Raw genomic sequence first — 288,358 nt, 5'->3', positions numbered from 1 at the left:
CTTGGTGCAGGGCTTTGCATAGAGTTTCAAACCCATCCTTTCCACCACGGAAGTAGTGGCCAACTCTGCTGGCACGCTTGTGGACCCAATCAGGATGCAGAGTCTAATGGCTAATGTTGCAGCTTCCATTTTAGCACAAGAAGCCAAGATAGCTGTCATGCAAGCTCACATGGCTGCCATCATGCCTGTGGATTACATTGTGCAAAGGGACCTGTAATCTCTGACAACAGTCCAGTAATCTGTGCGCCAGTAGATTACTAGGACTGCTGAGGCACCACTCCAGGGAGGTGACAGTGGCTCCATGGCACATGAATCTGCTATCCTCTCTCAAGATGGTAGTATTTGTCCTCTTACCCCTGCTACTCCCCCAGTGCTCTTGCTAGTGACTGTTAAGCAGCCAGCTCAGTCTGAGCCTATGCTGAGATGGTGCTGTGTGCAGCTGGGCTTTCAAGAAACAGAGCTGCTCAAGATCATCCTCCAGTGCCATCTGCAATTTCTTCCACTGAAGGACAGCATCCTTTCATGAGCCATGTTATAGAGCTCCTCCTGCTCCTCATGCCCCCTGCTCCTCAGCTGATCACTGTATAGCCTCTACAAGGATTGTCCCTTCAAGATAACAAAACACCATGGATGTTGCACCCATTCTGCCAAGTACTGCAGGGCTCCTCCAGAGTGGTCTAGGCAACAGAAATGTTGCTTCAGCATGCCAATGGCCTATTCTATCACATTTCTTGTAGCAGCATGGATTTCATTCCACGTGGTCAGCGGATGGTGCGTAATATGCAGTAGTCACCCTTTTGGCTTGGAAATGTAATGTAGTTATTTATCATTGAGTAGAGGGCCTCAGTGATTTCCATTACACAACACTGTGCAATAAACTGTGCAATGTTGTAAATACTTGCAGCTGTGGCCTGAAAGGCACCAGATGCATAAAAGCTCATCACTACAGTCACTTTTGCAGCCAATGACAATGTGGACCTTGCCCTGCCGTGAGGTTGTAGTTGTAACTGCAGCAGGTGGCAGATTTCAATGAACTCATCTGTACTGAACACAGATGTTTCAAACATTGTTTCTCACTGATCTTTAGGTAGCAAATTACCCCCTGAACATCCTGGGAGGATATGGTCTCCTGCAGAGAACCTTTCTCCTCCTCCCTCTTCCAGCAGCTTGTCCTGCTCTGCTCATTCTCCAAGCCATGCTGTATTGCAAGGGACCCAGATCTGTGAGCAACTGCTTTGGGAAGGAGCCTTGAAGTCAGCAAAAACTCATTCAACACCTGCCACACCACTTTTGTGGACTTTTGCAACTTTAAACAACCATACAAATGCTTGTATAGTCAAGGCAACAGCCAGGAGAAATCAGCCTATGAGTAGCTGATGATCCCTTTAAGTAGTGCTGGTGGAAGGCCCTCCTGCTTCTGAATGTGTCAGCTATGCAAGGTTAAGGGAGGGCATTGAGCTCTTAAAATGGCAACTCCAGCGTTAAATGACACTGAGTGATGTCGCACGCCCAGCATACTTCCGATGGCTCCTCATTGCATGTGCATTAGCACCCACATCAACATGGCATCCTCTGTGATTCTTCCCCTGTGTCCCGTGGATGCCAATTTGGGATCCAAGGGCACTCGTAGAATCCAAAAAGCAGGCACAAACAATCCTAATTTCATGCTGCAGGCCTTTTGGCTGCTTAAGGGGAATTCTAAGGAACAGTATCTGTGCACAGAAGCTGCTGTTTTAAACCATTGCAACACTGATGCAAACAAGCATAGAGTCAATCTACTTGAGTGTTTTGCACCGTCAATCATTGTTCGCCCACTGCTTACAATCTCAGCGGGGAAAAAAAATCAACCAACCTCAAGATTTCTTCCAGAATGTTCATAATCACATTAAACAATACAGAGACTGCACCAGTGGGTTCTGAATAAAACATGTATTGAAATTGGCTAATGAAGCACAGCATGCATTTTTTTGACCCATCATTGTTAAACAAGACCATTCAGGGATGATGTTAGGCAGCACTGTTTCATACAAAGTAGTGAAAATCTAGAACTCTCTTCCTCAAAAAGCTGTTGAGGCTGGGAGGTTAAGTGAAAATTTCAAGACTGTGGCAAATAGAGTTTTCTTAGGTAAGGGTGTTAAGACATATGGAACCAAGGTAGGTTGATGGTGTTTAAGATATTGACTGATCATGATCTAATTGAATAGAACCAGCTTAAGGGACTGAATGGCCTATCCCTGTTCCTAAGATATGAGCAACCTGGCCCATTAATCTACCCAGGGCTTTTCAAACAAAATGCACTTCTTCTCTTCGTACTACTTTTTAATCCTTCAGCCAACTAGTAATTTTGGAAGAAAGATTGAGGTATTTTGCAAACTGCTACAAGCAGTTTACTTATTTGGATTTATCCTACAATAAGAACAGTTGACCTTTATAACTAATGCCCGTGATGCAATATACGAACAGTGCCCTCTTCTATTTATGGATTGCAGTTCTTTAACCCCAGTTAATATATCAGGTTTGTTTGTTTGTTTTATTCCACCATACTACATTTGTCACGACTTTGGCCTCAGTACCTTTTCTATATACTATTTGTTTATTTGTGCCAATTAAATTATAAACATTGGAAATGATGACAGCTTTGCTACTGCAATAGCCAGTCTTCCATCATTTCAACTGCCTGGGCTCTAAACCCTCTATTTCCTCTCTAAACCTTTCTGCCTCTCCACCTCCCCCACTTCCTTTATGATGCTCTTAAAAATCTACTGTTACAATGTCTATAGAGACCGATAACTTTTAAAAAGAGATATGAATTTCTATTCAAAGAATCACACAAGATTTCATGTTTTAATGCTTCTACTGTAACAAGCCAATGAAACTCAACACGACCAAACATTACTAGTCAGCAACCAATACACTAAGCTGCAGAAAAGGTTTTCCCCAGTAACTTCTTAACACAACCGAAAATCCCATGCCACATTTATACATTAGGGCACGTTCTCAGCAGATACATAGCTTTGTCTTTAAAATTCCAAATGCCTCCCAGTGATTCAACTCTCTTCTCCCTGCCCCAACTGAGCAAATCTTCCAGCATCCTTTTCAACACAGTTCCATACCCATTAGTGATTCCTTAGTCTTCAACTATCCACAACAAGCTTTGTTCCTTTAAACATGTGTTCCTGACATAGCAGCACTTGCTTTCAGTCGGACCTCCTCTGTGAGTTTTTGAATCTACAAGTAGCATGGCCAGCTGCTTCTCCCTTTGTATCCAGGTGTTAAAGCTTGCGCCTGACTTTCAGGAGGTCTTGACCTGGGACCCAAAAGTGATGGCAACCTGGTCATATGGGCCTGTCACTGAGTAGAGTTCAGCAAAATTTCACACCCTCTCCCCTCCCATCCCATTCCATGGCAATCTGTTTTACCTTAAATTAAAAGAGACAGTTTAAAACATAACCATCTTATAAAGCTTTGTATTTGTAACATTACCTCTTTGACCAAGGTTTTGGTCACCTTTCCTAATATCTCCTCCTTGATGCCAAATGTTGTTGGATAATGCCCCTGTGAAGCACCTTTGGAGGTTTTATTATGTTAAAGGTGCTTTATAAATGCAAGTTGTTGTTGTTATGTGTTGACAATGAACATCATTCTTCCAAGATGATATTATGACTCAATAGCTGTATTTGGTACAGTTTGCATCATTTTGTTGAATATTGGGACATGCAGAAGAGTTTGGGTCAAAGATGGTCAAGATATGTGAACAGAGATGTGTGTAAAAGACCAGTGAACCCTGCGCTAGCAAACATAGTACATAGCAAGTATGGGAAATCAGGCTATAAATTCTTCTCATTTCTCAACCTGTGTTAGATTTTTATTTCATGTGTTGCTGAGGATTTGCTATATGATAAGAGACCTTCCCAGTTTTTTTTTATTCTTTCATGGGATGTGGGCATCACTGGCAAGGCCAACATTTGTTGCCCACCCTTAATTGCTCTTGAACTTAGTGGCTTGCTAGACCATTTTAGAGGACAGTTAAGAGTCAATCACAGTGCTGTGGGTCTGGAGTCACATGTAGGTCAGACCAGGTAAGGATGGCAGATTTCCTTCTCTAAAGGGCATTAGTGAACCAGATTGGGTCTTTATGACAATCAATGATAATTTTTCTGATCACCATTAATGAAACAAATTTTATATTCCAGATTCGTTACTAACTGAACACAAATTCCACCAGCTGCTATGGTGGAAGTGGAACTCGTCCCAGTGCAGTAGCCTAGATCTCTGGGTTACTAGTTCAGTGATGTTACGGCTACATCACCATCTCCCCTGATCTCCCATCAGATCTCGATTATTTCTCTCATCAGCAAAGTGTGCTTTAGGCCTTTTAGGTTAAAATGTTCATGTTAAGTCACTGGGCGGGAACCCCATAAATCGGGTGGATTGTTGGTTCTACACCACCAGCCACTGCCCCCACCTCACCATCAGCACCCCACACCCCCACCCCCTCCCCACCCCCACGCTCCCCTCCCACCCCAGCAAAGTTACTATATATTGGCTTCAATGAAGAGTAAAATTGGGCAATTTGTAAAACTAACATTATGCTCAATTTTGTCAGTTTCACAGTGGGCGGATTAGGTTAAAGTTACCCAGAGTTGCTCGTACTCTTCAAGTCAAAATCAGGCTCGTAGCTCATGCTGAGTGTTTTTATGCTCAATATGAAAAATGCTCAATTCGGCGTACATTTCTTATTGCATCACTGACCAGCTCAATGACCTCAAAGATTTGCCCGTATGAACTAAGTGTACATCTTGCTCATCCTTCCAAAGTGGACATCAATCACCTGCCTTGCCATGGTCTGACTTCCCGTCTCCTGAATTGTCACCCGGTGAATTAGAAATGACCAGGCTGAACCCAACTGCAGTAAAATCAGATCCGATTAAAGGTTTACAAAAACCCCATTTGAACCCTCCCATTCATGGATGAAGGGTTGTTGTCATTCTTAAAGATGCATTCACCATTTAAAATGTCGATTGTTGTAGGCACAATATGTCAGTAAAGCTCAATAATCCTGATTTCAGTATTCAGCAGAGCCTGGGGATGGGCAGTGAAAATCACTGCTTGGGTTTCAGTTGCAGTTAGACTGAATCTGCAAAGTGCAACCTGATCTGCTCAATTTTGGCAAAACGTTTACAATAATTCAGTATCAAAACACACAATGCCCCCTCATTTACTGTATCAGTGACCTGCCGTTTTCAAATCCCAACATTAGCTTTTTTAACCCAGTACAAATGGTTTTGCCAATCCACATAGCTCCCCTGATGGGAGGGGCAGTAACCAGAGGATGCAAATTTAAAATAATTGTCAAAAAAACTGGGAGGGAAGGTGAGGAGATTTTTATTTTTACTCAGTGAGTTGTTGTGATCTGGAATGCACTGACTACAATGGTAGAGGAAGCAGATTTAGCAGTAAATTTCAAAAGGGAGTTGGATTTTTATTTACAAGGAAAATTTGCAAGGCTATGAGGAAAGCGTAGGCGACCGGAGCTTTCAAAGATCAGGCAGATGCATGATGGACGAAATGACCTCCCGGTGTGCTGCACGCTTCTATGGTTAAATCATGTCATGGACTCGATTGCTGTCCTGAACTTTGACATGACATAGGAAGCCTACATCACATTGATTTTGGGGGAACCACATTCTGTGGACACGTGGTGTCACCTCTCATGAACAGATCGGGACTGGGGGTGAAATGCTAACCGGAAACTGGCGAATGATTTTTAAAATCCTATTACCTGGAATGCAGCTGAGCTGGAAAATAACTCAAAGGGAATTCTGTATTCCTTTCCCCTTTGTAAAGAGATCGCTGTTTATAACTTTTATCATGTACAGTATTCGTCCAGCGAGGGTAGACCTCGAGTTAACACTTCTGGATTTACTTTTAAAATTGGAGCACTTTCTGTGGCCACCTGACTGTTGAAGTGATATGCATGAGGGATCCTGAATTGCCTCCAAATCACAAATGTCCATTCCCTCACAAATTGATACATTCATTTGTAGATAGCCTTCTGGCTGTTTCCCTTCATATTAGTAGATGACTAGACTAATTGGTCATTCACTATGTGTTGGGGACATCACATCACACCCCCCCACCCTCCCCCACCCCTCAATCCAAAGCATTCCAACCTCTGGTCTGCTTGTTCTGCTGCATAATCACAAATAAGGGCCCCTTAAACCTTTGCTGTCTTTTCAATTAGTCCAGAGCCTTCTCCACCTGCTTTGCCATTTTAATTTTAGCTGTATTTTTTTCTATAAAGCTCCACAACTGGCAACAAGATCCGACTGGTGTCAGTTGCAGTGGACATTGCATTAGATTTTTCTGTCAAAATAACATTGAGGATAATTGCACTCCTGTTGTTTTGTGTCAATGACACAGCAATTTCAAACGAGGAGCAGATTCACATTTAGATGAAAATATCCTAGAAGTTGCTGTTTGAGTTGCAGTGCTTCACCATGGGCAGAGTTTTCTGCCTGGCGGGCGGGCGGGCCCGACCCAATCTCCGGTGGGTGGGGAGCTGATCCCCGCCAGAGAAGCGGGCCCCGCCACCATTATATGCGCCAATTAAGGCCCGCCAACGTGACGTCTGGCGGGAAGCGCTATGTGCTCCCTGTGCAGGTGGGGGGGATTCCCCAAAAGCGAAAGTGTGCTCTTTCACGCATGCGCACGAAAGAGCGCACATCTCCCTGAGGCTAAGTGCAGTCTCAGGGAGATCACTTATACTCTCAAAAATGTTAAAAATAGAAAGCAAAAATCCCCTAACATGTGACATGAGCTAGGACATGTTCATAATATACATACTAACTTTATTAAAATGTTTAAAACCCTGCATGAAACCTCATCCCGCCAGTGGATGAGGTTTCATGTTTTTTCTATTGCCTGCCAGGGCTCCTGACCCGCCCGCCAACCTTAAGGTTGGACGGGTAGGTCCTTTAATTGTTTTAATGATCCTGCTAATGGCCTCAATTGGCCATTGACAGATCGGCGGGCGCACAGCTGATTTGGCTGTGCCCCCGCCTTCCTGAAAATTTAAATGGGGCGGGGTAACGTCGGGGGTTCCGACGTTATGCGTCGGCGAGCGGGCCCTGTCCCCTGCTCACCAACGGCAAAATTCTGCCCCATTAGTTCAGTTAAACTGGCATCTCCTGTCTGTTTCACCATTGATATGTATTGAATGTCATGTAGTCACTGTATTTTCTGGTTGATACAAACTAAATTTGCCAGGAAGTTAAGTCCTAAATCCTTTTAACAATGTGATAACTGTTAATTATGTTAATCTGTTCATTTTAAATTGTTAATCTGTGGTCTTGAAAATTAACTTTTACAATTGTAGAGACTCATTCCTTCAAGTAACCATTGGAGATTTGAAAAATATCAAATTTAACATTTTCAAACATCTATGTTGCTTTCCATTGTCTCTCTTCTCTCTCTTTAAGCCAATCTTTCTTTCTCCCATTTCTCTTCTTTTGTACCTGATTTGACATTGAATTCACCCACAATAATTTACACTCCCTTCTCAGTCCTTGCACTGTTTATTTCATAATCCTTCAATCTGACTGGTCAAGAAGATATTGTCTGCCTTGATCACTCAGGTTCCAGATGTCCTGTTTTCCTCACTGTGACACTATCAGTTCAACTTTCAGCAAAAATGCTTTGAGCTGAAGGGGACAGGGCCAAGCATAGCTAATTGAAAATGTCATTAGATGCCTTACTACAGCAAATTCTGGGCCCAGTGTCTCTTAAGTGTGAATTGAGATAGAATTAAAGGAGATGGGGACTAACTGTTGCTGCCAAATGTTAAAATATTCCAATTAACACTCGGCAACTTAGTGACAACGTTGTTTGTCTTGGGGACCTCTGACGTTGCCACTTGGGATGTGCATTGGAGGGAGAAACAGAGAGGAATCTGGGGATTAATGTGCACCAACTGCTTGCAGACCATTCTTATCAGCAAAAATACAGCTTGGGCTCATTGTTCTTTAAGGAAACCCCACTGAGTAATCCCTATGTTTCTACAATGGTAGATAGTGCATTGTTTATACTCTTGAGTTTATTTGTGACACCAAGACTTCAGCACCTTAGGAACCCTGCACTGCAATCGAGGAATGGCATAGATTATTTTGATTCGTTGTAAGTTCAATTGGTGATATGTGGGAAAAAATATCAGGAAAAGGGGAAAGACTTGAATTTATATAGCAGTTTTCACAACCTCAAGACATCCCAAAACACTTCACTGTCAATGAAGCGCTATTTGAAGTGTAACCACTGTTGTAATGTAGAAAATGTGGCAGCTCCTTTGTGCACAGCAAGATTCCACAAATAGTAATGCGACAATGACCAGATAACCTTTTCTTAAGTGCTGTTGATTGAGGGATAAATATTGATCAAGACACCAGGGAGAACTCCCCATTTCCTCTTTGAAATAAAGTCACCTTTATGTCCACCTGAGTGAGTGGAGGAGGCCGCGGTTTAACATTCCATCTGAAATGCGGCACCATTGACAGTGCAGCACTCCCTCAGTGCTGCCCTGGTGTTTCAGCCTAGGTTTTCTGCTCAAGTCTTTTGGAGTGGGACTTGAACACATCCCATGGCCAGAATTCTCCGGTCGGCGAGCTGGGGGCAGAGCCCTCTCGCCGACGCATAAAATGACACGCGGTGACATCGGGTGGGCGTCCAGACGTCACCGCACATCATTTAGGTTTTCAGTTCAGTGGGCGTGTAGCCGAGTTGGCTGCGCATCCACTGAACTGTCAAAGGCCTATTAAGGCCATTTAAATAGTAATTAATCAATCAGCTGAGCTGCCCATCCAACCTTAAGGTTGGCAGGCAGGCGAAGAGCCCAGGTAACCTTTGCATTTTTCATGAAACCTCATCCACAGGCGGGATGAGGTTTCATGAAGTGTTTTAAAAGTCAATAAAAAATTTTTAAATAATTCTTTGACATGCCCCAGCTCATGTGACAGTATCACATGAGGGGACATGTTTTAAAAGTTTTTATTTCCCTTTATATAATTTACTCATGTCAAACCGATCTTCCTGAGGCACCTCTGTGCCTCAGGGAGATCTCTGCGCTCTTTCGCAAAAAGTGCGCAGGGAACCTCTCAGGGAATCCCCCCCCTCTGCCCGCACACAGAGTGCTCAGCGCTTCCGGGTGAGCGTCACGCTGGGCGGGCCTTAATTGGTCCCACCCACGTAAAATGGCGGCGTGTCCCCAACCGGGACCACTGATCAGGTTCGCGCCCACCCCTGCCCGCCCCCGCACAACCCCATCCCGATGGGGGAAAATTCAGTCCCATGTTTTGGTTCAGAGACACGTGTGCTACCTACTGAGCCCCAGCTGACACCTTGTCATATCTTTCCCTAATAAAGCAAACATGTCTTTTGCCAATTACCAATGTCAAATTTATAAATTCCTCTAAAAGTCTTTAGCCATTAATCCACATTGTGCCTTGTATGAAGCCATGTATAAACAAGAGATTAAAAATCATGAAAGCCATCAGATAGCTTTTTTCATTGAATTAGGTGGGAGGTATTCACAGCAGATTTTAGCACCCCTGAATATAAATATCTGCATCCAAACCATAGGCTATGTTGAATTTATCAGTGTTGCCATCCACAGGATCCTGACAGTCTCACAAAAAGGGTTGCTTCATCAGAAGTTCAGAAAAGCTAGGCTGTAGATCAACCGATTTTAATTGTGGGATCGAGGAATCAAGACCCAGAAAAGAATGATTTTACATTTGATTCATCATCTTTCATATCCTCAGGGCATCCCAGAGTGATTTACAGACAATGAGGTAATTTTGAATTGCAATCGCCATGTTACGGACAGGATTTGTGTGGTCCCTTCCAGTTCATAATCAGGATGTTTGTATCTAAGGTGAATGTGAGTGTTTCCTTATCCACAGGGTGATTTTCCCTAATTGAAAACAATTCCAGAAGTAGGCTTTCTGATGATTTTTTTATAAAATAAAGAGTGTTATTTATTATCACATACTTGCCCCATATGTTTGAACGCAACATCTTGATCACTCATCTCACACTATCAGACTTGCAAAGATTGGATACAGATGAAGCTAAAGCCGTAATTATAGAAGTGGAATGTATAACTCAGTCTTTGTATTGATACTGGCCTGGTTTCTTCATGGTTATGTTGATACTTTAGTCGGAGTAAAGGTCTTTTAGAAACACAGGATTCTCATGAAGCTGCGAAACCTCTTGCAGATGAATAGCCAGAAAGTTTGTTCCCAGGTGGACTTGGAAGCTGGAACAAGTGCAGTACATTGGCTGCATTAGAAGACTTTCTGCTATGATGGTTCAGCTGTCTCCTGGTACTTCAGATGTTTCAGAGGCCAACAGTCTAGAGATTTCATATTCCTCAAACCTGGTTCATCCTTACACAATGAGAAGTTTAAACTTCACAGGTGGCTGCAAAGTTCCCTTATTAGGTTCATGTTTAACTAATATTGGCCATAATATCAAATACTGTCCAGAGTTTAAATGCCCATAGTCACATAGCAGAGAGTTCGTGGCCACTCTGTCAAAGCATGATCTTACAGTCCATGATATCCAATAGCCTCATGCTTGTTCTGAGCGCGACAGCTGCCTTCTTGAACCACTGCAGTCCACGTGGTGTAGGTACACCCACAGTTCTGTTAGGAAGGAAGCTTCAGGATTTTAACCCAGCAACAGTGAAGGAACAGCAATATAGTTCCAAGTCAGGATCGTGTGTGGCTTGGAGGGGAACTTGCAAGTGATGGTGTTCCCATTTATCTGCTGCCCTTGTTCTTCTAGATGGTAGAAGTCACGGGTTTGGAAAGTGCGGTCAAAGGAGCCTTGGTGAGTTGCTGCAGTGCATCTTGTAGATGGTACATACTGCTGCCACTGTGTGTCGGTGGTGGAGGGAATGAATGCTTAAGGTGGCGGATGGGGCGCCTATCAAGCGGGCTGCTTTGTCTTGGATGACGTTGAGCTTCTTGAGTGTTGCTGGAACTGCACTAATTAACGCCAAGCTCCAGTATTTGATAAAGCCAATGTATTGTCAGAAGGGAGAACTGAGAGAAGTAAAGGGCTAAGTCCAGTAGTGAGCTACTGAATGCTATGTTTTCAGAAAAACAGTGTAGCAAATTATCAGAATCATTATTCTTATTGATATTCTTTGGATGTGATTAGTAATATTATGATCTGCATAATCCATATCACTGGACTGAAACTCCAAGTGAATAATTCAAATGTTTGCAATGACGCATTGCTGGGAAAGAGTTAGCAACAGGGTGTATTGCTGCACTCCTTATTTAATGATATATCAGGAGCTGTGTAGCTAAAAGAATAAACACAATATCTCACCAGAGATAGCAGATTTCAGGCTGCCTCGGGAAAGATGTCACCACTTACCTGAGTATTTAAGTTACCCGGCACTCATAGCCGTGGAAGGATGACTAACTTCCCAATCACTAGTGGGGCCATTTAATAATATTTACAACAGTGATATGTTTACAGAGTGTAAGTGATAGTGTTAGAAAGAGCATGTGGCACATTTGAACAGGAAGTATTGGATACATGGTAGCAATTACAAGGTGCTAATCTAATGAACAGGTTCAGGTGAAATTGTAAAGCGAGAGAGCAGTTTAGAAGTATGGTGCCTGCTGAATTTTGAGATTAGATTATTGCTTTGCAATCTCTTTCTAGTAACTCTTATTGCTTGTAATGTGCACGAATTTGGTGTGGATGTTTCTTTCTAGACTGTGTGGGCAGTGACTGTTCTCCACCTGCAATTACAATTGCACAGCAACGATAACAGTTGTGATTTTATTCAGGACTGATTGGAAAGAATTGCACAGAATTTACAGCCACTCAGCCCATCTGGTCACTGCTGCTGTTCATGCTCCACACAAGCCTCGTCCCACCCTAATTCATCTCACCCTGACAGCATGTCCTTTCTTAGATTCCTTTCTCCCATGTGTGTTTATCCAGCTTCTCCTGAAAAGCACCTAAGATATTCACCTCAACAAATTCCAGTGGTAGCGAGTTCCACATTCTATTCACTATCTGGTTAAAGAGGTTTCTTCCGAATTTCTTACTGTATTGATTAGTGACTGCCTTCTATTTATGGCCCTTATTTTTGGAATCCCACCCCGCCCCCCACTCCACCCCCCCCCCCCCCCCACCCCCCACCCAAACATTTCCTTTTGTAATGTAACCCCCCCCCACAAACATTTCCTTTTGTAATGTAATGTAATTCTAAAACCGTATGACTTATAACATAAGGCAGATGGTGGTGTAGTGATAATATTACTGGATTTAGTAATATAGAGACCCAGACTAATGACTGGGGGACATGGGTTCAAATAGCACTTGGTGGAATTTAAATTCAATTAATAAATCTGGAATGTAAATCTAGACTAAGTAATGGTGACCATGATAACTATCAATGATTGCTGTAAAAGACCATCTGGTTCACTAATTCCTTTAGGGAAGGAAACTTGCCATCCTTTCCTGGTCTGGCCTACATGTGACTCCAGACCCACAGCAATATCGCTGACTCTTAACTGCCCTCAGTTATAGATGGGCAATAAACTGCCAGCAATGCCCACATCAAAGAACATGGATATGAACATACAAATCAGATCTGTTAACAGTAAGGAATCCATTGCAGAAGATTTCACCTGATCACAAGATATTTGACCTACCTCTTCCTCAGATAAACAATGATGAAATATGTAGCATTCAATCTATTTTATATTTGAAGGCCTTTTTTTATTGAAACCCATGGGTGGTGGCAACATGGATACAGCACAGGCTGAGAGGTAAAGAACAGTAGTGAATGGCTGTTTATCAGAGTAGATGAAAGCGCGCAATGGTGTCCTTCAGGGGTCAGCGCTCTGTTTGTTATTTAAGATACTTGGCAAAAAAAGCCAAGGGAGAGATGAGGAGAATTTTTCTTTCACGCAGTGAGTTGTTATGATCTGGAACACACTGCTGAAACGGTAGCAGAAGCGAATTCAGTAATAACTTCCAATGGGGATATACTTGAAAAGAAAAAAAATGCATGCCAATGGTGAGCAGGACTAATTGGATAGATTTTTGAAAGAGCCAGCATCAGCACCATGGGCTGAATGGCTTCCTGCTGGGCTGCAGGATTGTATGAGTAGAATTTTCCAGTCGCCCCCGTGGCGGGCTTAATGGCGGGCAGGGGGGTGGTGGGGGGACAATGCTGTGGGAGCTGAATAATTGGTTTCCTGCAGGCGTAGAATGACTGCGGGAACGTGCACCCTTGCCTGTCATGGTGGGTCGCCATTCCCACCAGAGGTCGGCATGAAACCATTTTGCATTCCGTTAATGGGTTGCAGATGAAGGCCTGATCGGAAGTTCCTGTGGATAGAAAATCCACCTCCTGGAAGACCCTGTGAATAGAAGATCCATGTGGTAGATCCTTCACCCACCCAGGGCCCTTGGTTTCCAGAGGTCTCCATCTGTCCAATTTTCCATGCCACCAGTGAAATATCATGCCAATCTGGATCACTTATGACCAACGTGGCCTGCACCTGTTGCACTTATCTGCAAGAAGGCCTGGGGCAGCTCATGTAGATCTGAAGGGAAGATGGAGGCCTCTAGCGACTGAGAACCTTGGGCGAGTGAAGCATCTACCACGTGGATCATCGAGCTATAGGAGCTTCCAGGAGGTGGACCTTCCATCCACAGGATCGTCCAGGACATGAACCTTCTATCCCAGGATCGTCCAGGAGGTGGACCTTCCATCCACAGGATCCACCAGGAGGTGAACCTTCTATCCCAGGATCCTCCAGAAGGTGAATCTTCCATCCACAGGATCCTCCAGGAGGTGAATCTTCCATCCACAGGATCCTCCAGGACGTGAACCTTCCATCCACAGGATCCTCCAGGAGGTGAACCTTCCATCCACAGGATCCTCCAGGAAATGAACCTTCCATCCCCAGGATCGTCCAGGAAATGAACCTTCCATCCCCAGGATCATCCAGGAAATGAACCTTCCATCCCCAGGATCATCCAGGAAATGAACCTTCCATCCCCAGGATCGTCCAGGAAATGAACCTTCCATCCCCAGGATCATCCAGGAAATGAACCTTCCATCTGCAGGATCGTCCAGGAACTGGACCTTCCCCTTCAACAGTGGGTAAGTTGATCTCCGGGCATCTTTTAAATATGACTCCTGGGTATCCAGCCTGCCCTGCCACGCAAAACATCAGAAAACTCCCGAGTGCATCATTCCTTAGTCTAACATCGTGCGATATGGTGCCAACTCCTATCAGCCTCCACAGCAGGAAACACTCCCTGTTCCTGCCCCTTCCATAGGACTTAGTCCCGGAATGGAAAATTCCACCCGTGACTCCTAGACTGTTTTAGTAGTGCCTGAATCAGTATGTGTACATGAAACTTGCATGTGAATTCCCTCCAAATCGTAATGTTTAGATATCTGTCTTTATCACAATGACCTTAGATGAACTAATAAGCTAGTGCGGAGTTTTTTAAAAAAAACTGTTTCCATTTAATAGACCATCAAATTACGGTTTCATTAAATATGCTAAAGTATATCTTCAGTTGGCTGATCCGTGCAAGATTAAATTGCTGGATGGTAAAGACCAGTTTATATTGATAAACCATGCCTGTATTTTTATTACAGTACCCATATTAAGGTACTTAACATTAAAATGCTTCAGTAACATTATAAAATGCTTCAAGGAGTTGAAGACATTTGCTGAAACCCATGATAAGCTCTGTGAACATCTTTAGAGAAAAGAGACAGGCTGAAGCTAAGGAAACATCAGCCTGATGTTTCACAGGTGTTGACTAACCTGTTGTATCTCTCCAGCATTTTATTTTTTGGACTTCAAATTTGCGGTATTTAACATTGAGTGCCCCATTACTAATTCTCTGTGCCCCGGCATGTCTGTTTACTTTTCTGTTTAGGTCCCAACTGTTTTGCAGGCTCTACAATAATCCCAGCGGGGAAGGAAGTGAAAGTGGACGACTGCACCATATGCTACTGCTCTCAGAATGGTGACTGGTGGAAGACAGAACGACAAGCTACGTGCGTCAAACGCGAATGTGAACGCCTGTGATCAGGGTGACACAGCAACTATTACACTAACTAACTGCCAGCAAAGCAGCACCTTAGTGTGCTGTATAGCCAAAAAATATCGCCTAGCTCTACCCATTGCAATAGTCACCAGAGAATCTAGATTCCAGGTACAAACACTGTTTGGTGGAACACTATTTTTTTACATTGTTGATTGTCTCATTCTACACATGGGTGCCACTTCGTTTGAAAATTGAATGAACGTTTTGACTGCTGATTACCGAAATATTTTAGTTTTGCCGTTTTCACGTCCGATGCTATCGCTTCTTGTGTCACCTCAAAGATTTTTCCTCGTTCTTGATTCCACTGCCTGTTTGCACTTAGCATTATAGGCTGTTTGCAGGCAAACTGTGATACTTTTAGAAATTCTGAATTTAGTTCAGTTGTGACTTTCTCTGCACTTTGCTATATGCTTCATCTTCACTTGACGATTAACGGAGGGAAGCTGTCAAATGAAAAGACTGTTCATTTTATAGTCTGAAACACTAATGTTGTGCCTGAAACTGTATAAGAGAATATTCTAATGAAAATAATTTACAATGTGGAATTATAGCGCAACTGTACTTAGTGTGGCAAATAATCATATATTATAAAATATATTATTTTGTTAAATATAACTTGTGACATTCCGCAGAATTCATTCAGTTGTCTTTTTTTCCCAAATGGAGCATCGAGGTTATAAAGATATAAATTGTTCACTGCTACAACTGTTAAGGTTGCAGTATTGGGTAATTAGGGGAGAGAAAAACATCTAGATCTAAGTTTTTGCAATTTGAATATTTGTTTAAATATCTGTTTAAATTGTGGCTCAGTAGGCATTCTCCCCTCTGAGTTGAAGAGTCATGGGTTTAAATGCTCTCCTCCAGAACTTCAGTGCAAAATCTGGACCAGCATTCCACTGTGGAAGTCTTGCTGTGTCGGAGGTGCCATCTTTCAGATGGAACAATGAGGATGGAGTTTGTCTTGCAAGGTAGGTGACTTCCATTGAAGTCAATGCCAAAGAAAAGTGGGAGGAGTGTATGATGCTGCTGATTATATATTGTCAGTTCTGAGCTAAAGACCCCAGAGATTTCCTGCCCATCATTCCTCCCCCAGCACTATCAAAATCCATTGGTGATAACTGGCCATTTATCTCTTTGTGTGCAGGACTTTACTGTGTGCAAAACGGCTGCTGTGTTTGCCAACAAAAGAAATGTAATTAATTTCATGAGGTTTATGTGACAAGGTATTATTAAATGTAAGTCTTTCCTGTGAGTTGCATGAAATGTTTCAAAATCAGGTTTTAAAAGTACTTATTTGATTGAGCGCAATAGAATGTGTAGACAATACTTAGGCTTGTATGAGAAAATCCAAATGTGTTGTTTTAATCTACTTAAATTTTTATTTAATCTTTTTGGCCTCCTTCCAAACCAAACACCAATCCTCAGCTCAGAATGTGTCCAAGGGTCTTCACTGGACTAGAATAACCCCCTCCCCAGGATGAAGCACTGATTTGCCACTCTTTGTACCCTTATTCACTGGTTACCCTGGCTTTATGTGAGGTTTTGGTATCATTTACACCTAACTTGCCCATTGGCTAACAGATGGGATTGGGTACAGCCCCTGTCTGGTGAAGCCAAAGAAACAGTTGAGGCTGTTATTACAACAAGTCCACCACTCCCAACCTGAGAATGAACTTACCCGACCTACCTTTGTCAGGCTGGTGGACTGATCCGGGACCTTGATTTCCTGGCACAACTGACTGACCTCAAAATGGTCTATGCTTCCTGTCAGGGCTGTCCAGTAATTGGTCTCCCAAATACCACTGAGAGGGCAGGGGCTGAATTCTACCTCAATATCTTTTCCCTGTAAAGAACAACAGCTTTTACCTTTAACGTAGGAATAATGTCCTAAGGTGCTTCACAAGAGCATATTGTCAAACAAAATTTGTCAGTTAGTCACATAAGTCAACGCTGAAAACATTAGGATTTCCAACCCTCCGGGATTGGCCTGGAGTCTCCAAGAAATGAAGATCAATCTTCAGGACACTGATGTGTGCAATCCTGGAGAGAAATCATCGGGACATTAAGAAATAATACATTTTTTAAAATTTTCTTTCAAGATTTCTCTTTTCCAGATACAAAAATATGAAAATGGGATAAAGAGGCTGTTTGGCTGCCAGCCAAGCATCATCCAATTGGGCAATGAGGCTTTTTGCTTTCCAGTTGGCACAGGAAGGCAGTGCATCACAAGGATGGATGTGTTGGCTGCAGGTTGTGTGATGAAACCTCCATGAATACATTTAATCACAGTTATGACTAGAGAAAGCTGATTAAAAACTTGGTCAAAGAGATTTTAAGGAGCATCTTAAAGGAGGAGAGAGGTGGAGCAATTTTGAGAGGGAATTCTGTGGCATGGAGCCTTGGCAGCTGAAGGCACAGCAGCCATTGGTGGTGAGGAGAAAATTGGGGATACTCGAGGCTAGAATTCGAGGAGCACCGAGGTCTCGGGAGGGTTGTAAGCTGGAAGGGCCAGGCCTTGGAAGAATTTGGAAACAAAGGTGAGAACTTTAAAGTTGAAGCTTTGCTTGACCAGAAGCCAATGTAGGTTAGAGAGCAGAGGGGTGAACAGGACTTGTTACAAGTTAGGATACAGCCAGCAGAGTTTTAGAAGAGCTCAAGTTTGCAGAGGCTGCTAGGTGGGAAGGTTTCAGCAGCAGATATGCAAACTGAGGCTGCATCTAAAATACTGCGTCTAGTTTTGGTCCCCTCAGATGTTGAGTGATATAGAAGCACTGGAAAAAATCCAGAGGAGAGCTGTGAGATTGATTATCACTTTAAGGGCTTTCAGTTGCCATGATCAATGGAGAGTCGGGGGTATTTACCTGACAGAAGTGCAGACTTGGTTTTGATTGAAGCCTTTGAAATAATTAAAGTAGTAGACTTGGTTCTGGTGGATAAGCTATTCAAGCCAGTCAGGGAAGTTAGGAAGGACTTAATTTATGTCTACATTTAAACTAGATTGGATGTGAGATGCTTTTCTCTGCAGAGAACCGTTGATTCTCTGCAACTGTTCAAAAAGGAGCTGGATGTCATCTTGACAATGGGCAACACATCTGTACACAGAAGCTAGGTGGGGTGTTGAGGAATGTGTCTCCCAGTTGCTGTGTTCTCTGGGAAGCTTTGAGGTTAGAGACGAATTACCCGGAGTGGTTTTTTTCTCTCAGTTAAATTAGGCTTACATTTCTCTTTGCCTCTCCCAGGAGATTGCATGGCTGGGGATAGGATAATGGTTTGGAGAAGTTGCACAACATAAAGACAAGATGAGCCAGCTGGCCTTCACCTGTCCTTTTTCTCCGTATGCTCGTAAAACAACGCATGAATCAAAACGTTAATAAGTTTAGGCACAGTGGTGCGCTTCAGAACTTTTTCATTTCCTCATCTGTTCATTCATTTCATGGAATGAAATAGCATAGGAGGAGGCCATTTGACCCATCGTGCCTGTGCTTGTTCTTTGAAAGAGCTATCCAGTCAGTACCACTCTCCTGCTTTTCCACATAGCCTTGTCCATTTTTTCATGTATTAAGTTTTGAAAGTTGCTATAGCATCTGCCTGTTCCGACCTTTCAGGTTGTACATTCTAGATCATAAAAACTCACTGCAGAAATAAATAGAAACTCCTCATCTACCAATTAATTTAAATCTGTGTCCTCTGGTTACTGACGCTTTAGCTGGCTTGATGAACTTCAATATTTTATTGATCATGGGATGTAAGATTCTCTGGCTGGGCCAGCATTTATTGCCCATCCCCACTTGCCCTTGAGAAGGTGCTGGTGAGCTGCCTTCTTGAACCGCTGCAGTCCTTGTGGTGTAGGTACACCCACAGTGCTGTTAGGGAGGGAGTTCCAGGATTTTTAACCCAGTGACAATGAAGGAACAGTGATATAGTTCCAACCAGGATGGTGTGTGGCTTGGAGGGGAATTTGCAGGTGGTGGTGTTCCCATGTGTCTGCTGCCCTTGTCCTTCTAAGTGGTACAGGTCAGGGACTTGAAAGATGCTGTCAAAGGAGGCTTGGCAAGTTGATGCACTGCATCTTTTTAATGGTACACACTACTGCCATAGTGTGCTGCTGGTCACAAAGTTATCGACATGCCTATGGTGAGCTGCCTTCCTCTCTAATGGTGCATCAGAATTGCTTAGCCACAAAGGTGCATGAACATGTGTTATTGGTATGAAATCAGGAGGTGCCTACATGGAACTTATTCCAGCTCTCTGGCAAGGAGTATACTGGAAGGATTCACTGGGTGGTTCTCCCAGACACACCCCTTTGATGTGGGTTGGGTGAGGAAACATAGCCTTCTTCACACCCCATCACTAAATAATCTCTCATATGTGTCAATGTGTCAGAAGTGAGTAACAGCCCTCCACTCCACCAGCCTCCCACCACTGCTCTCCTCACCCGCCACTTGATGCTTCCTTCCCAGCAGTCTCATAACCTAAGACATCAGATCGGAATTGCAGTATGATTGCAATAGTGAAGCTACCACAAGTTTTGAAAGACAAGTTAAAGGGAGGGATTCTAACTGCTCTGCATGACTGCAACTGGGCAGGTGGAGTAGATTTTGCTGGAGCCAGGGAGGAGCCTCAAAACATCGATGCAAATCGGAGTCATCTTTTTTTAAAATTCATTTACAGGATGCGGGTATCGCTGGTTAAGCCAGCATTTATTGCCCATCCCTAACTGCCCTTGAAAACTGCCTTCTTGAACCACTGCAGCCTGTGTGGTGTAGGTACACCCACAGTGCTGTTAGGGAAGTAGTTCCAGGATTTTGACCCAGCGACAGTGAAGGAACAGCGAAATATTTCCAAGTCAGGATGGTGAGTTACTTGGAGGGGAACTTCCAGGTGGTGGTGTTCCCATTTATCTGCTGCCCTTGTCCTTCTAGATGATGGCAGTCATGGGTTTGGAGGGTGCTGCCTAAGGAGTCTTGGTGAATCCCTGCAGTGCATCTTGTAGATGGTACACACTGCTGCTACTGTTCGTCGGCAGTAGAGGGAGTGAAATTTTGTTGTTGGGGTGCCAATCAAGCGGGCTGCTTTGTCCTGGACAGTGTCAAGCTTCTTGAGTGTTGTGGGTGCTGCACTCATCCAGGCAAGTGGACAATATTCCATCACACTCCTGACTTGTGCCTTGTAGATGATGGACAGGCTTTGGGGAGTCGGGAGGTGAGTTACTCGCCACAGGATTCCTAGCCTCTGACCTGCTCTTGTAGCCACAGTATTTATATGGCTAGTCCAGTTCAGTTTCAGGTCAATGGTAAGCCTCCCCCAGATGTTGATAGTGGGGGATTCAGTGATGGCAATGCCATTGAATGTCAAGGGGTGATGATTAGATTGTCTCTTGTTGAGATGGTCATTGCCTGGCACTTGTGTGGCGTGAATGTTACTTGCCACTTGACAGCCCAGGCCTAGATATTGTCCAGGTCTTGCTGCATTTGGACATGGACTACTTCAGTATCTGAGGAATTGCGAATGGTGCTGAACATTGTGCAATCATCAGCGAACATCCCCACTTCTGACCTTATGATGGAAGAAAGATCATTTTGAAGATGGTTGGGCCTAGGACACTAACCTGAGGAGCTCCTGCAGTGATGCCCTGGAACTGAGATGATTGACCTCCAACAACCACAACATCTTCCTTTGTGCTATGTACGACTACAACCAGCAGAGAGTTTTCCCCCAGATTCACATTGACTCCAGTTTTGCTAGGGCTCCTTGATGCCACACTCGGTCAAATGCGGTCTTGATGTCAAGGGCAGTCACTCTCACCTCACCTCTGGAGTTCAGCTGTTTTGCCCATGTTTGAACCAAGGCTGTAATGAGGTCAGGAGCTGAGTGGCCCTGACAGAATCCAAACTGAGCATCAGTGAGCACGTCATTGCTAAGCAAGTGCCGCTTGATAGCACTGTTGATGGCTCCTTCCACCACTTTAATGACAATCGAAAGTTGACTGATCGGGCAGTAATTGGCTGGGTTGGATTTGTCCTGCTTTTTGTGTACAGGACATACCTGGGCAATTTTCCACATTGCCGGATAGATGCCAGTGTTGTAGCTGTACTGGAACAGCTTGGCTAGGGGCATGGCAAGTTCTGGCGCACAAGTCTTCAGTCCTATTGCTGGAATATTGTCAGGGCCCATAGCTTTTGCTGTATCCAGTGCCTTCAGCCATTTCTTGATATCACATCGGGTGGATCAAATTGGCTGAAAACTGGCATCTGTGATGCTGGGGACCTCCGGAGGAGGCCTTTTATCGTAATATTGATATTTTCTATCAATTGATATCTTCTATCAATTGGACCCTGAGGCCACCTTTACCAGAAAGTGAATGGAGTGCCTGCAGATGTCAACCCAACAGCCTGGGTCAGCTACCCGAAAGGCCCCTGTCAGGTAAGTTTAAAAACATTCCTTTGTGGAGCTTGGAGGAGTCGGAGTGAGTAGGTCTGTCCTATCCAGATCCCAGCCGCTCCCCCTCCCCAATGCCAAACCACAACAGCACCAGAATCCCCAATCCCTGCTTCCCCTCATTCTTTACAGCCTCTTGGCTGCTTTAGTTGGGGAGTCACCACAAGCCTGCTATTGAAGCTGAACTATTAAAATTGCTGGCACTCTAGGTATGGCCAGACACTTGCCAAGTCATTTCCAATAGCCCCTACACAAGAGATTACTGGTGCAGAATTGGAGTACGCCTGTACCACCTGTATCAACTGTGAGACACATGGCCTTTTGGTAGTGAGAGCTTAATCTTAAACTTAGGGTTAGGGGTAGAGGCAAATATTTTCTCATAAATGGTAGTGGAAATTTAGAGGTCCCTCTGCCCAAAAAGCTGTGAATGCTCGGGGTGTGTTGAAAATTTCAACTGAGAATTTTGTTGGGCAAATTGAGTTGAGGTATAGATCATACAGACAGAAGGAAGGTTTAGTGGGGAAAGGAGAGAGGACTGGGCAATACTGTAGGCACCAGCAGTTCCTGTAGCAGCAGCAACATGTTACTGAGAGGAGCAGTCAACAAAGGGATAAACAGTGTGTGTTAACAACTGTGCAACAAGGGATTGGAGCTGAGGATTCTCACAGCATGTGCAGAGGGAATTTGCATGTCCTGACTGTTACATGGTGAGCTTTAACCAGCCCTGTTCACACCAGGCTGAGAAAGGAAGGGAGGGGAACACAGAACTGTCAGCGAGAGCTCTGCTCCAAACACCAACAAACAACAGCAAACCTGACACCCAGGGCTGAACTGCTGAGCTCTTGCTCAGGATCTTGCACAGTTTCAACCAGAAGCTAGGGGAATGTCTGAACAAAGGGATTCGAGGGTGAGACTCGCTCATCTGGTAGCAGGGGCATAATCTTGAAATTAGAATTAGGAGTGATACATCTTAAATTATTTTTAAATTAAATACATTCCCTATACCCTTCCCCATCACCAAGACACCATCTCCGTAACATCACCTGTCTGTGCCTCTGCTTCAGCTCAGTTGCTTTTGTTACCTCCAGACTTGACAATTCCAATGTTCCCCTCATCGGCCTCCAACTTTGCACCCTTGGTAAACTTGAACTCATGGAAATCTCTGCGGCCCGTATCCTAATTTGTAATGTTCACCCATCATCCCATTGTGACTCCACAATACAGCACCTCTAAAATTTAAAATTCTCATCTTTGTTTTCAACTCCAGCCAGGGCCTCACCCCTCCCTATCTCTGTAACCTCCTCTGCCAAGATCTCTGCACTCCTCCCATTCTAACTTGTTGTGCACCCCCCCATCACTCAATCACTGGTGATCTTGTCTTTAGCTGCCAGAGCGCTAAGCTTGGGCTTTTCGTCCCTAACATGTCTGCCACATTAGCTCCTCTCCTATAAGATGTCCCTTGAAACAGCTGTCATAAATAGAGCTTTAACCATTTTTTTCCGAAGGACATTTTACCCGCCAGCCACAATAACAAATTTTCACGCCATATTGTCCCATTCCCGCCTTATTAATTATGCATTCCTGGGAAACACACTGGGCCATTGTCCTCTGATTTGCCCACCCCGCCATCACCTCAGGCCTTCAGTAAACTGGGCGCTATATTTAAAGGCCGACCCAGCACAGAGCTAGCACGCTCTTCAAGAGATAGGAAGCTGCTGGGAACTGGTGGCTGCCAAAGGGAGGAAACATACTACCCCCAGATTTAGCGACGCCTCCCTTGAGCACCTACTGGATGCAGTGGAGGCCCACCGCAATGTCCTCTACCTCCACTATGGGTGAAGACCAGCAAGCAAGGTCACCAACCCAGCATGGGGGGCAGTGGCAGCAGTGGTCAGTGCCAACACCCTGCAAAAGAGGACAGCCATCCAGTGCAGGAAGAGGATGAATGGTCTCATCTGTTCCGCCAGGTTAAGTCACTTCTCATCACTCTCAACTCACGCACTCAAAAACCTATCACACATCCACAGGGATCTCACACCTCAGGGACAACGGCACTAACTTTCACAAATGCCCTCACATCTCCATCAGGCTCATATCATCTGGAGCTCATATCCTCATCCTGCCCATGGCTCCGCTCACCACACAAACATTCTATGCAGTGCCTGTGTCCTGCTCACACTCTCTCTATCTGTCTTCATACAGGAAAAGCCTGCTCACATCAGCAGGTCCCAGACCGGGGGGTGGCGTGGCCCACATTAGGCCCCTCAATCAATTTGAGAAGCATGCCATCACCCTGACTGGTGAGGATGTGGACCATGCCTGCTGTGACGGTGAGGTGGGTGGCATCACATCACCCCTCTCTCAACGCAACTGTGAGCACTCTCACCGGCTTTTGACTCTGCTGCCATGCACTAATTATCTCTACTTTGGTTCACAAGGGGCTCTACTGAGCGACTAGGCACCCTCAACCAGCCAGTCCCTCTGCTCCATTCATGTCCTCGCCTCCAGCCAAGAGGACTCCTCCTCTATTGAAGAGCTGGAAATAAGCAGCCTGGAAGACCCATCACAGCGCTTACCCGTACCCTAACCAGTGCAGAGGCACACACCTCGATGGGACCTAGATCTAGAGCAGGCTCAGGTTCACAATCTGGTGGTCACCGCATGGACACATGTTCACAGCAGGAGGAAGCAGGATCAGCCAAGCTCCCTGGCACTCAAGGGGATTGCTGGGGAAGAGGCATCTGTGAGGCCTGAGTTGGATGATGAGCCTCTGGATCCAGCCTTCCAACTCATTCTAGGGAGTCAGCAGAAGGCTTTGGAGCATCACACAGAGCTGTTGGAAGCCCTCAACAGAGTGGTATGCGAGTCAGAGGAGTGCGTCCTCCTGCTCACTGCCTACATGTGCACGTATAGAGGTCTCCATGGAGAGGATGGCAGACGCCATGGAGACCCTGGTCCAGCAGAATGCGGAGATGTGTACAGACCTGTACTCCATTGCAGTAGCCATGGGTGAGTTCCTGCAGCGGCAATACGAGAGGCAAACGGGGCACTTCGACTTGCCTCCCAGTGCTCCTTCCCCTCAAGGAGTCAGGCCGGGGACCTCGGCACCTGAAGGGAGGAGGAGCGGCAGCTGGACACCCATGGGTCATCCACTCAGGAATCTCAGAGGCTGTCCACTCCCTCCGAGTCCCCTTGGCCTGTAGCCCCCTCAACCTCATCCTCTGTCACCGCAGAGGGGGCAGCTGGCCCACAGGAGGACAGCCAATGCAAGCCGGGGTCCCTAAGGCCTCAGCTCTCAAGAGGACCCACGCTGAAGTCATCAGAGGCAGCAGCATCAACCATTGCACAGGTTGTCTCCACCCCTGCTGTGGATGTCAGGGCAGCACCTAGAAGAAATGGTAGGCCTAGAAAAGTTAAGAATTTCTGACTAAAAGTGGCTGCACAGGTGAACACGTTTTGTCACTTTATAATCTGAAAATACGTTCACTTTCACTGAATAATGTGTAATGGTGTCTTTCAGCTTCACTCACAGGCTTCACGAGTCCTCCCCCTGCATTCCACCCCCCACTCCCCTGCACTAGCACTTCAGCTGCATGCAGTCGGCCCACGAGTGATTCTGGAGGGAGAAGTGTGTGTGTGGCAGGGCCTTTTGGAGCCCTGTACAAGCATCTCCCACACATGTGGAGCTTCCCTCCATCACACTCATCTCAATGTCCTGAGCATTGTCAATGCTGCCTGCTGGGGTTCTCTTTCAGTTGTCCATCTGAGCTGACCTGTATCTCCGTCCACCCACTGACTGCACTCCCATGCAGCACCTGTGCCCGCCCAACATGAGGCTCCACTCACTTTAGATTTCAGAAGCATGGTGGTTGTTAAGTTTGTTTTCAGCTCCACCCTTTCCCCTCCCCCAGTCACCCATGTCCTTTTCCCCCATCACTGTTGACCCCCTCGGCATCACCTTTCACCTCCCCACCACACCTACCGGCCAGAACCCTTTTCTTTCCAGGATGTCCAGGTGAACGTGCACGTTTCCTATCTTCCCGAGAATCCCAGCCCCATCTACTTTGACCTCCCTGACCTCTTCCTTCCGACCCCCAAAATCCGTGTCTGCCTCTGAGCCCCCACCAACCACCCTCACCATCCCTTCTACTGCTACCACCCTTCCAGCTCATTTTGCCCCCTCTCATATTCACCATTCCTTCTCACCACGCACACCCTCATTTCACACCCAGGAGGCAGTCATCAACTCCACAGACCCCTCCCTTGCACATTCACTTTGACACCCCCACCCTTACTCCTTCCTCACCTCCAGACTCCTTCCCCCCCTGGACTCCTTACATCCTTCCATCTGCCCCCCCTCCCCCCCAGGACTGCTTCCCGCCTCCATATTCTCTTCTCCGCTCAGGCTCCTTCCCCCCTCTGAACTTCTTCCCACCTCCAAGCTCGTTTCCCCTTCCAAACTCCCTCCTGCTGTCCCCCCCTGGACTCTTTCTCCCCCTCTGAACCCCTTCCCCCCTCTGAACCCCTTCCATCCCTCCAAACCCCTTCCCTTACACCTTCCTCACTCCTTACACCTACCTCCTCAGTTGTCGCATTCTCCCCCAATACACCCTCCTCACCCCGTACTCCCTCCCCGCATCTTCACCGCCCCCCGACAGCATCGATACCGCCCCCCTTCCAACCTTACCCTCCCCACCAAACACCTTCCTCTCCCAGTCAAACCTAGATCTACCTCCCCACCCTCTTGACGATCTCCCGTAGCAGACCATGGCCAAGACCCCGATGTCCCGAAGCAGACCCTCAGCAGTGACCATCCATCCTCTGTGAGCTGCTTTGTGGTGGAGCCACGTCCATATAAACCCACCCAGCACGCGATGTATGTGTTCCTCCAGGGCTCGGTAACTGTTGGGCTCCAGCACCTTCTGCTCCCCGGATGTCCGCGATGTGAGCATGGCCCTAACAGTAAGTCCCGACTTCTGCACGTCACACTTGTGAAGACGTGTTCTGGTGGCCTGTTTTCCCGCCGAAATGGGCGATAAATTTGACGTGAAGGGGGTGATAATTGGATGCAGGTGTATTAAAATGATGTTCCCGACATGCGGTGGCTAGAAACGTGGCCGGCACGGACGGTGGAGTGGACGATCGCAAACTGGTTTCACGACAGCGTGAAACTGATTTTTGGCCTTCCCGCCATATTGTCCACTCACACCCGCCATGATGCCTGACGCCAACAGGGATGGAAAATTCCGGCCATAGTTTTCAAATGCTTCGTGTATTAATTAAAATTATTTTTCAAAATTACCCGGCTTCAGCGGAACCTCAGATTTTTGGTCACCAGTCCTTATGTGGCTCGATGTAAAAATTTTCCAGTGATGGTCCCACAAGGTGCCTTGGGACATGTCACTGTGTTAAAGGCGCTATATAAATGCAAGTTGTTGTATCGTCCTTCACGAGTACAGATGTGGGCCCCAGTAGCAGTGTCCAGGCAAGGAAGGTAGCCTTAATCTCTGAAGACAAGTAACTTATTTTGCTTTTGAAGATAGGCTTCTTTGCTCAGGGATGGGGCTAAAGAGATGGTGCCTGGGTTGGAGAGGAGGGGACCCAGTCAAATCCCGAGGGTGGGCAACTAAATTTCTTGCAGGCACACACAATCGAGTGAAGACATACCCAGCAGCAGCGCCCTAGCCCGCCGGCCCTCCCACTGATCCTGCGACCTCCAACAGAGTCAACACCATCTTACATGGTAACCACATCGATTCCCTTCTGAAATTTCAAACAGTGTGCCTTTCTATCAGGAGGTGAACAATGCTGCACAAAAAAACTGAATGAATGGCTTTTAGCTTCATTTTCACTTTACTGCAAGACTTGAAACAGCCAACATGTTGCTTTTGTTGTCCCTTTGATGCTGCACCCTTGAGAATTTCAACAGAACGAGATTTTTGAAAAGCACATCAATCTTTCCATATTCCTATATTTGCCGTTTATAGGACCGGTGGCTGATTTCAAATCTTCCTGTAAAGTGCTAAAATGTTTGAATGAGCAGTAACGTTTTCAGATGCTAATTTCCGCACTAACGATATCTGCTGAAATAGTTTTTGCACCATTGGGATTGACAATCTGGCTGTCCCCTCAAAACAATAAAATCCTATCCAGCCCGCTTGTCACTTTGTAATAAGGTCACTTTTGAAAACATTACATTTTTACAGCAGTTTATATCTCACACCATTTTTATGGAGTTGGCACTCCGTTGAGGTTATTTAATTTTACAACCTCTTTTTCTTTTAAACACCATTGTCATGTTTACAAGAGGGATAAGAAAGGTGTAAGCAGAAGTTCGCACTGACATCCATGCTCCTGTGAATCTTTACTACAGGCACAATTCAGTGAATGGTAAGGGTAGGAAATCCCATTGCAATTATACAGAGTGCTGGATAGATCTCTGTGATACAGGCCACAAAGTTCAGCTCCTGTAGCACGGTACCTTTGGCACTATGGGTGCTGGTTGATGTGAAAAATAACATTAGCATCACTCCCAACCACTCCCACCATGGCCTGTGCCGATTTCCATGTCCATTGATTGCAATAGCATAGGCATTACATGTGTGCGCTAGAAGTATGCACAATAGGCATCTTATGATGACAGTCAGTATCTATAACACTAACACCCCTGCTATTTTGTACCTCACAGCTCTAGTTAACATGCTCTCTTAAATAAGCATAGCTGAACATATGTTTAGCTATACAAGGGATCACCCACCAGTGCTGTTTCAAGGCATCAGCATCCAACTTGCAGGGTTAGTTGCTTTTGCCTATCGAATTGCTGTTGCAGAGTTTATATTGGGTCATCAGTGGAGTTGTTCAAAGTTGGTTAAGGCAGCAGGAGAGTGGAGCTAGACATTGTGATGGCCTTGGGCAAGACCTTCCCCTCAGCATTGGGAACTGTGAGTCCTGTCATTTTCCAATCCCAAGCCCATCACGTCCTCCCACTCCCACAGTATTTTCATCTCCATGAGACATGGACGGGCAAGGTTCAGGTCTACCACCTCCCTACGGAAGCCCGAAGCAGAGACGAAGGCATGCAGGTGGTGAGGAGGGTTAGTTAGAAGGCCCGCCTTGGTTCTCTGTGTAGGACTGGGCCAATACATGGTTGTTAGGCCCCCTAGTCTTCAACCCCCACCGACCCCACCAACCCCATCACCCCTCATGTACCCGGACCTCCTCCATGTCCCCTGATATTCCCCAGGCCCTTTCCGTTCCCTCTCTGAAAAAGCAAACAGGCATTGAGAAACCACATCAAAGGAATAAAACTTATTTCAACCTCTTAAAAGTGTTAATCAAAAAAAACTAGCACACCCCTTCAAACTATGTCAACATTATGTAAAGCAGTGAGTCCATTAGTCTGTATTGAAACTCAGCCAAGCATTCATACTAAGCCCATCTGGCAACTGTATCAACAGAAAAAGGCAGAACAGGTGGCTAGACATCTGTTTTATCAAATGACCTCATTATGAATGGTTGAACTTAAGACTGGCTAATGGATTCAACCCTGTAGGTAATGTTGATACAGCTTGATGAGGAGTGCTAACTTTGTTTGATTGTCAATGTTATGGGGTTACACTTTGTTTAGCTTTCTTTGATGTGGATTTTCAATGGCTGTTTATTTATTTGGACAAGATTAAGAGATGTTGAGAAGATTGAAGATTTATTCATTGATACTATAAATGACTGTAGTTTAATAAATTGTAAGGTAAGCAGTTTTATTCAAAGGAGATTTTCAAAGCCTCTTTGCTTATTGTGTCAGTTTCAGGAGCACTTGAAAGACTTCCCTGACTTGCCAACGGCTCATTGTTTCTGTACACAGTGAATGCTGGGGGAGTGGGTATGGGGGCATGGAAGAGACATGGGGGTAATAGAAGGGTCATGGAAGGTTCATGGAGTGGAGGGGCATGGCTTATGAGGGATAAGATGGGGCCAAGGAAGAGTCATGGGGCATATGAGGCATTGGCAAGACCTTTCAAACTTACCTGTCAAAAGGTTCCCGGCTCCACAGCAAGCTTCTCCAAGGTTCACAGACTGTGGAGTACCCACAGGTTTCCGAATCCCTCCCATCGCAACAAATATAGGGCAGATTCTTTGGCTCGGCGAGAGGGGGCAGGGCCCACTCGCCGAGATGTAAAATGACGCGCGGTGACATGGGGCATGCATCCTGACGTCACCGCGGGTCATTCATATTTTCATTTCGGCGGACGGACATCCGAGTCAAAGGCCTATTAAGGCCAGTTAACTATCAGTTGAAACAATGAGCTGACGTTAAGGTTGGCGGTCAGGCAAAGAGCCCCAGGCGGCCTTCGCATTTATCATGGAGAGAATTTTCTCCCCATCGGGGTGGGGGGGGGTTGGGCGGGAGTGGGCGTGGGTGGGCGCATAGCCAACCGCTGCCCATGATCGGCTGGGCGCCGCCATTTTACGTGGGTGGGCCAATTAAGGCCCGCCCAGCGTGACGCGCGCCCGGAAGTGCTGAGCACTCCCTGTACGGGCTGGCGGGGTGGGGGGGGGGGGTTGCCTGAGTTGGAGCCTGCACGCGAAAGAGTGCAGAAGTCTCCCTGAGGCACAGAGCTGCCTCAAGGAGATTAGTTTAAGTTCAAATAAATTTAATAAAGGAAGAAAAAATTTAAGACATGTCCCCTCATGTGAAACTGTTACATGAGCTGGGACATGTCTATTAATTTTATTTAAAATGTTTACAAGACTTTAAAATCATTCATGAAACTTCATCCCGCCCGTGGATGAGGTTCCATGAAAAATGCGAAGGCCGCCTGGGCTCTTCACCTGCCCGCCAACCTTAAGGTTGGACCGGCAGCTCCGTTTGTTGTTTCAATTGATTGTTAACTGGCCTTAATAGGCCTTTGACTGTCGGCAGGCACACAGCCAACTCCAGTGCGCGCCCGCTGAACTGAAAATCTGAATGACGCGCGGCAATGTCGGGACGCACACCCGATGTCACCGCACATCACTTTACCCCTCGGTGAGCAGGCCCTGCCCTCCCTCGCTGACCGGAAGATTCTGCCCCATGGAAACCTTATCCATGGGCAGGATGAGGGTTCATGAAAGTTTTTAAAGCCTTGTAAAAGTTTTTAATAAAATGAATAGACATGTCCCAGCTCATGTGGCAGTTTCACATGAGATGACATGTCTTCAAAATTTTTTTTTCCCTTTATTAAATTTTTTTGAACTTAAACTAATCTCCCTGAGGCAGCTCTGTGCCTCAGAGAGATTTCTGCACTCTTTTGCGCACGTGCATGAAAGAGCGGAGGCCCCGGCTCAGGCAACCCCCCACTGCCCGCACACGGAGCGCTCTGCACTTCCAGGCGTGCATCACGCAGGGCGGGTCTTAATTGGCCCCGCCCATGTAAAATGGCGGCACCCAGCCGATCGCGGGCGGTGATCGGCTGCGCCCAAGCCCGCGCCCGGTCCTGCCTAACCGCACCCCCCCCGACGGGGAGGAAGTTATCCCCATAGTGCGGGGGCTGCAATTCAAATTTCACCTAGGCCTTTACAATGGTGACCCCAATGTCACCAGAGGTGCATGTGGGATCACAGTCCAATACATCTCCTGATGAGGGGAAGATGGCATGGATCGGGAACAGAGGGATAAGTTTGAAATTCCGGCTGGCCTCATTTAAGCTATTCCCGGCTCAATCTTGGGCAGGTGCTCCCCGGCCTATTGTGTGCTTCCGAAAGGCCTTTAAGTACACCACTTGCACTCAGTCATGGAGGCTTTAGTTACCATTCCCCTTGAGCTGCAACCTCAGAGGGACAGGGCAGAGGCAGCAGAGAAGGCAAGCGGCTCAGAGAGTGAGGAGGAGGAGGTCTCGCAACAGGAGGCCTTATCTACCTAGGGTCACAGAACTGTGCCGCCTTTTAACCAGGACTTGCAACCTTAGAGCAGGGCAAGGCCAGCACTGCCAGTGGCTGTGAAGATAACTCTCTTCTTTAGTTTCTCTGTCAGTAGATCCAGACAGGTTGAAACAAGTGACAGGTTGAATTCGGTGACATTTCAAACATCTCGCAGCTCACCGTATATTGCTTCAGCCGGAAGGTTATAGAGGCTGCATAAAGCAGGAGAGGGCAAGTCTTCCCTTTAAGCAGAAAGAAGCAGAAGGGGCAGACACATGGCTTTACTTCAGAGACTGGAGCCCAGAATCTTGGCTGGCACTCTCAGTGTTAGTGCTGAGGGAGTACTGCACTGGCACAGGTGCCATCTTTCAGATGAGGCATTAAACTGACACCCCTCTGCCCCCTCTGGTGGACTTAAAAGATCCCATGGTGCGATGTAAAGAAGAACAAGTGGGGGTTTTCCTTGATGTCCTGATCAATGTTATCTTCAACCAACATCACGAAACCAGGTCATAATTATCACATTGCTGTTTGTGGGAGTTTGCTGTGTGCACATTGTCACCTGCATTTCCTACATTATAACAGTGACTACACTTCCAAAAAGTACTACATTGGCTGCAAAGCATTTTGAAAGGTGCTATATAAATGCAAGTTCTCTCTTGGTTTGTTTATTCTTGTGCTGCTACAAAATACCACTTCAGAAGCAGGATTGTGGGGTGTGAATGCCTGGTCATGTTTTACATAGGCTCATTGAGAGGAGGTGGCTTTTGTTTCACATGGTTTGCTGCTTACCAACTGAGTCCAATGCTGTGATGGCCGAAGATGGTTGGAGGCCTGGCATGAACTGCTGCCCTGAGAGATGCCAGTATGGTGTAGCAGGGGGTCCTGGGTGGCTCCGTTGTCATCTTCCTCTTCACCACTCCTCCTGTGCTGTCCGATGCGACAGTATATCTGCAGGAAAGGAGGATGGAAGACAATAATGGGTGAATGTCATCCTACTGGGGATTAAGGAAACCGAGAAGGGTGTAGAAACTTGTGTGTGCTTCACAAGAATGCATTGACACCAATGGAGTTCCACTGGCTGACCTCACCAACCCCATAGGTACAGCTTAGTGCCTCCCTGAGAACACTGAGGCCTTGTGCTCAGTGAGGATGAGAAGTACCTCACCCTCATATGGATCCCCCCTTGCAGTACCACCCCTCCCTATGCTCCCCACCTCCACCCCTGCCGCCCACCCGCAGCCCTACCTGCGGTGGGCATGTGGTCCAATTTGTCCTGCAAGATGGTAGAGTCAATGTGGGGTAAGACTGGCAGATGAGGAGCAATGTGATGGGCTAATTGTGTAAGTACTACTTTAAGAGGGTGCAGAGTGTGCCGATGACCATGATACATTTTTTTCCATCACAGGCATTGTGTTATCTTGCCCGGCCTTGCAGCACTGCTCCACAGCCCTGGGGTTGAGGGAGTTGGCAACTCAGGGCCAGTGTCACCTCCCTCTAGATGGCACCAGTGGTGATTCTGGATGACTTGGTGGCACCTGGGGGTCCAGGTGTTCTGCGGCCCATGCCCCTAGGGGGGGCTGAGAGGTCAGAATGAGTGGAAGTTTGCATCTTCTTTCCTGGGTCAGTGTCCATGCTCTCTACAGGCAAAGGTGGTGCCTGAGTGTTTGAAATCCTGTTCAAGTGTAACAAGAATATTGCTAAGGGATGCTGTGAAGTTATTAGAGAGTGAATTAACTGACACATCCAAGCACTCTTCCTCTCCCACCAGTTTTCCCCTGAGTCTGCGGCTGAGCAGTGCAAGCTGGACAGGTTACACAGGGGTTTCCAAGTAGGTCAGCACCATTCTTGTGATGGGTAAATAAGCAAAATGCAAAAAAATGCACAGGTAACTCCTCTCAAGGCAACAGCTGTTTAACCCATTTCAAGTTAATTCCATGACACCACAGAAACAGATAACACACAAAGGGGCCATTTTACCCTTTGTGCCCGAACTAGCATTCTAAGAGAACTACCATTTCTCATTAATTTTAGAATTTGAGCTCAGCTGAGGATAATTTATATTATAACAGTGTGGCATATTCTGCTGCCATCTGACATTGGTACATTCAGTTATCCTTTACCTTGACATCTACAGGGAAGACACGTGTAGCATTTTCGATGTCCAGCCTACTTGATGCGGTTGTTCGACCCCGTCTTCTGGCTTATGTTCTCAGTGATATCTCTGAGTGCTAGTGTATTAGTGTAAATATTGGAATTACTTATTTTTTCAATAAGTTGTAAACTTTCCCCAGATGTTCCAAACATTGCAAATAGATTTGTTGTACTTCAAACACCAACATGAGAAAGAAAATTTACATGGCTTCTTGATGCATCAGTAAAAGTTCATTATCGTGTAATTGTCAGATATCATTAAGGTTTAACTGCTCATTATTTATTGCAAATTCTGTAAAATTCCACAACTAGGAATAAAACTGGGGCCAAAGTGTTTTGTAATTCCAGTGGTATAAAATGTTTAAACTATGAGAAAATAAGTGAATACTATTAATCAAACTAAAATGCTTAATTTAAAGGACAGAAGATGTGTAGAATATTTTTGCGCTCAACATATCTGCACACACCTAATCTAATTCTTAAGAGATTACCGGGTGCTGAATTAATAATTTCACATGCATTTCGTATATATTATTAAAGACTTCCTGTCCACAAACATTACTCCCTGTTGTCATGATTCTCAGTCACACCTCTCAGTTTAATGCTGTAAATTGCTATGTCAACTTTACCCATTCAATTTTGCTGCACCAATTGTCATGATGTAGTTTCAGACACTGGCCACTAGGTAGTGATGTGGAGCGACATGTACACTGTGTACTGGGGAGAATAGAAGGGAAAGGCCATAGCAGGCAATCTGCACACGTAAAACTTCTCATCGTTTTCAAATCAGGCAATTATTTATGTTACATGTATAGCAGTTTCTCCCCCGCACATATTCCAACTGTGAAGTAATTATAAAATAATTTATATTTAATGCTTTTTCTGAGTTCCTAATGAGTGCAGCTATTCACTTTTGGGCTCTTGTTTTTACAACCATTGTGGAATGATGATCACAACTGGTGCAGGAGGGTCAATAACCAGAGGACACAGATTTCAGATAATTGTCAGAAGATCCAAGCAAGAGAAATATTTTGCGCAGTCAAATGTTGTGACCAGGAATGCACATCATGAAAGGGTAGTGGAAGCAGATTTAATAGTAAAAGGGAACTAGATAAATACTTAAAGGAGAAAAATTTGCAGGACTATGGGGAAAGAGCAGGGGAGCGGGGCTGATTGGATAACCTGTTCAAAAGCCCAGCACAGGCATGATGGAACGAATGGCCTCCTTCTTTGCCATCTCATTCTATGACCCTGTACCAGCAACACCAGGGTGCACTGCAAAGCTAGATATTGGTCTTGGAATATAATGTAAAGCTCATGGTAAAAGCTCATTGGAGGGTCTGTAAAAACTTTAAAGTCTGCAGCTTATTCCTTTGTAGAGGCTTTGTAGAGGAAGAAGGAAGCGGGATGTCAGTTGTAATTAATAGTTTTAAACCTAGGTAATGTGTGTCGGCTAAAGGGGCCCCCAGTCTATCATCATGGATTCCTTTCTCTTTCACTGTTTTCTACTAATTAATCACCACATTAGTATAGCCAAGTTTTAATTGTGCCATTCATTCACGGGTTCCAGCTGTCAAGTCCTGGCTCATCATCCAGAATCAATAGAAATTAAACAGCACCACTCACAACTTTATCAAGACGCCCAAGTATCTAATACGTTACTGCGAGAAATTAGAGATTAGTGGAAGTTGATGAATAGGACTGAGACAATTTCAGTCACAGTCCCTACCTCTGCTCGCTATTGAGTGACCCTCAGCTGGAATGTGTGCTTGTGTCAGCATTGGATGAGGACAATAATAGCAATTTACATTTATATTACACTTTCAAAGAAATAACATGTCCCAAAGTGCTTCAGAAGAGAGTTATCAGACAAGATTTGTCACTGAGCTACCCAAGGCAACATTAGCGCAGGTAGAAGTTGGATTTAAGGAGGGTTTTAAAGGAGCAGAAAGAGCCAGAAAGGCGGAGAGGTTCAAGGATTGAATTCCAGAGCTTTGGGCCCAGACGGCTGAAGGCACAGCAGCCATTGAGGGGCAAAGACATCGGGGTTGAAGAAGTGAAAGATTACATTGGCTATTGAGCTCACATCTCAAGCTGTGTCCCCATATGACAAATGGCCATTTGGACAAGGCACCAGAGATCTTCTCATATTTGTGGGTATGGATTCTGGACAACCCTCAGCACTTTCAGGGGGAGAATTGGAAGATGAAAAGGAGAGTAGAAGCAAAGACAAGAGGTAGAGCTTTAACACAATCCAAATTATCTAGAGGCTCCTAAACCCAAACACCCAGCCTCTTGTCCACCTGCATCTGCACCACCAACACCACCACCCCCACTCCCAGTATAAGTGCTGAATATGTGGCAAATTCACAGTCTATGGGATCAAAGGACAATAATGAAACTTTTACTTGCATTGTAACTAATCAGTCTGTCTTCAATAATTTACCACTACCAGGGGTTGAGTTCCTTGTGTGGTCATTTGGTACTGGCATCATCAAGCATGAAGCATGTTCATTTGGAAGATGGGAATCATTGATATCTTCATTGTGCAGTAATATGTTAACTCATTGCCCTTATGTCTATTTTCTTTTCTTATTTACTTAACATGTACCTGTACCATGTTTAGAACAAAACTTCACAGGATGTACATGCAATAAATAAATTGCCAGTGCTGCTGTAGTGAGTTAGGTCTGTGCTGGAAATCACGCAGTGATGTAATGAGAATCGGGGGGAAACTCTCCGATAGTTGGCATCATACCAAGCACAAAGGAAGATGGTTGTGGTTGTTGGAGATCAATCATCTCAGTCCCAGGATATCACTGCAGAAGTTTCTCAGGGGAGTGTTCTAGGCCCAACTAGCTGAATCTGAACCAAGCTGCTTCATCAATGACCTACCCTCCAAAATAAGGTCAGAAGTGTGAATATTCTGACAACTTCACAGTGCTCAGTGCCATTCACAACTCCTCAGAAACTGAAGTAGTCTGTACCCACATGCAGCAAGATCTGAACAACATTCAGGCTTGGGCTGATAAGTGGCAAGTAACATGTATACCCCACAAGACCATCTCCAATAGGAGAGAATTTAACCATTCCCCCTTGACATTCAACAGCATTACCATCACTGAATCTCCCAGCATCAACATCCTGGCAATCACCATTGATGAGAAATTTAATTAGGCTGGTCATTTGGTTGCAAAAGCAGATCAGAGGCTGGGAATTCTGTGGCAAGTAACTCACCTTCTAGCTTCCCAAAGCCTGTCCACCATCTACAAGGCACAAGTCAGGAGTGTGATGGAATACTCTCCACTTGTCCAGATGAGTGCAGCTCCAACAACAAACAAAGAAGCTCAACACCATCCAGATCAAAGTCTGCTTGATTGGCATTACATCCACCACCTGAAACATTCGCTCCCTCCACACTGGCACAAAGAGCAGCAGTGTGTACCATCTACAAGATGCATAGCAGCAACCTACCAAGGCTCCTTCGACAGCACCTTCCAAACCAGCAAGCTCTGCTGCCTAAAAGGACAGGGGCAGCTGACATAAGGCAACACCGCCACCTGCAAGTTCCCCTCCAAGCCACACACCATCCTGACCATTGGAAATAATCACCATTTCTTCACTTACCGCTTAGTCAAAATCCTGGAACTCCCTCCCTAACAGCACTGTGGGTGTACCTACACCACATGGACTGCAGCTGTTCAAGAAGACATCTCACCACCACCTTCTCAAGGGCAATTAAGGATGGGCAATAAGTACTGGCCTAGCCAGCGATGCCCACATCCTAAGAACGAATAAAACAAGGCATCAAAGAATGAGGCTGTTAAAGTGAAAGAGAGGCAGGTAGAGGGAAAGAAGCAAAGGAAGAGGAATTTATGATAGGTATGAATTTAGGATGAGGGAATTAGACACAAGTGATCAAAACCTAAAATGATTTATTTTGTACTTTATGTGAGAATTCTTTTTAAGTTAAAATTTAAAGTCAATTTTGTCTGATAATGCTCTTGTGATGCACCTTGGGACGTTGTACTCTGTTAAAAGTGCGATATAAATGTAAGTTGTTGTTGTATTGTTTCTGCTTTCCCTTTTCTCAATGGCCCATTACCACACTTCAGCCTTCAATCGAAAGCATAAGCAATCTGTTCCTAATCCTCCATCAACGCCAATCCAAAACTGGCCAATGGGCACTGGGGAAATCTCCCTGCTTTCCTTCAAAATAGTGACATGAAACCTTCTACATTCACCTGAGAGGGAAATATTGGGCCTCGGTTTAATGTCTCCTCCAAAAGTGGAGATATGGAAGTGATTTTATATTGACGCAATGGGCAGTTACGAACCTTGAGATTTTTGGTTTATGGACATCACCTAAAGTATTCATTGATGCAATTACATGGACCAGACTTGCATCGCCTCGGTTATAGAAGATCTAGGGTGATCTAACTAAGGTGTTTAAGGTGATTACAGGAGTTGAAAGGGTCAATAGAGAGAAACTATTTCCTCTGGTTGGGGAGGTCCAGAACAAGGGGACATAACCTTAAAATCAAAGCTAGGCTTTTCAGGGGTGATTATCAGGAAGGATGTCTTCACAGAAAAGGTAACGGAAATTTGGAACTCTTTCTCCCAAAAAGCTATTGAGGCTGGGGCTGGTAGTGGCGGGGGGTGGGAGTGGGTGTGGGTGTGTTGGGGGGGGGTGTGGTGGGGGGGGTAGGAGGGGGTCAATTGGAAATTTCAAAACTGAGATCGATAGACTTTTGTTAAATCCGGGTATTAAGCGTTATGGAACCAAAGCTGCTAAATGGAGATAAAATAGAGATCAGGCATAATCTAATTGAATGGTGGAACAGGCTCGAGGGGCTGAATGGCCTCCTCCTGCTCCCATGGTCCACGATTACTGCCTTTTACGGCTTTATAATCACAACGGCATAACCATTATTTCCCCTCTCTCTGTATATATAAAAAATGCTTTTAGATTTCCATTGCAAGGGGTTGTTAGAGTACATGTAAAATCTTAACAACATTGACATTTTCTGTCCCCCAGGGCCAGCCATTTTTCAATTCACTTCACACAGTCTTGAAGGCCAGAAATCATCCAATCTTATGATAAATCTGGTTTTAATATTTTCAGAAATATATTATAAAAAATCCTTAACCAGCCACTTTAGAGAATCATTACTTTCATTCTGTTTTTCTCTCCCTTCTCTAGTTCCCATTTTCCTTCTTGTTTTCCAATATTTCCTACCATCTTCTACATTTATTTGGCCTTATTTTTGGGTCTACCATTTTTACCAGAATTTACACATTTCTCCAAACATCTTTTTTGGGAAGCTAGGAACAGGAGGAGGTCATTCAGCCCCTTGGGCCTGTCCCATCGTTCAATCCGATCATTGCTGACCTGTGCCTTAATTCCATTTGCCCACCTTGGTTCTGTAACCCTTAATACCCTTACCCAACAAAAAATCAATTTTGGTTTTGAAATTTTTCAATTGATTCTTGAAGGAGGGAGTTCCAGATTTTCATTACCCTTTGTGTAAAGAAGTGCTTCCTGACATCACCCTCTTTATCCCCAATTATTCTGAGCTCTCCCACCAGAGGAAATAGTTTAGCCCCAACCACACTGTCATATCCATTAAAAATCTTAACCACCTCAGTTAGGTCATCCCTTAATCTTCTACATGCAAGGTTTTCCGTGTCATAATCACCTCACTAAAATATTCATGTCTGATTGCCTTGTGAAATGGTTCCAACTGTTTGTTTTGTGTGCCAATCAAATGGTGACCCACTGAATTTTGACCCATTGGTTTCATCCAAGGACAGATTGAGCTTTGTGTGGGTTTTGTGGCCCTACCTGCCTGTATCTCAGGAAGCTCAGAGAACCCAATGAGATAAGAAGGCAATGATTTGAATGAGAGGAAATAAGTTAGCTCATCAACAGAGCACAGGGAGAGTTAGGTAATGCTCCCATAGTAGAGTAGAATCTATCTGACTTTTAAGTGAATTAATGCCGGTAAATCACAAGATATAAGATCAGACAATTCTGCAGATACTGTAACTCCTCCAGTGATTGAATCTGAAGCGCAGTCATCCCCAACACCATCATTAGGACATTCAAGCTCGCTGCTTTTATATAGAGAAAGACATACTGAGATTTGAGTGATTGGCCGCAGAATAATAGGGACTTAGGAGCAGGAGTAGGCCATTCAGCCCTTTAAGCCTGCTCCACCATTCAATAGGATCGTGGCTGATCTAACTGTGTCTCAACTCCACTTTTCTGTCTGCCCCCGCTAATCCTTGACTCCCTTGTCTATCAAAAATTTGTCCAACTCAGCCTTGAATAGATTCAATGACCCAGCCTCCACTGCTCTTTGGGGAAGGAAATTCCACAGACTAGAGATCCTTTGAGAGAAAAAAAATTCTCATCTCTGAGTTAAACGGTGGACCTCTTATTCTTAAACTGTATCCCCTGGTTCTAGTCTCTCCCACAGGTGGAAACATGCTCCTGGTATCTACCCTATCAAATCCCCTCAGGATCTTATATGTTTCAATAAGATCACCTCTCATTCTTCTAAACTCCAATGAGTATAGGGCCCAATCTGTTCAACCCTTCCTCATAAGATAAGCCCTTCACCCCAGGAATGAGTCAAGTGAACCTTCTCTGAACTACTTCTAATGCAATTATATCTTACTTCAAATAAGGAGACCAAAACAGTACACAGCACTCCAGATGTGGTCTCACCAATGCCCTGTACAGTAAAACTTAACAATTTTATTTCCCATTCCCCTTGCAATAAATGCAAACATTCCATTTGCCTTTCTGATCACTTGCTGTGAATAATGTGTGAACTACATGAGCAGCTCATTATAGGAAGGGAACCAGTGCACGTGAGCCTAGGAACATGGAAACCCTGCCTATCTTTAACAATGGGGTGGGGGAAGGGTGGGTTTGATTCCCTTGTGAGTGGGGATGGCGGGGATTCCCTCTTATCTAGGAATGAGGGAATTCCCTGATGATTGAGAATGGGGTTCCCATGTGATTGGGAGGAGACCACTGCTGGGGAGACCACTGCTGGGGAGACCACTGCTGGGGAGGCCCGCTTGAGGGACTGGGGGCTGGGGGTGGGGGTGGGGGGTGGGGGGGGTGGCGGCTGTTGTGGAGGGGAGGGGGGGTGGAGAATTGCTTCTACTGGCCCACAAGGTGTTCAAAGATAAGAACACTTTTGAAACTTAACCTGGGCTACTTCTAGCCATAGTTCAGCTACCGAGCCCTAAGCAGTTTGTGAGACCCTCCCCCAGGACGACATTAATGTGACACTGTGGTGCCGATGTCATCACTGGACTGCAATTTGCCTGTGAAGTAAGCCCCAGTTGCTTTTATCGGGAGCCTTTTCAAGGACCTGAATTGGGGCTGTTAATATTACCCAGTCAGTGAACATGATGAGCTTAATTCCTCCGGGTGGGTGGGGGAATTGTTAAAATCAAGGCCTTTGTTTCTGGGGTGTTTTTGAGGAACTTCATTTCGGGACATTGGCTGGGGTTTTCAATTGCTGGTGGGAGTGCGATTTGAAACTCGCATTCCCAGAGGGTGCCACTGGATCCCACAAGCCTCTGGAATGCAATACAATTTTCAAAGGGAGGGCGGGGGCACGGGGAATACATTCGCCTCCAATTAATGGCCCATTATCCTCCCTGAGGAGGCTGCTCACAGGCCGTGGAGGATGAGGATGTTATTATCAAAGCTGAACAGTCTGATGTACGTTTCTGCACAGCTGTTGGGTTCAAAGTGAGCAGGAGTTAATGTTGAATAACCTCTGGAGCTGGGGGAATCTTGCACCGGATTAAGCACTTAACCTTTCATTTGACTGAAAGTTTGGTGACTTTTGTGCTCAGTGGATCTGTTGGACCCTCCCAGGTACAGCCTGCTCTGTTTTTACAAGACAATGGCAGGCCCCATCATGGCTGCTGTCTGCCTTCGTTGCTTATGCCTGCAGGCAGCTCCTGCCTCCATGTAACACTCGGCATCACTAATTGAGCACCAAGCTTATCTCTGGCCTAATCAGGGCATTTACATTTCAAGATAGCATTGCATCCCTGACCCCAGTTTGAAAATACAGCCCATTTCATTGTTTGACAAACCTTTTTGGTGATACCTTTTGTGTGGACGTGAAACTAGAAGCAACTGAAGGATCTGCGAATGGTTTTCAGCAATGGGGTTAAGAGTTCGTAGTAGGACCAGCTGACTTATCCCATCGAGCACATTTATTGTGAAACAGACTTTAGCATAATGGAAAAGTAAAGCCCATGTGTTAATATACATACGTCCCTTTGCTTCAACAGACTGCTAGATCAGAAAGTTAGGAAAAGGAATAGGCTTCTCGAGTCTGTTACACCATAATTTAAAAGCATTTGAACTGATTTTAAACAGTAGGAAATAAATATTAGGTTTGAAAAAGCCAGACCTTAGCAATTTTCTTCCAGTTAGTCTTGCGGAGTATAAATATCCCCACACTGACTCTGAAAGGAGCATGTTTTTAGGTTTGCTTTCAGTTATGTTATGATCCCTGTAGAGACTGGTAACTTTTAGGAAGATATTCAGGTTTCCAGTGGCCGATTGGAACAACAAGATTTCAAGTTTTAAGACTTTTACTGTAATGAACAAACTATAAGCAATGTTGTCTAAACACTATACAGTAGGCAACTAAAAATCTAAAATGCAGAAAATGATTCCCCCATTCAACTTTTAAAATGGCCAAAAATCCCAATCCATGGTTATACTTTATGCTGTTTTTTAAATGGACCACTTCATTGTCCAGGAGCCAGTTCAAGGTGATTCTTAGCTCCTGAGGGCTTGCTTCCTTTTTTTCTCCTTTCCCAATCGGGTAACTCCTAATCCCAGATTGGACTTTTATGGTGAGGGATGAGTTGGAGATTCTTTGCTGTAGCCAAAACTAAGTGAATCCTCCAGCCTCAGTTATACCCTCACAAACTTGGTCTTTTCAATCCGAATGCAAACTCCCTTCACATTCTGCATGGTGAACAACAGAATTTGCTGCCTCTATCTGTCTGCTCTGTCTCTCTGTTTCAGGTTCATGCAGACTGCCTGTGTCTTTGAAATTCAGTGATATTTTAGGAAAATCTGCAACCCGATCCTACAATGACTTTCTGTGGATTCTTCCCCTCTCAAAGCCTATCTCCATAGCAATGAGAATCACATGGGCCCCGTATCCTGTAAAAATACCATTTAGCTATACCCTACACCCCAACTTCATTCTGTATTGGAATTAAATAAACAGTTTAAGGTATAACCATTTACAAAATCTGACATTCTAATATCTCCCTGAGACTTGGAGTCTGAGGGCAGAATTTTTCACTGAGCGGGCAGGCACGCACCCGACCCACTCGAGCATAAAATGATGCGTGATGACGTTGGGCGAGCGTCCCGATGTCATCGCGCACTCGCACGATATTTCACGCAGCGGGTGCACGTGGGACTTGGAGCCACGCCCACCATTAATTAACAGGCCAGTTTAGGCCCTCGACAACTCAATTGATAGCGATTTAACATTGCTCGTGCGATTTTTTGCTCATCACATGGACAAAGTGGACAGGCGGGCAGGCCACAATTTGCAAAACCTCATCCATTGGTGCAGCATTGTCAAAGTGAGTAGTGAGAAGCTTTGGAGATAACTTGCTGCTGGTGGCTAATTGGTACTTGTCAGCTTAATCTCTGATCAGGGCTTCATTCTTAGCATTTCCAGGCTTCATTTCTAGACTCATTGGTGTCTTCCAGGACCCCTGAGGATTCGGACCATGTGGTCTCTTCCAGGCTTCAGGCAGCCTTCCCTTACCCTGGTAAAGGGGACTGTGGTCTCCGCTGGAGACATCTCCTGTGAGGAGGAAGAGAGGGGCAGAAGGGAGAGGAGACCAGGTGTCCCAATTCGGCTTCCAGGGGAGCTACCTGTGGGAGGAGAGGCGCAGGCACAAGGGGCGCAGGGCCAGCAGGTAGTCCAAGGCAGAAGGGGCCACAGAAGACGCCACTGTCCTGCTGCCAGGGTTTACAGGCGGAGAAGCAGCTACCTCAATATGGCTGAGGTACAATGCAGAAGGAGGCTCCGCCTCTCAAGGGAGACTGTGACCTCCATTTGTCAGATGATCGGGCCTGAGCTCTGAAGGTCACAGTAGCCCTCAACTTATATGCCTCTGGCTCTTTCCAGGGGTCAGGGGTTCTGTATGGAGTCTCCCAGTCGGCTGTCCATAGTTGCGTCAAGCTGGTGACAGAAGCTCTGTTCAGGCAGGTAATGGCATTTATTCATTTCTGCATGGACAAAGTCAGCCAGGCTGAGTGAGCCAGAGGCTTCGCGGCCATTGCTGGCTTCCTCCGCTTCCAGGGTGCAATCGACTGCACACATGTGGCTATCAAGGCGCCAGGGGATCAGCCGGGTGCCTTCGTCAACAGGAAGGTCTTCCACTCCATGAACGTGCAGATAGTGTGTGATCACAGGATGCTGATTCTACAAGCCTGTGCAAGGTACCCTGGCAGCTCCCATGACGCTTACATCCTGAAACACTCCCAGGTGCCGAGGCTCTTCAGTGCTCCAGCCCGACTGGTTGGATGGCTGCTGGGTGACAAGAGCTATCCCTTGAAAAGGTGTCTCATGACACCTCTCCGCCACCCAAGAACAGAGGGAGAGCAGCGGTACAACAGGAGACATGCCTCCAGAAGGGCGGTGGTAGAGAGGACCATAGGTCTTCTCAAGATGCGCTTCCAATGCCTGGACCATTTAGGGGGTGGACTACAATACCCCCAAGAGTGGGTGTCACTGGTAGCGGTTGCATGCTGCACTCTCCACAATCTGGCATTGGCAAGGGGGGGCCCACTGGAGGAAGAGGATCTTGATGCAGCTGCACAGGCCACAGATGATGAATCCAGCAGTGAGTTAGAAGAGGAGCACGGTGAGGGGAATGCTGAAGGCATGGAGCCAGACCTTGGTAACCTTCAGGGAGGCAACCTTCATGGACGCCTTGATCCAACGCTCCTTCAGCTAGGCTGCCAAATAAGAACTACCACCTCACGCCAGGGCTGCCGCCTCCATCCTGGATCACAGAAATTACCCTTTCCTTGGCCCCCAAGATACACTCAGTGCCTGTGCAATAAAGTTTCAAGGGACCCACGTCCAGCATTACATACTGGCCTACCCTGCACCTAAAAAATAAATGAAGCATACTCAGGCCAATAACACAAAAGCAAATGTAATTTTATGTTGGAATTCACATAGCTTTGAACGGAAACAAAGCAGTGTTGGTAGTCGATCCATTAAAAAAAGAAAAACAAAATGGGGGAACAAAAGATCACCCGTGAGCAATCTCTCTTGTGTTTAAGGTGCTTTAAACTTATGTTTACGGGTGCCACATCTAGGTGCTCCCAACTCACTGGCACTGGTATTGAAGGCAGCCTGCTGACTGTGCTGTCCTGTTGGCCTTAATGACCTTGGTGGTTGTCCTCTGGCCAATGGAGCCCGTGCTGGCCCTGCCTGGGAGAGAGTGGCCAGTGCCACACCTGGCGTCTCCCCAGTTGCTGCAGCCTCTTTAGATGTGACGGTCACTGACAGAGGGGTGGAGGAGCTGCTGCCGTCATCCAGAGCGCCCTGAGAGGAGTCTGGAGAGACGACAGGCAGCTGTGAGCCAGCGGGAAGTCACTCTGGACCTCCCTGCTCATCATTGATGAACGGGCATCTAGCTGTGATACTGGGTGCCCCATCCATCTCACACACTGACACTAACCACCTGAGTCTGAGTGAGGGCTTGCAGATCCGAGCGCAACCCCAGGAACCCCTGATTCTGTTCCTGGAGCTGCCTCTCCATGAGAGTCGCCACTTTCTCCATGGAGTCGGCATTGCGCTTGGCCACGAGGGTTCACACAGCACTGATGCTCTGCAGGGACTCCTCCACAATGGATAATTAGGCACTCATACCCTCTTGGGTCTCTGCCAGGTCCTCCCGCACATCCTGCTGGACATCCAGCATCTGCTGTCTAATGGACGACTCCAGAGGCTCATCATCTGCCTTGAGCATCATCCTGGTCTCCAGCAGTCCTCTGACTGCTGGCACCCTGGGAACTCTCTGCCTCTGCCTGCACCTCAAGCGATTGTGAAGTGCCCTAACCAATGTGCACCGAGATACTCGCCGTCAAACTAATGCCCACCGAGGTGTTGGTATCCGCGCTGGTGCCTGCTTCAGAGAGCGGGTATGACGCAGGTGCTTGGGGAGCATGGTGGCCCTCCGGTGTCGGGGGTGGCCCTTCAGGATCTGGAGAGCAAACACCTGCTGGCGAACTTAAAAGGGAGAAGAAGGAAATGTTATTAGTTAAAGTCATCACACTGTCACTGCGCATGCCAGGAACCCTGGTGAGACAATGGAGATCTGCATCATGGTGCCCTCATCTTCCAATGATCAATGGGGACTCCAGGTTCGAGGCTCACATCAATGGAGAAGCTGCAGTAGAATGGTTACACAATCCGAAACTCTCACCTCTGTGCACTGCACTCTTACCTTCGTCTGACACCCCTGCCTCACCGCAGTTGCTTGATTGAGGTGTATGGCACGGTCAATCAATCTCATACCGGGTGTGGTGGTCCTCCGCCAGTCCTCAACCTCTCAATACCTGAAAGGACAGAGGAGCATTGATTAGTCCACTCTGTACCTGCAGTGCCATTGCAGCCTGGCCAACCCCAGCTGAGGAACACCTTGCAGGGCACATCCGACCGCCACCCGCGATCGGGGCCGGACCGCGATTTTGGGCTGGCCGTCCCACCGTGGAGCTCAGGAGTGTTAGAGTCTGAGTGCCAACTATCAATCACGACAGTGCTGGCCAAAGGGCTGAGCCCTGGCTGCTTTGACTGAGTGGATCAAGGGCCATGACCCGGGTGTGCCTTTTTGGGGCTACCTGGGCCGTTTTTAAACAGGCCGCCGGGCCGTCATTGGACCCAGTGGCCAACAGGCCCCCGCCCCCGATCGGCCCTAACCAGCCAGTGATGAGGCACGTTTCACGCTGGGCGGGCTTTAATTGGCACACCCGCATGAAATCGCAGTCTGGCCCTGATCGCGGGTGGCAGTCGGATTCCCGACCACTCCCGCCGAGCCCGCCCGATGCAGGCAAAACTTTGCCCTAACAGTCTACCCACCATCAGCACAGCTGCTCTGGCCATTCTTTACAGGTTTGGATACCTTACATCTTCTTCCCAGTAAAACAACCAACTCCAACACACCCGCCACACCCCCCACTTTAACTTTTAACAACCAAGTCACGCAGGCTTATTCTAACAGAATTCAGAGCAAGTCACATGACCTCTTCATTCCTCCATTTTATCCTAAATTAAAGAGACAGTCCCAAAACATAATGATCTTCCAAACTTCATATTTGTAACAGTTGGACTCCTGCTGTCCAGCCACCCAAATGGGGCAAACCTGCAGTGAAGCTGGGGTGGATTCACGCATACAGGAATTCGTTCCGTGGTGCCTTTCTTCAAAGTTGAAACATAAACTACCATGTCACCCCTTACCTCAGCAGCTGCTGGACATAATGCTCTTTACTTAATAAGTCTTCCAATTTGCGCCTTCCAGCACTCGGATGCCTTTTGCTTAAAATAAAAGAAATTACCGCACAGAAACAGACTGTTCGACCCAACTGGTCCATGGTTATGCTCCAAACAGGCCTCCTCCTATTTTGCTGCATCTAACACTATCAGCACATCCTTCTGTTCATTTCTCCCTCCTGTCCCTATCTAACTTCCTCTTAAATGCATCTATGACTTTCACCTCTGCTACTCCCTGTGGTCGCAAACTTCACATTGTAATGGCTCTCTGGGTAAAGAAGTTTCTCCTGAATTCCCAACTGGATTTATTAGTGACTATCTTACATTTATGACTTGTGGTTTTGGATTCCCTCCATAAGTGAAAATATCTTTTCTACATCTACCCTCTCAAACCCCTTCACAATTTTAAAGACCTCTATCAGAGGTCGCCCTTCTGCATTCTATCTTCTAGGAAACGGAGCCCCAGGCTGTTCAATCTTTTCAGAGAATTATAACTTCTCAGTCTGGTGTCACTTGTAAATTTTCTTTGCACCTTTGCCAGTGCCTATTCATAATGCGGAGGCCAGAGCTGCACACAGTACTCTAAGAGATGGATTTGGCACAGGGCATCAGCAATTGACATTTCCTTACATCATTTGCAGCTGAACTCCAGTCAACTCCAGAAATGAACATCAGTAAGATTACCGAGCATGAAGAATCAATCTCCAACTCCATCACAAACCCTCGCACAACTCCAAAGAGTTGATCCTTTAAAAGCTAAAGGCTATTGTTTGCACATAAAATGGAAAATACTGCAGATGCAGGAGCAGAGTGGGGGGAATTATATAAAAGACAATGGACAAATCCAGACATGAAACATGAGCAGAACGATGCGTGAATGAATGAACTTACCTTTCTATAGCATCTTTCACAATCTCAGGATATCCCAAAGCTCTTCACTGTCAGTGAAGTAATTATCAAGTGTAGTCACTGTTGTAGGGTGTTGGATACCATTCAGTGGGTCTTAATGAAGTCTTCACAGTCTTAGGTAGGTTAACTGTATGTATTTATCAACCGCAAAAACTATGTCCAAATGTACAGTAAAGGGTTCAAACTAGGAGCTGTCTCCATACTTGCTTGTGCAAACGGCTCTGTCCAACACTAGACTGACCCCTAGGTGTGGGTCAGGTGTTCTTTTACATCACTGTGTGGGTGGTACTGTACTCGGTCCCACATTAACCCTATATGTGTCAGACCCTTATACTACAGTCACTACAAGGGTAGGACACACAGAAGGCAATTTGCTCACGACAAGGTCCCATAAACAGCAATGTGATCATTATGGGATAATCGGCTTTAAGTGTTGGTTGAGAACACTCCTGCTCTTCATCAAAATAGTGCCACGGGATCTAATACGCCCACCTGAAAAGGCAGACAGGGCCTGTGTTTCATGACTCATTCAAAAGACATCACTTCCAATAGTGCGACACTTCCCCAGTACGGCACTGAAGCATCAGCCAACATTTTGTGTTTTAGTGTCTAGAGTGGGACTAGAACCCACAATCTTCTGGTTCAGAAGTGAGATTGCAAACATGATGTAAAGGATGTAACAGTGAAACAAGAGCGGAGGCCTTGAGACATTAAAGAAACAAAGGTTATGTGATTAGCCAAGAAAGGGGAATACCTGGGGAACTGTAAGAGAAAATGGAAAGTTCAGATGGAAAGTTGTATGGGGGTGGGGTGCGGGTTAAAACAGCTTTGTAACCATTGTTTACATAGCTTACTGAGTGATCTCTGCCTATATATTCCACCAATAAAACAGAACATTAAAATACAGACATGGCGATTCCTCAATGGGTGTCACCGGGAAGTGGCACCTGAATCTATGCCTGGAGCTGTGACATTTTGCCAATGCTGAAGAGAGGGCCAATTATCCTCCTAATCTCATTAGAAAAGACCCAAATTCAAAATGAGTATCAATCACCATAAACAATTGAAGCCCAAGAACTGATGAACTCACAGCAATAAATTTCTTCATTGAGTCTTAAAATTTTGATGTTTCAACTCATTTAACTATCATTTAGGAACCTAACATCTGGGAATCTTTAATGTGATTTATACTTTTCCGTAAAAATGCATCAAAAGAAACTGAAAATATAGAGCGGGTCTCACTGAGGAGAAGTTAAAATAAAAACGCTGAAAAAATTGCAATTAAAAATCCGAAAAAATGGCTTTGTTTCAGTTCCCAAGCCTGAGAACCTGGACCCAGTGATGATCAATTCTCCTGGATAAGTGCGATGGGAGGAGACTGGCATTGCAGGGGGTGGGAGTTTGAGGCTGGGGATTTGTACAGATAGAAGGTGTGAAGGGCAGACTTGGGGCGTTTTGTAGAATTGTTTGCGCACACAGTAAGAGTGTTGCAGTGTGCAAGTATGGCATAAAGCCACGGCACTTCACTGCTCCGAAGAATCTTTCTGATTTTAGGGACTATCAGAATATTTGAGGATATTTCTGGTCAATGGACCAGTAAATCACATCTGAAGTCTTATAACATTAGAGAGTGCAACAGACCTGTACAATGGCCCCAATTTAGGTTTCATTTCAATAAACCAAAAATTAAAAAGTGTCTTTTTAATTTAATTCTATTTTTAAATGATACTTCAGACTAATGGTTGCTTTCTTCCAGCATGAATAATGGAAAGCCGTTTGACCCCTGACGTTCTTTCAGTTAGTTTAGCTTCACCTAAAGTAGCGTAACTGAGGAAAAGCTACCATAGGATTTGACCTCCATTAACAGTAATTCTTGCGCAGCCGTCAAAATTCAACAACTTGCATTTATACAGCGCCCTTCGTAAAACGTCTCAAGGCGCTTCACAGCAGCATTATCAAACAAAATTTGACACCGAGCCATGTAAGATCTTTGAACAGGTGACCGAAAGGCTGGTAGAAGGGTTGGGTTTTAAGGAGCATCTTAAAGGAGCAGAGAGATGTAGAGAGGCAAAGGGGCTTAGGGAGGGAATTCCAGAGCTTAGGCCAAGACAGCGGAAGCTACAGCCACCAATGGTAGAGTGATAAAAACATGCACAGAAGGCCAGAATTGAAAGAGCACAGATATCTTGGACGGTTGTAGGGCTGGGGGAGGTTACAGAGATAGGAAGAGGTGACAGGTTTGAACACAAGGATGAGAATTTTTAAATTAAGTTGATTATGGATAAGCTGCCAATGTCAGTCAGTGAACACAGGGGTGTTGGGTGAATGGGACTTGGTGCGAGTTAGGAAATGGCCAACTGGGTTTTGGATAAGCTCTGCAATACGAATAGACGAACACCCAAACTAGGAGCAGGAGTAGGCTACATGGCCCTTCAAGCCTGCTCCGCCAAGGCTGACCTGATTGTAACCTCCTGCCTACCCCCCCGATAACCTTTTTCCCTCTTGTTAATCAAGAATCTATCAAGCTCTGCCTTAAAAATATTCAAAGACTCTGCTTCTACTACCTTTTCAGGAAGAGAGTTCCAAAGACTCACACCTTCTGCAAGAAAAAAATTCTCCTCATCTCTGTCCTAAGTGAGCGACCTCTTATTTTTAAACAGTGACCCCTAGTTCTAGATTCCCCCACAAGAGGAAACATCCTCTCCTCTGCCAAGGCCCCTCAGGATCTTAAAGGTTTCTATCAAGTTGTCTCTTACTCTTCTAAATTCCAGTGCATACATGCCTAACCTGTGCAACCTTTCCTCATAAGACAACCTACCCATTCCTGGCTTTAGCCTAATAAACCTTCTCTGAACTGTTCCTAATGCATTCACATCTTTCTTTAAATAAGGCGACCAATACTTTTTCTTTATTCATTCATGGGATGTGGGCTTCGCTGGCTGGGCCAGCATTTATTGCCCATCCCTAGTTGCCCTTGAGAAGGTGGTGGTGAGCTGCCTTCTTGAACTGCTGCAGCCCATGTGGTGTGGGTACACCCACAGTGCTGTTTGGAAGGGTGTTCCAGGATTTTGACCCAGTGACAGTGAAGAAATGGCAATATATTTCCAAGTCAGGAGTGGTGAGTGACTTGGAGGGGAACTTCTAGGTGCATGTATCTGCTGCCCTTGTCCTTCCAGGTGGTAGCAGTCGTGGGTTTGGAAGGTGCTGTCGAAGGAGCCTTAGTGATTTCCTGAAGTGCATCTTGTAGATGGTATTCACTGCTGCTACTGTGTGTCGGTGGTGGAGGGAGTGAATGCTTGTGGACATGGTGCCAATCAAGTGGGCTGCTTTGTCCTGGATGGTGTCAAGCTTCTTGAATGTTGTGAGAGCTGCACTCATCCAGGCAAAAGGCATATTCCATCACACTCCTGAGTTGGGCCTTGTAGATGATGGACAGGCTTTGGGGAGCCAGGAGGTAGGTTACTTGTCGCATGATTCCTAGCCTCTGACCTGCTCTTGTAGCCACAGTATTTATATGGCCTGTCCAGCTCAGTTTCTGGTTAATGGTAACCCCCAGGGTGTAGTGGAGGATTTGGTGATGGTAATGCTATTGAACATCAATGGGCGATGGTTAGATTCTCTCTTGTTGGAGATGGTCATTGCCTGACACTTGTATGGCGCGAACATTACTTGCCACTTGTCAGCCCAAGCCTGGATATTGTCTAGGTCTTGCTGCATTTGGACATAGGCTGCTTCAGTAACTGAGGAGTCACAAATGGTGCTGAACATTGTGCAATCATCAGCGAACATCCCCACTTCTGACCTTATAATGGAAGGAAGGTCATTGATGAAGCAGCTGAAGATGGCTGGGCCTAGGACACTACCCTGAGGAACTCCTGCAGTGATGTCCTGGAGCTGAGATGACTGACCTCCAACAACCACAACCATCTTCATTTGTGCTAGGTATGATTCCAACCAGCAGAGAATTTTCCCCTGATTCCCATTGACTCCAGTTTTGCTAGCGCTCCTCGATGCTACACTCGGTCAAATGCTGCCTTGATGTCAAGGGCAGTCACCCTCACTTTACCTCGTGAATTCAGCTCTTTTGTCCATGTTTGAACCAAGACTGTAATGAGGTCAGGAGCTGAGCGGCCCTGGCAGAACCCAAACTGGGCGTCAGTGAGCAGGTTTTTGCAAAGCAAGTGACACTTGATAGCACTGTTGATGACCCATTCCATTACTTTACTGATGATGGAGAGTAGACTGATTGGGTGGTAATTGGCCGGGTTGGACTTGTCCTACTTTTTGTGTACAGGACATACCTGGGCAATTTTCCAAATAGCTGGGTAGATGCCAGTGTTGTAGCTGTACTGGAACAGCTTGGCTAGGGGCACAGCAAGTTCTGGAGAACAAATCTTCAGTACTATTGCCAGAATATTGACAGGGCCCATAGCCTTTGCAGTATCCGGTACCTTTAGCTGTTTCTTGATATCACGTGGAGTGACTCGAATTGGCTGAAGACTGGCATCAGTGACGATGGGGACCTCTGGGGGAGGCTGAGATGGATCATCTGCTCAGCACTTTTGGCTGAAAAGTGTAGCAAATGCTTCAGCCTCATCTTTTGCACTGCTGTGCTGGGCTCCTCCATTACTGAGGATGGGGACGTTTGTGGAGCCTCCTCCAATGAGTTGTTTAATTGTCCACCACCATTCACGACTGGATGTGGCAGGACTGCAGAGCTTAGATCTGATCTGTTGGTTGTGGGATCGCTTCGCTCTGTCCATCACATGCTGCTTATGCTGTTTGGTATGCAAGTAGTCCTGTGTTATAGCTTCACCAGGTTGACACCTCATTTTTAGGTATACCTGGTGTTGCTCCTGGCATGCCCTCCTGCACTCTTAATTTAACCAGGGTTGATCCCCTGGCTTAATTGGTAATGGTAGAGTAGGGTAATATGCCAGGCCATGAGGTTACAGATTTTGTTGGAGTACAGTTCTGCTGCTGCTGATGACCCACAGTGCCTCATGGATGCCCAGTCTTGAGTTGCTGGATCTGTTCGAAATCTATTCCATTTAGCACGGTGACAGTGCCACACAACACGATGGAGGGTATCCTCAATGTGAAGGTGGGACTTCGTTTCCACAACAACTGTGTGGTGGTCACTCCTACCGATACTGTCATGGGCAGATGCATCTGCGACAGGCAGGTTGGTGAGGATGAGGTCAAGTATGTTTTTCCCTCACCACCTGCTGCAGACCCAGTCTAGCAGCTATGTCCTTTAGGACTCAGTCAGCAGTGGTGCTATTGAGCCACTCTTGGTGATGGACATTGAACTCCCCCACCCAGAGTACATTCTGCACCCTTGCCACCCTCAGTGCCTCCTCCAAGTGATGTTTAACATGGAGGAGCACTGATTCAGCAGCTGAGGAAGGGTAGTACATGGTAATCAGCAGGATGTTCCCTTGCCCATGTTTGACCTGACGTGATGAGACTTCATGGGGTCTGGAGCTGATGTTGAGAACTCCCAAGTCAACTCCCTCCTGACTGTATATCACTGTGCCGCCACCTCTGCTGGGTCTGTCCTGCTGGTGGGACAGGACATACCCAGGGATGGTGATGGTGGTGTCTGGGACATTACCTGTAAGGTATGATTCTGTGAGGATGACTATGTCAGGCTGTTGCTTGACTAGTCTGTGAGACACCTCTTCCAAATTTGGCACTAGCCCCCAGATGTTAATAAGGAGGGCTTTGCAGGGTCAACATGGCTGAGATTGCCATTGTCATTTCCGGTGCCTAGGTCAATTCCTTTTTTGTGACTTTATATCGGCCTGTTACAACTGAGTGGCTTGCTAGGCCATTTCAGACAGGGCTAGGGCTATGGGTCTGGAGTCATGCGTAGGTCAGACCAGGTAAGGACAACAGATTTCCCTCCCAGATGGGTTTTTACAACAATCGTTTAATTCCAGATTTTTATTGAATTCAAATTCCACCATCTGCCACGGCAGGATTCAAACCCCGGTCCCCAAAGCATTACCCTGGGTCTCTAGATCACTAGTCCAGCAACAATACTACTACACCATTGCCTCCCTATACTGTACACAGTACTCCAGATGTGGCCTCACCAGTACCCTGTACAACTGAAGCATAGCCTCCCTACTTTTGTATTCAATTTCGCCCACAATAAATGATAACATTCTATTAGCTTTCTTAATTACTTGCTCTACTCGCATACTTGCCTTTTGTGATTCATGCACTAGGACATCCAGATCTCTCTGAATCTCAGAGCTCTGCAATCTCTCACCATTTCGATAATATGCTTCTTTTTTAATCTTCCTGCCAAAAATGGACAATTTCATATTTGTCCACATTATACTCCATTTGCCAAATCTTTGCCCACTCACTTGACCTATCTATGTCCCTATGTAGCCTCCTTACATCCTCCTCACAGCTTACTTTCCTACTTATCTTTGTGTCATCAGCACATTTAGCAACCAAACCATCTGTCCCTTATCCAGGTCATTTATATGCATTGTAAAAAGTTGAGGCCCCAGCACTGGTCCCTGTGGCACATCACTTGTTACATCTTGCCAACCAGAAAAAGGCCCATTTAGAATAAAACTGTTTGTATATATCCGTGAATTTATTTTTGAGTGTTTGCAAAATCTTTCGTTCATGCCTTCCTCATATGCAGGCCCAACACCGCAGTGTCGCTTAGTGACGCCCAGGGTTGCTAAGATACATGCAGAGGCCTGCTGTGCTTTCCGTTCTAATGTAATGGTGCCACAGACCTCTGGGCATGCCTCATATCTGGACTTTCTGTTCTCTCAGTCACGGCTCCCTTTCCCCCTGTCTTCAGAGTGCTCTCAGAGGGCTGACGCTGATCCTGGATAACCTCAGATTTATAGCACACCTTAAAGTATTCAAAATGATTTAATCTCCCTACTGTGGGTTTGAGTATTCAGACCAAGATTCCCCTTCTCTAGATGTTCTTATACCACACAGCTAGGTGTTTTTTCAAATGTCGTTTCGATACAGGAGGAACTGTAACAGGTTAGCTTGGCAAATTGTTATCAAGGTATTTGATCACTTTCTCCGAAATCAGCAGCAGCGGTGACACAGACACACAGTGATCATTTTAACAGTCAAAGCGCTGGTGCTGAGACAGTCAAAGGAAGTCGGTGTTGATTAGTGCTGTTCTCTGCCTTATGCTTTCACAGAGTTCAGGGCCGAGGTGCACTCAGGTAGCTAAGAAACAGCACGCGCTGTTCTGCCTGCTCCACCATGCAGCATTTATATCTCCCCACCCTTTGTTGCTGTCTAACATTGTTTCAAAGCTTTGTTTGCTCATAATCAGATGATTATGGAAAAAAAATAGCGGTGCCATCTTCAGAGGGCAACTACAGGATGGGTGTAATTTTTTTTAAGTTTATTTCCTGGCTACGACACAGGCCAGCATTTATTGCCCAAAGCCTAATTGCCCTCGAGAAGGTGGTGCTGAGCCAGATTCTCGAACCGCTGCAGCCCATGTGGTGTAGGTACACCCATAGTGCTGTTAGGGAGGGAGTTCCAGTGTTTTGACCCAGCGACACTGAAGTAACGGCTGATATATGTATGATTTATTTTTGCGATAAATGTTTTTTGTTAGTGTAATTATTTGGTACATTTTCTCCATCAGATGAGTCCTTTCACACTCTGGCCCCCTGACAGAGATGCAGTATGACAATGCATTGGGAACAGCCTCATTAATATTTACTCTGCAGCATGAAAAGAGGCTTTGTGTAGCTAAATGAAATACAGCTTTGGGCACTGGTGCATTGCAATGCAGAAGCAAGAGAGGACTCACATTAGGCCTCTTTTGTCCTCAGGGAATCCCAAAGCACTTTCCAGCCAAATCAATTAACTCTGAAGTGTGGCCACCATTATTATATAGCTGACTGCGGCAGCTGATTTGTGTACAGCAAGATCCCACAAACAGCAAATTAGCTTGATATTCGGCGTTTGGGGGGAGGGGGGAATGGGATTTGGAGACAAAGCCTTAGTGCCACGATTGTTAGATTCCTGACCAGCTGTCACACCAGAATTTAAGGACATGAAGGCTAGGAACTCCTCCTACTTCATTTGCATGTCTCTGATAGGGCTGCACCATACAGCCCCCCTCCCATTCCCCAACCCCATTATGAAACTTTCAGAAATCCTGGGAGGATGGGAAAGGGACTAAGTCCCAGAAAACTAGATCTCTGCCTCTATTTTCCTGGCAATGCCAAGGAACTGGGTGCTCCCCAGGGATCATGTGCAGGAAAAATGGCCCTTATACCTACGCATGGGAAAACCAAGCAGATAAAATTTGATAGTAATTAAAGACTGCTTGGGAACAAAATGGGGAACGTATTAGTGAGCAAGGTCTCCAACTAGAAAGGCAGAGAGGCCCAGAGAACTTTAAGTGCTGGTGGGACTCTATACTGAGTGTGGCCAATCATTGCACCAACAAAGATCAACAGATGCACCTCTGAGGCTGCTCGGCTCGGTGGTAGCACTCTTATCTCAGAATCAGAAGACTGTGTGTTCAAGCCCCACTCTGGGGTCTGACCTGATACTCCAGTGCATTACTGTAGGAATACTGCATATTTGGAGGTGTCAGATGAAACACTAAACTGAGGCTTTACTTTTTCCAAAGGTGGATGGAAAGATCCCATGGCTCTATTCTGAAGAACAGCAGGGGAGTCTGGTCAATATTTATCCCATAACCAGCATCACTATAATAAATTATCTAGCCATTTACCATGTTGTTGTTTGTGGGAACTTGAGGCATTGCCCCAGTCAGAGTCCATTTGCCAACTAATCAGCACTCTCTTCTCTTGCAGTGTAAATTGTTGTTCTCTTTACTGTTGGTAATCTTGCGATCTGTCCTGATGAGTGCAAACGAAAAGCTTAGACAGCATGTCTCTTTTTTCAGCAATACTCAACTTTTTCTTTCGATGGAAACAAATGGCTTCTTTCTCAGGTAATTAGCTACGTGCTTCTTGTCTGATGTTACTGCAAGAATGCTTTACTGTTGCATTTGGTATCTACAAATGTGCTCATGTTTAATTCCCTTTTGGTTCCTTTCTGCGGCAGGATTTGTACACTCCATTTTGACCCCTTAAATCCAATATGGGATTCTTGAAAATCTGTAAATGAAATTGAAATGCTGGAGTATGAAGGGAGACAGAGGCCTATCCCTGCTTACAGAGATCCAGGCTAAGGCATAAGGCTACCTTTCCCTCACTGTGAACATACAAACAAACAAATTAGGAGTAGGCCATTCAGCCCCTCGAGCCTGCTCCGCCATCTAATAAGATCGTGGTTGATCTCATTGTGCCCTCAACTCCACATTCCACCTACCCCCAATAACCTTTTCTCCCTTCTTAGTCAAGAATTGACCTATCTCTGCCTTAAAAATATTCAATGTCCCTACCTCTACTGCTCTCAGGGGGGCAGAGTTCCAAAGATTCACAACCCTCTGACAGAAAAAAATTCTTCTCATCTCTGTCTGAAATGGGAGACTCCTTATTTTTAAACAGCATCCCCCAATTCCATTCTCTCCCACACGGGAAAACATCCTTTCAGCATCCACCCTGTCAAGTCCCCTCAAGATCTTTCAATATTAAATGTTTCAATAAGATCCCCTCTCATTCTTCTAAACTCCAATGGGTTTAGGAACAGCCTGTCCAACCTTTTCTCATAAGATAACACCCCTATCCAGGTATCAGTCGCGTGAACCTTCTCTGAACTGCTTCTAATGCATTTATATCTTTTCTCAAATAAGGAGACCAAAGCTGTACACTGTACTCTAGATGTGGTCTTACTAAGATGCATTGCAGAAACTCACCAAGGCTCCTAAGGCAGCACTTTTCAAACACACGATCGCTACCATCTAGAAGGACAAGGACAGTAGACACATGGGAACACCACCACCTGCAAGTTCCCCTCTAAGCCACTCACCATCCTGACTTGGAAATATATCGCTGTTCCTTCACTGTTGCTGGGTCAAAATCCTGGATCTCCCTCCCTAACAGCACTGTGGGTACCTAAACCACAGAAACTGCAGCAGTTCACCACCTCCTTCTCAAGGGCAATTAGGGATGGGCAATTAATGCTGGCCTAGCCAGCAACACCCACATCCCGTAAATGAATTAAAACAAACCAATGCCCTGTACAACGGTAGCACAACGCCCCTGCTTTTATATTCCATTCCCTTTGCAATAAAGAGCAACATTCCATTTGCCTTCCTAATCACTTGCTGTACCTGCATACTAACTTTTCTTGATTCATGTCCCCGGACACTCAGGTCCCTCTGTACCTCAGAGTTCTGCAATCTCTCTTCACTTACGGAATATGCTACTTTTCTATTACTCGTGCCAAAGTGGACAAGTTCACATTATACTCCATTTGCTAAATTTCTGCCCATTCACACAACCTATGTCCCTTTGCACAGTCCTTGGGCAGAATTTCCTGTGCCCGCTGGCGGCAGGCGTAATAAGTGGCATGCGTGGTGAATATGTCAGGATTGGTTTCATAGCGGTGGGAAGATAGGTGGTGATCGTCCGCTCAGCCCGCCAACAGGCTTGTAATATATCAGCATATCATTATCAGGCCATCCCGCCAGGCTCTTGTACCCCTGCTGGATCACCCGTCCACGTCGGTGGGACATCATGCCGATGTGTTTCACAACAGCACAGAGGTGACGTGCACTTGGTGGCCTGCACCTTGGTTGAACTGGAAGTGAGTGCACAGAAATGTTCTGCAGAGCTCACCAGGGTCGTCTGTTGCTTTGCAGGCTTCAGGGGCGCTGGGGGGGGGTCGGGGTGAGGAGCCGCCCTGCCACAGAGGCGGCTGTTGTTGGGGGTGGGGGGAGTGGGCAACTGCTGCCCTGACGTTGGATCCCGTGCCCAAGAAATCAAGGTGGGGGGCAGGGTAGGCGAGGGAAGTGGCCACACAGTCAGGACACCTGTATAAAGTGACCTGCAACTCTGCAACTGAGACAGTTCAGGCGCAGTCACAGTGATATAATTGGAGTCAGGCTCCTAGACTGCCCGCCCACGCAACAACATGGAGGCACCAAAGTGTTATCAAGCACTTCAGACCTTACCCCCCTCCCCACGCCACAGACTGCGAGTCCGCGACCATTTACTGGACCGTGGAGCAGTTGGACTGCACACATTGTACAAGCTCCTCACCAACACTGGCCATGTAGCAGTCACTGTTGGAGGTGCTCACAGCCCCTTGCAATCTCAGCACCCCGTTTAGGAGCAGTCTCCCCCATGTCGCAGGCTGACAGGGCAGCCATGCAGCGCACTCATCTGTGGCCTTCTGAGGGGTGGCCAGCGCTGTCCGGGAAGCATTAAGGGGCCATCACACAGGGCCAGGAAAGGAGCTAATTACAGCCATGCTAACCACAGCTCTCTCTCTTTCATGCCACAGGAGGTCCACATCAGGAGCATGGAACCTGGTGACCTAGCTGTATGCCTGATGACCTACAGAGAGCGGAGAAGACAGAGGAGGGAGCGACTGAGGCTCCTGGCTGCGCAAAGGCAGGAGCAGCAACCTCAGGAAGAAGGGGCTGCTGGGGCTCCCGCGCACACTGTCCAAGAGCGACCATAGCTGGTCGGTGCCTAGCGACACCCAGGGTCCATAGACACCGTCTGCCATTCCTGACCGAGAACCAGTGTTACCTACGGCTGCGCATGTCTAGGGACCTGGTCACTCACATCTGCCACTTACTGCAGGATTTGGCATCAAGGGGACATGGAGGGCATCCACTGCCAATGGCTGTGAAAGTGACCGTGGCGCACAATTTCGATGCCAGTGGCTTTCAGGGCTCTACAGGCGACCTCTCTGGGATATCACAATCCACCACCCACAAATGCATCCATGAGGTCATGGATGCCATCTTCTCGCGTGCACACAACTTTGTGCATTTCGCCCAGGACCAGGACAGCCAGGATGCAAGCGCCATTGGATTCTCCCAGATCTCGGGATTTCCACAGGTGCAGGGTGTGATTGACAGCACCCATGCGTTCTGGTCTCCATTGCTACACACAGTGAACTACATCAACCGCAAGAGATTCCACTCACTGAATGTGCAGCTGATATGCAACCACCAGAAATGCATCCTGCAGGTGTGCGCAGTTTCCAGGGAGTGTGCACGACACTTACATCCTCAGTCAGTCACAGGTCCCTGGAGTCTCCCAGGTTCCACAGAAGCTGCAGGGATAGCTCCTCAGGGACAAGGGCTACCCGCAGAGGCCGTGGCTGATGGCACCCGTGCAGCGGCCTCAGACTGCAGCAGAGCGACGCTATAATGAGGCTCATGCTGCAGCTTACAACTTGGTGGAGCAAACCATCGGGATGCTGAAGATGAGGTTCCGGTCTGGTAGATCCCTGCAATACAGTCTGCAGAGGGTGTCACGCATCGTTGTCTGCTGCACCCTTTACAACCTGGCGCTGCAACGAGGAGAGGAGCTGGCTGAGGAGGAGATGGAGGAGCTGCACGTCTCCTCCGATGAGGAGGACACTGATGGGGATAAGGCTGAGGAGGTCCTCGAAGGCGATGATGACGGGGATGAGGCCCTCGCACTGGCTAGACAAGGCAGGCGCACTCAGGGGGCTCTCATCGCTGCCAGGTTTGTGGAGGATGATGATGACATGCAGTGAGGTGACCCCATAGATCCTCACATCGCATTTGTGAACGTTTGACTCTAGTCTGGCTTATGGCAGTGCGAATACCCTCTGTGAGAATGCTCCTGTAATGGAGAGTCAGTGGAAGCCCTAATAGTCGCTTGATTGCAGGAGGATGACGATGACATGCAGTGAGGACACTCCATAAGTCTTCACATAGCCTCTGAGAATGTCTGACTCCTGTCTGGCCAAGGGCAGCTCGCTTGCACTCTGTGATCAGGGTCATATCATAGAGACACAGCCATGAAACTTTAGAAGTTCTGATGCTTTGTCAGCCTTCAGCACCTGAGCCCTTCAGGAGCTGGAGCACAGCATCAGTGGTCACAGATGCTGAAGAGATGGGGGCCAGCTCCATCTTAAAGGTGCTGACAGCATACTGAGAGAATGAGAGAACTCTGTGGTGCCTACCCATTACATTCTGGCAGCAATGACAAGCACCACCGAGGTGCAGGCTTCAGTAATGTGTCCAGGGAGTGTGAGGCTGGACCATCACTTTGGTCTGAAGGCTGCATTGAGCACAGGGAAGAGGCCCTGGACTGAGACACCTTTATCTTGTGCAGAAAGAATTCACATCTGAGTGACAAGAACACTGCTCATCAGAACAAGGAGCCATAGGCAGGGAGACATTCTTGGGAGTTTATTGACAATAGTGAACATTATTGTCAAGTGATTAACACCCGTACCCAGGCTGTGCAACTAATTCTTCTTCACTTTCCTAACCCTGCTGCTATATCTTGGTGTTCCCCAGACATCCACAGTGCAGGTGGAGGCAATCTGCTGACTGCGACACCCTGTCTGTGATGACTTTGGCGGAAATCCTCAGGAGGGCCGAGACTTGGAGGGTCCTGGACTGTTTACAGGTCCTGCTGTGTGGTAGTGGCACCTCCTCGGCTTGTGGAGCTGGAGCAGCTGAGGTCACAGGAAGACGGGAGTCGGATGGGCCGGACACTCTTGGAGTCACCTGGATGGATGGGCCTGGAGTGTGCACCTGCTGATTCTCCTCCCTATGGGTGCCCGAGGGGCCCCAGGCTGACTCCTTGAAGAGAAGGGGTAGCTGGAGTGAGATCGAGCTGGCCGGCACCTCTCTCACGCACCCACTTTTGGAGGCCAACTATGGCATCAGCGATGGAGTTCAGCCCGTGCAGCAGTGCAGGATCGATGTCCTGGACCAAGGTCTCCATGGCGGCCACCATCCTACCAGTGTTGACCTTGGTGTGTTGGCATGCCGACTCTGTCACCTCAGCCTGAAGGTAGATGACTCCTCCATCATGCCTTGCAATCTGAGGAGTGCAGCGAACACCCCTTCCTGATGTTCCTGAGCTTGCCTTTGCAGCTCCAGCAACTGTGACATGACCGAGTCCAGAGGTTCGTCATCTGACTCGGACTCAGCAAATTTCTGGTCCCCAGCAGTCCTCCGACACCAGGGAAGTCCCTGCCGCCGCCTGCTGTGGATCAGACAGTGTGATGTGCTCACCAGATTGTGATCCCGAGGCTATTCTAAAGCTAGGTCCCACCGAGGTGTGTGTCTCTGCGCTGGTGGAGGGTGTGGGTGAGCACTGTGACAGGTCTTCAGGTGCCTTCAGATTCCTGTCCAGAGGTTTCTTCGGGGCTTGATTGGAGGCCCTGGGTCATGGACTCTGTCGGCTGTTTGGCAGATGTGCCTGTGAAAGCAAGGAGAGATAATTATTGCGTGGCAGTAGCCAGTGAAAGAGCACACATCACTCATAGCATGGTTGTCTGATGGATGTTGCACTGCTGGATCCTCACTTGGTAAAGCACCTCCGACCTCACCATCAGCACAGGACCAGCCCAGATCGTGGCCAGCAAGCTGGGCGGCTCTGTTTTCAAAATCTGTGAGGACCTTGATTTCGGGCATTCTGCCACCAGTCTGCGACCTCTCTCTCTTGTTGTGTGCCAGCTTGTCCTGCATGGATAGAGATGGAGAAAGAGTAAGCAGCAATGCCTGCCAGGCCAGATGATAAGTGTGCCTGGCATGTGTGGGTGGTGAGTGGTCCTGTGGACGGGATGAGAACAATGATAAAGGTGTGTGTGAGAGACTGAATGGTGATGTCCCTGGAGCTGGCAGTGAGTGAGATCCCTATGGATGTGTGATGGGTTTGTGAGTGTCCTAACTATGCTTCAGTTCTGCCGAAGGGCCATGAAGGCTCGAAACGTTAACTGATTTCTTCTCCGCCGATGCTGCCAGACCTGCTAGGTTTTTCCAGGTAATTCTGTTTTTGTTTTAGAAGAGTGACTTACGCTGGCGGAATGGAGGAGATCATTCATCCTCTTGTAGCATTGGCTGGCTGTCCTCTTCTGAAGGGCGTTGGCACTGACCACCGCTGCCACCGCCTTCCAAGCTGGATTGGTCAAACCGTTGCCCATCCTTCAGCCATAACTGGGGTACAGGAGATCCCGATGGGCCTCCACAGCATCCAGCAGTCACTCAAGGGACCCATCATTGAAGCTGGAGGCTGCGGTCTTTTTTCCTTTGCTGGCCATGTCTTCCATGCAGCAATGGTGAGCTGGAAGCAATGAGCGCTGTTCTTGCGGCTGGACTTCAAACATGGCGCCCAGCATGATGCAGCAGCGGGGAGATGGTCAGCGGGTGAATGATAGGCCACCCGCCATGGAAACAGCATAAATAACGAGGCAGGTTTTGGGACGATACGACGTGAAAAGTCGCCATCATGGCCGGCGGGTAAAATGTCGTTTTACCTGCCCGCTACCGCACTTAATGCAAATCTGGGAAAATTCCGTCCCTTATGTCCTCTTCACAACTTACTTTCCTACCTATCTTTTGTGTCATTAGCAGCGACCCTCAGCAGCTTTATTGCAGGGCCATTGCTCTGGGATGTTATTAGAGGTATGAAGTTGGAGGGAAAGGGTAATGGGGGTGGGGTGTGGAAGGGAGGTTAAAGAGCAGGAGCACAAAATATATTTTAAAACAGGCAGAAGTTAAATCAGAAATGAATTGGCAGCCCACTTGAAGCTGATGTAAATAAACAGGGGCAGCAATGACTCACTATCAGTCAAAATTATAAGTCACAATTAGCTCTCTGACGTTGTTCTGTGGAGCTAAAGTTAGGACTGTGGCCCCTGGACAAGATGTTGTTGAGTATTTCTACTTCACAATGATAGGCTAGTTTCTTACAGCCTGTCTGTGAACAAGCCTCTCAGTCAGTAAGAGCGTATTAAACTCTCTTCGAGAAGAACAGCTGGTGGATTAACATTTGCTAGGATCGGAATGGGGATCATTATAATACATTTATATTATGCTAAGTGCTAATCGCATACATGGGTTGTGCAATTACACATATTAATGGAAATGGACCCTTATTGTTGCAGTTGGTAAGTGGATAGGTATTTTTTGTGGAATAGGCTTTCACTCAAAAATGAACATGGGCAATTTGTCTTATTTTAAATAGGCTTTTCTCGAGTGCCAGCATTCCCTCCTGATCCATTTCTATGGAAGCTTTTCCTGCTGCTCTGCAATGAGACTGGTACACCTGCCACGGACCTCCACCTTTCACTTCGCCTGGGAGTCCTGTTTCTGGGACTGGCAGAAGGCAGTGATGGGCACCGTCGGCCAGCAGTATGAGTAAAGTCACAAGGTAGGTTGGGATGAAAAAGGCTCACTTGATTGGATCCTTCCAGAATAGCAGTCCACCTGTCTATCCATTCCAGAGCTAAGTTGTTTCTTAAATGAATCTACTGCTCTGGTCTCAACCTCTCTTCCTGGCATCAGTTCCAGCTGTTGCTCACTCTCTGTTAAGCCCTGATATTGGTCTAAATTAAGTGTCAACCATGGCTCAGTGGGGAGCACTCTCCAAGGTTCCACTTGAGACTCAAGCATGAAACCCAAGCTGACACCCCAGTGAAGTACTGCTGGATGGTCGGAGATGCTGGTTTGCAAATGAGATGTTAAACTAAGGCTCTCTCTCTGGTCTATCTCTTTTCAAAAAGAGACCCAGCTTATCAAGCTATTCCTCACAGTTCTTCCCTCTGGTACCAGGACTCAGTCTCAGTGTTCTCCTAAATACCATCTCTAAGTCCAGAATGGTCCATTATGCTTTGGTAACCGTAATGACCATATGTTCCTCCAAGTGGAGCTTGAGCATTGTGCAGCTTGGCAATGTAATACAACATCCTCCATTTGCTTTGTTGCTCACACACTGTGGGAGAGATTCGGACTTTGAGCAAGGGTCACAGGTGCCTGTTATCGACCTCTCCCCATTTTCTATTCCATCAAAGTCAACAAACTTATTGCAGCCACTAATTCCCCTGAGCAGCTGAATCCTTCTCCCAAGTTTCTATATCCTGCTTATTGCTTATCAGAACTCTGTCCAGCAATGGCTCCAGTTTAAGATTCTCATCCTCAAGATTTCTAAGCTCCTCCAATTCAGTCCTCTCATACATCCCCGATTCCCTTCAGCCTACCTTTGGCAACCATGTCTTCAGCTGCCTCGTCCCTAAGCTCTGGAATCCCCTCCCTAAACCTTTCTATCTCTCTCACCTCTAAGATACTCATTAAAACTGCAGCTCCTTGACGAACCTGTCCTAACATGTTCTGTGGCACCGAGTCAAATTTTTGTTTAATAATTGCCATGACAAATTACGTGGTTATATTCAATAAATTTAATGGGATGTTGTAAAAATCCAACTGGTTCATTAATGTCCTTGAGGGATGGAAATCTGCCTGACTGACCTGGTCTGACACTATGGTTGATTCGTACTCAGCACAAATCGAGATGGGCAAAAAATGCAGCCTTGCCAATCTGAGAACAGGATAATAAAAATGTGATGCAAGGGCTAAATGCTCTATTAATCTGTCTCACTATGCACACCTCAAAGATGGAAAGCATGTCACTTTTAGACATTGTTCAAAGGAACTAGTCATGTAACATTCAAAGTAAGCAAAAATATTCCACAATGTCACAAAGCTTAAAGAGAAAAACAAAGAGTAACCATGACAGTCAGTCTAGTGTGGCATTTCTGTATTCATTGGCATCACATGTGACTTAAAAGACACTTCTGTGGCTCCCTCTGACTGCACTGATAACATGAAATCCGCAGGAAATAGTTAAGAGAATTACACAAAGCCTTAATGCTCCCTCTACACAGCTGCCTGAGCACAGAAGAGATGATTCATCTCTCCACACAGGGAACCCAGTGCAATTTATAGTCTTCACCTGAAAACTGGAAATAATCAAATATACTAAGCACTGGATTGGGTGGGGGGTGGGTGGGTTTGTCCTTGTTAACACATAAGACATTCCCGGGGACCCCCTGTAAACACACAAGGTTCCCAGGGACCCTTTGTAAACATACAAGATTCCCAGGGACCCTTTGTAAACACACAAGATATTCCTGGGGACCCCCATCAATGCACAAGATTCCCGGAGACCCTTTGTAAACGCACGATGTTCCTGGGGACCCACTATAAACACACAAAGTTCCCAGGAACCCCCTGTAAACACTCAAAACATTCCCGGAGATCCCTTATAAACACTCAAAACATTCACGGGGACCCCCTGTATACACACAAGACGTTCCCGGAGACTCTTTGTAAACAGGAAACAGGGGGTAGCCATAAATGAGTGTTTCCCTGGTTGGCGGGATGTAATGAGCGGTATGCCACAGGGATCAGTGCTGGGGCACCGACTTTTTACAATTTATATAAATAACTTGGATGAAGGAACAGATGGTGTGGTTGCTAAATTTGCTGATGACACAAAGAAAGGTAGGAAAGTAAGCTGTGAGGAGGACATAAGGAGGTTACAAAGTGACATAGATAGGTTAAGTGAGTGAGCAAAGATCTGGCAAATGGATTATAATGTGGGAAAATGTGAGATTGTCCATTTTGGCAGGAAGAATAATAAAGAAGCATATTAACTAAATGATGAAAGATTGCAGAGCTCTGCGATGCAGAGGGATCTGGGTGTCCTAGTGCATGAATCACAAAAGTCTGGTATGCAGGTACAGCAATTAATCAGGAAAGCTAATAGGATGTTATAATTTATTGTGGGTGGAATTGAATATAAAAGTATGGAGGTTATGCTTCAATTGTACAGGGCATTGATGGGACCACATCTGGAGCACTGTGTACAGTATTAGTCTCCTTTTTTAAGGAAAGATGCAAATTCATTAGAAACAATTCAGAGAAGGTTTATTAGGCTAATATCAGGAATGGGCATATTTTCTTATGAGGGAAGGTTAGGCTTGTATGCACTGGAGTTTAGAAGAGTAAGAGGTGACTTGATTGAAACCTTTATGATCCTGAGGGGCCTTGACAAGATGTGGAGAGGATGTTTCGTTTTGTGGGAGAATCTAGAACTAGGTGTCACTGTTTAAAAATAAGGGGTCGCTTATTTAAGACAGAGACGAGGGGAAATTTTTTCTCCCAGAAGGTCATGAGTCTTTGGAACTCTTCTATAAAAGGCAATGGAAACAGAGTCTGAATAATTTTAAGGCAGAGCTAGATAGATACTTGATTAACAAGGAGGTGAAAGGTTATTGGGATATGCAGGAGGCTATAATCAGATCAGCCATTACCTTATTGAATGGCGGAGCAGGCTTGAATACTGAGACTCCTGGGGACCCCCTGTAAATACTGAGATTCCTGGGGACTCTTCAAGGTCCTCAGAGGGAATCACTGCATAACCAACACGCAGGCCTGGGAATATCTCCGAATTTTCCATATGGCCAGTGCATCCCTATCTATGCAGGTGAAAATGTGTCTGAACTCACTTAGAATCATGCCCCTGTTAACAATGAATTCATTAATGGAATTATTGCAAACTTCCTCCAGGCTCTTTTCCCTGTCTCGTTGTTTTGATGTTTCATTATTTCTGTCTAAACAGTGAAGCGAATGAGCTGAGAGAATGTACTAGGCCCAACAGCATTAGGGAGCTGAATTAACATAAGAGACATAGTCATTAACCCAGGGTGTTATGCTATCCTGTCATTTGTAATGTAGTTCCCTCACACTGCTGGGCCCAGTAATTCTTAATGTCCAGATGATAGTTCCTTCTGGTAAATCTCTTGATTGTCAATGTGCAAGTGCCCCCTTAAGCCAGCTTCAGTGCCCATGTAGCTGCTGACAGCGGGACACAGAAGGCCAACCTATTGCTTGAGGCTTCATCAGCTGACATGTTCCCAGCGACCAATTCCAAGCTCCCTTCATCGATCGTCTGACATGTCCATCATTCTTCCTACACCAGTCAGAAAGTGAATCGACTACATTTGCCATTAAATCCCTATTTTATTCATCCCTATGGCTAATGTTTTACAAAACTAATCAACGAGATTGCTCAAAGAAAGTGTTTAAAAGCACATTTATTATTATATTTACTATCTGAAGAAGAGTCATACGGACTCGAAATGTTAACTCCGTCTTCCTCTCCACAGATGCTGTCAGACCTGCTGAGTTTTTTTCCAGCAATTTTTGTTTTTGTTTCAGATTTCCAGTATCCTCAGTATTTTGCTTTTAATCTTAATGCCCCTGTGATTTTTCTCCTGGATAGTTGCTCGCAGCCTTGTGTTGGAGATTAATCTTTCATCCCTGGAGACTCCAGTGCAACCCTGTAGAGTTGGCAACCATGTACAGTTTTGGTCTCCTTACTTAAGAAGGAATATACTTGCATTGGAGGCAGTTCAGAGAAAGTTCACTAGGATGATTCCTGGGATGAAGTGTTGTCTTAAGAGGGAAGGTTGAGCAGGTTGGGTCTATAGTCATAGGAGTTTAGAAGAATGAGAGGTGATCTTATTGAAACATATAAGATACTGAGGGGGGCTTGACAGGGTCAGTGCTGAGAAGATGTTTCCCCTTGTGGGGAGTACGGAACTTGGGGGCACAGTTTCAGAATAAGGAGTCTCCCATTTAAGACCGAAATGGGGAGGAATTTCTTCGCTTAGAGGATGATTAGTCTTTGGAATTCTCTACCCTGAACAGCAGTGGAGGCTGGGTCATTGAATATATTCAGGACTGAGTTAGAATGGTTTTTGATCGACAGGGGAGTCAATGGTTATGGGGGGCAGGCAGTCAAGTGGAGTTGAGACCACAATCAGGTCAGCCATGATCATATTGAATGGCGGAGCAGGCTCAGGGGGCTGAATGGCCTACTCCTGCTCCTATTTCTTCTGTACTTGTGTTCTACTACCATCCGTATCCACTCAGAGGTGAGAGTGCTACCAGTGAAGCCACAGCTGAGAGCGGGTTGCACTTTGGAAAGATTTTGATAAAGGATGCAGTGAAAGCTGAAAGCCCTGGGAAGTAGGAGAATAGACTGGATGTGAAGTTGACTGAAATGACAGGAAGGTAGGCACTATTGAGAAGTTGACTTGTATAACAGGGGGCAGTTGTGCTCGTCAGGGCAGCAGTCAGCCCTTGGATCTCTGTCGTTTCTTATACACACACACACACACACCTGGATTTCCAAACCAAAGGTGAAACTGTCCAAATGTGACAAAATCAGGTGAGAACAGAGGGGTGCTGCCAGGAATTGGCAAAGGGATGTGAATCATTTATACAAGTTGGCAGGCAGATGGCAGATGAAGTGAATACTGGAAAACGCAGAGTGTTGCGCGTTGGATGAAGCAACGTACTTCATAAATAAAAGGAAGAAATAAACAGGATAGAATTAGTACAAGGTCATTCAGAAAGGAATACAATAGTGACTACACTTCAATAAAAGTACTTCAAAGTGCTTTGCAATGTCTTGAGATTGTAAAAGACGTTCTATAAATGTAGGTTCATTCTTTCTTCTTTGTAGGGCCTTCTCATTAAATTAGCTGCTCTCAGTCACAGTTTAATCCTAGTTGTGAATAAAAAATGCTCACTCTACAGCTGGCCCAACAAACCCGTGACCATTTATTGTGGTTAAATGGTTTGTTAGTTCAGAAACAGTTAAAGAATGAGTAGTGCAGGCACATTGTGTTAGCTCCCATTTCTTCATTGCTAATGAAATCACATTCCCAGCAATCAGATTTGCTGACACTACGTGCATGTAGTTAAGTCTGCTAATTCAGCAGAAAAACATCCACTGAGAATTGTACAGTTAAAAGATTCACTCTCAGGGAACTGGCCTATGGATTTCTGTTTTAAAGGTAAATTTGCAGCTCAGTGGCACACTCTCGCCTCAGAACGTTGTGGGTTCAAGACCCACTCCAAAGACTTGAGCACAAAATCTAGGTTGACATTCCAGTGCGCTACTGAGGGAGTGCTGCACTGTTGGAGCTGCCATCTTTGAGTTGCAGTGCTAAACCAAGGCCTGTCTGCCATCCCAGGTTCACGTAAAAGATCCAAGGGCACCGTTCAAAGAAGCATAAGGGAGTTCTTCCTGTTGCCCTGGCAAATATTATCACTCCAACCAACATCATTATAAAAGCAAAAACAAAAAATGCCGGAAAATCTCAGCGGGTCTAACAGCATCTGTGGAGAGAAAGACAAAGTTAATGTTTCGAGTCCGTATGGCTCTTCTTCAGAGCACTATAAAAGCAGACTTGCAACTCATTATCACATTGCTGTCGGTGAGATTTTTCTCTTCACATTTGTGCTGCATTTCCCACATTACAACAGAGACTACAATTCAAAAGTACATTATTGGCTCCAAACCACTTTGGGACGTTCTGAGGTTGTGAAATGAATGGAAGACTTATTTTTTAAATTGGTTTATCTTGAATTCTACTTGAAAACTATTTAGTCTTTTTGCTACTCCCTAATCGGAAAGGGGGCATCCATTTATCTTTCCCACATTTCATAAAGGCTGTATATAGTGACACCACAAGTTCTGACCAGAATGGAGATGATCTTGCCAATTGGGCCTGGAGACCTCATTGCTACAAGTGACTGCGATTGATTTAATGCACATAATTTGCACCATTCACATTTGATCTATTTTTATTGGAAAAAAGTTCTGTAGTTTTGGTCATGAGTTCTGTTTTCGGCAGTTTGTAAAGGATCTGTTTAACTAGACTTTGTGTACCTTTTAAGTAAATAGATTTTGTTTGCTGTAAAATAGACTCTTGTCCGTTCTACTCTAACAGTCGCCTGTCTCCAACTCACTGGCTGGCACAGTGATGCCAATACTCACTTCATTAAAAATGACCCTTTCATTAAGGACAGGAATTCCTTCTCCAGATCACTTGTGTGTGTGGACATCAGGTCAGAACAGCATCAGGTGGGAGAGGACGGTGGTGCAATGGTCACTGGACTAGCAATCAGGGGCCCAGGCTGATGCTGTGGGGATTATGGGTTCAAATCCCACTGCCACCACAACAGCTGGTGGAATTGAAATTCAATTAATAATTCTGGAATATAAAGATAGCCTCACATCTAATGCCCATTAGGGGAAGGAAATCTCTCATCCTTATCCAGTCTGGCCAGGAGGATTGGATTGAGTCATGAGTTGGCATCTGTCCATCAGCCAGGCCCCTTGGAGGCCTTCCCCTTCCTCTGACAGCGGCAAATGGCACAATCTGAACAGCAGCTCTCCACCATGCTGGGGTCTCAATGTTATGAGACCCATGAGTTGAGGACAAACCTGCTGCTGTGTGGGCTCCACCACAGAGAGGAGAATGCAACTGAGCATGGTTTGACATCCAAAATAACAACAGAAAATGCTGGAAAAGCTCAGCAGGTCTATCAGCATCTGTGGAGAGAGAAACAGAGGATGGAATCGTCGGGTCCCACTGGCGGCAGGCATCATGGCTGGGGGGGCTAGGGGGGATAGGGGTGGTGAAGGGGGTGCTAGGGGTGGTGAAGGGGGGAACAATTCGACATGAGTGGCAGAATTTGGTTTCACGCCAACGTGAAATCATAGCAGGATCGTCCACCATGGCAGAATGTGAACCCCGCTGGAGGCCAGTGTGAAAATGATTTGCATCCTGGTAATGGGATGCAAAGTAAGGCCTGATTGAAATTGTCCTCAATGCCCAATTTACCATTATGCCGGTGGGAAAACACACCGACCCAGGACACATCTGGACAAGTGCAGAAGTCGGGACTCAACTTTAGGGCCTTGCTCAGATTGCGGACATCCGAGGAGAAGAAGAAGAAGCTGGAGCCCTATATCTACCGTATCCCAGTGGAAAACATACATCGCATGATGGGTGGATCCTCACGGACATGGCTCTGCCATGAAGCAGGTCTCGGAAGGTCGGAGGTCTCCGTTGATGTCTGCTTTGGAACATCATGGTCTTGGCCATGGACCGCTAAGGATGATCAGTGATGAGGTGGGGGAGAGGAAGGTCTAGATGTGAGTGGGAGAGGAAGGTCTAGGTGTGAGTGGGAGAGGAAGGTCTAGGTGTGAGTGGGAGAGGAAGGTCTAGGTGTGAGTGGGAGAGGAAGGTGTAGCAAGTGGGGTGAGGTTGGGAGGGGGGGTGAAGATGTTGGGGTGTGAAGTTGGGGGGGAATGAAGGTGTCAGGCGTAGCGAGGTGGGGAGGGGGAGGAGGATGTAACAGGGGAGAATGCAGCAAGTGGGAAGGTAGGTGTAAAGGAGAGATTTCAGAGAGGGAAGGTGCCCTGGGGGAGGAGAGAGTCCAAGGGAGCAAGGTGTACAGGAGGAGGAGGGAGTAAGTGGGTGATATCTAGGTGAACGTGCAAGAGAGAGATCTGTGGGGTCAATGACTGCCTTCTGGCGAGAGTTGTGAATTGAGGGTGAGCGTGATAGGAAAGAATGGTGAGTGTGAGAGGGGGCAGAGGGAGCCAGTAGGGTGGTAGGGTGGTAGGGTGAGGGTGCGTCATTGTGAACCTGAGCCTGCTGTAGATCTAGGTCCCACTGATGTGTGTGTCTCTGCGTTGTTGGAGGGTGAGGGTAAGCACTGTGACGGGTCTTCCAGGCTGCCTATTTCCAGCTCTTCAATGGAGGACGAGTCCTCTTGGCTGGAGATGAGGACCTGGATGGAGCTGAGGGACTGGCTGGCTGAGGGTGTCGGTCGCTTGGCAGAACTCCCTGTGTGCCAAAGTAGAGATAATTAGTGCAGGGCAGCAGAGTCAAAAGCAGGAGAGAGAGCACTCACAGTTGTGTTGAGAGAGGGGTGATGTGGTGCAGGATCCTCAGGTGAGTGTCCACAGCCGACCTCACCATCGCCACAGGCACAGACCACATCCTCACCAGTCAGCGTGATGGCACACGCCTCAAAATGGAGGGGCCTAATGTGGGCCACTCCACCCCCAGTCTGGGACCTCTCCCTGCTGCTGTGAGCCAGCTTCTTCTGCATGAAAACAGATGGAGAGAGTGTGAGGAGGACACACGGCACTGCGTGGAATGTTTGTGTGGTGAGTGGAGCAATGGGCTGGATGAGGACGCGAACTCCAGAGGATATGAGCCTGATGGAGATGTGAGGGTGTGTGTGAGAGTTTGTGGTGTTGTCCCTTGAGGTGTGAGATCCCTGTGGATGTGTGATGGGTTTGTGAGTACGTGAATTGAGAGTGATGAGGTGGTTGACATATCCTGGTGGAACAGCTGAGATCATTCATCCTCTTCCTGCACTGGATGGCTGACCTCCTCTGTGCTCTGGTGGCACTGACCACTGCTGCCACTGCTCCCCAGGCCGGATTGGTGACACTGGTGGACATCCTGCGGCCAGAGCGGGGGCAGAGGACATCGCGGTGGCCTTCCACTGTGCCCAGCACACACTCCCTGGAGGCATCACTAAATTTGGGGGCTGCCGTCTTGTTTGCTTTCGCAGCCATCTGTTGCCTGGAGCAGTCCTGGCCTATAGACATGAAATAGGCTGTGCTCTGGCATGCTGTAAACATGGCGCCTGGAGCGAGAAAGCGCTGAGGTCACAGTATCGCAGGCCAAACTGAGCCTGCCAGCAGTGATCCGGAGTGTTTCCCGTGAATGCATTATTAATGAGGCACGCAGGAAAGGAGACGATAAAGGCACGAAAACCCGCCATTCCTGCCGGTGTGCACAATGTCCTTTTTCACGCCCGCTACTTCACTTATTGCCAATCTGGGACGATTCTCCCCAGAGTTAATGGTTCGAGTCTGCATGACTCTTCTTCAGAGCTAAAGCAAGGTAGAAGCTGTGTAGGAGGGGGTGAGCAAGGTGGAGCAAAATCGAAGGTTATAATAGGTGGAAGCTCAGGAGAAATTTGACAAAGCTGTCATGGGTACAAGACAAATGGAGTGTTAATGGTAGTGTTAAAGACTAAAGAAGGTGCTGATAGCGGCGTAAAGGTTAGATAGCAGAAGGTGTTAAAAGCAGAACAAGGGTCAGTGCTTTGTGAAAACAAAACACAAGAACAAGTGACAGGTGGCTTGATGGGGGATGGGGAGGGTTGGGAGAAAAAATTTGATTAAAAAAGGGGTCAAGATGGAGGAGAGAGTTCATGGTCTGAAGTTGTTGAACTTCATGTTAAGTCCAGAAGGCTGTAAAGTGCCTAATCGGGAGATGAGGTGCTGTTCCTCCAGTTTGCGTTGGGCTTCACTGGAACATTGCAGCAAGGACAGACATGAGGGCATGACAACAAGCATGAGAGCATGGCTGACATCCAGTTGTTTCACAATTATTAGGGTGTCCCCTTAGTTGGCCACAAATCCCTACACGGGGTTCCAGACCCATAGCAATGATTGTTAACTGCCCTCTGAATGGCCTGGCAAGGCACACAGTTCAAGAGTAATTAGGGACGGGCAACAAATGCTGGCCTTGCCAGTAATGCCCACATCCCATGAAAAAATGAAGAAGAAAAAAGGCTTGGCTATGATGCCCTCTGTGTCAAACAATTCCTCTGTCAATAGTATCTGCATTCAGAATGGGCAACTCGTGTGAGATACCAGAGGGTAGCTGCCAGCCACAGAACCTGTGTCCTGAAAAGAGGTGGCACCTTAATGTTGGGAGATGGAAGGCGGTGGATGCTGAAATTGGAACGATGTCAAAGAAAGATTTCAAGGTTTACAGGAGGTGCAGAGAAAATTTAGTAGAATGATATCAGCCTGGCAAGGCTTCAGAATGAAGAAGCTAGAGTAATTCCCCTTAAAGCAGAAAAAGTTCAGGGGAGAATTAATATTGGCATTCACAATTATGAAAGGTTTTGACAGAGTAAATAACATTAGTTTCCATTGGCAGGAAGGTCAGCAAACGAAGATCACAGATTTAAGTTGATTGGCAAAAGAATCAGAGACCAGAGATGAGGAGATTTTTTTTTACACAGTGAATTATGAAGATCTGAAATGTGCTGCCTGAACGGGTGGTGGAAGAGGATTCAATAGTAATTTTCAGAAGGGGATTAGATAAATAATTGATAGGTAAAATGTACAGGACTAAGGGGAAAGACCAGGGGAGTGCAACTAATCATGTAGCTCTTTTAAATGGCCTCCTTTTGTGCTGTACTGTCCTATGGTTCTATGTAAAGATGTGAAGCATAAGCAATTCCAAATCATCACTGCCTTTTCAGCTGGATGGCTTACAACCTTGAAATAGTACAAACTTGGCTGCTGCAGAAAGAGTACCTTACCGGGCTCAGCACACATGGGAATATGTGCAAGTAGCAAAAAGTAAGGCTCTGAGCATCTTAACTGGTTTTATGTCAGAAGGTAATAGCTTCACTGACAGCAGACTGATTAACCGTTGCACATTAAGTTATTTAAACCGCAATCCATTGTCTATGAACTGAGAGTTATTTAGCTGCACCCTCACTTTGTGCAGACAGAAAGACCCGACAAATATGAAGTCTCTTACTAAAAACCATAGTTTTGGAGAATACAAATTCAGGTCATGACCCATACATTGTATTAATTATTTTGGGCTTTGATATTCTCCAATAATTGGCTGGTCTGATTATAATATGGTAGGCAGACAGTATTATGTGCTTTTATTTTATGAAGGAGGGTGTCAAAATAGTAAATTGAAAGCAAATAAACTCAAGACACCAGCATAAAATCCAAATAAAAGCAAAATACTGTGGATGCTGGAAATCTGAAACAAAAAACAGAAAATGCTGGAAAAACTCAGCAGGTCGGACAGCATCTGTGGAGAGAAAAAAAACAAAGTTAACGGTTCGAGTCCTTATGACCTGTGCTCTGAAGAAGGGTCATGAGGCATCGAAACATTAACTTTATTTTTTTCTCTAAAACCTAAGTAGCTGGGTTTCCCCATTTATATTGCACACCCATTTGTGTTTTGAGCACACTAGCTTTAACTCAGTGTGAGAACCATTGCTGTGTAACACTGCAGTGATCATAGTAGCTGCACCTTTATATCATGAGCATGTCCTCTCACTCATAGCATCAATAGCACAGATGGAGGTCGTTCAGCTTATCTTGCCTGCACTCTGAAAAATCTGTAGACTCAGTTCCATTCCTCCCCATTCAGTCCATTGTGTCTGTGCTGGTTCTCTGAATGAGCTGGTCACTTAGTCCCATTGCCCTGCCCTTTTCTTGTACCCCTTTCAATTTATAGAAACACTTAGCAGCTTGGTGTCTAACATTCCTGAAACCTCTCTCTGTGTGATGCTGATTCAGACCAGAATTGCCGCCTTTTGTTAAGACCAAAACTGGACATCGGCCACAGTGTGGTTAATACCTGTGCTTGCTCATAAAATGTACTGTTAAAAATCAGGATATTGTCCTCCATATTAGAAGTTTCCAGGCAGCCACTTACAAACAGATTTTAATTACAATGGTTTAAAGCTAATAGGGAGTCTTACAGAAACATGTGGTTTTGAGCCTTGAATGAATAAGTCATGTTAATATGCACCATTCACAGCTCAAGAAAAGCAAACCATTAACATGGATCATTCAAAAATGTCAGCTTAGAGTACAGAAAGGTAGCTACAGCAATACAAGCAACTAGGTAGATGTTATATATATATGGATTTCCAAAAGGCAATTGCTAAATCTTGTTCAAAAATGTACATCAGACAAGCATCATGACAACAGATAGACAGGTGGAGGCCCAGAGAAGCAATGGAGCTGGATGTCATCAATGTAGCAAAGCTAACTGCATATTGGAACATCATCTTGATAAGTAGAATCATGCAAATGAGGAAGCGGAGGGATCAAAGTTAGATCGTTGTGGAATTCTGGAGGTAAAGCTGCAGGGTTGGTCACAAAGGCCATTGCCAGACATGCTCTGCCTATGATTGAGTAAGTACGAGGAAAGCCAAGTAAGGGTAGTTCCACTGAGCTGGAGAATGGAAGAGAGGCTTTAGAGGTGAATGGTGTGATAACTGTGTCAAAAGCTAGACAGAAGTTGAGGGAGGAAAGGACAGGTGCACGATGATGTTTGTGACTATAATTAGGGTTGTTTAGATGGTAGAGGAGAAACATGATTGGAGATTGAAGTGAGGAGTTTCAGGAAAGATTTGAGAGGTGACAACATGCTCAAAGACTTTGAAGAGAACAGGCAGATTGGAAATGTGGAGGTAGTTTGCAAGGACAGAGGAATAGATGGTGGGTTTTGTAAGCAGAGATAGTATCTGAGGAAAAGGAACCATACACCCATTACAGAAATCATCAATAACACTAAATTCTGCCCCAACACCAGCCAACATGAACCAAAACAATCCACTCCCCAGTCATGCTGGGTGGTGCTGAACCTTCACTCTTTGCAAACTTCCAACGATTCCCAAATCTTAGAACCCGCCCTCAGTGTCTCCAAGCACTTTCCTACAGCTCCCAGATTTCCAAACAGACACAATGCAATTACATTAAAACTCAGTGATCAACACTTTTTCTCCAATATGCATTGCTTAAAGTAGTTAAAATCCATCAGTTATTGCACCACAGTGAAAATGTAGTATTTGAAGCAGATTCATATTTTGTACTGTAAAGAATGTTAATGTTGGAATCATGCTGCAATGGAGTGCAAGCTTTAAGTTTGTAATGGAGAGCACCTGCCACCAATTGGGGAAAGATTAGGGAATTATTGGAAGTGTACAAAAACCAGTTCGCGCTGGATGTAGGGGAGAAACAAGAGGAATCTGTGTCTTAGTCTTGGGAATAAACTGGGATTAAGGAAAAAACTGGCTTCAGATTTATCCTTTCCTTCAATGTATGAACAGTGACTTTAACAAATAAGTATGCAGAAAGTATTTCTGATTTATCAAGGGTATTTTTGGCATCCACAAAGAAGGGGAATTTTTAAAAATTCTCTCATGGGATGTGGGTGTTGTTGGCAAGATGTTGTCCAGCCTTAATTGCCCTTGAACTTGCTAGGCCATTTCAGAGGGCATTTAAGAGTCAACTACATTGGGCCTAGAGTCATATGTAGGCCAGACCAGGTAAGGATGGCAGATTTCCTTCCATAAAGGACATCAGTGAACCAGATGGGTTTTATCACAATCGATGATAGTTTCATGGTCACCATTTCAATTCCACCAGCTGCTGGATTTGAACCCAGGTCACCAGAGCATCAGCCTGGGCCTCTGAATTACTAGTCCAGTGACATTACCACTATGTCACCTTCTCCCCATATGTGGTAGTCTGAATAATTCAGATCAGATTAATAGAATCATAAATTGATACAGCAGAGAAGTGACTGTTGTGACTTCCAGCTCTTTGGTAGAACTATCTAATTCGCCTCACTACCCTACCTTCCAGACATGACATTTTTTCCCTTAAAGTATATGTTGATTTTTCTTTTAGATTTTATTATTGAGCCTACATGCAACATTCCAGATCACAACAACTCGTTACATTAAAAATAATCCTCATGTCCCCTCTGGTTCGTATGCCACTTTCCTAAATATGCTCCCTCTGGTTAGTAACCATTTTTCCACTTCAAACAGCTTCCTGTTATTTGCTCTATCAAGGGTCATCATAATTTTAAATGCATCCTATCAAATCTCCTTTTAACCTTCTCTGTTCCGAGGAGAATAATCCCAGCTTCTCCAGTCTCTCCAAATGACTGAAGTCCCTCATCCCTGGTATCATTCTAGCAAATCCATTCTGCACTTCAGAGACATTGACGTCCTTCCTGAAGTGTGCTGCTCAGAATTGAATGCAATACTCCAGCTGAGGCCTAAACAGGGAGCAGCTCAACTGGGAGCAGCTTAACTGGTTAACTAGGAACTGGTCAACTGGGAGTAGCTCACCTGGTCGACTGCAAGTAGCTCACCTGATCAACTGGGAATAGCTCAATTGGACCAGTTCCAATTTCCATTAAAGAATAGCACCCGTTGATAACTGATTTTTATTCCTGGGAGAGTTTTATGAAAGTTTAGCATAACTTCCTTTCTTTTGTACACTATTCCTCCATTAAAACAATGAGGAACTCATAGGAGAGAATTTTCCCCCCGTTGGCCAGGATTTTCCCGTCGGTGATTTGGGGGCGGAGCCCGCTTGCCGACAGGAAAATGATGCGGGATGACGTCGGGAGGAACCCCCGATGTCATCCCGGTCCCTTTAAATTTTCAGGAAGGCTGGTGGACAGCGAAATCAGCTGTCCGCCCGCCGACCTGTCAATGTCCAATTAAGGCCATTGACAGGCTCATTAAGATTGTTAAAGACCTGCCTGTCCAAGCTTAAGGTTGGTGGGCAAGCCAGGAGCCCCAGTGGGCTACTGATTATACATGAAACCTCATCCACTGGCGGGATGAGGTTTCATGTCCGTTTTTAAAAAGTTTCATAAAGTTTATGTGTTTCTTATTAACATGTCCCATCTTGTGTGACATTGTCACATGAGGAGGACAAGTTAATAATTTTAATATTTTTCTATTTTTGGAATTTTTTTACCCGTCACTAATGTCTCTGAGACAGGACTTTGCTTCAGGGAGCAGTGTGCTCTTTCATGCACATGTGCGAAAGAGCGCACTTTGACAGATGGGGAATCCCTCCTCCCCCCACACAGGAAGCGCATAGCGTTTCCCATCGGGCAGGCCGCTGGGCGGGCCTTAATTGGCCTGCCCACTCAAAATGGCGGCGGGCCCCATTTTGGCAGCGGAGTTCAGCTGCCTGCCTGCCGCCAAGCTGGTGGGGCCCGCCCACCCACCAAGGGCAAAATTCTGCATGTTGGGGAGGGTTGTGCGGGGGTGGGCGCCCCCGATCAGGTCCGCGCCGCCATTTTACATGGAAGGGCCAATTAAGGCCTGCCCAGCATGATGCACACCCTTAAGGTTGGATGGGCAGCTTTCTCAAGAGCCTTAATTAGTTAATTAATGGCCTTTGACAGTTCGGCGCGTGCACAGCCGAGTTGGCTGTGATGTCACCCCGTGTCATTTTATGCTTCAGCGAGCGGGCCCCGCCCCTGCTCATCGAGCCGAAAATTCTCCCCGTGTGCTTTTTATCAGCCTCCTCGCCTGTCTTGCCACCTTCAAAGGTTTGTGTATATACATCCCCAGGTCCCTCTGTTCATGCAGCCATTGTACCATTTAGTTCAAATTGCCTCTCCTCATTCCTCCTACCAAAATGCATAACTTCAGACTTCGCTGTGCTAAATTTCATTTGCCATGTGTTTGTCCGTTTCACTAGTCTATGTTGTCCTGGAGTCTGTTACCATTCTCCCCAGGTTTACTAAGCTTCTGAGTTTATGAATTCTTTAAACGCTGTATACTCAAGTCCAGGTCAATAATACATCTCTCTAAAGCAGCCTTAGAATCAGCAAGGATGCCTTTTACAACATTCAGATTAAACAGTTTATGTGAGGAACACAGAAGAACAGTAACCCCCCTAAATGGTGGGTTACTGTCAGTTAGAACCATGTAGAAACCTACATCAATATTACCACATACCATAATTCAGAAAGCAAAATAAAAATCAAAATGCTGGAAACACCCAGAAGGTCAGCCAGCATCTGTGGAGAAAGAAACAGAGTTAATGGGTGGAATTTAATGCCCTACACCCTCCCCACCCCGAGGCGAGTTCTGAACCAGGGTGGCGGGGGTGGGGAGTGTGGAACAGTTTGATTGCGTAGGAAGGTGTGGGTGGGGACTCTGCCGCAAACCCCCCCCCCATTAAATCCAGGGCAGGAAAGCTTGCCAGTGGCCACCCCACCTGGACACCAGCGGCAGACATGGGACCCACCATGCGGGGAGGCTGACAAGCAAACCCTATTGGGTTTGAATCTGTAAGGTTGTAAAGTGTCTAATTGAAAGGCAAGGTGCTGTTCCTTCATCTTCCGTTGAACTTCACTGGAAAAGTGTAGGAGGCCGAGGACAGAGAGGTTAGAGTGGGAGTGGGGTGGAGAATTAAAATGACAAGCGACAAGAAGCTCAGGGTTGGCTTTGCGGGTTGAATGGAGGTGTTCTACAAAGCGGTTCCTGTATTTGGTGTCCCAATGTAGAGGAGACTGCATCATGAGAAAAGTACATGTAAATTGCAGTTTCACCTAGAAGGACTGCCTAGGGCCGAGGTCAGTGAGAAGGCTGGAGGCAAAAAGACCGATATTGCACCTCCTGTTCTTGCATGGGAAGGTGCCATGGAAAGGTAAGGGGATATGGGGGTCATGGAGGAGTGGATCAAGGTGTCACAGAGGGAATGGTCTCTTTGCGCTGCTAAAAGGGGAGGGGAGGGGAGGGGCGATATGTTTGTTGGTATCATTATTCTGTGGGTGATGGAAATGGTGGCAGATGATCAGTTAAATGTTCAGGCTGGAAAGGGGTGGAAGATGAGGACAAGAGGAATCCTGTTGTGGTTCTAGGGGCAGGAGATGGGGTGAGAGCAGGCCGGTCAGTTTGGCTTTACTGGGGGCGAGGTTGTGGGGTGGGGAGCGGAAGAGAAGAATATCATATTTTACAAACCTACTAGCATTCATTGACGAAGTCTCAGAGTTTATAGATAAAAAAATTCCAGGAAACAATCATTTTTATCTTGATGTGATGTTAAATGTAGCCATTATCTTTTAGTGTTATGGAAGTCTGTGCAAGAGACAAAAAGTACAGCTTCAAACAAAGGCTTCTCTCATTGATTCAATAGACTAAGATGTCTCAATGTTCTTTTGAATACTGAATGCACCAATTATGCTTAAACAAAATCCATTAATCGCCTTTTACATTCCTAAACAAACAATGCATCGATTTCTACAGGTGACTGAATGAATGCCATAGCATACAGAGCTATTTTCCTATTTCAAACAATTTAAGATTGCGCATTCACATCAGACTGATATTCTGAGATTCATCCCAAAGGACATAACAACTCAGGAGCAATTTGCAATTGGATCCCAACTTCACATGGGGTCTTCAATGACTCTTATGGTCTCCTAAATATATTCAGCTTATTGAAAAGACTTCTGTTTCAGATCAATGCACTAACTGGCTGTATTATTCCAGAAAGTTTCCGAGGTAGTGAATGAGGGAAATGAAAATGTCATGCTGGCGTGGTTAAGAGAATTCTCGAGACTGGGACTAAAGAACACTCGCTGAGCAGAGTGGAAGAAGCTTTATCCCGTTAGTGTTCTGGGACCTGGGGTTGCTTGATACTGAAAACTCTCCCACTCGGTGGCACCCTGCATTGTGATGGGCAAAGAAAACCCATCAAGGAAAAGTAAAATGCTTGTTGGCTCTTCAATCCTCGTTGACAACAAAAATATGCTTAGGCCAGGGTTTTCTATACGTCGGGCAGGCTCGGCGGGAGTGGGCGGGGGTGGTCGAGGAGCCGACTGCTGCCTGCGATCGGCTCCACACCGCAATTTCACACGGGTGGCCCAATTAAGGCCCGCCCTGCGTGGATCGCGAGTGGAGCGTTACCTGTGTGGGCGGGGGGAGGAGGGAGAGTCGGGTCCAGCGCTCTTTCGTGCATGCATGTGAAAGAGCGCTTCAATCTCCCTGACTATGTCACATGAGGTGGGACGCGTTTTGATTTTTCAAAAAAAGTTTTCATTTAATTTGTAAAAGCTTTAGGAAACCTCAACCCGCTTGTGGATGAGGTTTGCTAAAAAACATAAAGGCCTCTTGGCCTTTTCGCCTGCCCGCCAACCGTAGGGTTGGACGGGCAGCATAAAATTCTGGATAATTACCTGGTTAATGGCCTTAATAGGCCTATCAATTATTGGCGGGTGCGCAGCTGACTCCGGCACACGCCCGCCGAATGAAATATTGCGCGACTTTGCGATGACGTCGGGACGCATGCCCAATGTCATCGCGCGCCATTTATCATTCCGGCGTGACGGGCGTGCGCCCACACGCCGAATGGAAAATTCTGCCCTTGATAATGCAACAGATCTATTATCTGGACAATCTACAATCATATTTATATGCTTGTCACTCTTGTCCTCTTCACTTGCCGGACATTCAGACCACTCTAGCACCTTCACGAGCAAAGGCTTGAATTTATACAGTGCATTTAATGCAGCAACATGTCCCAAGATGCTTCATAAAGCAATATTTGAACCAAGCCACGCAAAGCGATTTCAAGCAGATGGCCAAAAGTTTGGTCATAGAGGTAAGTTATAAGGAGCGTCTTAAAGCAGGAATGAGGTAGAGAGGCAGAGAGGTTTAGGGAGGGTATTCCAGAGTTTAGGGTCTAGGCAACTGAAGATGCGGCTGCCAGTGGTGGAGCGATTAAAATCAGGGATGCTCAAGAGGGCAGAATCAGAGGAGCGCAGATACCTCGGAGGGTTGTGGTGCTGGAGGAGATTACAGTTTGGATAAAAATTTTTAAATCAAGACATTGATTGACCAGGAGCCAGTGTAGGTCAGCAAGCACAGGGTTGATAGGGGAACAAGACTTGGTATGAGTTAGGACACAGGCAGCAGAGTTTTGGATGACCTCAAATTTATGGAGGGTAGGATGTGGGAGACCAGCCAAGTATGCACTGGAATAGCCAAGTATAGACGTAACAAAGGCATGAATGAGGGTTTCAGCAGCGGATGAGCTAAGGCAAGGGTGATGTCAGTCAATATTACGAACTAGACGGTCTTAGCGCTGGCATGAGGTCAGGAGGACATCTCGGGGTCAAGATTGCAAACAGACTGGCTTAATCTCAATCTGTCACCAGGATGAGCGATGGAGTCGGTCACCGGTTAACTATCCTCCTCAAGAAATGGGGAAGGGAGCGGAAAGAAACAGGATTCTTTTAAGGCCAAAATGGCTCCAGGGTGGTATCACGAGTGATGGAAATTTGGAACCAAGTCAATTCTTTGTGACAGATATGATAATCTGATAAACGAACAAGTCTAATCTGTACGACTCTAGGCAGCCACTGACAGCTGATTAGTCAGTTTGATGCGGGAACTGGGAAAGATCGACCTCTTACTGAGGGCTGGGATTCTTCCCATAAACTGTATACAATCTTGTAAGGTAACTCTCAAATAGATAGGTTCCAAGGTGGACACAGAGCTGAAATCTAATCAACACTTTTGTACTGGTAGAATGGGCAAGTTTTACTGGTTGCACTTCACTAGCATTATTGCACAATGGCCATTAAGCCATGGCTCTGCACCTCAGCTCTCTGCTTTTAAGTAAGTGGTGTTATGATCCCAGCTGATGTTATTACTGGACAAACCAAATCCCAGAGTGGAACCTGGCTTGGTAGATCCTAACATTTTTTTTTAAATATGTGGAGAGTGGATACTGAACAGAGTCACAGGAGTCAGCTGATGAACTTTTAACAAAAGAATAAAACATTTATTAAAGAAGAAAAGGGGAACTATATTACAATATTCCTTCACCCACAACTATACCTTTACAAATATGTACAGATTTGTAAGGATAACACAAATTGCAAAACTGTCTTATACTCTAATGGTCAATGGTCACAGTAAGTACACAGTCCATGTCAACCAATTGGCGACATGTGGTCAGACATCCCACTCTCTGAAACCAAGTGACAGATGCCACCCCAAGCAGATGCTATGGATCTCTCCTCAACTCTCCCCAGACGCTTGTCACATTGTGAGCCAACCAGTTTCACTGACTCCGTCTTTCACACGAGGGTTTCCAATCTCTACTCTCCGAGAATTCGCTTTTGAATCTTCTCCCAAACCAACGCTTTCTCTCAGATGCCTTCCACAAGGGTCCACCTCCAAGGATTCAAACTCTCCTTCTGATGTTCCTCTCCCATGGATCACCACATGCATCCAAGTTTTCTTCCATGCACTCTATTTCACTGACTCAGCCATACCAACAGTACACCACTGCTTCACATGCTCATAGTAAAGAGTTACAGACTTCAGCTGTCTCTTTGGATCTTCTGGCTTCTTGCATGCTTTAAACCTGTGTCCTGCAGCAGTTTCCCTTTAAGCTTGAAACTTGGAGCCTTCCTCTCTGCTCCTTACTTTCACTTCCACAGAACAGGATCTTTTCCAGATTCCTGTCCTTGTCCATTGACTAGAATGTCCTCTTGGGGCCTTTCCTGTTCCACTCCCCTGGATCTGGGGATTTTCTTCTTTAGTTTCAGCTGACTTCAACTTTAATTTGGGGCTTGCTGTATGTCCCTCTGCTGTCCATCCTCTCTGGAATCCTGGCTTCAACTAAACAGAAATTGCTTTTTTTTAGTCTCTGTCTCTGCGGGCCTCGTGTTGTGAGGCAACAGCACAGTTTTTTTTAACCTTGTGTTTGTTTTAACTTCCCTTCAAGAGTCATAAAATTTCCTTAGAAAGCAGGCACACACACAAAGTCTTAGACTCGCTGTCTCCACTTAAAAATGAAACTAGATCCCAGTTTCACCGTTTAACCCACAAATAGAAAAAAAAATTAAACTTAAAGATATACCTTATTCCTAACACACCCAAATGCACATATAATTTAATTAAACTATCTCTATTTCCTAACAGTGGGGTGTGTCCCTATGGGCAGAGACTGTAAAAGAACTCTATAACTAAAGCTTGCATTTATGCATAGCCTTCAATGTGGTGAAACATCCAAAGGTGCTTCCCAGGAGCATTATTCGACAAAATTTGACAACGAGCCAGGTGAGGAAATTTTAGAACAGCTTGGTTAAAGAAGTAAATTTTAACGTATCTTAAAGGAGGATGGAGGGGCAGCGCAGTTTAGGAAAGAAATTCCAGAGTTTACGACTTCGGAAGATGAAGGCATGGCTGCCAATCATGGAATGATGAGAGTTGAGGATGCACAAGAATGCATTGACCCACAGGACTAGATTTCCAGATATCTAGGTTTGGAGACTCTTAAACACTGTGTATGCATGCTTGCGATTTCAATGCACCGCAAATATCCGACTGACCCGAGTTTTAGGCTCACTTGGATTGGTTGGACTGTATCTTTCTATCATATCCATAGAAACTCAGTGTCCCATACCAGTATTAGTGCTGAAACCTGCTTGCCTTTTGCAGGATAAACAATTGCGTAATACCTGAAAGTGTGAAACCATGTAGTGAATTAAATCCGCATTTGCTATTTATATAAATACCTGTCGGATCCACTTCTATCTTTTAGCTTGATTTGAATGTTTGCTGGAAGAGAAAAAGTCAACTATGTGCAAAGAGTTTGGATGTGCAGGCAATAACTATGTAAGGTCATTCCCAAGAAACCGAAAAAATGTAGGTCAATGTATCTGCAACAAGAACTCCAGGGCTGGGTTTGCCCTTGGACAGACAAACAACTTCACGCATCTCAATCCAGGGTTTCATAAAATTCTTGGCAGTTGAGAGAGAAAATTGATTGTGACACGGGAGTACTACATGTCAAGTTAAATCTCATGAAGAATTTACTTGGCTGACTCTAGCAACTCCAAAGCCTGTGTACATTGGTGTACATCTGTGCATTCCAACTCCCCAAGCAAATTTTAAACAAAAACTATAAACACTTTATGTACTTACAAAGAATAAACCTCCTGGCCTCATATTTGTTTTGCAAATGATTTGAAATAAGAACCAAAAATGCTGGAAATATTCAGCAAATCAGGCCACATTTGAGGAGACAAAAACAGAGTTAACATTTCAGGTCAATGATCTTTCATCAGAAATGATTTGAAGGTTGGCAAGTGATCTGTACCCTGTATTATAAAAAGGTTACAGGGGTCACTGGAAAAGATGGTAAAAAGATTTACAAAAGGTGATACCAGAATTGAGAGGATGTACTCATCAAGAAAGATTGACAGGGGTGGATGGGGTCCTTTTCTCTAGAAAAGAAAAGGCTGAGTTTTGACCTGTTAGAGTCCTTAGAATTATGAAGAAGTTCAACAGGGTAGATATAGAAAAAATGTTTCCACTTGAAAGGAATCCAAAACCAGAAGTCAGAAATGTAAGATAGTCATCAATAAATCCAACAGAAAATTCAGGAGAAACTTATTTGCCCAGACAGTGGTTATAGCGTGGAACTCGCTACCAGAAGGTGTAGATGAGGCTAATGGTGTCGATGTATTTAAAGGCAAATTGAATAAACACATGAGGGAGAAAGGAATATCTTGATAGGGTTAGATGAAGAGGGGTGGGAGGAGGCTCATGTGGAGAATAGGAATTGTAGCATACTTGTAATGTCGCTGGATGAGTAATCCAGAGGTCCAAACTAATTCTTCAGAGACATGACCTCAAATCCCACCACAGCAGCTGGTGGAATATAAATTCAAATAATCAATAAATCTGGAAAAAAAACAGAGACTACCAGATTGTCATAAAAAATCATCTGGTTCAGAGAAGGAAATCTGCCATCCTTACCTGGTCTGGCTTACATGTGACTCTAGACTCACAGCAATGTAGTTGACTCTTAATAGCCTTCTGAGATGGTCTAGCAAGCAATTCAATATTATCAAACTGCTACAGAAAAGTTGAATAAGAATTAAACCTGATAGACCAACTGACATCAATGTAGGCAATAGAAATTGCTAAGACACACCCTTCCCAGTCAACCCTGTGACGTTCCGCTCACTAACATCTGTGGACTTTTGCCAAAATTGGGAGTGCTGTTCCACAGTCTTGTCAAGAAACAGCCTGACATAGTTATAATCACTGAATCGTACCTCACAGCTAATGCACCAAACTCCCTCTGTCACCATTCCTGGCTATGTCCTGTTCTGCCAGCAGGACAGACCAACCAGAGGTGGCAGCAGAGTGGTATGCAGATGGAAGGGAGTGGCCCTAGGAGTCCTCAACATTGACTCCGGCACCCACAAATCCATTGGCATCAGGTCAAACATGGGCAAGGAAATGTCCTGCTAATTCCCACCTACTAGCTTCCCTCAGCTGATGAATTAGTACTCCTCCATGTTGAACACCGCTTGGAAGAAGCAAGGATATACTCTAGGTGGCGGGTGCTTCAATGTCCAGCACCACTACTGACCGAGCTGGCTGAGTCTTGAAGGACACATCTGCCAGACTGGGCCTGTGGTAGGTGGTGAGGGAACCTTCAAGAGGGAAAAACCTACTTAACCTTGCCTTCACCAATCTGCCTGTCGCAGATGTACGTCCCCATTACAGTACTGGTAGCAGTGACTATCGCACTGTGCTTGAGGACACATCCATCGAGTTATCTGGCACTGCCAATATGCTAAATGGAATAGATTCAGAACAAATCCAACAGCTCAAAACTGGGCATCCATGAGGTACTGTGGGTTATTAGCAGCAACAGAATCATATTCAACCATAATCTATAACCTCACTGTTTGGCATCTACCATTACCATCATGCCAGGGGGTCAACCTTGGTTCAATGAGGAATGCAGGAAAGCATGCCAAGGGCAACACCAGGCATAGCTAAAAATGAGTTGCTAACCTGGTGAAGCTACAATACAGGACTACATTCATGCTAAATAGTGGAAGCAGCATGTGATAGACAGAGCTAAGTGATACCACAACCAACAGATCAGATCAAAACCCTGCAATCATGAATCGTGTTGGACAATTAAATAACTAACCGGAGGAGGAAGCTCCACAAACATCCCCAACTTCAATGATGGGGGAGCCAGACACATCAGTGAAAAAGACAAGGCTGAAGCATTTGCAACAATCTTCAGCCAGAAGTGCCAAGTGGATGGTCCATCTTGGCCTCCTCCTGAGATTCCCAGCCATATTGATGCCAGTCTTCAACTTATTTGATTCACTCCACGTGATATCAAGAAATGGCTGAAAGCACTGGATACTGCAAAGGCTATGGGCCCTGACAACATCCTGGCCGTAGTACTGAAGACTTATATTCCAGAACTAGCCATGCCCCTAGTCAAGCTGTTCCAGTACAGCTACAAAACTGACATCTACCAGACATTTTTTTTTTCATTTATTCACTCTTGGAATATGAACATCTCTGACAAGGCCAGCATTTATTGCTCATCCCTAATTGAGTTTGTGGCAAATTGCCCAAATATATCCTGTCCACAAATCCAATCTGGTCAATTACTGCCCCATCAGTCTGCTCTCAATCATCAGCAAAGTGATGGAAGGTTCATTGACAGTGCTATCAAGCGGCACTTACTCAGCAACAAGCTGCTCACCGATGCTCAGTTTGGGTTCCACCAGGGCCACTTAGCTCCAGATCTCATTACAGTCTTGGTACAAACACGGAAAAAAGAGTTGAATTCAAAAGGCGAGGTGAAAGTGACTGCCCTTGGCAACAAGGCAGCATTTGACCCAGTGTGGTAAAGAGCCCTAGCAAAACTGAAGTCAATGGGGATTGGAGGGAAACTCTCTACTAGTTGGAATCATACTTAGCGTAAATTAAGATGGTTGTGGTTGTTGCAGGTCAATCATCTCAATCTCAGGATATTGCTGCAGGAGTTCCTCAAAGTAATGCCATTGGTCCAGCCATCTTCAGCTTCTTCATCAATGACCTTTCTTCCAACCTAAGGTCAGAAGTGGCGGTGTTTACTGATGATTGCACGATGTTCAGCACCATTCACAACTCTTCAAATTCTGAAATAGTCTGCATGCGTCAAAGCCTGGACAACATTAGAGCTTAGGCTGATAAATGGTGCATGGTACACAAGTACCAGGCAATGATCATCTCCAAAAAGAGAGAATATAATCAATCCCCTTGAATTTCAATGGCTTTACCATCACTGAATCCCCACCATCAACATCCTTGGGGGCAGGAGGGGTGGAGGGATTCACCATTGGCCAGAAATTTAATAGAACCAGCCATATAAATACTGTGGCTACAAGGCAAGTCAGAAGCTGGGAATTCTGCAGCAAGTAACTCACCTCTGACTCCCCAAACTCTGTTCACCATCTACAAGACCAGTCCACAATCTCCATGTTATAAGCTAGGTTACCTGTGCCACATAGGTCCAAGAGCTGCTTGATATATTCTTTTAGAAACTTGGGACATTGCTCCCCTAATGTCTCGGGTAATAAGTCATAGAGACCAGGAGGTCCAAAGTTGGATATCTGATCTGCATTGAGTTAAATGATCTCAGATGGAACAGCAATTAGGGCACTTCAACTGACTCCAGAGTTTCAAGGAGGGAGGGTGGAGTTATGGGAAATCATTCATTATTCTTGCTTTGGACTGGTATCTCATGATTTGTAGGCGGACAAGATAAGACTGAAGAAACTTGCATCTCTATAGCCCCATTCATGACTTTAGGATGTCCCAAAATGTTTTACAGCCAATTAAGTACTTTGTGAAGCGTAGTCACTGCTGTAATATAGGAAACTGCCAGCCAATTTGAACACAAACAGCAATTTGATAATGATCAGATAATCTGTTTTAGTGATGTTGACTGCAGGATAAATATTGACCAGGGCACCAAAGGGAACTTCATCTTCAAGAGTGCCATGGACTTTTTTTTACACCCAGCAAAGAGGGTAGACAGGGTCTTGGTTTAATATTTCATTTGAAAGATGGCATCTCCAACAATGCAGCACTCCTCAATACTTCCCTGGAGCTTGGGCCCATATTGTACACACTGGAATGGGGCTTGAACCCACAACCTTCTGACTCAGAAGAGAGAATCGTACCACAAGGCAACAGCTGACACCATACTATTGATCATGGTTAAGCTGCCCATTAAAAATCATTATCTGTGTTTACCTCTTAGGTACAGAAAGGCAAAGGTGACTGAGGTTGGGAAGAGGATTGGAAATGGGATGTAGCCCATTCGGAGTCAAAGCCTTTGGGAGAGATGGGCAGAAAATTTGTAAAAACATCCAACTATGAGAAAGAAGTTAGTCCAGTACACCGGAGGTAAAGGCAAAATATTCAGATACAGCCCCATTAATTAGGAGCAAAGTTTAAGTGTTGCAAACGTTGCATACTACAAAATACATTAACTCTGATCATTAGACAGCTTCCCAATTCAATACACTATGTGATGAACACAGCAGCAAGAGGAGCAGGTTTTAATAATATGACCATTCTTGAAAATTGACAACCCACCTAATCATACAAAAGCCATATTTCGGCTTTAGGGGTACGATGAGGCAATCAGGGTTGCCAACTCTGGCTGGGCGTATTTCTGGAGGTATAATCACATGACCAACTGCCCCACAAAGTCAAACAGCCTTTCTTCCCATCTCTAATGTTTTTTGTTTCTAATGGACAAAAGTGCTGAAAGAAAATGAGAAAGGTTTGCAATGTTTTTTTCTCAGTGCCCCTATAGTATTTCTCTCAGAGTTGCTGTCAGCAACATCCAGGAGATTAATTTTCACTTCCTGGACCTTCTGGGACAACCTTACAGGCAAGAGGCTGTGCATTGATTCTGGTTTACAACCCAGCTTGTTTTGTTCAGTCAGTCTGTTAGGTTGCTAGCTCTGAAATCCCTCCCAATTGCTTGACTGATTAAATTCACAGTTCTGTTTGATGGCTTGTCAGGCAGCACTTGCTTTTAAGACTATCCAGCATATGAAATCCTTTAAACTCAAGATTCACAACACAAGGGTCCACCTATAGGGTAGGAGGCCCTCTGCAAGTATAAACCTGTTGGAAAATGATACACCGGGCAGAATTTTGACCTTCGGACCTGCTCGCAGTAGGGGGAGGCTAGGAGCAGGTCAGGAACCTGAAAGAGCATGGAGCAGGTTTGGTGGTCACTTTCTAACTCAACCATTCCATTAGCATCCCACTTCCAGGATTACTGACCAAGCAGAGTGGGCGAGCATGATCAGGACCCACACCTCATTCTTCAAGCTTCACTATTTAAATGGACCTCGATGGGGGTCAGAATGGACAGACAGGGCAACTGCACTGATGGACTCTCAGTGTGGGATGGCTCTCCCCAGCTCTTGGAGGCATCCCTGGAGGTAATACTGTGGGTTTTAAGGGCCTGCAGAGCGATATTCTTTCTGGGAATCAGAAGATGCCAGCCTCTCAGTGCAAGCAGCTGTGGCTGTAAGTCATAGAGGAGGTGAACAGCAGGTGTGTAGTATCTTGACCAAGAGTACAGTGCCTAAAGAGGTTCAATGACCACATCAGGGCAGGAAAGGTAAGTGAGATCCCACATCCTGACTTATACAGTCATACACAGACACCCAGCCTTTTTTTTTACAGAATACCACAATATCCCCCAAAATATTAAAAACAACATCCATTCTCACACTCCCCACACCAGCACATTTTGCAGCTCGACCCATTCTCTCTCTCATGGCACCTCCTTACATTCCCATCTAAACGGCCACCATTGATACTCTCAATCGTTTTGCTGCCATCTCAAATCCATCCCTCACAGTCACCCTCCGCAATTCATGTCATTCCATTCTCTCAAAACGTTCCATTTCTCATACATGTAACTCTCTCTCCTTGCAGAAAAGAACACAGAACACCAGGGAGAGGTGGAGAACCAGAGTCGTCATCTAGTCATAGCCACCCTGACAGATGCAGAAGAACAGACCATGAAGATCATCAGAGTGGTGGAGCATGTGGCCATTGGAGATGGAGCACTGGGTGTCTCCCAAATACCTGGTGACAGAGCTAGTTATCACACAGACACATGGCACACAACACGCACTTCATGTTGAACTGATGTCATCCATTACTGAAATATGATGATCTACACAATGATGACATTGAGGTCTTTCCCCGAGTCAGTTCCAATTCATGTCTTTCATTCTCCACAGGTCCTTCAAAAGCCACACAGAGGATGCTACAGGAGGAGCAGAGGAGTCCTCAGAGGAGGTGTGCACTCTGAGGAAACACCACCACATGGCACTCTCCGCCAGCTCACGTATACACACCTTAGAGGGGCTGCCAAGGCAAGCTGTTGGATTGTCACATGATAAACTATACATTACAAGTCAAGAGGTGCAGGTATTGGACACAAGACAGTAGTGGAGGGTCCTAATCAAAGGCCGCAAAGCACTCCAAGATCTCCTCAGCTGGATGCAGTTGCTGAGTCTTGAGGGTCATCAACAAAGGGGACTATACTGGGGCAGCAGCAGAAAATGTGTGAGCTTCTGTCAGCATTTCCAAAGGCAATGCGCACCATTAGAGGAGACCAAGGTTTAGTCATCTGTCCTAATGTCTCCTCTTTTGGCTAAGTATCAAATTGATTTGGTTGATTACATTCATATGAATCACCTTGGGACATTTTACTGTATTAAAGGCACTATATAATGCAAGTTGTTGAAGACAGTAAAATAAAAAGGTGGGGAAGAACTCTTAAGACATGAATATCATTAGCCAAAATCTTGCTGAAGAAAATATACCAAGGGCCCACTTATATTGTGTCATGGGCATATTTTGTATGTTTTATTGTCTGTGATCAAAGCCTTTTTTATGTGTGAAGTGTTTGTATTTTACCCTCAGAGTGACTTATCCCAATTTGAATAATTTCTAGCAGCAAACTTTTGTGAATTTAAAAATAAAGTAAACTATTTATTATCACGCTCTTGCCCAGAAGTTTTAATGTGACGTCTCACACACAAAGAATAGACAAAGATGAGGAAAAAAGCAATACAATTACAAGCTGAAATTATTTCAGTCTCTTCCGCTGCAGCCCTGTAGTTTCTTATCTGAATTGATGCTGTAACTGGAGTGGGGGTCAGGCAAAGGCAGAGGATGCTCAGTAAGCTGTGAGGTTTCTTGTAGTTAAATTTCCAGGAGGTTGGCTCTCAGGTGAGCTTGAGATTAGAACAGGTTAGTGGTGAATCTCTCTCCCACTGTCAAGGTATAGCTGTTTTACCTTGGCTGTGTGGTTGGCTTTTTGGATGATATTTCAGATAGTATCTCTCATGGTTTTTCTCTGACCAGAATAGCTTCTGCTGGAACTTTTAAAAGGCAGGTACAAACATGGCTGCTTCAACCATGTGACCCATATAAGTCCAAAGACCTTTCCCAGATAAGGTAGTGGTTTGGGTGGATACCCACGCTGTGTTGTGGCCTTTCACATTTTGTTTTGAGACAGCCAGAGTCTTTGTGTTTGAGATGAGGGATCATCACAATAGAATGAAAGGTCGACGAGGAGACTCACCTCATATTCAAATAACACCCATTGAGTTTCGATCTCTCTACTGTTTGTGGTGAGACAGGAAGATGGACCGACTTCATAGTCCTGGTTGTTTCCAGTTCATACTTAACAAAAGGACTTGAGAGTTCTGCAAGTGGCTGGGATTGTTCATATTTTAATGAGATATTTGCTTGAGTTTCAGGTCTTGTCTGGAGCTCTATTGCCAAAGTCACATGACATATTATCAGTCATCTTAAAATCTGCTGTGTCCATTTTAAAAAATACAGCTTTAAAATTTAGAATATTGTTAGAGCAATGGGCGGAATCGTCCCAGATTTACACTAAGTGCAGCAGCGGGCGGGTAAAACGACATTTTATCTACTAGCCATGATGGCGGGTTTTGACACTGTATCATCTCAATCTCGCCCTATTATTTATGCATTCCTGGGAAACACGCGGTTTCGATGGCAGGCGGGCTCTCATTCACCCGCTCACCATCGCCTTGCCGCTTCATCATGTCGGGCACCATATTTAAAGTCCAGCCACGCGCACACATCTCAGTGTTTCCAGACCACGACTACTGCAGGGAAAATGTCCACGAAAGGCAAGAAGACTGCAACCCCCAGGTTTAGCAACACATCACTGGAACGCCTTTTGGATGCCATGGAGGCCTGCCGCGATGTCCTCTACCCCCGCTCTGACCGCAAGATGGGCAGCTGAGTCACCAATCCGGTATGGGAGGCGGTGACAGTAGTGGTCAGAGCCAATGCCCTGCAAAAGAGGACAGCCATCCGGTGCTGCTACAGGCTGAATGGTCTCATCCATTCCACCAGGGTAACTCACTCTTCTCTTCACTCTCAACTCACACACTCATAAACCTATCACACATCCACAGGAGCCACACATCTCAAGGGACAACACCACTAGCTCTCACACACACCCTCACATCTCCATCAGGCTCATATCCTCTCGATCTCACATCCTCATCCCGTCCATGGCTCCAGTCACCACACAAACATTCTATGCAGTGTCATGTGTCCTGCTCACACTCTCTCCATTTGTTTTCATGTAGGAGAAGCCTGCTCACATCAGCAGGGAGAGGTCCCAGGCTGGGGGTGGAGTGGCCCACATTAGGCCCTTTGCTCACTTTGAGGAGCGTGCCATCGTGCTGACTGGTGAGGATGTGGACCCTGCCTGCGGCGATGGTGAAGTCAGCAGCGAGCACCCACCTAACGATCCTGAGGGATCATCCTTCCCTCAACGCAACTGTGAGTGCTCTCTCTCCTGCTTTTGACTCTGCTGCCATGCACTACTTATCTCTACGTTGGTTCACAGGGAGCTCTGCCAAGGGACCAACACCCTCATCCAGACAGTCCCTCACCTGCAGCCAAAAGGGCTCCTCCTCCAGTGAAGAGAAATAAGCAGCCTGGAGGACCCGTCACCACAGAGGGAGCAGCCGGGCCCACGAGTGATTCTGGAGGGAAAAGTGTGTGTATGTAGCAGGGTCTTTTGGAGCATCATGCAAGCATTCTCCCACGCACATGGATCCTTCACGTTTCACACTCATCTCAATGTCCTGAGCGTTTTCAATGCTGCCTGTTGGGGTTCTCTGTCAGTTGTCCATCTGAGCTGAGCTGCATCTCCACCCACCCACTGATCATACTCCCATGCAGCACCTGATCTCGCCCAACACGACTCTCGTTTTACTTTCGATTTAGCCAGCATGGTCTGCTTTCTCTGCACTGTGCACTTCCCCATCTTTTGCCCTCCCCAGTCACCCATTTCCTCGCCCCCATCACAGTTGACCTCCCCCCCCACCACCCCCACCCCCACCCCGGCATCACCTTCCACCTCCCCTTCGTTACCTACCAACCACAACCCTTTTCCTTCGGGATGTCCAGGTAAACGTGCATGTCCCCTTCCTTCCCCAAAGTCCCACCCCCATCCACATTCAGCTCCCTGACCACCTCCTTCCCACCCCCAAGGTCTGTGTCTGCCTCCAGGTCCCCAACCACCCTCGCTGTCCCTTCTGTCGCTACCGTCGAAGCCTCACCCTCTCACTCTACCGCCTCACTCTGCCCTCGGCTATCCTCACCCTTCCTCCATACCACGCACTCTCTTGGTACGCTCCCCAGGAGGCAGACATGGACCTATCCGACCCCTGCTGTGCACATCCCCCCTCTGCACCCTTTCCCTCCTCCACACTCCTTCCTCTGGAACCCCTTCCCCCTGGAACCCCATCCCTCCTAGTTTTCCCACTCCCCCCCCACCCCCGCCACTTAGTCCCACCCTCTTCTTCCACCCTTACCTCATCCACCACCCTTAGTCCCTCCCCCCTCTGGACTCCTTCCTCTAGCTCTACCTCTTCCTTCAGCCTCACTCCTACCCCCTTCCTGACTTCTTCCTCCACTCTTACTTCTTCCTCCGCCCTTACTCCCTCCCTTCTCCACATCCGTTCCTCCCCCCAGACACCCTTCCCTCTCCACACCCCTTTCTCCTCCCAGACACCTTCTCCTCTCCGCACCCCTTCCCACGCCTCCCCAGATGCCGTCTTCTCCCCAGTTACCCCCTCCTCCCCCATTCTTCCTCCCCCACACCCCCAACACCCGCCCTCCCTCTCTCCCGAGACCTTCATTCCCCCCCTCCCAACCTCACCCCATCCTGACACCTTCATTCCCCCCTCCCAATCTCACCAACTGGCATCTCTTCCTCTCTCAGCCAATCCTAACTCTTCATCTACCACCCCCCTGACCAATATCCATTGTGAGCATTAATGGTGACTGAGCAAATCTGCTTTGCAGCAGAGCCTTGTCCATGAGAATCCAATCAGCATGTTATGGACATTCCTGCTGAGTGCCGTTGCTGTCATGCTCAAGCATCTTCTACTCCTCGGATGTCTGTGATGCAAGCAAAGCCCTGGTGGGTAAGTCCCAACTTCTGCATGTCACAGTTGTCAAGATATGTTCTACACCGGCACGATTTCCCGCTGATGCAGGCGGACGATCTAGCGGGGCAGGGATGATCCTGACGGGCTGGCCTAATACTGATATATTACAATGAGGTCCTCAATGTACGATGGCGGAGAACACAGCCCGCCACTAGCGTGCTGAATGTTTGATCGCGAACTGGTTTCACGCCATTGTGAAACCGATCGCGCCATATTGTCCGCTCACGCCACGGAACACAGCTGACACCGGTGGGCATGGAAAATCCTGGCCTACATGTTTCTTTTTTTAACTTGAAAGGACATTGAGTTATTTGGACACTTTCTTGGGAACTGACCTGAGTTTTTTTTTAAAAGGCTATAATTCACTTTGGACTGTGAGCAAACTGCCTTTTCCAAGAAGTCACATGACTTCAGCGAAATGACCAGCAAGGTACCTGAGGAGATGAGAACTATTTGAACTTTAATTGCTGGAGAAAAAAAAACGAGTACTTTCAGGCTGAGAGGCCCTGGTGATTTTCTGGAAACCAGGACCGAGATGAGTTTCTGTTTTGAACTTGTGTTTTAGACTTGGATTTGGGAAGTAACCGAAAAGGAGAAGGTTGCCCAACCCGCTCTCTCCCTGCCTTGTCTGAAATTTAGTGTTGTTCAGTTTCTAGCTAGAAATCCTCATCTCAGCATAGCTCATCTATGTTTGGAAGCATGAGAAGCTGAGATGAGAGAAAGATCACGATATCGATGCTGCTCTGTTCTCCACAGCAAAGCACTTTTGGAAAGATCATCCAACTACTGTGACCAGCGATCCATCTTCGAATGCAGGAACACCAGATTGACAACATCAAAACCCTTCAAACTTTGTCCTTTTTCATTGGCCTAAAGGTGTTTTTTTCCCCTTAAACATCAACCTCTGCAGAGACTCTATTTTGTCCTTTATGTGCATGTGTAGGAATTTAAAGGGGTACATTGTTATACTTCCAGGTTACAAATTGTATGTTAACCAGTTTTTGCCACTTGCTCTTTAAAAATAAGTTTCTTTTCATAATAAATCAATCATTCTGAGTTTATTGAAAAAAGCCTGGTTAAAGTCTCTTTTACTCTGGTTCTAACGACAGTGAAAGTAAACAATTGGCCAGTTTGGTGAGTGAATAAAACACTTACACTTATGATGCGACCTGTGGAGTAGTGGGGCTAGAGAAAAGGCGCACTCCTGTCCCAGTCGTAATATTGCTGCATGCCTATACTGGGCATGACAATTACCTTTTGGGAACTGGAACAGTTTTGAAGTCTGGTTGTCAAAGGACACAATTTCTTATTGAAATCACCTGGCTAGTGCAGCATAACTACAAGTTGCTTTTGTTAATGACAACACACCAAAGAAAGCATGAAATGGCACTTGCACATTTGTCCCATGAAGCTCTTTGGACAGCCAGCTTAAGCAAACAATGCAGAAGAGGTCTGTAACTGAGCCCAGAGACAAGAGTCCCAGAAACAAACATCTGGAAGGATAGCATTCTGTAGGAAGAATGAGGATAGGCAATGTGAACAAAATGGTACAGTGAACAGGGAATGCTGAATAATATATATATATATTATATATATATATATATATATATATATGAAATACACATGCACAATTCTTTGAGGGGAGCAGGGCAAGATGATAAGACTGATTAAAAAAAGGCATACAGAATCCTGGCTTTATAAACAGAGGCATAGAACACAAAAGGGAGTTATAGTAAACCTTTATAAATCACTATTTAGGCCCCAGCTAGAGTACTGGGTCCAATTCTGAGCACTGCACTTAGGAAGAATGGTGAGGCCCTGGAGAGGGTGCGCAGGGGATTTGTTAGAATGATACCAGAGATGAGGGACTTCAATTATGTGGAGAGACTAGAGAAGCTGTTCTCCTCAGAGGAGGGAAGGTGAGATTTAATAGAGATGTTCAAAATTATGAAGGGTGCTGATGAAATAATTGAAGAGGTATTGTTTCCACTGACAGGAAGATCAGTAACTGGATGACATAGGTTTAAGACAATTGGCAAAAGAATCAGAGGGGAGATGAGAATTTTTTTTTTAATTACAGACAGCATGTTATGATGATCTGGAACTTGCTGCCAGAAAGGTATATTCTTAGCAACTTTCAAAATTGGACATATCCTCGAAAAGGATACATTTGCAGGGCTATGGGGAAAGAACAAGAACGTGGGACTAATTCAACAGCAGCTCCTTCAAAGTGCCAGCACAGACATGAAAGGGTCAAATGGCCTCAGTCTATGGCTTTTATTCTATGACATTGTTGGAATTCATGATTTCCAAAAACTTGGGAGGCTTTTCATAGACCCGACTGACTGAACTCAGCTTAGCTGACAATGCTGCTGATAATTATACAGTAAGGTGCTACAGGTGGAAGTTTTCCTGCAAAGCTCTCCAGTCTGAACGGAAGAGGCCTACAAGATGATCTCAATTATCCTAAAATTATAGGCCTGACTAAATCAAGAACAGTTTCACAGATTTTATTGGATTATTTTATTGGTTTATTTAAACTGCTGTTCATTTCAGTGATTTGGCAATAACCTGAGCGGTGGACAGAAATAACTCTGGGACAAACCCTCATTACAAAGCACATGATTTGATAACTAGCATGTTAATAATGAAAGGATTAACACACACCTACAAATGCTGGCACACAGCACGTCTGGATTAAAGTTAAACAGATGTATTTCATTATTCTTTTCATGTTAAAACAAATTGAGTGTGAAAAACGTATAGAGCAAGATATAAAATAAATCTTTTTATTGAATGAGCTTAATTTAGCGTAATGAATACTTAATGTGACACAGTATAAGTAAAGTTACAGAGGAAGGTCATTATAAAGCAATTTTTACAGTGATTAGTTTAACCAAATTTTGACCCATAATTTTAATATTATTCATTTTCTCTGAGCTGCTTTTACATTTTAAAGCAATATTTTTCATAATTTTTAATCAATAGTATATAGATGCACATTGTTTTGAGTCTTAATTTTATAAAATAAATCAACTCCATATATAGATATAATTCCATTAGTGCTCAGGAACCGAAAGCAGTTCAAATGATTTCACACAGTCAATCAGCCACGTATAATGGGTAGTCCATACTTTGCCCAGCCTCACTTTCTCAGGCTTGTAATTACTGTCTTTGTCATAGATGATGTACTGTGTACAGAATGACTGATCTGAGCCAGGGAACGCATGGTAAGCCACAGTGTTGATGCTCTGAGTCACGTCGCTATCTGGCTTGGGCTGCCGGGCAAGGACGTGGCCCCCACCAACCTTGACCAAATGAACAAGCTCCTCTTTCTTGCAACTTTTGAATGGCCCCATGAAATAGAAGTGGCAGCCATCAAACAGCTTTGGCAGCTAGCAGGCAGCAAAGGAGAAAAAAAAATGTTCGTTTAGAAGCATGTGACAGCACAGGACAACGATTGTTACAATGCATTTCAGAGACACGCGCGGTACATAGCAAGGATCTGCAGAAAGAGTACTGGATTATGGAATAAATGTCAGATGCATGTACTTAAATAACAAGAAAATTTCCCACATTCACCAAATAGAACTACCCAACAAATATGAAGCAAGAGGTTCAGCTGTAATAAATTTAAATTCAATAAAATGCTATTCCATGCAGGAGGCTATGAGCATTTTGCACACAATAGAACAGGTTATGTCAGTGCACTGACCAAATATGAATGATGACAATGACAGAGGGGGACAAATATTCAGCCTTTCTAGCTGACAAGTGTTTATCTAGCTTAATGCACCCCTTAAATGCATCCATGCTATTTATCACAGCTAATCCTTATGATAGCAAGTTCCGAATTCTAACCACTCTCTGGGCGAAGAAGTTTCCCCTGAATTCCCTACTGATGACTACTTTATACTCATGGCCTCTAATTTTGGTCTCAAAGTGGAACATTTTCCCTGCGTGTACTGTATTAAATCCGTTCATAATCTTAAAGACCTCCATCAGGTCAACTCTAAGACATGCTCAGATCACTTTAGTTCACCTCAATGTTCTAAAGAATTAGTTATTTGCTTACTGTCTTATTTTTAATGCATTTACTGAAACAAATTTTGCTGCTCCAGGCGTACACTCAGTCAACCAGAAAACCAAATTATCCTTGTCTCCACTCTTGATTAAGTAGCATACTCTTCACTCTGTAATTACGTGTCATTCTAGTTTCAATACTGTTTAGGATTTCAAAAATATGAACTCTTACCCCATCCCCAGGCAGTGGCCTAGTTGCCAGGTTTCTACAGATCTCTCAATTATATCCCTCTTGTTATAGCATTTTAATTATCTGCATAATACATTCAATATCCTGAACAACATAATGAATCATTATAATGAATAATTGAGATTCGAGGACCAATACAAAATTGACTGTGCTTGTCATATTTGGCCAATTAGAATTGCAATTTTAAAATTTGGCCTTGATTCCCATTATCCAGCAATTGATCACACAAGCAACAATTTCCTCATTCATCCTATTTGGTTTTCAACTTAGCATGAGGCAGCTGGTGGTATTTAAATACAGTTAATAAGCTAGTCACGGTTATAGTGACCATTAAACCACTGTCGATTGTCTGAAAACCCATCTGGTTCGCTAATGTTCTTTAGGGAAGGAAATCCGCAGTCCTTACCTGGTCTGGCCCACATGTGATTCCAGACCCACAGCAATGTGGTCGACTCTTGACTGCCCTATGAAATGACTAACAAGCCACTCAGTTGTGTCAAAGTCTACAGAAAGGAATGGAACCGGCAATGATCACAGAGCACTGACCTAGGCCTTAGCTACATCTGGGGACTCGTGCCACAATTGGGACAGCAGTTCCACAGCCTAGTCAAGCAACAGACTGACAAGTCATACTCATGGAATCATACCTTACAGACAATGTCCCAGGCACCACCATCACCATCCCTGGGTGTATCCTGACCCACTGGCGACAGACCAACCAGAGGTGGCAGTACAGTGGTTTAGAGTCAGGAGGGAGTTGTCCTGTGAGTTATCAACATCAACTCTGGACCCCATGAATCTCATGTCAAAGGAAACCTCCTGCTGATTACCACCTACTGCCCCCTACCTTGGCTGATGAATCAGTGCTCCTCCATGTTGAACACCACTTGGAGGAAACACTGAGGGTGGCAAAAGCACAGAATGTACTCTGGGTGTCCATCACCAAGAATGGATCGGTAGCACCACTACTGACCGAGCTGGCTGAGTCCTAAAGGGCATAACTGCTAGTCTGCAGCAGGTGATGAGGTAACCAACAAGAGGGAGAAACATACTTGGCTTCATCCTCACCAACCCACCTGCCGCAGATGCAACTGTCCGTGACGGTATCGGTAGGACCAACCACTGCACAGTCCTCGTGGAGATGAAACCCCATCTTTACATTGAGGATACCCTCCATCGTGTTGTCTGACACTACCACCATGCTAAGTGGGGTAGATTTCGAGAACAGGTCTAGAAACTCAAAAGGCACTGTGCACTAACAGCAGCAGCACAATTATATACAACCACAATCTGTAACCTCATGTCCTGGCATATCCCCCACTCTACCATTATCATCAGGCTGTGGGAACAACCATGGTTCAATGAAGAGTGTAGCAGGACATTCCAGGAGCAGTACCAGGCATATCTAAAAATTAGGTGTCAACCTGGTGAAGCTACAACACAGGACTATTTGTATGCCAAAAAGCGAAAGCAGCATGTGATAGGCAGAGCTAAGTGATCCCACAACCAACGAATCAGATATAAGCTCTGCAGTCCTGCCACATCCAGTGGTGAATGGTGGACAGCAATTAAACAACTAACAAAAGGAGGTGGTTCCACAAATATCCCCATCCTCAATGATGGGGGAACCCAGCACATCAGTGCAAAAGACAAGGCTGAAGCATTTGCAACAATCTTCAGCCAGAAGTGCTGAGTGGATGGTCCATCTTGGCCTCCTCTTGAAGTCCCCAACATCACAAATGCCAGCCTTCAGCCAATTCGATTCACTCCACCTGACAGCAAGAAATGGCTGGAGGCACTGGATACTGCAAAGGCTAGGGGCCCTGACCACATTCCAGCAATAGTACTGAAGATTTATGCTCCAGAACTAGCTGTGCCCTTAGCCAAGCTGTTCCAGTACAGCTACAACACTAGGATCTATCCAGCAATGTGGAAAACTGCCCAGGTAAGTCCTGTTCACAAAAAGCAGGACAATTAGCGCCCCAGTCTACTCTCAACCATCAGTAAAGTGATGCAAAGTGTTGTTGAGAGATGAGGTGAGAATGACTGCACTTGACATCAAGGTAGCATTTGACTGAGTGTGGCATCAAGGGGCTCTAGTAAAACTGGAGTCAATGGGAATCAGGGGAAAAACTCTCCACTGGTTGGAGTCATACCTAGCACAAAGGAAGATGGTTATGGTTGTTGGAGGTCAATCATCTCAGTCCCAGGACATCACTGCAGGAATTCCTCAGGGTAGTGTCCTAGGCCCAACCATCTTCAGTTGCTTCACCAATGACCTTCCTTCCATTATAAGGTCAGAAGTGGGGATGCTCGCTGATGATTTCAATGTTCAGCACCATTTGTGACTCCTCAGATACTGAAGCAGTCTGTGCCCATATGCTGCAAAGGTGGGGTAACATTCAGGCTTGGGCTGATAAGTGGCAAGTAACATTGATGCTGCTCAAGTGCCAGGCAATGATCATCTCCAACAAGAGAGAATTCAACCATCCTCCCCATGACATTCAATGGCATTACCATTGCTGAATCCCTCATTATCAACATCCTGGGGAGTTACCTTTGAACAGAAATTGAACTGGACCAGTCACATAAATACTGTGGCTACAAGAGCAGATCAGAGGCTGGGAATTCTGCAGCAAGTAACTCACCTCCTGACTCCCCAAACATGTCCACCATCTACAAGGCACAAGTCAGGAATGTGATGGAATACTCTCCACTGGCCTGAATGTGTACAGCTCCAACAACACTCAAGAAGCTCGACACCATCCAGGACAAAGCAGCCCTCTTGATTGGCACCCCATCCACTCCCTCCACCACCGACGCACAGTGGCAGCAGTACGTACTATCCACAAGATATACTGCAGAAACTCACCAAGGCTCCTTTGACAGCACCTTCCAGACCCCTGACCTCTACCACCTAAAAGGACAAGGACAGCAGATGCAAGGGAACACCTCCACCTGCAAGCTCCCCTCCAAGCCACACACCAGCCTGCCCTGGAACTATATCATCATTCCTTCACTGTTGCTAGGTCAAAACCCTGGAACTCCCTCCCTAATAGCACTGTAGGTATACCTATACCACATGGACTGCAGCAGTTCAAGAAGGCAGCGCACCACCACCTTCTCAATTAGAGATGATCAATAAAAATGCTGGCCTAGCCAGCAATGCCCACATCCCGTGAAAGAATTTTTAAAAAGCAGTAAAGTAGCTTTTGCCTATAAACAGATGACTCTTAATAATTCAAAGTTGTTTTTTGGCATTAAAAATTATCCAATCAAATTATGGGGTGTAAAATGACGAAGCAAAGTAGAAATATTTACATTTGTCTATGCCAGTTTTCAGGCTCCATATGACCCGCATCTCATTTCACTTAATCTCATCTTACCAATATATCTGTCTATTCCTTTCTCCCTCATTTACTTATCTAACTTCTCCTTAAATGCATCCATGCGATTCACCTCAACCCTACCACATGGTAGAGTGTTCCTCATTCTAATCACTCCCTGTGTAAAGAAGTTTCTCCTGAATTCCCTACTGGATTTATTAGTGACTATCTTATATTTACAGCACCTAGTTTTGGACTCCCCACAAGTGGGAACATCTTCTGTACATCTACCAGGGTGGCGCATTTGCATGTACTGGAAGCTACATATATTAATACACAGGGCCCTGTTCTTTGCAGACAGAAAGAACATGTACACACAATGCGTCTGTTTCAGCTAAACAAAATAAGTGATAGCCATTCGCTGGCTCATTCCTCAGGGCAATGCCTTGACCAGAGTTAAGCTGCCTGGTTTAAATTTCAAACAATTCTTGGCAGTTAACTGTCAGTCACCACTAAGCAGTGCATTCTCCATGACAACACCCTAACCAATCAGCGTCCACTTGCCAACCAATCAGCACTCTCTTCTCATACAGCATAAAAGTTGTTGCTTCCCCTGACACTGGTATTCTTGTGATTCTCCTGATGAGTGCAAGATGAAAAGCTTTGGAAAATGTCTTCTTTCAGCAATACAACTACCCTATTGAAGCCCTTTGTAATTTTCAAGACCTCCATCAGGTCACCTCCCAGTTTTCTGTTTCTGAGAGAAAAGAGCCTTAGCGTGCCGTCTTCCTTCATTGTTATAACTTCAGTGCAACAAAATTTGCAAGGTTGATGCCAAAACTTTTTCCAGTGTCTCTAAATCCTTTTATAATATGGAGGTCCAGAAAAATGCAGAGTACACAGTGTGGTTTAACAAAGCTTTTATACAAGCTCATCATAACTTACCCTCTTTGAACTGTTCCTGTAGAAACAAATTCCAGTGCTTTGTTTACACCTTTTATTGTATATGTTGTACCCGAAGATGATTCTAAACACATTTCTCTCAATTCCAAGACAATCCAATGGATAACCGGGGAATTGGTTAAGAATAGCGTAGCACCGGCCCAGAATGATACTGCACCACAAATTGGACGAGGTGGTCTCATGGAGGAAGAATCACAGCACACCGTTTCAGTACAAGTGGCAATTCGATTGAAATGTGCTGTCCAAGTCCTGCTGCCATTTTCGTATCATTGCATAACCTAAATTACTGTCAATATGAAATTGGCAGCATAATTCAACGATGGAAACAGGCATTGGCAGAGACACTCATCACAACTGCCAACGCCAGAGGGTAAATATTTGCATCAATCTGCTCGGGCATGTATACAAACATACGGTGGTGCTATGGTACCTAAAATCATTCTCATGGCAAGCAGAATTCTGATTTTTCTTTTTAAGCGTAGTTCTCAAACATAAACTTTACAAGAATGTTTCAAACGCTCCAAAATGGGAGATGAAAGGAAGAAGTGTTACAATTTGACAGCTTAAAGAATGGAAATGCTGTTGTGACACTAAGTAGTGTTGTCATCATTAGAAAAAAGCAGATTTGTGTTACCTGCTGCTCCTGGTTGAGTCGCCCACGTTTGGGACCATTTACACTGCTTATTTCATAGTCTTCTTCTGCAACTCTGTCACTGATCTCCAGGCAGGCTGTCACCCCTTGGCAATTGAGAAAAAAAAAGCATTGCTGTTAACAAGCATTAAAGGCACATGGAAGCAATTCTCCCTAATACTTGTTTGTACACAGTGATGTGCTTTTCCTGTCAGTGTACAAAGAAAGTGACACAGCAGAGCAAGCATGTGTGATTAAACCACTGTGCAACTACTCTGCAAAGAGCTTCAGTCCCTTTACTGCCAAAAAAAGTTATTTATTCTGAAGCTGTACCTGCAATTGTTTTTTTTTGCCATTACTTGTTTTGAAATATTTATACATGAATATGTCACAGTTAGATAAGACATCAATCAGCAGAAACGTAAGCTGGCAAAGCTTGGTTGACAGCCAAGCCTTGTGGCAAGGCACACAGCAAAATAGAGGTCGCTGAACTGACAATGACATGTTATTTATCTTCATACAATGGAAGTTGACTCAGTAACCCCAATGGTTAACATCATGAATTGATTGTAATTAATGGAGCCATAGGCAACTCTGATATTTTCCCCCTTTTCCTCAGGGTCCCTTGGGTAATACATTATTCTACACATGTAATGCTGAAAATGTGGAGGTCTTAGGTACAGAACTTTCGTCTGACTAAAGTGGTTAATTGTTGACAGCCTGTTCTGGGAAGAATATCGAGTAAAGTGACAGAAGACAGGAGATACAATTTCAAACTAGGCCATTGAAAGTTCCCCAAAATTTAAAATATAAAAGCCACGTTAACAGGACAACTCAGTTTTCATGAAATTATAACCACATCAAAGAACAAAGTCTGATTAATTTGCATTTAGAATATGCCTTATTATAATTTAAAAGAATCTGAGTAAACTAGACCAAAACTAAAATGTATTGTTTACCTAAAGTCTGTTAATATAATGAATTCAGGTTAAAACCTGATTTCCTTGAGTAAAGAAAACCTTGGATTGCTTTCATCTCCCCAGAGAGCTAAACAGGAAATTTTATACCTCTCTGCAGCTGTTGCACACACTAAGGCTTTTTTGAAAAATAGCCATGTCAACAATGGAATTAATCAAGGCCTGGGTGAGAATAATTTGTTGCACAAATGCACATGGAAAGAGTTCAGTTTTACCCATTTGCATTAGAGAATAATGTCATGCACTGACCCATTATTAATGATGCGTTGCCAATGAAATGCTGATTGTCACTAACTGTTGGGTTTTAACACTAGAAATCGCTTGTCACTATTTTAAACCGACTTCATAACCCATACAAATCAGCGTATGTATGCCTTCATCTGCCCATTCTAGATGAACATTATAAGGCTCAGACTGAACAGAGTGCCTCACCAACGTACTCCAGTTTACTGAATATATCACATGATGCCAGGTGATCCTGACGTTGAGGTCAAATGACAACCCTCATTTGAAAATCATAGAATTATATAGCACAGGAAAAGGCCATTCAGCCATCATGTCCGTGTCAGCTCTTTGAAACAATTATTCGATTACCTCTACTCCCCTTGCTCTTTCCCCACAGCCCTACAAATTTCTCCTTTTCAGATATTTATCCAATTCCATTTTTGAAAGTTACTATTGAATCTTCCACCAGCCTTTCAGGCATTGCATTCCAGATCATCATAACTTGCTGTCCTAAAAAAAGTCTGCTCGCCTCACCTCTAGTCTATTGCCAGTTAGATAAAGACAGAGAATGCTGGAAACACTCCGCAGGGTCAGGCAGCAGGTCAATCAAGATTTATAATCACTTCATACATTTAATGAACACAAAACAGATAGAAGTGCAACACTTAGACAAGTAGCATGCTTACAATAATTACGTACTTTTATGAATCTCCTCAAAACGTCAAGAACAAGTCACTAAATATGAACATCAGGCGAACCCCAAAAGACATGTTTGTTTGACTTGCCACTGTAAAGCCCTTTCCACGAACTCAGAACATTCCAAAGCGGTTAATAACCAGTGAAGTATTTTTTTCAGTCATTGTTTTAATGTAGGAAATGTGGCAGCAATTTGCACACATCAAGGTCACACAAACAGCAATGTAAATTTTTTTTTTGATTTGGTTGAGGTATAGGACACTGGAGGGAACTCCCCTACTCTTCTTTGAAATAGTGTTATAGTATCATTTACATCCATTTGAGAACACATGAGTCTCGGTTTTAGGTCTCATCTGAAAGATGGCACATCCTGACAGTGCAGTACTCCCTCAGCACTACACTGCAGTGTCAATGAGATTCTGCACATACGCCTGTAGGCATGTACAGCACCTCTGATGGTTAGCAATCAAATACAAATCTAACCTGACTACAGAGATGCCCACCAAAGCATCCACACAGAATCATGGCCCTGCTCATTCCTCAAATCTGAATCGTGTTTTCAACACCGATATGGCAGTCAATCAAGCCTATGGCTTAAAAAACAATTCACATATGATGTTTGAACTGAATGGAATACGCTGATCCATTGATCAGTTCCAAGAAAGTTGAATGAACTGTAACACTTGTCTGCATCCAAGGACAATGGCAGCAAACTATAGATACCAAGACACAAACAGCCAGGCTGCGATGTGCCTTATCTACACCAAGCTGAAACCAATGTTAATTCTGTGCACGCTGTGACCAGCAAGAAAAAATGCAATGAATAAGCCAGCATTGCCATTTTTGTTACACTAACATATGGTGCCACAAAGCAGTTGGAGAGATGTCAGTTCATACCTACCACTCGACTGAAATAAGACCAGGAATTTATCCAATAACACTAGTCGAGAGAAGCTGCAGGCTTTCTCCTTTTTTAGTCACAGAATAAAATCAATCGGCATCTTATTTGGGTGTGGGGAGGAGGAGAAAGTGACGTTCTTGTGCACCCCAATATCTGATGCCACAATGGCTTGATCAGCACCTGTTTAGGTGATAGGCTTAATAAGGGAGCACAATTACTTGACCTCACACTAACATTACTACTTTGAAGCATTTGATAAGCCTTTTCAAGTGTATATGATAGAATCAAAGAATAGTACAACACTGAAGGAGGTTCTTCAGGCTATCAAGTGTGGCTCTTTTGAAGGGCAATTTAGTTAGCCCCTCTTCCCCCTGCTCTTTCCCTATATCCTTGCGATTTTCCCTCCTTGAAATATTTGTCCAATTCCCTTTTGAAAGCTACTATTGAATCTGTATTCTCCCCCCTAACAGGCAGTGCATTCCAACTCCTAACCACTCATTATGGAACTATTCCAGCAAATCTCTTCTAAAGCTTTCATATCCTTTCTATAGTGCAGTGCCCATAATTGAACACAATACTCCAACTGGGGTCGAACTGGTGTTCCATATAGATTTAGCAAAACTTCCTGGCTTTTGTACTCTAAACTATCCAGCCACCTTGAAAAATTCAACAGGTCTCTCTGTTCTTGCACCCTCTTAAAAATTGCATTGTCTCTCCTTTCTTCCTATACAATGCATCACCTGAAATTCTATTCAATATGTATTGAATTTCAACTACCATGTGCCCACCCAATCCATCAGCCTATGACAATGACCTTTTGAAGTCTATTACTATCTTCTCACTGTTCACTACACTTCCAAGTTTTGTGTCATCTACAAATTTTGAAATTGTGCCCTGTACCGCCAAGCCCAAGTCATTAATGTATGTCAAAAACACCATCGATGTCAATACTGAACTGTGGAGAATGCTGCCATATATCTTCCTCCAGTCCAAAGAACAGTCATTCACCACAATTCTGTTTCCTATCTCTTAACCAATTTTAAATCCCTGTTGCTACTGCCTCTTTTATCCCATGGCTTCAATTTTGCTAACAAGCTCAATAGGCTTAATATATGCCTAAGTACATCTAACAATGCTCTACTCTTTGGGCCCATTGCTGGACTGCAGTGGTTCAAGGCAAACAGCTCACCACCACCACCATCTTCTCAAGGGCAATTGGGGATAAGCAACAAATGCTGGCATTGCCAGTTGCACCCACATTCCATGAATGAATAAGAGAACCTGAAGCACTATGCTGAGTTTGTATCCTTTCTCAATGTCAGCATTAACTCGTCTCTTTCATCTCCCACAGGTCCTGCAGGAGTGACGGGCGAGCTAATGATGGAGGAAGCCAAGGAGTCTGCATAGGAGGGTGAGCATACTAAGGATGTATCATCACATGACTCCAACACACCCTTCATCTGCACAGATGCACAACTTGGTGGGTCCTGCACTGGTGATAGATAGGTTGGCACATGGTGAGCAGCAGATCACATGAGCTGGAGATAATGTGGGGAGGTGGTGACATAGTGGTATTGTCACTGGACTAGTATTCCAGAGACCCAAGGTAATGCTCTGAGGACCCGGGTTCAAATCCCTCCATGGCAGATGGTGAAATTTGAATTCAATAAAAGAACCTGGAATTAAAAGTCTGATGGTGAAACCATTGCCGATTGTCATAAAAACCCATCTGGTTCACTAATGCCCTTTAGGGGAGAAAATCTGCTGTACTTACTTGGTCTAGCCTACATGTCACTCCAAACCTACAGCAATGTGGCTCACTCTAATTGTATGTTATATTGTTAGGATACACAGGTGAAGGTCATTGTTTAATTAAGTACTTGGGACACATAAATATGGGATAAATCTGTTAATTAGTTTATTTAAGTTCTATTGGTTTACTCAAAAGAGTATAAATAGGTGATAGCTGGGTCACTGGGTATGTGTGAGGAGAGCTGAGAGACTGAACAAAGCCAATAAACTCTCTCTATAACAAAAATTTGTGTTTTAGTTTTGACTTCACCAACTGACTTGGATCCTGTTAACAGCCATGATGTCTCAGACCTTTGTGCTGATCTCCGCCTCCATGGAAAGAGCAGCCATCTGAATGGAGCATCAGATGCGGCAGGTAACCGAATATATTCTGGCCAACACCAATGGTCTGCACACTATCTGCCAGTTTACACAGGCTGCAGGAAATCTTTGCTCCAGTGGCTCAACTCCTCACTTACATGCAGCTAAATGCTCTCCTGCTGAGAAAGATGTCTTAGTTGCACTTGGGTGCTTATACCAATATTAACGTAGTTATAATGATGTTTATTTCAATGAATTAAAGATTTTATTTGAACACCTCATTCTCACAGCCTCTACTTTGTTGCAGCTCCCATTCATTCTGAACAGTAGCTTTCAGGAATGATCAGCCATTATGGAGGAAAAGCTCTGAATATGACGACTGACTGCTGGAATGTGGCGGGGGTTGGTGGGTGGCTGCCTCAGGGTTTCCTGGCACTCTCAGATAGCTTCAGACACAAGTGCAGCACGTTTGGATGAGTCATTAATGGACTTCTCTGGTAGCCTGGTGTGTAGCTGCAGGCACCATGGTCACATCTAGTTCCCCCTCAAACGCTGACCATTCTGTACCTTCCTCTTGCTGCAGTTCCAATCTTCTCTGTCAGGCAATGTTGTGAAGGGCACAGAAGATCACAGTTCTTCTGGAGACCCTTGATGGGGCACCTCCAGGTCTGTCCAGGCACCAGAAACACATCTTCAGCAACCCTATGGTTCAATCTATAAAAGCCTGCATGGTGATGTGGCTCCTATTACATCTCTCCTCTGATTCACTGGCAGGGCTTCTCACAGGGCTTAGCAGCCAGGCCTTTAGAGCGTAGCCCTCGTCTCCCAGGAGCCAGCTGCTGAGGCTATGTGGAGCAGAGATAATCTGTTGGAGATGTGATTGCTGCAGAATGACTGAGTCATGGTAGTCCCCTGGATACCTAACGTAGACATGTATGTATTGGAGTTCCTTGTAATACATGAACACTCCAAGTTGATCTGAGGGAATCTTGATTGAAATGTGTGTGCAGTTAATGACTCCCTGTACATGTGCGAATCCAGCGACCACAACAAAGCCAACAGCCCTATGTATCTGATTGGCCTCAGCAGTGGCAAAGTTCACATAATTGGCAGCCTTGGGGAATAAGGTGATTCTGGGAGACGCATTTATCGCCAGGATTTTTCAATCTGTGATCCAAATCATCAACAGACCCCGATAAGTAGTCGGGGGTGAAAAAATTCAGGGCTATGTTAACCATGATGGCCAGTGGCAATGCATGCCCACCTAGTCCTCTTGGAAGGAGGTCTTGCTCCAGGAGGTTTCAGCGATTTGCAATGACCTGCCACGAAAGCCTGAGGATCCTGAGGCACTGTTTGCTCCATCGTGTTGAGGAAGCTCACCCTCAGTCTGTAGACCATGTGCTGGGGATGTTGCATCCTTTGAGCTGGACTTCTCTGTCCATCCCCTCTGTCCTATGGCTGCAAAGGCAGCGTGTTGCTGCTCCTTGCTGTTGATGTTGGTATGCCTGTTCCTCTTCAGAGGTACAGGCTACTCCCCTGCTGTAGTGAAGGCTGACAGCTGGTAAGCTTAGATGGAGGCGAGTAAACTCCAAGGTACTTAAAAGCAATTCCAAAAGGTTGAAATTGAACTCAACGCAGTGACTTCAGGCTGTCAAGTTGTCCCGCAAACTCAAGCCTTTCACTATGGCTGACCGCAAGCTTCGTGATTTCACTCTTTAAAGTCTTCCCAGCACATCAATTTCATTAAAAAATCTCTCCCCGCTGTGCTCTTGCCTCCTTTACCCTGGCGAGGAGCAGAGAGCTCAGAGAACACATGAGCTGCCTGTTAAAGCCAGGATGCAGGGTTAAAGTGAAAACTGATTGAATATTTTAATTATTTAACCAGCAGCTGCATGGGGCTTCCTCACTCGCCTGGGTCAAACAGGGAGTAGGCAAGACCATGTCATGTACATGATTCAATGCCAGTTTTCAGGAATTTAACCCATGTCCACACCAGTGCCTATTTCCCACTGGCAGTTAAAATCCTTCCCAATAGGACAGTAATAGTAGGAGATCTCAACTACCCTAACATTAATCAGGATAAAACCAGTATACAAGGTACATAGGACATAGAGTACTTAAAATAGATTTAGGAGGACTTTTTTCTTTAAACCAGTATGTAACAACTCCAACATGAGTAGGGACAGTTTTGGATTTTGTTTTAGGGAATGAAGCAGGGCAGGTGCAAATGGGAGAGCATTTTAATGGGAGTGATCATAATTCAGTTAGATTTAGCATGGTTTTGGAAAAGGACAAAGATAGAGCAGGAACAAAAGTTTTATATAAGAGAAAGGCCAATTTTACTAAGCTGAGTTGTGATTTGGCAAAATTGAACTGGAAGTTGCTACTTGAAGGTAAATCAGTGTCCGAGCAGTGGGACTCCCAAATCTAAAGACCCTTGGAAGGCAAGAAGGACAAGGTTAAATAAAAAAGGGAATCTTATGTTAGATACCGAGAGCTCAAGACTGCAGAAAGACTAAGAGATGTGTAAGAAAGAGCGGGGGTGAAATTAAATAAAGAAATTATGAAAACAAAGAGAGGACATAAAAAAATATTGGTGACTAAAATCAAAGATGCTTTAGAAATACAAAAAGATCAATTGTATAACTAGGGAAAGAGTAGTGCCCATTAGAGACCATATAGGGAACCTGTGTGTGGAGGCCTAAGACAACGGCATGGCTCTTAATACAGTGTCTGTGTTCACAAAAGTTGGAGATGAGGAAGACATTGTAGTTAAGGAGAAGGAGTGTGAAATATTGGATGGGATAAACAGTGAGAGTAGTAATATTAAGGAGTTTAGCATCTTTGAAAGTAGATTAATCACCAGGCCGGAATGAATCCCAGGCTGCTAAGGGAACCAAGGGAGGAAATAGCTGAGGCTCTGACCATCATTCCCTAATCTTCCCTGGCTGTAGGAATGGTGCTGGAGGCTGTTAATGTTGTACCATTGTTTAAAAAGGAAGTGATAGATTGAGTAATTACAGCCATAGAGTCAGAGGTCTACAGCACAGAAAAAGGCCCTTTGGCCCATCGAATCTGTGCTGGTCAAACAAGTACCTAACTATTCTAATCCCATTTTCCAGCACTAGACCCATTGCCTAGTTAGCATAACCTTGGTGACACACAAATTACTGGAAAAGATTCTGAGGGACAGTAGTTATTTAGAAAGGCACAGATTAATCAAAGATAGCAAAGGGTTTCTTGAGGAAAAGTTGTGTGTGATTAAATGGATTAAATATTTTGATGAGGTAACAAGCAAGGTCGACGAGAGTAGGATATTTGATTTGGGCCACTTGGATTTTAGCAAGGCTTTTGATGAGAACCCACATGGGAGACTGGTCAGAAAAGTTCATGCGGTCCAAGGGAAAATTGCAAAATGGATCCAACAGTAGCTCAGTTGCAGGAAGCAAAGGATAATGGTCGCTGGGTGCTTGTGTGCTTGGAAGGTTGTTTCCAGGGGAGTACTGCAAGGTTCAGTAGTGGGTCCCTTGTTGTTGGTGGTATATAATATTGATATATGCTTAAATGCAGGAGGTATGATAAAGATGCTTGCAGATTAATCAAAAACTGGCCATGTGATTGCCAGCGAGGAAGAAAGCTGTAAACTGCAGAAGATCAATCAGGAGAAATGAGAAGTAATGCGATGGGAGTGGGCAAATAAGGCAAGGGAATACACAATAAATGATACACTTAGAGATGTCGAGGAACAGAGGGACCTTGGGCTGGATGCCCACAGATCCCTAAAGGCAGCAGTACAGGCAGATAAGATGGTTAAGGCGGCATACGGGGTATTTTCCTTAAGACGCAGAATATAAGGGGGAGGTTATGCCAGAACTGTATAAAAAATGAATTACGCCACAGTTAGAAAACTGCATCCAGTTCTGGCCACTGGATTACAGGAATAATGGGGCCATAATAGAGAGGGTACAGAAGAGATTTACAAGGATGCTGCCAGGAACGGAGAATGCTAGCCATGAGGAAAGATTGGGTAAACTGGGGTTATTTTCACTGGAACAAGGTGGGGGGAATTCAATTGAGGTGTATAAAACTTTGAGCACCCTAGTGTGGATGGGAAGGACCTATTTGTGCTAAGCCAAGGTCAATAATCAGAGGGCACAGATTTAAACTAATTGGTGGAAGTTTTAGAGAGGGTTTGCAAGATACTTTTTCAACCAGAGATGGTGGGCATCAGCAACTCTGAGGTAGAAACCCTCATTGTATTAAAAAAACACTTGGATATACAATTGAAGGGTGACAGGGCTACGAGTCAAGAGCTGGAATGTGGGATCAGGCTAGATAACATTTTCTCAGCCAGCACAGACATAATGGGCCAAATAGCCTCCCTCTATGCTGTAAGTTTTCTATATTATGTATGATAGCTAGCACAAATCAACATTAATTTTAAGTTAAAACATATCTACATTTACATCCTGCTTTTAAAATATGGAGTGAGCATTGACACCACAGTCAATGGGTTGGAGGTGGCAAACAGAGTCTATTTAAATAGAGATTCTATAAGCTACAGGGCCACTTAGTTCCTGACTTCATTACAGCCTTTTCTCGAAACATGGGAAAAACAGCTGAACTCAAGAGGTGAGAGTGACTGCCCTTGACATCAAGGCATCATTTGACCGAGTGTGACATCAACAAGCTCTTGCAAAATTGACTTTAATAGGAATCAGGGGAAAATGCTCCACTGGCTAGTCATACCTAGCACAAAGGAAGATGGTTGTGATCGTTGGAGGCTAATCATCTTGGCCCCAGGACATTGTTTCAGGAGTTCCTCAGGGTAGTGTCCATATTTAGCTGCTTCATCAATTATCTTCCTTCTATCATAAGGTCAGAAGTGGGGATGCTCGCTGATGATTGTAAAGTGTTCAGTACCATTTGCAACTTCTCAGGTACTGATGCAGTCCATGCCAACATGGATAACGTTAAGCTTGGCTGATAAATGGCAAGTAACATTCATGCCACAAAAGTACCAAGCAACGAACCTCTCAAACAAGAGAGAAACTAACCATCTCCCCATGATAATCAATAGCATTATCACTGCTGACTCCCTCACCAACATCCTGGGGGTTGCATTGATCAGAAACTGAACTGGACCAGCCATATAAATACTGTGGCTACAAGAGCAGGTCAGAGGTTAGGAATTCTGTGGTGAATAACTCACCTCCTGTCTCCCCAAAATCTGATCATCATCTACCAGGCAGAAGTCAGAAGTGTGATTAAATACTCTCCACTTGCCTGGATATGTGTAGCTCCAATAACACTCAAAACGTTCGACACCATCGAGGACAAAGCAGCTTGCTTCATCAGCATCCCATCCACTATCTTAAATGTTCACTCCTTCCACCATAGATGCACTGTGGTGCCTTGTCAAAAGTCCTCCGAAAGCACCTTCCAGACCTGAGACCTTTACAGCTAGAAGGACAAGGGCAGCAAAGGCACGGAACACCACAATGTGCAACTCCCACTCCAAGTCACATACCATCCTGGCTTGGAACTCTATCATCATTCCTTCACTGGTGCTGGGTTAACATTCTGGAACTCCCTACCTAACAGCACTGTGGGTGTATCAACACCAGATGGAATGCAGTGGTTCAAAAAGACAGCTCACCACCACCTTCTCAGGGGTAATAAGAGGTGGGCAACAAATGCTGGCGACACTCACATCCTAAGAAAAAATTAAAAATAGAACATAACAGAAACTCTCCAGAGTCCCTTGATAAAGTCAGCATTATTTTTCCAGCAAATTGCAGTGTGTGGCTAATAATTACCTAATACACTCCAGCAAATTTACATAGATTTACATAAAATGTACAGCACAGTTACAATCCATTCAGCCTAAGTGGTCCATGTCAGTGTTAATACTTCACAAACACAATCTTCCATCTAACTTCATTTCACTCCATTAACATATCCTTCCATTCCTTTTGCCCTCGAGTACTTATCTAACTTCCTCTTAAATGCACCTATGTTATTCACCTTAACTACTCCATGCGGTGGCAAGTTCCACATTCTAACCACTTTCTGGGTAAAAAGGTTGTGCGTTCATTTCTTGTTGGATTTATTAACGACTATCTTAGAATTTAGGGCCTCTAGTTTTGATCTCCCCACAAGTGGAAAATGCAGCGAGTGGAGGATAATTCTCTCTTTCACTTCAGGTACCATGCCCTGTGAGGGCGCTAACAAAAACAGAAGACGCTGGAAAAACTCAGCAGGTCCAGCAGCGTTTGTGGAGAGAAAAACAGAGTTAACGTTTCGAGTCCGTATGACCCTTCTTCAGAGCAGACCTCCATGTTAATCTTGCTGTAGAGGCGTGGATCATTTTCATTGGTGGTACATTCATCCAGTTTGCGAGGCTCTTTGAAAAGATCATTCTTTGTCTACCTCGATCTTTTCTACCATCGATCTTTCCCATCAGCATCAAACTTTCTAAACCATGATTTCTTATTACCTGCCCAAGAAACTCCCCTGGTCTCCTCCTGATCTTGGTCAGCAGAGTTCTTTTGGCCTCAGATTTTACTAGCACCTCTTCATTGGTAGAATGACATGTCCAAGGTATTTTCATTATTTGCCTCAAAAACCACAATTCTGCAGCCTCAATCCTTCTCTGCATTGCTTCACTGATAGTCTAACATTTACTTCATTTGTCAAAATTGGTGTTTTTTGTCAAAACAAAGCTTTGTTTTCATGGCTAATTTTGAGTTGATCATAATCTTTTTCATTTTTTGAAATGCATTGTTGGCCATTCCAATCCTTCGTCTTATTTCTTGGCCACACTTTCCATCTGGATGTAACATATTTTCTAGGTAACAAAATTTGTCCACCTGTTTGAACTTTTCATTCTTTACTGTGATCTTAAATTCTAGTATGATTTTGGACACTATTAGATATTTTGTTTTCTTACAATTTATGCTCAGCCCTTTTTTCTCACTTTCACTCATTACTCTATCCAAAACCTTCTGCAGTTTCTCTTCAGAGTCGGCAATACGAATGGTACCATTGGCATATCTTATATTATTAAGGGTGTAACCTCAAACTAATAATCCACAAAGGTCTCCGAACTCTCTTAGAAAGTTTTCACTATACAATCTGAATAAATCTTCATAAAATCACCTAGATCGCTCTCATCTATTTGGAACAAACTGCAGCCATAAAAGAGCTTTCTTATCACTCAATGATCTCTGCCATCAAGGTCAAGAGACTTTAACATGCTCATCAGTTCTTCATGTTTCACTTTTTCAAATTCCTTGCTACAATCAATAAAACATATGAATACATCTTTTTTCATCTCGATGGCTCTTTCTGATGGCATGCGTACCGTAAAGATAGCATTTCTCTATCTTCAACAAAGCCACATTGAAGAGCTGAAATTTATGGCTTTATCTTGCTCCTGCCTTATTCATCAGTACTCAAAAGAAAGATCTTAGTAATGTGACTCGTCAGGCTGATAGTACGATGGAGTTCACAATCATTCGGGAAAATCATAGGAAAAGTTGGGTGTACATCTGGCGGATGCACCAAATGGAAATACAGGGAAGTTATCACGGAAAGGGACTAAGTGCTTTCAAGATGGACTGAATACATACAAGACTTGAGGATAACAGACAAGAAGAAAAGCCAACGAATTAAGAATAACATGGATGGTCCAAAGATCATGAAAGACAAAGAAAGAACAACAATAAATACGATGAAAAACAATAAAGCCAAAGGCCCAGATGAAATTGTCACCGAACAAAGAAAAAGTTTAGAAGACTTTGGAATAGACAAACTGACTCTCATCTTTAATTAAGTTTACGACATGGTAGAAATCTCAGGAGGCTTAAGTAAATCAATATTTATTGCGCTTCCTAAAAAGGCCATAGGACAGTTACAAAATACAAATTGTGTGTGTAAAATCAATGCCAGCCACTTATAGTACTGGCAGGGGAGTCAGCCGAGGATCTCCATTCTGGTTGGGACTTGTGGTATCACTATAAGCAGCTTTTAAAATAAATCATTTGCATCTGTTAAGAATTACCTGTGACTCTGTATATAGCAAACAAATAGATGCAAGTACAAACTGCATAGCATATAGTTCTATCACTTCAGCAACACAAGCATCACTTCAGATCATTTTCTAGCTAGTTGCTCAACAGTGAACATGGAAAAGTTTACTTCTGGCCCCCAAACCAATTATTACCCCCCAACCCCACTGCCTCCAAAACAAAAACAAAAACACCTGGAAAAACTCAGCAGGTCTGGCAGCATCGGTGGAGAGGAGCACAGTTGACGTTTCGAGTCCGCATGACTCTTCAACAGAACTAATTAAAAATAGAGAAGGGGTGAAATATAAGCTGGTTTAAGAGGGGGTGGAGGGGTTGGGACAAGAACAGCTAGGTAGAGGGCCAGTGATAGGTGGAGATAACCAAAAGATGTCACAGACAAAAGGACAAAGAGGTGTTGAAGGTGGTGATATTATCTAAAGGAATGTGCTAATTAAGGGCAGAAAGCAGGACAAGCAAGGTACAGATAGCCCTAGTGGGGGTGGGGTGGGGGGAAGGAATCGAAAAAGGCTAAAAGGTAGAGATAAAACAATGGATGGAAATACATTTAAAAATAATGGAAATAGGTGGGAAAAGAAAAATCTATATACATTATTGGAAAAAACAAAAAGGAGGGTGACACTGCCTCCAATCAAGCTGAGCTGTGTAGAATGCTGTGCATCTAATATATTACTTCTAACATTCCTGTGACAACCCTGCAATTAAAGGGAACAAATACTTCACAAACAAACATTCACTTAGCAGGGCACCAATTATTTACTCCAACTGCTAATTTGCAATGACTCTGAAGTTGTTTAATAACTCATGGAGAGGAACAGATGGGACCCAGCACTTCCACATAATCACATAAATGGGTTTGTTATCAATGGTAACTCCCATCAGGGACCATTACATATTCATGTTTAGTAATTTGTTTGTGTCTTCAGAGTGTATATGTACTTGCAGTTGTATAGTGCCTTTCACGTGGAACAAAGCCCCAAAGTGTTTCACAGAGGCATAATCAGATGTAATTGGGACAAACCAAAGGAGACGACATTTAGATAGGGCAGCCAAAAGCTTGGTCAAGAGGTGAGTTTTAAGTAGGGTCTTAAGGGAAGAACAATGAGGTGGAGAGAAAGGAGGAGGGGTTTAGGGCAGAAATTACAGAGCGCAGAGTCAAGGCAGCTGTAGGCATGATGCCAAGGGTGGGGTAAAGGCAATGGGGGATGGGAGGGTGGGGTAAAGGCAATGGGGATGGGAGGGCGGGGTGCACACAAGGCCAGTGTCAGAGAAACAGCAATTGGGTAGGGGGTTGTGGTGGTATTTACAGACATCAGGAGGGTCAAGACTACAAATGAATTTAAAGAGGAGGTTGAGGATTTTCAATTGGTGGCATTGGGGAATGAGAAATCAATGTAGATCAGCAAGGACAGGGTGATGGGCGAGTGGGGCTGTGTACAGGATAGGAATACAGGTGGTAGGATAGAGGGAGCTAGGTGTTTAGGTAGGGCAGGTGGTGCAATGTATAGCTAGGCAGGGAGGATTCAGGGAGGGACAAGATATTGCCTCCCGTGAGTTGGAAAAACGATGGCTCAGGGGTAGCAACAACTTGCCTCCGTGAACTAAAGATGGAAGGTAAACTGATAGGTATTCAATAAGGTGATTGTTAAATCAATTGATAACGATCAGATCCTTAATTGGCTAAGGCCCGAATTGGCACTCTGGATGTTAGGGTTCCAATAATAAGTAATGTGTACCTAGATTTGGATGCAGATTGGCAAGCAGACATACCATTAGTCAAAAAGAAACTGCCTATTTCAACCACATGGGAAATCAAAGAAAACACCCTTTCTGTACCATATTTATGAAGGCCAGTCCCTTGGAAATAATTAAGATCGCCTTTGAAATTTATAGAGCAAAAAATTGATTTCCTCTGCTCTCATTTTAATGATAAGAGTTTTTCCAAGAATTGAATACTTGCTCCTTAAGGTATGAAACAGCCAATTAAATTGGTCAACGTGATCAACACTATTCCACCTGGATTAGAACAAGGCTTTACCGATACTTGCTTTTAAATACAACATGGCCAGAATAATCCAAAGTTAAAGGAATCCAAGGAATTAGGTTTCTCCTTCTTGCTTTTTGATCATTTCCTATTCAATTTTGTTGACCTTTTTAATTTTCGTTCCAATGGCGAATGCTGACAATAGCTGAAGTAGATTGGACAGGTTTTAAAGCCGGACAGCGCAAAGGAACACAGTTTAATAAGAGTGAAGTGAACTAGGTGTAAAAATACAAAATATAACAGGTGCTGGAAATCTGGGCTAAAAACAGAAAATACTGGAAATGTTCAGCAGGTCAGGCAGCATCTGTGACAAGAGAAACAAAGCTAATGTTTCAAACCTGAAACGTTAACTGTTTCCCTCGTCACGGATGCTGCCAGAGCTGAGCATTTCCAACATTTTCTGTTTTTATTTGGGTTCATCAACAAAAGTTGATTAATTGATCTCGGAATGGCAGCTTGGCAACTAACACAGAAGCACCATTTCCAAAAGGAAGAGCTAAAGGGCAATACATAATGTGGCCACTTTCCTGCTACTTGGCAGCTCCAAAACCTCTTGTGATATTTTCTGATGGGAGTATACATTTTAAGGTAGTTAGCAGGCATCCAATAATGGTCAGGATTACCATCTTTAACTTTTCCCCATTTAGGTTTTGTTCAGGCCTTTAAGTGCTATTTTGGATTGTAGTCAGCTTGTCATTTTTGGATTACAAAATAGCTGGACTGATATCCTTTTGAATGACAATGCTCTTCTTTAATACCTAGGCAGTGAAATGGACTTGAATGCAACAATTAGAGAATTTGTGGCTTTATCCTGTACATGTTTAAAATAGCAACGGTCAAAATTAAATCTGCCCTCTTGCTCTAAATTTCAACATAGAAGACAGGAGACAGTCAGTGAAGACAATGGGGCAGTGCTTCAAAATCAATTGGGGTAAACCCGTTCTGATGACTGGAACAGCTAATGTGAAATGTAAGTAGATTCTTTGGTGGACAATTTCTAATTGTGATTAGGTGTGAAGCCTTGTCTTGTAGAAATACACAAGGGAAACCAGGAATTCCAAACCGTAAACACTTTACCTACTAAGTTATCAGCTTTGCTGGTCAGTTTGCTTGTCCTCTTCAACATAAGCAGCCTCTGCATGAAAGTAGTAGTTCGACTTAATAACACCTTAGCTGTTAGTTCTGGTAATATATTCAGGGTCTGTGGATGCAAGTGCACCTGACTTGTCTCAAAAGACTCCTTAACCAGATTGAAGGATTAGGAAATAAACAGGAAGTACTGAGAGGGAGGGTGAATGCAATGTTATGTTTAGGTACAGCAAGAGAAATAAATGGGAAAGAAAGAATAGATTAACAGAAAAAAGACAAAAAGATAAAGAAAGAAAAATAATTTAACTTTTTAAATTAAAATCTTCCCAAAAATTCAAACCCTAAAGTAATGAGATTCCTCTGCAATAATTAATTTTCAGTTCGAGAAAGTTTGATTTGCATTAACACATCGCATTGTTAAAAGGGGTACTGAGACTACTAATTATTAGTTCTAAATATTTGCATGGGTTTAGCTGGCGCATCAAAAATACAGCCACTTTATGACACTCAATGCATTCCAATGTGAGACCAACAACAGAATGCCATTTTTCTAAAGTTAACTGGGACAAAAACTCTTCACATTTAAACATTCATCAGCTCCACACCTGAAGTTGCTGTACCACTTACCCATAAACAATACAGAGCACCATTCGTCTCACCATGATTCTAACTCAAGTTCTGGCCCATTAATTTAAAATTTAACTTCCTGCTGCTCATTTGAACACTTCAAAATGCTTATGATGTTTCAGTAGTTCAGGAACCACCTCTTCTAGCCTAAGCAGTATTCCAATCTCTTACTCTATTTAGGTGGCTCAGTGTGTGCTTACTTTGTTCATGTGCAAAGTGGCCCTCTTGGTGAGGTATTTGGACTTAATCAATTTTTATTTAGTATGGGGTTGACAGCTTTTCTACAAATTATTGATGGATACCATTACCAAGAATGCCTTTTGGATTTGGAAAAAAATTACACTTTAAATAACTTCCAAACTCAAAGGTCAAGTAAAAATGTTTAAAGCTTCTGCAGATGTTCACTGCTTTATTCTAGTCAATAGCCAAAGATTCAAATGAGCTTTTTAGCTAGTATTGTGACCAGCTTTTTGAAACAGCATTTTTATAATTTTGAAGGGCTAAACAAAACAAAGGATAAGGCGACAGATTCTTCTCTCAGATGATATACAGTCCATACAAAACAGTGGTTGCTCTCCCGCCATCCCCAACCCCCCCACACCCTCCGCCACTTCCTAATTTGTTTGGATCAAACTCGGGCTGCCATTGCTCCATTTGAACAACATGCAATTTACCCACATCAGACAGCTATAAGCCAAACTAAGCACCTTGTGATGAATCTGCGTGCACTAAAACCCTGTTTCAAGAAAGCAATATGTAGTTACTCTGCAGTGAAAGCATTTCTAAATTACCATTTGAACCACAGTTTTTCATAGTGGTGAAATCACATCCAATCAGAAGACTGAAGTGATTAAAGTATGCAAAATCTAACTGGAAAATTCTTAATTACTTCCTGGAATTAGGCACAATTGTGCTATGTGTAATCTTCAGATGCTATGACCTGTTTAAGTTTACTGGCCTTAAGTTTTTTTGAGCAAGGAACTCACAAGGGGCAAAAAAACAGTGAGATTGTCAGGTTGAAAGCATGCAGGTCCCTGAAGAGATCTGTCGGCTGGAATATTGGCTTTTAGCCATGGGATATAGCTTTGAATCCAACTTAAGATAGAATGGATAAAGATCGCTGATAGCTGTTAAGCATCTTAAGTGAAAAGGATTTGGTCAGCAAAGATCCATTTTCCAATAATTGTGAACATGCAGCACAGAATTTCCCTCTATTCTGGCAACCTCAATTGGATTCAATAAAATAGCTTTCTGCAAAAAAACTGGACAAAAGAAAAAGTGGACAGCTGATTAGGGGCTGCAATTTAGACACATTATACAGAAAGGCTTTACACCTGCAGTTGGAAAAATTGATTGTGGCTCCTCAATGGCTACCAAGATTCCCAGGTATAATTCCTGGTCTGTGCTGAGATAACTAATCTTAGTTGTGGTGGTGTTAGGGGTGCAACATTTCGTTTCAACAGTCATGGGTTAAGAGGAAAAGGGCCAACAGCAATTTTATTTTGATATTAAATAAGGGCAAGATTGGGCTTGGCTATGATGGTCCCAATGACTCAATAATCTGCCAATACCTTCTATCCAGGCTTTCTTTGGGTGAGGTATGGGAGACTGTGGTATCATATCTCCACAAGGAATCAGTACCTTCAGGCAGTGAGGAGGAAAGAAATTTTGGGTGTAAGCTAAGAGGGAAGCTGCTCCCTTTCTCATCACTAGCATTCCTTACCTGCAGAAGCACCCGTAAATAAATCTGATAGTTACCCAGAACTGCAGCACTGCAATAAAGCCATTGATTAATGCAATATCCAAATGACAGCTACATTTCATAGATGTGATTGAGATCAACAGGTGGCAAATTGAATCAGCAGGACTTAGCGTTGCAATTATCAGCAAGTATAACTTCCAAAGTTACAAAAAATACCTTTGCTTGAAAACGCTGAACCGAAACCTCTTTGATCATGAAATAAAGACTTGCCTAAAGGTCACATATATTTGAGCTGATTGGATAAATCAGAATAATATATCTTAGAAAATTTGAAACACTTCACAATTTTTCTTTCCAAGTTGCCATAATTAAGGTTCCTTATTTCAATGTTCGTGCACTGATTACATAGCTTACACCATCATAGCATGAATACTACATAAGATTCCTTTTCATACGGTTAATCATTATTTTCTCTTTTTCAAGGCACTGCAGGGAACAGCATCATGGAAACGTTCTCAGGTATATGGGAGAAGGTTCAATGGCCTCACACTAAAATGAGAAGTTTAAGTCATCACAACAATTCCTCAGCCTTCAGTAGGTTTAATCAGTGAAATTCTAATATGTCAGCATTATGGCCAGGACAAGACAACTAACAGTGATAGGATCCAAAACACACAAGAAAGAACAAACTTGCCTTTTACAACCCTAGGGTGTCCCAAAACGCTCTACAGCCAACTGAGTACTTACTGAAATAAAAATAAAACTTGCTGAAAATACTCAGCAAGCCAGGCAGCATCTGTGAGGAGAAACAGTGTTAACGTTTCAGGTCGAGATGACCTTCCAGCAGAGCCAAAGGAAGACAGATGCGTGGTGCCATGAAATCTTGTGCTGTTTAATCTCTCTTGCTTTCTACCCTATCACAGACCTTCCCTTTTGTTCTTCCTGCCCCCTTCCTCACTTCCACTGGCTTAAAACCTACTACATTTCTATCTTTCATCAGAACTGAAGAAAGGTAATCTCAACCTGAAACATTAACTCTCTTTCTCTCCACAGATGCTGCCTGGCCTGTTGAGTGTTTCCAGCATTTTTCATTTTTATTTCAGATTTCCAGCATCCACTGCATTTTGCTTTTGTGTAAGTAATTTTTGAAGTGTAAGCACATAAGTGTAATAGTGTAACGAACACGGCAGCCAGTTTGCACATCGCAAAGTTCCAATAACAGCAATGAGATAATGGTTGCATAATTTGTGTCAATGATGTTGGTTTAAGGATAAATAGTGGCTTGGATAAAGGGTAGAACATCCCCGTTCTTCTACAAATAGTTCCAAAGGATCTTTTGCGCCCACCTCAGAGGGCAAATGGGGCCTCAGTTTAACATCTCATCTAAGAAACAATACGGTTCTCTTGCTGGACCATTAGCCTAGATTATGCGTCCACTGGAGGGACTTTAACCCATAACCTTCCGGCTTAAGAGGCGAGAGTTCTACCACTGCGCCATGGCTGATGCAAGGAAAAGGGAAGGGAGCAATTATAACAATAGTCTGAAGGATTAAGTAAGGTATCCTGCTAACAGTCTGGAACTGACTAAACTCTACTGCAGAGCCGAAAACAGGTAACGCTGAGCGGAGAACAAACCATAATGAGATATAAAACAAGCATCCTTCAAAGATCAAGCAAGCTCATTAAAATAGGGATGGTGGCTATTTTAAAAATGAACATAGGGTGACCAAGTGAGATAGCAGAAGCCAAGGAATACATGTAAACATTGCTCCTCTCCCATGTCGTTGCTGTCCTCTCTTGCAGTCTCCATTTGGCCATGTGATCTATCTCAACCCAGAGGTATGGTATAAATATTTTCACCTTGCTGAGAACTTTGAATTCAGACCAGACAGATTGTAATCAGTTCCCTTTCACAACTAGAGGGGGGACAAAAACCACTGCTGCTCCAAAATTCAGTGATACTTTTTCTCCTCTGCTATGTGTGCGTTTTCTTTTATCAAAAGCCAATGCTACATTTGTGGAGAGAAAAAAATCTAAGAGCAAAACAATAAGTAGTAATAGAGCAGTTCAAAGTATAAAAGCAGCATAGTCACTTATAGGGTTTGTCACAAGTGCATACACAATGGCCTGAATGACCGAACATCAAACACTTCAGTAATACAACCTGGCAATTCATTATTCTAATTTATTACTTCTCTTTCCTCAGTAACTTCAGACACATACTTAATCGTATGACCTGGCAATGAAACAATAATTCTGAACCACAAAAATTCGAGAGGTCATGTGTCACTGGACTTATTGCTGCTGAGATCAGTACATTTTCTTCTCATTTTCAGAATACAAAGAAAGGATTTTGCCTGTGAGCTAAGTTTCCCTCTAGGATTTCGTTTGCCCAGCAGTTAACATCTGCTGTGGTCATAACAAAGTTGGGGGCTCTTTGTGGGATTATTGAAATTCCTTAATTGGTTTGGAATTTTGAATCCAAGGGATACGAGTACGAAAAGAACACTGAACTCAGGAGTTTTGTGTTGAGGGATTTTCAAGTGGCTGGACTGCAAAATGGCTTTGGCAATTGCTAAGGCTTTTCTGGGAGTGGAAAACATGACTGTGGAGTATTTGACATCTCTGACTAAAACTTAGTTGAGAGAGTTAGCAGATAAAGTGCAGGTCGAGATAAAAGTGGAATTTTGCAAGACTGATATGGTTACAGTATTCACTCAGCATTTAACATTGGAGGAAGGGACACCTGAAACTAGTGTCTCACAGCTAGAGGTAGTATGACTTCAGGTGCAAATTAAGCAGCTTGATATAGAAAGAGATAGAGAAAGGCAACAGCTTGAATTGGAAGAAAAAGAGAAAGGAAGAGATAGAAGAGAGAGAAAGGAAGGGATAGAATAAAAGGAACAGAAATAAAAAAGCTTCAATGGGAAAAAGAGCAGGAAAAGGAAAAGAAGTTGCAAGAAATAGAAATGCGAAAGCTTAAACTTCAACATCAGAGAGAGAAGTTAGCAAGTGAGGAACGAGAGAAAGAAAGAGGTAGAAGGCTTCAGAGAGACAAAGAAACCAGATAGTATGAACTGTCTGAAATGAAACTTAGAATAAAGGAAAAAGGCGAGATAGGGATTATTTTGAGGAATTTGATTTAAGAATCTTTGGTTAGTGACTAAATTTATAAAGAATGGAGTTGAAAGATATTTCACCTCATTTGAAAAGGTAGCTATGAAATTGAATTGGTCAACAGATGCTTGGGACTATGATGTTAGAGTGTTTTGTCAGGTACAGCAACGAATGTGTATGTAAGCTTATCAGAGGAACAATCTGCAGACTATGAGATAGTAAAGGCGGCAATATTAAATGCTTATGAGCTTGTCCGTGAAGCTCAGCAATTGAAGTTTAGGACTATAAGAAAGAGACCTCATTAGACTTCTGTAGAGTTTGCAAGAGAAAAGGAAGTTATCTAGGGATCAATGGCTTAGGGCATTAAAATTATACAAGACTTTGAAAATGTCAGAGAGGTTATGATTATGGAAGAATTTAGAAATAGCATTCCAATAAACATCAAGACATATTTATAGGAAAGATGAAGCAAAAAGATCAGGGTAGCTGCTGTTTTAGCTGATATGTATGATATATCACAAATAGTTGAGTGTAGGAAAAGGGTCATATAGAAATCAGCAAGGAAATTGGAGATATAAAAAACCTAGTGATGGTAAAAGTGTTAGTAATAAGGGTCAGGTTGAAGGACACTAGTCCATTGAAGATGGAAAGGCGGAAAGTAGAGTTGAAGGAATGAAACTGATATGTTACCATTGTAATAAGGCTGGACATACGAGATCAAATTGTTGGAGGTTAAACGGGAGACTGACTGCATTGATAGGAACTCAGAAGAGTTCCGTAAGTAAGACTACTATGGGCTCAGAGATCCAGGGTAAGACAAACCAGTAGTTTTTGTATAGGTGGGGAAGGAAGAATCAATGGTAGCTAAAGAAGAGGGAATGTGTTCACAACCTACCCAAGGTTCTGAAGGGCAGGTTTCATAAATGTTTGAAGATTTTATATGCAAAGGGAAACTATATCCGTTTACAGGGAAGAGCAAGAAAGGATGTCAAAATTGAAGGGACACAGAGGCTGTTATGAGGTAGTGCCATCTGTTGTCCAGAAGGGTTATTTAAGGAAAGAGTATTACTTGGTGGGGTTCATGGGGGAGTCAAACCTATTTCATTGTATAAAGTAAATTTAAAGTGATTTGAAAACAGGAAAGGTTATTGCTGGGTTAGTAGAGAAATTGCCCATTGCAGGGTTCAATTTATTCTAGGAAATGATATGGCTGGATTACAGACGTCGACTATGCCTACTTTCATCGAAGCAGCCTGTTGAGACACAATCAATAGAGGTTTTACAGAAATATCATCCTGGATTGTTTCTAGATTTTGTGGTGACCAGGCCACAGGTGCACAAGTTTAAACAGGAAGAGGAAGAATCTAAAAAACAGGGGGAGGATGCTGAAATTCAGTTGGCTGGATCTATTTTTGGAAAAACACTCAGGAGGAGAAAGTTGAAGAGGATAAGGTTGAGGTGTTTAGTTCATTGAAGTTAGTGAAGTTACAGCAGCAGGTTCCAGGCTTAAAGCAGTTATATCAAAGAGCTTATTCTGAAACGGAAGCGGATCACATTCCAGAGTGTCATTACATTAAGAACAAATGTGTTAATGAGGAAATGGAGACCGCCTCATGTTCTGGTAGATGGAAAGTGGGCGATAGAGCACCGAGGAGTGATACCATCAGGCTGCCGGAATGACATTTTGAGAGTGGCTCATGAAATTCAAATGGCTGCACATTTGGAAATTATGAAAACTCAAACTCAGATACAAAAAAGTTCTATTGGCCTGGACTACATAAAGATGCAGTCAGCTTCTGTCAAACATGTCACACATGTCAGGTGATAGGAAAACCTCAAGCAGTAATTAAACCTGCGCCTTTAACCTGTCCAGAAGCAATATCTTTAAGAAAGATTACAGCAAAGGTGTTTATGAAGGAGTTAACCAAACTCTTTAAAAGGTATGGATTACCAAAAGAAATACAGTTGGATCAGGGTTCGAATTTCATGTCACAGCTGTTTAAATAAGTAATGAACAGCCTAGGAATAAAGCAATTTAGGTCGTCAGCCTATCACCCTGAGTCACAAGGTGCCTTAGAAAGGTGGCATCAGACTTTAAAGACTATGATTAAAGCATTTAGTCAAGACTACCCACATGATTGGGATCGAGGGATTCCCTAATGACACCCCTCATGTGTAAACAAGGTTCAGTCCTTTTGGGTTAATTTATGGTCATGGAATAAGGGGACCACTCAAATTGATTCAGGAAAAATTAGAGAGTCAAAATTTTGAAACAACTCTCCTGGATTGTGTGACGAAATTGAGAGGAAGATTAAGTAAGGCATGTGAGCTAGCTAGGAAACATTTAAAGATATCTCACCAAGTTATGAAAGCAAACGCAAATAAAAGGGCAAAGGCTTGTAGTTTTGTGGCTGAGGAAAAAGTGTTAGTATTGTTGCCAGTGTCAGGCGAACCGCTGAAGACAAGGTTTGGTGGACCTTACCAGTTTGAAAAAAGACGGCGGGAGGTAAACTATGAATACCCCCAGATAAAGAGTCAGCGAGTGTGCCATGTAAATATGCTCAAAAATTATTTTGGCAGAGGATAAACAGGTGGTGGTATTGGTAGTTGTAAGTAAGGAAATGGGGATAGAAATTAAAGATTCTGAAATTGACCTTCCTCTGATTAAATTGGACAACGAGGAAGTACTTAAGAATCTAAATGTAATGTTACCTTCCAGAGAAGTGTTGGAGTGATTTAAAAGAGCTTTTGCAGTCGCATAAAGCGATTTGTGGAAATAAATTGGGAGAAACAATGCATGATGTTAATGTTGAGGATTCAGTTTCAATCAGGCAACACCTATATAGATTAATTCCAGTAAAATTAGCTCAAGTGCAGAAAGAAATTGAATTTATGCTTCAAAATGACATAAGAGAGCCCAGTCACAGTAATTGGAGCTCACCGATTGTAATGATGCTGAAACCAGATGGATCACAAAGGCTATGTATTGATTACTGAGAAGTGAACGCAGTGACAAAAGCAGATTCATATCCTAATCCATGATTGGAGGATTGTGTCGAGAAAGTGGGACAGTCAATGTTTATCACAAAAATGGACTTGCTGCAAGGATTTGGCAAGTGCCCTTATTGGAAAGAGCAAAAGAGATTCTGTGACGCTGGATGGTCTATATCAATGCAAAGTAATGCCCTTTGTATGAAAAATTCGCCAGCAACACTTCAGAGACTAACAAACAAAGTGACTGAGGAACTGAGCAATTATGTTGTTTATATTGACGACTCAATAGTATTCATCCAAACGTGGGAAGGGCATTTACAACATTTAAAGGAATTGTTTGAATGACTGCATGAAGCCAATTTGGCCAAAAGTGAGAAAGTGCAAGTTACATACTTAGGCCACACTATTGGACATGGTCAAGTGGCCCCACGAGATGCAAAAGTAAAAGCTATTGTCGAATTACCAGTGCCGATGACAAATTGGGAAGCTTTGAGATTTTTGGGTATGAGTGGATTTTATCGGAAATTTGTGTCAAATTTCAGCAGTGTAGTTGCTCCACTGACTGGTTGTTCAAAAAGAATAGAAAATTCCAACAGGCACAGAAGTGTCAAAGGTGTATTCAACAGCTTGAAAGCCGTACTAATTACTACACCTGATTATACAAGGCAATCTAAGTTGGCTATTGACGTCAGTGATGTGGGTGTCGGTGCCGTGTTGCTACAAGATGATGACCTGGGAATCGAGAAGCCAGTAGGATATTTCTCGTTGAATTTGAATGCACATCAGGATATTTCTCATTGAAGTTGAATGCACATCATATTCAACTATAGAGAAAGAGATTTTTAGTTTGGTGTTAACTTTGCAGCATTTTGAAGTGTATGTTGCAAATAATTCTTCAGAGACAGTTATGTATACTGACCACAATCCTTTGAAGTTTCTGGAGAAGTTTCAAAACAAAAACGCCTGACTGTTTTGGTGGAGTTTATTATTCCAACTGTTCAATTTATAAATTATACATGTTGGATGAGAAAATTTAATTGCAGATGCATTATCAAGAGTTTAAAATTCAAAAGAACTTGAAATGGAGAATGGACTGGAATCAACTATTTTTATAGTAGGCTTGTATATATATTTTCATGGTTGATTACAATAGTGTAATAGTTTCTGTGTGTAGATAAATGTAATAAGGAATACCAAATGGGTTCAGAAAATGAAACCATCTTTTTGAAATTATGATGATTCATTTTTTTGCAAGGTGATGGATGGTTTTTTAACAAGTGTTTTTGGGGAATATGGTGTTATTCTGTGAAGGCGGTGGTGCGTGTGTGTGTAAATGGTTTAATTAAGCTGGGGAAAGGTTACTACAGACAGGTTGTCTGGGAGGTTTAGGACATGAAAGGATAGGGGTGTTAGGTTTGTGAATTTGTAATGAGATATTATGGTGACTTGAGGTACAAGTAAATAAGTTGGATCTAACATTTGCAAAGGGAAGTCAGAGGTTACAAGAAACATTTTTGCATCTTACAGGAGTTCCATGGGTAAACAGAAGAGGGTATATTATATTTGATTGACCTGAAAGCAGAGACAAAATTGAAACATGAAAGATTTCATATTTGGAAAGATTTGAGTTTCAAAGAGGTCTGAGAACACTGGAACCAGAAATGAAAAGGAAGAAAAAGGTATTTTAGAGTTACTGTGGATAGCTTAGTGGCTGGCTGTTGGCGATTGGCAGTATGAGGAAGATCTCCTGGAAACAGCTCTAAGTTGGGAGGAAGATGCAGGTCAAGCCAGAAAAGTCTTGGGCTGCAAAAAGCATTCTAATTTGAAGTCTTGGATTTTCACAACAGAGTGAAAGAGTTTAAGAGGTCATGTGGTTTGCCTTTATTAAAGCTACAGCAGTTTGCATTGGGTAATATTACTGGATTTCATAATTAAACTTCTATAAGGTAGTGTTGCCTGGAAGGTGTTTACTCATGGGTTTGACCAAGTAGGGAGTCTTTTGGGGGGGGAATGTTTTGTAAGACTAATTTTAACTGTGTAACTGTAATCTTGTGTGTTTAAGTTTTCTTTCCTTCTTGTCAATAAAACTTTGGCTCTTAATTTTAAAATTCCAAAAGTATTACTGGACTTCTTGCTGCTGAGATCAGTACGTTTTCTTCTCGTTTTCAAAATACAGAAAAAGGGTATGACCTGTAAGCCGAGTTTCCCTCTGGGATTTGGTTTGCTCAGCAATTAGCATCTGCTATGGTCATAACGCATTATAAGCCTCTTATTCTAATCTAATACTATCCTTAACCTCCGTAGTAATCTTTCTTGATGAGTTTTTGTTGTTCAATGGAATGTACTTTCGGTTAACATTTTGAATTATTACTTTGTTTCACACTGTTTATTTACCACCATATCTTTTAGTCTATTTATCCAATCAACCTTAGCCGCTCTCCACTCAAACAAATCCAATTACATAGGCATAAATTTAAGATTCTTAATTGTGATTGGAGTATGTCATTTTCAAACTTAACGTGCAATTCAACTGTATTATGATCACTGTTTCCCAATGGATCTTTTGCTATGACATTACGAATTAACCCTGCCTTATTGCACAGTACTAGATCTAAATTAGCTTTATCTGTGGTTGATCGCACAACATATTGTCCCAGGTAACTGTCACAAAAGCATCCTACAAATTCACCCTCCAAACCAATGTGAGTGGTCCAATCTATATGAAGATTGAAGTCCCGCACGATATTACATTGCCTTTGTTAGATATCTAATAATTTATTGTTTAATGCTCTGTCCAACGCTATAACTGCTGCTCGGGGGCACCTATTATTTACACGTGTTTTCTAACCCTTGCTATTCCTGCGCACAATCCATTATGATACCACTTCCTGATTTTCTGAGCCAAAACCCTTTCTCAGAAATGTCAAGTCATCCTTTATTATCAGGGTTACTCCTCCTCCTTTTCCATTCTGCCTGTCTATTCAAAATGTTGTGTACCCTGGACTAATTATTTCCCAACCTTGATCACCTTGAAATGTCTCTCTGAAATGGCAATTACCTAAACCATTTATCTCTATCTGTGCCACTACCTTATTCTAGTTGCTCCATTCATTCAGATAAAGTGAGTTCAATTTTTTTGTTATTCTTTCCTGCATGGACCTAACTTTCTAATGCACTTACTGTTAAACTCTCTGTCCCTTCCTGTCACACTCAGTTTGTCTTTGCCCACATTGATATACTTTCCTATTGCCTCAAATTTTATCTCTGGATTTCTAAATCTTCCTTCACCCAAACGCTCCCCCATCTCAGTGAGCTTCAAGCCATTTTTCCTTACTCCAACCATATTTGCTGGTGCACTCTCATGTTTGTACGCTCTGTCCCTTCCTGTCACACTCTGGCTACCAATACTCATATTGCTACTCTGCACTATTGCCTTGCCCTGTCTCTAACTTTCCAAATCTCCATGTGAACCCAACACCAACTTGGTACAGGGAGGATACTGAGACTCTGCTCCATGAGAGCTGAATACGTTTCAGTCTCTCTTGACAGAGAGAAGCTGGTGGAGCAAGCCCATGGCTTCAATAGGATTGCAGGCTTTCCCATAGTGCAGGGTGCTAGTGACTTCACTTGCCTCAGTTCTCAAGTACCGCATGCCAATCTGTCCTAAACAGGAACTGAAAAGGATCCCACTTGTTCAACATCCAGCTGGTGTGAGACCAAAGGCTGCAAGTCATGTAGGTCAAAGTACAGCATATGGAAGGATATGATGCCCTCATTCTGTGCCAAAAGGTGGTTACTGGGCAATAAGGGCTATCCTGCTGATGACATGGCTGACCTCTCGGGTGTGCAGCATGTATACAATGAAAGCCATGCTGCTATATGAAATATGATTGTGCAAACCACTGACTAACCACTGACTTACCGAAACAATGTTTCTGCTGCCTGGGCTGCTCTGGACAGCCCTGCCGTACTCAAGCAATCTAGACAACTCTTTGCTGCTGGGTTGTCAATAAAGAACTTATCAGTGTGACACCAGTAACTGTAATTTCAAATCCCCATTTGCCAACAGTTTCATACGTCACCTTCCCTCTATTATTGGCCATTGCAGCAGTGCCCACTTGGCCATAATGTAAAAACCACTTCAAAATAAACATTCCAAACTAAACTTAACAATACAATTTTGCCATATTGCATACAAAAGTCAACTGATCACCCTTGTGGAATCCATAGGGCCTATCTTCTGGGTGCCTTTCCTTTCCTAGTTCTATGCAGTACTACCCCAGTGGCTGCAGCTTGGCTGGTAGAAGTAGGAAACTGCAGACGGCCTTGCAGGACGATGTTGAGTAGCTCTCGGCCAAGGCAGCCCAACTGTGGACTGCGCCATCTCTGGGCAGCAGCAGTCTGGGAGGTCTGGCTGGCTGACAGGCAACAGCAAGGGCACTAGCGGTACAAGAGCACAAATGTTGTTATCCTGAAAAAGAACAGCAGCCTCATACTCCCCAGAGCTCCTGCCACTCCCCTCGGGAGGCACCTCAACAACCCCAGTAATTTGTTGGAGGACTGATCAGCGGACTGCTGCGAAACTCTGCAATCCCCTTTGCACACTGGGATCCACAGCCATGATGGCAGCAGTCTGAGACTCAATGGCAGTAAGCTGACCTTGAATGACAACAGTCTGAGTTTCCGTTGCAGCACTCAAACATTGGGTGGCTGCTGCAACAGAAGCTCTGTTATTGGCCACCAGGCTCTGCATGATGACTGGGTTCACAAGTGTGCAACAAAGTTGGCTACCACTTTCATGCTGGAAAGGTTGGACAAACTCTGCAGGAAGCTCTACGCCAAGTTGCTACTCAGCCCCTACACGTTCCTTGACACTGACTGTAGGCTTTCTGGCAGGCTTCCCTGTGCACCAAGCTTTTCATTTTCACACCCATCAGAGTTCTTCTACAGGCTTCCCCAGCAAAATCCTAATTTCAATCCCCTGCACGGAATTGTGTGTGACTTTGCCTTCCTGCAAGCTGGCACCTACTGCCCTGATTTCAATTCACTGTGTCCAGTGGCTCACTAGGTGCAGATCCTGTCTAATCTATCTTAGATGATAGATTATCGGCAGGATTTTCGGCACCCGCCTGCCGCAGCGATCTTCTGGTCCCGCTGCAAGTCAACGGACTTCTGGCTGAGGCGCCGCCTCGCCCGCGGCAGGTCCCTCCTGCAACCGGGCTGGAAAATCCCAGCCATAGTGTCAGTATTTGAGCTGGTGGGTGGCTGCGAGATTGAAATCAACTGACAGTGCTGTCTTCCATCATCACTCTCTTCTTGGTGTACTTGGACTGCATGGCCAAGCTGCATCTCTTGGGTGCCCGAAAGAAAAAAGGAACAAGAGTAAGCTTGGTGCAGGGATGTGATTGGTGGGTGGGGCAGGAGGTGGACAGGGCTGGGGGTGAAGGGAGTGCATGCTTACACCATATGAAACTTGTACATCAGGAGAGATTGCAATATGGAAGTTAAGTGGGTTGTGAGCAGGACGACTGGCCATGAAAATACTGTCATCTTCAATGGTTTCAGCCCTGCTTCTGGCCACGGTCTCAGCAATGACCATCCCAATGATGGCCAACAGTCTCCTTCACGAGGACTGGATCATGCAGTTTCCCTCTGGTTAGCTCCTACTGTCTTGGGTGACATGCCACCTTGCCCTGGCAAAAAGGAGTGGTGCGTCAGTGAGAGTTGTACAATGTTTGGCTGTTGTTGCTATCTTAGTTGTCTAGCAGGCAGCATGTAGAAGTGAGAGATGTGGGTATGAGGCTTGCGGCAGAGCTAAGTGTGTGAGGGTGCAGTGAAGCATGATTGTTAAGCATGATGTCTGATTGAATGAGATTGTTTGTCAGTTGTGAGGGGGGTGTGGTGATTTGATGGCTAAGGCGACTTGTGCAGTTGGGACAATATCACATGTGAAAATGCATTTGCTGATCTTGACTACTCGTGTGATGTCAATGAACTTCTTGTGGCAGTGCAACCAGATCCTGCAGGCTTGACTCCATTGACCTCCACTGGTATCTGTCCCCACTGCCTTTGGACCATGTCCTTGCAGATACAGGGCATCTCTCCTCCTTCCCACCTCCTCCATCAAAACCTCCGTGCAGTTTCCGACTACCTTGGAGGCCATTCCTCATTCTTCCCCAGGTCATATTTTCTTCAACCATGACTCCCAGCATCTGTTCCAGCCACAATTCACCTCCCCTTTATGAGGTGCAGGCTAGCTTTAAGCATTGCTAGCCACTCATGATATGTCCAGCCAATGAATAAGTGAGGTTAGCACTGGTTGGATGCAAAGATCATTCAAATGAGCAGACAGCACAAAGTTGGTGTGCTGCCTGCATTGCAAACAACAGGCACTAGTTAATCATGCATTGTGATCCCTGACCCTGTCTTTGAGGACTATCCAATTTAGCCCCTATGATGTCTTCTCTGCTCCCTAACCTGAGAATCACTGAGCAGGTAGCATAAAACCCAGATATTTTCACCTCCATTATTTATTTTGTATAGGTCTCCAAGGAAGAACTAGAATATAAATGCAGAAAAGCTGCTCCAATGTGCTGAATTAGCACATCACAGCAAGTATGTCATTAGGGGCAGCACAATTGGCCTCAACTGCACTAGAGGGGTTAAAAAAGAAATCAGTCAGGGCTAGCCCACATCGATTGCTTTATAGTGACCCACGCTGAAAATACAGAGTCAAGAAAGGGTCTTTTCTGCTTGGATGTTGAGGAGAACTATGGCCATGATAGCTTCCACAGCCAAATAGTCTGCCTCAGATCACAAATGGAGGATGGCCAACTTGAGCAAGGTATTGAAGGGCTGTTGGCAGCTGCAGAACCATGCCCAGGTGTCAGGAGAAAACTGAAAATGAAAAAAGAGCTGGCCTTTAAATAAGATACACAGCACAGCAAGTTGAATTCAATAAAAAACAAGTCACTTTTTTCTGCTCAGGGTAGGCGCTGTCTCAAGCACAGCAAGTATAGGTAAAATAGAACTACAGATTACAGCCTGGTCAAGTACATCATAAAGCCATGCAGATGAGTGTTGAGCAAAAATTGTGAGCTGGGAATTTGGGTTATTTCACAGTAAATAACAGGCAGCAGGTAGATGCTAAAGTAGGAAACACATGATTAGTTTACACTTCTAAAGTGTAAGTGATTTACTACAAGTGTTCTTAAAATTTGACTCAATACAAAATAGTCGACATATCTAAGCATCCATGTGTAATCTCTGGCTTTGCTGTTCCATCTAACAGCACAGCATTGATGTAAATTAGAGTGCAATTATTTCAAACTAATGGTCTACTTACATTGAAAATCCACAAGCCAGCAGCCAGAGATGATCCCCATCAAACATTTCATGGTACAGAGAGCATGGTCATTGGGAACAATAACGTGCGTCACTAAAAGCAATAGGAAATCAAAACACTTGGTTAAAAATATTTTCAAACAGGCTATAACATAATAAATCATTATCTTCCTTTCCCAATGGACTTCAGCTTGCAGGTCAGGCTCTGATAGTTCAGATAATAGGATTTGTCCATTCATAAAAGATAAAGTGAAACAGCCATCACTACCAAGCTGAATCACATCAAGGACACAGAGACCCTTAAACCACTATTCATGTTTCATTATATTATCTAATTAAACAGTGATGTGTTACTGAATTTTCTGCATTCACCTGCCAGCATTAAAACTGGCAACTGAAAAACAGGAGAGTACCCTCCTTGGCAGTGAATCCTTAAAGACTGTAATACAAGACGTACGCAACTTTGAAACACATGCAAAATGCAACATTAAGTTGCGCCTTTTTTAAACTACCATCAACTTGTGAACACCTGACAAGGGCAATGTTTGCAAATTCAGCTGGTGGAAAAGTAACCTGCCAGCTGGTAGCACCAGACACATCAGCCAAATCAGAAATGATCACGCAACAAATTATTGGTGCACTCCATGGTTACGAGCTTTTCCATGCCACCATTCCTCTCCAAGTCTCCTCCACACAATGGCTTCTTGAAATCCACTGCTGCTTGTGATTTCACATCTTGGAGACAGACTCAGTGGCGCTGCAGCAACAAATGGACAACTGCGTAAGTTAGTCACAACGAGCAATCGCTTTCTGGGTGCCAGGCCATCCCCTAATGTTGGCAAAGGTCTGAGCAAGAAATCTCATCGGGGGTCGATGCTCAGTCTGCCCATGGAAGAAAAGATGGCAGCCCCTTCCCCTGGTTCCAATGCTGCCTGTGGAGGCAACAACATAAATCAAGCTGTTTTATACAGAGCTCAGTCCCTCTAGATCTGCTACTGCAGAAGTTGGGGCTGCGTTCTGTGCTAACTCTACAAGGAAGCCTCAGGCCCATTTCCCTTTCGTGCCCGTGTTCTGGTTCTCTTACCTTTCCTGAAATTACAGTCCATTTTTGGAAATGATGCAAGATCAGTACAGAATGCAAGTACTTTGGGGATTGGAGCCTAGCATGAATCCATGAATTTCATGCAACAGAGAGTCAAAAATGATTTCAATGGAAATATGCCAGAGGGGGTGGAATAGAAGGGGGGCTGGGGGAGGTCTCAGCTGACCAAAACTAAACACAGCAAAAGGCACCGAGCCCAAAGATACAACAATGATGTTGAAACATCTGAAAAACCAAATACAGAATGTCTGCAAAATTAATTACCAGGATAACTACATTATAAACAATAAAACAGTAATGTATCATAGATTTCCACAGCATAGAAAGTCAACTGGTTCATTACACTTTCGCTGGCTCTATTCATTTAGTCCCATCTCTTTCCCAACATAGTAGGCTTTTATTATTTCTTAAATACTTACCCACTTCCTCCTTGAATGCTCATATGGATTGTGCTTCCAACAGTTTTCTTTCCCCCAATTTACCTCATCAAAACACTTTATACATTTTCAACATTTCGATCAGATTTCCTCATAAGCTTTCTCTGTTCAAATGAAGAGTCCACAGTTTCTCTAGTGTCTCATCTTTATGAATCTCTCCTGCATTTTCTTCACGATCTCAAGATCCTTCCTAAAGTAGGCTGTGCAAAATGGACATAATATTCTAACTGATGCCTAACCAATGATTTCTATACATTTGGGACCATCACTTTGCTTTGTACGCCACGTCCTATTTATAACATCAAGGATTCCAATATCTTTTTTCTTTGGCTAGCTCACTTTTTGATTATGCCTCTGAAGTGCCTTGAAATGCTTTTGTATGCTAAATACAGTATGCTATTGACATAGCAGTTGCTGTCAAGTTATCTTTCCATGTTTAAAGATTTGTGTATATAAAATTCAAACTGTGCCTACTTCTTTTGATATACATTTCCTCACTATTTTTCTCTGACAAATGCATCATTTACCTTTCTTTCTGTAGTACATTTGATCTGACTTCTATCTGCCCAATTTACAAATGTGCCAATGATTTCCTGAAGTCGTCAACAGATCTCTTCAGTTAACCATTGCGTATTAACGTATTGCGTCCCCCATATTCAGGAAAAGATAATTTGAACAGACAGCAGGAACTCTTCTTCAGGTGTAACAACAATCTGCATTGTTTCAGGAAGTAGGAGAAAAAGCAGTAGCTCAGTGTGAGACCTGAGAAATAATGGGCTGAGTCACATCTGGTCAAGACGGCATAAAGCTCCAGAAGAAAGAATATCTTCTATTGTTTTCCTACTCCCTGCATCACCAAACGAGTGTACAAATTTGTACTCCTGCCCATCCACAATTCTCTTTGCTTCATCACGGGCAGCCATTAACTGCCTCAGCCCCGAGCCCTGCAATTCCCTCGCTAAACCTCTCCACCTCTTGCCCTTTCCTGCAAGATGCTCATTAAAATGTCCCTTTGACCAAACTTTTACTCACCTGTCATCTCCTTATATAGCTCATTGTCAAATTTTGTCTGATAACACTCGTGCAAAGTGCCTTGGCATGTTTTATTATGTTAAAGGCACTATGTAATGAAAGTTGTCATAGTAGAGACTGAAAGGAAAGTGAATTCAAAATCTAATCAATCAAAACAAACTGCAATAATGATAATAAATCAGATAGGATTTACATCAAATATGTACAGGGAAACTGAATCATTTATCATTAAAGATTTACAGTAGCTTTCTCTGATGACTGACTTGTCATGGGTAGGGCATAAACTGAGCCACACAAACCAAATGGCCCAGGTTAAATCCCAATCTGGGACAAATTGGCTGCTTTCAGACAGATCAGAAGTAAGGTACAACTGGGTTCTGATAAAGGTCACTCAAACTGAAATTTTTTAACTCGTACGCTCCACAGATGCTGCCTGACCTTTTGAATCTTTCCACCATTTTTTGTTTTTTTATTTCAGGTTTCCAGCATCCGCAGTATTTTGCTTTTGCACTGCAACTGGTGTCATTGATGCTGAGTGAAGAGGGGGTTAAAATGATCCTGTGACCTAGGCTGGAAAGCCCTTATAAGGACACTGGATGAGGACACCACCAGGCTTAGTTGCAATATCTCCCACAGTTAAATAACTTGACAACACACAACAGCAAAGTAGCAAAGGTCAATCGCGGTTGGGGCCCAATCGTGAGCGGCGGACCGTTGCGCGGCCGCTCCTGGGTCCGCCCGAGGGGAAAATCCTCCCCAAAGACTCTGATTCCACCACCTTTTGAGGAAGAGATTTCCAAAGACTCACGGCCCTGAGAAAAAATTTCTCATCTGTCTTAAATGAGCAAGTCCTTATTTTTAAACAGTGACCCCTAGTTGTAGGTTCTCCCACAAGAAGAAACATACTCTCCACATCCAACCTGTCAAGACCCCACAGGATCTTAAAGGTTTCAATTAATGAATCTCTTGCTTTTCTAAATTCCAGTGGATATCCCAGAAAACTACCCCAGGTGTACTCATAAAATTCACTTTCTGACATATGCTGGTCTGCTTGTCGCAATCTACATGAAAGTCAAAATGCCCCATTAAAACCATTCCACCTTCACTACGTGCTTGTTTAACCTACTATTTATGCAATCTACCACTTCACAGCTGTAACCGGGGTCCTACAGACAACTCCTAAGTCTTAAGTCTTTTTCCATTTCTTAATTCCACCCATAAAGTCTCCACTACCTGCCTCTCATTATGTCCTTTGTCATTGTAATTAAGGATGAATGCACTTCAATAAATGCTGCTTCTCCTCTTGTATCATTTTCACAATCTTTCCTCTGGACCTTATAACCTGGTATATTTAGTTCCCAATCCTGACCATCCAGCAGCCACATATCAGTACCCTCCAAGTTGAATTTTCACATGCAATTCATTCAATTTGTTTCTTATATTCCATTTGTTATTTGAAGCTTATTTGGGCTACACCACCCCAACCAGTCTGTTAGCTGTAATGTTCTACTTCCATGCTTCTCATCACTCTCGCTCCTTGTTTAATTACTTTTCTCTTTTAGTTTTCCCTTTACCCCTTGTGACTAAAGTGCAATTTCTGACTGTTACTCTACTCTCTTCCTTTTTGCTTGTTTTGAACTATTGTTAACAGCATCATTAGTGCTACCTTTATAAAGGTAAAGGGAAATATTGTGCTACAATCACAGCAGTTAGCAATATGATGGGAACAACCCCTGTCACGCAGATGACATTTTGCTTGTGGCTAGTGAGAGGAAGAGGAAAGATTGGAGGCAAAACCCATTTTCTGTCTACCACCATAATGCGATGAAACTGCAAATAACAATGCCAGTGGAAGACAAAGCTACACAGGCCAATCCACACATCAGGCATTACACCCACCTCTGTTACCACCAAAATCCACAATCTACAGAACTAGAACTTCTCTGAAACATATCATGCATGTGTTTCAAGGTAATGACAAGGTTGAGGTAGGGATGAAGGAGTACAGAAATCATGAACGGCAGGAGAATGCCACCAGTGAAGAATCATAACCTTGGGCAGGGCTGTTCCGATGGGACCAGTAATGTTAGTGGTATTGCTGATAGCCCTCAGCATTGGAACAAAGAATGGGGAAGGAGCAAGAATAACAAGGGCAGTAAAGTAAGCTTGGGGGAAGAAAGGGGAGAATATATTAAGAAGAAACAAGCAAAAAATGTAAGAATTTGAGAAACAGGAAGTAAGGAGTTAAGTTGAAAATAAGCAGAAAGAACAATTGGGGCAGATGATAACTCGTGCATGATTAAATTAGCAGAAGGCAAAGGACATGATCACCTCAGCAATTTATTAAATTAGGAGTTTGAAAACGCATTTACCTCAGGCTGTAAGTGGGAGTGGCTGAGATTGCTGAGGGAAGCACGAACAGAAAGAGGATGATGCAGCATATAAGACAATGTGCAAACTTATAAACAATCATGGAGTTAACAAAAATAAGCAGGGGATTTGAACATATGGAGAGGGATGATTCGATTAAGGTGTCGTCTGTAGAGCTTGTGCCTAGTCTTGACCATATCCTGCTTATCGCACTGTAACATTGAAATAAAGGCAAGGCAAGAAGCAAGAACTGGAGTCTGCCTTTCATTTCACTGGAATAATTTAGCTTCATTTATTTTCACCCCGTCCCTGACACAATATTGGTTTCCTTGGGATGTCCAGCATGTTGCCTCTTCCTCTACTTTAAATGCTGATGCGAAGTAATTATTTAACATGCCTGCCATTTCGTTATTCTCATTTTTAAGGGGCCCATGTCACTCTTAACTCGCCTCTCTTTCCTAATATAGTTGTGTTTTGATCTTGAATTTGATCTTCCACAAGTGAAAAATATCTCCTCTATTTGATTCTTAATCTTAGGAACTTTTTAAGATGTTAGTTTTTTTTAAATCAAACAATGTTAAAATCTTTCAGCTGACTTCCTTTCTGCCAAAGCCACTATTCTTGGCAACCTCAATGTTCAAACACAGCAATGGCTCTAGTTCACCTTTTCCATAAATCAGTGCCACACTAATGCAGAATCCTTTGCGATTCTAAATGACTGTGGACAATTTGTTAATTAGTTTACCTGATCATGATAAAAATTCAGCCAATCTAATTTCTTAAACTTGCAACCTGACCTCTTGAGCTGTAAACATCTCCCCTACTGGGTTCTCTGTCTACCTCCTGCAGTATAGCATGAAACATATTCCTTCTCGTTTGGCACTAAACACCATATGCCGTGACAGTCTTGGCGAAGTCGTGGTTGCCTTTTCCTCACTTTTATTCTTTCGTCCTTTCTTTCTGTACCAGGGAGTCAAGTGTTATTTGTTAATAAATAATAATAAATGTTATTCTCAATGGCATGGAAGGCTTTGTAACTCACTCTAGCCTTTCCAACAGGTCTATCATTACAGCTATGTTCAATCATGCCTCTCATTCCGCTGCCTCTCAGGCACATTATCTTGATCTATCGGATTTATCCTGAGCAAACATTATTATTGAAAAGTAGCATCAACTACTATCTCCATAAATCCAGCAGGTTTATAATTCATATTATAAAGGTGTAAAAAAACCTCCCTCTCTTCTTTCCATCATGAGAGAGCTGTGCCTTTTTCTGGCTGGGATAGAGATCACCTCTTACAAAAGGTAGAGACAGTTTAGGATCATTAGGGCCAGAGGGATCTCCTGGGTTAGTTTCGATCACCTGTGGGGTGGGGGCTCACAGAGAAACTTCACCAGAATTTTCCCCTCAGTTTGGCTTAGGTTTTTAAATCTCCTTCACCTCTCCAAAAGAGAGCATAATTTTGGGTGAGGTGGAAAGTGTATATACTTTGATATGTTCCTAAGTCTTATTACCATTAACTTCTTGAGATCTTCCATTCTCTAAACTTCTTGGTGCTGAAGATATCCCTCCCATCATCCTCATGTTATGAGACTCTGAACTTAGCCTGGCCTTGCGTCCTCTCTTCAATCCCTCTTACTCCCTCTGCCCATCTTTCTTTCTCCTGGGAAATTTGCTCACATTTTCCTATTCATATGTGGTGGTTCTCCACACCCTTATTAATGCCAATTATTTCCTTCTATAACAGCATTTCAGGGAGTTATGGGGCTCTTGTTTATTTACAAATTATCACCATGAAAGTTTATTTGGCAGCATAGTTTGATGACTTAGCAATTCCAGCAGTGATTCTTTTGCCTATTTTACATGGTTGTGGAGCTCAAATTATTTAGCGGAGCAGCGCACCATCACTCAAATATCGATCTACATTCTTTCCAAAATCTTTAAAAAAGCAATAGAAACTACTGTCATTTCCATCTTTGTATGTTCTTGTCCAGCTAAGCAGCTAGAGTTAACATTTGGAATGTCTATGCAAAGAAACATACCTGAGGTATTAAATTCCGTGCAGTTCCCAGCTTTCAGAAGGTTGACTAATTTGTTAAGTTTACTCTTCTTGGCTGGTAGGAGTTCACTTCCCAACATCACTATAGGTCTATCTCTTCGCTGGCTTGCAGTTACCTACTCGTTGGAAAGACAAGGAATAGGTTAGTCTCAAATAAAATAAACACCTATACAGAGACATGCAAATCACTAGGAACCCACCCTTCATGATTAAACATGCACACACACCATGGAACTGAGCACCATGCGCTCATAACAAATGCTCCGTCAGTTATACCTCCTCTGACACCAACTTATGGATGCAAAAAATGCTAGTACTAACTTAACCCTTCTTAGGGCAAAGAATCAGCGAATGAGTGCTAAATACAATTACTCCTAAGAAGATAAGACTGTAAACATTAGAGTCCAACTGCAACAATTATTATTCCCTCAGTAACTGGGTCAATAATACCACTGTTTCAGACAAAATGAATGAATCAACTAGAAAATGTAGCTGCCCCAGTGGCTAAGTAATCCCACAGTTAATGCTGTTTTGAACCCAGGTTTGGCCCCTGTTTACATGGTGTTTTCTGATCCCAGTTAGCGTGCCACTGGGCTAGGGATTAGTAAGGAGTAAAAAACAAAACAAAATCAGCCAGTGTAACCATTAGAAACATAGAACATAGAAACACTGAAAATATACAGTGCAGAAGAGGGCAATGCGACCCATTGTATCTGTGGCAGCCAAAAAAAAGAGCTATTCTACCGAATCCCATTTTCCAGCTTTTGGTCCGTAGCCCAGTAGGTTACAGCTCTTCCAGTGCATATCCAAGTATTCGTTAAATTGCAATGAGGGCTTCTGCTACTACTTCACTTACAGGCAGAGTTTGAGACCCCCACCACCCAATATTCCCTATAAGTTGCACGAACATGCCCATGTGGGCCCTTTGCACTTCAACAAATCACCCAAACAGTCCAAAAAGAAAGTAATGGGTTAGTTGCCATGACCATTTCCTATTTAACTCATTGTCCAGTGATCACTGCTGAAAGCATGTGGACATCGAGAAAGGAGATTGGGTTCATCTGTGGCACCCATTAGGTGAACAGCGTACAGTCACTGTCCATGTTCATACAAGAATCGCCACTTGGGTGATGTGTAAAAGTCCACCATTGTAGATGGAACTGCACACCAGTCAATTGACGAAAATAAATTAGACAACACGAGTGCTGAAAGGAGCTAAAATTTTCATCTAAGTATCCATTAAAAGATTTATTCCATAGAATATTGCAGTAATAAAAGATGTCTTGATTGTTAAAGACAATTAACGATAATGAATAGGTAGTTACTAGATACTAAAATCCATAAACACTAAAAGAATTGCATCCCATCTCAGAATACATACTGCAAAGCTCTGCTCAGCAACTGGATCTTCATCTTTAGGGGAGTGCTGTAGAGCTGCAATCATTTCTTCAGAATTTGCATAATCAACAGGCCGCAAACCAAAGATATTGCTGAGGAGACAATTTAAAGGTGAACATTTCAGCAATTTAGCACGACAGATTTATTCTTAAAACAAATGAAACACGACTGACCATAGTTCAACTGTTCATAGCTTCAGGAAACCCAATTTGATCATTTTGGATACTGAGCTCATTCAAAAAACACACCGAATGAAGATTCGAAAAGACACATTCACCATCTCAGACACTAAGCACAGAAAACGGAGAATTGGGCAGCTCAGTATTTTGAAAAGTATCAATTTAGCACTTGGAGGACACTAAAATTTCCACGAAGTAAAACTGAACTATTATCCACAAATCCACAAGCCACGAATCACTGAACAACCTTCTCCTGCTCCTATGTTGCAAATTTCTCATTACAAAATGTGCTTTAAAAGAATTTGAGATATTGCTTTGATAAATTTATACACTTTTAAGAGCGTCTCCTCCTATGTTCTTCCTCTTGTGCTCTAAAATTGCAAGGTATACTCAATAAATTCTTACATGAGAAGAGCTTCTAGCGGGCAAACTCAAACCCTTATGTATGCACAAGCCAAGGGGAACAACTTACTGGATTTAACATGCTTAAAAAAAAGGAATAGAGAAAATAATAGGGCTTAAGATAGACATATCTCCAGGACCAGGGTATTAAAAGAAACAAGTGGGGAAACTGTAAATATGTTAGTCACGATTTTCAATCGTGCTGTATTTGAGCACTGTGTCATTGGATTGGAAAATTGCAAATGTCACTCCATTATTTAAGACAAGTGGTTACCAGATTCTGACTGGTCTATAGCAACTGTAATTAACTGCACACATAACAGCAGCTGACTGCCAAAATCTGACTTTCAAAAAAAAAAAGCCCATACCGAAGATCACACTGCCATTCCCGCATTTCTCAGTCTACTCAGTGTCTTCTCATTGTGAAACAGTGGCCCCCAATTTACAAAATTTACAAAAGCATTGAAAACCTCATCGGAAAAATGCGTGCCCAGCACAAGCAAAAAATTGTCACTGCAAGGTAAAAAGTCAGGATTATCAAAATCTAGTGTGCAAGTACAAATAATTTGGCAACAAAAAGAGATTTGTGCCATTTTTGAACCAGCATTCAGCCCTCTGCAAATTTTAGTAATCAAGCATAAAAGGAAAGCTTTCACAGTGCCATTTTTTTCCCAAAACACATTCACTGTTTTAAAGGGTGCATGTAACTTAAGAAATTGGTTGAAATCTAATAAAATTGAACTTCTGGAGATTGTACTCAGTGCTAATCAATGGATCAATTTAGGCAGCTTTCACTTAATTAATTATGGAACAAAGCTGGCATTAGGATGAAAGAAAATTCCTAGTCAAGTTCCACACTATTTGTGAAAGCGTTTTGATAGGATAGACATGGATGGCTTCCTGAGCAATATGCCAGTTTTTTGGTAGAATTCCTCATCACCAGAACTTTAAACAAACACCAAGACTTGGCCGGTGGTAAAAAGTCAGATCCTTCCTGCATGGGGCAGCAGCTGCATAATCTCAATGGGGCAAGGCCACTGTCTTAAGACCCCCCGCCATTGTTTACTGAGGGACTGGAAATTATGTAAAACCTTTTGGGCTATATGCACCAGGGAATGTTTGACATGAAATGTAAATGTACATTGTAAATATAACCTATAATGGCAAGGGTAGTGAGGCACCTAGTGTACTGTATTATTGCACTTCATGTAATGTCAAATTTGAACTGTTATGTAAAATGTATCTGCAAATTTTATAAATAAAGTATACTTTAGAGGTTAAAATAGGAGAAGAGGACATAGGAAGCTACAAAGAAACCTGACCTAACTTTTGTTCTTAAACTGTTAAGTGCCTTACATGTGCTAAATCTTAAATTTATTAACATTGGACACTTGGAGAATAGGCAGTTTATTTCTAGTAAGAGTTGATTTTGAAAGGAATCCAGTAGATGAGAGAAAAATTACTTATAATGGAAATGCAACTTGTCCATAGACATATAAACATGACAGGTTGCAAGAGTGCCAATTTTTCAAAAGCAATCCAGTAGTTGGGTAAAGGTCAGTCACTTATGGTACCATGGGCATCAGTCATCATTAAGTTATCCTTTAAGTGGCATTCTTGTTATAAAGCCTAGAGACAGAGTATCAGGAAGCCTATGAAATGGCAGGATCACACAGCCAAGTCTATTAAGTGGCAGAATTTGTTCTTATCCAACAGAAACCTCAAAAAGTGAGAAGGATCCCACCAGTTGAGTTCTGCTCTTCAGCCCACAGGCCACAAGATCAATTGCAGCGTCCCAACTGGCTTCCTGATATCAGCAAACTCAGCACCAATTGGGAGTAGGACCTGAACATTTTTGGCCTGTATAGTTTGACAGCTCAACCACAAAGGCCATTTAACAATTGCCAGTCCAATAAGAAATCTGCTTTTATCAATCATAGACCTTTGGCACTATGCACCATCATGAGGTCAAACTTACAAATATGGAGGTTATAAGATTTTTGAGATGGTCTCGTTAGTTTAGAGTAAAATGGAGGCATGAAAGGGGTCATGTGACTTGTTCCGAGTGCTGCCCGACAACAAGCTTGGATGCCTTGGTTATCAAGGGTTAAAGGGGGGCCCAGATTGTTTTAGTGGGAAGAAGGTGTAAGATGCTTACATCTGTGGACGATGGCAAGGGCATCTGTGATGACAGTGGGTAGACTGTTAGTCACCAAGTCTCACAGGGAGGTGTTAGGAATGTCAGGTTTTATAATTGGTTATACTTTAAACCGTCTATATAATTTCAAGATAGAACAGAATTGGGAGTTGAGAAGATGATTAACCAGCATTTCTATCTAGATACAAGGCCCATGTGACTCATGGGCTTTGTGAGGGGAACAGGGTATAGAAAGTTATTAGAATATTGGCTCACAAGGTTTTCCTAAGATATCCCTGAACCTTACAGATAGGTCAGTCGCAAGGATCTGAGAGTGAGAGAGCATCTAGTCCTGCACCTTAAGCATATGAACATACGAATTAGGCACAAGAGTAGGACACTCAGTCCCGTGAGCCAGCGTGGCTGATCACACTGTAACCGCAACTCCACATTCCCACCTCTACCCCAATAACCTTTCACCACCTTGCTTATCAAGAATCTATCTACCGCTGCTTTAAAAACATTAAAAAACTCAGCTTCCACCACCTTTTGAGGGAGCAAGTTCCAAAGACTCACGACCCAGAAAAAATTTCTCCTCATCTCTGTCTTAAATGGGCAACCCCTTATTTTTAAACTGTGACCCCTAGTTCTAGATTCTCCCATAAGTGGAAACATCCTTTCCACATCCACCATCAAGACCCCTCAGGATCTTGTGTGTTTCAATCATTGTGCTCAAAAATTCAAAAATTGTGCAGTTCTAAACTCCAGCCCACCCTGTCCAACCTTTCCTCATAAGACAGCCCACCAATTCCAGGTATTAGTTGAGTAAACCTTCTCTGAACTGCTTCCAATATATTTACATCCTTCCTTAAATAAGGATACCAAAACCAAACAGAGTACTCCAGATGTGGTCGCACCAACGCCTGTATAACTGAAGCATAACCTCCCTACTTTTGTATCCAATTTCCCTCACAAACAATAATGCTCAATTAGCTTTCCTAATTACTTTCTGTACCTGCATACTAACCTTTTGCGATTCATGCACCAGGACACTCAGATCTCTCTGCATCTCTCACATTTAGATAATTTGCGTTTTTATCGTTCCTGTCAAAATGGACAATTTCAGTTTCTTGAATTATATTCCATTTGCCAGATCTTTGCCAACTCACTTACCTATTTATGTTCCTTTGTAGCTTCCTTATGTCCTCTTCATAACTTACTTTCCTACCTATTGTGTCATCAGCAAATTTAGCAACCATACCTTCGGTCCCTTCATCCAAGTCATATATAAATTGTAAAAAGTTGAGGCCCCCCACACTGATCCAAGTGGCACACCACTTGCTACATCTTGCCAACCAGAAACTGACCCATTTATCGCTACTCTGTTTCTTGCTAGCTAGCCAATCTTCTATCCATGCCAATGTGTTATCCCCTACATCATGAGCTTTTATTTTCCGCAATAGCCTTTGATGTGGCACCTTATCAAATGCCTTCTGGAAATCTAAGTACAGTACATTCACGGGTTCCCCTTTATCCACAGCACATGTTACTTCTTCAAAGAACTCCAATAAATTGGTTAAACATGCTTCCCTTCTCACAAAACCATGCTGACTCTGCCTGATTATCTTGAATTTATTTAAGTGCCCTGCTATAACATCTTTAATAATAACTTCTAACATTTTCCCTATGACATATGTTAAGCTAACTGACCTGTAGTTTCCCACTTTCTGTTTCTCTCCCTTTTTGAATAAAGAGGTGATATTCACATTTCCCAATCTAAATGGAACCTTCCCTGAATCTAGGGAATTTTGGAAAATTAAAACCAATGCATCAACTATCTTTATCTCACTAGCCATTACTTTTAAGACCTTAGGATGAAGTCCATCAGGACCCAAATACTTGTCAGCCCCCAGCTCTGTGCCACTTTGCTGGTGATTGTAATTTTCCTGAGTTCCCCCCTCCCTTCTATTTCCTGAGTTATAGCTATTTCTGGAATGTTATTTGTATCCTCAATAGTGAAGATCGATGCAAAATACATGTTCAATTCACCTGCCATCTCCTTATTTTCCATTATTAATTCTCCAGCCTCTATAGGACCAACACTCACTTTGTCATTTTTTTTAAAAAATATCTATAGAAACTTTTACTGTCTTTATATTTCTAGCTCGCTTTCTCTCATACTTTAATTTCACCCTCCTTATTAATCTTTTAGTCATTCCTTGATGTTTTTTATATTCTGTCCAATCTCCTGACCTGCTACCCATCTTTGCGCAATTATATGCTTTTTCTTTAAGTTTGATACTATCTTCTTTTGTTAACCATGGTTGTTGGGTCCTCCCCTTGGAATTTTTCTTTGTTGCAATGTATCTGTTCTGTGTATTCTGAAATATCCCCTTAAATGTCTGCCGCTGTATCTTTACTGATGCATCCCTTAACCTAATTCACCAGTTCACTTTAGCTAGCTCTGCTTTCATGCCATCGTAATTGTCCTTATTTAAGTCTAAAATACTAGTTTTAGATCCACTCTTTTCTCCCTCAAACGGAATGTAAAATTCAGTCATATTATGATCTCTGTTACCAAGGGGCACCTTCATTTTGAGATTAATTAATTATTATTGCACAATACCAGGTCTAGTCTAGCCTACTCTGTGGTTGGCACCAGAAGGTGTTGTTCTAAGAAACTATCCTGAGAACATTTGATGAATTTTTCATCTAGGCTACCTCAGCCAACCTGATTTTTCCAGTAAATATGTAGATCAAAGTCCTTTCTGGAAAGCTCCCATTATTTCTTCCTTTATACCGTTCTACCGTGTGGTTAGTTAGGGAGCCTGTACACCACTCTCACAAGTGACTTCTTGATTTTATAATTTTTCAACTCTACCCTACCGCTTCTACATCCTGATTTCCTGAAGTAAGGTCATCCCTCTCTGTTGTGTTAATTAATTAACAGAGCCACCCTTCCACCTTTTCCTAGCTTCCTGCCCTTCCTAGATATCATGTACCCTTCAATATTCAGGTCCCAATCTATGTCATCCTGCAGCCATGTCTCTGTAATGGCTATTAAATCGTACTTATTTATTTCTATTTGCAAGATCAGTTCATCTGTTTTGTTTTGAATGCTACGTGCATTCAGATACAGAGTCTTTAGTTTTATCCTTCTATTACTTTTGTAATCTCTAGCCTTAGCTGCTGATTTACTCTTAGATTTGTACCCTTTGTCCCTTCCTGTCATAGTTTGTTTTGTCATTTCCCATATTAAGACCTTTCTCTCTTGACTTGTCTTAACACTTTGATTTACCAGATCGTCTCAACATTGATCCCTTGTCTCTACTATTTAGTTTAAAACCCTCTCTACTTCCCTAGTTAAGTGGCTCACTAGAACACTGGTCCCAGCATGGTTCAGGTATAGACTATCCCAACGGTACAGACCTCGCTTTTCCCTAATACTGGTGCCAGTGCCCCATGAACCGGAACCCACTTCTCCCACACCAGTCTTTGAGCTATGCATTCATCTCTCTATTTTTACTTGCCCTATGCCAATTTGCACGTGGCTCAGGTAATAATCCCAGGATTATTACCTTTGAGGTTCTGCTTTTTAATTTAGTGCCTTCCTCCTCATACAGACTATGCAGAACGTCTTTCCTAGTCTTACCTATGGTACCTACACAGACCATAATGACTAGATCCTCCCCCTCCCACTGCATGTTCCTCTCCAGCCCTAAGCAAATATCCTGAACCTTGACACTAGGCAGACAACACAACCTTCTGGATTTTTGTTCTCAGTTGACGAGAACAGTGTCTATCCCCTTGACTATATTGTCCTCTACTACCACTGCATTCCTTTCTGTTCCCACTGCTGGACCGGTTTTTTGTTCCCCCTGCTGGAATGGCTTCCTGTACCATGGTGCCATGACCAGCCTGCTCATCCACCCTGCAGACCTCACTTTCATCCACACAGGTTGCAAGCACCTCAAATCTATTTGACAATTACAAAGTCTGAGGCTCCTCCGCTACTATCTGCGCAATCCCTTTACCTGCCTCACTCACCGCCACACCCTCCTGTCCCTCACCGCTGACTAAAACAGACGGCCCTATTCTAAGAGGTATGACTGTTTTCTGGTACAAAGTGTCCAAGTATTTCTTCCCCTCCCTGAGGTTGCACTGTGTCTGCAGTCTACAGAAAAAATGCTGGCCCTGTTGGTCACCACACAAAATGCAGGTGGGAGCTTGCGCTGAAATTGAAAAGACTGAGATTGTGAGGATTTATATGAGACTGGAAAATTCATCTAGCTTGGCGAGAGGAAAGAATCTCCAATTCGTCCCTCATTGTGAAAGTGAGTTCTGAGATGAGGAATTATCTGGGAAAGGAAAAGGAAACAAGCCATCGGGAGCTGAGAATAGCTTTGGACTGGTTCCTGGAGAATTAAGTGTCCACTTAAGGGACAGGGTAAAGTATAACCATAGAGGAGGATTTTCAGTCATTTTAAAAGTGAAATCGGGAAGCTTTTCTTATAGTTTAAAGTATACATGGCCAGATTAAAGTGTGTTTATTTAATGTTGATTTTAGTTTGTTTGTTACAGTAAAAGTCTTAAACTTGAAATCTTATCATGTGATTCCTCCAGTCAGTCACTGAAAATTCAAACATCTTTCTGAAAGTCATCAGTCTCCAAGGGTATCATAACAAAGCGCAAAGTCTTTCGCCAGAATTCTACTACGCTTCAATCACTCAACAGCAATTTGAAATACACTTCAGCCTTCCATACCCCCAAAGCCCACTGAAAAGCTGGGTTCAGATAGCTCAACACCCAAGAGAACCACCAGGGAGAAGCCAAGTCCTACATCACTGGGCCACAGGGTGTCAGCACACCAACATACTTGTCACACTGGACAGGTTCCATTCGAAGACTTATTGTTAATGTGTAAGGGAGAGGTTAACAAATGATGGACCTTAGTGATTGCATTTCTAAATAGTGTAGTCAGATCCACCCCATCACAACTTAAAAGTACATTTCCTCCCATTGTGTAGATCCGTATACTACACACAAGGAACTCACGCAGTATGCAGGCCTATCCAAAACCATGTCAATGTTGACAACCTAACTTCCCACCCTTACCCCCTCTGACACTATAGCTGACACTATAAACGGGAAACGTTCCATTGCCCAGCACTAACATATGCCACCTTGTTAAACACACAAAGAACATTTTTTTAAAAAAAAACTTATATTCTGCCAATGCTTTGAAACTTTCCTTTTAAAAATTAATTGGGTTAACTGATTTCCTACTTTCATGAAATGACACCTGTTGGCTTTAAGGTCAATGTTCTAAGCAAACAGGTATAAATGATGATAATGTGCAATTACAAACGTTCTTTCCAATTTGTTTCTCTGTATCAAAATGCAGTATGGCTTTGGACATCACAGGATAATGCTCCTTCAAGAGAAAAAAATCTACATAAAACATCCCTGCCTAACAGCTGATTTGTATGGTTCCCTTAGAGAATTATTAGAAAACTGCACTGTCACTTCTTTCGGAGAGACTTGTATTGGAAGCCGAGCGAAATTTTTGTTCTAGGTGCCCTTTACTGTGAAAAAGTGCTGAGCAGATTTTCATAAACTCACACAGCACAGGAGGCTGCTGTTTGGCCCATCGTGCCTGTGTCATTTCTTAGAAAAAGCTATTCAGTTAGCTCCACTCCACTTTCTCCATGCCATGCATTTTTTTTTCAAGCATACACTCCCTTTTTTTGAAAGTTACTATTGAATCCGTTTCCGCCACCTTTTCAGGCTATGCATTTCCAGAACATAACTCCCCACCTAAAGCAATTCTCCAAATTTCCCTCTGGTTCTTTTGGTCTTTCAATCTTTGGTCATGTCCAGAAAGAGCACTTGGGGCTAAATATCACCATGGTGAAACACCAGCAGTACAGGTCTCCCAGTGAAAATAACAAGGGCAATTTATATCGCTGAGTATCACACAGATGTGCAATTTTTCTGCGCACATAAACAGCAGAAAAGTCCCACTGCACAGGTGGTGAATAGCAATGACACAGTTTAATGTCATCAAGGATGGCAGCTGCAGCAGGATTTGATATCAATAAATCAGGACGATGCATTTTTAAAAAAGAAGTTTCAGATGATGAATTCTCATCTCAAACCTTTACATTTAATATGCAATATTAGAGTTCCTGAAAGGCTGGTGTGTAGGACGTGGGCGACGCTGGCAAGGCCACATTCGTTGTCTATTCTTAGGCCACTTCAGAGGCAATTAAGTCATTCACGTAGTATCCAACTAGTCACATGAAGGCCAGACCTAGTTCCCTTTCCTGAAGGATGCAAGTGGCTTCTTACAACATTCAAACAACATTCATGATTACTCTGATGTACCTGATCTGTTGAACTTAATTTCACAACTTATCATAGTGGGAATTTAAATCACAAATTCTGTTACAATCACCACAGAACTACCATACCCAAAAGGCTTAATGTCACATTGAACCATACAGATCAACACTGCCCCAAGTTCCATCTCTGATCTCTGTTGTATTCAAAGGGCTCTGCTGGGGGTGTTGGGAAGCTACATTTGGCCTCAGCTTTTTTTATTACCAGGGTTGGTCCTTAAAGTACTTCGACCGCAACTTGACAAACATAGTAGAGTGGGCTATTTTATAATGGAGCTTCTTAGAATGAGAGTCAACTTTAATCAAGGTTATTTTCAGGAGCATTTCCACATTGCTCCTACCCTGGCTTGCATTTTTAAAACTACCCACTCATCAAATTACTTCACTACTAAAACTGATTAGGATTACAGGTTTTGTATTAATCCATACGCAAACCACATCATCCTGAGTTTCTGATTCCAGATTCCTGCCACAGTCAACATCCTTGAAGACATTAAACAGTATCATTGCTATTCACTATATGCGCAGTGTGACTTTTTAAGGGCTCACTAGGGACCTGTGAATTTGACCTCCACTCATCTGAGATGGAAAAGTGCTAATGGTCTAATTAACAATAGCCTTCACTGTCTTATGCTTGCACAACAGATATAAATTGACCACAGTCCAGTGGGCAAGGTTAAACAGAAGGTTTTTCTTAATTATAACTGCAAATACATATGAAAAAAATACTAATTTCACAGCTAATTTTCAATCAATTCTATTAAGGAAATATGGTGGAAAGGGTATTTTGCAGTTAAACAAATACGCATTAAACGTGCATGCTTTAATAATGGAACTATAAACAACTGGGTGGTTATCATACTTGTGCTTCAGTATCCAGATCTGTTTAGGGCTACGAAGTTAGGGTTCCAAAACAGCATCATTTGTGATGGATTCTGAGAGAACTGATTGTTAAGAATAAATATGGCAGTGATTTCTTCTAGTGCCTTATGTATAAGAAAGTATAACTCCTTATATTTGTCAGAAGATCTCAAGTGTTTCATACGTAAACTGCTTTGTAATATAGTAGCTTGCTATGCAGGTAAATGTGACACCCCATTTTTTGCAGGAAAGTCCCAAATACAGAAAAGTGGTGAATGGATAATTAATCTGTTTTTGGAGTTGTCGGGTGATGGAATATAAAGGCCAAGGGGGGAGCTCTCTACTCTTCTTCAGATAGTGCCAAGTGCAGCTTTAACATCGCATCCCTGGGGCAGCAGACTGACAGTACAGAACCCGATACAGCCCTGGTGTGGAAGTTTTAAATCACAACCTTCTGAATTCTACCACAAAGCCAAGCTGAGGATCTCTCACGTTATTTCTAGTAGGCTATATGCTTATGATTTCACTACAAATTCCAACTAGAGCTTTTGCTTACTAGCTGAACCGTAATCCCCAGTGGAAGTTATTTGAGAACAGCAAAGGCAACAATATTGAGAAAACGAATTCAAGGGGGTACTTTTGCTTTTCCAATAATCCCAAGCATAAACTGTGATAAATGTCCAGTTTGAGGTTCCATTGCTAACCTGCATAAACAACACATTTTTACTTAATTTCAAAATACCCCATTCCATCATTTTCTCTGGTAGAATTATATGCTGCTTAACTGAGAGGTGTCAGTATCTTTAAAATATATTTACAAAATCTCTATGCTGAGCACGAAGAAAACTAAAGGGGAGGGCTCTAATTTTTCCCTGTAATACTTTTCTACACTTGTAAACAGAACACAATAAAGGCGGTCACAGCAACATGATTGCCTGCGAACCTACATCTGATACTTTGCTGGACCAAACACTCTCTTGGCAGAAACTGGTTACCCCCTACAGCACTGAGACACCTGAACGCTTCATCAGTTCTAGCAGAGCTGGATTGAGATCGAGATCAAAGAGAAAAAACGTAGCCATAAAATATTCTCAGATGATGACTTTTGCTCTCTTCAAATAAGCCACTGCCAGAGCTTCTCAGCAAATTGAAATTTCAGGAAGGAAGGAAAAGTTGGCCACGCTATAAATATGCAACACCATCACAGAAATGGAAGGCAGTGATTTGTAGATCAGCTCTGCATGTTTCTTAACCTGGGCCATGAATGCTGCTGTGTTCTGAATTTTATAACTTCTAAACTTCTGAAGCCTTATGAAATTTTGGGTGGAATATGCACAAAGTAAATGAAGCATTTGATTTAGAAACTAAAGCCTGCACATGAACTCGAGGCAGATTTTAAATTTAGCTATAGGACACATGGGACTATATACAAATGACAGAGAAATGCTTCCTGTGCTTTCAAGAACCAGCATAAATGAGGACTGACAGATAACATTATATAAGGCATAGAAAGGGGAATGGCATACAATGAAATAGGCATCCTACCTATTACCCTCAATCAGACAACACGATACTTGCTTATGTTGAATATGATGCACAAAAAAGTAAATAATTTAAAAACATTAATTTAATTTAAAATAATTTTTTAAAAAACTAACGTACCATTAGAACTGAGCATTTTCACAGGGAAATCAGCATTTGTCATAGCAGAGAGAGCAGTGACACTTAAAATAGTTTGCTATCATTCCACAATATGTGCGCGCGCGCACACATGTGTGAGAGAGAGAGCTTGCATTGATATGCCACCTTTCACAATCTCACTGCTTGTAGTACGCTCTGAAGTACTTTTTAAGTATGGACATAGCTGCAATGTAGGAAACACAACAGTCTATTCTTGCACAGCATAGTCCTGCAAACAGTAATGACATAAATGAGCAGATAATCTCTTATAGTGATGTCTGAGAGATAAATACTGACTAGGACACATGGAGAATTCCCCAGCTCCTCTAGGCTAGTGTTGAGGGATCCTTTATATCCACCTGAGGGTGCATTGCATCTGAAAGATGGCAGTTCCAACAGTGTAGCATTCCCTCAATACTGCACAGGAGTATCAGCCTAGATTATGGTCTCTGAGGTGGTACATTGGAGTGGGGCTTGAACCCGCCACCTTCTGATTCAGAGGTGAGAGAGCTACCATTGAAACCATTGCTGACCATACTTTGGATCAAACTAGCATCCATATTTGGGCTTTACACTTTCAGAATGAATATTTCCGATGACAGCATTATGACACTAACACATCTTTGATTTGGATCTCAATTGAAGAAAGCAAATAGGCAACTAATGAAAAGGAAATGAAAAGAAAGCAATGTATTGTTTGAGCTAAATTCATGATTCAGGGTGGCTGAACAGCTCCAGATTCAGACACCCAGTGAATTCCCACAAAACCTCTTTTTACAGCTGAAGTGTGAACTTGCACTAAATGCAATAATTAGGAGGACTGCAGAAAGATACTTGCTATTCACAGGGGAAATAAGAGGAAAGGAAGTACTGCTTCAGGGTACGGCAAGAATAGCCAGAGGCAAGGTAGGTAGCTGACAAGGATTCTGAAGCAATGAACGTGTTGGAAGTTACAATTGGGAATTACAAAATAGAATTGACCAACTACATTTTTAATCATGAGATAAAAGAAAGTGTCTGATGTGCCAGTACTGGCAATTTTTTTTCTTTTTTGGCATATTAAAGTCTGGCTTAAAAAGACACTATTTTTATAAATTTAAAATCAGACAATCACCAAAACTTAGTATATGGGGGGCTGATTTTGCCCAAATTGGGTCCTGTGAAATGGCAAGGAAATGTACTTGCAAATGGTCACCAATGCTTTAACCAAAGTAGCTGCTAATGAACACTCCAAAAATTCATAGTACTGCTTGCATACATATGCAAGGACTCATAGCAACACTTTTTGACACATACTGTAAGTTCTGCTGAGCTTCTTAATGAGTTTTACACAGCTGCCATGCTTCATCAATTAGATTACTAATATGCCATGGCTTGAAATTCCAACATACGCTTTTCATTCAAATTTATTGTAACAGTTAAAACTTATTAAATGACTCATGCGGTTTGCTGTCTATGATTATAATAATTAATTTAACACTGTTTCACGTAGCTGAAAACCCCTCAACAGCTAATGAACAGAGCTTTGGCACATTACCAAATGTTTCATGCCTTCCACTCAGATTAAATGTAATTGTTTAAAGCATAGCAAGGCATCACGGGAATTGCAGCTCATTTACTACTGTCTAGCGACTCAGAACTCTGTACACATCATCAATGCACTCACTCGAGGCACTTGGAAAACATTAACAGCTCTCTCCTTGTGATGTGGCTGCTCGCTTCTTTCCCCCCAGGCCAGCAATGGTGATTAACATTTGTAGGCAGCTGCCCAGAGACTGTTTACTCTGTCAGTCTAGCACAGAAACCACTGTTCTGTTGCAGTGGAAAATTGTGAAGGCTGCAAATGTGGACATACGTACATGGGTCTGTCAACTTCTGAAAAGGACAAGAACCAGATTACACATTTCACGTGCACACTGCTCCACACCCACCTTGCACCACCCCAAGTTTCTCATTTTTAGAAACTGAGGCATGTATGTGCTGCACATTTTCTGCTTTTGCCTTTTTTTTGTGCAAAATCCATATGGCATTCTGCATTGCCAAGAAGAAAGAAGATTTGAGGTTATTGGGTTGATTGTTTTTTTTAATAAAGTACATATTCTAACAAACACCTCTCGAGAATAATAAATTTGTTGACTTAATTAGTGTTCACTTTTTAAATGGTGAACCATATTATTGCATGCAGAGACAGATGGCTGAGCATGTTATTCTTACAGCAAGATTTGAACTAAAGGGAGTTAAAACACCACTAAATACACCATTTACCTGGGAACCAATGATCTGAATAGAATTCAATTTCCTAAATGTTTGGGCAGCACCTGGTCCCTGATGGTTTTGTACTGGAAGGCAATGATTACACTTTGATGAATGCGCTGTGCTGCACAATGGGGCAGAAAACCAGGAAGTATTTGTAATAGGCTATTTACAAAAGGCCTTATTTGCAATTAGTTTGTGAAGTGGGCATTTTTACTCAGTAAGGGAAAGGCCAGATCAGCATCATTTGCACAGATTATTGCAACTTGGAGCAGCTGCAAATTCTTGCACTCCTGAATGATCTCCTGTGAATGGAGCAACATGGACCTGAAGGCCAAAGCAAAGCGCAAGATTGCTTTTTGTCGATGCGGACCATAAAAGCTGCCTCTAGCAGCTACAAGTTATTGATTTAATAAAGCTTTAAAAAAGCGAAGCAGGTATCTAAATGAGGACAGAACAGCCAGCCAATCAATCCATGCAGCATTTGCAGGATCTTTTCAACCAAATCTCAGACTTTCACCTTTCACAAGATACCAAAAAAAAATCACTGTAACATATAGGGTCATCAGCCTGATGCGATGGTGGACAGCTGAGTGCAAAATGTTGCGCAGATCTCCCACACAAGACTGACATGACCTCAATGGAAAAATGCCAGCACAGGTGATAGCTTCACTTCCGTGGACAGAGTAGTGACACCTGAGAGATGGCTTTAGGTCTGGTCCTTGCATCACTCACAGTAGGCATCTTTTAGAGCACTGCTCCCCAGGACAGTTGAAGATAAGAGATATGTGCTTTGGTTAGTCTAATTAGTTGGATAACTGTGACACTCCTCAGTTGTTTGGACACAGCTGGATTCTTCTTCAACTCTACATCTCCTCATCAGGGAAGGCCAAGTACAGAGGAATGACCCACACAGGTGCCCCAAAGCAAATTTTCCTTTAGACATAGCTGAGAGCCCATTTAAACCCATCTCTTTGTGGAACCATTGCTTCAGGTCTTAGTAATAACATCCTTCTGTTCAAACTCATAAATTAAATACTCTCACTCCGTCTCCCAATTATACAATGATTTAGCTCTGTGGTTAAAACAAAATTGAAGTTTGCTGCCTTCCGCTGTTTCTCAAAACTCGTCGGATTGCCTGTTCTGTACCAGCAGGTCTGGTGTTTAATGCAGGGGTTCCCAAAATGTGGGTTGCAACCTCCAGTGAGGTCGCAAGCTCTGAGGCAGCAATGGCAGACATGGAACTCGGACTCAGTTCAGACAGCTGTGATGCCACTTTAAATGTTTTTTTCCATCAGTGGTTGTGGCTTAATCGCCTGTTCTTCGAGGCCCCATTGTTGCAATAAGCACAGCCTGTAACAGGTGGGCCCTCGCTTTTTTCATCAGTTTAAACCCCCTCCCCCACATCAACAAAATCCTCCCCACCACCGCTGAATTATTCTCAACACCCTGCCCTGCCCCAATTTTAACTCGAAGTCTGAGACATTAAAACGGGGTCACATCAGGAAAATGTTTGGGAAGCACTGGCCTAACACAAGGAGGAAAAAGTTGCATTTCTGTAACGCTTTTCACAACCTCAGGATGTCCAAAAGCATATTACAGTCAGTGAAGTGCTTTTGAAGCACAGTCACTGTTGTAATAGAGGAAATGCAGCAGCCAATTTGTGCACAACAAACTTCCACAAACAGCAAGATGATAATGGCCAGGTAATTTGTTTGTGGTGATGTTGATTGACGGATATATTGTGGCCCAGTCCACCTGGAGAACTCTCTGCTCTTCTTTGAAATAGTGATGTGGGAGCTTTAACATCCTCCTGATGGGCAGACAGTGGTCTTGGCTTAATGTAATTTGAAAGACAGCATCTCCAATAGCGCAGCACTCCCTCAATACAGTAAAGTCCCGCCATTCGCAGGAGTTATGTTCCTGCAAACGGGGAACATGCTTCTGACTAGGAATCAATTAGATAGGTTCCAGCCATGTGAGGGGAGCATTGGTTTGGGCAGTACTGTGGTGCAGTACCTGTACACAACAGATGGTGGAGCCTCTGAGCAATACATCGGTGAAGATTTCAAATTGAATTGGCTATTAGTTTTGATGAAAGATCTTTTGGTAAATGATATTTTTGGTTGGAGGGAAAGCAGAAGATCCAAAGGATTTGAGTATTATTTCATCGCAGTAGTGTCACCACAAATGACAATTAGTTATCTTGCCTAGACATATATTAAAAAAATACTCCAACCCACTATCCCAACCCCTGCACTCACTTCCAGCCTACCCTACAGGTGCACCACTATCCTGGTTTCTACCAGATGAATTCACTCCCTTCCTGGCTGATGGGCTGCCTCAGCGTCTTTCAGACACTCACAGCCTCTTGTTAATGTGGCCGACATTAATGCGGCCCAACCACCAAGTTGGTTTGAGCTTCTCGCTGATGCTCTCTGTGCACCGCCTGCCCAATCACTGCAGAAAGCTAAAAACACGTCCCATTTGTTTAAATATGCTGAGACTGTGGCCGGGACTTTCAATTCTGGGCCGGGATTTTCAATTCTGGGTTGGGAAGCTGCCCGCCAGTTCAGGTCAAGGTCCCTTCCCCGCACACCGTGTTCCTGATAGGCCCACCCAGGATTTTCAAAGTGCCATGCCAATTAACGGTAGGAAGGGGTTCACCATCCGATTAAGGATGGCGGGAAGGCTTCTCGAGGGCTGAAGGGTCAAATGGAGGCCCTCCAGCTCTGACCTAACAGCAGCCCCTCTGGACGAGCTGGGAACTGCCCGTTTGTGATGCAGGAAGAGAGGGTGCCACAACATGAAGAAAATGCAGATAACCAAACATTGCTCACATAGTGGACGAAGTGGTGTACAGAGTACAAAGCATGGGTAAGTGAAAATGCGAACAGCGGCTCTTTACTGTACCGGGTTGGAGTGTCGGCCTAGATTTTGTGCTCAAGTCCCGCGCGCGGCAGCAACCTTCTGACTCAGAGGCCTGAGCACTATCCACCGAGCCACAGCTGACAAGGGAGGGCCGGATGATGATAAATCTCAGCAATGAGACTGCACCATCTTATGATGACTTGTATGCAGGGAAAATATAGGTTAAAGCCTCAGTAAGCAGATCAACTTTGGATCAAATCCTGGAACTCCCTTCCTAACAGCACTGTGGGTGTACCTATATTATACGGTCTATGGAGTTCAAGGCGGCAACCCACTACTGCCTCAAGGGCAATTAGGGATGGGTAATAAATGCTGGCCTAGCCAGCGGTGCCCACGTCCTGTGAATGAATAAAAAAAATTACAAGGGAACATGAAATCACTAGGAGCTCTTAAGATATTACAGGGTACTGAAGGCAAGACAAGTGGCATTGATCCAGAGATACACCAAGCATTAACTAAATGTATTGGCAGATTCAAAGAAGAAAAAAAAAAGTGGAATCGACAACTTTGAACTACGTTATATCAAATATTGGCTGTGAAACCATGATAAAGAAAATAATTGAGCAAAACACTATGCTAGTCATATAATCAATTGTCCTGTAAGTACACTATAGCACTCAATTTGCTCTAGATATCGCTTCCATGGCACTAGTCACAAATCTTTAGAGATTTATAAACCAGAATGCCCAGATCTTTCTTTACACCTGCTTTAGTACTTACCCTGAAGGGTGTATGCATGTTTTCAGTATTTGTCTTTCCCACATGCATCATACTGCACTTTACTAAGTTAAACTTTTGCCCAACTATCCACTATGTTGCCCTCATTTATTGAAGGCTTCTTCAAAATATACAAAGTAGTGAGATAGGATATCCTTGTCTTGAAGCCATTTTGGGTGTCCCCGACATATCCTTTGCCCATGACATCCCTCCTGATCCCCTAAATCATTTTTCCTAATACTGACATCAACTAATGGACTAAAAGCAAAATACTGTGGATGCTGGAAATCAGAAATAAAAACAGAAAATGCTGGAAAGGCTCAGGTCCGACAGCATCTGTGGTGAGAGAAACAGAGTTGACGGTTCAAGTCCGTATGACTCTTCGAAGGGTCATACAGACTCGAAACTTTAACTCTTTCTCTCTGCTGCCAGCCCTGCTGAGTTTTTCCAACATTTTCTGCTTTCATGTCAACTAATGGGCCTTTGATTACCTCTATCAGTTTTATCACCATTTTGTTAAAGGTTGGAACTACATTAGCTTCCTTCTAGTCTAAGGGAACAGTTCAGATTCCAGTGAGGCATGGAAGATATGGCTCAGGCACTCGCACAACATCTGTCCCATCTCCGTGTGGGCTCTCGAGTGGATATCATCCCTATCTATTTTAAGGTGCTGATGCTATCTAAAACATTTTAAATATATTAACAGTTCTTTTTAATCATCATTGAATTCTGACAGTCAAGCAATGAAGACTGATGCAAGCACTCATTTCAAATCTTTGCCATGCCCTGAGAATACTCTGTAGTCTTTTCGATGAATTATTAACCCAAGGTTCCAGCTGCCCTCTCAGGTAATGTAAAGGATCCTTCAAGGCTACTGGAAGTAGGAGGCAGCCTCAGTGCTTCACACCTTCAACCTGACATAACTCTACCACTGACTTTTCACGCTTCAGCCAATTCCTTCGCCATTAAAACAAAGCATCAAACCTTATAGTTTACATCCAAAAATCCAGAGAGAAACTGGAGGAGAAATTTTATGGACTATAATTTTCCAAAAAATCTGTGGATAGTAAAATTGCAAAAGGTTGGAGGGTGGCAAATGTGATTCCTCCCACCAAGAAAGGCAACAAGATCAAGTTAGAAAATTATAGGTCGGTTTGATCACAAAAATACTCCATTTGTTGTGGAGGACTTTGGGACATCCTCAGGTTGCGAAAGGCCCCAGATAAATGCGAGTTCTTTCTCTCGCTTTAACTCATTAGAGTTCAGTATATGTAAGGAAATTACTAAGCATTTGGAAAACACACGAACATAAGAAATAGGAAGGGGAGTAGGCCATACACTCCTTGAGACTGCTCCACCATTCGATAAGCATAACATAATCAACACCAGTGAGCAGCAGGATTTCAAAAAGGCAGATCATGCCCAACCAACCATAAAGAATTGTTTGAAGATATAACAGGGGATATGGGAAATTAAGTGAATGTGACTTATATGAATTTTTAAAAGCATTCAATAAGAACCCGATGACAAAGATAATGGCTTATTGAATTAAGGGGCAATGAAGCCACATGAATAGAATAGAAAGAGAAGAAGAATAGAGGTAAAATTACATTCTTCTGACTTAAAATATATTGAAACTGGTACTCAACTAATGTATTTTTTGATATAGATATAATATATATATATATATATATATATATATAAATAAAGAAATATTGAAGTTTGTTGCTACCAAATTGGTAATACAACAAGTTATGATCACTTTGTGTAAAGCTGCAGAAGGGGCAGACTGGTGGCAAATGTAGTTTAATGTAGTAAAGGTGAGGCAGTGCTTTTTGAAAGTAGGAAAGGGAATGGAGATGCAACTTAAAAGGTAACATTTTAACAGGAGTAAGCAGAAGAACCTTGGTGCGTGCAGATACACACGTCATCAAAAAGTAGCTACGCGATTAGATTAGACCATAAAGGCTAGCAGAATCCTGGTTTTCAGGAACATAACTCCTGCGAATGGCGGGACTTTACTGTAATGAGGGAGTGCTGCACTATTGGAGATGCTGTCTTTCAAATTACATTAAGCCAAGGCTACTGTCTGCCCATCAGGAGGATGTTAAAGCTCCCACATCACTATTTCAAAGAAGAGTAGAGAGTTCTCCAGGTGGCCTGGGCCACAATATATCCGTCAATCAACATCACCACAAACAAATTACCTGGCCATTATCATCTTGCTGTTTGTGGAAGTTTGTTGTGCACAAATTGGCTGCTGCATTTCCTCTATTACAACAGTGACTGTGCTTCAAAAGCACTTCACTGACTTTGGACATCCTGAGGTTGTGAAAAGCGTTACAGAAATGCAACTTTTTCCTCCTTGTGTTAGGCCAGTGCTTCCCAAACATTTTCCTGATGTGACCCCATTTTAATGTCTCAGACTTCGAGTTAAAATTGGGGCAGGGCAGGGTGTTGAGAATAATTCAGCGGTGGTGGGGAGGATTTTGTTGGTGGGGGTGGGTTGGGGGGGGGGGGGGGGGGGGGGGCGGGGTTAAACTGATGAAAAAAGCGAGGGCCCACCTGTTACAGGCTGTGCTTATTGCAACAATGGGGTCTCAAAGAACAGGCGATTAAGCTACAACCACCGATGGAAAAAACCATTTAAAGTGGCATAATACAGAAAAACAAGAGGGAGTGTTGAACCCTTACAAAATCTTAGTAAGGTTACGGTTGGATTACAATTTTGAAAACTCCTTTAGTAGATGGATAAAAATGCTAACTGAAAAGGTGCTAAAACAGATTCACTAGGCTATTAGTCGTGATAACGGTTTATATTTATGAACAGGACATTTTAAGAAGTGGAGAATTTTTATTTTTAACTAGAACTAGAACAGAGAAGACCAAGACAGAGATGTTCAAAATGATAATGCTATGTTATATAGCAACAGATTATTTCCATGGCTCAATGAAACAGTAAGGAGAAAACGCTAATTTAAAACCACAAAAATAAAAGGGAGCTTAGAATATACTGGTTGCACAGAGGGTGTCTCGGCCTGGAATTCCCTGCTGCAAACTGGCGATGAACCAGAGAACATAAATACTTTCAAACGGCAAATAAATAGCCGCTTAAAAAAAATGGAATATTAAAGGGTGGTAGAAGAGAGTGAGATTAGGTAACCTGTGAGGAAAAATATCGATGAAGACCATGAATCACTGGCCTTTTTCTGCGCTGTAACATTCTATGACAAGCGAAGTGAGTTTGGATAGACTTAATGGGTTCAAGATGTAAACATAAGCTGCCCATAGTTGGGCAATCTCACTCAGAGCAGCTTTAATATCTGGAACGGGGGAAATAGGAAAGGGGATGGCAGCATGGTTGTAGCACAGAACTTTCATTTGATAAATAGAATCCTGGTATTCCAGAAAGTGGGAATTTTAACACTGGAGTTTGGTCACGTTGTTGGGACAACTAAGGAAGGACTCTGAATTGTATCCAAACTGTGCAGTGTTTTAACCATAGAACCATAGAAAAGTTACAGCACAGGAGGCCATTCGGCCCATTTTGTCCATTAACATGGAGTTTGGATGCAAAACCTGGGACTGTTCCATTCTATCACCATTTCCTCAACTTGATCAGCAAAAATAAATTCACACGATTGGATGAATTCTTTTTGTTTTGTTGTAATAAGCAGTGACAAAAATAGCTAAAGTGGGAAACAACATTTGGCTCATACAGCCATTGAAAGCGAAGAAAATCAGTGGTCTTTATGGGGGAAGCTAACACCCTGGAACTTGTCCTTGCCATTTGTTCCATTTTGAAGCAATGATATTGATTAGCCACCAAAATCACATACATAGTCCCTGAAGGAGAAGGGGAGAAATAAATTCAATTCTTGTAATCTCTTAGAAACAATAGGGAGCATGTTATTGTTGTCCTATTTAGATGGTGCAGTAGGCACATGGCATGTTGAGAGATTTGTTCTGATAAGTTACAAGATCAGTTTTCTCCACAGTAAGAAATGAGGTTAGAAACTGCACAATTCCAAAACCACAAATAGGAGTAAATGACAGGTTTTCAATAATGCCAGCCCATACTTCTGAGCCAGATTTCTAGCATATATTATGCTCAACACTGCCTGACTAGGCTGACAGCTAAGATAGATCGAAATAAAGTCAGTAATGGGTGGATGTGCTTTCCACCTGGGGACTGCAGCTTCTCCCTCAAACCTCCCTGGAGACTGAGAAATAAATGATGGTATGTGTATTTAAAAGTAGGCTGTTAAAAGCATTTAAAGGCCTGTTCACCAGAGAATTTGTAATTGATTTTCAACTTTCAGAAACCAGAACCATTTTCTCAGAGTACACTTAAATCATTTTAATGGGCCATTTTCTACACTACTGTATATTCAAGTTAATGTATACATTTTATCAGGTCATTTAATATAACCACATTACTGCATCACCTTCTGGGCACAGAGAGAATTTAGAGAGTACACCTTTTCATCAAGCAATAACTTCCTCAGCCCTCGACTGGAAAAACATTTTCATCTACAGGCAGTAGCCGCCCTCCAGCCCACCCCGACAAAAAGGTTTCAAACAATTGTTCAAAATCTTTTCAGATGTGAAACCACTCAAAATCAAAGCAAACAAGTGAACAGGCCGAGTTTCTTTTCACTGAAGAGAAGCCCGAGAGGTGACCTAACAGAGGTCTCTAATTTATGAAGGAGTTTGATAGGGCAGGCTTAGAGGTGCATTTTCCACTTTCAGGAGAGTCATAAATATAAGACAGTCATTACTAAACATAATAAGGTATTCAGGAGAAACCTCTTTACTCAAGGGTGGTGAGAAGGTGCAATTTGCTATCACATGGAGTATTTGAAGCAAATAGCATAAATGCATTTAACTGGAAGCTAGATAAGCACATGATGGGGAAAGGAATGGAAGGATATGCTGATAGGGTTAGATGAACTAGCGTGGGGAGAGGCTCGTGTGGAGCATAAACAGTGGCGTGGACCTGTTAGAATGACTTGTTTCGGTGCTGTGAACTCTACACAATAAATACTGATGAGTGACATTATACAGAAAGAATAATTGATACAGCGGGGGGACCACAAGAAGTCAATGCTTGAGGGATTCAAATGGCCAACTATTAGAGGCAAACTAACCACCAAATGAAGTCAGGAATTAGATTTCAGTACTGAAATCACCACAGTGTTAACTGTGTTTAGCATATACACTACTTTCATTACGTGCATGTTACTGGTCATCTTTTGTATCTGTGGAGCATGAAGCCTTAAAGTCAATAAATTCTGTGTGTTTTATAAGCTACAACATTCACAAGTGAAACCGCCACTCTAATAACAATGCAACTTAATCGAGATACAGCTTCAGTCACCTGCTGGGGATTTCTATGCCCAATTTAAATAGCCAATTTGCATGTTGTTACAAATGTATTTAACTGTATTTCTTATGTCAGAAGAATATCAAATGACATTAATTAACTAGCTCATGCTAACGGTAATCTTATCAAATATTCATTTTTAAAATTACAATATTTTAGCCATCCTTTTTAACCAAAGAATGCTAGTTGCCATATTTTTCAGTGCAATCATTTTTGTACTTTTTCTAAAGTGGAATAAGCTTTTTAATTACACTCCACATTCTAGTCTGATGGAATTGGATTATAAACCTGGCTGACAGAATGTATATTCTACTCTGGTCTGAAAGATAATAAGCTTGGGAGAGTTGCAACAGAGGTCCTATTAGTGCAGGGTTACAGCACAAAACTTCCCACATATTGACACTACATTGGGGTCTTCAAACAGAGTGCAGCCTACAGGCAGAAAAACATAAAGGGCCAGGAGGAATGCTTGCTTGAGATTGGGCTCAAGGTGTCTTGTTATGCTAAATGCAAATTGGGAAGCTCAACACACCATGTAAAATTGCTTACCGTGTCCCAAGCCAACATTCCTAATGGCACAAATTCATCAAAAGACCCTTATTTATAACAGTACATTTAGATCAAACTACATGCAGCTTTACTTATCTTCTGAAACAATGGAATATTCAGGGACTCTCCATTCTAGGTCAGGTCAGGTCAATACCTGAATGAGCTACCCTATACTTTATACTGCAAAGCTCAGGAGACACTTCAAGTAGCTTAGAAGACCTGGTGTCGATTCGATAATAGCTCCTGTCCTGGATCAGAAATCTGAACCCTACAAAAATACCTCAGTGGAGAATTCTTTCCTGTTCAATTTGTTTTGATAGGGAAGTTTCTGGACTCCTAATCCATATTTTTCAGCTGACTCTAACAACTACAGATGGCATCTATTTTGTAAGTTGGTTAATAAACATCAATACGTACAAGTTAGTCAACTACAAGTTAGTGTTCAATTGAAGTAAATGAATTGCTATCCTATCATTGTAAAATATTCCCCCACATAACACATGCTGGCACAAATCAAGTCAATCCAACACTGCCAATTTAAACAAAGTTCACCCCAGGACTGCATAAACAAACCATGGTACTATTAAAGTTTAAAATAAAATGCCAACCAATTAACAATATTCCCTCACCAGTATATCATAAATTAAATATTCTAGAACAAAACTGCATTGCGGAGCCATGTACTGGGAAAACTTAAAATAAGCATTACAGTGTGGAGTGTGCAAGGCACCAACTTGGCTCCCCAGAGGAGTGGAACAAAGGTTCCTAAAATTTATTTTGTTGAGCGCCCTCGTCGGAGGTTATTGTCCCATGATTTAGTTGGAATCAATACTTCAGCAATTTGATCACTTTAGCCGTTCTAATTCTGCTCCCCTATACTTTCTGCATTTAGTATTAAGTCCAACCAGGTCATTACAACTCACTGGCTGGGAAATTCCTCAGAGCTGCTGCTGTTTTGCTTTATTACTGGGAGTGTGCCAAGCATAGTTTCTGCCGGATTTCCAGCGAAGTAGTACTGGTGAAGCAGCAGCAGATTGGAGGAATTTTAGGGCCACTGCATCCAGTGCCCCCAATAGCCCAGATTCTGTCCAACTCAGAAGTCTACAAATATGAAGGACACTGCTTGGCCGAAGTACTGGAGGGGTGTTACACCTGTACAAATGACAAGTAGGAGTCAGTGCTGTTAGGAGAGTAGGAGTGAAAGTTGAAGCAGAAAATAAAATGTCATAGAGCCTCAGAATTTAGAGGATCTCATCTGCGAACCCATTTCAGCAACAGCATTCTAACATTCTCCTGGCTATTAATATTCTGTAAGCAATACAAATTCCCAGAGAGCTTACCTAATACTTTCCAGATCTCATTTACTGACTGAGAGGCTCAATTCTGAATCAAATCTCAAGAAGTTTTTATGTTTGCTCAAATGAAGTATTTGAAGAAAAAAATCGGAGAAAACAGATGCTGACTGCAAAGGCTGCATTTCAACAGAAATCTAGTGTGAAAAAGCTTATGGAGCTCAAGGATGGAAGAAAGCATTTTAGATAATATATCCAGGTGAGGAGATGTTCTAGCTGGTGAGTTCAATCTAATGCTGAACTGTCTGTAACAGTGGCTAGATATTATTATACAATCTATTTACAATGTTCAGAGTCTGAAAAATGTCAAAAACCCACATTTTCAATAATACCAAGTGCAGTCAGTACATGCTTAAGCAATGCAATAGTTCATAAGACCATAAGACATAGAAGCAGAAATTAGGCCATTCGGCCCATCGAGTCTGCTCCGCCATTCAATCATGGCTGATAAATTTCTCAACCCCATTCTCCCGCCTTCTCCCCGTAACCTTTGATCCCCTTACCAATCAAGAACCTATCTATCTCGAACTTAAATACACTCAATGACCTGGCCTCCACAGCCTTCTGTGGCAATGAATTCCATAGATTCACCACTCTCTGGCTAAAGAAGTTTCTCCTCATCTCTGTTCTAAAAGGTCTTCTCCTTACTCTGAGGCTGTGCCCTCGGGTCCTAGTCTCTCCTACTAATGGAAACATCTTCCCCACGTCCACTCTATCCAGGCCTTTCAGTATTCTGTAAGTTTCAATCAGATCCCCCCTCATCCTTCTAAACTCCATCGCGTATAGACCCAGAGTCCTCAAACGTTCCTCATATGTTAGGCCTTTCATTCCTGGGATCATTCTCGTGAACCTCCTCTGGACCCTCTCCAGTTCTCATGTGAATACACGAAGTGTAACATTAACTGACCACCCCTCCCCACCTACTACAATGGATTCAGCTCTCCTTTACCAGACTTTCCATTGTTCTTCCACCTTCTTGCTCGGTACAATTCACAGTGTTTTTCATTAATGTCCTGATGTGGACATACCTAACATCTGACTTGACAACCTTACTAGTCAGATTATCATTCTGAAAAATAAGAGGGTTTCTAATATTTATATAGAGGGCATAGAGTACAAAAGCAAGGAAGTTATAATAACCTATATAAAACACTAGTTCGGTCTCAACTGGAGTATTACATCCAGTTCTGGGCACCATACTTTAGGGAGGATGTGAAGGCATTAGAGAGGATACAGGAAACATTGACAAGAACGGTCCTAAGGATAAGGAGCATCAGTTATGTAAGTGGATCGGACAGGCTGGAGCTGTTCTCCTTGATGAAGAGAAAGTTGAGAGGAGATTTGATAACTGTGTCCAAAATCATGAGGGGTCTGGACAAAGTAGATAGGGAGAAATTGTTTCCATTGGTGGAAGGATTGAGAACCAGAGGACACTGGTTTAACGTCACTGGTAAAGGGATCAATGGCAATACGAGGACAAACTTTTTTTATTCAACGAATGCTTAGGGTCTAGAATACACTGCTCAACAGTGTGGTGGAAGCAGATTCAATCGAGGCTTTCAAAAGAAAATTGGATCATTACCTGAAGGGGAAAAATTTTAAGTGCTACAAGAAAAGGCAGAGGAGTGGCAGATGGTGAACTGCCCTTGCAGAGCTGGCACAGATATGAAGGCTCAAATGGCCTCTTTCTGTGCTATATTCTATGATATTGAAATATTTACATTAAATATTGACCATTCTATGATTTATGGTCTAGAATTTACCTTTCAGCAGTTTAAATCATGTTATCTTGTCCTACTACCCTGACTTGAGGTTCCCTTTATCTATACTATTTAAGCTTCAAGTATACATCAGTGAGCAACTTAACTATAACTATATAACTTCACTATAGGGACTTTCTTCACAACACATTCTCTTTTAAGAAACAGCTTGCTTTTTTTTTTTAAGCACCTTTCACGACTTCAGGACTTCCCAAAGCACTTTACAATCAATGAAGTGCTTCTGAGTGTAGTCACTGTTGTAATATATATCATTCCTTTCACCCTGCTCTACCCCTTGTTCATTACAGACCATCTCTTCTGCATCTTGGTGAAAAGAGCACCTTTCACCCAAAACAAAAACAGAATTACCTGGAAAAACTCAGCAGGTCTGGCAGCATCGGTGGAGATGAAATCAGTTAACGTTTCAAGTCCTCATGACCCTTCGGCAGAACCTGAGTTCTGCCGAAGGGTCATGAGGACTCGAAACGTTAACTGATTTCTTCTCCACCGATGCTGCCAGACCTGCTGAGTTTTTCCAGGTAATTCTGTTTTTGTTTTGGATTTCCAGCATCCGCAGTAGCTTTTAGCTTTTTGTTTTTACCTTTCACCCAAATTTGGTAACAATATACATTCCCACATGCAAAAAAACAATGTCTCTCAGCACTTTGCAGGCAAGAAAAAAGAAGAATTTGCAGAATGATTAACAATGCATTCATCATTAAAAACCATTAATGCTCCTTAGAAAGATCATGAGGTCATAAGAAATAGGAGGAGTAGGCCAATTTACCCCATGAGCCTGCTCTGCCATTCAATAAGGCCATGGCTGACCTCATTGTGGCCTTAACTTCACTTTCCTGTCTCCCTTGCAGATCAAAAACCTGTCTAAAGCAAGGAGCACCTTGAACGCCATGAAAGATCTTTCAACTTGAAGGTTATAATTGTGGTTTATTTTCAGTTTTGATCAGTCTCCCGTTCTTCTTCTCTTATCCATTTTTACTCCATACACAAACAGAATAGAGTTAATGCAGTAGTGTTTGTGTTGCCTGCAGGTAGGCACATCACAGATCTCAAGAGTCTCTCTGCAGCTCCTTGTTGATTCAGTTAGCGCTTGAAAATAGTGAAAGTTATTAAAAGTCAATTCAGGGAGATTTACACCAATCCTCATTTGCTTTCTTAATCACGTATACAGGAAGAATTACATGTCCAATAATAAGGATCGCAAAGCTGTATTATAATGAGGCCATTGCTGCTTGCAGCACCAGGGACCCACGCCGTCAAGCGCAGTTGGAACGCTTGACTGAGATAAGCCAACAAGTAGAAACCTGCAAGCCGTCATAAAGGTCAACCATGCTCAACAAACTGTAAACTCAGAAACCTAACGTTGGCAAGTTTTTTTCTTGTTGATCACAGCTTCATGTAGCAGAAACGCTGGCAATCAACGCTGTGGTCAGTCTGTAACTTTCGGGAGATTTATATATTTTTTTTTAGATGTATGCAGGTTGGGAAAATGGTGCAATAAGAAAAACAAAACAGGTGGTCTCACCAGGGAACTTCCACACCAAACACTGATAGCTTTGAAATGAAGCCAAGAAATTTAATGGAATATTAGTTGATCTCCTACATGGAGCAAAAGAGCAGGCAGAGCTGGATAGGACAATACGATCAAGGCATAGAAATTTAATTCTGTTCACATTTTAAAGTCCTTACTTGTATTTTCTATTATAATTTCCTGTGGCTGTATTAGAATGGAAACTGTCTACATAAATGTGTTACACCTGCAGTTCCACTGTGAAACTACAGCTTGACCAGTACAACAGAGGCAGTTTATCATCATCAATGTGGACATAGGGGTTTATAATGAAAACATTGACAGGAACTATGTAGAGTCAGGCTATTTTTCATATATTGCTAGTTGGTTTAAAAGATTGGACAGTCCCCCTTTCCAAATGTCTGATCTTCCCTGTCAAGTTCTTATGTGCCACAGCTAGACAACCCTCTATGTCCAAGTGCTGCTTATTACATATTAAAATTGACCAGGCAGGGCTGTCAAATTCTATGCAATACCCTATTACATCTGTACGTGGCACTGCAATGGGTATTTTCAGTCAAAAAGAATAACATTCTAAAGGACATCTGAGGAGGCAGTGGTGTAGTGGTAATGTCAATGGGCTAGTAATCCAGAGGCCCAGGCTAATGTTCTTGGGACACAAGTTCAAATCCCACCACAGCAGATAGTGGAATTTAAATTTAATTAATAAATCTGGAATTAAGAGCTAGTCCACGAAACCATTGTCGATTGCCGGAAAAACCCATCTGGTTCACTAAATGTCCTTTACGGAAGGAAATGTTACTTGGTCTGGCCTACATTTTTTTTATTTGTTCATGGGATGTGGGCGTCGCTGGCTAGGCCAACATTTATTGCCTATCTCTAATTGCCCTTGTTCAGAGGGCATTTTTAAGAGTCCCACGTAGGCCAGGCCAGGTGAGGGCAGCAGATTTCCCTCCCTAAAGGGCATTAGTGAACCAGATAGTTTTTATGACAATCGACAATGGTTTCATGGTCATCATCAGACTTTTGATTCCACATTCTTGTTGAATTCAAATTTCACCATCAAACCCGGGTCCCCAGAGCATTATCCTGGGTCTCTGGAATACTAGACCAGTGACAATACCACCATGCCACCGCCCGTCCTCATAATGTGACTCGATCCACAGCAAAGTGGCTGATTCTTAAATAACCTATGAAATGGCATAGCAAGCCAATCATTTGTGCCAAACCAGTATGAATTTTTAAAGGAGTGAAACCACAGGTCACCCAGCATCGACTTAGGCACCGGAAGGGACAACAGTACACGCAGCACTATTGGCCCTGTAAAGTCCTCCCCGTTTAGGGGCTTGTGCCAATAATTAGAAAGCCGTCCCACAGACTAGTCAAGCAACAGCCCGACATAGTCATACTCAAAGTATCATACCTTACAGTCAATGTCCCAGACACAACTGTCACCATTCCTGGATATGTCCTGTCCCACCAGCAAGACAGACCCACCAGAGGTGGCAGCACAGCAGTATACAGTTGAGAAGAAGTTGTCCTGGGAGTCCTCAACATCTGGACTCTGGACCCCATAAAGTCTCATGGCATCAGGTCAAACATAGCCAAGGAAACCTCCTGTTGATTACCACCTACCACACCCCCTCAGCAGGTGAATCAGTACTCCGCCATGTTGAACACCACTTAGAGGTGTGGGGGGGTTATTAACATCAAGAGTTCGTCGGTAGCATGACTACTGACCAAGCTGGCCGAGTCTTAAAGGACATAGCTGCTTGACTGGGTCTGCGGCAGATGGTGGTGAGGAAACTAACTGGAGGGAAAAACTTACTTGCACTCGTTCTCACCAATCTAACTGTTGCAGATGCATCTGTCCATGGCAGTATTGGTAGGATTGGCCACCGCACACTCCTTGTCGAGGCGAAGTCCCACCTTCACATTGAGGATACCCCCCATCGTGTTGTGTGGCACTACCACCATGCTAGATAGGATAGATTTTGAACAGATCTAGAAACTCAAAACTGGGCATCTAGGGGGCGCTGTGCGCATCAGCAGCAGCAGGATTGTATACAACCACAATCTGTAACCTCATGGCCCAGCATTTCCTTCACTCTATCATTACCATCAAGCCACCCTGGTTCAGTGAAGGCTGGAGGATGACATTCCAGTAACAGCACCAGGCATACCTAAAAATGAGGTATCAACCTGATGAAGCTACAACACAGGACAACTTGCATACCAAACAGTGAAAGCAGCATGCAACAGACAGAGCTCAGCGATTCTACAACCAATGGATTAGATCTGCCCTGCCACATCCAGTTGTGAATGGTGGTGGACAATTAAACAACTAGCAGGAGGAGGCTCCACAAATATCCCCATCCTCAAAGATGGGGGAAGCACAGCACATCAGTGTAAAAGATAGGACTGAAGCACTTGCAACCATCTTCAGCCAGAAGTACTAGGTGGATGATCCATCTCAGCCTCCTCCTGAGGTCCCCAGCACCACAGGTGCCAGTCTTCAGTTACTTCGATTCATTCCATGTGATATCAAGAAACGGGTGATGGCACTGGGTACTGCAATGGGTATGGAGCCAGACAACATCCTGGCAAGCGTAGTGAAGGCATGTGCTCTAGAGCTAGCTACATCCCTAGCCAAGCTGTTCCAATATACCTACAACAGTGGCACTCCTCAGCAATGTGGAAAATTGCCCAGATATGTCCTGTCCACAAAAAGCAGGACAAATCCGACCCGGCCAATTACTGCCCCAGTAGTCTATTCATTGGCAAAGTGATGGAAGGTGTTGTCAATAGTGCTGTCAAGTGGCACTTAATCAGCAATAACCTGCTCACTGATGCCCAGCTTGCATTCCACCAGAGCCACTCAGCTCCTGACCTCATTACAGCCTTGGTTCAAACATGGACAAAAGAGCTGAAGTCAAGAGGTGAGGTGAGACTGACTGCCCCTCGACTTAAGACTGCATTTAACCAAGTGTGACATCAAAGAGCCTGAGCAAAACTGAAGTCAATGGGAATTAGGGGAAAAACTCTCCATTGGTTAGGGTCATACCCAGCACAAAGGAAGATGGCTGTGGTTGCTGGAGGTCAATTATCTCAATCCCAGGACATTGCTGCAGGAGTTCCTCAGGATAATCCTAGGCCCAATCAGCTTCACTGTGTCATCAATGCCCTTCCCTCCATCATAAGGTGAGGGTAGAGATGTTCTCTCTGCATAATGTTCAGCACCATTCTCGATTCCTAGATACTGAAGCAGTCCATGTCCATACGCAGCAAAACCTGGACAATATTCAGGCTTGGGCTGATAAGTGGCAAGTAACACTTGCACTACATAAATAGCAATGACCATCTCCAACAAGAGAGAATCTAATTATCAACCCATGATATTTAGTGGCATTACCATCGCTGGTGGTAATCTTGGGGGTTACCATGGACCAGAAACTGAGCTGGACCAGCCATATAAACACTGTGGCTACAAGAGCAAGCGGGCACTGGGAATTCTGCAGAGAGTAACTCACCTCCTGATTTCCCAAAGCCTGTCCACCATCTTTAGGGCACAAGTCATGAGTGTGATGAAATACTCTCCATGTGCCTGGGTGTGTGCAGCACCAACAATACTCAAGAAGCTCAGCACCATCCAGCACAAAGCAGCCCACTTGATTGGCACCCCATCCACCGCCTTAAACAGTAGCTCCCTCCACCACCAATGCACAGCGGCAGTAGTGCATACCATCTACAAGGTGCACTGCAGCAAGTCACCAATGTTCCTTCAACACCTAGATGGACAAGGGCAGCAGATGCATGGGAACACCACCATCTGCAAGTTCCCCCCCAAGCCACACACCATCCTGACCTGGATCTATATCACTGTTCCTTCACTGTCATTGGGTCAAAATCCTGGAACTCCCTTCCTAAAGGCACTGTGGGTGTTCCTACAATACGTGGATGCAGCAGTTCAAGGCGGCAGCTCAACACCACCTTCTCAAGGGCAATTAGGGATAGGCAATAAATGCTGGCCTAGCCAGAGATGCTCACATCCCATGAATAAATTTTTTAAAAATCTGTTACTCCATAATTTAGCATTTCATGCAAAAGCACACCCTTGTCACTGGGTGGCTCCACAACAGAGTCCTAACCAGATAGGCTGACTTATAATAAAATGAATTGTTATAATTAAGTCTGTCTGGTAAGATTTTCAGCCTCTGTATACATGCACGGGGGTCTAGTGACACAGCAGGTAGCATCCCTGCCTCACAGCCGGAAGCTCCAGGACTTGATGGCCAAACAGGTTGCAGATCAGTCTACAAATGCTTCCAACATACGTCAATGACTTGCAGTAAGAATGGGAGAGATTCGACGTCAGCCATGAGATGTAAAGAAAATTGGTGCCTCTACCATCACTATTCATAGGTCCGGAGTAACAACATGTATGTAAAACTGCAAATTACAGTTTTTAATATGATTTGTTGAACCAGCTGCTGTGGGTAAGATTAGTAGCAATAGCACAGGTTTTGATCCCCATTCCGGCTGGGGTTCGGGACCTGCATCTTGACCTGTGGTGGAGGTGCTGTCGGTTAGATCTGCCTTTGGGCAAAGGATTATAGAAGGTGATGACACATGCATGTTGTTCCTCTGGTAACAAGTCCAAGCATGAATGATCCTGAAGTCTTGATTAGGTAACTTTGCAGTTGCTGTCGCCATAATGGTTTAGGTGGCTAAACCCATCGGTAGTAAAACTTCTAATCTTCCTTTCCATTTCGTATTGGCTTACCATGTTTTATGTCCCCCAGCTACTTTTCCCAGCAACTCCTTATTGAGCATGTCTCTCTATTTAACATGTTTACAACTCCTTCTCTTCAAGTGTGTTTCCCCTACCTCCCCACCACTGAGCAGGTCCTTCTTCCTGCCTCATTTTCCCATGATCTTGCTCTACTTTTCCCACTCTTCTCTGCCTAGGTCCAATCATCCCTTTGCCTTGAACGCCAGTGAATCCTCCATTTGCTCTGTCGTCCCCTCGTGAAATATCACATTATGATGTAGTTTGAGATAATGGGCACATTTTGGAATTATTTTGGGTTTAAGGGGAAAAGGTAAGAAAAATGAAAGATGAAGTTCATCAGGAAGAGTGGTCTGAAGTGCAAAAATGTTATTTTAAGAGGACAACTGAAACAACAGGATAATTTGGATGCAAGGGATTATTTGTTCTTAGTTTTAACATGTAGCAGAATTGTTTACTTACTCTCTTTTATAGACCGCATTTGTAATATGCAAAATAATGCTAGAATGACATTATAGAATGTGACCATCACCCTTGACATTAGCACCAGATTACCAGAAGAGCTTTTTTAAAAAAGGCTTCTCCAGAATTTATTGCAAGAACAAAACAGAAGCAGAGTTTAAATTAGTTTTCTGTTTAGAGAAGAGAAATAAGGTACATCGCAGAAATGATTTAAAATAAATGCATTTGCATTCAAATTTAGTTATTAAGTTTAATAATTTGTTATTGCACGAATGTCAGAAATTTGACTTGTGTCATTACCTGAATATTTGTTGTTTCGTCATGGCATTGCATGGTTTGAATGCTTAAAAATTGGCAAGAAAATTATTCTCTGAGCCTGCAGTTCCAAGGTAACTTAAGGTATCTATAATGCAAAGTAGAAGCTACTGAACCCAACCAATAGGATTTGTACGAAAAAAAAGACAGACATGTATTTACATAACACTTTTTACTAACACCAGGCATCCCAAATGCGCTGTACAGCCAATGAAGTACTTTAAGTGCAGTCACTATTGTAGGAAAAGTGGCATCCAGTTTGCTATTTGTAGGTGTTTGTTCTGCACAATGTGATAAGTGGCGAGATAACCTGTTTTAGTGATGTTGATTGTGGGATAAACATTAGACAGGACACTGGGAAAAATGTCCCTGCTCTTGTTTGAAACAATGCCATGGAATCTTTAACATCCACCCATTCAGGCAGACGCAATATCTAAAACAAAAACAGAAATACCTGGAAAAACTCAGCAGGTCTGACAGCATCTGCGGAGAGGAATACAGATGACGTTTCGAGTCCGTATGACTCTTCATCAGAACTAAGGAAATAGAGAAATGAGGTGAAATATAAGCTGGTAGAGGGGAGTGGGACAGGTGGAGCTGGATAGGGGGCCAGTGATAGGTAGAGGCAAAGAAGAGATTGCCAAAGATGTCATAGACAAAAGGGTGTTGACGGTGGTGATATTATCTAAGGAATGTGTTAATGGGTACATTAAGGGTAGCAAGCAGGACAAGCTAGTGGCAGATGGCCCTAGTGGAGGTGGGGTGGGGGGAAGGGACGCAATATCTAATGTTGGTTTAATGTCTCATCCCTCAGTACTGTATTGAAGTGTTAACCTTGATTTTTGTGCTCCAACCCTGGAGTTGAACCCATAACCTTGTGATTTGTATGGAAAATTATCGAAAGCTGCCTTTACAAAATAAGTATGTTGTTACTAAAGTTACTTCGTATTTTACCAACATGAAGCCTTCTTAAAAAGTCTAAATTAAAGACAATATTTCTTTTTACTATTGAGCACATAAATGAAATGCTGTTTAAGAAAGCAATGCTTAAAGGAACTTGCCAGGAAGGTACAAGCTCTGATGCAATGAAATGTTCACGTAAAGAAGTTTTACTTGGAACATGGCATAGAAGTTATTTGTAACTCATTTTCCCCTCACATCCAGCCCTCACCAGACATGCTGCTTCCTACATCTCAATTCCTGAGTGTTTTTGGCTGCGAGTTGGAGAAAGGGAAGGACTTACAGTGGGACGCACAACAAACATCTATTTTACAGCAGACAAAGTCTATTACTCAGCAGAGTCTAAGTAAACACTGCACTACAGCAAACAGTCTACAGAGTCCAGTCTCTATGAGCTACAGCACAGCATCTCAAAGACTTGCATTGAAATAGCATCTTTCACAATTCTAGGGCATTCCAAAGCACTTTACAATCAATTAAGTGTAGTCATTGTTGTAATGTATGAAGCTCAGCAGCTATTTTTCACACATCAACATCCCACAGACAAGAATATGATAATGACCAAATAATCTGTTTTAAGTGATGTTGATAGAGGGATAGATGTTTGCTGGGACATCAGGGATAACTCCCCCAGTCTTCTTCAAAATTATGTCATGGGATCCTTTAACTCCACTGGTGAGAGCAGACGATTCCTCAGTTTATGGTCTCATCCTAAACACAGCACCTTCCTCAGTACTGCACTGGAGTGTCAGCCGTGATTTTTGTGCCCACGATCTTGGGTGAGAATGAACTCACAACCTTTTGACTCATGACAGTGCTACTAACTGTGCCAAAGCTGACGTTATCACATACAGCATGTGAGATACCCCTGTTACAATAGAACTATTAGTCCTATTATTTGATTCCCTCTTCCTATGGGTATATCCCTTTAACTGAAGGGAACCACAATTCCAGAGAGGCCTTTAAGCAAGACACTAGAAGCGATCACTGCCCTTAACCAAAGTTTAGCAAATAACAGTTGTGTAAAGCAATACAAGCTCCAGATGAAACAGACTTCCTCCCTCAACTGTAAGGTCATGCATGTTTGCTGAAGTGGTATTGTATTTTATTATATCACTGGAAATAACAGGAGCACAAGGATTAGCCTTGCTCAGAGTATGATCAATTTTATCTTTCCTTCATGCTCCTGTTCATCAACAGAACTGCATAAAGGACGTTTCACACAGTTCACGACTTGAACCAGCATTTTAATCTGGCTGCCATTCACTGAGATTAGACTGGGATCATGTTGTGTCAGGCTCTACGACAATGGAATGAATCGAATGTCCTCATTTTAATCTCATCACAGTCAACATTGATGGAACTAGCTATCTGTATTCCTAAACAGTCCTGAATATCCAAAAGAAACAAATTATTTTCAAAATTATGAGTTTATCCTTCATTAAGGTTATACTTAGGAGCCATTAAATCACCAGGCAAATTGTTGCTTTTTAATTTACTAGCAAGATATTCTTTTGACAAACAAGCCCTGGTATCTGTCTTGTTTGCCTCATGTGCCCTGCCAGAGCAACAAAGTAAAAGGAAGAGTGCATCCAATTACCCATAACCAAATTAATCTTACAATGAGCACAGAGTGTGTTGTATAAATCTGGGCTGATCATCATGTAGTGTTACAACAGGCTTTAGAAATAAGAGAATTTAAAATGTCAAAAATAATCTGGAAAATTAGAGGAGGAAAGTGGCTGATAAATGTACATGTAGATGAACAAGACAGATTCCTTTTAATCAGTGAGAAAAAAAGCTAAGTTAACACCTGAACTTGTACAAACTACGTGTGCACCACAGATCAGAAACAATGTTTGCACAGTGGCTTGAAACTCGCAACAAAATTGAAATACACTGAAGGGATTTAGATCACGGCATAAAAATTACGAGGACAGAATCTGAACCATTTATGAGGGCATCCAAGCCCCTGAAGGGTGTTAACAGCCTTGGGCATGCTCCTTGCTGTTCATTTCTCAATCACCATGTGTATTTCATGGTGCTTTAATCTTTAAAAGATTACGCACGGGAGATTTCCTGCAATTTCATTCACTGTTGCCTTCTGTCATCATTATGGCCCCAAGTTTCCACGTCTGGTTCTTCCTTATGACATTGTTTCAGTTATGTACAACTTTTCAGTACATAGGGCTGAATTTTGCTGTCGGCGAGCAGGGGGCGGGGCCCGCTCGCCGATGCGCAAAATGACACGGGATGACGTCGGGGAGAACCCCCGATGTCATCCCGCCCCATTTAAATCTTCAGGAAGGCAGGCCCTTTGCAAAATCAGATGTGCACCTGCCAACCGGTCAATGGCCAATTGAGGCCGTTGACAGGATCATTAAAACAATTAAAGAACCTGCCTGTCCAACCTTAAGGTTGGCGGGCAGGCCAGGAGCCCCAGAGGGGATCAGAAAAAACATGAAACCTCATCCACCAGTGGGATGAGGTTTCATGTAGGGATTTAAAAAGTTTAATAAAGTTTTAGTGAAATTTATAAACATGTCCCATCTTATGTGACATTGTCACATGAGGGGGACATGATAAGGATTTTTTTTTCTATTTTTAATGTTTTCACAACTGTCAGCGATCTCCCAGAGGTAGCACTTAGCCTCGGAGATGTGCGCTCTTTCATGCGCATGCGTGAAAGAGCGCACTCTCGCATTTGGGGAATCCCCCCCCCACAGGAAGCACATAGCGCTTCACGCTGGGCGGGCCTTAATTGGCCCGCCCACTTAAAATGGCAGCGGACTGTTCCCCGCTCGCCGGAGATTGGGTCAGGCCCGCCCGTCTGGTAGGCAGAAAGTTAAATGGGGAGTTTCTTTTCTGTAGTTTAGAGTATAAGTTGCCTTCAAAATAGTGTTTAGTCAATGTTGCTTTTAGTTTGTTTGTTACAGTAAAAGTATAAAAACTTGAAATCTTGTGTGACCACTTTATGACCAATGGAAATTGAAATATCTTTTTAAAAGTTATCGGTCTCTGCAGAGATTGTAACAATATTAACTGACTCAAGAAACTAAGAAAACTGCTGGCCACAGGCAACCACAGTCACAAGCAAACAAGGCTATTTTAACACAATCTGTAAAAATTATTAGCAAAGTAAAAGCACATCATTTAAGAAGAAAAACATGTGAATTAATGTATTCAGATTAAAATGAATTGTAAGATCCTGTAATTCTTGTGCACGGTTGCTTTATCAATGGTAATACAGAACGTCCTCAAGTAGTTTTCAAAGCTCAATGCAAGCTGCTGTGATGCCTCCAAAGGGGAGCAGCCATTGTTATCACTTAAGAACAAAATGTGTAGCATTGCAGTCTCAAATATAAAAAAAATCATTGTGTTCTTCTCATGTGCAAAAATTGCATTTTTCCCCAAGAATCTACCCAGCCCCCTCTTGAGCCTGACAACACCACCCACCTTTTGCTGTTCCCCCTGCCTGTCTGGCCTGCATATTCCCCACCCTTGGTGTCAAATTAAACTCTCCATTCATCTTTGTAAAATTATTTCCACAGTAGGCAATGGAATTGACTAGATAATAGGAGCAGTGTGTTACTGTTAAGAGTTTGATAAATTGCATAGAATAAAAAGAGACAGGAACAAAGCAGCTGGCCATCAAGCCTATTGCCTCCATTGACTGTGTTCAATTTGTCTCAACTCGATCTCATACCCAACCTGAAACTTCCTGCAGAGAGAAAATGTCATTTTTTCTTGGTGCAGTGAATAGAAAATATCACAATTAAGCCACTACTTAAATTACGCCCAGCAACTGTGACAGAGAGGCCTAGTGTTATCCAGCCACAACATGGAATGGACTGTCTGATAGGGTGTAGAAGTAGATTCAATAGTCATTCTCAAAATGGAATATGGATAAATGTTTGAAGGAGGAAAATCTGCAGGGCTTTGGACAGGAGAGAGGGGTAAATAGGATACCTCTTTCAAATAGCTGGCATGGGCACAATAGGACAAATAGCCTCCTTCTTGTTGTTATAGAGCAAAGATCAATGAAAGCTCATGACCAAGTAGAGAAAATGTAGCTAAAGCTAACAAAGTATTGGGTTGCATTAATAGAACTATTCAGTCTAAATTAAAGGACACAATTTTGACACAGTTCAGGTCACTGGTCAGATTGCAACTAGAATAGCGAGCCCAGTTTTGGTCCTGATGCATGGTGGACGATTATAGCAGCCTTAGAATTGGTCCAAAGGAAAGCTACAAGAATGATTCCTAGTTTAAAGAACCTCAGCTATTCAGATGGGCTCAAGGAGCCCAAGAGCAGCACAGGCATAGAGATGACCTGACGGAGGTCAATAAAATAATAGAAGGGCTGTGGAAGATTATTCCAGTGTAACAGATGAGAGAGGACTAGGGGACATGAGTTTAAACTGTGCAAGAGTAGGAACAGATTGGTTATTTAGCGGTTTTGCTGTTCCCAGAATAGTGAGCCTCTGGAATACATCATCAGCTAGTGTTGTGGGTGCTGACTCTCTTTATGCTATCAAGAGGGAGCTGGGTTAATTCCTGTCTGAAGCAGAGATTGCATCATGTAAAGGGGAAGTGTTTTTTTTAATAACACTTGGTCCACACGGCTCCTGAATTGTTTTTTAATGTCTGAGAGTGTTAGAGTAATTTTACAAGTATTTTTCCCCTTACAGGGCTTGTTATTTTCTGTTTTTTGCCTCTCCCAGGAGATTATATAAATGAGGGTGAGTGAGAGGGGTAGTTCAGGAGAAGGGAAGAAAAGTGTTTAACCACAATGGTCCAGCAATCATGTGCATTAGACAGGCTTGTTGAGCCAATTGCCTTTTCCTGCCCATCCTTTTAATAAGCTTTTATGATTCTATAACCCAAGTTTCGAAGGTCAAAGCCTCCTTTTATGTCAGTTCATTTGTTCACATAAAATACTGCATGCAATTCACACACCAGCATGATAATTTACTGAAATTCAAAATGAGTGGCACAACACCAAGGAAATAGTCCAGGGAAGGTTTACCTAATAGTACTGCTGAGCCATATCTAACATTTCTTAAATTATGCATGCCTGAGTTAGCATTTTACATTTAAACTAAAGGGTAATGATTTCGCATAAAAACAAAGTGCTGCAAAAAACTCAGCAGGCCTGACACGTGCTCTGTGGAGAGAGAAACAGTTAACGTTTCGAGTCCAACAAGACTCTTCTTCGGAACTGCTTTTTCCTGAAATTCATCGAGGTGGGAACATAGGGAATAAAAAACTGAGTACTTTGCTGAGCACAGATCATTCAGTCAGCATGAGAGGGGGGAAGGTCATAGGGTATAGTGAATACACGGCGAAAGGTGGGATTAGAAGAGGAGATGGGGTCAAAGGGAAGGGGAGGAAGGATTCAGAGGAGCATCGGTACCCACAAGTTGTTGAAGCTTGCATTCCTCAACACCTGAAAGGAAGTGAGAAAGTTTCTTGTTAAGGTGTTGGATGAGATGAAAAATGAAATAAAACTGGGGACAAGGACAGTTTTGAGATAGGGGGAGTTGGTGCTGTTGGAGAGAGAGAGGCCATGTGTACATGTGGTGGTGCGTGTGGATCTCAGGATGCAACGAGAACAACAGTCCAAGGAATGTTGTATACCTTGGAAGATACCTGTAATCCTGGGTGGATTTGAAACGTGAAGGATTGAACTTCATTTGGAATCCACAAGGGGTAAGTTAGGGCTGCAGATAGTCACTGAGGAAGGAGATTTGGCTGTGAAAGCAAGTTTTGGTAAGCACCTCATCAAACACCAAGAGGGAAATGGAAAGAAATAAATCAAACAAGGTGAAAGAGATGAATGGAAGTCCCGTCAGAGAGAAGAGCAGCATTTTCTCAAGGTAGATATTCCTGGAAGAGAAGCAGCAGTGAATTAAACACTAAAATAAATGCAAATTACTGCAGATGCTCGAGATCCTAAATAAAAACAAAGTGCTGAAAAAAATTCAGGTCTGGCAACATCTGTGGAGAGAGAAACAGAGTTAACGTTTTGAGTCCAATGTGACTCTTCTTTGGAACTGACCATTTGGCATATCAGAATAGCTGTGACCATCTCACTATTCTAGAATCCATTTTCAAAACAATGCTACAGGAATAATAAAATATCTGTCTGGATACGAAAGTAGATACAAAAATTATGGCTTCAGTTTGCACCAAACTCAGAATTGATCACTTAGTCATCCTGCACACTAGCTCTACCCTCCACACCAGCAGTATTGCAGTTCTGTCATGAGCCTTATATGCCATATACTGTATGAAAAACCTATTTAGCCAATAAGCCTCAATGCTGCATGATGCTTTGAATTCATTACCTCAAACTGTTTCTACCACTAACACTTCACCCTTGTGTTGTATTGTACACACTCTCTATACCCTTTTATGTACTTTTTTATTCTAATTTACTTTTAAACAAATTCATGGCTCCTGCTTCAGTAGTGGTTTATAATAGAGAATTCCAATACTAATCAACGTATACTCAGAAATCCCTCCAGATTCCAACGTATGCGCTCTCATTACCAGTAGAAAGAGTCCATCTCTAGTCAGCTCATCATAACCCTTCACAATCTTGAAGATTTGTCAGATCACGCTTTAATCTTTTCAGCTCTAACGACAAAAAGCCGTAACTACTTAAAGCTTTTCTTCAAACTGTAATCTCATTTCATTGGTAACATTGATAAAATTAGGACCTTTTCCATGGTTGTAAGCTACAGCTTAGTTTATTAGTAGCTCTTATTTCTACTCTCAGAAGGTTGGGGTTCAAGTAGCACTCTGGGACTTCAGGTCCTAATTTAAGTTAATATTTTGAAATGCAATACTGAGGGAGCACTGCACTGTCAGAGTTGCTATCTTTCAGATAAGATTTTAAACTGAGGGCCTGTCTGCCTACTTGGGCAGATGCAAAAAATCGAATGCATGAGTCAAAGAAGAGCAGAAAATTTCCCCATCCAGGCAACATATATTCCTCAACCATTATGATCAAAACAGATTATTTGGTTAGTTATCCAAGTGCCATCTTTGGGAACTTGCTGTGTGCGCCTACAAAAATAGCACTGACTACACTTTAACAGTAATTAATTAATTTTGAAGTAGTTTGGGACATCGTGAGGATATAAATTAAGGTCCTTCCTTTCATTTTACTTATTTCCTACAATGAGTGCACTAAACAGTCCAGAATACTTCAACTGCAACTTAACGTCTTGTACAAGCTCAAAATCAACATGCTACAGATGTACCGATTTTACTGTTCACTACTTTATTCAAGATTCTATCAAAAGCAATATAAATCAAGTTCAAGTTCCCTGAAAAAAATGAAAGATTCATATCTACCCATTTGAAGTTTAGTGTCGACACTCTGAGTGCAAACTGGCTTCCCTTGATCCAGCTGCACAACTGGATCAGAATTTCTATTATGCTCAACTGCAGTCAACCTGACATTCCAATACTGTACGAGGATTAAAAATATATACATATTAATTATCTTTTATCAAGCTATTACCCTAAACCACTTTAAATTAAAATAAAATTATTTCTTCTGGCACACGGGAGCATCTTTCATGTGTGAAGTTGCAATATAAAAGCTTTTGGCTGTGCTGATAACATATGACCCTGAGTTATTTGTGAAATACAACATCCCCAAAGCAGATCAACATAGAACGTAATGCCTAGTGCTGCAAACATGGTGCAAATACAATTTCATTTTGAATACACATCAACCAGAGATAGGAAGGTTCTAAATTAGATCAAAGGAGGAAACTCATCTTAAGTAACAGTATTCTCAATTTTTAAAAGAGGGCATAAATGGGGACTAGTTGAAAGAAATGCTGCCGGGCATTTAGGCCAATGCCAACAGGAACGAGCAAGTGAATTCCAAACTGTCCAACCACGTGTGCATGTGAAGCAGAGTATGAAATTTGGTCGATATTGTATGGTTTGAAATTACAAGAGAATTTGTTGCGAGATTAATGTCTTCTGTTGCCAGGTGGCCAATTAATAGGTCCAGTGGTCTATAACATTTCATTTCATTTTTCAATTCTTTCCCAAGCGAGCTAGAGTTAAAGGAAACCAGTGGAATTCTTTAACCCTCAGAGCATCTATGGCAGTTGGATCAAGTGGGTGCCAATTTTGCAAAAGCAAGCCTCACCATCAGAACCCTTTTCCAAAGATTCAACAGTTGCAAACAGCTCGCTTCTTTAGTGCCCACCATGAAAAAAAGTGTAAGTGTTTTAACAAGAGAAATAAGATGATGGATAGGAGATTAAAAGGATGAGAATCAAAAGCAGTCAATTAGGCTTTTAACAGGCTTCTGAAAGAAAAGTTGGAAGACAAAGTGAAAGTATTTAATACATTATTTTCCTCCCCGTGTTTAAATTGAGTTCCAATTACAATTTGGAACAATGGCATAGGAGAATTATAGCTTTGGTCAGTGAGGGAGCTGAATCATCAATGAGAATTATTATTAATTCAGATTGTTTCCGTTCTATTCTTATTAACTCAGTTCTCTTATATTGTCAGAGGCTGCAACCTTCCCTAATACACACTGGAACAAGAGTGGGGAATTCAGCCCTTCAGCCTATTCTACCATTCAATGAGACCATGGCTGATCTGTATCTTAACCCAACCTTGGCTCCATGCAACTTGGATGGAAATTTTAATTTAGCCTGCCTGTCAGGAAATGAATATGATTGGGTGCAACACTAGTTCTATTCTCTGTTCAATCCTACTTTCTATTGGAAGGTCACTTAGATTCATTTACCCCATCCACAGGTGCTGCCAGACCTGCTGAGCATTTTCAGCGTTATCTGTTTTTATTTCAGATTTCTGGCGTCCATGTATTTTGCTGTTGTCTTAGCTCTTAAGCCTTTCAACTGTAATTTTCCAAACCTCTCCAGGACTTAGTGATTATCAGACCGATTTATTATCCGCCTTGTAAGATTGATTGCTTTGCTGAAGACAGTTTGAAGAAATCACTCCCTGTAAGATGAGTGGATTAAATTTTTCTGAACTGGTGACAAAATACTTCGGAATAAATTATAGCTTTGTGTTAAACTTTTAATGTGACTGAAACACAACATGAAGTCTGCACCTCAAAATCATGCAGCACACAATAACCTGAGAATAAAGTTAATTAAGGGTTAGCATTGTTTCCAATCCTTACTGTGATCACGATTCACCACAAACTCATGTTCTGCGTTTCATGGGATCTTTAAATTGAATTAGCAACATCAGTTGGAGGGTTTATACACTGTCTTTTATCAAATGCAGGATGATTAAAGCTTTGGGGAAACTTCTGTTTTCTAATAATCTGACTCGTGTACTCTCCTCTCCTCCTGAAGGTATTAACTCACACAGTGTGATATAGTATCTTGTCCAATTGTCAATATTTATGTCGAAGCCATACTGTGGGTACCTCGCAAGCAAGTTGCAAGCGGTGGTGCACATCAGAGCTCAGCACGAACCTGCCTTCACCAAGTCAGCGCTGCTGTTCTTCTCCATATCATCCAACATACTACATTCACCATTTGGCTCACACCCCACACCCTTTAAGATTCCATTTGTTCACTTATTGCAGTGTCCAAACTATTAATAGAATCCAAGCCAGTTGGTGAAGTCAAAAACCAAGTCACAGAGCTTTTCTTTACTAGGAGACTTTATGGCCTTTGTTTAGTCTCATACCTCTCCTTCCAAACCCCAGTGTCCCAGCTGCCCCCCTATTTGTGTGATCATTTAACCAAAATAATGCCCTTCGCCTGTGTATCTTAATACAAACAATATAGGTTCACTTTTCTTTCTTTAAACAATAAATTTTATAAGGCACTCAAATAATTTCAAACCAAATAAAAAAGAGATTTTTCACATTTCATATAATCCATCATAATACAAAACATCCCTCTGAAGAGTCATACGGACTTGAAACGTTAACTGTTTCTCTCTCCACAGTTGCTGCCAGACCTGCCAAGTTTTTACAGCATTTCTGGTTTTATTTCAGATTTCCAACATCCGCAGTATTTTGCTTTTATCTCTCTTCTATCACAGTATCGCAGTATCTTTACAGTGCAGGAGGCGGCCATTTGGCCTATCGAAGGTGCACTGGCTCTCTGAAAGAGCATTCCACCTAGTCCCGCTCCCCTGCCTGATCCCTGTAACCTTGCACATTCCCTCTTCAATTGTCTTGAATTTCTTCAAGCAAGCATTCCTTTTTGTAAAGCAGTCAGATAATCAGTGACTTGCATCGACCCATCTTATCTTAGAGCATCTCTTTTCTCTCTAACATTTCTTTTTGCTACTACGGTCAATCCTTAACCTCTTCTCAGCCACACTCTATGTTAAATGTACATTAACCCATAGACAATGGCTATCCACATAACATTCAATGGACAAACTTTTCCCAGAATGCCCCTTGTATAGGATTTCCCTCAAAATGTTTGATAAGTAAAATCTCACATCTATCACTTCTACTAGAACCAATGTTTCTGCAGCTAAGATGCTTTTAATTACTCTTTTTATTTTCTTCGCTTCCCAAGTTAATTGACAATATTTGTTATCCTTTCCCACCGTGTGAAGTATCGCTAAAAATAACTAATTTCATATCTTCTGGATCACCCTAGGCTGGAAACAGCATTTCTTTGAATTTAATTTCTTTAATGTTTTATTTACTCTCAGAACCTGCTCAACTGTAGCATGTTTCATCGTGGTGCTCAGTTCCCATACATCATAACTACCATCAGGTCTAGTCTAAGTACACAACCAGTTCAACTGTCCAATCAAACTTCTTAATTGGTCGATTTCTTCCTTGGATGCAAGATCCTCTTTTTGTGAGGACCTAGTCCGTTTTATTGGGATGCGACTGACATTTTCTAAATAAGATTGTTGAGTCAAGGTCAGTCCTGACTTATTCCGCTTAATATATTTAAAGGCGCCCGAAGGCTGACTTCCAATCTTAAGCTCCTTCTTTATTTTATTTATCACCCATAGCTCAAATTTTGCAGAACCTCCCCCTCCATAGAAAATCAACGTGCATCATAAAGGTGCTGCTAGTTTCTCCTTGTGATACCATTAGAACATTACTGGGTGGGTCTGCTTTTAGCTGAATACCACCAGTTTTCAAGAGAACAGAACTAACCGAGAAATACCACAGCATCATTCAACCCATAAACACACTTGTTTAATTTCACATAGTTTCCGTTCTGTGTCACTTTGCTCATAGTCATGTAGCTCTTTATCTGCCATAATCTGCTCTCATGATTGTCCAACATGTATATGTGAAGTGCACGGTCTCTCTTTACTTTCTATTACCTGTTCAGATTCTGTAAATGTATAAATCAGTGCCAATTACCTCGAGGAATGTACCCTAACACTTTGATTACCATGTTATAAAATTAGTGTTTTTCCATCACTGTCTAAAATCTTGCTTGGGCCTTTCTGCCCTTCTTTTATAATATGCCATAACCCCTGGATTAAAAATTATTTCTGATAGTCTTATGCAATGCCATAAGGCTCGCTGAATTTTCTATGAAACCTCAGCCCTAATGAATGCTCTTCTCCCTGCATGCAGGGCATTCAAGTGCTCAGAAAAAATTGAACTAATCGTAGTCCTTTCCAAGGCCATGGTCCCACATCACCAAAGGTATTTTTGGATTTCTCTCAAACTAATTGATAGGGACTACAGACCCCGACCATTTGAAGTGAATTCTTTGCATGGACTGCCCAAGCTGGGACAGATGTCAGTTTACAGCTCAGTTGGTCAGCGATGATTTTGTGAAGCATCTCATCAATTACTGCGTGATTTCTTTCACATACCCCATTACTAAAGGGTCTTTCCACTGCTGTGTTCATTACCACAATGTTCATATTTTCACACATAATTTAAAATTCATCGTTGTCAAATCCCTCGCCACCCCCATTGTCAGTTCAGAATTTAGCCAGTGCTCTCAGTCCAGTTCCTATCCTTTTTTTCCATTATCTTGTCCACAATCACCTTTTTGTCTTTATTATATATCACTATTGACAGACTGAATCTAGTTGCCAGGTCTATGAAGTGTAAGAGAAGGATGTTTTCTTCCTTATCCCGTACCTTCAAGTCCATTGTTACAACTTCATTAAAATCTCTTGCTAATGGGAGACTCACTATGGGCAATGATGGTGTCCTCCCATATTTTTCACATATATCGCATTTCTCACTGATCTCTTCTAGAAGTTTAGTATATTCATCATCCATTGCCCCTGCATCCTTTAGTAGAATTTTTAACCTATGACAAGATGGATAGGCAAACTGCCTATGCAGTTTTAAAACAATTTTCCCTTTTTTCCTTTAAAATCCCACCCCCTGATGTCATCAACACTTCCTCATCATGATTAGAAATGTTAGGTCTTAAGGGGATATAGTAATGTCCCAGCTGTGTAAACTGTAAATCTACAGATTTCCCAAAAACAATTGCCTTATTGTGTTCCATATCTAGTTTCATTTGAGCCTTTTTCATAGATGGCTTACTCAACAGTAAGGATATTTCACTGGATACTACATCTGTACTGGTAAAATGGTTTACCCCAGCTATTTTACACAGAATCACCACACTCTTTAGTGGTTTTGTGTTATTGCGCCCGAACCAGAAGTAAGTAGAAATTTCATATTCCTTAACTTACTTTGGTCTTTACTATTGAGAGAATCCAGATAACATTTTAACCAATCCACTTCACACACTGTAGACGTGCACCCACTGTCTAATACAGTACCACTGAATGAGTCCGCAACTAGAACATCTATTACCCGGCTAAAGCTGCTGATGACCAGTACAATTCCTTCTGACTGATCAGTATCGCCATCTTCCCCTTCCAAACCTTCCTTGTCATGTGTCATTTCAAAAACTCTATTACTGCTTCGGACAATTCATCACATAATGATACTTCGAGTCACATCTGAAACATTTGTTTACCATTCCTCAGTTACTCCTGGGGTTCATTCTCCTACCAGTTACCCAATTCCTGTCGTCTGTTAGATCTACCAAAAGGGTCTTATCCTCATTTCTTTTGTTTATGGTTCTTCTTTCATACTGATGCTTGCTACTGGTCTTGAAATGCTGCCAGCATTGAATCCTGCATAAAAACAGATATAGCTGGAAAAACTCAGCAGGTCTGGCAGCATCTGTGGAGAGAAAAACAGAGTCAACATTTTGAGTCCATATGACCCTTCTTCAGCAGAATCTAGATCCAGTCATGACCAGGAGCCTATCCATGTTCAATACCTAATCACAATCCAACAATTTGAAAGCAAGCAAGGAATTAGAGATCCCCTAGTAGAATTTCTGCAATCTGATATATAACCTGTCAAATTCTTTGATTATATTCTTCTTTGGAATAACCGTCCATCCTTCTAAATTTATCAAAGTCTAACCATGCCTCATTTGCATTGAGCAGATCACCTTTCTCATGAATTTTGTCCATAAATTTTAAAAGATTATCCAAACCTTCCTCAGTGTCCAAATGATGAGCCTCTAGCTCCGAAAATACTTTGCACCTGATCCTGCTTCTGTTGGTAAGCGCAAGTGCCAAGGCCATACCTTTCTTTTTCTTTGGTAAGGATGTAACCTGTGTCTATGCATCCACTTCATTCTTCCACTTGTCATAAGGTTCAGCTTCGCAGAACAATGGTGGAAAATAACACCCTAATACTTTCCACTTTGTTTCAGCCATTCTTCTCCAAAGTAACTCCAATTACAACCTTCTGTCTGAAAAGAAGCCTTAGTTTCCATTCTTTACTTTTAGGCCAACCATTATCCGCTACCAATGTTAATAGGATCCATGCTGGTTAGTGAAGTCAAAAACAAAACAAGAGCTTTTCTTTACTAAGAGAGTTTATTGACTTTGCTCATTCTCATACCTCTCCTTCCAACCTCCAGTGTCCCAGCAATCCCCTACTCATATGTGATCAAAGTATCTAATTAAACAATGCCCTTCACCTGTGTATCTTAACAATATAATTTACATACTATTAACACTAACAATTTCACCTGATGGCTAATATTTAAGAACAATCAATCAGGGGAAATGCTTAATTATTTCTCAAAGGGCCTGGCAGATTCAGATACAATCTGAGCCATTTGTGATGGATATTCACCACAACCATACTTAGAAGATTCTCTAGGAATCCCAACCATTCAACGTCTTGGATACCTTCTCAGTAGGTCGTTCCTCATTTCTCTCACATTTGGGACACATCAAAGATCATTGGTGATGAAATGCAAGTAACTTCCTTAGATTCCAGTGGGACTCTAAATACTGTTCAGCAGGCTCAGGCAGAGGAAAACTGGCTCAAAACCTTACAAACTGCATCTGTTGCAGAGCTGGTTAGAGGGGAAGGAAGGAGATTCCATGAAAGTAGGCATCTCCACTAACTCAAAGACTCCCATATGCATGTGGGTATCTCCATTGGCTTTAGGACTCAGGTACAACATAAAGTTTCAAATCCTCCAGGTAGAGGTACATTCAGCAATGTTGCTATTTACGCAATAAACTTGTTTAAAGACCTGCCCAAAGTGTTGAAGTAACAGAGTCAGAAGCCAGTATATTTATCTCCCTGCCGCAAAAGACGAAAACCCACATTCTGGTGGCAGAATATTATACCAACAATCACTAACATGGTGTAGCAGGCCCAAGTATATAATGTGCCACAGAAGTGAAGTGTCAACTGATGGCTTAAGAATACATTTGGAACCACATTGCTGATCAGAGCAGCATCAATTAAGGTGATGGTATAAGCTAAACACAACCTTGCTCTAGAAACTTCAAGGTATGCACCTCAGCATCATTTGCTACTCAAACTTCCTTATTGATGACACTTAGCTTTTAGGAAGTGTGTTCAGGAAAATCTGACATTTCATGAAAGCGTCCAATGCTTTTCCCTTGCTCATTCGAGACAACATGTAGCTTGCCTGAAACAATGCTTTGAAACGGATCAATAACAATGAGAAAGTATAAAAATCACTCTGAGCTGGAGCTCTCTGCTTCTTTTCGCATTTTAACTACAGACCCAACTTTGAGGGTTGGTGAGCGGAGTTGTGATCAGGAAAAAATGCACCATCCTCAAAAAAAAAGCCACAAATGAAATTGCAAAGTTTGAATCCTGGTACAGGCACAAGAAAGATTTAAAAAGAAAAATACAAATGATCCAATAAGCAGATAAATACACATGAGCATCCAAAGTACTTGCACCGTGCCAAAACGATGATAGATAATGAAACTCAACGTGCTAAGTCTAATTCAAGGAAGATTAAGTTTCATAACAACCTTTTTGACTGGGAAGGGAGCAAAAGTAAGTCACTGAGCAATCGGCTGAAAAGCAGTTTATGGTATGGAAATAGGAAATCATCCAAGACTTCCAGGACATGAAACTCTGTCCTGGTGATTTCTCATGGAGGCCTCATGTGTACATTCTATTTATTGGACAGTAAGGATAAATGAGTGAGTGCGAAATGTTGAATGCACCAGACAAACATGTGGAGTATTAAGGATCCGTACAAATCAGGACGACTGGTCCCAATGGAAATAATTTTGCCTTTAAATGCGATTGGCCAGCAGGCAAAATTTGTCAGATGCCCAGCTTTGTTTAAAAACCCACAATTAAGTAAAGCACAAAACTGCACAGTAGCCAATTCACGTAAAGGTTCAGATATTATATTCAGGATTGTACTTTTGACAAAGCTCTAAGAATTGATATTATAATGACAATTTGAATGTGTCAACAGCATTGCAATTTGACTATGATTAGTGCGGAAGCACGTGCTCAAGGACTGCAATGTGCAATTAACCTGTAGTCATTGATGGTGATGCCAGCAATTGCCTGCTCACTAAAACAGTTGCTGCATGCAGCCACCAATACCCGTGCTGTTTACTGGCTACACACATTAGGAGGGACCCAATATCCGGAGTCCACGACGTTACTTAAAGGCAGTTGTGGCTGCAACCACCATTGGAAAATATTTGAGTCCACCTCCAACTTGATGTAGGACTTTGCACAGAGCATGGAGCCCATCCTTTCCAATATGGAATGAGTGGTCAGCTCCATAGCACATCTGTGGAATCCAGCAGGATGAAGTATCTCATGACTAATCTGACAGCTTCCATCACAGCACAAACTGCTGGCCTGGAAGTTCCGCTGGCTGTCTTTATGGGTCTGACAACTACTGTTGAAAGAGGTTGTCAGGATGTCACTGCAGTCCAGCAAACTATTCAACAGGTCACTAAACATGCTGGGGCATCACCCCAGGAGAGTGGCAGGGCTCCACGGAAGAGGAAGCTATTGTCATCTGAGTGACAGCATACCTGTTCCCACACTTGCTACTCTGCCAATGCCCTTGCTGTTGCCTGGCAGCCAGCCAGCTCAGACTGCTACAGCTCAAGTTAAGTTGGTGCTCTAGGACCAGAGCTGTTCGCGATCATCCTTCAAGGCAACCTGCAGTTGCCTCAGTGGAATCTCAGCCGCCTTCCACTTCTCAAGCTTCAGCCACTCGGGAAAAGCATCATAGGAACACCATAATAGACAAAGGAGTAGAACAGGAAGCTACCAAGGGAATGCACATGGATGAATAGTTTAATTTTAGGTGAAATGTGAGATTATGGATTTGATAAATTTGCCTTTTGGTCTGGAGTGCTTTTATGCTTGCAATCAAATTAGGGAAAATTAAATAAGGGATACGAGAGAGAGACCCATGGTAATGCTCTGGGGACCCGAGTTCGAATCCCACCACGGTAGATGGTGGAATTTGAATTCAATAAAAATACTCTGCAATTAAAAGTCTAATAATGACCATGAAACTACTGTCGATTGTCATAAAAACCCATCTGGTTCACTAATGTCCTTTAGGAAGGAAACCTGCCAACCTTACCTGGTCTGGCCTACATGTGACTCCAGAACCACAGCAACGTGGTTGACTCTTAAATGCCCTCTGAAATGGCCTAGCAAGCCACTCAATTGTAACAAACCACTACAAAGTGCCAAAAAAGGAATGAAACCGGATGGACCACCCAGCATCGACCTAGGCACCGGAAATGACAACGGCAATCGCAGCCCTGTCAACCCTGCAAAGTCCTCCTTACGAACATCTTGGGGCTAGTGCCAAAATTGGGAGAGCTATCTCACAGACTAGTCAAGCAACAGCCTGACATAATCATCCACACGGAATCATGCCTTATGGATAATGTCCCAGACGCCACCATCACCATCCCTGGGTATGTCCTGTCCAAGCGGCAGGACAGACCAAGCAGAGGTGGCAGCACAGTGGTATACAGTCAGGAGGGAGTTGCCCTGGGAATCCTCAACATCGACTCCGGACCCCATGAAGTCTCATGGCATCAGGTCAAACATGGGCAAGGAAACCTCCTGCTGATTACCACGTGCTGCCCTCCCTCAGCTGATAAATCAGTGCTCCTCCATGTTGAACACCACTTGGAGGAAGCACTGAGGGTGGCAAGGGGGCAGAATGTACTCTGGGTGGGGGACTTCAATGTCCATCACCAAGAGTGGCTCGATAGCACCACTACTGACCGAGCTGGCTGAGTCCTAAATGACATAGCTGCCAGACTGGGCCTGCGGCAGGTGGTGAGGGAATCAACAAGAGGGAAAAACATACTTGACCTCATCCTCACCTACCTGCCACAGATGCATCTGTCCATGACAGTATCGGTAGGAGTGACCACCGCACAGTCCTTGTGGAGATGAAGTCCTGCCTTCACATTGAGGATATCCTCCATAGAGTTGTGTGGCACTATCAGCATGCTAAATGGGGTAGATTTCGAACAGGTCTAGCAACTCAAGACTGGGTATCAATGAGGGACTGTGGGCCATCAGTAGCAGCAGAATTGTACTCGAACACAATCTGTAACCTTTTGGCCTGACATATTCCCCCACTCTACCATTACCATCAAGCCACGGGATCAATCTTGGTTCAATGAAGAATGCAGGAGGGCATGCTAGGAACAGCACCAGGCATATCTAAAAAGGCGTCAACTTGGTGAAGCTATAACACAGGACTACTAGCATGACAAATAGCATAAGCAGCAAGTGTAGGCAGAGCTAAGCAATCCCATAACCAACGGATCAGGGCTAAGCTCTGCAGTCCTGCCATATCCGGTCATGAATGGTGGTGGACAATTAACTTACTGGAGGAGGCGGTTCCACAAATATCCCCATCCTCAATGATGGGGGAGCCCAGCACATCAGTGCAAAAGATAAGGCTGAAGCATTCACAACAATCTTCAGCCAGAAGTGCCGAGTGGATGATCCATCTTGGCCTCCTCCGGAGGTCCCCAGCATCATAGATGCCAGTCTTCAGCCAATTTGATTCACTCCACGTGATATCAATAAATGGCTGAAGGCACTGAATGCTGCAAAGGCTATGGGCCCTGACAATATTCCAGCAACAGTACTGAAGACTTCTGCTCCAGAACTTGCCGCACCCCAGCCAAGCTTCTCCAGTACAGCTATAACACTGGCATCTACCCAGCTATGTGGAAAATTGCCCAGGTATGTCCAGTACACAAAAAGCAGGACAAATCCAACCCTGCCAATTACCGCCCCATCAGACTCCTCTTGATCATCAGTAAAGTAACGGAAGGGGTCATCAACAGTGCCATCAAGTGGCGCTTGCTTAGCAATAACCTGCTCACTGACACCCAGTTTGGGTTCTGCCAGGGCCACTCAGCTCCTAACCTCATTACAGCCTTGGTTCAAACATTGACAGAAGAGCTGAACTTCCGAGGTGAGGCGAGAGTGACTGCCCTTGACATCAAGGCAGCATTTGACCAAGTGTGGCATCAAGGAGCCCTAGCAAAACTGGTGCCAATGGGAATCAGGGGGAAAACTCTCTGCTGGTTGGAGTCATACCTAGTACAAAGGAATATGGTAGTGGTTGTTGGAGATCAGTCATCTCGGCTCCAGGACATCACTGCAGGAGTTCCTCAAGGTAGTGTCCTCAGCACAACCATATTCAGCTGCTTCATCAATGACCTTCCTTCCATCATAAGGTCGAGTGGGGATGTTTGCTGATGATTGCACATTGTGCAGCACCATTCGCGACTCCTCAGATACTGAAGCAGTCTATGCCCAAATGCAGCAAGACCTGGACAACATCTAGGGTTGGACTGACAAGTGGCAAGTAACATTTGCACCACACAAGTGTCAGGCAATGACCATCTCCAACAAGAGAGAATCTAACCATCGCCCCTCGATGTTCAATGGTATTACCATCACTGAATTCCCCCACTACCAACATCTTAGGGGCTACCATTGACCAGAAACTGAACTGGACTAGCCATATAAATACTGTGGCTACAAGAGCAGGTCAGAAGCTAGGAATCATGTGGCGAATAACTCATCTCCTGACTCCCCAAAGCCTGTCCACCATCTACAAGGCTCAAGTTAGGAATATGATGGAATACTCCTCACCTGCCTGGATGAGTGCAGCTCCCACAACACTCAAGGAGCTTGACACTGTCAGGCCAAAGCAGCCTGACTGGTACCACATCCACAAACATTCACTCCCTCTGCCACCATCGCACAGTAGCAGCAGTGCATTCCATCTACAAGATGCACTGCAGAAACTCACCAAGGCTCCTTCAAAGCACCTTACAAACCACGGCCACTACCACCTAGAAGGATCAAGGACAACAGATAGATGAGAACACCACCACCTGGAAGTTCCCCTCCAAGCCACTCACCGTCCTGACTTGGAAATATATCGCCGTTCCTTTACTGTCGCTGGGTCAAAATCCTTGAACTCCCTTCCTAATCGCACTGTGGGTGTACCGACACCACATGGACTACAGCAGTTCAAGAAGGCAGCTCACCACCACCTTCTCAAGGGCAACAACGGACGGTCAATAAATGCTGGCCCAGCCAGAGATGTCCGCATCCCGTGAATGAATAATAAACAAGGACAATGTGATGATGAATGCAAAGAGATAGGTAAGGAGCGAGGGTCTGCTAATAAATGAGGACTTGAAGTTGTGGGTCTGCAATCAGCTGATGTCTTAAGAGCTCGGGCAGAAATAGGTTCTCTTGATTGCTTCCTCTCTTCCTCAGTTTGGTGGTGCAAAGGTGGTGGTTAGGGTTAGTCCCGCCCGATGGCAAATTTCTGGAGCATGCAGCAAATGGCCACAACTCTGGATATCCACTCAGAAGATGAGGCTGCTTCTGAATGGTCCATGCGGTGGAAGCGTTTCTCCGAGGATGCTGAATGCTTCCTTAAGAAGTTCCTTTATGGCAGCATGGCCCTCACTACACACCTGTTGCACAAGGGTTCCTAACCAGACACTTGCTGCCCAATAACCAACCTTTAACTTGGAGGCCTGGTTGAAATAAAGGTGACAAAGGACTGACAAGAGAATGAAAGAGTCGTGACTGTTGCTAGGATAGCAGATACAGATCTGCATGATGTGTTGGCTTTGGCCACAAACCTGTATCACATTAAGGTAGTGGAGACCCTTTCAATTGGTGAGATTTCTAGTGCATGCAGTAAATGGAACCTTGCACTGGAAGAAGCCGTCATGTTGATATGGTTCATATCAATTTCCAAAAGCTGTTTGATAAAATGCCACATAACAGACTTGAAGTTGAAGGCTATGGATTAAAAGGGACAGTGGCAGCATGGATACAGAGTCAGCTGAGTGACGAAAAAGTAAAGGGTACAAAAAGGGTACAATTCTAAAGGGAGTGCAGGAATAGAGACACCTGGGGTATAGGTGCATAAATCATTGATGGTGGCAGGGTCGGTTGAGAAAGTAGTTAAAAAGACATGCGAGGTCCTGGGCTTTATAAACCGAGGTATAGAGTATAAAAGCAAAGAAGATATGATGAACCTCTACAAAACTCTGGTTCAGTCTCAACTGGAGTATTGCGCCCATTCTTAGCTTTAGAGAAGGTGCAGAAAAGATTTACAAAAATGGTTCCAGGGATGAGGAACTTCAGTTACATGGATAGATTGGAGAAGCTAAGGTTGTTCTCTTTAAAAAGATTGAGAGGGGATTTCAGAGAGGTGTTCAAAATCGTAAGGAGTCTGGACAGAGTAGACATAGAGAAGCTGTTCATGTTGGCAGAAGGATCAAGAACTAGAGCGCACTGATTTAAGGTGATTGGCAGAAGAATCAACAGTAACATGAGGAAAATCATTTTCACGCAGTGAGTGGTTACAATCTGGAATATATTGCATGAAAGTGTGGTGAAGGCAGATTCAAACATAGCTTTGAAAAGGGAATTGGATCAGCAGCTGAACAGAAAAAAATTTGCAGGGCTACAGGGAAAGGGCAGGGGAGTAAGACTGTTTAAGTTTCTTTTGCAGAGAACTGGCACAGAGCTGAATGGCCCACTTCTGTAATCCTTCTATGTGAGCAAAACCTTGTGCACTCTCCTCCTGATTCACTTACTATGGAAGGAGATGCAAGTGCTTCTCATGGTGTGGAGGGGCTCGTGAACTGCCCCCTGACGCCCTGCCCCCAACCCCCCTCCCCGCCCAACTGAATATGTCAGTGTAAAGCAAACAGCCAGGTGGTACCAATATCATCTGTTGCAGCCTGTAAAGAACCAGTGGCATTAAAGGTTAAGGGCAATGGTGATCTTGAAAGCCATTGGCAGCAATGTCTATACTCTGGTTTGACTCTGCAGTTGTGGTTTCAGCAGGTGACATTATTCAGGAACAACTTCCTTGGAAAGTGAGGGCACCTTATATATTGTTTCTCATTTAAGCTGACATTGGAGAAGTGCTCCCTGAAGACCTTCCATCAACATAGCTTCCTGCTGAATGCCAGCCTCTTCTGGCAGATAGAGCTGCTCTATGTTGTCTTGGTTCTTGATCCCAGTCATACTCTAATCTCAGAAGCCTCCCTAACAGATACCCCATGCTTTGAGCATTTTAACGTGTGAAGGAAATAACAACAGTAGTGCAATGGCAGCCTGTCCTCTTTCTGGGCAGATAAACTGAATTTTGAACAGTGCTGGAACTCAGCAAAAGACACCTAGAAGTCAGGCTATAAGTAATATACCAGAAACTTCGCTGTAAGCCCTGCATGATCCCCTTCAATATTGCTGGCCAGGGGATCTTCATGCCCGTTATCACTAAATTCTGCTGAGCGAAGGTCAGCACATGCTGTCCGACTCACTGGTGCCTTCCAAAATGGCAAGCATGCCCTGAAGGCAACGATGCACACTCATCCGTGTGATTTCCTCCTCCTTTACATCTTGCTGGCATGCAACACTCTTAGGAGCGCTCTCACCTACGCAAAAGTAGAGTGTTGTAGTCTTCTATCAGAAATGCGCATGCGCCCAACTTGGACGCCATTTTGGATCCTGCACAGCCACTTTGTGCCTGCAAAATGGGGGTTTTTATACAACGCAATTTCTAGGCCAATGTGTTGCTGACTATGTCAAGCACTGACAACCTTAAATTTTTTAACAGGTGAACAAGAAAATACTCTCTTACATTCACATTATTTTAATTATAAGGCTATAATTCTATCAGAGGCATATATGGCTTCAAACTGCTAACAATTTGCTTGAATGTGTTAATTAAATGCCCAGAGTTAGGAATCATAATTCACTGGTGCCTATTTTACCTAAACTATGTGCAGGGGCACAATTCTTGTTCCAATGTCAATATTTTTCTACACAAAATCTGTATCAACTCATTAATGATCTAGTGCAGAATGTAATATAACAAGCTTATGAGAATGCAAAGTCCCTACGGTGGCTTTGATGCATGGGTTAGCAATGTGCACACAATTATCATGCTAAATGCTTGAATTGGCACATTCTGAAGAAAACAGAAAATAATCTTTTGCAAATTAAATCAGAAGTGGTTGGATTTACAATTTGCACAACAAAGTTTTGCAATTTTTGAAAGTTTTCTACACGAGTAAACAGGAGTCAAAATGATGCATAGGTCAGCTTTCAAAATAACACAATACCAAAAATATGCTGTTTATCGAGGCCACCTTTGAAGTTTTCAAAATTCAACATCAGGAAGCAGAGTTAGCAGACAGAAGGAATGTGTGAGCTTGCATTTATATTGCACCTTCCACAACCTCAGGGCTTTTCAAAGCCCACCATAGCCAATGAGACACTTTTGTAGTATAGTCACTCTAGGGGGAAATATGGCAGCTAACTTGAATACAACAAGGCCTTTCAAATAGCAATGAAACAAATGAACAATTAAACTCTTTCAATTAAGCTGATTGAGGGATAAATATTGGCCAGGCCACTGGAAGAACTCCCTGCTCTGCTTTGAAATTACCCCATGAGATCTTTTACATCCACCTGAGGGGCAAGATGGAGTCTTGGTGTAATATCTCAACTAAAAGAGGCACCTCAGACAGTGCAGCATTCCATCACTATTGGCACTGGAGTGTCAGTTCTAGATTTTTATACTCAAAACTCTGGAGTGGGACTTGAACTCTCAACCTTCCAACTCAAATAAGGATAACATCATAGAATCATAGAATGATTACAGCACAGGAGACCATTTGGCTCGTTAGGTCTGTGCGGCTCTCTGCAAGAGCCAATCACCTAGTCCCACTCCCCTACCTTTTCCCTGTAGCTCTGCAAAAATTTCACTTCAGATAATTAACAATATCTCTTTTTAAAGCCACAATTGAATCTGCTTCCACCACACTGAGGCACTGTATTCCAGATCCTAATCACTCACTGCATAAAAAGGCTTTTCTTCCTGTCGGTTGCTTCTTTTGCCAATCACCTTAAATCAGTGTCATCTGGTTCTTGATCCTTTCACCAATGGGAACAGTTCTTTGAAGGAGTCACGTGCTGTGGATAAAGGGGTGGAAGTACTGTACTTAAGATTTTCCAGGAGGCATTTGATAAAGTGCCACATCAAAGGTTATTGTAGAAAATAAAAGCTCATGGTGTAAGGGGTAATATATTGGCAATGGATAGAAGATTGAACAGCTAACAAGAAACAGAGGGTAGTCATAATGGGTCTTTTTCTGGTTGGTGGGATGTTGTGCCACAGGGATCAATACTGGGGCCTCAACTTTTTATAATTGATATAAATGACTTGGATGAAGGGACAGATGGTTTGGTTGCTAAATTTACTGATGACACAAAGATAGGTAGGAAAGTAACGAGGATGACGTAAGGAGGCTACAAAGTGACAAATAGGATAATTGTGAGTGGGCAAAGACCTGGCAAATGGAGTATAATGTGGGTAAATGTGAAATTGCCCATTTTAGAAGGAAAAATGCAAAAGAAGCATGTTCTAAATGGTGATAGATTGCAGAGATCTGAGATGCAGAGGGATCTGGATGTCCTAGTGCATGAATCACAAAATGCTAGTATGCAGGTATAGCAAGTAATTAGGAAAGCTAATAGAATGCTATAATTTATTGTGAGGGGACTTGAATACAAAAGTAGTACGGTTATGCTTCATTTGGACAGGGCACTGGTGAGGCTACATCTGGAGTACTGTGTACAGTATTGGTCTCCTTATTTAAGGGATGGTATAAATGCATTAGAAGCATTCAGAGAAGGTTTACTAGGCTAATACCAGGGACAGGCGGATTGTCTTATGAGGAAAGGTTGGACAGGTTAGGCTTATATCCACTGGAGTTTAGGAGAGTAAGAGGTGACTTGATCAAAACCTTTAAGATCCTGAGGGGTCTTGACAGAGTGGATGTGGAAGGGATGTTTCCTCTTGTGGGAGAATCTAGAACTAGGGGTCACAGTTTAAAAATAAGGGGTTGTTCGTTTAAGAAAGGGATGAGGAGAATTTTTTTCTTTGAGGGTCGTGAGTCTTTGGAACTCTCTTCCTCATAAGGTGGTGGAAGCAGAGTCTTTGAATATTTTTAAGGCAGAGCTAAGCAGATTCTTGATTAACAAGGGGTGAAAGGTTATTGGGGATAGGCAGGAGGTACAATCAGGACAGTCTTGCTCTTACTGAGTGGCGGAGCAGCCTTGAAGGGTTAAGTGGCTTACTCCTGCTCCTAGTTCATATGTTCACATGATATTATAATGCACAATGGATTACAGGCACTCTATCCAAGTGCTAAACTGTGACCAATGCAATGCTGCTCCACTCCCAGTCCATAACTGTGTGTGGGCTTGGCAGACTTCGCATAGGCAGATGCGTTTTGGTTAAGTGGCCATAAACCAGATTTTCAGGCTGTACCTCTACCACTGAAAAGTTTCACACTGACCCTAACACTGATATGACTGACATTTAGAACTTAAACTCTAACAAAGTACATTATTTATTTTGAAAATATGCAAAGCATATTTTCCATAAAGCTACTTAAAACAGATCCTTCCACCAAATTGCTGATGTGATGATATGTGTATATTTATATATTTCTGTGTTTATGGATATATTATGTGTAGGTAAGGGTAAGCTGTGTGAGTGTGTGTCCAGGGTTAATCAAAGGTGAGGTTGTTGGAGTCAGATTGTGTGCAGAATTAAGAGATGAAAGACTAAACGTGTTATCTTCTTGCATTTTGTAATGAGGCCTTATGCTGGATGTTAATTTACAAGGAAACAGAGTCAATCTGAAATTAGCATTTGGGGATAAGTTTTGAAATTGATTTGTAGCCGCTGCATTTCAAAGGAGTCTCAAAGGTATAAAAGAACATTTCCATTTTACAGGAGATTTATGAGTAAACAGGGACAGACGTTTTAAATTTTATTGACCTAAAATAGAGGTAAAATAGGAACATGAAAGGTTTGAATATTTGGGAACCTGAGTTTTCAAAGTGATATTTGAAGACAATGGAGAACTAAGATGAAAGGGGTGAAAAGGTATTTATGAAAACGAGGTTTCAGCTGCAGTAGTTCCTGCAGGGGCAATCCCACTGAAGGCCAACTCTGGTGTTTTGGAGAGTGCTGGAAAGCTGTGAAAATCTTTAAATTGAAGAAAGCAACTCAGTTTTGGGCCAGGAGAATATTTGCCCTGAGAAACAGTTTATTTTAAATCTCCCTTTGGAAAATCCACATTATCATGGATTGTACTTCTGTTTAAAGTGAAAGCAATTTCTTGGTTTTATGGCTAAGAATCTATAAGGGCTGTTGTCAAAAAGATAGTATTGTGTACCTTTGATAAAACATTTTGGAGGTTCTTTTATACAATATTTTCCTGTGTATCTTTTATCTTGTGTGTTTAAGTTTTATTATATTTTCCTTTTCTTTTAATAAACATTTTAATACTTCAAGTTTTAAAAGTCAGCACTGGATCCCAGTGCTTTTGTGTTCAGTAGCTTTCCCTCCTCTTTTCTACAATACCGAAAAAAAAATTACAATCAGCTGAAAAGGATTTCAATTTGAGATCTGCCAGGCTCAGCATTAACATCAGCTGCGGTCATAACACTAGGGATGAGAATTCCAGGAATTCCTTTAATTACAGTAGTCTTCCTTATGCCAAACTTAACTGCTACTTTAAGCTTTTATACGATTAATTAATTGGCCTGAATAGGTGAACACAATACACACTGATCAGAGGAATAAAAAAAGCCAAGGAAGTAATTTTTGGTGAGGTGGAGAATTGCACTGTTAAAACTCTTATTTTTCAAGTTTTATTCATTGATTCATTCTCAGAGATGGGGGTCATTGTTAAGACATCTTTACCCATCTCTAGTTACTCTGAGAAGATTGTGATGGGCCTGCTTCTTGAACCACTGAAGTATTCTCTGAAAAGGGTTCGATACAGCTAAGTGGCTTGCTTGGCCACTTCAGAGGACAGTTAAGAGTTAACCACATGGGTGGTGGACTAGAGTCACATAAAGGCCGGACTGTGTAGGGGAGACAAAGCACATTCGTGAACCAGTTGGGTGAAATTAAGTAGTTAGTAAGCTGCCTGACTGTAAAGATGGAACTAGTACCAGAAGAAATAGCATCAAGATCAATTATACTAAAAAATACAGTAGGAAGAATACAGTAAGAATGTTCATGGCCAATGACTCATAGTAATCAATAACTACAAAAACATTCATGCTTTCAAATTTCTTAGATATCCTGATTCAGAGTAAAATATTAGCAAACAGTCTCAAGTGTTTTCTTCACCCAGCAATTTCTACGTTTCAATTCAAATTTTTCTGGATAGTAATAATAAAAGCAAGAGCAAAATTTATTGCCTACAGAAAAACATATATAACTTAGAGCCCTACAACCAAAATGAGTAACTGCAATGATGAGTGATTACAGGTGCATTTCAGAATCTAGCCCCTAGGTCCACAAGTATTATTCCAACCTAACATTAATGAGTGATCTGTAGAACGCCAGAACCAAATAGTAACCCAAGACCAACTGTAAACAAAAAAGAGAAATCATGATTAGCTGAATTTAGCTGAGAAAATTATAAATCTATGAACAATACGATAGGAGTACAATTTGAAAAGGTAAGGGGAAGGATGGGCAAAGGGAATCTTGGTAGATTTTACTTTCTATATGCGCGGAATATCTTCTGTCATTCTTACCTTTGTTTACCTTCCTATAATCACTCGTACATACATTTGCCTCGACTAACACACCACTCAATCTGCACTGTAGTGAAATAATACAACTCTACAGTCACCTTTGCATGACTTCAGTCAACGTGGATCCAAATGCAATGACCAATTCAGTGCCGCTTGGTCCACTTCATGCCATTTGGAGGAACAGTAAAAATCTGGTTTCTTTCAATTCTTAAAATCAAGTTCCTTCATATAGCTGAAACAAAAGGGCTAGCAACATAGTGTCAGTTGCGAGTTCAATTCTCACCATTAAAATTACAAAAAGTAATTCAATAAGTTTAGTCATTTATGAACTGGCACCAGAAAAATAACAAAATCTTTGAAAAACCTAACCGGTACTTTAGTGTTCCTCAGGGAAGGATGTCTGTCACTCTGACATGGCCTCGCCTATAATTGACCAGTTCCTGTTACGTGATTGACTGTTAATTTCCTCTGAAGTGTACTGGCATCTGGTCTTCGATCCTGAGTCTACATGCTGGATGTCCTACCTCATACCATTGCGGGAACACCAATATCACAAAGAATACAAAGGTTCAAGGAGAGAGCTCACCACTACCCTCAGAGCAACCCTGTTGTCCAAATCTAAGAAACAAAAAATCTTACATGTTGATGACTACACCCATGGTTCTGGGCATCTATCAACATTCCTGGCCTCTATCTTCCCTCACCTCAAATGGAAATCTCCTCACAACTCATGCACTATGCCAGCTGGTTTCAACAAACTCTCCTACCCAACACATTCTCACCTCACCAACTCACCTTTATAAAATACCAAAGTTGACCTGAAATTTAAAGACTAAGTACTAGTTCTTGATTTACCTTGAAATGTATTTTAAAATAGTATTGATCCTTGGCCTGTTACGTTGGTTTCTCAATTTTAACAAAAAATCCATTAGTTTCTCCAGTATCACAGGCCACTGACCAAATTGCAACAGCCATTTGCACTCTAACAGATATCATTTTAGACCTTCTGTGATTTTTTATGGTTTCCATAGGACTGAAATAATTGTACAGGTTTCAAAAAGTAAAAAGGGGTTTTAAAGAATGTATTAAGAGTTAATTTAGATCCGTTAGTAGAAGTGCGAGGGGAGAGAGGTTGAGTAAATTATTTCCTTTCAGTCTCTTACATGCTACCAGGTCTTTCTCAGTCATGTGGTTATCCCCAGCTGGATTACCAATCACAATTGACCTATTACAATGAAGCTGGAGGTTTTCACTGAAGCCTTCAAGTCAACCTGGCCAAATCTGCATTAATTAGGCTCTTTTTCTAATGGTGCAAAAAACATATTGAATTAATACTGAGATTTCATTCACCTGCCACGCAGTGAAACTACAAATGCAGGCAATCCATTTTATGGCACTAAATCAAATTCTATATAAAGTTAAATCTAATATGTTGTATTAAATATGATCTCTTTTCCTGAAAGTATTGATGACATTTTTATCTTTAATTACAAACCTGTGCCTTCCCCATTTAAAATGGGCTTACATATAAAAATACCTACAACTTTCTATTATAACAACAGAGTAAGGTTAAAGGAATGTAATTAAAATACCATATAGATGATTGGTGATTGTAACTGATAGAGCTAATGGGGTTACTTTTCAATGTTTGATTTCTCTGCTATTACACTTCACTGTTTTCCCTTTGGTTTTGTTTCCATTTTTCAAATTATAATTTTCTCTCCACCATTTCAATTTGTTTCTTATGATTTTTTTTAATGAATAGTTCCCAAACCAGATTTGCATTCAAATCCTGTAATGGTGAATCTCCCTGAACCACAGTAATATATCTTCAGTGATACAAGTCAGCATTACATATTTGGGAAAGTAATACCATACACTGCAGCATTCTACATTTACCAAGTTCATTGTTACAATTTAGGCTTTTACTCATGCTTTCTTGATGCAAAAAGTAAGCTATCATTGATATGCCTGTGATTCCTTTGAACCAAAAGTTAATCTTACGTTTGTTGTATTAGCAATGTGTCGCAGGGTGAACAATCAATCTTTATATCATTGGATCTACTGGAGCAAGAAATAGTACAGCCCATTAACCAAGTCTTCCGGTTCTCTCTAATTAGCAAACAACACCGCCTTGACAATTTTAGCTCAGGCTAAAAATTGCACAGAGTTTGTTATACATAAAATTCGCAAGAATACCAAATGTAAAGGGAACAACACCATGAGAAGAGTGCTGATTCATTGGCAAGTGGACTCTGATTGGTAGAGGTATTGCCATGGAGAATGCACCGGTTCATCAATGTTTCACTTAAGGAAGCCATAGCTATTTGCGCTGCAGCACTCTATCATGGCAATCTAAACCTGCCACCATTGTGTGAATCAGTATTCATCGAACTTATAAACTCGGCAACTCACACAGTTGAGTTCAGTTTTAATGACACCATGTATGACCAAATAGATGCTGTTGTCATGGGATCCCCTCTAGGCCCAACTCTCACAAACATCTTTGTTGGGTTCCATGAAAAACGTGTCTTTGATGGAATAACACCTAAGCTCCTACCCATTGCATAGTCCTGATATGTGGATGATACGTTTGTATATATTTAAATCCGCAGCTGCATGTAATAATATTGGCCTTATCGGCAACCTTGTAAATAAGGCCCGAGTCATTTGCTCACCATGCAAACTTGATGCCAAAATAAGGTGCATCAAAGGCATCTTGCAGGATAACGGCTACCCTGATCAGATCACAATGCATTGTATATCACGCAAACTCATCAACAGGCCTAAGGCTGTCACTTGTGGTTCTGAAGTGCCCAGTCTACCTCAGATTACTCTGGAAGGACAACATATCTCAAAGATTTAAGCAACAGGTGAAGCTAGCTGTTCCACATTGCTACTATGCAGTAACATGTGTAGTATTCCCCACTAACAGGATGCTGCCAACAAGCCAAAAAGACGTTCTGCCTATCACACAAATGAGCAATGTGCTACATGAATTTCAGAGCCAGTGTGATGCTAGGTATGTAGGCTATACATCTCAAAGATGGGTGGATCATATCAAACTTCATGGCCCTTCTGCTGCAACAGGCAAGGTACAGACCAAACCTGATCAGCCCATGCTTGCAAAACTCAACAGTATCCAACATTAGATGTGATTCTGCAATTGGACAATATTTCCCAAATAATCCTGTGTGCTAAGAATTACATTGACAACCAATTTAAGATTGTCAGTTGGGCTCGCAGTGTGGCACATTTATGTGTACTGGAAGCTACATGTACACAGGACCCTGTTTTTGCAGACAGAAAGAACATGCATACACATTGCACCTGTTTTAGCTAAACAATATAAGTGATGGCCATTCGCTGGTTCATTCATCAGGGCAATGCCTTGACCAATCAGAGTTGAGCCGCCTGGTTTAAATTTCAAACAATGCTTGGCAGTTAACTGTCAATCACCATCACTGGTGTATTCTCCATGGCAATGGCTCTACCAATCAGCAATCTCTTCTCATACAGTATAAACTGTTGTACCCTTTACATTTGATATTCTTGCTAATTGTCCTAATGAGCGCAAGACGAAAAGCTTATACAAAGAAGTTTATTTTGCAGAAACACAAGTTCTGTACTACCAAATGAGTATTTATACCTAAAATTAAACAGAAGCAAAATGCACATCAATAGATAAAAACAGTCCTCCATTCTTACCAATATTTTAAGACTCTTGATATCAGAATCCTCATAGTTCATTTCCTTCTGGCTCTTTGGCTGAAATTATTTACCATACATGATCATTTAGACTGTAGAGACACCCAGTTCAGCAACACAGAACTATGTGATTGAATTATGTAAACTAATGCATTCGTCAACAGCTCCCATAATAGGTCTTGCGCCATCTCTTAAGGCCTAACTGTCAATCAAAATTTACTTCAGAGACAAAAGATTGGCACTTATAACTGATTTTCAGAAGATATGTACACCCTCAAAACAAATCAAACTTGTCTCATTAGAGTCTTGCAAAAGTAGGACAGCTACCTTTTATCTAATTACCCGGTGAAACAACCTGGAATGTTTCTGTGGAGAAAAATTCACATACATTGTCTGAGAAAACAATCAAATCAATTTTACCTGACAAGAACATGTCTATGAAGAATCAGTACAATGGCAGGATACTCTTTTGAATATCAATGATCACCCCAGGCAGACTTGTTTAACCATCCCTCTTCACTCTCCATAAAACACTGAAGAATTCTTAGTGCTACTGATAGAAGCTCAATTTTAAACTGGATAACTGAACAAAACAAAAAATGGAGGATGAAAAGGGATTAAAAGTTAAATAGCTTTTAATAAAACACGAAAGTAACGTTATAAATTAAGTTTCAGTAAATCACTGAAAAGATACTAAAGGAACAAAATAATTGATAAAAAATACTGAAAATGCTGGAAAACTGAAATAAAAATAGAAACAAAAAAAAAGTGTTGGAAAGGCATAGCAGGAAATTATATTGAGGGCAGGGCCCTGTCAGAACTGTTTTCATATACAGTGCTCACATAGCAACCCCAATTCACTCTCCATCTCAGACATGAACAGGCTAGCTCTACATCGCTGCAAGCCCTGAAGGAAAATGGGAGATACCCAAGCGGCTAAAATGAACACAAAAACAAAAAGCTTCAGGGTGCCCAGCAGACAAAAGGCTATTCACGAAGCTCGCACTGAGCTCGGTTAGAACAGTGCAAGAGTTTGAAGACAGGCCAGTGAGAATGGTATGGGTACTTGAAATAATGAACACACTTCAACTTCTACAATGTAGATACATCTCACTAAAAAGAAAGAACTTTCTTGATGCAGCATCTTTCATGACCTTAGGATGCCACAAAGTGCTTTACAGCTAATTAACAATTACTTCTAAAGTGTAGCCACCGTTGTAATATAGGAAATATGGCAACCAATTTGCACGCAGTTGGGTCCCACAAACAGCAACGAGATAATGATTAAATATTCTGTTTTAGTGACAATAGTTGAGAGGTAAATACCTGCCAGGGCACCAGGGAGAACTCCTCTGTTCTTAATTGAGTAGAGCCATGACAGTTATTTGTCCATCTGAGTGGACAGATGGGTTCTGAGTTTAATATCTCATCTCTCCATCACTGATGTGTCAACCGGCATCTGCACTGAAATCTCTGGAATGGAAGTTGAATCCATCCCCTGATTCAGAGGCAGGAGTCAAGGTTACCACTAAATTGGGAGAAATAACACAAGCTCGCTCACACAGAACTAATTGAAACGCTGGTCAATGTTGTGGGAAAAAGTCAATGCACCTAAGGCTGTATGGTAAAGTGTCAAGGTACAAGCACCTGGAAGTTGCAGTGGTAGAAGAAAAAGCAATTATATTTCAAACAGAATAGTTCCCCTGAAGATCAAAGGGGAAAGGAGAGATATGTTTGTTGCATTTGAGTTTACCTGATAGAACACAGAATAGCAGAACGCAAAAGGATGTCATTTGGCCCACCAAGTCAATGCCTGCTCCTTCAAACAGTATTCCAGTTAGTCCCATTCCCCTGCTTCCACAGTGACCCCTCCCCTACACCCCTAAATTCCCTCCAATTTTATCCTTCAACCATTTAATCAATTCACTTCTGAAGGCCAGAACTGAATCTGTACCCACCACCCTAACAGGCAGTGCATTCAAATCCTAACCACATATTTCTTAAAAATAATTTCCTCATGTCACCTCTGGTTCTATTAATCACCTGCACACACGGAGGCTGGTGAGGTGGAACCTGAGAACACGGAGGACCCTGAGGTTAAGGTAGGAAAGAGAAGCGATGAAAGCAGTGGCATAAAAAAAGTGCAGTCTGTCAACTATGATCCAGGGGAAGTCTCAGCTGAGCAAAAAAAGGTGAGAGAAACTGTAAAACCTGGAGTCATCAGAACAGCTACAGATAAGAGAAATGTTTGGGACAAAAGGATGCAATTGCTATAGAAAGCAAGGTAAGAAAACATGTGGCAATTGCAAGTGTCTTTGAGTTTGACATGAATGCCTGTGCCCATTGCCAGAGATGGAGGGCAACAGAAATGTCGGAAGAGAAGGGAGGTATCAGTGTCAGACTGCCCAAAGGTAAAGGACAGTTTGGGAGCACATCCAATAGAATTCTCAAAACTAGAATGAGAGCAGTGTGTGATACAAACAGTTGTCAACTTAACTGGGGAAGAGGTCAGGTTGAGAACCAGAGTCCAATTGAAATAAACCATATACAAAGCCCACAAGAGAGACACAGAGATTTCATTAGCAACGCCCTGAACTTGAAAGTGAGTAGAATTAATAATGCTTGGGGTGAGAAGTTTAGTCAAATGGAGCAGAATGGTTCAAGTCTAGCCAGGTCACTGTTCAAGGAAGAACGGAAGGAACACAGGAAATAGGAGTAGGGCATTCGGCCCCTCAAGCCTGCTTCTACCTCAATGCCATTTTCCCACACTATCCCCATGTCCCTTGATGTCTTTACCATCTAGAAACCTATTGATCTCTGCCTACTTAATGGCTGAGCCTCCACAGCCCTTTGGGGTAGAGAATTCCAGACTTACCACCCTCTGAATGAAGAAATTCCTCATCTCAGTCCTAAATGGCCTAAAAACCTCTTATTCTGAGACTGTGTCCCCTGGTTCTAGACTACCCCCCCCTCACCCCCCGCCAGGGGGGGAACATCCTTCCTGCATCCACCATGGCAAGCCCTATAAGAATTTTGAATGTTTCAATGAGACCACCTCTCATTCTTCTAAATTCTGGAGAATACAGACAAAGTCTCCTCAATCTCTCCTCATTGGACAATCCCATCATTCCAGGAATCACTCTGGTGAACCTTCATTGCGCCCCTTCGGTGACAAGTATATCCTTCCTTTAATCAGGAGACCAAAGCTGTATGCAATACTCCAGGTGCAGTCTCACGAAGGCTCTATATAATTGCAGCAAGGCCTCTTTACTCCTGTACTCAAATCCTCTTGCAATATAGGTCAACATTTGGCCCTTTGCCTTCCTAATTGTTTGTTGCACCTGCATATTAGCTTTCAGTGAATCTTGAACAAGGACACCCAGATCCATTTGGAGATCAACACATCCCAATCCTACCATTATTTTCTAAGAGTTCAGTTATCACATTCTTTATAACAGATTCTCGCATTTTCCCAACTACTGATGTCAGGCTAACAGGTCTGTAGTTCTCAGTTTTCTCTCTCCCTCCTTTCTTACACAGTGGGGTTACATTTGCTACCTTCCAACCTGCAGGAACCATTTCAGAATCTATAGGATTTGCAAGAAAGAACAAATGCATCCACTATCTCTACAGCCACCTCTTTCAACATTCTGGGATGTAGATCATTAGGTCCAGGAAATTTATCAATTTTCAGTCCCATTAACTTCTCCAGTACTACTATTTTACTAATACTAATTTCTTTCAGTTCCTTATTCCCACTGGTCCCTTGGTTCTCCAGTATTTTTGGGAGGTTTTTTTCTATCTTCCTCCACGAAGACAGGCCTAAAGCACTTGTTTAGGTTCTCTGACATTTCCTTATTCCCCATTATAAACTCACCTGTCTCTGCCTGTAACGGGCCCACATTTGCCTTTTTATGTACCTATAGAAGCTTTTACAGTCCGTTTTATGCTTCTCACTAGTTTACTCTCATTCTATTTTCTTTGTTTATCAGTTTCTTGGTCCTCCTTGCTGAATTCTAAAAAGCTCCCAATCCTCAGGCTTACTACTTTTCTTGGCAACTTTATAAGCCTCTTCCTTTGAACTAATTTCTAACTTCTCTTGCTCGTCACAGTTGGATCACTTTCCCTGTTGAGTTTTTATGCCTTAAAGAAATGTAAATTTGTTGTAAGCCAAATATTAATTCTTTAAATGCTAGCCATTGCCTGCCTACCATCATATGTAAATTGAGGTACTCCTACATGCACCTGAAATTTCCTGATTTATACCATGCTCTACATTACCATTACTGTTTGGAGGCCTTTAAATAACTCCCAATAATTGCTGCTCTTAGCTCCACCCAAAACAATTCCACATCTTGATCATCTGATCTAAGGTCCTCTCTCAATAATGCACTGATCTCATACTTTATTAACAGCACTGCTCCATCTCCTTTTCCTTTTTGCCTATCCTTCCTAAATGTTAAATACCCTTGAAAATTCAGTTCCCAGCCTTGGTCATCCTGCAGCCATGTCTCCATGATGGCAATTTGATCATACCTGTTTACTTCTATTTGTGCCATCAATTCATCTACCTTGTTGTGCATGCTGTGTGCATTCAGATTTTGTCTTTTGAAGATTTTTCAGTGTTTTTCTACATTCTGTAATTTGGGGCAATTTCTTAGAGCAGCACATGCTAGAGCCACCAGAGAACAGGCTATTCCATATCTGGTAATGTGCAACAAGACAGGGTTAATTAATGACCTCATAGTAAAGGCTCCCCTAGGTAGTAGTGATCATAATATGATTGAATATCGCATCCAGTTCGAGGGAGAGAAGAATGGGTCTAAGACTAGTTTTCTGAACTTAAATAAGGGCAATTACAAGGGTATGAAGGTAGAGGTGGCTAATGTGAACTGGGAAATTAGGTTAAGTGATAAGTCAGTAGAGATGCAGCGGCAGACATTTAAGGAGATATTTCATAACACTCAGCAAAGATACATTCCAGTGAGAAAGAAAGACTCTTGGGGAAGGACGTACCATCTGAGACTAACCAAGGAAGTTAAAGATAGTATCAAATTGAAAGAAAGCATGCACAATTCCGCAAAGATTAATGGCAAGTCAGAATATAAAAAACAGCAAAGAATGGCTAAAAAAGAGAGAAATTAGAGCACGATAAAAAGCTAGCTAGAAATATAAAAACAGATAGTAAGAGTTTCTACCGATATTTATAAAGAAAAAGGTGAAGGGAACGTTGGTCTTCCAGAGTGAGTCTGCAGAATTAATGGAAAATCAGGAAATGGAGGATGAATTGAACAGATATTTTGCGTCCGTCTTAACTGTAGAGGATACAAATAACATCCTAGAAATAAGTGTATATTAAGAGGTGAAAGGGAGGGAGGGAATTAAAACAATTACAATCATCAGGGAAAAGAATACTGAGAAAATTATTAGAACTAAAAGCTGACAAGTCCCCAGGTTTTAATGGACTTCATCCTAGGATCTTAAAAGAAGTAGCTGCTGAGTTAGTAGATACATTGGTTGTAATATTCCAGAATCTAGAGAATTTTGGATAAGTCCCATCAGATTGGAAAATACCAAATATAACTCCTCTATTCAAGAGGGGAGGAAGACAGAAAGCAGGAAACTGCAATTAACAACATCTGTCATAGGAACCTATTATCAAGGAGGTTATGGTGGGGCACTTAGAAAATTTCAATGTAACCAGGCAGAGTCAACATGGCTTTGTAAAAGAGAAATCGTTATAGTCATAGAGGTCTATGGCACAGAAAAAGGCCCTTTGGCCCATCGAGTATGCGCCGGTCAAACAAGTACCTAACTACTCGAATCCCATTTTCCAGCACTAGGCCCATAGCCTTGTATGCCATGGCATCGTGTTTGACTAATTTATCAGAACTTTTTGTGGAAGTAACATGGATAAAGGGGAACCTGTGGATGTGCTGTACTTAGATTTCCAGAAGGTATTTGACAAGGTGCCACATCAAAGGTTACTACACAAAATAAGAGCTAATGGTGCAGGGGGCAACACATTAGCATGGACAGGAGATTGGTTAGCTAACAGGAAACAGAGAGTAGGCATAAATGGATCAATTTCAGGTTGGCAAGATGTAACAAGTGGAGAGCCACAGTGATCAGTGCTGGGGCCTCAACTATTTACAATCTATATTAATGACTTGGATGATAGGACCGAATGTATGGTTGCTAAATATGCTGTTGACACAAAGGTAGGTAGGAAAGTAAGTTGTGAAGCGCACATAAGGGATATAGATAGGTTAAGTGAGTGGGCGAAAATTTGGCAGATGGAGGATAATGTGGGAAAATGTGAACTTGTCCACTTTGGCAGGTAGAATAAAAAAAAGTATATTATTTAAATGGACAGAGCTTGCAGGACTCTTGAGATACAGTGGCATCTCAGTGTCCTGGTACATGAATCACAAGAAGTTAGTATGCAGGTACAGTAAGTGTTTAGGAAGGCAAATAGAGTGCTGTTGCACATTGCAAGGGCAATGGAATATAAAAGTAGCGATAAAAGCAAAATACTGCGGATGCTGCAAATCTGAAACAAAAACAGAAAATGCTAGAAAAACTCAGCAGGTCTAACAGCATCTGTGGAGAGAAAAAAACAGAGTTAACGTTTTGAGTCCTTGTGACTCTCCTTCAGTCATAAGGACTCGAAATGTTAACTTTTTTTTTTCTCTCCACAAAATCTGTTAGACCTGTTGAGTTTTTCCAGCATTATCTATAAAAGTAGGGATATTTTTCTACAGTTGAATAAGGTATTGGTGAGACCTGGAGTATGGTGTAAGGCTTTGGTCTCCTTACTTTAAGAAAGGAGATAAACTGCATTAGCAGTTCAGGCAAGATTCACTTGATTGATTCCTGGGACGGTGGGTAACCCTATGAGGAAAGGTTGGACATGTTGGGTCTGTATCCATTGGAGTTTAGAAGAATGAGTGTTGATCTTATTGAAACATATAGGTTTTTGAGGGAACTTAACTGGGAGCATGTGGGCGAGACTAGAACTAGGGGACACAGGTTACAAATAAGGAGTCTCCCATTAAGACAGAGATTAGGAGAAATTTTCTCTCTCAGAGTTGCATGTGTGGGACTCTTTTCCCCAGAGAGCAGTGGAGGCAGGGCCATTGAATATTTTTAAGGCTGAGTTAGATAGATTCTTGATTGTCAAGGGGGTCAAAGGGTATAGGGGGCATGATGGTGAGTGGAATTGAGGCCACAATCAGATCAGCCATGATCTTACTGAATGACAGAGCAGGCTAAAGGGGCCGAATGGCCTACTCCTACTCCTAATTCTTATGTTTGTATATTGATCCTATTTGATGCTGGCCTGTGTTTCCGATTTTGCTTACTACTTTTCTTCCTACCATTACCAGCTTTGTTTCTCTTATTCCTGCATTCCCTCTCTGGTCCCCATTCACACTGCTAAATTGGTTTAAAACCTCCCCAACAGAACTAGCAAATCTCCCAGCGAGGATATTAATCCCAGTCCTGCTAAGATTTAACCCGTTTACCTTGTACAGGTCCCACCTCCCCCAGAGCCAGAGCTAGTTCCAGTGCCTCAAAAATCTAAAGCCCTTCCTCCTGCACCACCTCTACAGCCACTCACTCATTTGCACTATCTTCCTATTTCTGCACTCACTAGCACATGGCACTGGGAGTAATCCTGAGATTATTACCTTTGAAGCCCTGCTTTTTTAATCTCTTCCTAGCTCTGTAAAATCTGCTTTCAGGACCGAATCCCTCTTTCTACCTATATCATTGGCACCGATGTTGACCACAATCTCTGGCTGATCACCCTCCCTTTTAAGAATGTCCTGCAGCTGCTCAGTGACATCCTTGACTCTGGCACCAGGGAGGCAACATACTATTTGGGAGTCACGTCTACGGCCGCAGAAACGCCTGTCTGTTCCCCTAGCTATTGAATCCCCTACCACTATTGCTCTTTCACTCTTCTTCCTCCCCTCCTGTGTAGCTGAGTCACCCATGGTGCCTCGGAGTTGGCTCTAGCTGCACACTACTGAGGAGCCATCGACTTTACCAGTATCCAAAACGGAAAACTGGTTAGTGAGCAAGATGGACATAGTGGACTCCTGCACTACCTACCTGGTACTACTAGGCTGTCTGGCTCTCTGCCTGCACTCCCTTAATCTGCAGTGTGATCACCTCTCTAAACATGCTATCCAGATAGTTCTCAGCCTCACGGATGCACCACAGTGACTCCAGCCATTGCTTGAGTTCCAAAACCCAGAGCTCAAGTTGCTGTAGCTGGTGACACTTGCTGCACATGTGGTCATCTAGGCCACAGGAAGCATCCATGACTTTCCATGTTACAGGATGGGCAATCCACTCAGCCAAGCTCCCCTGCCATGCCTTAACTTTACAGACTATTTATTTACAGACGAGAAACCTTGACCCTACTGCTCCTAATAAGCTTTACTACTGCTAGTAAACCTTACTACCATTACTAATAAAACTTTTCAATCATTATTCAACTGCCTGAGTTTTGAAAGATAAATGAGCAACTTGCCCATCAACTACTTACCCGTTTCCCTGTGACATCCTATTTTGAATTTTTCTCAGGCCGCGGCCAGTCCACAGACTGAGCCCCCTAGCTCTTCTAAACTGATCTGCCGTTCTCCTCGTTCTTTTAAACTCAAAGTTAAGGTAGCTACTTATGTGAACAGCACCTCCTCCCTCACTCACCAAATTCCCAAGCTCACACTTTGTGACTAGCTGCACTCAGCGACCAGCTGCTGTCTTCATGTGTGCTTACTTCATGCACTTAGCAAAACCACCTCTACTTATACTAGCTGAAATTCTACAGAGATGAGTCAGTGCTGTTGGCTAGAGAATCTAGTTCAAGCTAGCTGCCTAATTAACCAACTTCAGCCGCCTCTTCTGTAGCGAGCTTGTTTATCCCAAAGACAGAAAGGAACTTAACTTTAACAGTAAATTGTAATTAAATTCTAAATGCAAACTAGACTAGACAAAATTTCCTCATTCACCAAATTCCCAAGCTCATACTCTACGACTAGGTGCACTCAGTGACCAGCTGCTGCCTTTGTGCTTGCTTACTTCCTAGGCTCAAGACCATCCCTGCAAGTGCTGGAAGTGTAGTGGAAATGAAAATAAACAGTAAAAAGCAGAGGATTAGGGCCAAAGAACCTCAACTGTTGAAGTGGCAGAGGGCAACAGAAGATTTAGGTGGGGAATAGGCAAAAGGATATCGTCACGATGAAAATTAAACAGCGGGCCTGTGAGACAGATACATTTGTTTATCTTTGGCAGAAGGTGGAAGTGGAAACCTGTTTTGTAGGTTTGAGAATTACAGGTTGAAAGTAAGTAGTAAGAAAACCCGAAAGATGATTTGAGAGATTATGGTCGAGAGAGAGCTAGAAGTAGTAGCCCAATATTTAGACAGACATGGTTTGTCAAGCTTCTTGTACTTGACTACAAATTCATAAAACAAAATACAAGTTTATGAACTGAGACTGGCCAGATTCTTGAATCCATCACACATGAAGCCAAGTCACAGACAATGCAATAGCCAACTATTACCATCCCTGTTTGTTCGAGCTGCCACTGATAATGTAATTAAAATAAGTGAATTTAAACTCTCGCCAGGACAAGGGTAATGCAACAATTTATTTTTTATGACCAGAAAGTGAAAGTCATGTCTAAAAGCATTACATAAACTAATAGATATTAGCGAGCCAATTTAACATTGTAATTCAATGTCAGGACTCTGCTGAAAGCATTCAAACTGCTCTGCAGATTTGTCAGGGTAACAACAGAACTCAAATGAATTACAATCTCAAAACTCCTAAAATTCCACCAGTCTTGGCCTTTATTCATTTTGCACAATGATGCATCTTTGAACATAGAAACATTCTGGAATTAAAATATCATTACTTGGCTGTAAATTCATCAGACATACTCTTAGAATAATAATCTTTAGGACAATTTCCTTCGCAAATGGCTTTTTTTTAAGCTGATTATGAAGTACATTGCTTATTATAGGTTCTACAGTCTCCTTTAACAGCATTATTTAATCAGGATGAAATATTTTCTTTTGCTATACGGAGTTAAATATAACCCAGGGCTGATGACTGGACCAAGTAATGATTACTTACATCACATCCTGAGAGGCTCGGTGTAAGATCAGCAGCTTGACAACATCTACATGTCCATTCCTGACAGCATCATGCATGGGAGAATCGTTCTGGTATCCCGGTGTGTTCAATAAAACGCCAAATTTCAACAACAGCTCTACAATTTCCACATGTCCATGGTTACAGGCTTCATGCTATAAAAACATAGCCATTGATTAAAAACTTGAAGAGAGTTCTGCACAAAGATCAAATGTCAACTTCAAGTCAGATATTAAAGCATGGGACCAGATGAAAAAACTTAGCAATCAAACAATGGATTTAACACTACCACTGGAAGGTTCCTGAATATTTGAGAAAAGCACGATTTCTGTCCTGCTACAACACAATGCAGCTACAAAGTACATAAACTTTGCTAATATTCACAAGATGCAGGGGTGTGTAGCAAATAAAAATTTCTAGTACTAAAACAGCAGGAGCTGCAAGTTGGAGCAGAGCTCCACTGGGCAATGGGGCCATGCCTGCAATCCACGCATATGTTAAATTCCTGCTCTCCGTTGCCTCGATAGGAAGATTCCAGGATAAAAACCTGGCATGTCCGCACATATGGGGAGAACACAAGAGGCAAACAGTGTCAGACTTCATTGCACACTCTTCAACAGTTAAATGAACTTCTTTTACCAAAAGATTGGCAGAATGTGGAAATTGCTACTACAGGGAGCAACTGAGGTGAATAGCATAGATACATCTAAAGAAATCTAGATAAGTACGAGGAAGAAAGGAATAGAAGAATATGCTGAGAAAGGTTAGATGAAGACGGTTGGGAGAAAGTTTGTGTGGAGCATAACACCAGCATGAGTCCGGTGGGTTGACTGGCCCATTTCTGTGCCATACATTCTACTTAATTATACATAATGGACAGCGGCAACACCGCAGGTCCGCTAGAAGCTCACTCATTCTCTGCATAAGACATAGGAGCAGAAGTGGGCCATTCGGTCCATCGAGTCTGCTCCGCCATTCAATGAGATCATGGTTGATTTGATAATCCTCAACTCCACTTTCCTATCTTTTCCCCATAACCCTTGATTCCTTACTGATTAAAAATCTGTCTAGTCAGCCTTGAATATACTTAACGATCCAGCCTCCACAACTCTCTGCGGTAAAGAATCCACAGATTCACTACTCTCTGAGAGAATAAATTCCTTCTCATCTTGGTCTTAAATGGGTGAGGCCTTACTCTGAGATTATGCCCTCTGGTCCTAGACTCTCCCACAAGGGGAAACAACCTCTCAGCATCTAACCTGTCAAGCGCCCTAAGAATCTTTTATGTTTCAATAAGGTCATTGAATGTTGGCCTTGTATAGTTTTAGCAAGGCTTCCCTATTTTTATACTCCATTCCCTTTGAAATAAAGGCCAACATTCCGCTTGAATGCTAGCTTTTTGTGATTCATGCATGAGGGTCCCCAAAACCTTCTGTGCTGCAGCCTTCTTCCATTTAATTATTATTCAGCTCCTCTATTCTTCCTGCCAAAGTGCATAACCTCACATTTTCCCACACTATATTCCATCTGCCAAGTTTTTGCCCACTCACTTAACCTGTCTATGTACCTCTGTAAACTCTGTGTCATCCTCACTGCTTGCCTTCCCACCTATTTTTGTGTCATCTGCAAACTTGGTGATAGTATATTTACTTCCCTCATTCAAGTCATTAATATATATTATAAATAATTGTGGCCCCAGCACTGATCCCTGTGGCACTCCACTGAGGTTGCCATCCTGAAAATGCCCCCTTTATCCCAACTCGTTGTCTTCTGTTAGTTAGCCAATCCCTATCCATGCTAATATACTACCCCCAGCACCACAGGCTCTTATCTTAAGTAGCCTTATGTGCGGTACCTTATCGAACACCTTTTTGAAATCCAAATATATTACATCTCCTGGTTACCCTTTATCTATCCTGCTTGTTACCTCCTCAAAGAATTCTAATAAATTTGTCAGGCATGATTTCCCCTTCATGAAGCCATGCTGACTCTGCTTGATTGTAGTATGCATTTCTAAATGCTCTGCTATTACATCCTTTATAATGGACTCTAACATTTTCCCAATGACAGATGTTAAGCTAACTGGCTTATAGTTACCTGTTTTTTGTCCCCCTCTCTTTTTGAATAAGGATGTTACATTGGCAGTTTTCCAATCCTCTGGGGCTTTTCCAGAATCTAAGGATTTTTGGAAGATTACTACCAGTGCATCCACTATCTCTGTAGCTACTTCCTTTATTATCCTAGGATGCAACCCATCAGGTCCAGGGGACTTATAGGCCTTTAGCCCCATTAGTTTCCCTAGTACCTTTTCTCTAGTGATGGTTATTATATTTATTTCCTCCCACTCTTTTGCCCCAGGATTGATTAGTATTTTTGGAATGCTTTTAGTGTCTTCTACTGTGAAGACTGATGCAAAGTATTTATTCAACTCCTCTGCCATTTCCTGGTTCCCCATTATTATTTCCCCAGCCTCATTCTCTAAGGGGCCTATGTTCACTTTGGCTTCTCTCTTCTTTTTTATATATTTAAAGAAGCTCTTACTGTCCATTTTTATGTTACTTGCTAGTTTACCCTCAAAGTTTATTTTCTCCCTCTTTTTTTTGGTCATCTTTTGCTGGTTTTAAAACTTTCCCAATCCTCTGGCTTACCACTAATCCTTGCCATATTGTATGTTTTTTCTTTCAATTTGATACTATCCTTAAATTCCTTGGTTAACCATGTTGGTTTATTCCCTTCCTAGGATCTTTCTTCCTCCCTGGGATATATCTTTGTTGTGAGTCATGAACTATTTTCTTAAAAATCTGCTATTGTTCATCAACCATCTTTTCTGCTAACCTACTTTCCCAGTCCACTCCAGCCAACTCTGTCCCGTTTCTCACTCTCAAACTGAATGCTAAATTCAACCATGTTGTGGTCACATTTTCCTAGGGGATCTTTTACTCTGAGATCATTTATTAAACTTGCCTCATTATACATTACAAGTTCCAAATAACCTGATCCCTGGTTGGATCCACAACACATTGTTCTCGGAAATTGTCCTGAATATACTCTGAATTCTTGCTCGTGGCTACCTCTGACAATTTGATTTTCCCAATCTACATGAAGATTAAAGTCACCCATGATTAATGTACTGCCTTTTTCACATGCCCTCATTATCTCCTGATTTATTCTCTGTCCTACAGTATAGCTACTGTTAGGGGGCCTTATAGACTACTCCCACCAGTGTTTTCTTCTCCTTGTTATTTCTTACCTCCACCCATATGGATTCTACATCTTCCAATCCAAGGTAATTTCTTGCTATCGTACTTATTCTGCCTTGTACTAACAATGCTACCCCACCACCCTTTCCCTCCTGTCTGTCCTTTCAAAAAGTCACATACCCCTGAATATTTAGTTCCCAGCTTTGATCTCCATGTAGAAGAACAACTCACAAAAACAATTCTAATGCACCTTCCAGCTTTCAAATGACTTGAATTAAGCAAAACAGTATTTAGCAAACTTTTTTTCATTAGCTACCGCAGGTTGGTCTCTCACATGGTTCTGTTGCAAATGGAAATTTTTGAGGATTAAAAGAAAGCACAGTTAAGTGTAGCATGCTCGCCTAGGGTGCTCTCAATAAGCTAATCATCGATATGGGAACAGACATAAAACTCATTTAGATGCATCTGCTGCTATTGGGCATGCAGTAAAATGTGGAACCAAGCTGAGCCTCAATAATAAACCCCTTGTTCTCATATGTTCTGATCACCTGCATTTAAAGGAGTTCAGTCTTTCTTTGAAAGCATTGTGAAAAATAAGCATCTTTTACTTTTATGACATCCAGACAATCTTTGATGAACAATTTGAATGATATTTAAGTGATCATCTTTTGTTGCAGCTCTTGCAATTTTGAGGCTGGAACCTCAAAAACCTATTTTTTGGCTCTATACAGTTATTTTCCTTAAATTTTAAGTCATTATTGCTTTTAGCACTTCATGCCAGTAGGTACTGATCTGGGTTTTTTGAGGAAGATCAATGGAATTGCAGAATATGATGAAATATCCAAAACTTGGATTTGGCAATGATGGGCCACAAAATCTCATGATCATCTTCATTTCACCCAATTTGTGATCTGCTGCCAATTCCTACTCAAGACTCCAGGCACAGTTGTTCATTACACTGCACTGCTACAAGAACAAGAATACTGTGGGTTCTCCCTAGAAAGTTGTCTGGACACAGCTTCTCACACATTACTCTAAACACAACTGTCCCAATTTTACCATGCATGCTGAAAGAAAGAAAAATAGCTGTTCAGGAGATGAAATAGGGGCCAAATATCTAATTAGCATTAATAGTACAGCTTCAGGAACACTGAAGAAAATAGCTGATTCTCACCTAAGTAGTAACGCATTTGTCATTTAACAGCAAGGTTTCTATTGCAATAATTTGTATAATTGATAGTAATAATATAATCTTTGAAAAGTTCTGTAAATAGCTGCATTTCGAAGTAGTCAAATGCAAATGAATTCAAAAAGCCTGTTAAGCAAATTATGAAATACTAGTCGTTGTTAAACCTGTGCAAGCAAGGGTACGGTAATTTAGACAGTGCAATATGCATTTTCCAAGTACTGGTAAAATCCAGATCTGCAAAAAGACTGGTAAAAATCATGGAATCCTATGCAACATAAATGAGTTTGCCTTACTTGGCTACCACAAGTTGGTGACCTCGGTAGTTCTTTGACTGAACAGCAACCATGACAATGAATTCATCCCCTAGATTGGGCAATTGTTGGTGTTACATTCCTACACTTTTCCCATCTTCCATGAAAGCTGCAGACTCAGGCTCTGTTATAAATGCTTGTGGGAGACTGAGGGCAGGACTGAGTTCCTAGTTGGGAGTGGAAGTAGTCTTGTTGAGTTAATCGGAAAAACCTCAGGTTCATCCATTATAAAACGTTTTGAAGCTGTGTGTCAGATACTCCGATCCAGGGAAACTTGCTACTGCCGAACACCCGCCTGAGAAAATTAGTGAGACTGAAATAGAATAATCATCATGGCTTGTGAGATACAAGCATCTCTCCTAAGAAAGCTGACTGGTAATTCACAAGCACCAAAGCCATAAGTTAGAGCAATCCTTATGAGAAAAGATACTAATCACATCTGACTGGCTACTTACAGCTTACGTTTAATTGACAAGTTATTTGAACCAGTTCATGTTTTTAAATCAGATGCAGGGAATACAAAAGATTCCTTTGTAAATATGCACAAATACATACCAATGGCGTCCATCCTGCATGGTCTTTGATGTTTGGATTAGCTCCATTCTCCAATAGCTGTTCCACTGTTATAATGTCACCCTATAACATGATAAAATGGTCAAATCAGCATTACACTGGTTAAATAATATGGCGCGCTCAATTTTTGTACATATTCTGCTTACACACAAATACATTTGTAATACTTCACGTTTGGTAAGATAATGTACAGTGACTAATTTACCAGAACTGTAATGTTAATTAAAAGGTTTCATATTAAATAAAATCTGCCAATAAAATTTCAGCTTTATTATCCTTATGTTAAGAACTTAAGAAATAAGAGCATGAGATTCATGGCCCCTCGAACCTATTCCGATACCGGGGTGTGAACAGTTGTGCTGTAAAATGTCCATTTTCTTCTAAGATAAAGGGGAGTTGGGTCAAGGGTAGCTAATCAACAGTTCTACTTAGATGCAAGGTTAATATGTTTCATGTTGCCATGGGGAAGAGGGCAGAGGAAGCCATGTTTGAGATCAGGTTACAGGCTTCCCTACAAACCAAGGAATATCACAGACAGCAGGGGTTCTGCATGGTCAGCAAAGAGAAAAGGCTGCTTGACTTTGAGAGCCACCACAGCCAGATACGGGCAGTCTTTAGCCGAAGAGACGCATCCTACAACCTTCTACGATTTCCAGGAGATTTGTTTTGGCATGGCCAGGGGGAGGAATCATCAGAACAGGCTTGACTACTGGTGGTGGATTTAAGAAATGCTCCGAAAACTAAGAAAAGCGCCTGGAGATGGTCCTTCGAAGTTACTACTCAGCGAAGGGGGGAAACGGAAGCCCTTTGGAAGCTGGGAGCAACTGAGGACTGTTTGCCATAAGGATTGCAATTCCATGGAGAGGGCGAAACGTGATAAGTATAAAAGGGGAATGTTCCTCTCTATAGTTTAAAGTACAAGTTGCCTACAAAAAGGAAATAGTGTTTGGTCAATAGTGGTTTAGTCATTTGTTACAGTAAAAGTTTTAAAACATGAAATCTTGTCCTGTTACTCTTTCAGCTACAAACTGGAAGTTGGAATCTCGTTTTTAGAAGTTATCAGTCTTTATGGAGATCGTAACTATGTGAACAATATAAGGGCATCCTAAAAAAGAGCCTTACAAACATCAGCATTTCAGACCATCTCTCCTGGGAAAACAATGCAACCGAATGACTCATGTGGAGCCAAGTACGGAAACATGGTTCAGCATGTTTTGAGGTCCATCTACGTCAATCTCACAACATCCAATGTGTCCAGAGGAAGGCCAGAAGTGGTGCAGCTGCAGAAATTCCCACAAGCACCAATGACAATGTGAGCTGCCAGTTCTCTGGACGTCCATGGCAATTTTGCATTTCCAGTCACGAGAAAATGCAGAGAAAGCAATGAAATAAGGTACAGCTTGGGCATACTCAAATAAGGAGTCTACCATGAAAATTTATGTGCTAACCTGGTGAAACTAAAACACAGAAGTACATCTGCGTGCTGAACAGAATGAGAACACTAAGGGATTACATAATCAACGATTAGATCAAGCCTCTGCAGTCCTGCCACATCCAATCATAAGTGGCGATGGAGAATTAAGCAATTAAGAGGAGGTTCTATGAATATATCCATGCTGAATGATGGCAGAGTCCAGCACATCTGTAAAAACAAGGCTGAAGCGTTTGCAACCAACTTCAGCCAGTGAGAAGTGAGTGATCCATCTTCGCTTCGTCCCGAGATCCCCATCGTCACAGTTGCCAGACTTCAGCCAATTCAATCCACATGGAATCAAGCATGAGTACATTAGAGATAGCAAAGACAATTGAACCCAACATCACTGCTGTAACACTTAAAGCTTGATCTCCAGAACCTGTCACAACTCTAGTCAAGCTGTTCCAGTACGCCTACAACACTGGCATCTACCCGGCAGAGTGGAAAGTTGCCCAGGTATTTCCTGTCTATAAAAAGCAGGACAAAACTAATCCACCCAATTGCCATCCTATCAGTCGATTCTAAATCATCAGTAAAGTGGCAGAAGGTATCATTGACAGTGCTATCAAGTGGCACTTACTCAGCAATACTGCTAACCAATGCCCAGTTTAGGTTTTGCCAGGGTCACTCACCTCCAGGTCTCGTTATAGTCTTGGTCTACACATGGAGAAAAGAGCTGAAATCCAGAGACGAGGTAAGTGAGAATGCTCTTGGCACAAGGCAACAAGTATTTGACATAAAGGATCCCCAATAAAACTGAATTCAATGGAAATTGGGGGGAAAACTATTCACTGGCTGGGGTCTCATTTAGCACAAAGCCTCAGGACATCGCAGAGTTCCTCAGGTAAGTGTTCCAGCCCCAACCATCTTTAAATGCTTTATCAATGACTTCTCATGCATCATAGGTCAAAAGTGAGGATGCTCATTGATGAGCGCAAAGTTTTCAGTTCCATTCACAACTCCTCAGATAATGAAAAAGTTTGTGTCATCATGCAGCAAGATCTGGATGATACTCAGGCATGTGCTTAAAAGGGGCAAGTAACATTCGTGCCACAAGAGTCTTACTAGCCATCGCCCCTTCCCATTCACCGACATTACCATTGTCGAATGCCCCACCTCAATATCTTTGGGATTCACCAAGGCCAGAAACTTAACTGGGTCAGTCACATAAATACTGAGGCCATAACAGCATGTCAGAGGCTAGGTATTCTGTGACAAATGACTCACCTTCTAATTCCTCAAAGCCTCCCCACTACCTGCAGGGCACAAGTCAGGAATGTGATGGAATACTTACCTGGATGAGTGCAACTCCAAAAATATCGAAGAAGCTCGACACCATCCAAAACAAAGCAATCCACTTCATTGCCACCCATCCACCACCTTAAATATTGACTCCCTCCACCAATATGTAACATGGATGCAGCATGCGCCATCTACAAGATGCACTGTAGCAACTTGCTAAGGCTCCTTCAACAGCACCTTCCAAACCTACAATCTCTATCACTTGGAAAGGCAAGGGCAGCAGAGTTTTGGAAACAACACCATCTCCAAGTCATATACCATCCTGACTTGGAAATATATTGCCTTTTCTTCAGTGTTGCTGGGTGGAAATCCTGGAACAACCTACCTATCGTCACAGAGATAAAAACAAAAAACTGCGGATGCTGGAAATCCAAAACAAAAACAGAAACAGAAATACCTGGAAAAACTCAGCAGGTCTGGCAGCATCGGCGGAGAAGAGCACAGTTGATGTTTCGAGTCCTCATAACCCTTCAACAGAACATTGAGTCTCATCATCATCGAGTTCTGGATGAAATTATGTTACTGGGGGATGTATCTGACCCTACCTGACCTAGCACCAGTTGACATACAGCCTGTTCTAAACCCCATATGAATAGTGAAGTGCTCTTACTTCACTCCAGCGCCATGCTGAAGGAGTTCTGGTCTGTCAGAGGGTGCTAACTTTTGGATGAGACGTTAAACCGAGACCCTGTTTTCCCTCTCAGGTGGTACTGCTTGTGGAATCTTGCTGTGCTTGTGGTTGCCTTGTTTCCTGCATCACAACAGTGACTATACTTAAAAGGTACTTAATTGGCTATAAAAACACAATGGACAGTCTTGAAAGGTACTATTGAAATACAAGTCTTTCTTCCCCTCTTCGACTGTAACCATTCCAAAGTGGAAGCTAGTTCAACACACTAGTTACAAAGACTGACAAAGCAGTGACCTAAAGCTATAATATTCCATTTTAAATTATCTGCACTGCATTTCAGCCACATGCCCATAGCATATATCAAATTAACCAAATTTTTTCCATTCATTCTCCAAATCTCCATCTATAAATATGTTCCCGTTGTCAAATTGAAACAAATTGCAAATTTAAATTGTCAAGCCACAGAAATTGGATAAAATACTAATGAAAGGTGCTGCCTGCTGGCCAAGTAGGAACCGATATATTTAACAAGAAAAGCGCAATGCTGTGAATGCTAGAAATCTGATATGAAAATGGAAAGTGCTAGAGAGACTCAAAGTTGGGCAAGCCAAACAGTCAACGTTTCAGGTTGACGTCCTATTATGTCAGCTTTTATTGGTGTACCGTACCTTTATGGAAGCGACATGAAGCGGGGTCTCACCCTTGTGATTTCTCTTCATCGTGGGAGTAAGAGGAGAGATGGGAGTCATTGCACAACTTCCAGGCGGCTGGTTTCTAAACATAGGTAGTGGCGTTCGAGGAGATTTCTGTGTTGCACATGGTTTTCTCTGACTATTGCATCTGCTAGATGGTGTACTACAGCTATTTTCTGCTGAAGAGAAGGCTTGTGGCCCATTGATATCCTCGTTCAACTCAGATCTAATTACTGGAGTAGCTGGAGATTTCTGTTGTGTGTCTAATTTAGCTGGCTCACATACATTTGCAATATGACTTGCAGGTGGCCTTTCAAAGCAAGGACTCTGTACTTCTTTTCTGCTCTTTTTTGAGGGAGCGTTGGTGCTTGAATCTGATGATTTTCTTGCTCTTTTGGCACTGAAATGTGTTGTTGGCACAGGAACAAGAGAAAAAGTGTCTCCTTTCTTCTTGAAGGTTTGATCCAACTGTCCAAGGGAAACTTCATTGCAGCTGGAAACTGTTGCAATGGAACATGCTTCAGAAGGGTGGTTAATTAAATTTGTGGCTGACGACTCTGTACTGGAGCCAATCAGACTGTCGGCCAGTGGAACCGCAAGTGAATCTTCAGCTCTCTCACCTGGAATTGCTTGTCCCTGACTGGAGACCACTGGTTGGCTGCAAAATGAGACAACTCTATCATAATCCACTTTCCCAGGGCTGTCATTTTTTCTCTCCATTTTCTTGCTTCTTCTCTTTCCAAAACCCCAATCTTTATTGGCATCAGCCAATCTTTTCCTCACTGCTTGTTTTGACTTGGTTGGACGTTTCTTCTTTGGAGAGTCAAGGGGAGGAGATGGCGATGACAAGAATTCAAACACTGAAGATGGTGTCCCGTTAAAACCAGAGCTTGGATTCACTTTCTGATTCTTCCTAGTAACGTCCATATCCAGCACAAACTTCATTTTTCTACTGCGAGGACTGAACCATGTTCTCATTTGCCATTTTTTACCAGTTACTCCTTCAGGGCTAATTTCTGGCCCAGCTGGATTACATTTAGCAGCTGAAATGAACAAGGAAATTAGAAAATGATTAAAAGAACAAATACTTTGCATGTATTTTTCAATAAATAAGCAGTACAGCAGAAGCAAAATGTAAGACCAACTTTCCTTAACCTTTGCCCACAAAACTCCAAGTTTCCTGCACCTTGTGCTGCAGAATCTCCTTTTCCCAGGAGCAAGGTTAGGAAGAAAATAATCTATTTTCCAGACCTGCATCTCACCCCTCCCTTTGCAATGCCGGAGGGCCCAGATTTCCAGTCATTTCAATTCTAGCCACCAAATCTATTTTAGCTTTCCCAACCGCACTACTTGAAGATGTATTTGTGTCTGTTATCTAGGCTGTTTGCCGTAGGCCTAAATACAAGGCCAGAGACAAAAGGTTTCTTCTCAAAGCGATATTCCTACATTACAACAGTGAATATACATCCAAAGTACTTCTTTGGCTGTAAAGTGCTCTGGGACATCCTGAGGTTGCGAAAGGTGTTATAAGAATATAAGAAATGGAAGCAAGAATAGACTATTCAGTCCCTCGAACTTTCTCTGCCATTCAATACAATCTTGGCTGATCTTCTGCCCACTTCCCATATCCATCAATTCCCTGAGAGATCAAAAACTTGTTTATCTCAATCCTTAATGTACTCAATGATGGAGCATCCGCAAACCCCTGCAGTTGACAAATCCAAAGATTCATAACTGTTTGAATGAAGAAATTTCTCCTCATCTCAGTCTTAACTGTTCGGTCCCTTAACGTGAGACTATGCCCCCCATGTTCTAGATTCCCCAACCAGGAGAAACAACCTGTGTTCACCCTGTCAAGCCCCTTCAGAATCCCGTATGATTCAGTGAGATCACCCCTCATTCTTCTAAAGTCCACAGGGTATAAGCCCCAATGTACTCATCATAGGACAACCCTGTCATCCCAGGAATCAATCTAGTGAACCATCACTGTACTTCAACTAAGACAAATATGTCACTCCTTAGATATGGAGACTAAAACTGCGCACACTACTGTAGATCTGATCTCAACAAAGCCCTATATAATTGTAGCAAGACGTCCTTGTTCCTTCACTCCAGTCACCTTGCAAAAGGCCAACATTTCATTTGCCTTCCTAATTGCTTGCTGTACCTGCCTGCCCACTTTGTGTTTCTTGAATGAGTACACCCAAGTCCCTTTGAACATCAACACTTACAAGTTTCTTTCCTTTTTAAAAAATTCTGCTTTTCTATTCTCACTTCCAATGTGAATAGCCTCACACTACCTCACATTATACCTCATCTACAACCATGTTGCTGACTCACTTAATCTGTCCATGTCTCTTTGCAGCCTTTGTGTCCTCCTCACAGCTTACATTCTCGCTTAACTTTGTACCATTAGCAAACTTTTGGCCTCTTTGCCTAAATCATTAATATAGACTGTAAGTAGCTGAGGCCCCAGCGCTGATCCTTCAGCACTTCACTTGTTACAGCCTGCTAACTTGAAAATGCCCATTTATCCCTACTCTCTGCTTCCTGTTTGTTAACCAATCCTCTATCCATGTTAATATATTACCCCCACCTCCATCTTAACTTGCATATCAACCTTTTTATGTAGCACCCTATCAAATGCCTTTTGGAAATCCAAGTACACTACATCTATGGTAACCCTTTACCGACCCTGGTAGTTACATCCTCAAAAAGTTCTAATAAATCTGTCAAACATAATTTTCTTCTCATAAAACCATGTTGACTTTGTCTGATAAAATAATGATTTTCTAAGTGAATTGTTAATAATTCATTAAGAATAAGTTCCAGTATTTTCCCAATGACTGGCCCAGGCTAACAGGCCTGTAAGTTCCCTGCTTTCTCTCTCTCTCCTTTCTTGAATAGTGGTGTTACATTACTAACTTCCAATCTGCTGAGACCATTCTGGAATCCAGGAAAATTTGGAAAAATCATAACCAGTGCAGTTAAAAAATAGGTCTTTTTTTTTCTGTATTGACCCAGCCATTTGATCATTTAATTAGCTTTAGGTTGGTCTAAGCCAATATTGAATATTTAAATTCACTAACGGATGAAGGGAAGAGGACAAAAAGCAAGATTTTGGACAAAGAATGGGGCAAAAATGCAAAATGCTGGCATTATAAGTGCATGTTGTTCCATTTTTTGTTGGCAGCAAGTGAACCTATTAAGAGTGATAATATAACATAGTATGGAGAAAACCTTCAGTCCATCAATCCTGCATTTTCTTGGTGCATTTCTAATAAGCTTGAATCCCAAATGTTGGCAAGAACCCATTTTGTTGCTTCTTGAAACCCATTAGAGTTTCTCGTCCACCAAACATGCCACAGACGTGTTCAGCATATTTGCAACACTTTTAATTAAATAGTTCCTCCTGCATTTCCTATTTTATGTTGAACTCAATCTATAAATCAAGTTGATGTGTTTAAAACAAGAATTTAAAATTCAAATTCAAGACTATGCACTGCACTCCACGTTTAACAATAATAACTAAGCGTTCCATTATTTAAAATATTCAAATTATATCTCTCAATTACCTTTATCTGAAAGAGCTCAACCTAAAAAGCAACTTGAAGGTTATGATTATACCCAGCAATTAGCAGTTAATAGAAACTGCCCTATTTCACATTCCACCAATAGGGCATAGGAGTCAAAAGTAAATATTCTACGTGATCCAAACACAGTCTTGAAGAGTTATTACTATTTATCCCAGAATCCATGTACAGCAGAATATCTAGCATTTGCCTCACTGTTTATAAGCTTTGTTATTTGTTTTAATGAACAGTCCTGTTTCACAATAAACTCTCTCCAGAGTTAGCCACCATTTTGGGGCCCCACCCCTCAGTCTTTCCTCTTCACTTGAGTGGGCATTGTGCAAAAGTTTTCAACATGGTGGGGTGAATAACCCTCTACTGCCATTTATTTTGTTTGGTTTTAACTGTTTATTTGTATCTTGTTTTGTCTGTATCAAACCTTGTTCTCTTTTTTTTCTCGTTGGTTTGTTTAACCCTTTTCCGTTTTTTTTTTGCTATTTTAGCATTGTTTCAACAGTAGAAAACTTTCACCAGCTTAAGTAGTTGCCCCTTAAGAAAAGTAGATATCAAAAAAACATGGCATTTGAGGCATTCAACTCATCCCAATTGAAATGTAAAGAACCTATTCTCTCTCCATCTGACTCAGGTGTCAAGCTTTTATTCTCATGCTCCCTTAGATGAGGAGGCCACATACAGCCTTGGAAAATAACAGTCTAAATGGGGTAAAGCAGCAAAGGAATTTAGGGGGTACACAATCACAAATCTTTAAAAGTATCAATGCAAGTTAATGGAAACAATCACAAAAGGAACATCGAGAAGAACGATGCAACTACTGTGCTATCCCTTAGAGATTCAAATTTTAAAAGTCGTACATACCCTGGTCCAGTAAACCATGGAGAAAAGCTGTAAATGTGTACGACAACTATAATAACTTGTTCTAGATTGTTTTTCTTTTACATGTGAATCACTCAAATTGGAAAGGCTGCAACCTTTCATTTTCAAAACTGATAATTATGCCCCAAAATTACTTCACTCTTTATGTGTGCGAGAATGAAAAATGAATTGCTCACATTATAACCGTCTCTAAAATTTTTGCTGTTATCAAAGTGAAGAAAACAACCATTCAATACATTGAAGTAATCTCACTTATCCCACAATTCAACAAATAATTGGCAAATATATGAAGCAAACTAGCAGAAAGCTTCACTGAAGTCAATTTTCTTTCAACAAATGACACCTTACATCAAACAAAGAAGGTTCAACTACATATTTAAGCCCAACCTTGAAAGGTTGGCTTTAAATCAGCAACTTGTATCATCATTGTCCCAGGCACACTAAATGCTTGGCATTGAGCAGACAAGTCTCTCTAATTACTTACAATAATTGTACACATGAAATAATAAAGCACAAATAAAAGATCTTTTCAAAAATCTAAACCCTTAGCCTCCCAAACAGATAAAGAAGTGAGATCACACAGCTGAAGTGAATTTTTTTTTACCAATTAAAACTAGATACAGGTCATTTCACACAATGGGGTTTGAAAGGAGATCAGTTGCTTGTGCTGATCATATTGACAAGGAAAGCAGCCCAATTAAACCAACATCTGTATCAAACCAACATTTCTCTGTCCAACTGCAATCTGACAAAGTTATCATTTTCTATTCGGATCAAGAATCTGCTACAATGAAAGTAATCAACTGAATAGAGCAGGGCCTTCACTCAATTCATTATTCTGGCAGATAAATATTAAAAATCATGCCATGGGTACACTGATGCCGAAGTTCCATGCTGCTAAATAAATAGCCACTCTAGTCATTCTGAGCTAGCTCAAGGCAGCTGACGTATTTCCACGCAAGGAAACCAAACTGGGCAGATTTGTACAGACTTCCTCGCTGTTGTAATTTGTAATAATATGAAACAGTGGCTATCAGCAAGCTGCAGTTTGCATTCAACTGAGAAAGCAAAACAAAGGCATTTTTGATGCATGTGTGTTTAACAGCAACTTACAATCAAACTAGGAAGACAGGAACAGGGGTAGGCCATTTATCAACTCGAGCCAGTTCCGCTATTCCATGAGATCATGGATAATCTGCAGCGTAACTCCATATACTCACCATTGCCCCAAATCCCTCAATACCTTTTGCTGAATAAAAATCTATCCATTTCAGATTTAAAATGAACAATTGATCTTGCATCAATTGCTATTTGCTGAAGAAAGCTTTGAACTTCCACCACCCTTTGCGTATAGAATGTTTCCTAATTTAACTCCTGAGAGGTTTGACTAAGTTTTTGACTGTGGCCCCTAGTCCTAGACTCCCCAACTAGCAAAGATAGTTTCTATCTACCCTATTAGTTTCCCTAATATCTTGAAAACCTTAATCAAATCATCCCTTAACCTTCTAAATGTTAAATTCTGCATTCAATTTAGCCTTCATTAAACCACCCATTATGAAAGAAACTCAGGTGAGGGTGACGTTAATGTTATTTCATTTCATATGTACTTCCTTCCCGTTTTCTCTCCTGTAGGCAGGCACACTTGCCTGGGGGATTGTGCACACGTGCCTGAAGACCGCTTGGATTTTGCCACAGTTGTTAATCTTCATATCCGAGCTAACTACGAATGTACATAGCACATTCAAACACAAAAAGCTTCACAAAAGTTTGTATTCATCGGGCACCCTGAACAAGTAAAGCATCCTATTGATTGCTTAATCAATCACATCCAACCACTCATCCAATGTCCTAACTTGATCAGTGCTAGTTCCAAGATGCAGGAAAGCCCATCAAAATATATATCCCTTTCTCTATCCACAATTTATTCCCGCAACAGCTAACCCGTGAAATTTCAAATTGAAAAGGCAAAAACTGCAATCATTCCATAGAAAGAAACAAAGAACTTGCATTCCTGAGGCACCTTTCACAACCTCAGGAAGCCCTAAAAAAAACTTTGAGGTGTAGTCACTGTTGTAATGTTGGGAAACATCTGTCAATTTGCACACATCAAACTCCCATAAACAGCAGAGATAATGACCACATTCTGTTTTTTCAATGGTACTGGTTTGAGGGATATAGGTTGGTCAGTACACAAGGGGGAACTGTCTGTTCTTCTCCAAAATAGTGTAGTGGGATCTTTTACGCCCATTTGAAACAGCAGACAAGGCCTCGGTGTAATGTCTCACCCAAAAGATGGGTGCAATAATTCCACAAACTGCTTCCTTAACTTTTACCATTGCACTCTGAAGATCCAGCGCAGGATTCCAAATTAAAAGGCATCAAGAACACACAAGAATTAAGAGTAGGCCATTCTGTCCCTTGAGCCTGCTCCGCCATTTGATAAGATCATGGTTGCACTGATTACGGCCTCAACTCTACTTTCCTCTCTAGCCCCATAAACCTTGACTCTCTTGTCAATCAAGAATCTAACTTAGCCTTAATACTCTACTGCGCTCTGGGAATGAGAATTCCACAGACTAACAACCCTCACAAAAAAAATTCTCATCTCTGCCTTTATTGGTAGGCCCCTTATTATTAAACCATGTCCCCAAGTTCTAATCCCTCCCATAAGGGGAAACATTCTCTCAGCATCCAACCTGTCAAGTTCCCTCAGGGTCACCTCTCGTTCTTCAATGGATACAGGCACAGCCTGCTCAACCTTTCCTCACAAGCTAATCCTTTCATCCCAGTAATCAGTCAAGTGAACCTCCTCGGAATTCCTTTTAACGCAATTATATCTTTTCCCAAGTAAGGAGATCAAAACTGTATACAACACTCCAGATGCAGTCTCACTATGGTCCTGAACAACTGTAGCAACACTCCCCTACGTTTATACTTGATTCCCCTTGCAATAAACATCGACATTCCATTTGCCTTCCTAATCAATTGCTAGGCCTGCATACTGACTTTTTGATTCATGTACCAGGACACCCACATCCCTTTGTACCTCAGAGTTCTGCAGTCTCTCTCCATTTAAATAATATGTCACTTTTTTATTCTTCCTGCTAAAATGGAAAAGTTCACATTTTCTCAAGTTATACTCCATCTGCTAAATTTTTCCCCCATTCACTTAATCTACCTAAATCCCTCTGTAGACTCCATGTCCTCTTCACAACTTACTCTCTTACCTATCTTTGTGTCATCAGCGAATTTAGCTACCGTGCATTCAGTCTCTTCATCCATGTTATTGATATAGACTGTAAATAGTGGAGTCCCCATCACGGATTCCAGTAGCACTTCACTAATAACAGCTTGCCAACCAAAAATGATCCATTTATCCCTACTCTCTGCTTCCTGTTAGTTAACCAATCCTCTATCCATGCTAATATGTTAGCCCCTACACCACAAGCTCTCATTTTGTGCAGCAACCTTCGATGTAGCACCTTATCAAATGCATTTTGAATATCCAAATTCACCAAGTCTTCAGATTCCCCTTTATCCACTTGCTTGTTACTTCCCCAAAGAACTCCAATAAATTAGTCAAACACAATTCCCCTTTCACAAAACCATGATGACTCTGCCTGATCACATTAAGCTTCTCCAAGTGCCCTGCCGTAGCCTCTTTAATGGTAGATTTTAGCATTTTCCCTATGACAGATGTTAGACTAACTGGCCTGTGATTTCCTGCTTTGTCTCCCTCCCGTCCTGAATAAAGGAGTTACATTCACTATCTTCCAATCTGATGGGACCTTTCCAGAATCTAAGAAATGTTGGAAAATTACAACCAATGAATCTACAATCACAGCATCCATTCTTTTAAGACCCTAGGATACAAGCTATCAGGTTCGAGAGACTTGTCGACCTTTAGTTCTAATGGTTTCTCAGTATCCTTTACCTAGTGATTGTAATTGTTTGAAGTTCTTTCCTCCCTTTCACCTTTTGATTTCTGGGATGTTATTTGTGCCTTCTACGGTGAAGACACAAAATATCTGTTCAAAGCTTCCGTCCTTTCCTTCTCATTATTAATTCTCCAGACTCTCTCTCTCTCTCTCTCTCTCTAGAGGACCAACACTCACTTTAGTTACTCTTTTTATTTTTAAGTGCTTAAAAATTCTTATCACCCATTTTTATATTTCTAGCTAGCTTTCTCTCATATTCCAATTTCTCCTCCCTTATTGTGTTTTTAAAATCATTCTTTGGTGGTTTTTAAATTCTGTCCAATCTTCTGGCCTACCACTAACCTTCACAAAATTGTATGGTTTTTCTTGCAATTTGATATTATCCTTAACTTCTCAGTCAGCCACAGATGGTGTCCTTCTCATGGATTCTATTTCTCACTGGAATGTCTTTGTTGACTATTATGAAATATCACTTTAAATGTCTGCCACTGCATCTCTACTGTCCTACCCTTTAAACCTAGTTTCCCAGTTCACTTTAGCCAGCTCTGTCTTCATACCCTTGTAATTCGCTTGACTTAAGTTTAAAATACTAGTCTTAGACCCACACATCTCACCCTTGCACTGAATGCAAAATTCAATCATGTTATGGTCACTGCTATTTAGAGGCTCCTTTACTATGAGGTCATTAATTAATCCTGTCTCACTGCACTTCACCAGGTCCAGAATTGCCTGCCCTCTAGCTGGCTCTACAACAAGCTGCTCTAAAACACTGTCCTGAATATACTCTATGAACTAATCTTTCAGGCTACCTTTGCATCTGATTTGTTCAATCTATATGTAAATTAAAATCACCCAAGATTATTACCTTTCTTACAAATCCCCAATATTTCTTCCTGTATACTCTTGTCCTTCAGTGTAGCTACTGTCAAGGGGCCTATAAACTACTTCCATAAGTGAATTCTTACTGTTACTATTTCTTTTCTCTATCCAAACTGATTCCACATCTTGATATTTAGAATTAAGGTCATCTCCCACTCTTGTACTAATACCATCCTTTATTAACAGTCCTGCCCCACCACCTTTTCCTACCTTCCAAAATGTCAAGTCCCTTGAATATTCAGGTCCCAGCCATGGTCACTTTGCAGCCACGTTTCTGTAACGGCTATCATGCCATACATGTTTATTTCTATTTGTGCTGAAAATTGATGTGTTTTGTTAGAATGCTGCACAAGTTCAGATGGAGCCTTTAATACTGACATTTTTACTATCTTTGCAAACTCTGGCCTTATCTGCTGGCACACACTTAAATTTGTACGCTCCAACTATCATTACCCTTTTTGCTACCTTACTCTATTGCCTTGTCCTATCCCTCTAATTTACCACATCTTCCCACACTCTTCACCCCCACCGCCAGCAATATTTAGTTTAAAGCTCTCTCTACTGCCCGAGTCATGCAACTCACCAGAACACTGGTCCCAGCATGGTTCAGATGAGGACCGTCCCAACAACTCCCAAATTCCCTAGTGGCAGTGCCAGTGCCCCATGAACAGAAACCCATTCTGCCCACACCAATCTTTGAGCGACGCATTCAACTCCCTAATCTTATTTACCCTATGCCAATTTACTTGTGGCTCAGGTAATAATCCAGAAATTACCACCTTTGTGGTTCTGCTTTTCTATTTAATCCCTAGTTGTTCATACTCCTTAAGCAGAACCTCTTTCTTAGTTCTATCTATGTCACTGGTACCTTCGTGGACCACGCCAACTGGATCCTCCCCCCTCCCACTGCAAGTTCCTTTCCAGCCCTGAGCAGATGTCCCAAACCCTGGTGCTGGGCAGACACACTGCCTTCTGGAGTCTCACTCTCAAATACAAAGGGCTGTGTCTATTCCCCTGACTATACTGTTCCCTATTACTGCATTTACTCCCCCATCTTCAGTGACTTCCTGTATCACGGTGCCATGGTCAGTTTGCCCATCCATCCTGTAGCCCCTGCTCTCATCCATACAGGCTGAAAGAATCTCAAACCTGTGGGACAATTGCAAAGGCTGTGGGCTGTGCTCTTTCAATTCTGCCTTCTCGATCCCTATGCCTTCCATGATAGCATGGCATGAAGGCTACGCAAGTCAAAACCCTCAAGTATAAAACAATGAATAAAATCAAGTAGGTTGCTGCATTTCAGTGAGACGTATCAATACTATAGCTTTTAATTTTCATATTTTGAGAGTCTCTAGTGTCATGGGACCAAAAGCGTAATTGACTGTCAAACTGGAGCTTAGAGTACATCAATTGTTCAAACTTAAATTAGTTTGCTCAAACCATCCTAATTTGTTTTCTTCACCAAGACTGCACAAAGCCAGTAGCAGCAGCAGCAGAGAAGAACAGCAGAGTACAAAGGCAATTACCTTGATAACCATGCAGGTTATCACTAATGACGCACTTATTCTTTCTGTAACTCTGTAAAAAGAGATGCAAAAGATTTTCTGTGTCTGTGCTGAACAATGAGTGGAACTGTCCATATTTGCATTCTGCTGCTACAACACAACCAACTGCAGAAAATTACTGCATGTTCATCAGGTGATTCAGGTGAGTATGGTGTGAAACAGAACACATTGTGAAAAGTCAAATTCTAGCCTACAATCAAGGTCTGGCAAACGATCCGATCCTGTGGTGTGCAATTCCTGCTAGTTCGAAAGCAGCAAAAGTAATAGAATCAAATGAAAACGACAGAAGCCAAGTTCCACTTGCAGAAAGGGCTCTGTGGCAGACTCGTTAAAAACAAAATGATAAACTGTTCTGCAGCTGTACCATTAATTCTGTGCAATTGCTCAGTGACTAAGTGACAATCCGAATTATCTTGATTCACACTGCTACCCTCGAGCTTCCCTCGAGTATTATAAGCCAGACTAGCTTTATTTTGTTTTGTGGAAAGGAAATATTTTATAGCTCAAATTTGTTTTTTTCCTGACAAAGCAGCACCTCGCCACCCCATCTCCCAGCAACATTAGAAAGATTTGCAATATTCCCAGGGCCCTTAGCTTCTGCAGTTCTTCAGCTGTGGAAAATGACAAAAGTACTTATTTACCTTTAGCTTCAGAATTGCTCCATTGCTGCCTTTTCTGGTATGTTTGAAGTGCTTTTTTTAAAAAGTCACAGAACAAGAATGAAAAGAAAGTACCAAAATGACCACCATATGAATAAGAAATTCTCTTCAGGTGATGTAGTGGGAGATTTAATTTTACTTTTTCAAAATCCATCCACCTGCATAGAGTTAAAATCGAGCCCAGTACGTCTGACATAACACAGCCATTTGGATGATTGAGGGCAACACATCCAAGCAGCAGAAGAAACACAACGAAGATGCTCAATAATTTGTCATTAATCTGCAGACTTGCCACACCCGCCAACACAATCATATTTATAACTGTTCCATAAGAACATCAAGTCCTTTATAAAATTAAACTTGGATTCTTATTCATACTGTGCAGAGCTAATAATTAACTCCTGATCAGAGTAAAGCACTTGATGAAGAATATGTGGTATGGCCACCACAATCAAAATTATCACCAGGGTAGTAGGAACAGGCTCAAACTATGAAATCAGATTTATTTACAGGCAAAAGAAAAAACAGCAGAGATGCAGCAAGATACTAAAATAGTACAAATAATCAAATTCTCGCAATATATGAACTGGTAGAATATAAAACAAATTGTTCAAACCTCCTGAAGTTCTTTGCAGCGTTAGTTTTAGTCTCCAATGCTTTCAGGGCCCTGTTCTGTCAGACGGGCATCATATTTTTGCATATTATACACACTACTGGGGTCATTCATTCTTAGAAAAAGTTAGATAGAAACAGGTAGAAATTACACAATTATTGTGGAAAAAATACTGCTTCATGCACATGCACACTTTGGTCAGTTATTAGGCCACAATACAACTGAATTTGCATGATCTTTAAATGTTGTTCAGTTCCTCATTCTAGCTTTCAGGGGCCAACTCAGCACTGAGTTCAGAATACTATATTTGGCTGATCTGCAGTCTCAGAATAAACAGGTGAAGCATAAAGGAACCTGTGAATGCTGTTCTGAATCCATCAGGGTCTGAAGAAGCAGCTGCTGGTGACATCTAAGGAAGTCTTCGATATAGCAGCTTTGAAGCATAACAACAAATATCGGGTAGTAAGGCAATATGGATTTTGAACCTCAACACTATGTAGAGCTAGATTTCCCACTCATTCATAATCAATGGGTGGAAAATTCAGCCCATAATATAATTCACTAAAAGAAAGAGGACAGGTGAGGCTTAAAAAATAGCACTCCCACCTCTGATGTAGGCTATGGGTTCAAACCCAAGGAGCACACACAATCTCAGTCTAGGCTGACACTCCAGTGCTGTTCCGTTGGAGTGCTGACAGCAAAATTGGAATCCGCAGTGCCACTGGTATTGGCACTACGGGGGAGGGGAGGAAGAGGGTGACATGCCTGTGTTGGAAGCAAAGTGGGAAAAACGTGAGGTCACGCGGTGTCTAATGCTGATTTGATGCCGGAATTGCCATTTTAGACTTTGTAGGTGCTGTTAACTCCCTCTCAAAACACACTCAGCTGAACATGAGTGATCTCCTCACTAGCCCTATTTAAATGCATTAGTGAGGGACTTTCCGGTGAGCTGCTTTTGTCTTACACTATTTCTGCAGGAACAAAGAAAAGTACTGTATACTATGTTGTTGAAAGAGCTCTCAAAATTTGAAGTCGGAGGGAGTAGTGCTGCACTTATCCAAGGAGTTCAGTGGTGTTTGCAGGCCTGAGAGTTTCTATTCTAGGTAATGCTGAAAGTAATGCTAATACTTTCAGCCTGTTTTCAGTAATGGGGTTATAGTTGCAGACCCTCCTGGGCCACAGCAATGACAGGAACATGGAGCACATGCGCCAGAGAGAGGAAGCTGTACACAGAGGGAGGACTCACAAATTGCTTGTGCCGGGAATTCATGGAGCACTTTGCCTATCCCCAGCTAAAGCTGGAGCAGTGTCGGAGATGACTATGATTCATCAAGGAGGTGCCTCCAACTGGGCCTGTAGCTGGGGGGAGGGGTGCCGCGAAGAGGGAGGATGGGGGTAGGGGGGACCCGAATAGGGAGGAAGGTGACAAGGGGGAAGGAAGGGACAGCATCACTCCAGGAGGGCTGTGAGCTGCTAATATGACTTCAATTCCTCTATAAATATGCCCATATCACTAGAATTATCCATCTTTCCATTCATCACATCCTCGTAGCCAAAATCCTGAAATAAATGACACCTCTAAAAAAACTACTCCAAGAGAACATTAGCCAAAATTTCCAATGATATGTACAAAACTGAATTCTTCAGCCTCGTGCATTGCCTTAATGCCTTTCTTAAAGGGGCCTTTTACTGTGATGAAACAGAAACACCATAATCCCAAATTGGAAGTCAGGAACTCAAGTTCCCAACGAAACATGCCTTTTGAGCATGCGCCAACCAGGAACTGGCCCTGTCACCTGCGCAGAAGTAAAAATGGCCGAAATGCAGGTCTGGTTGCCTGAACCAGAGCGCCATTACCAGAAGTCCATCCCAGGCTGGGACAAAAGCAGGGATCAGAAAGAGGTCCCAGGAGTCAAGTTGAAAGAAAGGAACAGAGAAATAGGCTCCAAGGTACAGAGAGAGCTGCAAAGAGCAGACTTGAAGCAAAGCAGGCTTGAGAGAAAGCCTGAAGATCTGAAGAGGCAGCCGAAGGTCGGTGACTCCTTACTGCTGGCTTTTTGGAGCAGTGGTGTTTTGATTGGCACGGCCAATGATCTGAAATTGTGCTTGGAAGGTGAAGCTTGAGTGCACTCAGATATCCAGGGGAAAGGAATCTTGGAAGTCGAGATCGAAACCCTGAAGGTGGATCCTTGTTGAAGCCGTTCGAGAGTGACGTTTGGAGAGAATTTCAAGGTGAGATCTTCAAACATGTAGACTGTCTTTTTCACGAAGGTTTCCAAAGTTTCAGTGAGGCTGGTTGGGTCACAATGTGACAAACGTCTGGGTGGGTTGTTGTGAAATCCATGGAACCTGCTTTGGCTGCATCTGTCATTTATTTTGAAGTGTGGTGTGTCACACCACAGTTCGCCTGTTAATTCAAACATACCTCACACTTATCCTAAATATGAGAATATAAGATAGATATTGCAAATAGTTTTAACTTTTTGAATGTGCGTGCTTCTGTAAAAAGGTTGACGGGGTGAAGGAAGTGTGAATATTTGAATAATTTTGTGTTTGCATTGAGATTTTTCCAACCTCTTGGTGTAATATAGTTCATTTTTTCTTGTTTAATGAATATTTTATTCTGTATGTTAAAAGTTCATCAGCAAACTCCTGTGAATTTGTTCAGTAGCTTTCCTCCACAGTTTTTGAAAATAAAAAGTTAGGATCTATCAAGCCAGGTTTCACTCTGGGATCTGACTTGTCCAATATTAACATCAGCTGGAATTGTAACGCCACACAGTGCTACCCTTTATGTTATAGCATATCTTTTGGAAGAATGCTAACTTTCACTGGGTGGAGAATGCAGATGGCCTCGTAGGATGACCTCAAGCAGCTCTGGATCTTGATGGCCCAGCTTCAGACAGCACCACCTCAGCATGGGCTGCCACAGTCTGGGCTGGATTACTGAGAGACATCAGTGGGGGCACTGCAAAATGGCAGTGGTGGGCGCACAAATGCTGTCCTCTGAGGGAGCACAGCAGGTTCATGTTCCACAGAGTCACTGCCACTCTCCCTGGGGCAGTGCCTCAATAATCCTAATAACCTGTTCAACAGCAGATTGCTGGACTGCTCTGGGAGTCTGCAAGCACCCTTGAATACTGAAATCCACAGCCATGATGGCAGCAATCTGAGCCTGTAAGGTACTGTATTGGGCCGAATGGCACAAGGCTTTAGTCTAATGGCCTCAGTCTGAGCTTCCAGTGCAGCACTGAGAAGTTAGGCTTCTGCCTGTGCTGCAACAAAAGCTGAGACATCAGCCACCAGACACTGTATCACGGCTGGGTCCGCAAGTGGTGTCAGAGTTGACCACCACTTCTAAGCTGGAAAGAATGGGATCAAAGCTCTGCGTGAAGCCTTATGCCAAGTTTTTTATTCCTTCATGGGACGTGAGTGTCGTTGAAAAGTCCAGCATTTACTGCCCATCCCTAGCTGCCCTCGAGAAGATGGTGGTGAGTCACTTTCTTGAACTGCTGCAGTCCATGTGGTGGAGGTATACCCACAGTGCTGTTAGGGAAGGAGTTCCAAGATTTTGATCCTGCGACAGTGAAGTTGGAGCTAGGTTTCTCCATGCTCCTTGGAGATGCTAACAGGCTGTAGCAGGTCTGCCAATGCACCAAGCATCTCAGAGTGCATGATCATCAGTGTTCTCCAGTACACCACTCCATCAACGTTTCTGCAAATGAACCAGTCTGCAACCTCAGCCTTCAGGGAGCTGGCACTTGCGCCATCCTTTCCTCCAGGTCTGGCAACAACCCACTTGTGACTGGTGATTCACCATGTATTGATTCCACCTCTATACTACCCTCTAAAGTACACACAGTGCCAGTATCTGAGCTGTGGTTGCGACTGACAGATCAAGTGATGGTGCTTCTTCATTAGATGTGTGCTCTTGCTTGCTCCATTCATGGTAAGGCTGCTCTAGCTGGCCAGGCAGCAGGTCTCAAGTGTCTGAAAGCATAAATGCAAAAGTGGAGGGTTCGGGTGAATTTAGAGCTTACACTTCATGTTAGGCCGCAGCATGGGGATGAAATGGGATTTGAGAAGATGCATTAGGCAGGAACAGTTTGGATGGCTTCAGCACTGCCACTTCCAACGACCTGTCATTGCCAACCCAATAATTTGCAGCACCGTCTGCTCCAAGGGACTCAGGAGATGCAGCCTTACACATCGCCCACTGGTTCCTTGCTTCTGCCTCCCATTATGGGCCACCTTGTCGCAGAAGAGGGGGAAAAGTTTCAGTGAGTGTGTTGAAATGTGTCCGGGTTGAGTGCCTGGAGCTGGATTTGTGTGGAAGCTGCGAGGTGTGGTTGTGAGGCCTGCAGCATGGGCAAGTTTTTGAGGGAGAGGTGTAGCATCTGAACGTCCAGCACAAGTCCTGATTGCTAGATACTGCCGACGGGTGACTGATGCAGTCTATTGGTGGTGCAGTCTATCAGAAATGGCAACTGAAGGTGCAGTCACAGACCTCAACCACTCCTGTGATGCCACTGAACCTTTGCTGCACTGCAGCTAGGTCCCCGGGTCTACACACCTTGAACTCACCTTCGTGCCCCCATTCCCTTCGCAGTTTGTGCATCATGGGTAGCCTGGACTCCTACAGAAACATGGTCTCTCTCCTCCTTTCCACCTCCTGGATCAAGGCCTCCAGTGTTCTATCAGGGAACCTGGAAGCCCTTTATCTGGCCTGCTAGCCCACTGGTGATCTTATTTCTTCCCTGAAATACTTTTGGAGACAATTCCAGAAGCTGCTGCAGCCTGAATGCACCTCCTCTTTAAGAGGTGCAGGCTGCTTTTACACCATGCAGTTTGGCAGAAACTCATGCTAGCTACTCCCACATATGAGCCCTCTGCTGAACTTACAGTCAACCAACTGCGTGTTCAGCACTGGGCTGCACGTCACAATCATGCTGATGAGCAGGCAACACAATGTTTACTGCCTCCATCACCTCAACCAAACATGAAGTAATCAAGTATTGCAATCCCCAGACCTGAAAACTAGAACTATCAGATTTTTAAGTCAGATGAGACATTAAACCCAGGCCCCATCCACCCTCTTGGGCATATGCCAGAGATCCCACAGAACTGTGTCCTAGTCACAGAGCCAAAAGTGTAAACAACAAAATACAATTTAGCCCTCATTTGCCCTCCACCAAAAACACGTCTAGCATAGTTAGTCTTGATGCCTGCAAGATTAATAACCTTTATATTAAAAATAATTTCAATAAGGATTTAAATTAAGTTTTTTTAAATATCTTATAGCTCCATGCTTCATTGCATCATATAATAGAAAATATTTGATTAGAAAACAAATGGGGCAAATGAGCTAAAGCAGGAAATACATTTAATGCAGGGATATGCGGAAAGTATTCTGAACATAAGCCACACCAGAAAAAACATACAACACATGCAATTGTCCTTCTTACAGGAAAGTTATAGTAATTTGGGTTTTGGAAATAGATTTTGACGAGATCAAATTGAAGTTTGCAAGATTGAGGGGGCCTGACCAAAACTGATCCAGGAAAATTCTTCACTATAGCAGAACAGTCAGATAGCAGTGGTCACAAGTGAAAGATTTGGGTATTAGAGCAAAAAATTAAGCAGAGTGGAACTTTTCATCCAAAGTATAATAAATTAGCAGGGGTAAGTTACCAGGTGAAGGATTTTGGACTTTTCAATGTAAAATCAAAAAATAGTTTCAAGGAAATTCAAACAATTGACCAGAAACCTGAAGTAATTACCCACTAAAACAGCTGGGATTGGGTCAAAGTATTAATTTGACAAAGGAAGTGTTTAACAGACCGTTCAAGGGAACATGCTGGGGAAGTTGGCCACATTGGAAATATCTTATTCAGCAGGCTTTCTAGAAAGTTAAAGACAGCTGCAAGACCTCAAGGGTCTGTGAGAAGCTGTTGTGAATATCAGATTCTGTAGCATCAACTTATTTTCAACCATGAGAGAGAGAGAGACAAAGTATTAGAAGCTTGTTATGCACCAGCAAGAAAGGAATAAAACCAGCCAGTTCAGTGAGCTCGAGGTGACAGTCCACAAGAAAAATCTGTGCCGGACATTGACAGATTATTAGAATCTTCGGGCTGAAATTTCATTAAAGGTGAAATTGAGGATCTGCTCACTCTCAAGGTGGGCAGATCCTCAATTTGGCACTGCCAGCTGTCGTGCAGTGCTGCAATCCCAAACCAGAGCCATTTCCAGAGAGGCTGGGTCATGAACAGCTACCGACTCTCATGCGGTAGGTAGACAATTTGAGTCAAATTAATGTGTGGCCCTGTTCCCATGTTGATATGGATTTCCAATCAGCAATGCGGCCACTCACATCAGCCTGGAACATGTCAGGGCCATTGTGGTGGGCTCAGGTCAAGAAAGGAAGACGACCACACTTGAACCAGAAGGGAAGCACTCTCCCCCCTACCCTCTTCACCCTTAATGGCCGCCAGGCCACAGCTCCAACCACTGGCCACCCCTGGAGGGATTGCCCCTCCAAGATAATGACCAGGCAGCTGCAGTCATTTTAAAAATTAAAAAGACTTACCTCATCTTCTCCCCTCCTCTCTCTCATCTTCAGATTAGCCGCTCCCATCTTGCCATTGGAAAAGCCAACCTATGGGCACTGGAGGGTCTCCCATTAGTCCTCCAGCCTCAGGAGTCTACCCGCTACCCCTGATTGGATGGTGAGCCCACTCTTACTTGGCCATTCCTTTAAAATTATCAGTGGGCATGTCTGGATCATGCCGTGCAGCGAGCCAGTTCCCATGTCGAGTTCCCACCCCCCAGAAGGAAAATTCAGCCCTCAGTCTCCCGAAGCAGAAGAATCTACTACTTGGAGTTTCGATTCAGACTACTGACTCAAAGGTTGTACGGATTTGTCAACCTATTGTGCTTTAATGCTAATAAAACCAATTAGTTAACAGCAATAAGCCTTGATTGATTCTCACCACTAATTACGCTTAGGAGCTACAATAAATACTCAACACAAAGCAGTATAAATGGGTTAAATGGCAATCAGATCTATTTCTTAATGAGAGAAGGGATTGAAGACCACTGTGCAAATGTTGGTAGGCGGTGTTTGATCAGGCCTAAAAGGGGCAAGCTTGTTGGGTGCAATGGTTTTCTTGTGGAAATGAAAATTCTCATTCCATACATTAAAAGGCAGCTTTTTCCAAAACTGTAACCTAGGTTTTTGGGGTGGAAAATACTGTCAGTGAGAGTAGTGAACAAAACTGATGTGCTCATGTGGCATTCAGGAGCATTCACCTAATTAAAATCAACAAGCTAACTGGTGCCTGTGTCATATCCTTTCATCTTTTAGCACTTCCTTTATTTTAAATTTTAAAAAATTACTAAGTAGTATTATTTAATATTAGTTTCCTTCTTTTTTTCCCCGTTGATTGTTTTTAATGTTTTATTTCAATGCCTACCAGTATCGTAGTTGGGGACTCGGGAGAAATTCTGATTAAACTAAGGAGTTAATAAATCCAACAGCATAAATGAATTAGAACTTGTACTCTGTGTAGCTAACTTTGGAAGTTTCACAGAAGTTTATACTTAAAATTCTATTCCTGTATGTTGATCAGGCTTATTCTCTCCTCACAATCAGCTGGGATCAGCACCACAGTGACAAAACACCACCACCTTTATGTAATAAAATGTTCCAAGACACTTCACAGGAGCCTTATAGAGCAAAGTCAGACGCCAAGCCACATATGATGAAAATAAGGGCAAATAGTCAAAACTTGGCCAGAGTTAGGTTTTAGGGAGCACCTTAAAGAGAGAGGCCAAGCGCTTTAGGGAGAAAATTCCAGAGCTTAGGGCCTAGGCAACTGAAGGCACGACCACCAATCGTGGAGCAATTAAAATTGGGATGCTCTCAAGAGGCGAGAATTCGAGGAGTGCAGATATCTCGATGTGTTGTGGGGCTGGAGGTTGTTACAGGGTATATGAATGTGCGAGGCTATGGAGGGATTTGAAAACTAGGATGAGAATTTTTAAAATCAGGACATTACTTCATCTGGAGCCAATGAAGGTGAGCGAACCCCTAAGGGTGACAGGTGAGCAGACTTGTTGTGAGTAAGGATGTGGGCAGCAGAGTTTTGGGTGGCGTCAAAGTCAGCTAGGGGTGCACCGGAATAGTCAAGTCTAAAGGTAATAAAAGCATGAATGATGAATTCATCAACAGATGAGCCATGGCAGAGGAAAGGTCGGGCAATGTTATGGAGGTGGAAATAGGCTGTCTTATTCATGGCACAAATATGTATTCAGAAACTCATCTTGGGGTCAAATATGACACCAAGGTTGCGCACAGCCTGGTTTAGGCTTAGACAGTTACTAGGGAGAAGGATGGAGGAAAACAGAATTACCTGGAAAAACTCAGCAAGTCTGGCAGCATCGGCGGAGAAGAAATCAGTTAACGTTTCGAGCCTTCATGGCCCTTCGGCAGAACTGCAGCATAGTTTCAACAAGGGAGAAATATAAATTGGTTTAAGGTGGGTGGGGGGGGGGGGGGGGGGGGGAAGAGACACATTGAGGGTGTGGTGTGAGCAGATAATCAAAAGATGTCACAGACAAAAGGGTCAAAGAGGTGTTGAAGGTGGTGGTCTTTGTCTGAGAAAAGTGCTAATTAAGAATGGAAAACAGGATATTCAAAGTACAGCTCTAGTGGGGGTGGGGTGGAAAGACTAAAGGTTTTAGTTTCAGATTTAAAAATAATGGAAATAGGTGGGGAAAGAAGAATCTATATAAATTATTGAAAAAAAAGCGGGTGGGGGGGGAAAAGAAACGGGGTGGGGATGGGGGGAGGGGGAGTTTAAGATCTAAAGTTGTTGAATTCAATATTCAGCCCAGAGGGCTGTAAAGTGCCTAGTCGGAAGATGAGGTGCTGTTCCTCCAGTTTGCGTTGGGCTTCACTGGAACAATGCAGCAAGCCAAGGACAGACATGTTGGCAAGAGAACAGGGTGGAGTGTTAAAATGGCAAGCGACAGGGAGGTTTGGGTCTTTCTTGCGGACAGACCGCAGGTGTTCCGCAAAATGGTCGCCCAGTTTGCGTTTGGTCTCTCCAATGTAGAGGAGACCGCATTGGGAGCAACGAATGCAGTAGACTAAGTTAGGGGAAATGCAAGTGAAATGCTGCTTCACTTGAAAGGAGTGTTTGGGCCCTTGGACGGTGAGGAGAGAGGAAGTGAAGGGGCAGGTGTTGCATCTTCTGCGTGGGCATGGGGAGGTGCCATAAGTGGGGGTTGAGGAGTAGGGGGTGATGGAGGAGTGGACCAGGGTGTCCCGGAGGGAACGATCCCTACGGAATGCCGTCAAGGGGGGTGAAGGGAAGATGTGTTTGGTGGTGGCATCATGCTGGAGTTGACGGAAATGGTGGAGGATGATCCTTTGAATGCGGAGGCTGGTGGGGTGATAAGTGAGGACAAGGGGGACCCTATCATGTTTCTGGGAAGGAGGAGAAGGCGTGAGGGAGGATGCGCGGGATATGGGCCGGACACGGTTGAGGGCCCTGTCAACGACCGTGGATGGAAAACCTCGGTTAAGGAAGGAGGACATGTCAGAGGAACTGTTTTTGAAGGTAGCGTCATCAAAACAGATGCGACGGAGGCGAAGGAACTGAGAGAATGGGATGGAGTCTTTACAGGAAGCGGGGTGTGAGGAGCTGTAGTCAAGGTAGCTGTGGGAGTCGGTAGGCTTGTAATGGATATTGGTGGACAGTCTATCATCAGAAATTGAGACAGAGAGGTCAAGGAAAGAAAGAGAAGTGTCAGAGATGGACCATGTGAAGATGATGGAGGGGTGGAGATTGGAAGCAAAATTAATAAATTTTTCCAGGTTCCGACGAGAGCATGAAGCAGCACCGAAGTAATCGTCGATGTACCGGAGAAAGAGTTGTGGGAGGGGGCCGGAGTAGGACTGGAACAAGGAATGTTCCACATACCCCATAAAGAGACAGGCATAGCTGGGGCCCATGCGGGTACCCATAGCCACACCTTTTATTTGGAGGAAGTGAGAGGAGTTAAAGGAGAAATTGTTCAGTGTGAGAACAAGTTCAGCCAGACGGAGGAGAGTAGTGGTGGATGGGGATTGTTGGGGCCTCTGTTCAAGGAAGAAGCTAAGGGCCCTCAGACCATCCTGGTGGGGGATGGAGGTGTAGAGGGATTGGACATCCATGGTGAAGAGGAAGCGGTTGGGGCCAGGGAACTGGAAATTGTTGATGTGACGTAAGGTGTCAGAGGAATCACGGATGTAGGTGGGAAGGGACTGGACAAGGGGAGAGAGAAGGGAGTCAAGATAACGAGAAATGAGTTCCGTGGGGCAGGAACAGGCTGACACGATCGGTCTGCCAGGACAGTTCTGTTTGTGGATTTTGGGTAGGAGGTAGAAGCGGGCCGTCCGAGGTTGGGCGACTATCAAGTTGGAAGCTGTGGGAGGAAGATCTCCAGAGGAGATGAGGTCAGTGACAGTCCTGGAAACAATGGCTTGATGTTCTGTGGTGGGGTCATGGTCCAGGGAGAGGTAGGAGGAAACGTCTGCAAGTTGACACTCAGCCTCCGCGAGGTAGAGGTCAATGCGCCAGACAACAACAGTACCACCCTTGTCAGCGGGTTTGATGACAATGTTGGGGTTGGACCTGAGAGAACGGAGTGCAGTGAGTTCAGAGAGAGACAGATTAGAATGGGTGAGAGGAGCAGAGAAATTGAGACGGCTAATGTCACTCCGACAGTTCTCAATGAAAAGATCAAGAGAAGGTAAGAATCCAGAGGGAGGGGTCCAAGTGGAGGGAGAATATTGGAGGTGGGTAAAAGGATCCGTTGAACGGGGAGAGGACTCCTGCCCAAAGAAGTGAGCACGGAGACGAAGACAGCGGAAGAAGAGTTCAGCATCATGCCGAGCCCGAAATTCATTGAGATGAGGGCGTAAGGGTATGAAACTAAGTCCTTTGCTGAGCACTGAACGTTCAGCATCGGAGAGGGGAAGGTCAGGGGGTATAGTGAATACGTGGCTGGGGCTGGGATTGGAAGATGGGGTGAGGACGGAGGGACAAGCAGGGGTGGAGGGTCCCAGATGGGTGTTGGAGTCGATGAGTTGTTGGAGCTTGCGTTCCTTAGCACTTGAGAGAAAGAGAAAAAGTTTCTTGTTGAGGCGACGGATGAGGCGAAGAATAAAATGAAACTGGGGGCACGCGCAGCTTTGAAAAAGGGTGCGGCGGTGCTGCTGGAGGGAGAGGTCGAGTGTGTTCATATGGCGGCGCATGGCACTGAGTGTGGATCTCAGAATGCGACGGAAACAGCAGTCCGAGAAACGTTTTATGTCCCGGAGATACCTGTAATCCTGGGTGGGTTCGAAACAAGAGGGATGGAATTTCAGTTGAAATCCACGTGGGGTGAGTCGGAGACGGAGACAGTCACTGAGAAAGGAGATATGGCTGTGAAAGCAGGTTTTAGTAAACACCTTGTCAAACACCTTGTCAACACCTGCCCCTTCACTTCCTCTCTCCTCACCGTCCAAGGGCCCAAACACTCCTTTCAAGTGAAGCAGCATTTCACTTGCATTTCCCCTAACTTAGTCTACTGCATTCGTTGCTCCCAATGCGGTCTCCTCTACATTGGAGAGACCAAACGCAAACTGGGCGACCGTTTTGCGGAACACCTGCGGTCTGTCCGCAAGAAAGACCCAAACCTCCCCGTCGCTTGCCATTTTAACACTCCACCCTGTTCTCTTGCCAACATGTCTGTCCTTGGCTTGCTGCATTGTTCCAGTGAAGCCCAACGCAAACTGGAGGAACAGCACCTCATCTTCTGACTAGGCACTTTACAGCCCTCTGGGCTGAATATTGAATTCAACAACTTTAGATCTTAAACTCCCCCTCCCCCCATCCCCACCCCGTTTCTTTTCCCCCCCCACCCGCTTTTTTTTCAATAATTTATATAGATTCTTCTTTCCCCACCTATTTCCATTATTTTTAAATCTGAAACTAAAACCTTTAGTCTTTCCACCCCACCCCCACTAGAGCTGTACTTTGAATATCCTGTTTTCCATTCTTAATTAGCACTTTTCTCAGACAAAGACCACCACCTTCAACACCTCTTTGACCCTTTTGTCTGTGACATCTTTTGATTATCTGCTCACACCACACCCTCAATGTGTCTCTTCCCCCCCACCCACCTTAAACCAATTTATATTTCTCCCTTGTTGAAACTATGCTGCAGTTCTGCCGAAGGGCCATGAAGGCTCGAAACGTTAACTGATTTCTTCTCCGCCGATGCTGCCAGACTTGCTGAGTTTTTCCACGTAATTCTGTTTTTGTTTTGGATTTCCAGCATCCGCAGTAGCTTTTAGCTTTTTGTTTTTATCTTTGAGAAGGATGGAGGACATAGTTAGTGAATGGAGTTAGATACAGGTACTGAAGACAAATGGCTTCAGCCTTCCCAAGGAGAAAATTTTTGCTCATCCAAAAAAGTTGGAAGTGTTTTGTTTTCCCAGGTTAGGCTTGGTGGCTACATTCTACATTCAGTCACAGGGGGTTGAATTTAACCCTGCCAACCTAACAGAAACCGGGCAGGTAGGGCAGTTAAAAATGAGTAGGTTTACTCACTGTTCAAATCTTGACCATTATCGATCTCAACCTACAGGGTTTCCAGATGGATGAGCTGCCTGCCTAAAGTAGGCAGGGGAGCCTCATAAATTCATGCAAATAGAGATCCTATTACGCCAAGAGAAGCCCAGTTTAACTAAGCAGGAAGCTACAGCTTTCAGTCTGGGTAGATGCAGGTCTGCAGCTGATCTGAAGGCAGAAAAGGCCCTTCAACTAAGTCTAAAACTTCTTCAGATCCAAGGAATGTCATGGAATTCTCCCTCCACCACCCACCGCCACCCAACCAATCCCCCCAATCCCATGCGAGGCCTTCCCAATACTGCCTTCCGGCCACTTATTTGGAAGCTAGCAGATGGGAAAGGACCATGCCATCTTCACCTGCTGGCAACCTCTCTACATCATCCTCACTCCATTCCAGGTGGCAGTAGAATCGTGGCGTTTAAATACTTCCACCAGCAGGAAAGTCAACATGCTTAGAGTTAGCATCTGCCTCAAGGAGATTATTTTTAAACTCCAGTCAGACAAGCTTATGACAAGCTCGGTTCAACATAATTTTAGTTTGCTTATCAGTCTTGCCGAGGCAGAAATCAGCTACTTCTGAACAAATGCAGACTGTGATTTGTTCATTTACATATTTGCCTACCAATTATTTTGAAATGTAGTCAACAGCTACTCAAAAAATGCAGCGAATACAAGTAACCACTTTTGTTTTTAGGGATATTTTGAAAAAACAGAGACTGGAGTTGAGCTATATGAAATTGAGTGTGTTAGTTTGGTATTCTCCAGAAATTAGTTTAAACAGGGTAAGAAATACATTTTAAAAATACATGCATATATGTAAAATTATTCCAAAGAATATATAATTAGTGCTAGATTGCAACTTTTTAATCTTAGGAAACTGGAAGGGTTTCTGTTGTAAATAAATGTATATTAGTTATTCATTTGTACATATTTTGTACAAAACAAACATTAAACAAAAAGATCCACTGCTGTGTTATTCTCTGTCCTTCACTGAAGGATAAAAGGCCTTTGATGGAGTGGTACAATTTCAGCAGCTTAACATATAATTCCAGGAGATAAAAAGGAATTCATGGAAAAGTTGTTCTGTTGGTCATCCTCAGCGTTACAGAAAGCCTACCTAAATATCAGGGCTAGTGAGCCTACAGGGGAATTGGGGGTGCTGTAAGGTACAAGTGCCAAACAATCTAGCGCAAGAAGGTAGAAGAGAATCAAGACACAAACATGAAGGTTAAACAAACATATTCCACAAGTAAATCTAAAAATTTGAAATGCACAGAATACAATTGAATTCCTCAGATGAAGGAATAGAGAGTTGTATATTCAAGTTTGCAGAAGACAGGCAAAGTAAATAAGAGCAAGAAGTTTCAAAAGGAAATAGACTAAGTGAGTGGACAAAGCTGTGCAGATGCAGTTCATTGTGGGATGAGTATGATGACATCCACTTTGGATCTGAAGAAAGCAAAATAGTATTGTAATGGTGAGAGACTGGGAGTTGTGTGGGAACAAAGGGATTTAGATGTCTATACATGGAATATCATTTAAAACTAGTGCATTAGTGCAAAAGGAAATCAAAAAGGCTAATGGAACATTGGTCTTTATCTCAAAAGGGGGGCTGGAATTCAAAAGTGAGTTGTGGTGCTTCAGTTGTACACATCCTTGCTCAGTCCTATTTGGAATGCTGCATTCAGTTTTGGGCACTGAATCTTGGGAAAGATGTAGTGGCCTTGTGAGGGGTACAGCACAGCTTCACCTGGATGATACCATGACTTACAGGGTTAAATTATGAGGATGGGTTGCATAGGCTCAGCTTGTATTCCTTTGAGTTGACTAGGCTGAGGGATGGTCTAATCGAGACAGTTAAAATGATAAAATGGATTCAATACGGCCAATAGAAAAAAACTATTTCCTCCGGTGGGGAGGTTGGGGTTGGTTTGGGGGGGTCCAGAACAAGGGAGCATAATCTTAAAATTAGTGTTGGTCCAGATAGGCATCAAATCATGAAGCATTTTATCACATAAAGGGTAGTAGAAGTCTGAAACCCATTACCTCAAAACATTGTGGATGCTGAATCAATTGAAATTTTTAAGCCCAAAATTGATCATTTGTTAGTTCAGTTAATTATGGGATATGGAACAAAGGCAGGTAACTGAAGTTTAGGTACAAATTGGCATTGATATAATTGAATGGCGGAACAGACTCCAAGGGCTGAACGCCTGCTCTTGTTACTATGTTGTCATGAATGCTGAACTTTACGAGTTGATTATGTTTTAAATTGTTCCCTTTAAACACCTCAGTTCGGAAAAATGCCTCTGTGATCTGGATGCCATAGAGGAAGAAACTCAAGTAGAAACCCATTGAGGTGGGGTGACAGTTTTAACACCTTTCACTGTATCTCACAGAAAATGGACAGCTGATGTTTGAGTCGCAGTAACAAAGAAGCTACTCCTGTGAAAAAGCGGGGGAACTGTTTCGTGCTAACGACCAAGCAGGATACTTGTCAGAGTTCAGTTTCTATTCAAGAGAACAGATGGGGCTCTTGAAGATTTAAGGAATGGGGAATTATTGAGATATGCCTTGCTGGCGATAATTATATCCTGGAAAACTCAGGCGCGGTGGAACAATTGTCGATGGGCAATGGAAGTTTCGACCTTGAATGGCGAGAAGTGAACCTCTGCTGGAAAGCTAAAGTGGCTATGGGACTGTTCCCGTAATGCTACATTTCGGTTACCTGTTAAGGAATGAAAGCAAATGAACTCTCTCCTCCATCCTCACCCCCTTTTCCTACATTCATTTTTATTTTTTATCCACTAATTTTTTTATTCATTTATCTGTGGCTTTATCCCTTTTTTATCCCCCTTTCCATCCCATTTTTTATCCTTTTTCTCCCCAACCTCTGCCCCACTCCCCACCCTACAGGGCCATTTGTTACTTGCTCCATGTTGTTCTTTCACACAATGCTACCCTTATTCTGTTATTATCACATTCTGCTTTCTAACCTTTATGCCACTATCAGCACCTTTTTTATCACTAACCACTACCATTAACACTCCCATTGTCCTTTAGTTCATGACATCCTTGTCAATCCCTCCTTTGCCCCCACTTATCGCTGGCCTTCGATCCAGCTCCACCTGCCCCACCCCCATTAAACAGTATAAATTTCATCACATCTCCACTTCTCTTCAGCTCTAAGAGTCGTATGGACTCGAAACGTTAACTTTGTTTCTCTCTGCACAGATGCTGCTAGACTGGCTGAGGTTTTCCAGCATTTTCTGTTTTTGGACCTGCTAAGTAATGCTTGATCCAAGCTGATTTTAGTTTGTTTGTTAGGAAGATATAACAATTCTCATAATGTTATTGGAATTTACTGTAGACTAATAGTGGGGTCTGTTTCTATGGGTCTATGTCTGAGAGTGTGTGTGTGATTTAACTGAATTAAAGGCAGCTGGTCTGAAGGCTTTCAAGTTTTAGAAGATAAGCTAGGTTTGAAATGTTAAGTAGGTAGGCATAGGTGTAAAGGGGACATTTGCATTTTTAAATAAACAGGACCAGAGCAATTTCAAAGGAGGGGTGAAATGTGTCACCTAGCTAGGTGAAGTTCAGAAACAGCGTGTTTATTTTTCCCAATGATTACTGATAAAATTGGTACTATGGGAGATTTTTATTATCAGAGAGGTAAAGTCCAAAGACATAATGAAATAATGGGAATTTGCATTCAAAGGATAAAATATGTATAAAGGAGCAAAGGTTGTGCATAAGGGCAGGCATTCTAAGATCTAAATAAGTGTGAAAAGCCTTCAGCACCTAAGTCTCAAGCTGCTGTCTACAAAGAACTGAAGTTAAGAAAACTTTGAACTGGATTGTTCAGGATATCTTGTTTCTGTGCCTGGGTCTTTTATAGTCTGTGTGTCTTACTGTTGCCTTAACGAAAGTGTAAGTGGGAATTAGATTAACTAGGAGATTTAGAAGTTATCATAATAGTAATTTGTAGATCTACGTATGTACTTAAAATCATTTCTTCTATTAATAAAGGTTTAGTTTAGTTTAGTAAGAAACTTATAAGACTTAATGGTCTCATTACTACTGAAATCAAGGCAGGCATCTCAAAATTTATACAAATTGCGAAACAGTGTGGCAGTTGTTTCAAGTTTCCCTTTGGGATTTGAGCAGCTCAGCATTTACCATCAGCTGTGCCAGAACATTGTTACAGTAAAAGTCTTGAAACGTGAAATCTTGTCCTTCAGTTCTGTCAGTTGTTGGGAAATTGATCTCTTTTTAAAATCATTCGTCTCTACGGGGATTGTAACAACGTTCCTAGTAACACAGTTCATTTCTCCATTCCACAGAGCTGCTGATATCAGCTGTGAGCTATGGGCAGGAAAGGGAACAGAAATCAAATGCTTTTCCCACAAGGGAGGAAGAAAATGATACGGGAAGAATCGTGCCCAAGGTGCTATTTACATTATTAAAAGATTATTGTAATTTCTGGTCGAATGTGGACATGCTTGAATACATTAAAAACAAATCTATATTCCATGTACAACAATTACATCAAGTCTATAAGTTAATAAAATCTAATGAAGAACAACACTGTTTAGAGGTTCCACTACATATGAGTTTTAAATCATTTCTATAACGCTCAACTTCAATGACCTGCCTTCCATTCAGTTCCTTGCTTTGGTTAAACAGAGCCGAGCTTCAGCTTTCTACAGTAGTCTTGGCCAATCATTGGTGGGAAAAAGGCATGATGATATGATCCATCTTCCATCACAACTGTCACTTAAATTTTAATCGGAAAACAGAATGTAGCAAAAAATGAGAAACTGCTCTGCAAGAGGTAGAGAACGGATTGCGATGCGAATTTCTGATAGCCTGTATAGAACATTCAATACAGAAACATAGGACTTAATCTTAACCTTTTTCACCCAGTGAAGATGGTGCAAAGGAGGCATTAAAATTGGGCCAAGACCCACTGACCGGCCTGAGGTCACTCTCCTGTGTCATCTTATCTTTGCCAAGTTTCAAGTCGGGCGAGATTCCTGCTTCAGGCAGGCAGGATCCTACTTAATATTCAAAAGTAGCAGCCTGATGATGTCATTAGAGCCTTGATGTGATCTTAACTAAACGGTACAGAGAGATTCTCACTGTCTGCAGCCTGGCAGCTGAGCTTTGGTAAGTTTCAAAAATATACTTGTGTCCAAACTCTTTGTGGGCCAGGAGCAGGAATGTTACCCAGACTCCACATGGAGTCCATGGGCTTCCACAGCCCCAGCCTCCCCTGACCCGATCGCCACTGAATCTCCAGCAGGACATCTCCACTTCCCCCCCCACTCCAAATGCATCTGCACCCACCCAGATCGCCTCCAGCTTCTGCTCTTACAGACTGCCAGGGACCGTTCTCACAGGTCCCAACCACAGTCTCCAACCAAAGAGTTTTATTCCTGCCAGCTGGCCAAGGTTTTGATTTGGCCGCCTGTCAGGAGAGAGACTCCAGGAGCTTGAATTTACTTGAATCTCTGATGTTAAGATTACCCACTTTGGGGCTCACCTCCACAATTCATTACTCCCTTATAAAATCAGTGATCTGTATCTCTTCAAACACCCCTAGTGCTACAACTGTGACAAAAGTCTTCATGTACAACATATTACCAGACTGGAAGAAATATTGGCAGAGGAAATGTTTGCTCAGATACAGGAAATGTACATAATCCATAAACAGACTCAGGGTGTTTTGATTTCTTGTAATATGTAGTGAAATGAAACCTGGTATCGCTGCAGTTCAAATCATTTCATGCAATCACCCACCAGCTCGAGCCACCTTATTAGACTCCGGGAGCCTGCCAATCATCACTGTCCAACATGACACCCATAACCAGCAAAACATTTAAAAAGAGCAAAAGCCATAAAAGCAGAATAAACACTGTCCTCGCTTTAACAGAAAAGTTAGTGTTCTGATGTAACTCATCCAGAAACTAAGACAATCGTGATAAAAGATTAGTGAGTCTCAGTTAGACATCTGAACCACACCCTGTACCAAACATGTTATTAACAGATAACATTTTATATTTGCACTGTAAATATGGAACAATAGGATTTAAATAATTGAGGGAATCTTGTCCCACAGGAGAAGTAGGGGATGCATAGAAAGAAGACAATGATGGAGTAAGGTGTGAACAGAGTGATTTGTTGGGAATTTTGGTTCAGGTGGGAACTCAGTTCAGGTGGGAATTCAGTGCAGAGGAGCATTTTTTTAAATTACTTTTTCTACTTTTCTTCCTTGAGTTTTCTTCCTTGTCTCCAAGTGAGGGGAGTGCAACTTTTAATTACTTTATCTGTGTAAATTATTAATTAATTGACTAATTAAATAAATAAGGCTGGACAGGAATGTCAGGGCTGGTGGCGTGCCATGACTGCAGCAGGTGGGAATGTGTGGAATGCACTGCAATCCTGGGCAACCATTTTTGCAGAAAGTGTCTGCAGCTTAAGCAACTTCAGCTCGGAGTTGCTGAGCTGGAATCTGAGTTGTGGACATTGCGAGGCATCAGGGAGGGGAAATGTTAACTGACCACTTTGTTTCAGCTGGCAATCACAGCCCTTAGGTTAGGCAGAACTTTAGAGTTGGTCAATAGTCAGGGACAGGAGAGTGTGACTGCAGGTTAGGCAGATATGGGGAAAATGTGGTGATGGAGGAGCCTCGGGCTCTGACATCATCCAGCAGGTGCGAGGTGCTTGCTACTTTTGTGGCTGAGGAGAAGGGCTACAAAGTGGATGAGCGGACTGAGCATGGCATCATGGTGACGGATGCCATTCAAGTGGGGGGAGCAAATAGGAATGCAGTAATGATAGGAAACAGTATAGTGAGGGGGTAGATCTCTGCAGCCACAACCGGGAGCTCTGCCTGGTGCCAGGGTTAAGGACATCTCCACACGACTGGAGTGGAATTTGAGTGGGAGGGGGAGAGAATCCAGTTGTCGTGGTACACCTGGAAACCAACAATATAGGTATAACCAGGAATGATGTTCTGCTAAGAGAATTTGACAAGCTAGGGACCAAATTAAAACGCAGAACATCAAAGGTAATCATCCCTGGATTGTTACCTGAGCCACGTGCCAATTGGCATAGGGTCAAGCAGGTTAGAGAAGTAAACGCATAGCTCAAACAGCGGTGTGGATGTAGGGATTTTTATTCATGGGGCACTGACATCAGTACTCAGGGAAGAGGGAACTGGAATTTTGTGTACAGGAAGGACATCATTGTTCTGGAGAGGGTACAAAGGAGGTTTGCAAGAATGTTGACAGACCTAGAAAATTGCAGCTATGAGGAAAGATTCGATAGGCTCGGGTTGCTTTTCTTACAACAGAGGGGGCTGAGAGGTGACTTAATTGAGGTGTACAAGATTATGAGGGGCCTACATAGAGTAGACAGGAAAGACCTGTTTCCCCTAGCGGAGTAGTCAATTACTAGGGGGCATTGATTTAAGGTGACTGGCAGAGGGATTAGAGGGGACATGAGGAAAAACATCTTCATCCAGAGGGTGGTGGGTGCCTGGAATTCGCTGTCTGTTTTGCTGGTGGAGGCAGAAACCCTCAACTCATTTAAAAGGGACCTACCTAGTTTAGCACCTGAAGTGCTGTAACCTGAGACACTACGGACCAGGTGGTAGAAGGTGGGATTAGAATGGGCGGCTAGTTTATGTTTTCTTTTTCAGCTGGCACTGACAGGGTGGGCTGAATGGCCTCATTCTCTAACTTTTCTATGGTTTATGAGCTAATCTGTTGGGATGGCCTCCACTTGAAATGGGCTGGGACCAGTGTCCTGGCCAATCATATAACTAGAGCTATAGGCAGGGCTTTAAACTAACAGGAGGGGGTGGTGTAGGGTGTGAGGAGGGTTTGGATGAAAGAGATTTAGAAATCCAGAGAGAAAGATTGAGGCATCAGAACAGTATAGCAATATGGGTAAAGACAAGCAAAGTGAGACAGGAAGGAATGGAGTTTAACAAAAATTGTACATAAGCAAATAAGGACATTCCAGTGAATAGAAGTAAAAAATTGAAATTAAAGGTTCTTTATTTGAAAGCACAAAGCAACTGCAAAAGATAGATGAACTAGTGGCACAAATAGAGGTAAGTGATTTAGATTTAATCGCCATCACAGAGACATGGTTACAAGGTGATCAAAGATGGGAAATAAGTATTCCAGGGTACACAATATTTCGGAAAGACAGACAGAATGGCAAAGGAGGAGGGGTAGCCCTGATTGTAAAAGGTGACATAAAGACATTAGTGAGAAAGAATCTGGCCTCAGATCATGAAGTAGAATCAGAATGGATGGAAATTAGGAATAACAAGAGTCGGAAAACACTGGTGGGAGTAGTTAATAGGCTCCCTAACAATAGTTATACAGTTGGACAGAGTATTAAAGAAGAAACTATTAGAGCTCGTAACAAAGGAAATATAATAATTGTGGGGGATTTTAATCTTCACGTAGGCTGGGACAATTAAATTGGCAAGAATGGTCTCGACGATGAGCTTGTAGAATGTTTTCATGACAGTTTCTTGGACCTATACGTTATGGAGCTGACTAGGAACAAAGCCATCTTAGATCTAGTGTTGTGTAACGAAGCAGGATTAATTAGTAATGTCATAGTAAAAGATCCAATGGGAAATAGTGATCATAATACAATTGAATTCCATATTAAGTTTGTAAGTGACATGTTCCTATCACAAGCAAAGCAATCCATGTCCAGATGCTGAGACTTGTGCAATATCCAGCCTTGGGCTGAAAAATGGCAAGTAACATTCACGTCATACAAGTGCCAGGCAATGATCTTCTCCGACAAGAGAGAATCTAACCTTCACTCCTCGATATTCAATGACATTACCATTGCTGAATCCCCCACTATAACATCCTAGGGGTTACCATTGACCAGGCATTGAACTCGACTACCCATATAAACACTGTGGCTATAAGAGCAGAGGCTAGGGATCCTGCGGTGAGTAACTCACCTCCTGACTCCCCAAAGCCTGTCCACATCTACAACGCACAAGTCAGGAGTGAGATGGAATATACTCCCCTTGACTGGATGACTGCAATTCCCACAACACTGAAGAAGCTTGACACCACCCAGGACAAAGCAGCCTACTTGATTGGCACCCCTTCCACAAACATTCACTCCCTCCGCCACTGACAAACAGTAGCAGTAGTGTGTACCACCTACAAGACAAACTGCAGAAACTCACCAAGGCTCCTTAGGCAGCACCTTCCAAAACCACGACTGCTACCATCTAGAAGGACAAGCGAATACATGGGAACACCACCACCTGGAAGTTCCTCTCCAAGACACTCACCGCCCTGAATTGGAAATATATCATCGTTCCTGCACTGTCGCTGGGTCAAGATCCTGAAACTTCCACCCCAACAGCACTCTGGGTGTACCTACACCACGTGGACTGCATTGGTTTAAGAAAGCAGCTCACCACCACCTTCTCAAGGGCAATTAAGGATGGGCAATAAATACTGGCCTAGCCAGTGATGCCCACATCCCACAAATGAATAAAAAAAAAACAAAAATCTTAAACTTAAACAAAGCCAATTACATAGGTATGAGGGGAGAACTGGCTAAGGCTAATTGGGTAAATAGACGAAAAGGTATGGAGGTAAATGAACAGTGGGAAACATTTAAGAAAACAATTCAAAATGTTCAACAAAAACACATTTCATTGGGAAGCAAAAATTCAGCAAGAAAGACCTATCCGTGACTCATTCAGGAAGTTAAGAATAAAATTAGATTAAAAAAGAGGTTTACAACGTTGAAAAAACACTAGCAAGTCTGAGGATTGAGGGTGTTTTAGAAACCAGTGAGGGTCACCAAGAATTTGATAAAAAGGGAAAAATAGAACATGAGGGTAAACTAGCCAGAAATATAAGAATAGATTGTAAGAGCTTTTATAAACTCTTATAAAGCTATGTAAAGAGGAAGAGTAGCTAAAGTAAACATTGGACCCTTAGAAGCAGAGATAGGAGAAATTATCACAGGGAATGAGGAAATGGCAGAGGCATTGAACAAATATTTTGTGGCTGTCTTCACAGTAGCAAACATAAGTTTCAGACCAGAAACGGATGGTGAGCTAGGGGCTAAAAAGTAAGGAAATTAATATCAGTAGAGAACAAGTATTAGAGAAACTTAAGGGACTAAAATCCGATAAATCCTGGGACCTGGTGGCCTATACATTAGAGTTCTAAAAGAGACAGCTGCAGAGAAGGGGATGTACTTGCTACGAATTTCCAAAATTCCTTAGATAATGGTTCCGTTAATTTGGAAGTTGGCAAATGCTACACCACTTTTCAAGAAAGAAGGGAGAGAGAAAACAGTGAACAACAGGCCATTTAGCCAAACATCAGTTGCTGGGAAAATGCTGAAACCTATTCCGTATTAAGTAAGTCTTAACAATGTACTTAGAAAAGCACAGTATGATTAAAACAAGTCAACATGGTTTCACTAAACGGAAATCCTGTTTGACAAATTTATTAAGAGTTTTTTGAGGATGTAACTAGTAGGGTAGGCAAAGGGGAACCAGTAGATTTAGTATATCTGGATTTCCAGAAGGCATTCGATAAGATGTCATACAAAAGGTTAATAGGCAAGATAAGGGCTCATAGAGTTAGGGTAATATTTTAGCATGGATAGGGGATTGGTTAACAGATAGAAAGCAGAGAGTGGGTATAAATGGGGCTTTTTTCAAGTTGACAGGCAGTGAATAGTGGAGTCCCACAAGGATCAATGCTGAGGCCTCAGCGATTTACAATCTATATTAATGACTTAGATGAAGAGACTGAGAGTAATGTATCAAAGTTTGCTGAGGATAACAAGCTATTTGGGAAGGTAAGCTGTAAGAGGGAGGACACAGAGAGACTACAAAGAGATACAGACAGGTTAAGTAAGTGGCCAATACGATAGCAGATGGAGTATAATGTAGGGAAGTGTGAAGTTATTCACTTTGATCATAAGAATAAAAAAGCAGAATATCTTTTAAAAGGCATGAAACTTGTAAGTGTTGATGTTCAAAGAGCTTGTATGTGCTTGTACATGGAACGCAAAAAGTTAAATTAAATTAGCAAATTGGGCTTATATTCTCTGAAATTTTGAAGAATGAGAGGTGATCTCATCAAAACCTACAAAATTCTGAAGGGGCCTGATCGGGTAGAAGCTGAGAGGTTGTTTCCGCCGGCTGGGGGGGTCTAAAACAGAGGGGCACAATCTCAGGATAAGGGGCCAATCATTTATGATTGAGATGAGGAGAAATTACTTCATTCAAAGGGTTGTGAATCTTTGGAATTCTCTACCAGAGGGTTGTGGATGCTCCATCGTTGAATACATTTAAAGCTGGGATAGACAGATTTTTGGTCTCTCAGGAAATTAAGGGATATGGGGAGTGGACGGGAAAATGGAGTTGAAGCCCAAGATCAGCCATAATCGTGTTGAATTGTGGAGCAGACTCGATGGGCCATATGGTCTACTCCTGCTCCTATTTCTTGTGTTCTTGTTTTGTATTGTCTCAATCTCTACTTTGGCAAATTGATGTCAAGAAACAAATCAAGCTGAACAACTGAGCTATTTATACCGTCAGTAACACTAACACACAGGCAATTTTTTAAATAATAAGGAAGCAACGAATAAAAGGGTTGAAAATTCTCTACTTTCTAATCTCGGTCACGCACTAAAGTGTTAGTGCAGGAACACTTCAAAATCCATTCTCAGGTGGAAAGCTCTCTTTACAAGTGCGGTTGAAGAAATATTCCTGTGGATTATAAAGTTCCCTAACCCCATTACTTACAGTCACCCACTGGTATGTACACATGCACACACACTTTGAAGAATTTTTGGACTTTAGCTGGATTAATTACCTGTTAACATAGAAACATAGAAAATAGGAGTAAGAATAGGCCATTTGGCCCTTCGAGCCCGCTCTGCAATTCATTACGATCATGGCTGTTCATCCAACTCAATAGCCTGTTCCCGCTTTCTCCCCATATCCTTTGATCCCTTTCGCCCCAAGAGCTATATCTAACTCCTTCTTGAAAACATACAATGTTTTAGCCTCAACTACTTTCTGTGGTAGCGAATTCCACAGGCTCACCACTCTCTGGGGGAAGAAACTTCTCATCTCAGTCCTAAATGGTCTACCCTGTATCCTCAGACTGTGACCCCTGGTTCTGGACTCCCCCACCATCAGGAGCATCCTTCATGCATCTACCCTGTCTAGTCCTGTTAGAATTTTATAGGTTTCTATGAGATCCCCCTCATTCTTTGGAACTCCAGCGAATATAATCCTAACTGACTCAATCTCTCCTCAACTGTCAGACCCGCCATCCCAGGAATCAGTCTGGTAAACCTTCGCTGCACTCCTTCAATAGCAAGAACATCCTTCCTCAGATAAGGGACCAAAACTGCACACAATATTCCAGGTGTGGTCTCACCAAGGCCCTGTACAATTGCAGCAAGACATCCCCTGCTCCTGTACTCGAATCCTCTCACTATGAAGGCCAACATACCATTTGCCTTCTTTACCGCCTGCTGCACCTGCATGCTTACCTTCAGCAACTGGTGTACAAGGACACCCAGGTCTCGTTGCACATTCCCCTCTCTCAATTTATAGCCATTTAGATAATAATCTGCCTTCCTGTTTTTGCTACCAAAGTGGATAACCTCACATTTATCCACATTATACTGCATCTGCCATGCATTTGCCCACTCACTCAGCTTGTCCAAATCACACTGAAGCATCTCTGCATCCTCCTCACAGCTCATCTCCCCACCCAGCTTTGTCATCTGCAAATTCAGAGATATTACATTTAGTTCCCTCATCTAAATCATTAATATATATTGTGAATAGCTGGGGTCCCAGCACCGATCCCTGCGGTGCCCCACTAGTCACTGCCTGCCATTCGGAAAAAGACCCGTTTATTCTTACTCTTTGTTTCCTGTCTGCCAACCAGTTTTCTATCCATCTCAATACACTACCCCCAATCCCATGCACTTTAATTTTACACGCCAATCTCTTATGTGGGACTTTGTCGAAAGTCTTCTGAAAGTCCAAATAAACCACATCCACTGGCTCCCCCTCATCAACTCTACTCAAAAAATTCCAGTAGATTTGTCAAGCATGATTTCCCTTTCGTAAATCCATGCTGACTCTGTCCGATTCTGCCACTGTTTTCCAAGTGCTCAGCTATTAAATCTTTTATAATGGACTCTAGAATTTTCCCCACTACTGACGTCAGTCTGACTGGTCTATAATTCCCTGTTTTCTCTGTACCTCCCTTTTTAAATAGCTACCCTCCAATCTGTAGGGGCTGTTCCAGAGTCTATAGAATCTCGGAAGATGACCACCAATGCATCCATTATTTCTAGGGCCATTTCCTTAAATGCTCTGAGATGTAGATTATCAGGCCCTGGGGATTTATCGGCCTCAATCCCATCAAGTTCCCCAACACCATTTCCCTACTAATACTGATTTCTTCAGTTCCTCTGACTAAACCCTGTGTTCCCCAACATTTCTGGTATGTTATTTGTGTCTTCCTTTGTGAAGATAGAACCAAAGTATGTATTTAGTTGGTCAGCCATTTCTTTGCTCCCCATTATAAATTCCCCTGTTTCTGACTGTAAGAGATCTATATTTGCCTTCACCAATCTTTTTCTCTTCACATACCCATAGAAACTTTTACAGTCAGTTTTTATGTTCCCCGCAAGCTTACTCTCGTACCCTGATTAAGAAGGCGAAAGTAATCCCTTGGTCCTCCTTTGCTAAATTCTAAAGTGCTCTCAATCCTTAGGTCTGTTGTTTTTTCTGGCCAATTTGTATGCCTCTTCCTTGGATCTAATACTATCTCTAATTTCCCTGGTAAGCCATGGTTTGGCCACCTTTCCTATTTTACTTTTGCGCCAGACAGGAATAAACAATTTTTGCAGTTCACCCATGCGCTCTTTGAATGTTTGCCATTGCCTATCCTCCGTCATCCCTTTTTTAAGTAACATTTCCCAATCCATCATAGCCAACTCCCGCCTCATACCATTATAGTTTCCTTTATTAAGATTCAGGACCCTAGTCTCAGAATCAACTACATCACTCTCCATCTTGATGAAGAATTCTATCATTTTATGGTCGCTCATCCCCAAGGGGCCTCACACAACTAGATTGCCAATTATTCCTTTCTTATTACACAATACCCAGTCTAGGATGGCCTGTTCTCTAATTAGTTCCTCAACGTATTGGTCCAGAAAACCACCCCGTATACACTCCAGGAATTCCTCCTCTATGGTATTGTTACTAATTTGATTTGCCCAATCTATATGCAGATTAAAGTCACCCATAATTACAGAGAAGGAATTAAAGAAGAAGAGTTATGGTAGAAGACTGTTAAAGAGGGCATACAGGGAAGGTTGACTAAACTCTCAACGAGTTACACAGACTGACTGGATGGCTACATCCAAGGAGGCCTTCAGAGACTGTGGTAACACAGGTAGTGTCCGGTAACATCAGTCTATGTAACCATGGGAAAGAGAATGGAAAATTACCAAGAGGTTCAAGAACAGTATGCGAGTCTGTATACGAGATCAAATGCTTAGTGCACAAGGCAGACCAGAAGAATGCAATGCAAGATGACAGTGGATTATTAAATTATCACCCAGGGTATAGAAAGAGGATTAACCTTTGCACATTCATGAAGCAGAACAATCAGCAATTTGGAGTTTCAAACTCCCAGCTTATGATTTAAAGGCTGTCTGCATCACTATCTGTAAACCTTGTTAATAAAAGCATTAATTCGAAAAGTTTAAAGCCCTACTTGATCGTACCTTTGATTTACTCTAGTTAAAAAAAAACATACAACATACACTGCAGCATGGACGCACAAACCCTGGCCAATTCTCACAGAAAACGCTAGGAAAACTCAGGTCTGGCAGCATCTGTGGAGAGAGAATTAGAGTTAACATTTTGAGTCTGCATACAGACTCAAAGTGCTAACTCTGTTTCTCTCTCCACAGATGCTGCCAGACCTGCTGAATTTTTCCAGCATTTTCTGTTTTTATTTCAGATTTTCAGCATCCACAGAATTTTGCTTTTACCTGGCCAATTCTCCCCTCCCCACTCAGGGTGAGATCAGCGAATTCAGCATAAGCATTGATAAAGCAGGAAAATTCTAGGTACACTCACTAAAGCACCAAGAAAGGACCTAAACATATTTCAGCTTTGCTAAGCTTATTTAACTTAGTATTTTAATGACATTGTACCAAGATATATGTGTGCATTTATGAGGAGAAAATAACTCAAGTGAGACAAATTCAGTCAACACAGGCAAAAAAGAAAAGTTTTTCAAATAGCAGAATCAAGGTAATGTCCCTTCAATCTGAACATGAGTCAGTATCAACTGAAAGTGCTGGAAAACTCAGCACACCTGGCAACATCCATGGAGAGAGAAACAGAGATAACATTGAGTCCAATATGACTATTCTTCGGAACTGAAGTGGAGTTATATTGGGCTTGAAAGATTAACTCTGTTTCTCTCTCTCCACAGATGCTGCCAGACCAGCTGAGCTTTTCCAGCACTGTTTTATTTCAGGTCTCCAACATCTACAGTATTTTGCTTTTATTTTATGAGTCAGTTTCAGACTGTCAAACAAACTGTCAATGGCAAACACCATTCTCAAGTCCTAGTTTTACCTGGAGAGCCTCTTTCATCCAGTAGACCTCGAAGCTGGCTGCACAGATTGGCCATGCTGTGTAGCTGTCTGTTTGGCTGCAGATCTTTCACCCAGGCAGGAGAGTGACATACTGGACAGTTCTTTCCAAAGGAATCAGCAACACAAACTCTGTAAAAACAGCAGACTTCAGTTCATACCAATTCTCTCACAATATTCAAACCACCTGCAATTTTCCACATCCAAGTTCATTACTTGCTCCTTCCCTCTCCCTATCACTCTGCTGGCAGCCTCTGGGTGAGGTGCAGCAGTGTGCCAAGAGACAAGTAGCCTTATAATCACCCTCTTACTCCAAGTGAGAGCAACCTGGCCTCTTCTCTGTGCCTCCCAAAATTGAAAACTAGCTGAAGAAAACTAAATAGCAAAGTAATGCAGATGCTGAAAATCTTAAAAAAAAGAAACACAGAAAATACTGGAAACACTCAGCAGGTCAGTCCGTAGAACAGATGAATTATCCTTCCCAGTGTGGACCATACTTAATATAGGAAGTGGACAGGTATAGCATCACGATTAGAAAAAAATACATGTGTATGTGTTTTACCTAAGTGAGGGGGAGACAGAGGTTGATAGAGAGGGAGAAAAAGAAATAAACCCTCAATGGAATTATCAAGGTTAAATGAAGTAAAGGGCATTTTAAAATTGTCCTTCTAGTACTGCTGAGGAACCTACTGAGGGCATAATAAACCATCTCAACTTTTTCATATGGAGTGTGTATGTGCACATCTGCCTACACAGGCAGAAATCTGTTCTAACTGCTAGAAGAACAATGCTCATTATAACAATGTTAAGACAGACTTGCATTTATATAGCACCTTATATCTCTCAGAAACATCTCAAAGGGTTTCACATACAATCATATTCAAATACGGTGACTGGGCAGAAAAGTGATGGCCACCTTCTGCATCGTGTGATCGCCGCAAGTAGCAATGAGATGAATAATCAGATCATTTCTTTTTGTTTAAGGCAAAGAGAAATGTTGGAGAGGGTATCAAAACAAGCTGCTTGTTACGGAACCACATGTTTTTAATTGAGCAATACACCATGATACAGCTAAAGTAGTTATGTTAAATTGGTCAGGTGCAGCACAGAATTTATGTTTCACTTTAAGAGCAGTCGGTCGAGTGAACAGTGGTTTGTTTTCACAATTCTGATTGTCACATTTGAGCTTTGACTTTATAAGCCAGATATCTCTTGGATTCAGTGTCATTGGACATAACTTCAGGGCCCTGCAAATTAAAGAGCACCTTTCCCTCCTCAATATCTGGGTAAATAATAGTGATATGTAAGGAGCATAACTCTAAACACTGGCTACGTGATTAATCTCTCTTCTATAATGGACTGAATTATCATTCCTACCAAGTACTAAGCCTTCGAAACAACTGTTTTCATTTATTCCAGGCAGATGAGCAGGAAGCAGTGAGATATACATTACTTTATTCTCTCTGATACATGAAATAATAAAGTCACCAGCAAGCAACATGATTCCAGTCTCGCGCACTGTGATTGACCCTTCATGCAATAATAATTACTGCTTTGTCAGTGTTGCCCATATCCCAAGAGCAAACAAATAAAATCAAGAATCAACTGGCTACTGCTGCATGGGGTCTTTAGGGTCATTATGGATGGATACATTAAGATGCACTGAATATCTTTCTTCAGCTACAATTATTGTGACTGTCAAAGAAGATTCCAGCCAATCAATGATATGTCCCCTTCGCAAAAGGTCTCAAGGCAGAGCTGTTAATCAGCCATGCTATCCCCAGGCTTAGCCTATTCCAGCTCCTGCCCTTAACATTGCTGAAATAAAAGCAATAAATGGCTACAGCTCAGATAGTTCCTTAAAATCAAAGCCATTTATCAAAATCAATGCATCATTTTTACAGTGCAAGTGACTGCACATCAAAAGTACTTAATTGGCTGTAAAGATCTTTGCAATGTTCTGAGGTCATGAAAGGCATTATAGAAGTGCATGTCCATCTTTTTTTCAAACATAGAAACTTTGACAAAGATGTCTGCTCTTTGACAATACTTTAGATAACCATCGTACAGGGCCTTTGAATCTCATACCTTGTGAAAACCACTGCAGTCAAACTGTCCCAGCTGAGCTTCTGGCCTTCTGTTGAGAAATCCCGAGACACAGCTGGGCAGTTAGCAGTTACATCTCCTAACATACCCATTATACAAAGGGTTTGAACAGTAAAGGGGAATGCTCCTTATGTTGTTTGAAATTGCACTGTTTTGACCAAGAACTTGCATAAAATTAAAGAGCAAAACATTGGAAATCTGAAAAATAAAGCAGAAAAACGCTTCAGGGGTAATCAACATTCACAAAGAGAAACAGCATGGTTTTGGGATAAATGAATGCAAGGTAGCTTAGTCAGTTGTCCCCATTTTCCTTTATCAGTTCTGGTGATGGGTTTCAAGGTGTCAGCTGTGGCTCAGTTCATAGCACCCTCGCCTTTGAATCAGAGGGTTGTGGGTTCATGTCCCACTCCTGGAAACCAAGAACTGGGATTGTAGTCGAAAGAGTTGCAATCTGTGACTGTTGATAACTCGAAAGAGTTTCAAGCCGATAGAATATCTGCCCTTTTAAGAAGGTAATCAACCTGTTGCATATTTTCAGCTCTACGTTTACTCTGTGGACATTAACAGGTAGACTTTCAAATTGAGGTTGCTGAACTCAAAGACAGTCCCCAAAATCTTCAGATCGATGTCAGTCAGTCAAAAACTTTCCAGGGGTGGTTGCTGGGAGCTGAGGGGGGATTCCTTGACTTAACAGCACATTTCCTCCATTATTTTTCACTGGATAAGGTGATATAAGCCTTTGGAAGTTAGAAATTACCTTTCATTCACCTCCTTCTACCCTTGGTTTAGGAGGTTAGCACCCAAGGTTTATGGCTCTCATCTGCTCTCTCAAAATATCTGTCCTTGAGAGTTTTGTATGTATGTGCGAATAATAACAAGGGGTCACAAGTGAATCAATATTGATAGAGACATCCCACACAGAAAAGTTTAAAAGACTGCTGGCTTGGTACAAACTCATACTTTGTCACTGCACTATTATTTTACTCCTTGCATAGCCCCTAAGCAGCATGCTAGCTACAAGATGCACCAGGCACTGAGATAACACAGGTGATTAGGCAAAGGGATGAGGCAGACTGTTTTTAAACTACAGTATTCTATTCATGTGAAATATAAGTATTTCATCTTCATGTATTTACAGAAAACAAATCTATTTCACTAACTGACATGTCCCCTACAATGGCAGCAGAGATTATATACACTTAACATATTCAGAGGATCTCAATGCTTTTTTTTTTAAGCATTACCTCTGCCCCATAATCAACCACACCAAGCCACCTAACCCCTCAAGAACTCCTGCAGCAATGTTCTAGGGCTGAGATGACTAGCCTCCAATAACCATCTTGCTTTGTACTAGGTACCACTCCAGCCACTGGAGAACTTTCCCCCTAATTTCCACAGACTTCAATTTTACCAGTATTCCTTCGTGCCACATTCAGAGTAGTGCTGTCTTAATGTTGAAAGCAATCAGTCTCACCTCCGGAATTCTGCTCTTTTATCCATGTTTGGACCAAGGCTGTGATAAGGTCTGGAGATGAGTGGTCCTAAAATACAACCCTAACTGAGCATCGGTGACCGCGTTATTGCTGAATAAGTGCTGCTTGTTGACACCTTCCACAACAGTAGGCTGCTGGGTCGGTAATTGGTTGGACTGGATTTGTCCGGAATCTTGAGGACAGGGGATACATACCTGTGCAATTTTTCAGATGGTCAGGCACATAGCCATGTACTGGAACAGATTGGGCCGAGGCCCAGCTAGTTCTGGGGTATGATTCTTCAACACAACAGCCAGATGTTATCAGTGCCGATAGCCTTTGTATTCTCTGCACTCAGTTGTTTTTTTGATGTCATGTGGAATGAAGTGAATTGTCTGAAGACTGGCATCTACAATCCTGGGGGCTTCTGGAATTTAGAAGGATCATCTGTGCAGCATTTCTGGCTGAAGGTGGTTGCAAATACTTCAGCCTTTTCTTTTGCACTCATGTGCTGGGCTCTGCCGTCGCCAAGGATGGGGATGTTCATTGTGTCTCTTCCTTCCACTGGTTACTAAATTGTCCACAACCATTTGTGACCGGAAGTGCCAGGGTTACCGAGATTTGTCCTGATCCGTTGGTTGGAGGATCACTTAGCTTCATCGCTAATAGCAGCTCCTACACAGTGTTACAGTAACATGAACAAGACAACAGCATTCTTAGCAGCAATTTTATTTGCCAACAGTCAGATTATGACAACCCATCCTACACTATGCTCTTACCGGCAAAATACATGCTCACAGCCTCCAAGACAGACAGGCTCCTGAAGCAGTTTGCAACTGAAAGACAGAATGATCAAGACACATACTGTAAAATAAATATATTTGCTGCTCTCCATGTGCGAGACTCAAACAGCTAGCTAAAGCAGAAAACACACCACAGGAAATACATAAAAATCTTATAATGAATTATGCTTTTGTTTTTTGGTATCTATTTGGGGAAAAAAACATTAAAGCATGCAGGGAAGCTACAGTACACACAGCAAGCTCCTGAACATACAAAGTGAATGACCAGATCATCTCAGTTGTTGTTCTGGCACTGGTAATTTGACATAAGGAACTGTACAGGAATAGGTCATACAACCCCCTCAAGTCTGCCCCACCATTCAGCAAGATCATGGCTCAACTCTTACATTAACTTCACTTTAACATTCTGTCCCCATATCTCTTGATTCCCTTAGTGCCCAAATATCCATCAATGTCTGCCTTGAATATACACAGTTACTAAGCATCATTAGCTGTCTGGAACAGAAAATTCTAAAGCCTCTAACTAATGACTTTGACCTCAACTCAGTCCTCGTCAACTCCTTATCCTGAGACTGTGACCCAATTCCAGACTCTTCAGCCAGTCAACACAGTCTCTCACATCTACATGTCAATAAACTCTTCAATTAGACAACTCTCATTCTTCTAATATCAACAGTATGTAGGCCCACTCTATTCCATCTTTGCTCACAGGACAGCCCTCTCATACCAGGAATCAATTGAGTGAACCTTCACTCCACCCCACCCAAGGCAAGTACATCCTTCATTAAGTAAGGAGACCAAAACTGCATGCACCACTCCTGGTATGGCATCACCAAAGCGCTATTAAATTGCAGCAAGATTTCCTTGTGGTTATACTACAGCCCCTTTACAGTAAAGGCTGACATACTATTTGTCTTCCTAATTTCTTGTTGTACCTGCATGTTAACTTGGTGACTCATGCAAGGATGCCCAAACCTCTCTGAATACCAGTATTTACTGGACTCCAACCTGTTAAAGGTATTCTGTTTTTCCATTTTTCTACCAAAATGGGTAATTTCACACATTGTACTCCATCGGCCACCTTCTTGCCCACTCACTTAACCTGTCTATATTCCTTCGCAGCCTCTTTGTGTACTCATCACAGTTTACTTTGCTAATTAGCTACACATTGTCAGGAAACTTGGATATATTAGAGTCCTTGCAGCATCTCACCAGTGACATCGTACCACCCTGAACACGACCCATTTATTTCAACTCTTCAGTCTGTTAAACAACTCCTCAATCCCATGAGCCCTAACTTTGTGTAACAAACCTACTGTGTGTCACCATATCAAATGCCATCTGATAATCCAAGTATATTACACCAAACTGGTTTCTCCATATCTAGTCTGCAAGTTACACCTTCAAAAAAACCTAAGATGTGTCAAGCACAATTTCCTTTTTAGAAAACCATGTTGACTCTAATTACATGATGATTTTTTTAAGTGCCCCGTTTTCACATACTTAATAAGAGATTCCAGCATTGTCCCTCCTACTGATGTCAGACTACTTTCCCTGTGGTCCCCTATTTTTTCTCTCCCTCCTTTCTTAAACATGGGGTGATATTTGCTATCTTCCAATCCATAAGGAGTGTCTTATTACTGTTGGTTAAGGGAGGAATGTTGGTCAGGACATCATAAGAACGCCCTGCTGTCTTTGAAAGAGTGTCGGGATCTTCCCATCCACCTGAGCGGGCAGACGGAGTCTCGTTTTTAATGTCTCATCCTGGAGACAGCATGGCACTACCTCAGGGCTACCATGCGTGATGCAGACAGCTAACCACCACGTCATGGCTCAGCACTTCTGCACTGGGGCAGGGGCCTCCCACCAAGGGTCAACACAAAAAGCCAGGCTCCAACATCACTGAACCACACCCACTTGTCCAAACCACCTGCTAGACTGCTTGCTGTTGCTCTAAGTTGGCTAGCAGCGTGGGCCAGGTCTACGCTAATAAAGAGTGGACCCAGCAGCCAAGGTCAAACCATAGCACAGACCCAGTCCCCATCCAGCCCCATTCTACTCCCCCACACTCCAACCCACCACACCCCCTTCCACATCACAACCCACAACCAGCCCCATTCCACACCCTCAAACCCCCTCACACCCTGACCCCCTTCCCCATCACAACCCCCACCCAGCCCCATTCCACACCCTTACACCCTGACCCCCTACACCCCCTTCCCCATCACAACCTCCACCCAGCCCCATTCCAAACCCTTACACCCTGACCCCCTACACCCCCTTCCCCATCACAACCTCCACCCAGCCCCATTCCACACCCTTACACCCTGACCCCCTACACCCCCTTCCCCATCACAACCTCCACCCAGCCCCATTCCACACCCTCAAACCCGCTCACACCATGACCCCCTACACCGCCCCCCCCCCACTCCACATTCTCAAGCCCCTCACTCCCTCCCTCCCTCTCCCCAAGCCCCCTCTGGATCCTATTACCTCCCCCTCCCCCTAAACCTCGCCGGTATAAGCTCGGCAGTTACCAGCCCGAGCACTCTAGCATCGCCTCCAGCGCGGCCAGGGCCTCAGCGGTGCGAACCCAGGCCTGAGTCAGCCCGAGGACTGGCTCCGGGTGCAGCCCCGACATCCCCACTCTCCTCATCAGCCGCCGCCAAATCGCGCCAAAACATCAAAGACGGAGCGGGAGGAGCACCGCCATGATTGACAGCACGGGGGAGGAGCACCGCCATGATTGACAGCACGGGGGGAGGAGCACCGCCATGGCAGACAGCCAGGGGGAGGGGCACCGCCATAATTGACAGTTTGTGACGGGCGCTCACCATGGTGTTGATGGGGTGGGGGCGGGGTCTTGCCATTCTTGACAGCTTAATGGGCGGAGTCTCGCCATGATTGACAGACTGCGACGGTGCCTCGCCGTGATTGACAACCCGGGCGCCGGGCCTCTCCATCGTTGACAATTCGTGGAAAGGGCCTCTCGGCTGCTGGTAGCCCAGGGGCCGGAGAATACAGGTGATTGACAGGCAGCGGCGATGCGTCATTATCGGTGTTCGAGCCAATGGGTTGGGCCTGGTGACTGGGGCGTGACTTGAATGTGACGGCCGGGCGGGCGATGCGCGCGCAAATGGTGTGCCCCCTTCCCCGAACCAGTGTGATGGCTCCACACTGCCCCATAGAGGGAGGAAGGAGGAGTTACACAGGGTAGCTGTCAGGTTAATGACTGGGTTCACACAGGGGACGTTGCGCGTGGCTGTGTCGGGGGTTGAGGGTGTGGTACAGTTCTCTCAGAGAGATGAGTGATCCTAAGAAACCCTGCCTGATCTTTTGAGTCCCTCCATTAAAATAACTTTTATCTACATTTCTTAGCCTATAGCTATGGATAGTGATGGTAAGAGGCTCTAACATTTTTTCCATCACACGGTTGATCAGGAGTCTCTCACTGCCTTGGTGGGATTTATAGGTTGATAATCAACCTCTTTGGCCATTTTATGAGCACACCTCAGATAAAAGCAAAAAACTGCGGCTGCTGGAAATCCAAAACAAAAACAAAAATACCTGGAAAAACTCAGCAGGTCTGGCAGCATCTGTGGAGAGGAACACAGTTGACGTTTCGAGTCTGTATGACTCTTCAACAGAACTAAGTAAAAATAGAAAAGAGGTGAAATATAAACTGGTTTAAGGGGGGGACAGGTAGAGCTGGATAGAGGGCCAGTGATAGGTGGAGGTAACCAAAAGATTTCATAGACAAAAGGGCAAAGAGGTGTTGAAGGTGGTGATATTATCTAAAGGAATGTGATAATAGGTGACATTAAGGGTAGAAAGCAGGACGAGATAGCCCTAGTGGGGGTGGGGTGGGGGGAAGGGATCGAAATAGGCTAAAAGGCAGAGATAAAACAATGGTTGGAAATACATTTAAAGATAATGGAAATAGGTGGGAAAAGAAAAATCTATATAAATTATTGGAAAAAAGGGAGATCAGAAAGGGTTTGGGGATTGAGGAGAGAGTTCATGATCTAAAATTGTTGAACTCAATATTCAGTCCGGAAGGCTGTAAAGTGCCTAGTTGGAAGATGAGGTGCTGTTCCTCCAGTTTGCGCTGAGCTTCACTGGAACAATGCAGCAGGCCAAGGACGGACATGTGGGCATGAGAGCAGGGTGGAGTGTTGAAATGGCAAGCGACAGGGAGGTCTGGGTCATGCTTGCGGACAGACCGAAGGTGTTCCGCAAAGCAGTCACCCAGTCTGCGTTTGGTCTCTCCAGTGTAGAGGAAAACGCATTGAAAGCAGCGAATGCAATAGACTAAACTGAGGGAAGTGCAAGTGAAATGCTGCTTCACTTGAAAGGAGTGTTTGGGCCCTTGGACAGTGAGGAGAGAGGAAGTAAGGGGTCAGGTGTTGCACCTTCTGTGGTTGCATGGGAAGATGCCGTGGGAGGGGGTTGAGGTGTAGGGGGTGATGGAGGAGTGGACCAGGGCGTCCCGGAGGGAACGATCCCTGCGGAATGCCGCCCGGGGGGGTGAAGAGAAGAGGTGTTTGGTGGTGGCATCATGCTGGAGTTGGCGGAAATGGTGGAGGATGATCCTTTAAATGTGGAGGCTAGTGGGGTGATAAGTGAGGACAAGGGGGACCCTATCATGGTTCTGGGAGGGAGAGGAAGGTGTGAGGGCGGATGCGCGGGAGATGGACCGGACACGGTTGAGGGTCCTGTCAACGACTGTGGGTGGAAAACCTCGGTTAAGGAAGAAAGAAGACATGTCAGAGGAACTGTTTTTGAAAGTGGCATTATTAGAACAGATGCGACGGAGGCGAAGGAACTGAGAGAATGTGATGGAGTCCTTACAGGAAGCGGGGTGTGAGGAGCCGTAGTCGAGGTAGCTGTGGGAGTCGGTAGGCTTGTAATGAATATTGGTGGACAGTCTATCACCAGAAATTGAGATAGAGAGGTCAAGGAAGGGAAGGGAAGTGTCAGAGATGGACCATGTGAAAATGATGGAGGGATGGAAATTGGAAGCAAAATTAATAAATTTTTCCAGGTCCAGACAAGAGCATGAAGCAGCACCAAAGCAATCATCGATGTACCGGAGAAAGAGTTGTGGGAGGGGGCCGGAGTAGGACTGGAACAAGGAATGTTCCACATACCCCATAAAGAGACAGGCATAACTGGGACCCATGCGGGTACCCATAGCCACACCTTTTATTTGAAGGAAGTGAGAGGAGTTTAAGGAGAAATTGTTCATTGAGAGAACAAGTTCAGCCAGGAGGAGAGTTGTGGTGGATGGGGATTGTTCGGGCCTCTGTTCGAGGAAGAAGCGGAGAGCTATTAGACCATCCAGGTGGGGGATGGAGGTTTAGAGGGATTGGACGTCTATGGTGAAGAGGAAGCAGTTGGAGCCAGGGAACTGGAAATTGTTGATATGATGTAGGGTGTCAGATGAATCACGGATGTAGGTGGGAAGTGACTGGACAAGGGGAGAGAGAATGGAGTCAAGATAGCAAGAAATTAGTTCCGTGGGGCTGACATGATCGGTCTGCCGGGGTAGTCCTGTTTGTGGATTTTGGGTAGGAGGTAGAAGCGGGCCGTCCAAGGTTGGGAGACTATGAGGTTGGAAGCTGTGGAAGGAAGATCTCCAAAGGAGCTGAGGTCAGTAATAGTCCTGGAAACAATGGCTTGATGTTCAGTGGTGGGGTCATGGTCCAGGGGGAGGTAGAAGGAAGTGTCTGCGAGTTGACGCTCAGCCTCTGCGAGGTAGTAATCCTAGTGTTTAATTGACTGCCACTTCTCTTCAAGGAATGCCTACCTTGAAGAGGTATTGCTCTTCTCTCCGACAGGATTTCCGTCTCTCTCTTTTGCCTTGTTCACCTTCATTGCTTTCCATTTCTCTCCTGGTGTTTGACAAGGTGTTTACTAAAACCCGCTTTCACAGCCATATTTCCTACCTCAGTGACTGTTCCCGTCTCCGACTTACCCCAGTGTATTTCAACTGAAGTTCCATTCCTCATGTTTCGAACCCACCCAGGATTAGAGGTATCTCCGGGACATACAACGCTCCTTGGACTGCTGTTCTCGTCGCATCCTGAGATCCACACTCAGTGCCATGCGCCGCCATAGGAACACACTCGATCTCTCCCTCCAGCAGCACCGCCGCACCCTATTTCTAAGCTGCCCGTGCCCCCAGTTTCATTTTATTCTTCGTCTCATCCGACGCCTCAACAAGAAACTTTGTCTTTTTCTTTCAGGTGCAAAGGAACGCAAGCTCCAACAACTCATCGACACCAACGCCCATCCAGGACCCTCCACCCCTGCCTGTCCCTCTGTCCTCATCCCGTCTTCCAATCCCAGCCCCGGCCATGTATTCACCACACCCCCTGACCTTCCCCTCTCTGATGCTGAACGTTCAGTGCTCAGCAAAGGAACTTAGTTTCATACCCTTGCACCCTCACCTCAATGAATTTCGGGCTCGGCACGATGCTGAACTCTTCTTCCGCCGCCTTCGTCTCCGTGCTCACTTCTTTGGCCAGGAGTCCTCCCCCTGTTCAACGGATCCTTTTACCTGCCTCCAATATTCTCTCTCCGCCTGGACCCCTCCTTCTGGATTCTGACCTTCTCTTGATCTTTTCATTGAGAACTGTCGGCGTGACATCAGTCGTCTCAATTTCTCTGCTCCTCTCACCCACTCTAACCTGTCTCTCTCTGAACTTACTGCACTCCGTTCTCTCAGGTCCAACCCCAACATTGTCATCAAACCCGCTGACAAGGGTGGTACTGTTGTTGTCTGGTGCACTGACCTCTACCTCGCAGAGGCTGAGCATCAACTCGCAGACACTTCCTCCTACCTCCCCCTGGACCATGACCCCACCACTGAACATCAAGCCATTGTTTCCAGGACTGTTACTGACCTCATCTCCTCTGGAGATCTTCCTTCCACAGCTTCCAACCTCATAGTCTCCCTTCCTTGGACGGCCCGCTTCTACCTCCTACCCAAAATCCACAAACAGGATTGTCCCAGCAGACCGATTGTGTCAGCCTGTTCCTGCCTCACGGAACTCATTTCTTGCTTTCTTGACTCCATTCTCTCTCCCCTTGTCCAGTCCCTTCCCAACTACATCCATGATTCCTCTGACACCCTACATCATATCAACAATTTCCAGTTCCCTGGCCCCAACCGCCTCCTCTTCACCATGGTCGTCCAATCCCTCTACACCTCCATCCCCCACTGGGATGGTCTGATTGCTCTCCGCTTCTTCCTCGAACAGAGGCCCGAACAATCCCCATCCACCACTACTCTCCTCCATCTGGCTGAACTTGTTCTCACACTGAACAATTTCTCCTTAAACTCCTCTCACTTCCTCCAAATAAAAGGTGTGGCTATGGGTACCCGCATGGGTCCCAGTTATGCCTGTCTCTTTACGGGGTATGTGGAACATTCCTTGTTCCAGTCCTACTCCGGCCCCCTCCCACAACTCTTTCTCCGGTACATCGATGATTGCTTCGGTGCTGCTTCATGCTCTCGTCTGGGCCTGGAAAAATTTATTAATTTTGCTTCCAATTTCTATCCCTCCATCATTTTCACATGGTCCATCTCTGACACTTCCCTTCCTTGATCTCTCTGTCTCAATTTCTGGTGATAGACTGTCCACCAATATTCATTACAAGCCTACCGACTCCCACAGCTACCTCGATTACAGCTCCTCACACCCCGCTTCCTGTAAGGACTCCATCCCATTCTCTCAGTTCCTTCGCCTCCGTCGCATCTGTTCTGATGATGCCACTTTCAAAAACAGTTCCTCTGACATGTTTTCCTTCTTCCCTAACCGAGGTTTTCCACCCACGGTGGTTGACAGGGCCCTCAACCGTGTCCGGCCCATCTCCCGCGCATCCGCCCTCACACCTACCACTCCCTCCCAGAACCATGATAGGGCCCCCCTTGTCCTCACTTATCACCCCACCAGCCTCCGCATTCAAAGGATCATCCTCCGCCATTTCTGCCAACCCCAGCATGATGCCACCACCAAACACATCTTCCCCTCATCCCCCCCCAGCAGCATTCCGCAGGGACCATTCCCTCCGGGACGCCCTGGTCCACTCCTCCATCACCCCCTACACCTCAACCCCCTCCCACGGCACCTTCCCATGCAATTGCAGAAGGTGCAACACCTGCCCCTTTATTTCCCCTCTCCTCACTGTCCAAGGGCCCAAACACTCCTTTCAAGTGAAGCAGCACTTCACTTGCACTTACCTCAATTTACTCTATTGCATTCACTGCTCCCAATGCGGTTTCCTCTACATTGGAGACACCAAACGCAGACTGGATGACCGCTTTGCGGAACACCTTCGGTCTGTCCGCAAGCATGACCCAGACCTCCCTGTCGCTTGCCTTTTCAACACTCCACCCTGCTCTCATGCCCACATGTCCATCCTTGGCCTGCTGCATTGTTCCAGTGAAGCTCAACGCAAACTGGAGGAACAGCACCTCATCTTCCGACTAGGCACTTAACAGGCTTCCGGACTGAATATTGAGTTCAACAATTTTAGATCATCAACTCTCTCCTCCATCCTCACCCCCTTTCTGATCCCCCTTTTTTCCAATAATTTATATAGATTTTTCTTTCCCCACCTATTTCCATTATTTTTAAATGTATTTCCGTCCATTGTTTTATCTCTACCTTTTAGCCTATTTCGATCCCTTCCCCCAACCCCACCCGCACTAGGGCTATCTTTACCTTGCTCGTCCTGCTTTCTACCCTTAATGTCACCTATTATCACATTCCTTAGATAATATCACCACCTTCAACATCTCTTTGCCCTTTTGTCTATGCTATCTTTTGGTTATCTCCACCTATCACTGGCCCTCTATCCAGCTCTACCTGTCCCACCCCCCCTTAAACCAGTTTATATTTCACCTCTTTTCTATTTTTCCTTAGTTCTGTTGAAGAGTCATATGGACTCGAAACGTTAACTGTGTTCCTCTCCGCAGATGCTGCCAGACCTGCTGAGTTTTTCCAGGTATTTTTGTTTTTGTTTTATAAGCACACCTTCCTTGGCCATCACATCCTAGGGTGGGACTTGCACCTGAAGCTTCTGGCTCAGAAGCAGGGACGCTACCCACTGCACCACAAGACATTGCTACAGCTGACCTACCCATGCCAATAGACATAGGCTGACTCCCCTATGATTGAAACAGCTATCTGTTTGAATACACAGCATCTGATCACATGACATTGGTGATACTTGCCCAATGTTTCAAATAAAATTGCAGTTACAACCAAATTGCACACAGCAAGATCCCACAAACAGCAATGTGATAATGACCAGCTAACCTGCTTTAATGATGTTGGTTTTGAGATTTATATTTGGTGGGACACCGGAAGGGCCCCATTTCTTCAAACATACTGCAAAGCTAGTAAATGGAATATAACGATGATTATAGTGAATTGCCTTAAAACCCTCTGAAATTAGTTCTTTTAATGGATAGACTCACAAGATCAGGCAGTGTTTTTTCACTAAATTAGCAGAAGCATTTGGGGCTTCATCCTCTGGCTACCCTATTTATTGTGTGAGGAGAATTTAGCACCTCCAAAAAAAAACAAGGCCCTAAGCCCTCCTGCAAATCTGTGGAGCAGATTTCCTGGGGGGAAAAGATGTGCTCAAGTACATTTCACCACCAATCCACTGAACGTTCCAGGTGACAGGAAGCTAAGAGAAGCAGGAATCAAAGAAAGTGAAACTGCAAAGAAGCGGGTTGTGAAAAATTGAATTTTTAAGTACATTCTTGTGTTAATAATAGATTACCACAGACTGCATGATTCAACATTATACCTGTTTCCTCCCAGCTTGGCAGGGCATATTTCCTCTAACACTGACCCATGCTATGTGAAGTAGTATAGCATCATAAATCATTTACTTATGGGAAGAAAGCGTCTACTTCAAAGAACTGGAAAATACACTGAATAGAATGTCAAAAATCCAAATATTTTGATGGATACACTCTAGTTTCATATATTGAAATCTTCCTCAAAATCTACTGGATGGAGGGTTATTCGAATAGAAATGTCTCACAATATGGTTGGAATGTTAAATACACTGACATTCACTTATCTATTTGATAGGTCTCTTTGAATTACAACCCCTTCTTCAAAATGTTCTGGTGTCTTACTCAACTTTGAATCACTTGAAAACACATTGTTCTACTTGCAACTCTCATATCCTGCTCAGTGAGGAATATTATTATACCAACATCTTGCCGCAAAGGAGATTGAGGGGAAATTTGATAGACGCAAACAAGATTTGGGACAGCTTTAGATAAGATAGACAAAGAAAAGCTGAAACCAATCGCTGACGATACAAGGACTAGGGAACACAAATTTAAGGTTTTGGGCAAGGGATATAGGGGGTACATGAGGAGAAACTATTTTATGCAGTGAGTTCTAATGACCTGCATGAAAAGAAACTGACAGGGCTACAGGAATGAAATGGTGAATGAAACTGACTGGATTGCTCTACAAAATGCCAGCATGGACTCAATGGACTGAATGGCCTCCTTCTGTGCTGTAATGACTGTGACTTTATGACTTTATCAAGAGAAGTCAGACTAGGTTTGAAGCAGGGGCATTAAATTCAGGACAACTCAGTTTTGTTGAATGATTTTTTGCCAAATATATTACCCAGAGTAGGTGATTTATTCTTTCATGGGATGTGGGTGTCATTGGCCAGGCCAGCATTTGTTGCCCAAACTTAAGTGCCCTTAGAATTGAGTGGCTTGCCAGGCCATTTCAGAGGGTAGTCAAGGGTCAACCACATTGCTGTGGGTCAGGACTCACATGTAGGCTAGACCAGGTAAGGATAGCAGGTTTCCTTCCCTAAAGGGACATTTGTGAACCAGATGGGTTTTTACAACAATCAATGATAGATGTCGTGGTCACCATTACTGAGACTAGCTTTCAATTCTAGATTTATTAACAGCTGCTGTGGTGGGACTTGAACCCATAATCCAGAGAGCATGAACCTCTCATTTACTAATCCAGTAACAATACCATTATATCACGGTCTCTCACTCACCCATCTCCACCCGAACTATAACTTATAACACTTCAATGCAGCCGAAAGTGCATGACAAAAGTACAATACTGCAGATGCTGGAAATCTGAAACAACAACAGTAAAAGCTGGAAATACTCAGCATGTCAGGCAGCATCTATGGAGGCAAAAACAGAACTAATGTTTCAGGTCCATGACCTTGCATTAGCAGCTTCATGGAAAGTTTATTAATTTTATTGAATAATTTAGAATGAGCGGGATATCAAATACTCAGAACTGAATCTCTGGGTATGGAACCTCAGTGCTGTAAGAGAGACTGAGAAAAGTTCTGCTGCCCCCATCCTAACTCACACCAAGTTTCATTCAGCCATTATGAGCATGCTCGCTGAGCTACATTGGCTCCTGGTCCTGCAGCATAGAGAATTTAAAATTCTCATTCTTGTGTTCAAATCCTTTCATGGGCCTCATCCTCTATACCTCTGACACCACATTCAGCTCTAAAACCTTGCAAGAACTCTGCTTCCAAT

At 43.1% G+C, this 288,358-nt stretch overlaps 2 protein-coding genes across 2 annotated transcripts in view; one reads left to right on the top strand and one right to left on the bottom strand.

Annotated features, from left to right (window-relative positions):
• Positions 1 to 15,768, top strand: part of vwc2l (von Willebrand factor C domain containing 2 like) — a 19,977-nt gene extending 4,209 nt beyond the window's left edge. The window contains exon 4 of the mRNA XM_078551348.1: positions 14,992 to 15,768. Within this exon, the coding sequence (XP_078407474.1) occupies positions 14,992 to 15,143 (152 nt within the window). The 3' untranslated portion in view covers positions 15,144 to 15,768. The remainder of the gene's footprint in view (positions 1 to 14,991) is intronic.
• Positions 15,769 to 99,725: 83,957 nt separating this feature from the next.
• Positions 99,726 to 279,516, bottom strand: LOC144686411 (BRCA1-associated RING domain protein 1-like). The gene is made up of 11 exons (XM_078551567.1): positions 279,324 to 279,516; positions 276,763 to 276,819; positions 272,389 to 272,537; positions 231,859 to 232,925; positions 227,766 to 227,846; positions 222,493 to 222,665; positions 146,444 to 146,552; positions 145,046 to 145,178; positions 138,063 to 138,155; positions 106,147 to 106,250; positions 99,726 to 100,345 (listed from the first exon to the last, which is right to left on the bottom strand). Exons 1-11 carry the CDS (start codon positions 279,440 to 279,442, stop codon positions 100,010 to 100,012), a joined length of 2,421 nt encoding a protein of 806 aa, XP_078407693.1. The 5' UTR covers positions 279,443 to 279,516; the 3' UTR covers positions 99,726 to 100,009.
• Positions 279,517 to 288,358: the final 8,842 nt, after the last annotated feature.

This window comes from Cetorhinus maximus, chromosome 11 (assembly GCF_964194155.1).
Source record: "Cetorhinus maximus chromosome 11, sCetMax3.hap1.1, whole genome shotgun sequence".
NCBI lineage: Eukaryota > Metazoa > Chordata > Chondrichthyes > Lamniformes > Cetorhinidae > Cetorhinus > Cetorhinus maximus.
The sequence above is the reverse complement of the archived record's forward strand: the minus strand, read 5'-3'. Positions and strand labels throughout refer to the sequence as shown.

Coding starts and splice junctions, on each gene's coding strand:
- LOC144686411 (XM_078551567.1), bottom strand. CDS start 279,442: ATGAGGAGAGTGGGGATGTCGGGGCTGCACCCGGAGCCAGTCCTCGGG. Junction 222,666..227,765: donor ATGCAGGATGGACGCCATTG/GTATGTATTTGT, acceptor ATGTTTTTATAG/CATGAAGCCTGTAACCATGG. Junction 145,179..146,443: donor TTGCTGAGCAGAGCTTTGCA/GTATGTATTCTG, acceptor TCCAACGAGTAG/GTAACTGCAAGCCAGCGAAG.